Source organism: Oreochromis niloticus, linkage group LG2 (assembly GCF_001858045.2).
Source record: "Oreochromis niloticus isolate F11D_XX linkage group LG2, O_niloticus_UMD_NMBU, whole genome shotgun sequence".
NCBI lineage: Eukaryota > Metazoa > Chordata > Actinopteri > Cichliformes > Cichlidae > Oreochromis > Oreochromis niloticus.
The window spans coordinates 29,845,438-30,133,795 of NC_031966.2; the positions used below are offsets into that span (position 1 = coordinate 29,845,438).

Below are 288,358 nucleotides of genomic sequence, written 5' to 3' on the forward strand. Positions count from 1 at the left end.
GTTTGAAACTAAGCATGCTGAGGAACTCAGTTTTGATATTACTGTATTTAGGTAAGGGAAAATGCTGCTCTATTAATATATCAATACTGGCAGCAGTTAATTTTAAACACATGGATTTCACAGAAAAGTACTGCCCTTTAGAGAATCCCATGTAAAATTAAGAGCTGCCAGCTAGTTCAGTATAGAGCAGGTGCATGATGATTTAATCTGAAATTATGATTTTGTAATATAGTCATGGAGAAGGCAATTGATAGAAAGAAAGCAAGCAAACATGTCCTGGCAAGAAGCACATATAGGAAACCACAGGTGCCATAACTTGACTAAGAACAATTGTTTTAATGAAACTTCTGTTTTTTGTCCCAGAGCGAAGAGGAGTTTCTACCGAAAGCTACACTATCACCCAACTGTGTTAGGGAAAAGACACAGAAATTCTGCGCACCTGATGTCCATCTACATGTGTTGTTCAAACATTGTTCTCTGCAAAATGGGTCTTAATATTACACCACTGACCTTTCTGAAGGGTGATAGGAAAAACAGTGCTACAGTCATTTCTTGAATGACTTCTGTAGTGTCTCCTTATGTCTGAAGTCTGGGCGCTGTGTTAATTTGATTGGTAGCTTCTGTTTTCACTAATATTGTGCAACAGACAGGTGACAAAAAGGACAAAGCTGAGCTCACTTTATTTACTTTCACAATCAGACATTACAAAAAACAATTTTATTTTGTAAAAATAAATATATAAAGCACTGGGATTCTCCTCTTTTATACTCATTTGTTCTTGTGCTTGTTCCTCTTCTTCCTGTGGTTCCTCAGCCTGTAAACAGAATAGAAATAAAGGAATCATTTGGCACTCAGACTGAATTTTAAGGCTCAAAAAACACACCACAGCCATCAGTGAGTTGTGTAAGGAGTGGAAACAATAAGGCCATGAGACAACACACAGTCGGCACTCTGACATGTGATCAGAACCTATGGGGAAAAACGCGTGGCTTGCAAGATTCACAAAGGAAACCGATGCAGAGTGTCCCATGTTACACTACCGAGTGGCACCAACCTTTTATGGCTCCAATCGCTCCATTGTGAGAAAGAGAAGGCATCCTTTGCTCTGACGCACACAGCCTTAGCCCTGTGCTTCACTTTGAACTGAGTGTCTGTAGAGTGGACTGTCAAAGCCTGAAATTGTTAAAAAACAAAAACGCATTTATAAATGTACCCATCATCGTTTTTTTTGAAGTATGCACTGCATCATATCAATTAACACATATTCTGTATCATTATATTCATTTCTTCTTTCTGGAAATATTTACAGTCTGTAAATGCCACTTACTTCATAGTTGCTGCAAGGACTGTCACACCCCTCGCAACCATTCTTGAGCTGTGCAATCTGGAAGGTGAGAGGGAAGTAGGAGTAGGGGCTGCTCCAGGAGCTCGGGTAACTCCACTGTATCACTGTGGTGTTGACTTGAGCAATCTCCACCTTGTCAGGTTTCACTGTTTAAGACGGAAGCAAAACACCAGAGTGAGACCGAAACAATGGAAAGCCACAAAAGAGGAAGCTTCCTCCAAAGAATTCTCACCTATGTCTGACAAGTAAAAGCGCTTAAAATATTTCTCCAACAGAAAGTGCTGGCTCAACACGAACACAGTGACGCAGATCTGCTTGCTCTCCTCGGCGTAAGGGCAGTGCTGTTTGTCCAGGCAGGAGATCCTGTTGTCGTTCACGGTACAGCTGAAGTTGCCGTGACCTGAGGAGCACGTCCACTCGCCGCTGGTATCCACAGAGCACTTTGTGTTGAGGTCAGGAAGACTAGAAAAGTCAAAAACATGCATTTACAGTCAAGTGGTTGTACAAGATTCTCATGGACAAACATTTGCAGCTGTATCATTATCATCATTACTACTACTACATGGAATATGGTTCCCTGTACGTGACCTTTAAAATCAAAAACATGTTTCCTTTCATAACTGGGCATTTATGGATGTCACTCTGCAGTCTCAGCTCTGACAGGATGAGTGTCTTGTTGTTATTGGAGAGCAGAACCGAAAGCATTTCAGCAGTACAACGTGCGCTTACCGATGAGCGCTGACAAATGCTACTCTGCCACTGCGGCTGCTGTGCCAGGTCCAGGAGCAGTGGAACTCGCCGTTGTAATTTTGAGCCGTGCACTTGAGATAATCTAGCAAGAAGATTCAGAGAGCACAAGGCAAATACTTTAAAATGTATGCAGTTTTCTCAGCTGTATAATTTGTGTCAAATTCGCACATACCTTCGTCAGTTTTCACCAGTATCTTCCGCCTTTTGCTCTCATCTTCTTTGATGAGAACAATAGTATGATTGAGAAGAGATCCATCCTCGCTGTGGCAGGTGTAGTTGCCCCCTCCTAAGCTTTCCTCTAGCTGCACTCGATAAGAGTTTCCCCTCTGAGCTTGCTCTATTCCATTCTTCTTCCAAAAGATTTCTTGGCTCTGGTTGGCACTCACAATGAGCTCCTGTGGCGACTCCATACACAACAGGTTCTGCTCACCCAAAGTGCCATCCACCTCCAAAACCAGAACTATCGGGGGACAGATTCACATTCAAGGGATTGAAAAGAGGGCGAGAATCAATCATTTAAACTTAGGCTGACAGATTCTCCCAAATATCAAACTTACTGTTGGGCAGCAGAGTCCAGTGCTTCCTTGGATTCTGGTAGCTGATTTGGAGAACTGCACAGATGATGCTGAAAGCAAACCACTTCATCTGAGTGAAAAAAAAAAAAAAAAAAGACAGAGGTAATCATGAAAAATCAATAAAAATTGGAAGAACAGAGGGCAGAAAGGAAGTCAGTAAAAATGCAATAAAAGCAGTACAGGCTCTTGGATGCACATGCTTAAAGACATTACACCTGCATTTACAAATAGCAGTAAAGCTGCATTTGTAATAACCCAATGCAATAGTGGAAATGCACTGCCATCAACCCTGAACAGTGTCCAACTGCTTAAATAAATAAATAGTAAAATTTGATAAATAAAGTCATAACACTCTGTGGAAAGATAAGTTGATATCAACAGCAGCATTTGTGATGCCAAATGGAATCAGTCAACTCAAAGTGCTTAAATGTTAAACAAGCCACACCTACTTATAATACTTGTGAGTGATTTCTAACCACTCTTATTTTATATTATTACTCTTATTATTTAACATTAACCCTTTTTGTTTTTAAGTTATAAATTTTTTTCCCTCCTCTTTTGCAATTTCCCAGTTGGTTACAGTGCTCAACTTTACACGCTTTAGTATATGTAAACAGATTTGTAAAGAGCAACCTTACCTTGTCAGTACCTTCCACGCTTAACGAAGATTCTGTCATTCGGGCGCCTTTTATCGCTGATGGCCAAATTTCCCCGTGCTGCTGCTGGAGGGGAAAAAGTCCAGAGGAAATTCGCTTTCCCTACGTCCAGATAAACAAACATATACATATGAATCCATTCATTAATCACTCCCAGTCGTCTCTCATTGAACAAAGCAGTAACAGGTGCACTAAACACTAATCAGTGTGATTGTGTCGGTAGTTGCAGGCGTTTGTGACCTTTATTTATTATCATCTTGTCTTTGCTGGCACCATTAATCGCAGCTCCTGCTCGTTTGCTGCTTGCGAAAGATCACCTAGTTTCACTTTCAGTTTTGGCGCCTGCTCTGCGGCATTAAAACACTTCCCAGCACTCCCCCGCTTGACCTTTTTTTTTTTTTTTTAAAATAGAACCAAATTTGAACCTTAACTTTTTCACTTTTTTAAAAACCTCCTTAGTCACATACAAATACACAATTGTAATATTTTCCCTCAAAAAAAAGGAAGTTTTATTAGCAAATCTATGAATTAACGCAAGCAGAAGTACATAAGCTACATGATGACAAAATGTCATAGTCACAGGGAGCCTGCGATCTCCAATCATCCCGCAGTGCCTTTAATAACTGTTGTATATTTCACAGACTATTTTAAAATCCATGGAAAAAGTCGCATAATACTTTAAGAGTTGTGTCTACTTTGTTTCTCACCTCCCCTCCAGACTACACCTGACCTCCAGCACGCAAAAGCCATTTCTGGCCTCCTTTTATGGTAAAGTTCCTGGGGGGGAATGTGCCAAGTGTAGGATGAAGGAGGGGTGTGGTGGCATTTGGTGAGGTTAAAGAATCTGTTGGTTTTAAACATTTGCAGAATTGGGGCATTTTCTAAATATATTTTTGCTAATGTTCCAACTGTTAACTTATCATCATTATATTTGAATGACAGCTTGAGCGTTATTAATTTATTTAATAACGCTCAATCTTAATTGCTATTTCAACGGGTGGGAGGAGCCACTGGCTATTTAGTCAGGGGTTGCCACTCTCTTGGAGGGGCAGTATGGTAGGTCGTGATGTATCAGAGGCCCTTGTTAAAGGGGGTTTGCCCATGAAGTACAATGCTTTTTCAATTTTGTTAGGATTATCTTTAAATTGGAAATGTTATCTTTTTCCTTAAAATTTCTAATTTATTTTTCTTTAGTTGGCTGCACTGTATATATAACAATGTGAAAGAACTAATAAAAAGACCTGATTATCAACCTTCTGAACAACTTTTTTCTGCTTCCACCCTAACAGTGGTCTTATGTCATCTTGATGACAAATACAAAAGTTAGGTTTATAGGGGAAGTAAAAGCTGCTCTCATGTCTGACAAATGCTCAGCCTAAAGTGGGCTTGTAATTGTTGCAGGCTACTTCCTGTTTTATTTTAATCGTTGGTTTCATGTGTATTAGGTAGGTGAGGTTTTTATGATCTGTCCAAAGAATGAAAGGATGCTCAATGCCCCCCAACCTGCGTCTCCAGGGCCAGTTCAGTTTCATGGTAAAGAGCTGTTGGTCACAGACATCACAGTTATGTTCTGCTGGGGAGAAACAATGAGAAAAAAAACCACATGGGTATAGCTTGCCCTCCTTCTGTTGGAAGAGGGCAACACCCATCCAGGAATCTAAGGCATCCACCTCCACAATGAACTGTTGGGTGGTGTCTGGTTGGATGAGAACAGGAGCCAAAGTGAATATTCCTTGAGCTGAGTTAAAGCTGTTTGTGCTGATTCTGACCACTGAAAAAGAATTTTGGATGAAGTGAGACGAGTGTAAGGAAGGTGATAAAAGTTAGCAAAACTTAGTGGAGCTGTTTTTGGGTGGACGGATCGGGCCAATCGATCACTGCCTGCACCTTGGCCAGGTCAGCGTTGATTCAGTGATGTCAATGATGTAGCGTAGGAAAGAAACGGGATAGACATGAAATTCAAATTTCTTTCCCTTAATAAAGAACTTGTTCTGAAGGATTTTTGGAGGACCTAACAGAGATATTGTAAACAAAACAAGTTAGGTAGAATTGGAAGACTGTAAGTGTGTTATTAAGGCCAAATGGCATTACTGGAAACTTGAAAGGACCTAGGGTGAATGTCGAAAGCAGCCTTCCATTCATCTCTTTGATGAGGACAAGGTGATAGGTGTTGCACAGGTCAGGTTTTAGTGAACACAGTAGCAACAGTTCGAAAGGAAGGATAATATAGGGTGTGGGGGTTAGACGGGTTAGGCCAAGTTGCATGGGTTGGCCTCATTCATTGTCGTATTTGCAGCTTAGCATAGTTTGCTTCTCAGGGGAAAATCTGGGAACTCTCCAATCCAATGCTCCCTGAGAATTGTGGCCCATGGGCACCAATAATCCCATATGTGATCATCAATCCTAATACACATCGAAATAAGTTATTCCAACAAGGTAGAGAGATTTTCTGTAGCAAACTCAGTCCCCATATTGTCTCATAAACCATGCAAAAATCCAACCTGGAAGGATTTTCCTTACATCCTGCTTCCACTGCAAGAATCTAAAAATCAGTGGATCAATCTGCAACACTTCTCTTATCTTGGTGAAGTGAAAACAGTCTATGCCTTGTTGAAAAAACTTCTCAACTTGGAAAGAAAATCCACATATGACTGGTCAGGGTGAGAATTTAGGACCACCTGTGCACACTGCAGTGCGTGTTCTTGTAATAGTTCTACAGAAAATGCAAGCTTTGCACTGTCAGATGAATAGGCAGGGCTCTGCTACCGAAACACCAGGAAACACTGAATGAAGACACCACCACTTTTTCCAACTCACCAGAGAAAACTTCAGAGGTGTCGTAAGCTGAAGCGGAGGAACAGTAGCAACAGAGGAAGAACTTGTTGACTATTAATTGTAGTTGTATTTATGATGTATTTTGGTTTTATGAAAATGTATGTTTTATTGTAAAATGTATCTATTTTGATTGTAAGCCCAACAAGGGACAATTGTTGAAAATTAGCAATAGCTATAAATTTATGTGCTTTACATCAGTTTCATGTTTTGTACTTGGACTATGTTAAACTGCACTGTCCCTTTTAAATAAATAAATTCAAATTCAAACTGGGATTTGACTGGGGTGAAACTGGGTTAGACATTGGTGAACTCGGCCTTTGGAGCATGGCATCCCGTTATCCAGAGATGTGTTGCAGTATTTGTTCATGTCTTTCCAGTTGAGCTCCATGTTGAACAAAAGAACGTTGGACAGCTGAATCCATTTCTATGGCCTGATTGTTCTGTCAAGAGCATGTACTCTTAGAGAAAAGTTCTGTTTACTTACAAGCAGGAAATGTGCAACAATATCTGAGGCAAAAACCTGCGTTTAGTGCTGGCTTGGGTCCACAAAAAACAACAGTCATGCAAACAGGTCTTCCCTCTGTTTAAGTAGAGTCAGAGGAATCAGAAGCTGAAGTGTGTGCTCATTAACATCAGGTGCACCAGAAGGAAGAGTGGGAATTCTAAAAGGATCCTGCACCTGCAAACAGAGGTGTGGTTAAAACACATGTAAACAAATAGATGCAGAGACAGGAGAGAGAGAGAGGGAAGACCAGGAGGACTGGAGGCCCATGACAAGATCTCCCTTGGTGTTATAGGGTATGGAGTAACCCAAACTAATAAATAAGCAATTCAACCAGCATAACATGCAGCATGTAAAACTAATTAAGCACTTTATGACTAATTTATGAATTTTATGTAGAGCAGTGCGGGCAGATATAGTGTTTCTCTTGATCACATTGTAATGTCTTGAAGTGTTTTCATATTACAAAAAGACTAAGAGCTCAGTGACTAGTTATCTAGAATATAAGTGACTAGAACAGCCACCAGTGCCATTGGTTTAAATGATAGGTACCTGTTTTTTAAATTGAGCCTTTGAGAATTCCTCCTGGGAATGTTACCAAGTGTGGTTTCAATGTAAGTGAATAGGGCCAAAATCCAAAGCACTTTTTCTGTGCAATAAAGCATCAGAGTTTCCACAGTGGTCCCCTTACACTCATATACAGGACAGTAAGGAGCATTTTTATTAAGTTATCAAAGTCAGCCTATCCAGGCCTTTTACTAATATTAAGTGGAACATATCATTGCTCAGAACAGATTTCCTCTATCATCTAAGGTCACACTAGAAGCATATAAAGAAGGAACCTCTTTCTGTCATGTGAACTTATATTGGCCAATACTGGTTCTTTTTGGTTAACAAAATTCAAAACAGTACAAGAAGTGGACAATAAGGGAATCTGGTTACATTCTTCCTCTGCAAAACAATAGTAAACATATTTTGAATGGCTGTTGCTGCTGCCAGGCTAATTCCTGCAATTTATGTTTGGTAAATGGACTGATTCTTAAATAGCGCTTTTCTACTCTCCCCGAGTACTCAAAGCACTGTATACAACATGCCACATTCACCCAATCACACCCATTCTCATAAGCACTTTCCCTATACTTAGTGCTTTCTAACTACATTCACACTCCAAAGGATGCATCAGAGAGCAACTTGGGGTTAGTATCTTGCCCAAGGATACTTGCCATGCAGACCGGAGGAGCCAGGGATTGAACCACCAACCTTCCAATCAGCAGGTGACCTGCTCTACCTCCTGAGCTACAGCCACCCCTTTATAGCCTCATCATCAGTACTTCCAAATTCCCCTTCCTTTGGCCACACTATTTCCCCATACCAAATGAATTGAACTGCAACTTTGTATTCTCTGCTGTTAACGTATCTGTACACTCTTGTCTTTAAATTTGTCAGATAATTGTACTGTATTATTAATGTGCCTAAAAAGCTAAAACTTAATCTGCATTAAACCTAGCTGAAGTAAATGGCAAGAAAAATACAACCAGAAATTTTAAACCACTAAGCAAATAGTTTTTAAATAGCCTCTTCATATAGTAAACTGCACGCAAAAAATCAGATGCACTAATCCTTTTAAGCTTGTGTAACCTCAGACCAATTCAGCAAGCAATATTAGGGTTATTTATTAATTTATTTATTGCAGTAATCAAAGGTAAGTAACTTATTTTGGATTTGATTTCTATGGTCTGAAATACTTGTGCATGCTGAAGTTTTTCTGAAACCAGCAGCGCGCATGTTTTAGCACACTGAGACCAAGCTACTTCACAAAAATGATCTCCTTACCTGATGGTGTCATAGTTTTAGCACAGAATGGAGCACAGGTCATTATTTTGGAGGCCTAAGCAAACCATGACACACCTGGATCACAAAACTGATTTTCAAGGGTCCACAAGCCTTCTTACCCAAATCACTTTGATTTCTATTTCCTTGGACACAAGGAATAATTTGGATCCATTTCCCCCTTGAGATGTAATTTCTCAATGAGGATTTATATATGGATAGACGTTTGTGCTTCTCTGGACTTGTAGGCATCAGGGGAGGCATCTACTGTACTCAAATTTCTTTCCAAGGTCTCAGACAAAACGAGTTGTGCTTCATAGACAAGCACTGTGTTGCTGACATTCATATTATTAGACCCAGTCCTTGCACTTTCCCATGGAAGACCTGATTCGTCATTTGCTCTCAGCTGTAGTTGTTTTGGATCATACTTGTAGCTGGAATATTTTTCCATGACTTGCTAACCTGTTGGGCATGCCCAACCTGTTTTCCTAATAGGTTAGGCATCCCACTTCTATGCGAGGCTTATTTATGGCACAGAAAATTCTGTCAGACGTCACAGAGAGCAGTCAAGTAATGACATAACATCTACTGTAACAAAATCTTCAAATGAAAACTGAAACAAATCAAAAGACACTCCCTGGTTTCGGGGGGAAGCCAGGGAGTCAGAATGAAACAGGGTAGCTGGGGATTAAAAAAGAGGACAACAAAAAAATGAACAGCCTCCAACACACAAGCACAAACATGCACACACACGCACACTCACTCACAGACACATACACACACACAGTATTAGTTTTAAAACAACTACCTTCTTTCTTTAGCAATCGAGAAGTTGGGCTTGTCCAAATTGTGACTTACCCATCTCTTAGTGTTTGACCTGCGTAAATCAGGTTCTGAAGAATAACAGTTTTATTGTACCTGATGGGGTTTCGATAGCTCTCCCTGTACTTTCCTGTGGAGAATCTGTACATTCTACCTTTGTTTACATTCATCATAGCCGTCATGGTTCGTTTAGTCACCGGGAGGGACCCAGCCACTGACTGACTTGACAAAACAAAACCCCAATCAGAGAAAATAGGTAGCAACCTAATTCAAACATTCCTATGGAAACAAGTCTACAGTTTCAGTTGCTGTAACTGCAGACTTTGTTTGATGGCATTATTAAGATGTTCACGTAATGTATGGCTGTAAGACATGTTGGCTTAGTGAGAATTCAGTACAGCTAAATCAGGAAAAAAATGCCTGATCATGTTCTAATCTGGAACAATGGGAGCTTGACAGTTTTATGATGTTGTAAATGTTGCCTGAAGACAGCATTTACAACATCCTTACAACATTCACTTCTCTAACCCATTCATCTAACTCGTATACAGCCAACACAACTATCACAGCATGAATGTGATGACAAGGGTTAGTGACATATGTTGGGCAGGGAAGGCCTGCGTGACTGAAAATTCAATGGTCTCAATGGTTTGGCAGACAGAATAGCCCAGGTTGAACGGCCTCATCTTTGTGTAACCTACTGTTTAGTGTCAGGGAGTGGCAGAAACGTGCAGACAATAACACAACTGTTGGTGGTTGAATTTACTTTAAAAAGTTCTCTTTTGTGTGTGATATACAAAGAATTCTGAAATCAAACCGACAGGGGTAGAAAAAAATCATCTCGGTTAATGAAATGTTTGGTGTGTGTGTGTAGTTTAGTGAGAAAATCTGCCAGAGCATAATCTGAGATGGGTGCGATTCATAGAGAGAAACTGCATTAAACTCTTTTTTACTGTGGCTTCTATTCTTCTGTAAACATTTAAAGAGGAATCTGGTTATAAATTGACCATAAAAATAACCCTTTTTGTGTACTATTTATTTGCGACCACTAGATGTCCCCAGAGGGCCACAGGTGTTCAGCCTGCAAATTTAAACTTGTTTAAGAAGTTAAAGCAACCTAACATTCAGAAAGGCCACATATTAAATCTCTGCGGTTTGATCAGTTATGCTGTCAGCACAATGCAAGCGACATTAGTCCATCACTAATAGTGTGGCTCAACGTTTTTCCACCATGGTTTGGGATTTAATTGAGTAAGACTGGTGTTCTTGCTCAAATCTCATAACTCAGTGCGCTGCAGCTGTTAAGAATTACACAGCTGGGAGAGAGTCTCTGTATAAGCCTGTGATCTGTGGCTGTGTGCTGGAATGTGGCCCCAGCCCATAACAGCTGGAATGAACAGTGCAATGATCTCATTTGCGAGGGATGGAAAGTAGGAAAACAAAGGGGGAAAGGAGAAGACCGTGATGATGTAATCTGTGTGGTAGAGAAACGTGAGGAACAGAGTGGACAGGCGTATAGAGACGCCAGCTTATTTAAACTGCTTTCTCTTTGCCCAGAGTTCTTTGTATTTCTGAGTAGAAACTCTTGCCTAGGTGGCAATCAGTTCATTTAGGTAAGTTTTCTGGAAATGAAAGCAAATTTTCTATTTTTATATTGGTAGGAAGATGGATCCGTGCACACATTCACGGGGTCAAGGAGCTCGGTGACTGAAAATGTCAAGTTGCTCTTTAAAGCAGAAAAACACTCATTACCAAAATTGTAGCAGTTAGAAAAAGTCAAACTGTAAAGTGAAGACATTCCAACACGGAGATAGTATTAAAGTGACTAAGGACAGCAAGCTTACTTTAATCTCTCGAACTGTACCGTACTCGACTCTTTGAATCCTGTTCACGCCTACTGTTGTTTGATCCTGAGGATATACAAAAAGTCAAATTTGTTTAATGTGTCAAGTATTTACATTACCTTTAGTGGGCCATTACACTGTACCAGAGGTATGTCTTCATGTATTTGACTTGTCCATCATCTGCATGAACAGTGAGGCCAAAGAAAAATGGGAAGTGTGAATGGAGTATGTACTGATGTTTCTGACAAGGTATCCAGGCTACCTTGTACCAGTAGTAAATGGTATAACTGGGACTGATGGACTTTAAAAACTGTTCAAACACCCCTTTATTAAGATTTTTATAATTTCAATGACATTGTTTACAAAACAAAGCTTTCAAACCCCACTCTTTGTGACACTGTGATCCTCCTTCATATATCTTCTCAGATCTGTTATCATCCACTGCTTGTGATAAAAATCATTTTCGCTGGTGTTTTAATATCCGTGTTGACAAAGCTCCCCACTCATTTGCCACAGAGTTTCTAAACATATTTAATTAATCTGGTTTACAACACCACATGTTCTTCAGCCTACACTTAATCACAGGCATACTTTGGACCTAGCATTTACCAAGGGCATGTGTATTAGCCTCATAAATTTGGTTGACTTCTGCATATCTGATCACTGTTTTTATTTGATAGTAATTTCCAAAGGGTAAACAAGGGTTTCAAAATACACTTGTGCTTTTGAAAGCATGAAAGTGGGTTGAAATTTTAACCTAATTTTGGTGGCAACAGCGTACCAAGTTCTTTCAGCTTCGTTACTCTGGGCACTTTGGATAAATAATGACATTTGCACTCACAGAAAAAAATGAAGAGTGGAACTGAGGTGGAGGAAGATTAGGATTTAGACACATTATCAATGTCAAGTTTTTTTTTTTAATATACAAGTGGGTCGTTCCATTTCATTTTTTCCTGGACTGCCTCACCGATTTGCATCAAAGTGTTATGCATCAAAGGTGGAACACATATAATGAGTGCTGTGAAACTTTAGCTTCATACATCATAGTAGTTTTCAAGATATATAGTCTTTGAAAACTGATCTGTTCACCTAGTTTCAGGACTTTCCCCCCCTTTTTTGCTCATTGAAATCTGAGGCAATGTTTGATCATGAATATCTTAAAGATTTTTAAAGATAAAAGCCTGAAATCTTCACTGGTTTTTCTTATCACAAAAAAGTCCAGCAGTCATGCAAATGACCATATTTGAGCACACATTAATAAAAACACTGAACTGCAAAAAACAACTACAGATAATTTCTAAATGGTACAAAGTTGAGTTGTAACACTGTAAAATGAAGAATATGGAACACGTCTAGATGGTACTCTAATTATAACCTAGAAAATAATTTTGTTAAATTTGTGAATAATTTTCCTTTTCGAGACCTACGTAACTCCATCTAAAACAATTTGCATTTTTGATAACTTTTGATCTACCTGTTCCAAATTACAGAATCTGGTTCATTTTGATGATATAAACAAAAGACCAGTGAAATATTCAGGCTTTTATCTTTAACAGTCTGTGAGATACCCGTTCAATCTGCCAAACTATAGGCCTGAAAGTTCCATTGATGAACCAGTTTAAAAAAAATGTCTTTGTATTTGATAGATCCAGCTAAGACATCAAATATTCTAACATAAATTTTTTATGCAACTTAGAGATGGTCAAGCAGAAAGTTTGCTTGATTTGATTTGAGATGGAATGACCCAAGTGAGAAGTGCAAACTTCACTTATCTCTGTTTTAATGTATACTTATAAACACAGTTTAGCGCTCTTTTGTTTTTACACTAAAGTCTTTCAAATCTTTCATGTTTCAATCAGTGTAAGCTATCTGTTGAGAAATATTCAAAATATTTTTTAATATATTGAGTTTTAAAACAGTCTCCTTAAATTAGCCCAAACACCCCTCAAGCCATGTGGAGGCTTGCCATATTTCTGTGTGAAGTAATGGATAATTAACGGTTCTTTATCCTTTGGCTGTGTCCCAAGATTTTTCAAGACTGTGTAATCACTCATTCAAGAAACTGGCCTCGAGCCATCTGAAAGTAACAACTCATAGTTATAAAACTGCCATGTATTTTTAAAAGATTTTTTTTGTTTTTCAAACTTTAGTCATATTATAGACAGCACTGGTTTGTGGAGTTCCTCAGGGTTCGTGATAAGGACTCATTTTATTTTCACCATATATGTGACCATTTTAACATTACATTAAACAGACAGGCTATTTATATATTTTTCTTTTTTTACTGGTCCTGAATATGTTCCCTAGTATTTCTTTCACTGCCCCTTATTGTTTGATATTAAGGAACCAGGAACCTGGAGGATGTGTTTTATTTCATGACATGCAGTGCATGTCATAAAAAAAATAAAAAACATTAAGAAGATTGACGTGTCATGCTGGTACCATATCTCCAACCTCATATCCCAACTGTCACGAGCCTGGGTCATTTGACCCAACGTTTTGAGTTATAGTTTATTTTGATGTTTATGGTTTATGTTTAAGTCATTTAGGTTTTCAAAGTTCATTTCTACTATGACTAGGTTGCTGTTTTAGTTCATTGTTTTTAAGATTCCTCTTGTGTCTTCTACCCCTGTGTTTAAGTCTCCCTGGGCCTTCATGTGTTTCATGTCTGTGTGTCTTATGTTGTCAAGTTTGTGTTGTCAGGTCTGCATCTCATCATGTTTCCTGTTTTATTTTGAAAAGGTCTTGTGTTCCTATGTTCAATGTGTTTAGTTTTACTCTTCCCCTGTGATGTTGTTGGGCGTTTCTCAATATGCGTACTTGTGCGTACTTGCGTTCTCGTGTACTCGTGATACGTCATCAGTCGGAGACCAAGTACTGTTCCAATTCGAAGTACGCATCAAGCCGAGAACGCGAAAAAGTCCCGGATGTGTTCTCGCTCCGCCCGTTTTATCGAGCATGCATCGGTGTGGACTTGGTACAGCTAAATATCCCAGAATGCATTTCGTCCAAAACTCAACAGCGGACTCCCGGCACATCGTTTTCAACCCCCCACCCGCTCGCGGTCTTCTCACTACTCAGGTTAAAGAAACCCCAGCAGCTGTCTATAGTATTGAGTGTCCACTAAAATAGAAATAAAAGCGTTCTAACATCTCACCTGCTTGTTTTTATTAAGGTATGTACATGTATGTACATGTACACTATTTTTATTAATAGAGGTTTCACTACTGAGGTTAAAAATGATATATAAGTCACTTAGATCACTTCTAAATGTTAATGTTTGGTTTATTTCAGTGTTTTATTTGTTCCTGAGTAAACCGGTTTGGCTGTGATTAAAGTTAAGCTTCATAACATGTTACTCACAGTTAAATTAGGAGGGGATGGCAGTAAAAACTCCGGACCTGTGACATCATCACGTACGCAGGTGTTCCAATTGTACAAATCGCGAGTCCGTGCTCGCGTTCTCGGCGGGTACGTACTCCCGTGCGTTCTCGGCGAGTACGTACTCACCGAGAACGCGAGTACGTACTCGCGTACTTGAGAATTGAGAAACGGCCGTTATGTTCATTTGTGTCAGCTGTTTCCCCATGTGTTTCCACTTCCCCTGATCACCTCCTGTGTGTATTTATTCTGTGTGTTTTCATTCGTTCCTCGTCCAGTCGTCTGCTATGTTCATGTCATGTTTTCAGGTTTTTCCATGCCAGGTTTTCACATTCAAGGTTTTTTTCATGTTTGAATCTTAGTCCACCCAGTTTAGGTTATTGTTTAGATTAGTCTTTGCCTTTTGTTCTGTACTGTTTTGCCAGCCTTAATAAATGGTTAGTCTTTGTTTTGTCTCTTGGCGCGTCTGCTCTTGGGTCCATTTCCTCACTCCACACAATCAGCTTTGCAGCCAGACTGTGACACCAACAATGTGTTTTAGTGACACATTACTTTCATTCTTGTTTCTATTTCTTCATTGCTGGGCTATTATAATAGCTATTGCTTCATTTCTGTTTTTTTTTTTTAGAATCCCTATTGTACCAAAAACATTAACTAAGAAAAGCGAATATCAAACTTCAGTTTTTGCTAGAGCTTTTTTCCTGTTAATAGGGAGTTTTTTCTTCCCACTGTCACCAAGTGCTTGCTCATAGCTGGGTCATCTGATTGTCGAGGTTTTCTCTATATTATTGGGGTCTTTACCCTAATACTAGGGAAATAGGCCAGGGTCTTTACCTTACAATACAAAGTGCCTTGAGGCAACCGCTGTTGTGATTTGGCGCTATATAAATAAAACTGGACAGAATTTAATTTAATGGCCCTAGAGCTGCTCAAGATTCATTTGAGTCCTGATTTAAATATTAGAGTAAAACATTTAAAGCCCTAGAATCTTAAACACAAGTGCTGTTATTTTTCTATGAGTGCACAATCCGAGATCCTCAGTCAGGAATCTGTTGAAGGTCTTCAACTTAGACTAAAAGACTGCAAGAAGATGCACACCATGATTTCACAAATTGGTTCACTGAAAGAAACACTTTAAAAGAACATTCTCTGAATCCACAACGCAATCAGAAACTTTTGACTCAAGCCAGTTTTACTTATTTTAAAGGTGAATAAATGCCAACCCCTCTCCCTTTACCACAGTTAATAAAAGTTCAGAGAGTTCATCTTTTGCTACAGATGGAACGGTATTAATGAAACGAACGTTCCACGGTCGTACAATCTCTATAGTCCTCTCTCAGGAAAATGGGTTGTGCTGCACCGTTTATCACCTTCTCTCAGAAGAACACAGTCAGTGAGGGGTAGCCTGCTGGAGAGCAGGGGTAGGTGGGGGATTTTCTCGACATTATATCACCTTTTGCCAGACTGCATATAAACCTTCTCTTTAAACACAACAGTAAGTCACTTTATTAAAGTTTTGGATGGTTTTTTTTGACATAAAAAACTTGTTAGAGAATAAAATGTCTATCAAATAGCCCCATGGTTTGGCTTTACAAAGAGGCCTTTTGTGTGTTTTCTTTTCTTTTTTTCCTTTTTTAGTCCTAAGATTCAAGCAATGATTATCTCAACAGACAAGAGAAGAGGAAGGGGACAATCAATTTGAAGAATACAGTAATTCCACAAAATGTTTGGGACATTGATTTTCCCTATTGTGTATTTTTGAAGCAAGACATAATTATGGGGAACATCACATTGACATCTTTGTCATAAAGGCAGGAGGAAGAGGTGTTCATTATCCCAAGATTGATATCTTATAAAATACTTAATTGATATTTCTGAATTGCCACGAGGAACCGGCCAGGAAATGAAATGGCTCTTTCCTCCCGTTTCACACAATAGTGTTAATTAAAATTTGGAGGATTTTAATATTTCTAGAAAATCATATGTCGGGTTGAAACAATTAGAACTGGATTCTGAAATGGTGACACTTGGATTATTCCAATACTGCCAAGACTTTATAGGCAGTTTCTACAAAGACTCCCTATACTGGAACATACAAGATTAATTTCAGTGTATCATGCAAGGCTATTTAATTTCGACTCTAAATGTCTTTTATTCCCAGGGAGGATGGCTTTTCCTTTCTAAGAGCTCATGGTGTGTGGGACAGAGCTTTGGCCTTTTTTTGCCTGAATCTGTGGGTGGTACTGTAGGATTAAAAGGAGCTGCTGGCTCACGCACAAGATGTTGTTGTTTTTGTCAGACAACTTTATCAGGCTGTCTCATGAGGTCATTTACTGTCTGTGTTTGTGTGTTCGCATAAAGTGCGCACACTTAAAATTAGCTAGGATAAATAAGTTAAGTGTAATCGCTTCCCCTTTCAGTGTGTCTTCCAGTATCTGCCCGTATCAGAGACATCATCTGCACAAAAGGACTTGCCGAGTCTGCCCTGAGTGATTCAACCTTTGGCCCAGCAAGGAATGAATATCTCCTTTTCATTTTCTCCCCAATTCATATTTCTTGTAATTAATCTAATTCTTCCTATCTTGGCATCCTAATAGTGGCACAGGACAAACGTCTGAACTCTCCTTGGGGATCCTGGCATTCTGCCTGGGAGTGTTTCTAGTCAGAAGTAAAGCCAAAGAAATCTGAGACAAAAAGGGCTAAGTCGTCCGGCTGTGTGTACTGTAGAACCTCCCAACCATAGCAACGTCAAATGTTTTTTTGCCTGTCCGGTCATGATAATGAAAGGATGACAAAGAGACAAAGGGAGCTTGAATGACCTGTCATTTCTTTAGAGGCCCCAACACTTAAGAGATTTTCATTTGAAGCCTATGACAAGGCTGATGTTACTATAGAGATAACCTTTTCTGCAGCCTCACTTTTATTTGTTTACGAATGCATAAGCATTTATATAGACATGGGGAAAAATACATTTTCTTAAAATAATATTTTTAAACCCGCAATATACTAAATATGGGTATAATTACATGCCCAAACAAAGCTCTTCCTGTTACTGGCCACCACAGTGCATCATCCGTTTCCAGCTCTTCCTGTCCTCTGCATCTTCCTCTGCCACACCTACCATCTGCATGTGCTCTCTCACCACATCCATAAACCACCTCTTTGAGCTTCTTCCTAAGAGGGAACAAGGGAAGGCCATCTTCAACGACCTGCCTCTGTGCTCTTCTTCACTTCTCTTCCACATGCCCTGATGGCTTGGATAGTTGACCCTATCCGCCTTGGCCATTCTAACTATTCCACTGTCCTCCCTCTCATCCATGCTGAGATCACTGTGCCATTCGCAGACATCATAGTCCAAGGAGTTGTTCGCCTGATCTCATCTGCTGTCTGATCATCTAAGTAAGAATAATATACATAAATGGAAGCGTTTGGAAATGTTTTGAGAGAAAACATAGTGCATGTTGCATTCAGCTGCCATTTTTGGTTGAAGGAATACAGAAGGAAGACAGAAAACTGCTGACATATTGTTGGGCCTCTTTGAGCCTTATAAATTTAGCTTTGTATTTATTTTTGACAAAAAAAAGCTCTGGCTGAAGTATATTTGTGTCTATGATTGTAATTGGGTTTGAAAGAAGGTGTGTTAGTTAAACATCAACCTTCAGAAATATAAACAGGAATGACTCTTCCGTGAAATGTTGTATGTTATTCCTGTCATTCAGAGGTGTTGAGTGATACTGAGCAGCTTCCTTGTACAGGCAGTTGTGTATGACAGACAGAAAGTACTCTTACATTCTCTGGTCTGAGGCATTTGTTTGTCTGTACATTTGATTAAAGGTGGTACGTCATATCTCAGAAGCATTAAAGTGTAATTCTGGATCAAAGAGGGTGATTCACAATTAGTGGTAGTGCAGCTAACAGCGGTCCAATGTAATGGTCTATTTTGGTCTGGTTACACTGTATTATCTGGGCTGCACAAGCTGATATGTGGAGAAGTAGACCTGTGATGCTGTGCCAGTGGAATGCCAAATGTCCAACAAGGCAGCCTCTTCAAGCGCAGTCATGCCACAGCTTTGCTTTCTCTTTTGTCACTCAATGAACAGCTTGAGCAAGTGTGAGAAAGACTTTCAGGAAATGGAGAAGCTGGTGGATCACGTCCAACTGTCAAACTGCCTTCCAGGAACTGAAGAAAATCATAACATAGTTACTTCAGTGACTAACTGCACCTGACATGTTTACATGTATAGTTTACTCGTCTGATTTGCAATTTACTCTAGAAAAAATACCTAGATAAAGTACAGCTCAATAGTGGAGATAAAACTGCTAAAACTTGGTGCATGTTGTTTAAAAAAACTACAAACATCACGCAACAAGAGATCAGCTCAATAGTCAAGTAAGCATTTCTTATTTGTATATGCCTATATTCTCAAACCAAATATTACAGGCTGTAGTATCACATGTATTTCCACAATATGTACAAGAGAAAAACAAACAAAAAAGTTTGTGATTATCGAGGTTTTGTACTAACTTGAGGTCAAGACTTACTTGTCTGGTATTGTGGATCTGTGGCAATATAAAGGGTAGCACGTTGGCTCACAGCAGGAAGGTCCTAGGTTTAAACTCGCCATCTGTATGATGTCCTGTGTCTGTGTGGATTCTCACTGGTTCCTCATGCTTCCTCCCACTGTCCAGAGACATGCAATTAGTGGGGTTTGGTTAACTGGTGATTCAATATTCACCTTAGGTGTGAATGATAGTCTCTCTCAGTGACAGATTGTTGACCTGTCTAGGGTTCTCACTCTTCGGTAGCTGGATTAGGCTTCAGACCCTCACAACCCTGAATTGGATAGGTAGAAGAAAACAGGTGGATGAACAATGTAGGGTCAACTGAATAAGGCCCCAGTCACACACGCCTAGAAAGCATCCCACAACAATCATACCAGCAGTCCTAAGTGAATTATGTGTTTCCCCTGAACCATCAAAAACCGAATCCTTTGGTAGTTTGCCACCTCTTATGTCACCGCCATGCCAGTGGATACAGAGTTTTCTCATGTGACGTCATGCACATGTCCCTCAAGAGTTGTCCACCATATTGGATTTGATACAACCACAAGGAATGAAAAGTGGAAAATAAATGTTGAGTGTCACTAAGGGGTGCTGCACCATAAGCCACTGTAATAGCACTGGTCGCTAGCAGACTGCCACAGTCAACTGTAATTTGCATGGAATGCACCAACTTATCTGCAAACTCTCACCAACCACTCTCTAGGCATTAGTGAAACTGTGCCCCATAAACCGGAAACTGAGAACATTTGCCTTCAAAGTTAAAGTAAAGCTCAAAAGGCACAACTTTTACTTTGAAGACAAGATTTCTCAGTATCTGGTTTATGTGCCACATGTCTGCTATTGTGGATCTGTGGCAATAATAAGAAGCAACACATTGGCAGCACTTTTACTACCACCAGACAAATTGGTGTCTTACATGAAAACTACAGGTGACTGCTAGACACCAATGCAATCACAAACTGGTTTTTGGTGTAGCACCCCTTAGCAACAGCTAGCAATTTTTTCCCCTGCAACCGATGTTTGTATCACATCCAATATGGTGGATAACTCACAAGCAACGTGTGCACATGCGTGTACACATCTGTACCAATGGCATGGCACTCAGAGGAGCAGTAGAACTAAGTACACAGTGTTGGATGGAACTCAAGAACATAGCAGAACTTAGCATAATTATAAACGCAGAGGGAGAATGTCCATTTGATATACTGTGTGGCTGAATAAAATGAAAACATTAAAAAAAGGAGGAGGAAAAAAACTACATGTACAGTGTGTGTGTGTGTTTGTTTACTTGACCTGCTTATAGTTAGAAGAAAATTTGTCATAAATAAACATTAAGTTAATGACCTTTTAACTCAACTGGAATGCACTGATGTGGATAATCTAGTAGCCTTCATAATACAGCAACACTGTGGGATTAGATCAAGTACATTCTCTTTAAAACATGTGCGCGTACACACACGCACAAAACTCATCTGAATTTGGGAATAATATGGAGGGTGAAAAACTAAATATTTCATTGAAATGAGATGTTTTTCCCCGCAATTAGGACATTTAAGTCAAGTGAAAACAAAGAAAAAATGTTCCCATGGTCATAACTCATGCAAGTTCTGGTGAACTTATTTTCTTCCCTTACGTAACTCTGCTGTTTGCTGTTTCAGTCCATTTCCATGTCATTTCTTTCTTTCTTTTTTTTCTTACCGCTTCCCTGTCTTTTTAAAACCTTTTTTAAAAATTTACTACCCATTCATCGGTGCAAGTACCTTCACACAGAGCTAGAATATCTTGGGAAACTCGTAACACATACTCTGGTGACTGGTAGAATTCAACAGTGGGTTCTAATGATGTTTTGTCTCAACTCAATGCACTCATCGGCATTCCCTAGAGACAGAACAGCTGCACTTATACCCTTAAGTACACACATCCTACGAGTGTGTAGTGCTGGCTACAACGCAGCATAAGAGGTACAAATGCATCTCTGTGTGATTAATGCCAGATGAGCAATCATTTTTAAATGCATGTAAGACTAAACTGGTTTCTAGTGTTCTATAAGCTACACAGCCACATTGTCTTCGCAAACACATGACCTAGTTTTGTTTTTGGATCTGTTCCAAAACCTGTTTGGGAGCACAACTGGTCCGCAGGTGTTTACATCCAGGTTCTGGGGATTTAATGGACAGGGTGTGAGACAGTCTGGCTAATGAAATGCTTAAATATCAGCTCATGGTTCAGAAAGAATTACATACCAGAAAGCGAGTGGGTCTGGCAGAGTGCTTGCTGGTATGGTGTAGTGTTTTATGTCAAAGTCACAGTTTCTACACCTGCACAGTGGCAAGGGACTATGCTTAGATGTCGCCATCTGCGCTTGACGGCTAATGTCCTTGCAGACCAGCAGCCCATGATCTATAGCAGTGCTGACAGCACATATTTAATGGGTAATGAACTGTGGATTTATGTAATGTATTATGTAGCCTCGGCCCTATTCCTGTTGTGTAGTCCTACACGCTGTAGTTGTTGCTGTTTTACAGGTTAATGTTGTCAAGCTCAAACCAACCATCCAATCTTCTTGCCATTAAAAAGGTGTCATAGTGCTCTCTAGTGTGAGAGGTATGCTATAAAAGAAATTCAACACAACCAGGTTTCTTTGCATTTTTCTTGCTTTTTCTTTACAAAATCTAAAACTCCAGCCAGCGATAATGGGTATCATGACAGTTGTTATCAGCTTTCTATGTTAAACCAGTTTTCCTGCTTTGGGCTCTGTGCATGCTCACATAAAAAAAGGTGTCATGTGGCTCTTCTGACGTCCCTGCCAGTGATTATAAAATGGTAATAAAAAGTTATAAAGAAGAACATAAAAGCAGTTGAAATTCCAAGGAATGTAAAAGAATTGGCAGCCGCTTAGAATCAAGCATAAAAACATATTTTTATATTTTTGCCATCACCAACTGAACACATGCAAATTACAGCTGCAATGACACATACTGTTTGCACTCACGTGACTTCTTTGGGTGGTTTTGCTTAACAAATTGCATGAATAATATGTATTTGTGGAGCAGAATCTGTATCGCACTTAAAAACATGGTTTAAATGAAGGAACCAGAGAAAAATGCCACTTTCTTACTAAAACTCCTGGTTTTGATGAGCTGTGTGCTCAGCATAAGTAACCACTAAGCTTTTTTTTTTTTCCTGACACAACAAAAACTGACTTTAAGCTCGGCATGGCTCAGTAATCCGTTAATCTTGCGTTGTAGTCCCCCCCCGTGGTCTAGGGCCTTCACCCACCCATCTTTTAGTAGTTTTCATATGTGTTTTACTGGAACAGGGTTTCTTCAGTTCCCTCAGAGGTTCCCTTGCCACTGTTTTCATGTTAGTGAGAAGTCATTTCTCTTCTGTAGTCCAGTTTCTTTCATCTCCTGTATTCGTTTTACTTCCTGTCTGCTTTCCTTTGATTCCCTGACTCTTTTCACCTGTTGTTAATTACTTTCACCTGCGTCTCATCTCCGAGCCATTTGTCCTCCCCAGTCAGCACTTGGAGTGTTTGTAGCTTGTCTCTCCTCTCTTGCTTTGTCAAGATGTCTGTTCGTGTTCCCTGATGTGTAGCCCCGATTTCTCTTTGTGCCCTTGTTTTGCCTGGCTTCTCTTGTGGATTTCAGTTTTACTTTGCATTTTTGGACATATTTGTGGACTTTTTGTACCAGCCTAAATAAAGCTCTGTTTTTCCGTTTCATTCCATTATTTCTGTGTCTTGCAGTTGGGGCCTCAGCTCAGCGAAATCAAAATGCATCCTAAAGAAAAACCTATAACTCAAGCATCCTAAATCTATCAGTGCAGGATGTTATTATTATTATTATTTTTTTTTTGCAATGTTTCGAACACACTAAAAAGGCCTTTTATTACTTGTTCAAACCTAGCCTGAGTGCTTGGACATGGCATTTTTGATCATAATCATTCCATTTATCTTTTTTACCTTTAGTAGCAGTGGCAACCTGACCGATCTCATGGAAATAAAAATGTTTTATTTTGATTACCGAGAACAACATTGTATCATTTTGCATTTGATTTATGACCATTTACCTCTATGGAGACAAGTGGACCATTTCATAAAAAAGCCGTCCACAGCAAAACAGAGCAACCACTTGCAACCACTAGAGTTGTGCTTAAGGTTTTCTTTCAGTATGGTGCTAATCTGTATACGGCAAAAACCTAAAAAAAAAGTTAAAAAAAGTGAAAATTTAGATAATAAAATGATTGAAAATATATGTTTGTGTGGCGACCCATTAGAGGGCCCCACTCACACCCAAGCTTGGAGGAGAGGTTCTGTTGTGTTTGGGCGCGATATGCTCAGTTGATGTACGAAGGTGAATAAAGTTGGAGTGGAAAACTAGAGCTCCTGTGTTGTGTGTCCCATGCCTCCATATTGGTGACCCTACTTTGAACACGCGGTGAACCACGGAGATCGCCCTGATCACCCTCTGCCTCCTGCTGCGGCTACGTTTGCCGTGGCGCTCCAGTTGCCAGACTTCTGGCTCCACGACTCCTCGTCATGGTTCGTCCATGTGGAGGCATAGTTTGCTCTCCACTGCATCTCGGCTGACAACACGAAATTTCATCTTCTGTATACGGCAAAATCCTCACAAAGAAAAAATTTAGATAATAAAATGATTGAAAATATATGTTTGTTTTTTTTATTGGGACTCAGAATGAATACTTGTTGCTTGTTTTGATGTTTTTCCCGTTTTCATTTGCTTCCTATTACTGGAAGGATTATCGCTGTTGTGCTCCCTGACTATTGTCTGGCAAGAGGACACAAAACAGCCTTTTTTTCCCGACTAGGACTTAAAGTCCAGGTGAAAATAAGTTTTCATCATCCTTTTGTGTGCATGTCACATTTCCAAGATGACAAAACCACATCTTTTGATGTGAGAATTAACTGCGGTCTACAGAGGCTGTTCATTCATTATATTTTCTTCACCCAGCGCACAATCCAAAACAGCTTGAACAAGGGCCACAACATTAACGAGACCTTCACAGAACATCCACAAACGTTAAAACAGACTTCCAGTCATTGTTTGTAAATGATGGATGGAGATTAAACATCCATTCTTTCGACACTGATTTCACAAAGAAAGCAAATAGTATAGAAGTCTATCAGAAAATGATTCTACTCCAACCATGAATTATGACCTTGAATATTGGTTTAAATAAACTTCACGTCTTATTTAAGCCAGTGTGTTTGTTTTGTATATTATTGACATCATTAGTGTCCAAAAGGAGGATAAAGCAGGTTATGCTTTACGGTTAACCTGTCGTTCTGCAGTGTTTTCAGGCTAGGCCACAGTATCGGGATCCTTCTTGTGTTCCTCCAAATAGAGCAGGGTAATATGACCAAAAAATATTTATCACAATATACATTTGAAAATTTGCAATAACGATATAACTGACGATATAATTGACACTAGACAAAATACTTTACAACTCCACAACTTTATTAGTGCAAAAAAACCTCATCAATGTATTTTCACTTAAACAAGCAGCTGTTATTTATGTGCATTAACGTTATATAAAAATGTAACAGTGCAAATGCAAATTCCTTGCTGACAGTTTAACCAAAAGGCATTTCCAGCGGAAATTGGCCGACATATCCTCAGCATAACCATGTATAATATCCACAAAACTTAAAAAGAGGTTATACACACACAATACGTAATATTATGTTGAAGCACAGTACGTGTCACTCCGCGAGGGGCCCGCCTACGATAGCCGTAATGCTCCGACAATCCATCAAGCGGTGCGGGTTCGTAGCTTAGCAAAGTCGTACTGAAACATCTAACAGATTTTCAAGCGCCATGTACCACATAAAATCGTTTCGAGGTCAGTAAACAGAACCAGAATTCATACATAAGGCACACAGGATTATAAGCGGCACTGTCGATTTTCAGAAAAATCAAAGGATTGATTTTAAGTGTGCCGTATTTTCCAAACAACAAGGTAATAACGACGGCCCGCTAGCATGCTCTACCAAAAATAGTGCTTTGTTGTGTATCTGACGGACGAAAGCTAAACCAGTTCCACACCACTGAAGTTGCAGCATTTTTACAAACCAGTTCTGGTTCATCTGTTTCATTCAACGATCCACTTTCGCTCTTCTCATTCTGCGTCGCCGCCATGTGCGTATGTAAACATAGGCACTGCGCATGCGGGTTTTACCCATATTCTATCGTGATCAGTGTTGGGTAAGTTACTTTAAATTAGTAACTTAGTTACATTACTAGTTACTTCTCTAAAAAAGTAACTCAGTTACTTCAAGTTACTCGTTACTTTCAAAGTAACTAGTTACTAGGGAAAGTAACTTTGGTTTTACTCAGAATTCTCTTGTTAATGTGTTGCTTCCGTAACTGGATACCCAGCAAGATTGCCAGTCTTCTAGCTTGCTTACTTGCCACAAGTGCACTGTGCCACCTACCAACAGAGAGGAAAAAATAATGTGCACATTTCCACGAGAGAAATCCCACGCCTGGACCGTCGTTGACCGCCGCCATGATTCTAGCCTGCTTTTTACATCCAACACAAAAACTGCAGTCGTGGTGCTTTTGATTGTACTCAGAACTTGGAAATTCTGCCTTCTGAATAGGAAGATGTAGGTAACACCAGACTGCAGATGAGCTGCATCCAGGGCTGGACTGTGACAAAACAATCGTTCTGGGCATTTTGACTAGAGACCGGCCCACCATTATAGGAAAAATCATAAAGCCTTTGAATGAAAACAAACACTGTTGTGACAGTGATGTACACTGTTCTGATGGTATATATGTATCAATCTATCAATCGTTTGTTGTAAGACTCAAATAATTATTTTTTTTAAAAGCGAGACATTTTAAATGAGAATAATAAAGAAAAGTATTTCCTTGTGCCCCCCTTTCCCTGTTAATGCCCTACCTGGCCCCCTGGCAACACTTTGCTAGACCTGCCCCTGCACAGTTACCAGCTGTCAGCTACGTAGAAAAGGATCCTGGTGTTATTTGTCTCTCAGAAACAGTTCATAACTTCCCTTCAACTCATTCATGTCACCTAACAGGTAAACCTGTTTCTCCATCACCTGTTCAGCTCTGATGATTCAGTAAGGACATCTCCTGGTTTCATCTTCATGTTTCCCTCTCACCAGATAACCAAACCGATATCATGACCAGCCGCTTTACAGCTGTGGCTCCAGCAAACATCAGCTGATACTAGAAATTAATATTAAATAAATAAATTCTAACAACAGCTGATCAAGCTTAAACGTGCTGCTGTTGTTTAACGCGACATCCGCTGGTTTCCTCTTTCTGGCGCAAAGTGGGCGATAAATAAGCAAGAGAGAAAAGCCGATCAGCTGATCATTGATCAGTTTCGTGATTGAAGTAGAAACAGGAGAGGAGAGAATGAGAGAAGAAGAGGCAGCTGTGCAGCTTCAGCTTTGTGTCTTTTTCATTGTAGCTGAAGTCCGGGACAAACTGTTCCTTTTCACCTCAGTACGAAACGCGTAATATTTTCTCTGAATACCAGACGATTCTGTTTTTTAGGGGACGGTTGGCAACTCTAATAATTAACCTTATGAACAAAATAAAGTTCAACATCAGTAACATAGCACCCACACAGCTGTATAGAAACTCCGTCATGCTAGCTAGCACGCAGTACGAAAATGTCAGCATACCGAAAATAAACTCCACCTAAACTTGGTTTATATCTGACCCGGATAGACTGCAGGTCATAACTTCTTACCGGAAGTTCAGTTCAGCTGACACGCGGACCGGCGGCCGCTTCAGGTCTCTCCTCTTGCCTCCCTTTTCCTTCATCCACCTGCTGGCTTCCACCACTTGCTAATGTTACTGAATCTGTGGAAGCTCTGCCATATCCACCACACGCAGTAATGAGTAACGAGCCTATCTAAATCCCAGCAACGAGTAACGCGTTCCTGGTTTTGGCATAATAACTAGTTACCGTGCTCGTTACCACAATTACTGTAACGCGTTACTTAATAACGCGTTAGTCCCAACACTGATCGCGATATTTCATTTTTCTATCGTTGCCCAAAATTACACCGGTATTACCGTGAACGGTATGATATAGCCCAGCCCTACCTCCAAAGTACTTCTTGTCCTGCTCATGGGAGGGTGGTACAATACAATAACATCAGCACAAATGAAAACCATTGCAGTGCAGTGTTGCAGTGTTCTTCTGATTGTAAAATGTGTATAAGTTTTAATCACGCACCACATCTGTTGCAACTAGTATCACCAACAAGTCGAGTAAGAAAAGGGTCGGTTTTTAAGCATCTTTGATGTTACACAGTCTTCTTTCATTTCTGTTTAGTTTGTCTGGTTTTATAGGGTTTTTTGCAAGTTTTAGTTTTCTTATATACAAAATGTTCTCAGTGGGTACATCTGCAATCTTGCTGCTATAGCGACCGCTGTCAGGAAGAGGCCAACATCCTGTATAATCTGTGTTTAAAAAAAACACAATAAAACATCAGACAAACTCTGGAGTAATTTACCATAATATTTGCACCAGCCCCACCTCGCACACAGTTTCTTATCTCTGTGTGCTGTAAGTCACAAAGAATATTAGTAGCACAAGCACCACACAAAACCCGAAATACTGGACTTAACATTTGGCTTCTTCTTCTTTTAAAAAAAAAAAAAAAAAAGATTCAAAACCTGTTAAGAATGAACATCTTCCAGTTCATTGGTTATAATTAGATGGTTAGTGGGAATAAAAAAGATGAAGAGGAAAAGAAGAAAAAAGGGGGGCCTGGAACATCCTGCCTCTTTGTTCTTGTTCTCACTCACAGGTTCTTTGGGATTCAGTTCTGCTCTTGCTAAATATTCCCATTTATATGCAGGTGAGTGATCAGGTGCATGCCAGTCTATTATGCCTTTGATTCGTATTTCGTAAACAACACGTCAGAGATGATGGCGAAGATGGAGCGCAATCAGATTCTATAATTATATCCACTCTCCTCCGGAACACAACACTAATATAAGAGATTGTGCTAATGCATCTTTCAGTTAAATTCTGAATTAAAAAGCTGCATTATTCATCACTCCCAGTCTTGGAACAGAACCTGGGTAGAAAACCCGAAGCCTATCATGCATTGGTTAATAGGAGCCATTTGTCTGTGCTTCAGATAAACCGATAACTCAATGCCCCTGTTTTGTATGTATAACTGGAAAATTAAAAGGAAAAAAAAAACAGCAACAAAAAAAAAAAACAAAGCAAAAAATCATTTTGGAGACATATAAACCACGTCTCTGAAATGTTAGACGATAAATAGTGCGTCTTCAAAACAACTTTCCCAGTTTAAAACTAGCACTAAAGATAAGCAAGCACTCTTAAAAAATTTCCAGGCATAATCTTAGGAGCAACTATGTGTAAAACAACACAAGTAAAGTTATCTAAACTATACAGTGCAATCACTGATTTTAAAAAGTTGTGTGCAAGCTGAATAATAACACAAATGGCAAGTTAATTGCAGGGTTTAGAGTAAAGAGGGTAATTGTTATGAGCTAAGCTAACACAATGGGCACATGGAAGACATGTTTAGTTATTCTCTGCCTGCCCATTTAATCAGAGGTGATGTTTTAGTATAAACAGTGTACATGGGCAAGCTTAAAATATTTATATTTTAAAATATTTATTCCTTACTGCCTTAGTAAGGAAGCATTTAGCTCTCAACTGATGCAGTATAATAAATGTGTATTTGCATATGTTATAAATCCAAGATTTGTGTTTATTAACTGGCATCAAATATGAGAAAAGCCATTAGTGAACAGTGTAAGTGAACTTAGACTGGAAAAGTGAGGCTTCTCTCTGAAACCTTTTATCAAAACGAGTGTGGAATGTGGAAAAGTTTCTAATTTTGTTCAAGTCCCAGCAGAGCTTTGATATAAACTTTGATGGGGGTAACATCAAATAAACAGTTTATTTAGCCGTGTTAGTGTCTTGGCACAAGTAGAGCACTGCACTTTTGAGAGGTTTAAAATGTTTCCATCGGCACGCTGATACTTTCTCAACTCCAAACTAACACATATTTTCTCTATTATACTCTCTGCTTTACAACACAAAACACCTTGACGTGACCGGCTCCTGTCGCATTCTACTGTCTCACTCGTCCGCGTACGCTTATGTCTCGTAGAAGTACACTGTGGCCAGTCATGCTAATTTTACTATGTCATTGCTACAAAACAAGTTCAAGAGCAAAGCCAAATGATTTTATGGTTTAACAACTTTTGCCCTGATGATCCTTGACTCATAATCTGTTAATGAATAGGCTGGAATCTGCTGGTAAAATTAACACTGCATGTCCTGTCCTCAAGCAAGACCGGAAAGTTCATCAAAGTGATCCTCGTTTCGGTCCACTGTTATCACCGCTGGCTTTATTTATAATTACAGACAGGCACAAAGTGCATGTAAGGGCTTGGATTGCTATCTACTGTATTATATGTGGACAATAAGACTTCATAATTATTTCAGTACAATCGAGCAGTGTTTTTTCTGTAGGTGGTGCTGCTGTATGAAATGTTATTATTACTCCTACCTACCAGTACTTACAATTCATCAGATAGATAGGGGCATGGGTTGGGTGATAAGGTCCTATTTTTCATGCTTAGTCAGGGCTCTAATGACGTCTCTTCTGCAAACAAATGTGTGTTATGCAATTATTTTAAGTGGCACTACACTGCACAAAAAATGTATAAATCCAGACGTAAACCAGGCTTTTACAGAAAAATTAGTACGCCAGTGACTAAACACTTAACTTTCCAAAAGCTGCAAATCCTCTCAGCAACATTTCCTGTCTTCATTTTATCCATTTTCCTAGTGTGTGCTGTCTGACTTTGGTTTATATCACAAGAAATGTAAGTGTTTGGTTTATTATTATAGTTGCAGCAGTGTCTGTATCCTTATAAGACACTCTGGTTTTTCTGTTGGATTTTTTTTTCTGTATTACTTCTCAAATACGACGGGGCTCTAAAGGAGTGTGAATACTATTCCTCTAAAAGCTGTTGTTTAATTTGTTGTTTTGATTATGGTGTTAGAAAGAATTAGCTAGCACAGTGGTTCCCAAAGTGGGGGGCGCGCCCCAGAGCCATTGCACGATAGCAATGTTGAATATTATTACACAGCAAAAAGACAACCACAGTACACATAAAATAATTACACCATGACGCCTCTGCCTTTCTAAATGGAGAGACAGTAACTGCGTGTGTATATGTAAGCATGTAAAAACTGCAGATAGTATGTTTAACAGCAACAGTATTTTGTCTCTATCCGCCACTGTAGAAATTCATCTCATGTAAAAAATAACGTGGTGCACAGCGTGACATGAAAAAAGCCACACACCTTTGACGTTGTGTGACGAACTGCGTATTCCTCGTCCACAGGTAAACGCAAAAACTGAGTTTTCAAAAATCTCCACCCCGGCAGGAGTTTTTAAAATCTCCATTTTCGGTTATCCAAAACACCGTTTATTGTGGAAGAAGGGTCCAAATGCATAGAAAAAGCTGGGTTTTCAAAAATACCCGTGTACGTAAAAGAGTTAGTAGTTTATTTTGTTGCTACCTGTAACTTATTTGATAAGGATTCTGAAAGGGACTCAGGCGCAGGCCAGGGTTTTCCTTTAAGCGAAAGACAGTGCGTTTATTCACAGTGAACACAACACCAGGTGACTATGTACAATGTGCAGGGAAAAGGGGGTCCAGGTCGCCAGGGTCCGTGGGGGGACGGGGATCAGGGAAAAAATGCTCCACGCCCTCTGTCACTCCTCTCGTAGTCGGGTTCCAGAAATGATCTATACACAGAAAGGTCAGGTTAGCGGAATAATCACAAAACGGGTTACAGACTCAGGTTTGCAGATCTACTAGTTGACTGACGGTGATAGCTCAACGATCCAGGGAAGACTGGTGTATATCCACCATCTTAAGTAGTACTGCAATCAGCTGGAATCAGCGGCCGGTGCGGTGATGAGAGCAGGTGTGTGGGCCAGCGGCGGGAGCCTGCAATGAGCATCGCCACGGCGAAAGAGAGAGAGCGAGAGGGGGAGAGCAAAAAACCAAAACAAACATATTGCCTAATAGAGGGTCGCCAGCGAGGCACAGGGACCATGACATTATTGCAGTTTACTTTTATTTGTTCAATTATTTACTAAATGTTTGAGCTGTGAAATAAACTGCAATGGAGTTTGAAAACACAATATGGTGAAGATTTTCTTGGAAAACAAACAGGGGCCTAGGGAAAAAGTTTGGGAACCACTGAGCTAGCATGTCTAAAATATCATTTTAGACATACCAGGTTGAGATGTGTTGACTATGATGGCTATGGCATAGGATCCACATTGTTTTCATGCTCTAGCCATTCAATGTCCAATCATTGTAAGCGTAACAGAGAAGAGATAATGTCTGTGATGCTGTATAAACTAAAAACATCTGTCAGGAAATTATACACCAAGTCTAGTCAGTACATTTGTTCTTAGTGTTGTGGAAATACAAAAAAATAATACAGTGTTACAAAATGTCAGAGGTTGTGCTAACTTTGTTCTTTTGCCACTGACTGGGAATGCAACCTATTCAACTCAATAATTTGTTTTTTTCCCCTCCTCTCACTCCCAACTAGTCACGGCAGATCGCTGAGGCTGGTTCTTCTAGAGATTACTTCCTGTTAAAAGGGAGATTTTCCTTCCCACTGTTGCCAAGTGTTTGTCATTGTTGGGGATTTCTCTATTACTGTAGGTTCTGTACCTTAAGAAATGAATCAGGTTGAGGTGACTGCTTTTGTGATTTGGTATTATAGGAATAATTGTTGAATAGAATAAATGTTTAAAGATGTAGCCCAGATATTGTTTATTTTAATTAAAAAAATAAAACAACAACTTTGCTTTAGAAGAGGAACTTCCTAATTTAGAAAGATGTAATTCTGAATTATTCAGACACTGGTAATGCCTGCCATTTTGTGTTTCTTTATATAAATATATAAATAACATTTATTATGTGCTGCTACAAGATGCTATTTTGGATCTGCTACCTCTTTATAGTACATATAAAGAGAGCAATAATAAATAATAGCACAGCGTACATTATACTAACACAGTTACAGTAATTCACTGTGTATACTTACTTTCAGTTCACAGTCAAACACTGGAGGCTATCTGCTTTAATTCTCACATATTGTGGTTCAGATGTGGTGGCTATCAAGGCTATGACATATAATCCACATTGTTTTCATGCTCTAACCTTTCAGTGACCAATCAATGAAAGCGTAACAGAGAATAGAAAATGTGTGTGATACTTTATAAACTAAAAACACCTGTTTGGTAATTATACACCAAATCTAGGCAGTACATTTGTTCTTCGATTTTTGGAAATATGAAAAAAGTTTTTTTCCTGTTAAAAATGCTCATAGGGAGTCATCTGATTATAAAGTAAGGAACCTAAAAAATAGAAAGAAAACTCCAACAATATAACACAAGTTGAGGCGTACATAAAAGACATAACATAAACAGAACATAGTCTATTTGGTAACACCATTTGAGTACATCACCGGCTATACTTATGAAGTTATTTAGGTAAATGCCATTGTTAAAGGATTAGTACTTTAATAATATGATCATGCACTGAAAAACCCCCATTAACAAGTGGTTTATAATTGACTTTAAAAGGTTACACTGGGCTAATATACATGGTAATAAGCCCCTATTTAATGCTACATATATGCATTATAATATAAATTTCTTGTAAGAATGCAAAAGAAGAAGCCAGTGCTTTATCACAAAAAATAAATAAGTAAATAAAGAGAAAGCAAATTTACACTAAAAATATATCAGCATTGAAAGAAGAATGGGTAAAATAACCATTGTGCGATATTATTTTACTTTTGTGTGGAGTTCTTACTTTATTCTTTTATATAATTTTTGGAAATTTGAATTAAGTTATTCACATTCTTATTGTTTGCCATTTTGTATCTCTTTAAATCCCCATATAAATAACATTATTTGCTTAATAAGATTTTTCAAATGTGCTATCTCTTTGTAGCACATATAAACAGAAGCACACAATAAAATATATTGCATAATAGTCAGACAGTTCAAGTACATCACCTCCTATACTTACTATCAATGCACAGTCAGGCACAGGTTATTGAGGTAAAAGCTATAGTCAAAAGATTAGTACCATAACAATATGATGATGCAGAAAAAACATTAATAAGTGGTTTATAACAACCTTAAATGGGCCAAACGGTGCAATAAGGCACTAGTTAATGGTAAGTATCTGTGCTGTAATTCTAAGCATGTCAGTGATAAAGCCAGAGCTTTATCACAAACGATAGCTGCTATCTTTTTATGTATATGTTGTTTAAAAAAAAAGGCTGATGCTACTCTTCCCAGAATTTGTTTTATGGTGTTACTCTCTGTTTTAAAAACGAGTAGTACAATAAAAATAAATAATTTACTGTGAAAATATACAAATATTGAAAGAAGAACGTCTAAAATTAACACTAAAGACATATTTTCTAACTTCTGTGAAGAGTTCTTACTTCAGTTGGAGTCAGTTGTTATGTTGATTTTATGGTTTATGATTTTTACTTTAAGTTTTGTTTAAAGGGGGAAAAAAACTCACTGACTGATGATTTTAACCATTCATTTAAAAGCCCAGTAGGTGTTTCCGTCTTTGGGTCAAAAGGGATTATATTAAAGATTTTGTATCGAAAATAACAAAAAGCACGTTCCCAGTTGATATAATGTGTCAGTGTGAGCACTAAGTCTCAGGATCTGAGATCTCTGTCAGAAACATATTTTGGCAGCATATCAAAGCTGGGGAAAACTGCATGGCTTAAAGACAGAAAACAAGGTCTTTAACTATATCCTTACTTTAGGCCAATTATCCGAGCAGTTTCGGCGCCACTGCTAAACTGCCCCTCACAAGCAGCTCCCTCACACAAAGCCGGCTGCCACACGAAACCTCCAGACAGCAGCTCCTGTCTCACCAGGTTGCGGAAGCTCCATCAAACAGCCACAGCAGTTTGTGGCTGTTTGATTGTTGCTACAGTTTGATCTTGCTGTTTTTAGTATTGACAAACGGTTAATATGATTGAAGTTAGTTTTTTGCTTCCATCGACATACCTGCAGCATCAAACAACAAAACCCACCTATGGCTCTTTTAAAGGAAGGGTTGGATGAAATGTTATCGTACACCAACAATTAATAACTTCTAATAAATTATGTTCTACATTGAAAAATTACTGATTGGGATGTAAAAGCGAACGAACAGACAAGTGAGCTGTTCTACAGAGTCACAGTTCCTAAGATGCAGATTAAAAACTGACTGATCCACTGATTTAGTGTGTGGATACATTTCCATGGTGCAGTAAGCAGCTTCTATAAAAATCAAAATATAGCCCCAAATGAAAGCAACTCTAACCTCACGCATTAGATGTCAGTTGATGTAATGTCAAATCTTGAACACAGTACAAGGAATTCTGTTCCTAAGCTTGTTTCTTTGTAAAATGTCAAGGTTGGATACTGTAAGCCAACTACAATCCTTTACTTATTGCAGTGCCACTATCTGTTTGCCTTATATGATGACATTTAAAAAAATACAAAAATATAGTCTGCACTTATAACATCAAAACATGTTACTGTCATTATTTTAACCTGTGTATCTCAACTGACAGATGGAAGACTTCAGGGCAGAACGACCCAGTTAAAAGCCCTGACCAGAATGAGGCCAACAGAGGCCTGTACCAGAAAGCAAGTTCAGCATATCCTGGGTTTGAAGCTACTCTGTGGGAAATATATGAAAAGGTTAAACAGATAAAACAGACTGAAAGAGAGGTAAAGCACTGTAGAGTAATATAGCATGAAGTGTCAGCTTTAAGTGCTTTGGTCACTAAGACTGGAAAAGTGCTGCTACATTAATGAAGTTTAGCCGGTTGGAAGCCAGGAAAGAACGCTGGTGTTAGACCAAAAAGTGATCATCTGCCAAAAAGTGATTGCTGGTATTTAAATTGTTGTAAATGACTTGCTGACCTATAATCTACCAAACACATCTCTCATGCATGATATGAAGCCATTTGGAAACCAGAAAGAACATTTCCATCACAAGGTAGAATCTGCAATCAGCTTTTGGCAGAGGGATTTTTTTAGATCCTTGTAAAATGCCCAATTGAGATTAAAAATCTCCTTTTTAAGACAGACCAGGCCAAAAAAGGAGCAGAAATTGCACCAAACACAACATACCAGTTCTATAAATATATTTGAAGTGGCAAAAAAAGGACAAGATCGATAATAATGTAGAGTACAGAGTAGGCACAATAATGCAGTCATAAGGATAGCTGACAAAACAGATCATTTCTGCATTTTATGTATAAATCCTGCTGACTACAATGTATTTATGAAAACAGGGCTATAAGCATAAAGATCAGACATATGATCCAGTACTTTGATACTATATCTTCATGCAGCTATTTTTATAGTGTATATATTATTTATTATTGCTACTACTACTCTGACACAATGTCAGTGTTACTTTTACTGTTTTTTAACTTCATTTTTACTTTTCTTTGTTTATTAGTGTTGTATATATGTTTTTTTCTCTTTGATCTCATAGTACAAAGCCCTTACTAGGCATTGTGTTTTTGCTGTTTATTGTAGACTGTACTATTCTTTAAATTGATCATGTTTGTGGGACAACAAAGTATCGATCTCAGACACAGAAAATACATTCAGGAACATCAGGAATAACCTTTTGGCAGATGATCACTTATCAATTTTGAAACTGGAAAAGGAAAGAAAACATGAAGTCTCAAGGAAATCACTCAATGCAGGGCACATGAGGAGGAACACAAAGGCCTGATTAGCCAGCCTGAGACAGGTTGCACAGCCAAAAAAAATCAATGCAGGTGAAGACTTTTAGGGCGGAGCTGACAAGAATAAAGGTGGGGAAAACAGAAAGCAAAACCAAAGCAAGAAACAACAGAAAAATAACCTTCAAGTAACACAAACAAACACATAAAAATATAATAAACAAGACTCCAAAAATCAGAGATACAAAACCCTAGGACCATGGAGTATATGGGGTAGAAATCCTGAGTAGTATAATTACAAGGACTTATATTGTGGGGATACTTACACAGGCAGAAAAACTTTAAAACCTTGCGGTATTCCCAGTGCAAAGAAGCTGTTTGGTCTTCCATACAGCTTTAATACTTGCTTTAATTTAGCAGATTTGCGTTTGTTTGCAGGAGGAGGAAAATGGTTGATTTGTCTACAGCCTTAAAGTAATAAATATTTAGACACTTTACTTTTATTTTTACTGCACATAATGACAAGAGCATGACAGTAAAACGTAAACTCCATCCAGGACAGAAACAACCACATTATACTGCTGACACAACGTCAGCTCTTTGCAATCATGTGCACAGAAACCATGCTAACACAAAGCTAACCAAGAACCAGCAGTGATGATAAACCTATGTCAGCCCCAGCACAGCAGTCAGACCTGAACTTCATCATGTAACAAAGGCAGTGATGAGCAATCAGGCTTGCAGCCTCCATTTCTACCTGTTCACAGTTGCTTTGAAGTCTTTAGCCTGGTTTCATCATTGTGTTCTGCTGTTGGCTTAGTGGTTTGTCTTAGTGTGTGGAAATGTAGCCTCAGGTTGATATTGTTAACTGGTAAGCATGAGAAAATGTGATTCAGTTCATTTAATGGAGTAATGAGAAAGTAATGTAACAATTAGTGTATCACATTACTCTAATAATCAGGTAAAGTACTGTGTTACTTTTAAGGACATTAGCGAGTAATGGTTAATACTGAGTAATGACCCCAACACTGGTTAAAAGAAGAAACCTTTTATTCACATTTTAGCATAAAGAAAATCTCACTAAGAAAGAATAAAAAAGTAGACATGTTTGATCAGTAAACTGCCACAAGAGCCTGTGAGAGATAGCCAAAGATTAGCTTATAAATCTGACACAAACTGTAACCCAAAGGTTTTAAATGTGTTTAGCAGTGATGACACAGTGAGATACAAGATCAGTAGATTTTTATCTCCTCTAGTCGAGTGAGGTAGCAGTGTGTTTTGATGTGGAACTCTTTCAAGTCGCACCCCACACCAAGTTCTTGGCCTTAATCTCTGCATGGGTCTGATTGGCTTGAGTTAGAGGACCGAGGCTGCGTATGTACTCACAAGGTAGCCAATGTTCTGTGTCTGCTCCCAAAATAGGGCATCTGCTAATTGCCACTCTACTGGGATATGACTTGAAAATGAAAATCATTATTGCCTTTGATTACAGTTTGGGTAGAAAAAAAAAGTCCACTAACTGGTTGTGCAGCTTACAGAATGGTGTTTCAATAATAATAATAAACATCAAAACATTTCAGAAGCAGTTAGCAGCCAGGAAGATGAGATATATTGTGCTCCTAATGGCAACATTTAATAAAAAAAAATACTTTCCTAATTTTTAAGAAAGGCTATGTTCTTTTCAAGCCTTTCACTAAGTGCCTTCTCTGCCCGGGAAGCCTTTAATTGTGGCTCTTTTGTCGTTTCGCTTTTAGGTTTTCTACTAAGTAAAAGATGACAAGGCCAGATCTTGTCTTTTCCTAACCCTTTGCTCTCTGTGTGCATTTATGTGGGCATAGCAACCAGGCAGAACAGCAATAAAGGTGAGTGGAAAAAGAGCGGAGTGAGTCATCCTCATCCACAACTGAATTCACAAATCAATTGAAAGGGGAAAAAAAGGATGTAGGGGATGCTTTTTACTCCCAAATCAAGCTAGATCCCAAACCGGTCCAAACACACTCATTTAGGACACTTTCCATATGTAATGAGCTCATATAGTGCTTCTAATATGCACGTGAGAGAATGCAAAAGTACTGTAAACAAGCGCTGATATGATGTTTGCACTGTGGCAATAATGATGCCTTCAGGAAAAATAGAATTGCAAAAGGCTGGTTGCCATCATTAAAGATATGCTTGAGAGCACACAGTGGGATATCACAACACCCACATTAAAGTTAAGACTTTATGACTCATATCTGTACAAATGAACACATCTATTAGTGTAACTTTCTTGCTCTAAGTTTTAATGTCGATGCTGTTCTCATTTGGCGAACTCCTTGGCTCTGGTTGTTAGTGAAAGAGAAGTTGTATAATAGAAATGTGAGCAATTTAAGGCTGCCTTGACACCTGTGGGAAGAAAGATAGTATGTGGTAAAAGTGCATCTCGCTAACACAATTACCAGAGCACTCTCCAGTTAAAGAGCGTCGCTCAGGCACACGTTCACTTGGCTTCATTACATTCAGCTTTCCAGTGCAACCTTACCTTTAAATTCAGAGTTGTAAGTTAGAGCTCCAGCTGCCTCTTTCCCTTTTGAATGATTAAAGCAATTTAAATTTCCCTGGGTTTCATAAATGATATACATCGTGCATGCCAAGCCCCAACACATGGCCTACATACGGCTGCCACGTGCGCAGATAGTAGAATGTTTTGGAGGTGTCAGGTATGGAAATCTGTGTTGTACTACTTCACAGATTGGTTTCCGACTACAGGTGCCACTCAGCAGACCAGCCAGACCTGTTGACACCTTTCTATTGGTTCCTGTTGGCTCGTGCTAGGTCATAAATACTGGAAGAGGTGGCGACTGACAGATGTATTTTTGCCAGTTTAAACACTGATAAAACTGCTAAAGACAGGGTACTTTTGTTGTGGGAAAGCACATTAAAAAACTCCATATGCTTGAGAAAAATGAGTAAAATGGCACCTCGAAGAAAAATGAGCAGTAAAAATGTGATATTGACATGCTGAAGAAACAAATAAACTGTGACATTGCTTTGCCACACACTGCTAAACTTTGCTTTTCCTTTTTTCCCCTCCAGGACCTTTCGATTTTTTATTACATAGCTTTCCTTTTTTGCTTTTGTTGTCAGTTGATGAATAAGGCCCTTGAGTGAGTGAATAGCTTTTAGAAATCTCTGGCAAAGGTCTAGCTCTTATCTCCTTTTTTTCACCATTATTCTAAACCTGACGTGGTCAACCTAAAATGCACCAACACTAGCATATATATGTTAAATTTTACAAAAGCTTTTGCTTTTATTAATAGGAAAAATACAACATTAAACGTTTTTAATGCAAAGTATTATAAAACAAGATTTCCATAACCTGAGTACCATATGACCACACTTAAAACTAAGTGATTGTAATTTCTCAAGTTCTGCCATGTGATAAGAAATAGCTTATGGTATAAATAGTCTCCCTCTGTCCCAGAATAATTTTGGCCCCATGCTGTCCTGGCCTGAACTGCCAGCTATCAGGAACACTCAGGCGTACAAGGTTTCATTTGGTGGAAATGCATATGGTGTCTGCTTGTAACTAAGAGGTATCATGTGCCCCATGGAACAGGAAGATAAAGTGCCATATGCTGCAAAAATGCAGGCATAAGACACAGAGATGCCGACATCTGACCAGGACCCAAGTACACCTTCATGCGAACACCTGTATGTTGTGACCCCCCCCCAAAAACAAAACAACTGTGACACAGTTCAGTCTGCGCCTTAAATGCAGCACTTGCTTTTTGCCTTGCGTCGGATGTCAAATCCTCCCCTGTGCACCGCCATCTATCAGAAAAATATACACTTTTGTTTGATGCAGTTCTTGGAAGCATCCGCGATCGAGTCACGTGGCAACGGCGTGGATCATGGTTGCAAACAAGCTTCCACTGACTTTATACAGACAGAAAGCTAACCGAGACGTGAAGTGTTCCATCATATTTAACGTTTTATTTTTTTATTTATTTTTTTTTTGCCTGACCTTAATTCGCCTGTAAAATTTGCCAGTCCCGAAGCATCAGTCAACAGTTAGCGTTGAAACACCGCCTGTGCTGTATCTGGTCATTAACTGTTTTGCGTCAGTTGGCCTCGTACTAGGAAAGAATTGAGCTAAATCCACACAAACTCCTCCACACAAGGAATTCCCCTTCCTTTTTAAATAGTCAGTTGGACACATCACATCCACTCTGCTTATAGGGTATGAACAAACTGCATTTGCCCCCTGCATCTCTGTTCCTCGCTCATTCTTTCACTTAACAGTGTTTCTTTCTGTTCACAGCTTGAGAACTTTCTGAGACCAAAAGAGGTCCCTTCATTGCTCAGTCAGACTCACTATCCACAATTGAACAAAGCTTATTTAAAAGCCCTGGGACCAGAAGGAAGATTAAAACTTCCCATCCTTTTGACTGCGTCTTTTTAAATGCTTGTCATGCCTCACACTATCTGCTTGGCACATAGTTGTCATCAGTAGTTCACCCCCTGGTTAGGCTGCAGCAGCAGTGTAACTTTTTAGCTGTATTTAGACTTTTATGTCAGTCTCTCACTGTCTGCATTCAGCATAGAAACACCAGTGTGATTCTGTGCCACAGCAGTAAATCAGCATAACCAAACTGAACTAGGAGTTATTCAGTACTTTGATCAGGCTCTAATCAGTTGCAGACCTTGTACTTTTGGCATCATGTAGGCTGACAGATATGACCTCTGCTCACTTACTGTGCATTTATGACTGGGAGCCATATTTCTTTTCATTCCTGTTCAAGGTTTCTGTGTTCCTGTAATGATGAGCGACCACTGGAAACCAGCGTCACAGAGGGACCTGGCAAGGTATTGAGCGGCCAGTTGAACACTTCCACTAACAGCCAAGGCGGCTGTGATAATTATATCTCCTGCGGGGGCAATCTGGAAAGGTTATTTCCATCTGCTGAAAGGCTTGTGGGTGGGCTTCCTCTTGGCCCTTGTGGAAAAATGGTTTGGGGAGAGAGTGACAGACATTAAGGAAAGACTCTGATGTACATCTGATATTTCTACGCTGACTAATCAGCTATAGTGAGATTGGGGTATTTAAGGCATTTCAGGAGATCTGTTATTACATAATAGGCTTTTAAATTTATTCGGTTGACTTAAGGAACCTGTTAGACTCATTTTCATCTGGGACTACAATACTTTTACTTGAATCAAAGAACAACAGACAGTGAATGATTAACTTCATCCGTTATCTGAAACAAGCTGTTTCAGCTTCTGTCTATTTAGAGCTCCCTTGTTAAATGTTCACTTTCTTCTGATTGGTTAAACTTGGCTGATTGATTGTAAGGACCACCTCCTCTACCTCCTGCAACTGCAGGAGATCCAAACTAAAAGTACTAAAAATGAAAACTCTCTTGTTAAAAATTCTTCCTTTGATGCACACACATGTCATTCCTGTATCTGTCTAGCAATCCATCTGTTTACATATATTTATCCCACTGAATCGATTACATGTTACACAAGCTTACATGACCTCTTTAGCTTAATGCTACTGCTTGTTGTTTTTACCTATATAAAAACGGCTAAAAGCTGCAATTATATAGAACAAGCCACACACCTTTCAATGTGGTTACATATTGTGACCTTAGTTATTTGAAAATATTATCCTAATATGTTGTCATAAAAACAAACTGCAAAGTTAAGAGAAGAAGCAATTACTAACTGCTTGGTTGCATTTTGGTGCTATGTAATAAGAGCTGCTAAAATCAGGGAACTGAAAAACCTGTTTTTGTGTACATGTTTTAAATCTATACCCACATAATTACTGTTTCTAGTAATTTTCAGAGTATCACTTTAATAGTAGGACATATTTGGTGTCATGCTACAATAGATTGAGACTGAAACAGCTACTGTAAGGAAATGGGTCTTTGTCAAGGGTGAGTTGATAACACCCACAGCACACAGTGAATGCACTGTGTATGTAACCATGTAAGTGCAGTAGTAACACTGCACGCTTTTAATTGCAGCTTTGTCCTGTTATTCAAACTTCACTACCACTTTACTGATAATGAGGTTTAAATCACTATCATACTGATAATGATTTAAACAATAAACTTTATTTAATAATTAGTAGATATTAGAACGAATACGCCCAATAGGGTGAGTACGTTATGCAACACATCCTGTTTTGTCATGTCTAACAGGCCAAATATAAGAAAATGTCACCTGATGAATCTGTGAGAATCCGTTTCATAACAATTAAGAAATTTACCACGAAATAAGCCACACCTTGTTTAAACAGCTTAAAATGCTTTAACTTGATTTCTTTTGTGTTTGTTTTTTTTGTTTTAAACATAACATAATAATAATAGGTATATACTTCATAAATGCATATTTCCAACCCAATAATTGTTGGTGTCACTGCATACTTTTTACAACTTTTCTAAAGGCAATAATAAACCCTTATGTATGTTGAATGTCCTATGGAGGAAGGTTCAGGTGCTATTAATCTTCATGTGTATTGACCAAGCGTTTCCTGCATCATTGTGAATCTCTATGCTGTGGCATTTGGTGTTCAACTAGTGAAAAGGTTAACGATATATGAAACTAATTGTACTGTACTTGAGGAGGCTATGGCATTTGATCGGCTGTTTTTCTGATCCCCCAACACAATTAGTATTTTTGATTCATAAAGTTGAGTTGAAAATACCAAGAATGACTTATACGGGCAGATAATGAAATGTCAGGATATGCTGAAAATCCTTAAGCACCGCAGCCACACCTACATGACACCCTCTAACCTTAGATGTTCGACACAACACCTTACCATGTATTTCTCATTCACCCATTAACTCACACACCAATGGTAGCAGAGCTACCATGCAAGGTACTTGCTTAACATCAGGGGTAATAGCTCCTTGAGGCAACTCTTGTTGTGAATCGGTGCTATATATATATATAAAATTAAATTGGAATTGAATTAACTTGGGTATCAGTGTCTTGCTTGAGAACACGTAGACATGGGGAGGGGCTGGGCATCTTGACAACCAATGTGGGAATTAGTGCACAGCTTTGACTTCAGCCACAGCCAGCACAGGGAGATGCTCATTACATAAAAAATGTGTGTTGCCTGTTTTCCCGTTAAAAAAGAAAACTGATTATGTCCTCCACTTGAATTAATCATGTTTACTGGCAGTTTAATTTTCTTCCTCCAGTGTTGTCCTCTTACTTGCTTCCTCTCAAGTGTGACATTGTCTACACAATAGCTGCTCTTGTAATTAAATATATTCGACGCAATGCTACGCAGAGTGGATAATTGATTATAATCAGCTGTTTTAGGTTTCCAATTAACTAGGAAGAGCTCTGTTTGCCTCGGTACATCTTGTTTGTATATTTTGGACTTCTAATCATTCAGTCAGGGACTATAAAACCTGTAGGAACAACACAACTTCTTAAACTGAGGAAGCAAGATGACTCAACACTGTATGGTGAAAGTCCAAAAACAAGAGAAGCAGAAGTGACAAGGAGCTGACCCTTGCCCTCAAGGAAATAGGGTCATGAAAAAAATTATGAGAAAAAGGTGGCGCTAACAACAGGGTGAACGCATTTCAAGTTCACAATAGCACATTGTATTCTTGGGCTTTGAATGTCTGACCCTGGGATATTTAAACGTTATCACTAATACATGTTTACCCTTTGGCTGAAGCATCACATATGGGTTGAGTTTTTTGTCCTTCTGCACAAATAAATTACTTAACAAATGAAAAAAAAGAAAGAAAGAAAAAACAAAAACAAACAAAAGCTGAGATGCAAAAATGGGCAAATAAAAAATATATCACAAATAATAAGTCTATTGTTGGGTGCAGGCACATGCAGTCCACAAACAGTGAAATTGTCAGGAACAAACACCTGTTGTCACTTTGTAACACATGTTGGATACCACTTTTTCATAATCACTCCATGTTTATGAATTGCTTTAATTCATAAACATGGAAGTAGTGGTTCTATTGGTTGACTCCCACATTAGGAAGGTGTGGTTCGGGCCTTCTAGTCACCATTATGCTGACATCTGGAATATGGTTTATGTTATGACATCTGGCTGTTTTTCACATATTTTCATATGTTTTATGGATATGGTTACTGCTGACCATATAGTCATAAAACTCATTTAGTACTTTCACAAACACTGTCATTCAGTGGTGAAGCAGAGCATATCTCATATTTTACCTTCCTGCTAATATTGTATACAAATTGAGGTTACACTGAATGAACAAAATACACTGCATATTTTACAAATGATGTACATATTCATATTTATACAGCTTGATATCTCATGAGTTTGAGCTGGAGGGGAAAAGCTTGACCAGAAAGATAAAGCCTAACAGGATGAGAATCTTTCTGAAGTTTGGTCAGAAGAGCAGCAGTGATGGCAAATTCTTGAAAATTTGCCATCACCGCATGCTTTACATTGTAAGGTAGATCCTACAAGAATACATGCAGAGAAAAACCTAACAATCATGACTCGATATGAGCAAGCACTTTGGTGACAGTGGGAAGGAAAAACTCCCTTTTAGCAGGAAGAAACCTCCAGCAGAACCAGGCTCAAGGAGTGGCGGCCATCTGCTGCAACCGGTTGGGGTGAGGGGAGGAAGACAGTACAAAAACATGTTGTGGAAGAGAGCCAGAGAATAATAACAGGTAATCATTCATTGCAGAGAGGTTTATTAACACATAATGAGTGAGAAAGATGACTAATGAATAAATACTCACTGCAACATGGAAATCCCCCAGAAGCCTACGTCTATTGCAGTATAATCAGGAGAGGATTCAGGGTCACCTGGTCCAGCCCTAACTATATGCTTTAGCAAAAATGAAAATTTTAAGCCTAATCTTAAAAGTAGAGATAGTTAGTTATTACTTCCCCAAAAAAGTAATCCCGTTACTTTACTGATTACTTATTTTCAAAAGTAATTAACTACTTAGTTACTTAGTTAGTTACTTTTTAAAAACACAATTTACAACCTGAATAGGTGATAAAGCGATAGATCTTTCAGCCCAATTCTACTTTTTCTGCATAATCCATCATACAAAATGTAATCAAATGGAAAAGTCTCTTTTTAAAACTTGTTTTATTAGTTTTAATCTTTTAACTTTATGCATCAAGCAAAAATTAAATTATATGCAACATTCTCTGACTGGAAGAAATTTGTTTAACATTTAAACCTATTTTCTGCACATTCCAGCACATAAAATGTTTTTGTCACTTTTTATGGAATCAAACTCAAAATAAGGTCAGTACTTCCACGCTTTAAACGCTGCACGCTCATACTCTCTCCGCACTCGATATATTATCCATTGTTGATCTGCAGACAGCTGTTGTCACGAACGTTGCACTTGCTTACGTCACTATCATGAGACATTCTCACAAAAAACTCACGGTTTTAGTAACGCAGTAACGCAGCGTTCCTACGGGAAAGTAACAGTAATCTAATTACCGTTTTTGCAATGGTAATCCCTTACATTACTCGTTACTTGAAAAAAGTAATCGGATTACAGTAACGCGTTACAAGTAACGCTTTACTGCCCATCTCTGATAATGTAAATAGAATTGGTCCAAGTATTGAACCCTGTGGAACACCATAATTAACCTTAGTGTGTGAAGAAGACTCTCCATTTACCTGAACAAATTGGAGTCTATTACATGGATATGATTCAAACCAAACAAAATAAGACTGGTCTTTGAGTTTTCCAGCAAGGGTGGACAAGGCTAAGCATCAAGCTCTCAAATGAATTACAACTCTGTCTTGGTCTTTGGTTGATTAATTAGATACTGTGGAAGATTGCTGCTACACCGCCCCCTCTGCCTCTGCCTCAAGGATTCTGATAGTTAGTATGACTCAGGGGTGTTGATTCATTTAAACTAATATAATTATCCTGCTGTAACTAGGTTTCCATAAAGCAGAGTAAATCAATTTGATGATCAATTATTAATTCATGAACTAACAGAGACATGGAAGAGAGAGACCGCTTATTAATCCACATTTCACCATTTTACTCTTTTGTGCAGATGTGGATACTATATTGTTCTTTCTACGTGTTTTTTTTTTTTTTTTTTTTTTGCACAGAGGCATGTAAGAGTGCAACTCTACTTCCTGGTCCCAACTCTGTATAGTCACGTTTTGGGTGGGTTTAATAAATTTGGCCAGATTTCTAGAAATAAGAGCTGTTCCATCCAAAGTGGGATGGATGCCGTCTCTCCTAACAAGACCAGGTTTCCGCCATAAAGTTGACCAATTATCTATAAAGCCCACATTGTTTTTGGACACCACTCAGACAGCTAGCAATTTAAGGAGAACATGAGGCTTAACATGTCACTCCTGGTCCAATTTGGGAGGGGACCAGAGAAAACTTTCAGACAGACAAAAGACAGGGCAGAAAAAGGATGAGGGATGAATAGAAGGCAGAAAATCAAAGCAGCTGGACCCCAGCTGAATCAAGTGAGGAGCCATTAAACAACTCTGATATCTTGTCAACTTACTCAGGAAAAGGTGAACAGCCTATGTAAAGAGTCAGGAATATAGGCATATGGGTGCCATCAGTAGACACAGATTAAGTCGGCATTGTGTCTGTAAACTGAAACTAAAATACTGTAGACTCATTACAGTCTTACTGTTGGCCAATAGAGAAAGAAGGTTTGGCTTGCTGACCACCACAGATGCAGAGTGGTGTCAAAGTCCCAAGCTAATGTGGATACTGGAGCAGGATTGTGAGAGACAAGGGTGTCAATTTCCACCTCCCTTTGGCAAAGACATGCTGTCTAACTCCTCACAAAGGTGTTTTTACTGAAATCAAAGTCCCTGAAATAAAAAGGCAAATTGGCTAGGAAATGGCAACGGGGTTTATGCTGTACTGTTAGAAATTAGGGTAAAGTTTAAAAAAATTGACCCACATGCTGATACAAAAGAGACAATAGGGCTGGAAAAGTAACAGAACTGAGGACACAAGAAAATCCAAAAGAAATGATCCAACTAAGAGAATCCAAATATGTAAACATAATGAAGTCCAAAAAGGTAATGAACTAAAAAACATAACTCAGGGAAGACAGGCAGACTGTGAGACATGAGAAAGTCTCACAGTCTGCAAAGATAGAGAACAGGACATGGACGACTTGACAGACTGACAAAGGGATAAAACACACAAATTAAATACTCACATGGAAGAGTAGGGTAACAAGGAAGAAGTAAACACAATCAGGCCGGACCAGGCAATAACGAGGGCAGGAAAAGCAAAAACACACATGAAGTAAAAACACATGTCAAGCAAAGTAAATAACCTTCAGAGTACGAAAGGAAGCAAGTAAAAGACAGACATGGAACACACACATACACAGGAAGACGCACAAAAGGCATTGAGAAAAGGCAAAAAAAAAAGTCTTTCATTACTTTCCTTCCTTTTTCTCAAATTCTCATGTGTGAAGATAATTGTTTTAGCATTTACGGTAACTAACACAAACGCGTCTGACTGTTACTGTTCATAAATCTTAAAGAATACCTGCTTATTTGTAAAAACAGCTCTTGCAGTCGTTTAAAGTTTGATTAACGGCAGCGCTATAACCAATCAGCGAAAAGGCCCAACTGTCGCAGGCAGTTTCTGTAATGAGGAGAGATGAGTTTTGTAACAGAGGAAGGGAGGACAAAATGCCAAGCCATCAGATGAACAGATTTATATTAAGGCTGTGTCTCATAGAGTGGCATTGATCACGTCAACACGGTGTAACCATAAGGCATCTCTGTTCCTCACAAGACCGCGCTGAACTTTAGTCCTGATCTGTTCAAACCAAGGTCAGACAGATCAAACAACGTGTAAAACAAGTCAAAGCAGAGCAATGTGTAATTAGTTTCTCAGTTTGTTTGGCCTTGCCCATAGTAACTGCACATTTATCTTCATGCAAATTAGTTTCTCATTGTAATACCAAAATATAGAGGGCACACATGTCCCCTGGCAACAGTAGTGGTTACTTGAAGAGCCGGGATTTGAAGCCCAAGTAGAACACGTTGCCTTTAAATAAAAGTGCTGTAGCAATTGCATAACTCTTATAGTGCACAAACATTCCAGTACGTGTGGCTGAACAGCCTTTAAGCAATCTCATCTTACGCTTCTCCAACAGAACTGGTTTACCTTTTGTCCTTTATCTATCTGTCCCTTTATGAGTGGGTTTGCAACACTACAAATGCCTCAGAGAAGAAACTACATGAAAGTGCGCACCATTACCATCAAACTGCCTATCTCGTCCAGAAGAGCTGGCTTTTCAACTCAACTTTCAGTGCCTTGTAACACGCTCCAGGACAGTTATAAAACCATTTACCTTTCATCATCATTAGACACTATCATGTTTAGTCATTCTTTTGGGGACAAATAAACCTAAGCCACCTAAGGCCAAGTTGCATACACACATTACAGCTTGTGCCTGTCGCTCATTAGGCAGTACATTTGTTAGGTATTTTTCCACTGTCATCTCACACTATTGCAAATAATTGGGTGTTATTTAGGACAAGATTGGCTGTGACATGATGTAAAGGACTATTGATATTTTCATGTGATATATTTCTGGGAAATTAGCCTCATGCAAACAAACGCATGTATCAAAACTGAAATGGTTCAGGGTCTATAGCCAGTTTTGATGTAGACCTTTTACAAAAGAGAAGAAATTACCTTATTTTAAATCACCTCTCATACATCAACCTGTATGAGGTGCAGTAGTAGTAATTCAACTACTGTAGAAAATTATATCTGTGAGGCACACTGCATCTGGAATGAAGTGCATACCAGTTTTGCCTTCTTCTTTACTCATGAGCATGGCCAACAAGACCACAGCTCTTATTGCTTGCTATAGAGTCACGGAGACATTTTAAAACCTTGTCTAGGGTTCTTATTAATGCATTGCTGCAACACCATTCTCCTCACCAGAGCTAACATTAGTAGCTAACTGTGATCCTTGGGGAGGATTTACAACATTTGTCTTGGCAGATGCATGCCCATGTGTGAATATTTACAACTCCTAGACACGTGACTGTTGTGCATCACTTTCCAGCTAAATGAGGTTTCCAATTACCAAGGATATCGGCTACAGTTAGAGTTTGCCTCTGAGTGTACTCTGTCTCTCCCCAAACAAGGAAAATGCTGTGGTCATTGGGCAAGAAGATGAGATTCTATGACAGAGAAAAAAAATCTGAATAAAATACAATCAATAAAACAATTAAATAAGATCTGAAGTGGTACAACCGTTCTTTAACTCTTTCCCCCAAGAATAATGAACAAACATCGCTTTGTATACCTCTGTCTGCTGACACCTAACATGAGGCTTAAGTCTCTTCAATCATCTCTCCCCATCTGTCTCTGTATTTTTGACATGCACAAATGTAGCACCACCCCAGAGTCAAGAGTTTCCAAGATCTTCAGTTCTGTTTTCTAATGCCAGGGCACATCAGACTGACTAGTTTCCTGTTCAGAGAGTAAACAGTCAGGGAAAATTGTAAGGTTGGAGAGATAAATAACTGAGACTTATACAAAGGAATCGATGACACAGTTTGTCAATACTGAAGTGGCGATGTTCTCCCTTCAAAAGAAGTGATTGGGATGATAATAAAGCATGAACTTTCTATTGCATTCTTGTTTTTGAGGACTTGTTTCCTCCAACTTGTGGGAAAGCTATAAAGTTGTGCAAATTGTGTGATGTATGCTCAGACACATTTTTGTTTCGAATACAGAATCAGCCTTGTTAACGTGTGCTATTTACAAGGCCCTGTGTCCATTTAGTTTTACCAGATGTCCTTGTGTAACACTTTAAATCATCATCAGCCATGCAGACCCAGTTCTCTCTCTGACTTGGGTTGTGACAGTGAAAGTCACATAATCAGTATAATAATAAGCGTGACAAGTATAACAAGTGAGTGTTTTAAATGCTATATCAGTATGGTATTAAATATTGTTGACCTTGCTGCAATTTATTACACATTCAGTGAGCTCATTAATGACTTAAACACATTAATGAATTAAACATTCAGGCTCAGTTTAATAAATGCCTATCTGGATGATGTTTGGGGAATGCTCTTTATTCCCAATAAAAATCTCATCAAAAAACTCATACACACTGTGTTATTTATAACCTAACCAACTTTTGAATTTAGTTTCACAATGTTCAGCAAAACACGGCTGACTGACACCAGCTGAGATATAGCAGGAGGTCACTGGCCTCATTCGTTTGTCTTCATTGGTTACGCAACTTAAATTTGCTTCTTCCTCTGATAAGTGTTGAGTGCTGTGTTTTCTGGCAGCAGAAAAGAGGAACCAGAAGTGAAGGTAATGCAGAAAGGACACCTCCCTCTGGTATGGTTTACCAAGCTAAGATTAGCAGTCAATACTTCCTTTCTTACCCTTTAGAAAGAAGAAATGTTCAAGTACTGTTTTCTTTTTGAGAGAAGAAATCAATACTAGAGTCTGCTTTACCAGGCATGATAACAAAAAAGTGAAGATAGTGTCATTGGTAAGATCACACTGTACACTACACTGAACTTTAATATGAGGTGTTATGTATTTAGTAAAAGCAATATATTGTTTACTGGTACTACTTTCTGTTATAAAGTAGAGATGTGTGCATTGATATGCCTGTGCCCTTCCACAACATCTTTAATAAAGTAAGTTACTTTCCACAAAAAGGTATTGTTGCTTAAGTAGTTATAAGAGAGAACATAACATGAGGGTTAAAGGAAAAATTAAATCTAGGATTACAAATGATGACTAACAAACATAAAGGCTATAACGATCTATATGATTTTACCTTAGCAGCTCAACACGCCATGTTTTGGTATGAGTAGCAGCACTTACAAGCATGAACACTGTGTGTACTTGTCTGCTTAAAGAAGAAGCTCCCTTCTTTGCTAATTGCATTGCATTTGATTTAGTTTACATTTTCATGAACTGTAAGCCTGCATGGTGTGTCTGTGGCTGATGTTTGCACTATCTGTAATGTTTCAGTTATCTTATGAAATGCAAAGTGTTCTGTATCCACTGGGTTAAATTTTAAACGATTTTGGTTTATGATACCACCATGCCAGATACGAATGGTGTAACTGAAAAGATTAAGGACATCTCCACCATTCTCAGCTAATGATAATTATCTCATTTCTATCTGTACTAGCAGACACTCTGGCTACACTTCCGCTCATTATCACAAATGTCTTATCAGCCAATTATATGGAAGTAGCTCAGTGCATTTACACAGGCAGAAATGGTCAAAAGGACCTGCTGAAGTTCAAATCAAGGAACAGAATGGGGAAGAAAAGGGGATTTAAGTGACTTTAAATGTGACATGGTTGTTGGTGCCAGATGTGCTGGTCTGAGTATTAAAAAAAATACTGATCTACTGGGATTTTCCCACACACACAACCATCTCTAGATTTTACAGAGTGCGGTCTGAAAAAGAGAAAATATCCAGTGAGTGGCAGTTCTCTGGGCAAAAATGACTTTTTGATGTCAGAGGTCAGAGGAGAATCAGCCTGGTTCTAACTTATAGGAGGTCAACAGTAACTCAAGTAAAGAATGGTTACAAACAAGGTATACAGAAGACTATCTCTGAATACATAGCTTATCAACTCTTGAAGCAGCACGCCACATTAAATGCCACAGCCTACCTGAGTATTGTTGCTGACTACGGTCATCCCTTTTTGACCGAGTGTACCCGTCTTCTGATGGATGTCAGTGACACCTTGAAAAAAAACACCATCACTGGATCTCAAACCAACAGAGCACCTTTGGGATATGGTGGAGCTGATAAAAAATGCAGCAACTGAGTAATACTGTAATGTTAACATGGACCAGAATCTCTGAGCAAGGTTTCCAACATGTTGCTGAATCTGTGCCATGGAGAAATAAGAAAGTTCAGAAAGGAAAAACAGAGTCCAACGCAATACTATTCACGTGTACCAGAACTGGCCGGTGAGCGTATGTTTACACTGAGTGTGTCGGCATGGTAACATGAATGTTTACTGTAAATACTGGTTATCTGTTTGCAACACTTTATAACAATAATCATTAAAAACGTGATCGTTTATTAAACTTCAGGCAGTATTTTTGGACTTTTAACAAACAGTAAAATAATTAATAATGCAAAATAATTGGTTAATTAATTTTGAAAGTACTGCTTTCATCTTGTGAAATACACAAACTATTCACAGTTAGTTTTTTGCATTTTTTTATTTATGATATAGTAATAGTGTATCATTTTCAAAATGAGGTAACACAGAACCACTTTAAGTGCACAGACGTTTCCCTGCTTTCTACTATGCTTGTAAGATTTATCTTCTCCTTTTGTCTTTTTCATCATGAACTGGGTCACAGGTGATATACAACTTTTACTGTCCTTGCCTTTGTCTTGACATTTTTACAGAAGTATCACAATTTCATCAGTTTTGCCCTTAATGTTGGCTGAAACCTCAGTGACAAAATGGTCTGACTGAATATTTTGACAGTGGTGGCCATCAGCTTGTATGCCACTTATAAAGCATCACTTTTAAAAGTCCTGCATCTACCACTGTGGTCCAGACTGTCTTTTTTGGGTCAGGCGACTGAAAAAATAAACTCACCAACTTTCTTTTATCTAAATCTGTGTATGTGTTGGAATCCGTGTGTCTGTTATCTTATTTGCAGCAATCTGCCAGACATTAAATGATGGCACGTGAAGATACAGATGTCTTATTTAAGACAGACAAGTAAGCTGACAAGGAAATTAAAAAGCAATGTAACCGGTAGCATAAATTTATCAGCAGTGCAGCTGCACTTTAAGTTAAAAAATGCAATGGACGAACTCTCTCTCTACTTCAACCTGTGATTTTGTACAACTGCAGGCCTGGTTTTGTGCCATACAGTCATTACAGTGATAATAGCTCCAAATTAGCTTCATCCTGCAAGCTTGCCCCATCCGTCTTTGGCCTAGATAACAGAGGTTCATCTTTGGGAAGAGCAGATAAGTTACATTTATATCAATTATATTACCATGCCAGAATAGATGAAGTGAGACCAGATTTACTGGCTGCTCTACAGTATCCCATGGGGCAATCTTACGAGCACAGAAATTAAGCCATCTGGGAAAAGCCAAAAACTGCAGTTCTTCAAGTGGCCACTTGAGATTGGATAATTTGCATGTTTGGAGCCTGGTACACAAGCAGGTTTTTGTTCTTTCTAGCTAAATCCCCCCTCCCGGCCTTAACCTAACTACAGGATGAGATACATGGATTCCAGTACAGGCAGCTGTAGCCGGCAGCTGTCTGGAAAGCTTCACCTCTGCACATCTGAGTCACCGAACTGGACCTTTTGTGCCTTTTGGAAAGGTTAATTGATTGATGTGGTGAATTGCACTAACAACATGTCCAAGAAGCCGGTGTTTAGTGAGTGATGTTCTGTTCTGCAGTTTTGTTTGTATATTATATAGTACTATTTAGCAGGTATCTGTAACTGAGCAGTGCGCCTATACAGTCTGCGGAGCTAATAATATCGCACTCCATCATCACTTCCAAATTTGGTTACTTCTGGCTGCAATCCAAGATGGGGATGGCAAACAAGCTAAAATTCAGGTTTTAAAATAGGACTTCACAAACCCTCTTTTAACATCTTCTATATGCAGTCTGTACAACATCCTCAAAGGCTTTTGGCCTACAATGTGTGCATGCTCATGCATATCAGCTGCTCAGGAACGTCTGATTCTTTCTCCTGGCTACACTGAGCGAAGAAGTAGCCTGTTTACCTTTATCAGAGCATCGAACATCTAATTTGCCATCGTAAAGCACAGCTAGCTCTGCAAAAACAATACCAAGATGGCATTCTCACTCAAATTTGCTGAATAAACAATGTAAGATGTTCAAACAGCAAAAGCAGATGTGTTGTGACAACAGCACTTTTTTTTCTTGCATCACATTACTTGAATGCATACAGCCTTTACCCACATGGATTATTCTGACCACACACAGAAAACCGAGACTGAATATGACCGGTCATCACGCTGCGTGGTAATTGTGTAATACAAATTGCCAAGTGAGCAAATGCTTATTTTTTGTCAGTGTTAGCCCTTGTTTGACTTTTCACCTAGAAAAAAAAAAAAAACTTCCTGGTGTAGTGATTGTGTTCAATTGCTAGCTTTGAGTAAAATTATGTCTCTTCATGCAAAAAAAACCAATTTATTCCAGAGAATTTGGTTTTAAGAAGAATTTTTGTATTTGATTGCCATGTAATTTTATGTTCTCAGTCACTAGTCTGAGGCATTCACCTGTGCATTATTGACAAAGGACTGTTATGTAATTCAATATTTTGGTTAGGGCAGATAGTCAAAAAAAAGAAAGGTCACAGAACGTGTGCTTGTGTTTTTTAAGAAGCAGATTCCATAAATAACCTGTGATGGGTTTTTTTCCCTTTTTGTTTATGATGGCGTCAAAAACTTTTGCCGCTTTGTAGTGTAAAGTGTGCAGTGACAGCAAAGTACGGTATCGGCAGCATATTTAGTAATCAGGAAATCCCCTTAAAGATGGCAGGAAACATTAGGACTGACCTTAATCTGTACCAGTGGAGTGAGCTTTAAATCTTTGAATGAAGAAAAAAAACAAAAACAAATCTAGTCCTGTTTTTTTCATTAATTTTATTTAATTGCCAGACAGGAGTGCAAACAGTCCCGTATTGGCGAACCTTTCATTAGTGACAGCTGATCAATCAGACCCCCTCAGATGCCTTATAGTAATATTCTTCTTGCTGAAAATTAAGTTTTTCAATTAACATTACTGAAAATGTCTGCAATACCAACAAGGAAAGAAATGCACACACTGTAGTGTCTTTGTGCAGACCCTGTGGGTACATCTGTTTATCAGTTTGTGCATGTGTGTGTGTTTCACCTCTCAAGAGGAAGGTGTAGCTTTCCCATCAACAATGTAACATGTGTGCATGACATCTCTGTGTGTTTTCTATTATGTCTTCCTATGCAAAATATATTTTAACACTGTCACCATCCAACAGTAAATACAAGAAGGAAGTAAATACTTTCCCATCATCTGGCTAGCCTCTGTTACTAAAGTCAAGCTCTAAACAAATTTTAATGAATAATTTTCTGCCCATTTGGATTTGTGGAGACTAAACTAAGAGCACATATCATAAAACAGCATAAATCTAATAAAGAAAGCAAAGCAGCAGAGAAGAGACAATGCCGTTTAAAAGCCAAACTCATAACAAAATTGTTCTCCTTATTGGGAGTCATTGTTATTCGGACCCCCATAGTCATTTTTATTGACTGCTGTTGGCATGCTGTCTTTTGATATACATATTTTGGCTTTCGGAGGTTGGAATGTGAAGATTAAGTTATCTATGAACTGTTTTAGTGCAACATCTTAAATCTGATTAGCAAATCGAATTTAGATTTGATGGATGTTCTTAAAATGAGCAGTTTCAGTATACATAGCACTGTGGCTAGTCCACAACAGCTGTGTTTGCATGTCCAAATCTCCCACTACTGCACCTGGATTTATCTGTTAACACAAGAAGCCTTCAACCAGGGTGCTGGAAGAGTTTGTGTGGAGTCTGTACGGTATGTTCTCCAGTTTTTTCAAGGCACTGAGCATTCCTCCCAGTACTGAAAAAAACGCAGGTTTAGGGTTAATTGGTTTGACCATGTAGTGCTTGGAGGTGTGAATGTGAGTTTGAGTGGTTGTCTATCTCTGGGATGTGTTCCAGCACCTCATGGCCCGCAGAGATAAGAGGGTATGGATGGAATGATGTTGAACGGGTTAAACAGATGTTTGCTTTTTCCTTAACAGATGAGATTTTATTACACCTTAAATATCTTTTATGGGCAATCTTTTCTTATCCTTTTCAGTGATTTCATTATTAGTAATGACAGACACGTTACTCTAAAGATGTTTTAATGCTATTACAGAGTTTCCCGTTCTTTTAATGTCATGTTTGTTATGAATATCAGGCTTCTTTTGACACATTTCTCTTTGAATGAAATAAGTGAGTTGCCTGGAGTGTGTGGCTATTGTGCAAAGTTATATAGGATACCGCTGTCAAGGCTGGCTGTGTGGCTGGCAGAGTGGGATGCAATGCAGGACTTGGAAACAACAGGGGTAAACTAAAAAGCTGTTTTGTTAAACAAAACCTAATTAAAGAATAAAGCAGGCCAAAAAAAAGGAGAAACCAAATCTGCATATTAACACGGATACTATACTGCCAGGGAGGATTAACCAAGAGGGAGAATGCAATGAAAACCAGAGGGAAACTTAGGACTAAGAGAGAGAGGAAACAGCTGGGCAAAGCAAGACACAGGTGAACAGAATCAAACTAACAAGGCAAGGGGAGGGGAGGCAAAACTGAAGACAACACACCAGATGCTGGAATATCAAAATAAAACAGGAAGTTTTACCAGTACTAAGACATATGAACTTGACAGAATTAAAGAAGACAAGAGTTAATACTACAGGTGACACTGAGGACAAGACGCAGAGACAAAAATAGGACATGAAAGGCAAATAACATAATCAAACAAGAAACCACGAACTACTAATATAGATAAGAAAGCTCAGAGGGGTTAGAAAAGTAGAATCTAAACAGAAGTCTATGGAGCTCAAAAAAACACATCTCATCTTTAAACAGAATGAAACTCAAATTCTATATAACAAAGCAAATCATCCCAAAACTCAACACACTGTTTCAATGATCCAGGGGCCGCGTAAATCACTAGGGAAAAAAAGACTTCAAAGGTTCCTCAAAAATACATAATGATCTTTATTTATTTTTGTTAATTTATCATTAAGTCAGGTATAACCTTCAATAGATATTCAATGGATAAAACAATACAAAATGGAAATGCAAAACGGTACAGGTACATTGTATTCATTCTGAAAAAGAACAGATTCCTTTTTTCATTTATTGTTTTATTTGTTTCTTGTTTCCAGAAAACAATATAAAGCACCTTGAGGCGACTGTTGTTGTGATTTGGCACTATATAAATAAAATTGAATTGAATTGAACAGAAAAGTAGAACACTGGAATAACTTAGTGTACTGTGAATGCATTCAAACATAGTGGCAAAACAAAGCACCATGAACTAAATGTTCCTTTCACAACGGAGGCACGCAAGGCAGACTTCAGATAGGTTTTAGGTCAGTAGGTTTTAGTATCTTGGTGACATTGTCCCACATGCAGCTCCAAGATTAACTCTGCATGGCTGATTCTGATAGCGAGCCCTGGTGATACACAGGCCTCGGATTCAGTATATCTTGCTGACAAAGAAGCAGCCCCCATCATTGTGACAAAGAGCTAACTTGATGTGTATGAAAATGTTTCTGCAGATCTCCTCTAGGCTCACACAGATTTTCATATTACCAGCCAAAAGCACAAATGCAGTCTAATGTTTCCTACCGCATGACACAGAAAGACAGCCACACACACACACACACACACACACACACAGAAGTGGCATCAGAAGATGATGGCGGGTCATGTGCAAAGGTGTTATGAAATCGCTCGACTTCAATTTAAATGTGGCTTTCTCAGTTGTCACTTTGCCTGGCATTGTTGTGGCCTGCTGGCATCCAGTTTTAATAATCTAAGGCTGTAAACAGTAGAGTGTCAGGGGGAGGGGCTGCTTGATGGTGGTATCTTAACTCATACCATACCTCATACGCTACCAAAAATACCAATACAGGCCTTAGCATGTGTGTGTTTGTGCGTGTGTGCGCCAGAGTCGGACAGATGGGTGGTACATTCTAACAGAGTGATAAATGAGTGATACATTATTGAGTTTGTGTTATGTGATTCCATTCAACAGTTTGTCGTTTACAGACTGCAAAGGAATGGAAAGCCTTTATCTTTATTAGTTTTTTCCCCAGGATATAAAGATAATATCAGTGTTGGTATGCTTTGTCCCCATCTCCCTTAGTCTTTCTTAGTATACACATCTTGTCAATATTCTCATAAATCGTGGCATACCAGGCTACAGCTATTTATATAAGTGGGAGATCTGCCAGATTTACAGTGAGAAACAAAACCAGAGGTATTTCAGTAGCCCACATCTCTTTCACACTTGGTATGGAAAGAGTTAAAAGTTGAATGTTTTCTACAATTAATCACTGTGAGAGAAGTTTGAAGGTGGTACAGAAAAGTTGCTTCCTTAAGTGGCAAAGAGAAAGAAATCTGCCTCCAGCCTGTTTATTCACACATTAATCATTGTGGACATTGGAAGAACAAAAGGACTGTGATTCCACGGGTCAGCCCTATTCCCACTAGTCTCAGTTAGCAAATTTGTACACTGTTGGAAATATAAAAGTTCTTACATTAGTAAAGCAAATGAACACAAACTGTTCTGAAACATTCCAAGAGGACAAGAAATGATTAGTCCATTATTTCATACAACAATATATTAGAAGAGCAGAAACTCTGCAAAACAACACAAAACACAGCTGAAGTTTAATACGACACAATCAAAGTAGAAAAACAATCTCAGAAAACACAACAGAAGTGTTTCTGGGGACACAGTAACGTGATGGAAATGCTGCAGAAGTGACAGAAACCAAAACATGCAAAGGCCTGCACTGAGACATGCTTAAAATACAGATTTGTTGGTGTTTTGAGGCAGAAAAAGATGCAAGGTGATGTGTGTTCTAATCACATGATCCATACACCACTGTGGATACATGTCTGCTATCAGCCTTTTACTGTTAGCTTGTCACTTCCTCATCACGTTATGGTCTCCCAAACAACACTTGTGTTTTATTATTATTCTATTTTGTTTTTTATTTTCTTTAGATGTTCAACTTCCGTTGTGTTTTGTGTGCTTTGTTCTGTGAGATTTTTCTGTTTGCAGGTTTTTTTCTTAAAGTGGAGTGCATTTGACCTCTCTGGGCCACCATAATAATAATATTACTGGAAACCACATGATTGGACCTCAGATGCCTCTAATCCATATCTGTCAAAATAATTGGGAAAAAATGCCACTGTTCAATTATTTATCTTTCTATTAAGTTTCATGACTAAAATGGCACCATGATCTTAGAATATATATAAATATATATATATATCTATATATATTATTAAACTAGCTGAAAACTGATTATCTTTATGAATAAATAAATAAATATAGATTTTAAAAAAAATATGTATTCATATTACATATTTACTAGTTAAAGGTAGAATCACTCGTGCTTTCTAAGGAAAGTTGGATTAAAGTTCCCAATCCCATTCTTCCCAAAGTTTTAAGTAAAGGTAATAATTTGGCTTAACCTTAAATACCTAATTTATACTATTAATCCTGTTGTAAGTCTTGCTGCAGACTGCCTTTTTTCTAACAGCATGTTTCAGTAAACCGATAGGTCACTAGGTCATCACCAGTGTTGGGTAAGTTACTTTAAATTAGTAACTTAGTTACATTACTAGTTACTTCTCTAAAAAAGTAACTCAGTTACTTCAAGTTACTCGTTACTTTCAAAGTAACTAGTTACTAGGGAAAGTAACTTTGGTTTTACTCAGAATTCTCTTGTTAATGTGTTGCTTCCGTAACTGGATACCAGCAAGATTGCCAGTCTTCTAGCTTGCTTACTTGCCACAAGTGCACTGTGCCACCTACCAATAGAAAGGAAAAAATAATGTGCACATTTCCACGAGAGAAATTCCACGCCTGGACCGTCGTTGACCGCCGCCATGATTCTAGCCTGCTTTTTACATCCAACACAAAAACTGCAGTCGTGGTGCTTTTGATTGTACTCAGAACTTGGAAATTCTGCCTTCTGAATAGGAAGATGTAGGTAACACCAGACTGCAGATGAGCTGCATACAGAGCTGGACTGGGACAAAAAAATCATCCCGGGCATTTTGACTAGAGACCGGCCCACCATTATAGGAAAAATCATAAAGCCTTTGAATGAAAACAAACACTGTTGTGACAGTGATGTACACTGTTCTGATGGTATATATGTATCAATCTATCAATTGTTTGTTGTAAGACTCAGATAATTTTTTTTTTTTTTAAAGCAAGACATTTTAAATGAGAATAAGAAAGAAAAGTATTTCTTTGTGCCCCCCTTTCCCTGTTAATGCCCTACCTGGCCCCCTGGCAACACTTTGCTAGACCCGCCCCTGCACAGTTACCAGCTGTCAGCTACATAGAAAAGGATCCTGGTGTTATTTGTCTCTCAGAAACAGTTCATAACTTCCCTTCAACTCATTCATGTCACCTAAAAGGTAAACCTGTTTCTCCATCACCTGTTCAGCTCTGATGATTCAGTAAGGACATCTCCTGGTTTCATCTGCATGTTTCCCTCTCACCAGATAACCAAACCGATATCATGACCAGCAGCTTTACAGCTGTGGCTCCAGCAAACATCAGCTGATACTAGAAATTAATATTAAATACATTCTAACAACAGCTGATCAAGCTTAAACGTGATGCTGTTGTTTAACGCGACATCCGCTGGTTTCCTCTTTCTGGCACAAAGTGGGCGATAAACAAACAAGAGAGAAAAGCCGATCAGCTGATCATTGATCAGTTTCGTGATTGAAGTAGAAACAGGAGAGGAGAGAATGAGAGAAGAAGAGGCAGCTGTGCAGCTTCAGCTTTGTGTCTTTTTCATTGTAGCTGAAGTCCGGGACAAACTGTGTTCCTTTTCACCTCAGTACGAAACGCGTAATATTTTCTCTGAATACCAGACGATTCTGTTTTTTACGGGACGGTTGGCAACTCTAATAATTAACCATATGAACAAAATAAAGTTCAACATCAGTAACATAGCACCCACCCAGCTGTATAGAAACTCCGTCATGCTAGCTAGCACGCAGTACGAAAATGTCAGCATACCGAAAATAAACTCCACCTAAACTTGGTTTATATCTGACTCAGACAGACTGCAGGTCATAACTTCTTACCGGAAGTTCAGTTCACCTGACACGCGGACCGGCGGCCGCTTCGGGTCTCTCCTCTTGCCTCCCTTTTCCTTCATCCACCTGCTGGCTTCCACCACTTGCTAATGTTATTGAATCTGTGGAAGCTCCGCGATATCCACCACACGAAGTAACGAATAACGAGCCTATCTAAATCCCAGTAACGAGTAACGCGTTCCTGGTTTTGGCATAATAACTAGTTACCGTGCTCGTTACCACAATAATAACGTAGTTACTGTAACGCGTTACTTAATAACGCGTTAGTCCCAACACTGGTCATCACAGTATTTGGCCTTTAACCTCCTCAAACAAGAGTCTAATTCGCCCTTCTCTTTGTATGTTTGCAATCAATGAGGCAGAGAAAAAAGTGACTCCCGTGAGACTGGCAATTCCTCTGCCAGGTGAAGAAAGACTTCCCGTCTCTAGTTTACCTTACCCTTAGATATTAGCATTAGAATTCAAGTACAAAAATTCTGTACACACAGTAAAATGTGACACTGTAACAGGTGTTGGGAGGGGGGGGCTGAGTAATTTGTTGGGCCATCAGGTCAGCATCACAACTTCAATAAAGAGAAGTAGGAATTGTACAGGAGATGGTAAAGAGATAAGACACTTTTAATGTGACAGTGTTTGACTAAATAGAGCAGTGCACAACATCTAAGTGCAGACAGGACCCAAATGTGAACCGGTTCTGCCTGGGAGTGACAGGATACAGGAAAACAGATGTCACAGACTGAGGAAACCAGTTGTGATTAATCCAACACTGGAACAAGCTTTCCAAAACAGAACACAGAACAGAAATTTCATTTACAATTAGTGTAGGTTATTGTACTGCATATTTAAACTAAATCAATGTGAAGTTTAATATGTACTGTGTTTCACTTAGTTGTCCACATAGGCCTACAATTACAAACGAGCTCAAGGCCTAAATCCAGCATTCTCAGACAACGCTAAAGCTGATCATCCAATAAAAAGCTTTCTTGATATTATTTAAAAATCTTTTTTCTGCATTAAAAGCAAAACAGAAAAGCTCCTCAAAGTAATACATGAAGGAGAAAAAAGCATTTGATGCCTATGCTGTACATTATAACTTACAATCTAACTGTTGGAAGGTGCTGATAATATACTGACGTATCTTTAGAGGCTAAGCATGGTGGGTTTGTCATGCATGTTGTGCAAGAGATAAGACTATGGGGGTTACTAAAATCAAATGAGTAAAATGAGCTGGGGGTATTTCATGGCACTATTTTTACCTGCTGATCCAGTGGGAAAGCCCAAGGAGTGGACTTTTGATTTCAGAGCAATGCATGTTTACATTTTTCCTCTTTTTGGGGCGCATGTGGAAGTTTAATCCTCACAGTAGTAAAAGGAAATAGATTAAAAGGTCATTAAAACATCTAAATGAATTTTGGGAATATGACTACTGGTTTTCATGGAAATCTGCCAAGAGAAGTTGTCATATAAGCAACATATGTAACGAGACAAAAGGTCACCAAATCAATTTAAGTCTTCCTATGAATGCCTATGGAACATTTTCGAGTAATTCACCCAGTAGCTAGTTACTGACATTTTGCCTGGAACGTTTACTGTGAGCAACAAAGTTCAAATTAGTCAGAAGGCACCATGGTTACAAGCAGTATGCAGCATGTCTCTGACCCGTTTTTGTTTAAAAAGTGGGACATAGAAAATCATATTTGTATAAATAAGTACTGAGATGTCTGTGTAAATGCTGAAAATTGGATTTGCGCATATGGATTGAGTGGTTGGATTTGCTCTTGCGTCATCAGTCATATAGGCATTTGTCAAAGCTCCCTTGGAAGTGCACAGAGGAAGTACAGTGCCTTTGGCGTCTGCATTCTTTGAAGATCAGAGCTCTGGAAACTATCATCACTTCCCTTTGTAAGCTTAGCGTGGACCTGTACACACTTGAAAGCACCCACAGATAACTGAGACACACTTACCTCGACCTGGGATTTGAAATGTTGGACCAGTTGCTCAAAAATGACAAAAGCACAAGCTGTAGCTCATTTTCACTGCTGTGATGCTGATAATAGAGCAGCCTAATTTTCATCAAAATGTACAGTCATCTGAACCTGGTTAACAGTGTGTTCCACACATAACTCCATTCCACAGTACTGTCACTAAAATCACTTCACTCATCACTGATCTCCCGTTGGTTAGGCTTGAGAATGCCATTGGCAAAGCTCATATGTGATGTGGTATTTAAGCCGTTTTACCTTGTCTACCGTTACTACTTCCTCTCGGTCTCATGAGTACAAGCAGGCTGTCAGTTATCACACTTCATTTACTCTAATGCTTTCTGTGTCGATCACCATCATCAGGATTCGCAGCATCAGCAAGCTGAAGCAGAAGCAGCAGAAGCCATTTGGAAAGCACTCGGACTGGACGTTGCCAGTCTTGACCAAAATTCAGTCACTATCTAAAACATTAGTGCTATCACGTGCTATTGCAGTCTACACTCGAGTTTGCAATTTGTCACTATTGGTGAAAACTGATTCTACCGTTAAATCATCTTTAATAAATCTTTGTTAGCTATTTTACTTATCTGCCACAAAATGTAAACGAGAAGTCCACTGTTGAGCAGGGTCATGTCAGGGCACGTGTTTCTAAGCAGTTTTTGCAGTGTGGCGTGGCACGCTGTCAGGCTAGTGGTCACTGATTTTGACAAGTGGTATTGTAATGTAGTGGTAACCTTTGGTAGCACGCGTCAAATTAACATAAATGCCAGGCCCTAGCACAACATTGCATTTTAATGATCAGTGTCATTCACTTCGACTGTCAGGTGCTTCAGTGTGGAGACTAACCGGTGTAGGCTGAAGACACAATTCCATTCGTATGGCTCAACCACTTGAAAACTACCGCTTTGTTTGTTTGTACATCTGTTACACCTGCTAGCACACTTTTCAGAGTCTTCCTATGTTAGCTGAAACAAGCAAGTGAAGTCTGTGTTTACAGTGTAATCACTCTTATCGTGTTTGCTGCTTTTACTACTTTCCCTGCCTCAGGCTTTCCATGTATATACATGAAAGGGCAGGAGGTGTGTTTCCCTCTATGTTAGGCTTTTCAAGTATCCATGTAGAATGACGGGGACGTCCAACAAAACAACCAAATGCAAATTGTTGTAGATGAAAAACAGACTAACCTGTATTAGTATATTCGAGTGTCTTTTACATAGACACTACAATGTATAAGTATGAAGTTATTGTTAAGATGCCTAAACAATGAAAATGTTATTTATCTAGCTCTGAAGATTTCACTGTTTGCCTTTTAACTTGTGTAATATAATGTAAATGTACAAAAACATGGGAACAAATTGCATCTTGTGGCTGCTAATTAACTTAAACGTGGGATCAACTTGATCAGAACATTGGAATGTTTATTTAAATAAGAAATAAAGTTGCTGTTCATAAAAAACAAACACATAAACAAATATAAAATAATTTCCATGCTCAAAGATTTAAAAAAAAAAAGCTATACATACTGAAAGTAATTGTGGTAAAACATCCTACTTAGTTGTTGCACAACCAGGTCACAAACCCAAACAAACGTACTGTGGTTTAGGTGCTCTGTAGCTTTCTTATCAGCCACGGTTTGGCTGAAACACAGATAACAAAGTTCTCTGCATCAAAATTTAAATAGTATTTAAGATACATATATTAAAAAAAACAAAACAAACAAACATCCCAGTTTTTTTATGATTTGCACAGAGCTACTTTTAATATATAAATGCAAATTTGTCCTGAATCCTGAAAACATTTTTGTATCTTGATAAGGTATAGCGTGACAGCTTGTCCCTGTCAAACTGGCCACACTAGTGGTGCAGTCCTAGACTAAAATTATGAGGGACTCTTCCCTAGTTTGACTTTTAGACATCTGTACTTGTAGCATTATGTAAATCTAAGTGTTTTCATTCTGTGGTTACAAAAACTAAACGGGCTGTAATATACATTTAAGTATGCGGGCAGTATTTAAGTTCAACAAGTAAAATAGGTCAGAAAAAAATATACATAGTTTTAAAACATTACTTTGACATTAAAACATAAAAAGGTAAAGCAGAAAGCTGAGCCTGTTTTCAATATGAAATATGAGCAATGAGTAAGATCTGTAAAGCAGCTATTACACATTACCCCCCCCCCTCCAAGTAGTTTTGCAGTGCCTAACTTTAAGTAGAGTCTAATTTTAAGCACAGTGTAGACCTTCTAAAACTAATTTCACACTATAAAAAAAAAGATCAATCTAAGGAGTCCTTTACTTTGTTTGCAGTTTTTGTCTCATGCAGCCCTGCAAACACCACTGTAGGGACAGCGTGTTCAAACTCTTGAGAGCTCTCTGCACCCTCCGCAGGCTGGCTGTCTGATTGGCTCAGCACTGACCATGATGTCATCACTGCATGCTATAAGGGCTCTGACAAATAGCCTGGGAGACACATTAGAAGAAACACTGCTCAGCTGAGGGACTGAGTGAGTGAGACACGCGTAGATCAAGTAAAGCAGAAAGTAGCTGGGACATGTGATACTCACTGCTTTGTGGGAACTACCTAAACAGTGACATTTTACTTTGTATGGGAGCCAGGAAACACGACTGCTACCTGTGGAGGTTTGTACTTCTGCTTTTGTCTGGCTTGTTTAGCATGTTTTAAAGCTTGCTTGAAACTAACTGGATATACTGAGTTTATGTATGTGGGTTTTGTGCGGTAAGCTTTGGTCTCCTTTTTCTTTTTTGTTAGTGCTAGATTTAAGTGCATGCATTTTTTTTCATTTTCTTTTGTTGTAATTAGGCAGAATTAAAAAAAAAACGTAATTTGTAAAATTCACTCCTTTTGTTTGTGTGTGTGTGTGTGTGTGTGTGTGTGTGTGTGTGTGTTTTGTTCATATGTGTTCTCTTCAGATGGGAAGTACAACCAACTCAGAGTACACCAATATGACTGCAATGAACTCGTCATCGAATTCAACTGGGACTGATGAAGGTTTCAGTGCCCCTGTAATGATCCTGCTGGGCATGGTCATGTCCTTATTAGTTTTGACTATTGTCTTTGGCAACATCCTGGTCATAACGGCAATTGCCCGCTTTCAGCGTCTCCAGAATGTCACCAACTGTTTCATCACATCGCTTGCCTGTGCCGACCTGGTCATGGGTCTGATTGTGATTCCTTTCGGTGCCTGTAAAATTATCTCTAATAATACGTGGTACTTTGGTAATTTCTGGTGTGACTTCTGGACTGCCACTGATGTGCTCTGCGTGACTGCAAGCATTGAGACCCTCTGTGTCATCGCCATAGACCGTTATTTGGCCATTACTTCTCCCTTCCGCTACCAGTCAATGTTGACCAAGTGCAGAGCTCGCTTTGTGGTGGTGCTGGTCTGGGTGATTGCTGCACTGATATCTTACCTGCCCATCCACATGATGTGGTGGACTGCTGATAATAAGGAAGCTGAAAAGTGTATAAACCAAACTGATTGCTGCGAATTCCACACCAACCAGGCTTATGCCATCACTTCCTCTATCATCTCCTTCTACATCCCTTTGGTCATCATGATTTTTGTCTACAGTCGAGTTTTCCAGGAGGCGAGGCACCAACTAAAAAAGATTGACAAAAGCGTTGGACGTTTTCATAACAGCGACATCAGCAACACTAATTCTCTGGAGGCCAATAATGGGCGTGGCCTTAAAAAGGCGAAGTTTTGCCTTCGGGAACACAAAGCTCTGAAGACTCTGGGCATCATCATGGGGACCTTTACTCTGTGCTGGCTGCCCTTCTTCGTGCTAAACGTGGTGGAGGCTATATGGGCTGTGAACAGCCCGACCACCTTTATGGTACTTAACTGGATAGGTTACGCAAACTCTGCCTTCAACCCACTTATTTACTGTCGGAGCCCTGAATTCTGGTATGCATTCAAGGAAATCCTGTGCATGAAGAGGAACCGCCTCAGCAACCCTGGACCTGTGAATGGATACATCTATAGCAGGCACAGCTGGCAGAGTGAGCAGCAGGGGAGGAGTAAAGGTAACTCAGAAGAGAGTGACCCCACTGAAGGGTTTCTGGGGAAAGGAGCAGGGGTCTGCAGTGTTGTGGACAGAGCAGTGGACCCCAACGGGAATTGCAGCAAAGACATAATGACTGTAACGAGTATAACGACTGTCCTATAAACTTGAAGCACTGAGACTTCTGTCAACAAGGAAATCCAGATATGTTTACATTGCTATTGTAAACTTTTTTTTTAAATGGCTGATGAAGGTAAGGCCAGTCAAAAATGACTGACAGAGTCTCTGGAGACTTTAAAGAAACAATAACTCAGCTGTTCAGCTGAGTAAAGTGTCACTTTTCCTCTTCAAACACAGTGACACAAAACTGTAGGTCTCTCACATTTCCCTTTTGTGTGTGTTTCTTGCATTTTTTTTTTTTTTGAATTTTCACATCTACCTCATCATACCTTTTCAATATTTGCATCTTAGCTGACCATCTGTCACATTAAGTCACTCTCCGCAGGAGTTAAAGTAGGGCAGCATCTCAGCAGTTTATTTACTCTACTAAATGGCCTGTGGATTGTATGACTGCTAATTGTCTGGCTTCAACTGAATTTGTAGCCATGTTGTTTATCTTTGAGCTGGAGAAAGATCCCACAGTTTTTATTAGCATAAAATGTTTCAGAATTTCAAAGGAGAAGCGGTCGGAGGTTGTAAATTTCATCCGAACGTGCCAATTTGGCACAAAGAGCAAAGTAATCAGAGAACGATTGAAGGTGAAGGGTTAAACGTAATACCTCTTCGATGCTTTGCTTCAAGAAACACATTCCAAATTGACCGAGACTATAATCTGGCATCCTTTACTTTGCTCTTTTTTTCTTTAACGATTGTCCAAATCTGAAAAATGATCCAAAGCAGGTGTGGCAAAACCCGTCTCAGTCGCTCTGTTTCACTCCTCAGCAATGTTACGAGGCCCTGTTCCCTTCTATAGTGTATTACAGTCTCTTGCATTTGAGTTTCCATTGCGGGCGGATAGCACTAGAGATATGAAGCTTCACAGTAATCTATGAGTTACTGATGAAACCTAGGTCAAAGTGAGGGTGGTCAAAACTTGCAAGCATGTATATGCTGTCTAAGCCAGATTCCGCTGTCAGGTCAAAAGATATATGTAATCTTTCGGTGCAAAGTGGATGCCATTACAGATAATGCGGTTAATCCTGAGTGTTGACCTTTGAAGCTTGCAGCTGTTATTAACATAAATTCAAAAGTGCACATTTTAAAGTTTGCTATTGCACAGTCAGAACCCATCACTTCTTGCATTCTGTTAAGTGGCCGACTTATGTGCTACATGTGACTCAGTACATTATGGCCATTACGTAAGTGTAAGAAAAACTATTCATCTTTCCTTTTCCTTCTATGCAACAGTTACAGTAGCGCCCTTTGTTGCACAAGCCCTATTTATTTATTAAAATCTGTGGTTGCTCTGTTTCAGCATGTACACTGTTTACTGAAACCAGAGAAGCCATTTCCTTAGTCATGGCACAAGGGTACAAACCACACGTAATAATAAACAGTGTGTCAAAATAGCCAAGCGATAACAAAGTTCCACACCCAAGATGTGGCGGTGGTGAATATTCAGGGTAATAAAGATAGATGAGAGGAAGAAAAAGAAAACAGCCCTGAGTAGCGCACCACTGTCACGGCTCTCTCACAGGTGCCTCCGCCGTTGTAAAATCAGTTGCAAATCAGAAAACCTTTGGATAAGACACTCAGGAGTCCATAGAACAGTGCCTTAGCTGTTCCACTTTCTGACATTAATTCTCTAATAAACAATGCAGGTTAGAATAAAATCCGAAGGGGCAATTTAACATGAGATCAGATACTCATGGGAACAGAATTTTTTTTTTTGTGACTTACAGTAAACGGTGTGCAAGATCATTAGTCTTAAGAGAAGTAATGAAGGTGTGCCTACAGACAGAACCCCTTTCCCCAGTCAGTTTGGCAGTCTCTAGTATGTCTTGATCAGCATGCTAAATGTGGCAGAAGGGGGACCAGGGATTCTCTGCAAGTCTAAATCGGTGTTAGTGACCTGTGTTAAAGTGCATGTAGCATTGCCGGTGCAGGTCTGCTGATGCTGTAAAAACTGTGAACTTTGTTCTCTCAGAGGAATCTCCATGTACTGTATTGCTATGTCCGATCAGCGGTGCTGCTGCTGCAGACCTTAGGAATAGACGTAAATATGGTATCCTCATACGTCACTGTTTGCCATGTGAAAAAACAAGCTTTCCAGGATGTCGAGCTCATTATCTGTTTTTCTTTTTAACAGATTTACAGCAAAGTAAATGCAGGGGTTGGGTGTCATAAGACATGTTGGTCTGCATTTTCCCAACATTTTCACTGTACAGTCTACGCAAAGCACAAAACGGTCAAAGCCTCTAGACCATTTTCTATGTTGCTTTTATTAAGATGTAAATAGCTGAGTCTCTGCTGGTTTAAAAGGTCTGCAGCTTAAACACGTGTAATTTTAGGAGTAATGCACCAATGATCTCTTGCATGCCAGCTTCACATTTGTAGTGAGGTGTTTGTGGACTTCTGTGCCATTTCCTTTAAAATTGATCAGTTTGAGCCCAAGTGCTGTAGATTGTGAACTATATATCCACACTGCTCTCTCCTGGCAGTGGACTCTCCTTGCACCTCAGCTGTCTCAGAGTTACTCATGGTTACTGTTTCATCAATAAGGCTGTATAATAAGGGATGCAATGCATGGCTTCACCTCCCGTTGTTGCTGGAGGACACCACACTGTTATGTGCAATGAGTCCTGAATGAATAGCTGACAGTATAACATTCCAAGCAAAGCACAGCTGATGGTTTCTAACCACATACCTTGCCTACGGATGCTTGCAGTCCACATTTAGTTCTCCCACCAGTGTCTCGCAGCAGATAAGCGATTTTAGTGTGGGTACACACAGAAAGAAATATATTTTTAAAACAGATTCAGGGTTACAGAGAAGTCTTAGAGGTTATGTTACAAAGTGACATGCACATTTCACACATATATTTTTTTGTACGGCAATCAATATCTTGGAGTACCAGGTTAAATATGATACAAGTCTCGGTGGGGTAAAACCAGTGCTTTTCTAACAGAACCACAGTTGTTCAGATTGAATAAAAGTCAGTTTTGCCCATGAGAAGAACTTAGTCATGATTTTAATTAAACTATTCACCATCCTAAAAGCAGCACTGTATAGGACTTTCATTTACTTTCAGGAAGTATTTGTAGAGATTTCGAATAACCAAATAGACATTGGAGTTCATGAACTTTAAACAGTTTTGCCTTTTCAATTGTACCATAATATTTCCGTGGAAGTTCTTCTTCCTGTTTGCAGCTCAAAATAAAGACTGTAGCATCTCAGCACAGATGCTGTTCAGTGTGAAGCATTCAGAGAAATTGACATGTGTAAATGTGAATTTTTACAAATGTTAAATATTGCTTAAGCCGTCATATAAAAAAGTATGTGAAATACTTCTTTTTTTTTCCTCTCGTGGCCGGGGTGAATAAGCTGTCACTCAGCTTACTAAATGTTTACTAAATGTTTGCAAGCTAACTTCGCACAAGTTCTTGTCACTGTTTGTTAAGGTATCGGAGGCTGTTACAATATGTGGTGTCTTGTGATATTTATTACAAAAATATGTATATATGTGATGTAACATTTGTATGGAAATAAATTATTTACATGTTGCACACAATGTCCTCATGTGCGTTTCCTTTATACACATTAAAGTGCACACGTAAAGGATACGTCAGGCACGAAGGCTTAACTGCAGTTAAGTCTATTTTAGTATGGGAAAACTATCAAAATGTGATCTGGAATGATGGACAGGAAGGACATCGGGATACAATTAAAATCTTTCCATTTTCCTTTTTAAACAGCATGTCTGCCTAGTGCTCCAAGTAATCATACATTATACAGAGCACCTAATTCTATTCCAGAAATCCAAGGGAGGAGGATAGAAGAAATATATAGAGCCATAAAAATGTCTCAATATTTGGCACTAAGCTGGAGTGGAGAGCATTTTTCATGTTTCTTTCAAGAATAAAATATGTTCATTTGCAGAATGAAGATTAAAAACCTTAAGAGTAGTCATCATAGTTAGGAATGCAGTTTCATAGAAAAGGATTTTGCTCTGGAGATGTGATTGCGCCTTTCATGCTGAGTAGAGAACACTGGGCACTGGTTTACTATTTTAAATAAGATATGAACAGTTTTTTACATCATGCAAAACATTAAAATGAGCCACTTTCAGTAATATCACATACTGCAGTTTCTATAGGTATACTAAGAACGATGAAAAAATGGTGACTAGCTTTGAAGCTTGATAAAATTTCTGCACACTTTAAGGAATATTAATTTTCAGGGTTAGAGGTTAAACTCTCCACACAGACAGAACATCTACATGTGGCCTTTTCTGCTCTGTGGAGGGTCCTGGACGAATGCCATATCAGAATCCGGGCTAACCCAGCAGATGCTTCTTATTTCAGGGTTTTAGACGTCTACTGAAATTGAGTCACTAGGATGCACGCATACATGAGTCTGCAAGATTAATATTGTGCCAACTTATGTGCCAAGCCCCTCAAATAAGTCCTTCCATGGTAATAGCCGCAATCAAGCTTTACAGACTTTGATCCTTAAGAGCTAGATAAGAACGCCGTTTTCCCATAGAGACCCACCGTGTTGAGTCAGAGAAAAAAGAAAGTAGCATGGAGGGAAAACTCTGGAAAGAAGGAGTCTGTTTTGGGACAGGAAGAATATTTTCTCAGATATGTTAATCGTGTCAGGGATATACTGCATACAGGGTGTGACTATGTGAAAACATTGTCTTTGATAGATCGATATGTCCCCTGGCACCCTGGTGACTACAGTGACCGAGGCACCGCTATGTCTGCAGTTCCCTTTCTCCCAAGAGACCTGCTAGCGTGTGTGTCTGTGTGAGTGTGTTCGTCTGTGTGTATTTGAGAGTGCGTGGATGTTTGGGGACTCATAGGCACATCTCAAATTAAAGTTTGCCCCCCTCTGAAAAACTAGATCCACCTGACCTAAGGTTAAAAAAGCAAAAGTGACCTTGAAAGATGTGTTTCACTCTGTTTAAAGGCCAAAGTAAATATAATAAAACACATCTTTTCAAAAATATTTTATGTTTGGTAATTCTGTCATTACCAAAAATTATCTATGTTTATCCCATAAATGTTTTTCTTCATAACCATGTCAAATTAATTTTTTTGTTTTGATCTCCAGTGAGCAACAAAATGATCAGTGTATCATTTCTATATCGCTACATTACAAGATATAAAAACCTCTGTTCTTGCAGACTTAACATAGCACCAGCAATGGACATAGCATTTTTAGTAAGAGCTTGCGGCTGCGCTCATGAGTTCAGACCAATCACTGGACTAAACTACTGGACAATAAGGTCACAGCCGATTGCGTGCTTTAGGTGTGACAATTTAAAGAAGGAAAGAAGAGCAAGGCCAGTCCAAGAAAAAGTTGGCAGTCTATGAGAGCTCAGTGAAATGTTATCCCTGTGGATTTTTATCAGCGGGGTTGCTAACTCTCGACCTTCTGGTGTGTGACATGCACATTAACCTTCATTCTCACGTTCTCACTATGTCCAGAGAAATCTCACAACAAATAGAGAGAAGGATCACAAGCAGAAAAAAAAATATCAAAATCTGTTTTGTTTTCTCTTTTTTTGTTTGTTTTTTTAACATCGGGCCTTTTACCTCTTTCAGCACCAACACTTTTTCATAACCAGTGGAGAATGTAAAAAATACAGCTTATGGACTGATTTGTCAGATGGGCACAAATCTGTCTGTAAGAGGTTATTATGAGACTCACAAGTGTATATAACCTAACCCTAGTTTGACAGAATGTAAACAGGAGATCAAACTGTGTGAAACATAGAGTTTCACACATTTAAGCAGGCAGCACAGTAGCAGTGACATCACCAATTATTCACTTATTACTACTTATTATTTGTAACTATTAATATCACATCGTTGTTATAAGTCCAACGTGGTAAGTCTTGTGCTTTGAATAAAGTGAAATATGTTGGTGAAATGTGGTGTCTATTGCATTAAGGGTGTAACTGTGTTTATTTTAGACCTTATAGTTCAGCTCAATGTTTAAAAAAGAAATAAAATATGAAAAAAAAAACCACTCAAATGCAGTAATCATTGAATAGAACACTAACGTGCAATTGACTCAAACTTTTCAGAAGCAGGAGGAGTATTTTGTCACTTAAAGTTGGTACAGTTAAGACCACTATGGCCACAGAATCAATTAATTGACACACACATACATTTGTCCATCTTGGAAGCAAGATCCCAAACGCATCATTACATGCTGCCTGAAGCATTTTCATGTTTGTTTTACTGTAAGCACACTTGTGTTGTAGTGGAGTACCATAGGCTCTAAAAATGGTTATTTCAATATAATCTGCATGCAAACAGAATTTCCAGTCTAGCATGTTTACTTTACTGCACATCACGAACATCATTTCAGAGATCATTCCTGTTCATTTCACATTTGTATGCTGCAAATCACAGTCTGAGCAAACCAGAAGCAGCTGCTGCAAGTATAAGGAGAGGAAACGGCATCATCAGCATACATCCAGTATTCTGCTTCTAGTTTTCCACCTATCGTGAGATCCATCATTGATGGTATTTAAATTCATCTATCTTTATTGGCATACAATTTTAAATTAAAATAAAATGCCAGAAATTGTTCATACAAATGGAAGCTTTCCATATCAAGTATACACAATATTTGGAATATCTTGTATTTGTGTTTATTTAGTTACATACAAAAAGAATTTTCAGTGTTCAGAAATTAATAATTAAGCTAATGAAATTATGTTTTAAGCAACATAGAAAGCTAAATTTGGGCTAATACATAGTAATGAATTATTTAGAATATCATAGTGCTGATGGGACAAATTTTACTGTGAGTAATTTTTAAGATGTTATTAGGGCAGAGCTGATATTATTGATGCAAAGGTTAGTCTGATAACATTTATGGTAGTAGAAGTAGGTTGGGATAAACAATGCAAATTAATATGTGCTAATACACTCCTTTAGTCCATGCTATAAGCTTTCAGAGAGCTTGGTGCTCTTCTGTGAGTATCTCCAAAAGTTGAATCTGTTCATCTGGACGTAGCGTTTGGTGGGAGAAACGTTTCGTCACTCATCCAAGTGACTTCTTCAGTCTCAGCTGACTGCAGGTTTCCCCAAACCTTATAAACAGTACATTTGCATAATGACTGAAACCAGCCCACTGAAGGAACAATGGGCTGTGAGGTCAGTTCCTTAATCATAATTATGCAAATTCCCATGACCATTGATCAACAATCACTGACCAAAACCCACTGATCAAGGAACACTGATCAATGGTTCTAATATCTACTTCTGTGAGTAGATATTAAACAATCCCTCCTTCTGCCTCACTCCCCATCCTTTTTTTCCTACTTCACGTACCTTAAATGATCATTTAAGATTTTTCTTTGACTGTGGTCAATCAATAAGCAACCAATTTTTGTGCTGACTGCTTTATTTCAAATGTTTTCTTATTTACTTTTATTTCATGCAAACTGCAAATGACAATGAGTAGGCTCCCGATATCGTGCATCTTAGAGTCCAACAGAGGACTACATCTACACTGCCCTCGTGAATAATATGCATGAGCAGCTCCTTTGAACAGACTTGGCTACAAACTGCATACATCTGCTTGTGGTTTTCTTTGATGAAAAATACATTCTGTCTATGGTTTACAGAGGGTCAGGATTGTTTTTTTAACTGAGGGAATGGGTGGCCACATATAAAATATGTTAACTGCTTAAAGTAAGAAGGGAGTGTTGTGCTACTTAATTTCAAGTGTCAGGCTCTTGTTTAAAGCTTGATTAATGTTTTTCCTGTTGCTGATAGTAGCTGGCACATTAACACAGGCCAAAAGGGATGCGGTGAAAGATTCCCTTTTAAAATGTGCCTGACTTCCTGTCTTTTTCTTTCTCTGTTTCTTTCTTCCTTCCCTAATGGCTCAATTATCTGTTACTTGTTTCCAAGCAATCAATTTGACTGTGCTGTATTCTGTAAGCAACTGCCTCTTTGTTGCTAACTTTAAAGTGTCTCTTTTACTGGCTATGCTGCAGTTCTTAAGGTAAGTGGTAGAGTGGTTGTGGTGTACTCTGAACTGACAGTCACCAGTTACCATGCACCTCTCTGTGACTCCGTTGTGTGACTGGCAGGCTGAACAACCTGTTTGAAAGCACATGTCTGGAGAATTCACAGCTTTTAAACAGTACAAAAGAAACAAAAACAAAGACAGGAAAGCAAAAACCGTACTACGTAATGTTCTAAAGTGTAAAGTCACAGTCAGTCTTGCCAGGCTTCGTCACTACTAGACTGTGTGATTATCCCTCTGACACAACAGTATTCCCATAAGCATTCCCCAACTCGTGAGACAAAGATGCTTGTCAGTTTGAACCCTAATATGGTGCTGCAGCCATGGATATGGTGTGATGCTGGTGAGCAGCTCTGGCTAACAAATGTTTCTAATGTCTGTGTGTTTACGTGTTTGGCCCTATGGGCTCATGTTTAGTGTCCAGTGGTGAAGAGGTATGCAGTAGTACGCCATAACTGAGGGAGCACAGAATGTGAAATGGAAGCTATGAATTGTATTTAAAACACTTCTTGGGCCAGTAGTAAATAGTGCGACATAGGCAGTAAAATCCGTCAGGCGCGTGTCAGCAGCTGTTACTTTATCAAGTAAATGGACACACACCACGTTCTGTGCTGCGTACATTTCCCTGAAGTTCGTCACAGTGTAATGATATATCAGTCATGAAATAGTCTAAGAATGTTAAAAAGCCCTTTTTTCCCAGTGTTTTTTTAATCACAGCGAACACAAATTAAGATTGAATGTAGATAAAATGTAAAATTATTAAATTAACAATTATTACCATATTAATGTATTAGAGAAAGTGGACTAAAAATGGGTGGAAGAACTTCATTATATACGTACGTTATAAGACTTGATGTCAGAAGAAAATAATGTCCCACCAGTTCAAATGCAATGATCTTGAAGAACCTGCTTACCCAGGCATTTTCCACTTCATATCTGGATCGCGTCCAGTAAGAAGAGACAGTTCCTGTCAACATGAACCTCTCCTTATAAAAATCTGTAGGGCAGGGAGTGAAACCAGAGTAAATCCTGCCGGCCAAACTTTCATCACAAGCCTCTATAGTTATTCACCTCGACCTTATTGAGGGCACTGATAGCAGGGGAAATTCATTCTGCTCCAAGCTCGTCTAAGGATGAGCAGTCAACCTTAGACAGTAACTTTGCTTAATATTATAGAGAGCACACACTGTATATAATGGGACAAACTGAAAAATGATAGCATTGTGTGTGTGTGTGTGTGTGTGTGTGTGTGTGTGTGTGTGTGTGTATGACGTTAGAGGTGGGTGAAATAAACTCACTCATCTGTTACAACAGCGAAGGAGAAGGTAGCCAGACAAGAAGAGTTATCATCCTAAAGCAGAGGTGAGAGGTGGTACGGAGAATGACATGGCGTGGTAGAAAAGTTAGCAAGAGCGTGTGGATGTCCTAAACTGTACAGCAAAGTCACCTGCTTCAGATGTTACCCACTGTAATCATTTTTCTCTCTTCTCTTTCCTGTCACCACCCAGCTGCTGCAGTTGGGGGGGACAATCGCTGAGCCTGGATCTGTGGTCTTTTCCTGTTAAAGGGGAGTTTTCTTCCGCACGATCACCAAGTGATTACCTATACCGGTCCCATCCCACTAATACTGCAGGATTTTTACCTTAAAATGTCAAACATTATTGGATAATATTATCTGATAGTATTTGAAAGAAAATGATAATTTTCCATACTGGTCAGGCTGTAATGTAAAGTCCTTTCAGGCAGCTATTGTGAATTGGTGCTATTTAAAACCTAAATGAGATTACTAGTAGGTTCAGCAGGCAATTATCACCTGATTTAATGCTACTTGAATTCTTTATCACAAGATATATAACAAGAACAAAGTGAATCAAAGACATGGAAATGGTTAGAATTCTGCAATTGACTGCATGGGCAAGACCTTTAATAGTTTAAGAATAATGTTTCTCAAAGTAAAATGATAAGGAATTAAGATACTGTATCATCTAGTGTACACATTAAAGGGTTCAGAGAATCAGGAAACATATCTGTATGGAAAGCTTAAAATTAACATTTTCCTCCAGCAAGGAGGTCTTTGGTAGCGGTTGCGTGCACACGTGCGTGTCAACCTTCGATTGCTCAAAAGTTATTCATACAATGCATCTGACTTATTATCAGTGCTTTTTCAGAACCTAGCATCTGTGTTAATATGAGGGTGCACTGGGTTCACATGGCTTGGGTAAACAGACATCTGTCAACCTACAATCAATGATTAAAAAAATATGAGCAGGCTTTGGAGAAAACTAGACCGCTTATTTTTCAGGCAGACCCTCCCTTCTTTTCAGCAGGACAACAACAAACCACATTCTGTAAATGTTCCAACAGCATGTCTATGTAGTCAAAGAGTCTGGGTCCTAAACTGGCCTACTTTCAGTCCCCATCTGTCATTCACGTAAAATATTTGTGCATTATTCAAAATATAACAAATATATATAAAGCACGACATGGGAGAAATATTTTCTTTATTTGACATGTTGTCTTATCAGTTATGTGTGTTGCATATTTAATACAGCGTTTAAAATATTTGCAATTTTTTGCATGCTGTATTTATTTACAAAGCATCTCAGTGTTTTTGGGAACAGGTTATACTTCTTTATTATAAAAACTACTCGGATAAGTTTAGAGGGAAATAATGTGCTGCATCAAAGTTCTTACAGGACCTGAACAGGCCAATGAGACTATTACCTGTAGTGGGGCAGTCGGTATATTACAAGGCTACAACAACAGGTTCTCAGAACAGGTCTGTAAAATCAAATGGTAGCTTATTTGAATATGCTTTGAAGGTCATTTTCATTTTCAGGAAAAGGAGTTGTTGGGAGCCAAGATTGGTCAGTGGTCTAGGATGGTTGGGTGTGCGTGTGCGTGTGCGTGTGCGTGTGTGTGTGCGTGTGCGTGTGTGTGTGTGTGTGTGGTGTGTGTGTTCTTCCTGAGAAACCTCAGGGCGGTACAGTAAAACGCTTCATTTCTGTAGCGCGCTGTTGAGGTTGAGAAAATTGACGAGCATTCTCTTTGCTGTTGCTCCTCACCTTTAGCGCTGCCTCAGGGCTTGGAATGTGTTGAAAACTGGGGCTTTCAGAAAGCAGTCGAAAAGAAAAAAAGGAAAGAAAATAGCAGCTGTGTTGGAACCTGTCTGAATACTGTGAAAAATACCTAAACATGAGCTGGATAAATTCAAAACATAAGGTTTCTGATTTTTATAGACCTGTTCTCCAAGTGTTTTGATCACACCTCATTTGTGCTTTGCTAGATGAACAAAGAGAATGACGCTGGCTAACTTTTGTTTGTTAGTAGTTTATTGAACAAGAATCATGGCATCAAGCCATGTTCGTTAATTATATTTGTATTTATTATAGTATGTTTTGTATACAGGACTAGACACTGCTCATTTGTCTGCAGTTGGGATTTTAATGATATTACAATATATAAGAATAATGACAAAAATAATGGCTAAAACTAATTATACATACTTAAACGATTAGCACATGACAACGATCTTTATGGAGTGTGATGAGAGGACATATTGCAGGGCACACAACACACAAAGGGAACAAATAGTAGCCCTTTAATTTGGCAAAAACTTTAAAAAAGAACAGTACCAACTAACAGAAAGAGCTTGAGATTGATGTGTAGACACTAAGGACTATACACAGGGACTGATTGGGGATAGGAAGCAGGAGGGAAATGAGACACAAAGTAAAAACTGAAACAAGGCGAGAGAAAGGGGAACGACCAAAAGACAAATATTAACTCCAGTCTCATGACCACTAAAACTAACATGATGACAAAGACAGGAGAAAGCAAAAGAGCGAGATGATGTGAGTCTGACGGGAAGACTAGAATAACAATTAAGTCAATACATGAATCAGAAAGCAATACTATAAATAAAACTAAAACTCGGGGTTAGAAGAATATTAATAAAATGACTACCGAAAGCAAAACTCAATAATATTACAAAAAGTCAAACCAATAACTGGAATAACCATGAAGTCAAAACAGGATCCAGAACCTAATGAAATTCGACAAGCATTCAAAACACAAAACAATACAAAATCCTCAAACTGTCACAACTACAGGTAGGTTGAAAAGGCCATTAATGCCCATTCTCAGCATACAGTATATGAAGCTGTCTGTGTGGTGGTGTTGTCCATGACAGACAGAGGCAAAGGTCCCCCGTGTTTTTGGTCATCTCGAAAGCTTGTTTGGTTTCTTTCTCTCTAATTATAATAATGGAGATGATAACAATAAAACAAAAAAGATAAAACTATTCTTTGGTTAAATAAATAACTAAAACTATATTCTTGCATGAACAATATTTATCTCACAAACTAGCTTTTAGTCAGCTGGTTGAGCTTCTACAGTTGACAATTGTTTGCACAAATTAGACTCAAATGTGTAAAATAAAATGTGTCAAATGTGTAAAATAAAATGGTTACAGTGTTTTATTATATTGTATTGTTGCTATTGTTCTTGTGTTATTGTAAGGTCACCTTGAGGGTCTTAAAGGCGCCTTTAAATAAAATGTATTATTATTATTAGTATTGTATGCTTCAATAACTTGTGTGTGTGTGAGAGTCGTAGAGAGTTGTGTGTCACAGGTGAGCAACATAAATATGCTGCGTAGCTGAAATAACTGTTGATTTCCTTGTTTATGCTATTGTGAGCAGTTACAGGACACCGACAGGGGACAGCAACATGGATTTCAACGTTTTTATTTTAACTGTTATTTCTCAATCTGGGAATGTTATCTAGGGTCAGAAGGCTAGTGGGAATCACTTTAAGCAGGAAGCCGTAAGTAATTCATTAAATCTGATTTATGAAAGAGGCTATTCATGAAGTCACTTGTTATTATGAGCTGGTAAACATTAATTATCTGTTGCTAAAAGAAAATGCTTATAAGCCTTATATATATTGTTATATATAGAGATATTTTTTTGCATACTGCTTTTATTTACAAAGCATCTCAGCGTTTTTGGGAACATTGTTGTACTTCTTTATTATAAAAACTACTCGGTTAAGTTTAGAGGGAAATCATGTGCTGCATCAAAGTTCTTAGATAAAGCCTTTGTTTAAACAGGACAATGAGCCTATTACCTGTAGTGGGGCGGCGCGTATATTATGAGATGAGAACAAAGATTGTAAGAACAGGTGTGTAAAATCAAAAGACAGCTGATTTGAATATGCTTTGATGTTAATTTTCGGTTTCAGGAATTTTCAGCCAAATTTGGTCAGTGGTCTAGGTGGTTAGCAAAGACGTGTGTGTGTGTGTGTGTGTGTGTGTGTGTGCGTGTGCGTGTTCCTTTTGACCCTCTCTCCCTCTCTTTGCCAAAGTACGCAAAATGTACAATTTTGCATAACTTTTCACATGTTTATTGTTGGATTGTTTTGGGTCACATGAGATTGTTTGCCCTTGTGGTTTTCTTTTTTGATCCTAATGAGCTCTTATAATTTCACATGAGTATTAGGTGGAGCGTAGAGTGTAAACTTGTTAATTATAAGTCCCTAAAGATTGCTTGAATGTAACCCTGGGAATACTTAAAAAGGAAGAACAATTCAGTGCTTGTTTTGGCACAGCTGTTCTCGTTTTGAACTTGTGCTAAACTCATGCTTGCGGGGGGAAGGAAGCCTTGCAGTACTATTTACCATGCAGATCATGTATGCAAACATTTCTTCCTTTTCCTCGTTGTGCTGCAACAATCAAGTCGTTAGCCATTTCTTTGTTTGCCCTTGTTTGAACTCTCACTCTGATATTTTCCTATTTGCCAATGAAATTCAGGGTAATTAATATGTTAGTGATTTAATCAGAAAAATCCAGTGGAGCAAAACAGTCTCCACAAAAGTATGGCTACAGTCAAGCAGCACTATATGTACCTATAAAAAATCACCCATTATTATTGTCTGTGTTTTAAAGTAAATCTGTCAGGAAGTCTGTCTTAGTTCAAATCTTCCTACTCACTGTTCATTTCAAAGCTCTGGGACATAAAGGTCATTACAGGACATTATGTGAACTGAAGCCATAAATGTGACATAGAGGACACTTTACATTATGCTCCCCCTGGTTTGCTGTCATTACCAAGCAGATTGATGGAGATATTCTTCCTCCTCTTCTCTCCTATTCTACCTGTTGTAAGGCTGCTGATGAAAAAAAAAAAAAAAAAAACTATCATGAAGCTAAGCTTTGTCTTTCACTGCCCACCTCTGGCTAAAGACGGGAACACCGTGCTGACGGTTTTTACTGCACAGCCAAATACTAAATCAGTATGAGAGTGCCCTCTTGTGGAGCTGTTTAAGAAGTGCCAAATTTACAAAAACCCATCCTTAAAAAAAAAAAAAGAAAGAAAGAAAAAAAAGGAAAAGCTTTTATAGGTTATGGTGTATATTTAAAAAAGAACTTTTAAAAAGTTAACTTTCTTTCAGTGATTTGTACTTTTCTAAACAGAAATATCTGCTTGCTTAGACTCCTGCCTTACAGGAAGTTTACTATATGTACTATATGTAAAGAAGAATTCATTATTGGGAAAATATTTTTTTACAGTTCTCCAAATAATGTGTTTTAGCCCAGAGAGTACCGTGGTCAGTGGAGAGGAGGTCAACCATAGTCTGAAGTCTACCTGTTCCTCTAATAATACCGTATAATTCCAGCATTATTTTGTGCTTCCCTCTATTTGACCTTAAGGTACAACAGAACTCTATTACATAAAATCTTAGTGCTTAGTTTTTGCTCAGTACTCATTGTCATATGATAAATATATAGAGAGAGGAAAAAATGAGAGCAAAATCTGAAAATGATCAATCTGATTTGTCTTTGAAAATACGACCACGCTTTCTTTTCATTTTTTTCACATTTGGAATGAAAAGTTGTCTAATATTAAAAATAAATAAATAAAAAGTGGAAACACTTCTTCTCACATCTCATGGCTAATGTGATAACTCAGTAAAGTCTTAACAGTATTTTAGAACTCAAGTTGGCTAAAAGTTCAGGCTTGTGTGAAAGACCGGCAGTGAAAAGTTTAACAAATGAAGAATATTGTTCAAAACTGCAACGGATTTCTGGATTTCATCATCTCAGGAGCACAATGTGGTTAAAGGATTCGGAGAATATCAAAAAATCTTTGTATACTACCAGTAATCACAGCTAACCAATTGTGAATGGCTGAAATCTAGTGTCATAGATCTCTAGAGCTTGGAGGATGAAAACTCTTTTGATCTTATCAATGGATCACACTGTGGATCAGCACCATCCAGCCGGTCATCAGCTCATTTGAAGGAAGATTTGCTGAAATACAGATTTTGAGTAGTAAACTATCTGGTAAGTAGACTCCAGTGAAGCTCCATATCAGAGTGGAGTGAAACAATGTTAGGAAGTAAGAAGGTTCTCCTTGAGTCTAGATGCTGGTGGTGGTCAGGAGGAGATGGATTGGACAAATGAGAGTGTAACAGGCAGAATGACAGAAAAGCAGTGAGATTTAAAGGATGTGCAACAGAGGTGGGCAAGAAAATGAAAATGATAACAACCGAACTGAGTTTTGCAGTAGTAGCTCAAACACAGATGGCAGATGAATGAACACAACTCGTCCTTATTGATCTTAGGCATGAGTTTCACGAGTGGAAGTGTGTTCGTGCTCATAGCATGGATAACTTGCACATCTCTCAAAGCCTTTATATTGCTGAAGGACATATTCAGGTTTCTGAACAACATAGCATGCTGCCATTGATGGCCTCTTTTTAAGAGCACGCTTTCCTTATATCAGAAAGTCAATGCCAAACCACAAAAACAGCAGATGTACTAAAGTGGCCTGTCATCCTCTAAAAAGAAAATTGTATCAAAGACAAAATGGAAAACACTTGGTTTTCAAAACTGAACAAGTGGTGATGCAACAGAGTGGGAAACATGCCTCTGCCTCTGTTTTGCTGCCGTCAAATTAAGAATAAGCATATTAAAAATAATCAAATGAAATAAGATAAAATGTTCTCAGTTTTGACATTTAGTGATAAATGCAGTATTTAGAAATGCACATGGTTTGAATTGACTTAATATGACAGATTTACGGTAATGACATCAGGGTTGCACAATAAGCGCCATGTGCTCCTAACATTACAGTCAATTTGCTTGCAAAGACACACGTGGGAAAATGAAAGAAATATGAGTGGCGCTAAGAGACTGTGTGTAGTGTGCATGTTCACTCTGTGTGGCACCAACATTGTTCACTTAGATCTTCATCACTGTTTATATTAAGACACTCTGGGAAGTACCAAACTACTTGAAATGAAGTCTCTTTTGTGGGTGTATTTTAGACTTCTGTTTCCTGTGATGTCCCTTGTGAAACATTTATTTGACTAGGCTTGATGTAATTAGTAAATATAGTATTTTCCAAGCAGTGGATTCCAATAAGCTTGTAAAAGGACTGAAAAGACACTTTTCATTATGCTCAGCCTGGATTTGTGGTTTCCAGGCATTTGGTGGAAGGTTTATTTCTATCTCGCTCTCTTTTCTACCTTCACTGTAAGTCAGATAGCTCATAGGATTGATGTAAAGACAACTTTATTAGTGACTTTTAATATTAACTTTGAATTTGTTTTTTTAAATTTATACTTCACCAAATGGAAACTTGTGCATTATATAAATAAATACTTGATTTTGATCAGGTGCTTTATTTTTTAATTTGCTGACTAAAGTTTCAGCTAATTAATACAAAACATATGTTTATATCATTTATATTATAACAAATATATGGACCTTTGCAATTTAATGAACTCTGTTCTGATCTTACCGACCAGTCAGAGCACTTTGATTACAAATCACATTTAAGGGAAATTGTACTGTACACTTCACGGCCTTCATTCAGATCACATTAATGCTAATTCAGAATCAGAATCACCGGTTAGCCTAACATCCATGTCTCTGGACTAAGAATGTCAGTGAAATATGGATGGGTTTTATGCATCCATTCCTTTTATCCATCCAGAAAGACACACAGGCACAGGGAGAACATACAAACTCCATGCAGAAAGGTGAAATAGGAGCCTTCTTGTTGTGAGACGACAAGGCACTGTTGACCAGTATCAATGGCTTTTGCACAGCTGAACTCTCAAATGTGCATTCATCTTTGTTATGATGGTTTTAAGCAGTGCAACCTGACTACAGTATCCATTTGCCTCTTCTGCTTATGGATGTTCTTGCTTACAGTCTGATTCCATTCTTTGCCTTTTTAGTCACCCGAGGAAGATTTTCTCTTTTTTGTTGCATTAATGCGATATACAGTTCGTGCCTCCGGCTCAGGAGGCAGAGCAGCTCACCCGCTAATTGGAAGGTTGGTGGTTCGATCCCTGGCTGCTCCAGTCTACATGCCAAAGTGTCCTTGGGCAAGATACTGAACCTCAAGTTGCTCTAGATGCATTCATAGGAATGTCATTGTTAGATAGACATGTTGCATAAAGTGCTTTGAGTGCTCCAACAGAAAAACGCTATATTAGAACCAGTCCTTTAACCATCTACTACTCCTACAGGTTTAAATTAAAACATTTTTTAAGATCACAGTTTTCAAAGACACACTACTCTGTCGAAAAGCATTTGTGGCCAAGATCCCTCCTGAAACACTGAGGTCACTTGGATCTATTCCTCCTGCCATCATTGCTAAATCTGAATCAAACTGGCCTGCTCAAGACTTTTAACTGCTCAAGTGAGCTGCTGTGAACATGCTCGTTGCCATCTAAGAGCACTTCATGGTTGTCAAAAATGGAAACTTACTGACTTACATAAACCCAATGAAGACAACATTATGGTAAACAAATGCGCCATTTTCTCTTTCATTCCTTCTTTTGCATTTCCATTATAACAATAAACACAACAGGAATAAGGTCAATTTCAACACAGGGAGCATCAGAACCTTCATATTTTCACAATTTCCTTCATATTTTTGTGCACCAAATTGTGCCTAATCTGCATCAGTTTATGGTGGTCTTTCTATCAACCAAAACACAAATAAGAAACAAAGCCAGAGGGACAAAACATACTGGAACACACTGCAGGGAAGCTGTAGAGCATTCTGGATCACTTTCAAGTACATCTTCTCACACCATTTACTTCTCTGTCCTCTTTTTGCCTGGTTTCAGGCATGAAATCACCTGGAACATTGTGATTTCTTTCTGACATCAGGTTGGTTTTGTGCCTTCCATTAAGGAAAGTAAGCTGCTGAATAACGCACGTGTCACCTGTATGCAAATGAATTTATCTAACCTTGTATTCAAATAGCTCAGACATACTTCTGCTTATTTTTAAAACTTCCTCTACATTTACAGCATATCACACTTATCTTTGTTTTGGAATGGTTTCTAGGAAACCTAAATATATATGTATGTATATACTGGAATGGGTGGCACTGCCCATGAAATGCTACCACAAAGAATCATTAATACTACCAACCATTATAGCAGTAACAGCTGGCGGTATAAATGAGCAGTGATTATTATAAAGACATAAAATAGACTGTTTTCGTGTTTTATATCTGTTCTTCCTTATCGAACCGCGCACATACTCTGCATATTCCTCCCTTATTTGATTGGGCGACCACTTAAAAATCAACACTCAGGAAAGAAAATAACACTTTTTTTATGTTTGTGTCATATCTTCCAGAGATACAAAAATGTACAAAACATATATTACAAGCACAGTGTCCTGTAATTGCATAAGACAGAATGCACATGCTCTAAATCAGCGAATTGTCTCATAGATTTACAGTATTGGGTTTGTGCCCTGTGGCTTTTTCCCTGCCAAGACACATGTGACCTGATGAAGCAAAAGCCGGCAGGATCCGTAAAGGGAGAAAGACTATGTGCCTCCGTCAGCGTGTTCGCTGTGTGCGTCACCTGTCTCACAACCATTTCCCTCTTTGTCCTCTCTTAGAGCTTCATCATTGTTTATAACAACAATCTCTTTCTGGTCAGTACCAGGCTCTGTTTGAGCTGGAGTCTCATTTGTGAGGGTGTTTTTGTCATCCTGAGTATCAGAATCAGCGTCTTTGGTCTGTGCGTGTCCTGTGATGTCACTTGTGCAATTAACAGGTTTTTGAGTGGGAATGTTATGTTCAGGTGGCTTTAGTTGAGTTTGTAGAGTGTCAGTTGAGCTGCTGGAGTCTGACATGTCCTCCTTGGCTGTATCGAAGGACTCTGTCAAAATGCTCTCACTGTACGACTGACTGGCGATGGTATCTGTCTCAGAGCCAGACACATCTACTGAGTCAGGAAGATAGTTATGGTGGGTTTTCCCATTAGCAGCTAATCTACGATTAGCGTCCGTGCATCTGTCGTCTGATTTCACGTGCATCCTACGAGTTCTTGGAGCCAAGTCATCTTCATTCGTGGCACCTTCAGGTATAGAATAAAAAGAGGAGCTTGACTTAACCAAATTTTCTGTATATCCCACGTCAGCATCCAAGTTCCTTTCCATATTTTGGACAGCCTCACTATCTGCATCATCTTTGTTTTCCTGTCCAACAGCAGCGCCTTCCAATCCAGCCAAAACTCTCTTCAGACTCTGGGCTCTGTCTCTGTAAACTTGGCACAGCTGAGCATCGGGCATGTGGTTGCCATGGATCTCGGCCAGCTTCATGTACACCACATACAGAGCCTCAGGGTTAGCTTGGTCCTCAAGTGCTGCTGCCAGAGCCAGCTGGAAGTAGCCCACTGCATCAAAAGCATCCTGTAGAGAGAGCGCGCAGAACAGAGGTCAGAACTGGTCTCGTCAAAATCAAACACATAATTTCCACATTTGAAGGGTAGATCGCCACGAGATGAACCTGAAAGCGATTTAACTGTTCCTCAGCCAATGATTAAAACATGAGCAGGTCATTTTGACACATAGAAGGATGAAGCTTACATTTGCCATCAGCTTTTGACAGTGAAATCGATCATCGCCAACAGAAGAAGTAAATATATATCAGTGCAATTTCTCTAAAGTTATTTTTAATACAGAAAGGAAGAAGATTTTTAATACTGCCACTAAATTATTGGTTAAAGTGTAAAACAAATGACAGTGTGAGCATGTGTGTTTCTCTTAACAGAGTAATATTAAATATGCCTGAGTCAGAACGCACTCTTATTATTTTTTTCTTTCTGGGGGCATTTTTCCATTTCTTTCTGAGAACGCTGACTTCAGCGAGATGAAAAATAAGAGAAAATAAGGGGCGGTGCAGTCGCTTCCCCACATAGGATCATTTTAGGAATGTGCTCTCTCTATCTTTCCCAATGCAACACTGTAACTGTGTCCCTTGTACCTTCAGTTTGTGTAGAGTGAAGTTTCCCAGCCTGCAGTAGACCTTGGTGTAGTAGCGAGCCTCCTTGGGTTGCTGTAGGACAGGCGGACTCAGTGACAGCGACTTCAGGTAGTAGTTTTCTGCCATCTCATACTGCTCCAGACTGTAGTAAATTGTAGCTAGCCGATGGTAAGCGCTCCTCTCATTCACACTCACTCCTAAAGCAAAAAAAAGTCAATGTTTTTTTTTTTTTAAAGTATCTTGCCAAGTACAAATACCACACTGTACCTGGATTGAGAGGAATATTACAGACATGAGGCTCAGGCACTGCTCAACTTTGTACCTGTTTTGCTGGCGATCTGGACAGCCAGTGTTGCGTACTGCAGAGCCTCCTGGTGCTCCTTTTCATTCATCAGCAGGTCTGTGAGTTTACTTAACAATCGAAACTCTGACTGGATGTCATCGATGCTCCTCGCAAACGGCAGACTCCCATCCTGAAAGCAAATATAAATAATTTTACTGAGAATCCAAACTTTCTACAGTTTGTTATTGAACAAAAAAACCAGTACGCTAGAAGTATCAGTACATCCTTTTACCCTGTAGAAAGGCAGTGAAGCCATCCGGTTCCTGTGACCTTTAAAGTAAACATCTCCTGCCTCCTCATAGATGCTCATGGCAAAGTGAGGGTCATTCATCCTTAAGGCTGTCTTTACTGCTGCCTGAAAAACACCAAAAAAAAAAATAAGAAAAGACACAATCAAATTTTATCATTTGATCTTATTTTATACTTCATAAGTAAAAAAAATTAACTGTTTAGTAAGGGAACTGTTTGCTGCTTAGGAATGTGGAATATCGACATTCCAGGAATACCTGAAACAACAAAAGGCACTGAATGGAAAAAGTTCCCTCTACCCACCACTGTACACACACCAACACTCCTCACCTGTAAATACATGTCAGCCAATTCATCCTCATGAACGAGATAATAAATGCGTCCGACCTGTAGCCAGGTCTCAGACTCTTCCTCTTTCTTTCCCAGATCGATAGAAATTCTCAAGCTCTGCTTGGTGTAGTCGAGAGATTTACGAGATGACCTGCACAGAATGCACGATTAGAAAAAACATAAAATCTAAGACACAGGTGTTAGGTTACAGATAGAGACAGAATCATAGAAATGAGATGCAAATCTTCACCTCTCATCGTTGAGTGTGAGGTAGAGGCTACTGAGCTTTTCCAGATACTCCCCCTCCAGTCTCTTATCCTTCAGTTCTCTGGATACTGACACACAGTGCTCATAGTAGACAATGCTCTGACCATAAAGCAGCATGTCAGCATACAGTCGACTCAGCACCTTGGCCACCACCATCTGACCTGTGAAAAATTCAGATCAACATAATCAGCTGATCATACTGGTCATATTTTGATTCCTTTTCTATATTCTATTTATAGTTACGTAATACATGTAGGTTTAAAGGACAGACTACCTGCGTTAATTTTAATACAAAGTCCACTATTTACATGCAGTAGTTAGTGTGCACAAATACATGAACCTAAATGCATGCTTGAAGGTGATGCCTCACTAGCCATTTTCAGTGGAGCTACATTACATCAAGTTTCATGGATGAACTTGTACTTACTGTGCAAGTTTTTGGCATGTAGTGCAATTAGTAACCCAATTTCATAGCATGCCCTGATGTCCTGACTCCGCCCCCTGTCTTTGTAGCTACGCCCCAGCCACAGGTAGGTTTGAACATGCTCCTCATCTGTCGGGCTTTCCCAGAGATCCCAAAAAAGGCACAGGGATCTAAAATAAAGAGAAAATAAGATTATATCAAAAATAAATAATCCTATAGACGCTAGATTTGTTTGATCTGTCAAAACTTATCTGTGGCAGATTTTTCAAAAAATGTCAAAGATCTGACCTGACCAGGAAGCGTTCTGCAATCAAAGAGGCCCCCGCATCCAGTGCCAGACACCCCAGGTTGGCCAGTGCCAGGGCCTGATTCCTTTGGTTTCCATTTTCTCTGGAGATTACCAAGGCAGAGTGGAGGTGCCAGCCTGCCTCTGGGATGCGACCCTGACGCCTCAGACATAAAGCCAGCAGGTTATGGATCACACCTCGCTGAGTGGGACTGTCTGTTCCCTGCAGAAAGATGCGAAGGCACGTATTACCCATGACATTCATGTTTTTTTAGATGTTATTCACTGCGTGTGCGTCATTCTTCACCAGTTCATCACTGGTCGCTGTACCTGTAGTGATGTGAGCAGTGGTTGTAGAACACTCTGGGCCTTCTCAGCCTGGCCTGTCAACACCAGCAACCAGCCAAGCAACACAGACGCCTCAAATCCCTCCTCCTCATTGATGTGGCCTCCTTTCTCCACGGCTCGTTGAGCACAGTGCAGTGCTTTATCAAGAGCGCCGTACTGCTGGTAAACTGAGGCCAAGCCCAAACACAGGTCCCTTTGGATCTTCATGTCATCCCCGCGCTCGGCTATTGCCAGAGTCTGCTGCAGGTAAACTACGATCTGAGCAGGGAGCAGTGAGGTTCCTTCCTTCCAGCAGGGGTTCAAACGAACAGAGTTCCTGATAAATAACTCAATCCTCTGAAAGACATTGTGAAGACAGTGGTCCTGTCTCGAATCCAGGCTCAGCGAGGCCAGTGCTAAGTAAGGCATGTATTTGCAGTGATAGAGCCAGCTGAGGAGCCAGTTGAGATCCAAAGGAGCTATCGGTTGCCCGTCGGCGGCAGACAGAGTCAGCGAAAGAAACTGGAGCCGCTCGACAAAAGGAAGAGCATCATCGCTCTTCTTGAGTAGCAGGAAGAGGGTGGACATGAGGTAGCAGATACGAGCCTCCAGGTGCTTGTCCACCATCACCACCGATCTCCTCAGGAGCACCTTGAGCAGTTCGACTTCATCGGTCGATGTGAAGGAATGACAGGGGAGGCAGAGGAGCAGGGCGCTGGCCTTCTCCAGAGTCTGGGGCAGCTTGTCAGTCATGCGTTGCTTCAGGTAAATAGCAGTGAGGTTTGTGAAGAGAGCAACGAGGAGCGGAACGTCAGAGAAGCTGTCGACGCTGACGCTCAGAGCTTCCTCGTAGTATACGCGTGCCTGAGGAAAGAGTGTAGACTGATGTAGATCACCAAATAAAACTGCAGCAAAATTCTGTGTTTCAAACCTATTTTCATTTAAAAGGTACGGCAAATAATTTGTGCACTTGACTTTATCTCTCTCTCCACACTGCAAAAAGCATCATTTCTAAAATTATTATTACAATATTATGTAAATGATAATGTGCTGTATAGTGTGGTGTTTTGTTACAGGCTAACTTGCCTTGAAATCTCTGTTTAGAAAACACTACGTATGTAATCATACAGCCTACAAAACACACTTATGGTAAATACAAATAAAAGAAAAAAAAAACATGCCTGTGAGAACTTTAGCTTCCTGGCACATAGTCTCCCCAGGAGAAAGCATGCCCGCCGATGCGCCCAGTGCATTCCCATTCTCTTGGCACACTCTCTGACACTCTCAAGGTGACCTGACAGCTCGTCCTCAGTCTTGCCGCTGAAGGTCACCCACAGGAAGGAATACTGCAGGTCATACAGGGGCAAGAAAGCATCCTGGGGGTAAAAAACAACAAACAAAGGATTTTAGAGTTTTTTAGGCATTAACCGAGTTAACAGGAGGGCAAATGTCCTAATGAAAGTCAGACACAGGAAGCTCAACATGGACAAGAAAGAAAGACTTGGGTAATGTAATAAATGAATGAATAAAAACAGACTCTGCTGACCTGGAAGTGTTCCTGGTTGAGTAGAGTCAGTGTAGGGTCACTGCTCTCTGACTCCTCCCCATCCCAGCTGTTCTCTTCCAAGAAGAGAGGAGGATCTTCCTGGAACTCGTCCAGTTCTCTGAATGTGTCATCCAGGGTGAAGGATAGGCGCTCTCCCTCTCGTGGCAGAGGATTGAGAGAGTGACAGAGGGACAGATGAGGAGAGGAGCGAGAGAGCGATTGGCGAGGGGACGACTGGTGGGTGGATGTGACCCCACTTCTCTCAGACATGATGCTTTGACGAGCGCTTGTAAGGCCTTTAAGATCTGTAAAGATGACAGGTATCATCATAAACCCTTTCTCAAGCTGCTCAAAGGCATCAGCATCGTAAATGTCTGGTTTCTTCTTAAAAAGTCATTACCATGTTTTGGCCGACTCCTAATGTACATGAAGTCGGTTTCATCCAGCCTATCTGGAAACACACAAGGTAAATCAATTCAGCATTGATTTTCCAGCTGGAAGCGCAGATGGAAACTATCTTTCCCAGAATAAATTACAAATACCGCCGCTATTTAGGAAACAAACATGACTTGTATTTCAGTTATGCCTCCTAGACATGATCCCTCCCTTTTCCCCTAGCTAATTAAAAGTGCAACATTTCTCAGCGAGCCCAGTCATTCCTTTACCTAGCCTGTAAACAGAGCTGATGTCAGTCGAGAAAAGCCTTTCCAGCAGGCCGCTGTCGCTCAGCTCAGAACTGCAAGGGTTAACCTGAGCCAGGCTGGCTTTCTCCTCCTCAGTCAGAAAGACCAATTGTCCATCTCTGTGTAACGGAAACAAAGGCAGCATTATGATTATCCAGGCCTCATCACCTGATCCGCCCTGTCCAGACTGCGGATCCTCGAAATAGGATTTCATAAAAGATTAGCAGAAGACTGTAAACAAGACATAAGGAATGTAGATGGCATCGCGATAAAGTGATTTTAAGGTGGAACGTCACATGTTACAATGAGACCAGCTAGTTTAAGCCACTGCCTGGATTTAAAAAAACAAAAACAAAATACAACTTTCTTACAAGGGTGTGGTATTGAGAGGCTTGACGTGAGCTATTTGAACAAATCCGCTGCGTCCAGTTGAAGTGTGTCGTCCTATGAAAACACCCAGGCTTCGGAGCAGCAGACCCTGGATCTCCACAACGTCACCTTGGCTGAGCGGGAGCTCATCTGGTCCCACTGGGCTGTAGTCAGCTACTGCCGCACAGGAGCCAGTCACTGAGGCATTTAATGAGGTGAAGGGCAAAAGAAACAACAGTTTTAAGCACACTGATTAGGAATTTGAGGGTATATCAGTTAGTTATGCAGTTACGTTTCAACAGGCACTGTGGTTACAGTATGCTGTATGTGATAGCGAAGCTTTACCGATAGGATGCTCAAATGGTTCCCTTTCTGTTTGTGAGCATCCAGCATAGACTGGGTACTTCTTCAGGAACCACCTGACCAAACAGGAAGTATAATTTAACAAATATTGTACTCCACATAGGTGAAGTGGTCAATTTGAGGAACAGATAGCAACTTACTGATAGAACGGGTAGGGCAGGGGCTGCATGGCGGTGACTGGCACCATGCCGTGGTTTCCTGTGGTGAGCAAGGTGCCCTCCCACATGTCGTCCTGCCCCGTGTCCCTCACCACCAAGAGGTCATTCTTTTGGAATGACAGCTTCTCCTCATCCTCGTCAATGTCGGCTCTGGCGAACAGCGCCTTAGCAAAACAGGATCCTGGAAGGAGAGTGATCTTTAGTAGAGAGAATCAGCTTCTCTATCCCCCCGCCCCAAACACAAAGAAACACAAAACCTGTCCTTAGTCATTGCTTATGATGCTGGTAAAAGTTACTGCACTTAAATTCAAAATCAGCAAAATTGCCAGAGTCGCCGCGCCCTCATTCAGTCACTGGGAAATGATGGATGTTCTATAACCTGGCCCATTAAGTTAATGTAGTTTTCACCACTATTTGCCAGCACTGCAGTCCTATTATACATTCCCATGATGCTTTTTGCCTGAAGGATATGTTCAAGAGAAAGAAGGGATGTCTGCTGCCCCGGCAGGAGGGAATCGATACACATTCATGGAGGAGAGCAGCGCAATAAGTTGTACTTCAGGTCTAATGCATTCAAAGAGCAGATCAAATTTGGGATTTTGGTTTAACAGTAACTCTATAAAAGTGCGATTATAATGTTGACTTGATTAAAAGTGTATCATAGTTTCTAAATTAGTTTCCGCACAGCACAAAAGTGCTTCCACTACATATGAGGTGGGTCTGTTCTACAATTTTACTTAAGTCATGTGAGGCAATCTGTTCATTAAGTCTTAATTGGGGTCACAAAGAAATGGATTAAAAATAATGGGATCAAATCACAGTGAACTCAGTTAACATACTATAATTAACTACTTAAGTTCAAGATTCCTCTGACAATGACTCATTAAAATATCTTTAAGGTCTTTCTTTTTTATTTTTTAAATCTCATTATAAATCAATAGATTAACATTTTGAAATAGAGGCAGAAGCTTTAGAGTCTAAAGTAGAGACTTTGGATCACTGATTTACTGACAGGATCTCATTTCTATTTACAAATGCTTAACCTTTTCCCTCCCCCTGTTATCCTTTTGCAATGCCAGGACAGATAAAACAAACCCTTACATTTCAGTGTCATGAATCATTGCGCTTACGACACTACTGACCTTCCTGGAGTAAAAGTCCGAGGTACAGTGTGGCCAGATGTTCCTCATCCACCGTCACACTGATCTGCAAGTCACTGAGCAGCTCTGGGTCCAGCCAGAATGACGGATCGCAGAGGAAGTTTTCCAAGCAACGAGCCACATAGCCTGGGCAAGAGCACATGCGGCACCACATGAAATACTACTGCTTATACTCATGCCAACCAGTATTATTACTGTGATGACGGCACAACAAAGGCAAAAAAGAGAGAATACAGACACTGAAATGTCATCCAGAAGGTTGCTTATTAGTCCTACCTAGTGCAAGGTATGTTGAAAACTTCCAGATTTCCTCTACAGTTTTGAATGTGAGTACAAAGCTATCCTTCTCAGCGTGGACAGAGACCAGACGTGCAGACAAGTCCTGCAGAAACAAAGTCTCACGTTACAGTAAAAAATCATTAAGCCATCTCTATAAAGTGCACATTACATGTACAGTATATAATACCACATAATATGAACTCATTATATGGTAAAAACATACTACTTTTTCATTTTTATATCAGAAAGTTTAGAAGTGTAGGAAAGCTTATGTGTTGTCTTCATCATCGGGACTCACTTTGAAGAGCTGTATGACGTCCTGGCTGTTGCTCTCCACCACTCGGAGTCGTGTGCGTAGCGCCTCCTGGAGGGTCCGGTCAGAATCTGCACTGGAACGCCGTCGTCCGGTGAACAAAAGCACGATTTCTAGCAAGAGGACAAAATGCGCGCTGGGGTTATCAACACTGAGTTTAAATTTGTTATCGCAGTGAAATAATGAGGAATATAAAGAATTAGCCTTTTCTATTCCACTTAAATTGTACTCAAAGCGCTTTATATAACATGTTTCCTTCACCGATTCACGCACATTCACATTCTGATGAATGCACTGGAACACTTAAGGTTCAGTATCTTGCCCCAAAATACTTTACAGCACAGATTGGAGCAGCCAGGAATCAAACTACCAACCTTCCAGTTAGTACATCACCCACTCTACCTGAGCTACAGCTAACCAGGAATAAATATGGAGGGTATTTTAAATCCTTTTGTTCCACTATTCAGAGTATCTCCAAAAAAGTAAAACATAAAACCGAAACCAGAATAAAAACACATCATTTTCATCAAGAAAAAAAAGCAAGATTTTGTAAAATATTTTCTCTGAGAGCTTATATTTCAGGAAGATGCTTTGTGAGCACAATGTGATTCCTTAGAGGAATAACAAAGCTATTAGGCCTTTTACTGGACACTCAGTGTGGCCATTTAAATCCATTTGAGAGGAAGAACCTGAGGGAAAATGATGGATGAAGTTAAAATGCTGAGTGAGTAAAACATTAGCAGACGGGGAATGTTGTTCATCAGTATGCATAAATATAATGTGCATGGGAAACAGTCCTGTGTATGAAATTAGTTTAGCAAAGCTTATACGAAAGCAGGTTTTCCAGTAATGGCAACACAATACAGGCAAATAATTCCAGTAAAAGCACCACAAAGTGTACCTGAAGAGAATTTGTCTCCCAGTGACACGGTACTTCCTCTAAGGAAGGCCTCCTTCCTCTTCTTCCAGTAACTGTCAGGCTCCACCGTACCTTCACCTGATTCTACTATTGCAACATCCTCTTCTTCACCCGCACCTGAAAGAGGAAACAAAGTCATGAAACAGTTCCTGAATCTAGTTTAGATCTTAAATTTTAAACAAGGAGAAAATGAGGAGAGGAAACTCAGCGTACTTTTGGTTAAGCCAGTGTTTTCTAAACAGCATTTCACATTTGAGGTGTAATCGAGACATGGATGTTGTATGTGGAAACTATTTTATCAAAACAGACAACACAAGGGCTTTAAGAGTAGATTGCTACTGTAATGCATGTTCCAGACTGGCATGGAGATTAAACTGGGAATGTTACCAGATGACACAAGATAGCTATCGCTCTTTGCTATTTACAAAAACAACACGCTGCAGTCTGTATTTGAACAGGCTGAACTCATGAATTTAAAAGTAGTTTCTAGACTTTCTTCCTGATACATCCACAGTAGTCCATGAACTAACACCACACATCCTATCTTCCAAAACTGGATGCTGTAAGAAGTCAAGTTTTTCATTTTATGCTCAGTTTAAACTCATTTGCTACATACTTTAGTAGATTACAGCTTTAGACATATCACCAATTACTCTAGCACTTTTTCTGTGCCAGCCATTTAAGTAAACAGGATCTTAATCATTTTTAAACCTGCAGAAAGCTGAATGCACACACTTTTTTTTTCTCAGGAAAGTTGATACGGGCTGTCCCTGGTTTGTTCCATTGTGCAGGGAGGATATCCCAAACACTTCCTCTGCTTGAACACGGCGCAAGCAGCACCGCTCTTTATCACATGAACCCTAATGACTTATTTGTACTCTAAACTAATCGGGCACTTAATAATATTATGATTTCAAACTGATCCCAAACATTCGGCTGTTTGGTGCAACATAGCTAACACACCTTGAGTCATGATGTCATTTCCTGGGAAGTGTTCATTAGCTCCACCGAGAGTATATGGCGGTTCCCTCCATAGAGCATCCAGTTCGGCAGGAGAGATGTCTGAAAAAAGAAAAGCAATGACAATACGGAAAATGGAAAAAAAAATTAAATTTTGTCTATGATCCTAAGCAATAGAGTGTTAAATATCACACCAGTAATAGTCTAAAATTTGGGGATACATGCATAATGTACTTTCTTTGATCCAGCACTCCTGCATCCACTGGTTAATACAAAGCTACAGCCAGCAGCCACTTAGCAAATAGCTAACCTATCTTTAAAAAAAATAAATAAATAAAACAAATGTTGCTTATCAGTACCCCAAATCTCATTACGGTCCTCATTTATCACCTTTTTGAATACTTAGCTTATAAGGTAGACCATTTCCTGGCAGGAAGTGTTAAAAAGTAACCAGCAAAGAATCCAGGAAGTTATTTCATTCATATCAAGGTTCATAAAGGAGGGTTTGCAAACTCAACAAAACAAAAAGATATGAGTTGAGTTTAATATTTGCTTTTAGTCCTTTAATATATTTCTAGTCTTTAAGTCAAGATCCTCCTGGGTGTAGCTTTACCTTACAGATGCTAGAGAAGGATCTTCTGGTTTTTTAAACAAATATGTTTCTGGGTGGGGAGAGTGCTGACATCACTTAGGGAGACGGAGGCATACTTGAGCTTTTTCGTTAGTTTGAGGAGTTGTTAAGGGTATACACGGACGTTAAACACACACAGGCTGAGCATGGACACACAACTGTGCTGACATCATGAAGACCTCCAGGCTTACTCATACACACACACACACTCAGCTGCTCTGCCCCTGACTCCTCAGAGCACACATTTATGTCACTGTGGTCACAACATCAGACGTAATTTAAATTTAAAAAAGGGAAAAAAACTGTAATAATTCGGATTAGAATTCCACTTTTTACATGCGTTGTCAGTGCCGAACCACAACAGAACATCATTATCTTGATGCAAAGCATTCACAAAACAATGGGAGCACACAATTTAGTAACACAGGCTGCAACATGACATTATGCCTAAGAGGACAAAAGCCTATTCTTTCCATTCTACAACACGGAGGACAGTTAGCACCACTGGGACTGCTTGAGTCAACACAAGCAAAGTCATGCAGTCACAGTGCAGAAACACACCATGCCTCCCCCCTTTTATTTGTATTTTTTTTTACCTTCTTGGCTAAGTGTATTACCCATGTTGTATACTGATTATTGCTCCTGCCTATATGAATGTAGCAGTTGCTCATGGCAGCAGAGCACAGAGAACGGAGTGGGACCGACCTGTGAATGAGGAGAGGCATAGTTTGATGAGCGGTCCGCAACAGGAGGAGCTGAGGAGAGGTCTGCAGCAACAAGACGCCATCTGGCCCAGGAGTCGGCAGCTCCCAGAGATCAATGCCATCCCATCAGTTTCCCTCAGCCTCTTTAACAACAACAACTCCCTCTCTTCCTCTCTACTGGACAATTCCCGGCTCCCTTCCTATTTCTGTACTCTCCTTCCTGCCCTGCTCACTCTGTCTTCCCACCAGTTAGGATCTGTCTCTAATGCCCCCCCCCCCCCAGTCTTAACTTCTTCTTCTTCCCTATCTGTCTGCTTCTCTTTCTAATATTTCTGTGTCTTGCTGTCTCCATCTTCCCCCTCCCACCAGTCTTACTCTCTCTCTCTCTTCAGTAGCTGCCCAGCCAGTCAGTGAATGCACAAAGCACTCTCTGCGATTGGTATGAGTGTGTAGGGGGGTGGGAGGCCAGGCCTCAGTGGTAGCATTCTTATGTGTTGTGTGTGTCAGTGAAAATATGCACAGAATGTGTGTCACATAGACAGTGTGTGTGTGTGTGCGTTTGTTGCTGGGATAACGTATTGCTGATACACAGTAAGGCGATTCCATAGAGGGACAGGCTGCAAAGTCAGCGCTAAGTGGGGGTAGGAGTTTCCTGGTGGCACAGGTTGAGGATCAGTTCGTCTCGTCGTCGAGTTTAACCCAACTCAGCTTTCCACCATCAGATAGCAAACTGATATGACAAGAGCACCGCAGAAAAGCCTCTTTCTACAGTGTGAGGTCACTGAGAAAAAAAAAGGACTGATGCTGAAAATAGAGATGGCGTGGTGAGAAGATCGTGATAGATGCCATTGTTCTCACTTATGAGACACCCTGTTAATTAAGCGCATCAAAGGGAGGGGAAAATTAGAATCATTGACCTTAGGTGACCCATTAGCATCAGAGAGGGACGCGGTAAATAATACAGCAATGGCTCCATTGAGAGTGTGAAATTCTCTCCATTCTTTAAACATATAAAAAAAACAATTATCCATATTATGATTTTCTCTTCAACATACAGAGTATAGACAGAAGTAGTTATAATTGACAGTGTTTATGTCAATTATAACTGCTAAACATAAAAGCTAAATGGTAACTAATCATTTTCCTATATTTAATCTCTCTCTCATCCATTTTCTTAACCACTTATCCAATTCAGGGTCACAGGGGCACACACAGCTGGGGCCTATGTTGGCAGCCCATCACAGGGCTAATACAAAGGAACAGACAACTATTGACAGTCCCATTCACAACCAATTTAGAATCACCAGTTCACCTAAATATGCATGTCTCTAGACTGTGATAGGAGGCCGGTGTGCTCAGAGTCGAGCCCGACTGATATAACATATTTAAGATCGATAATGATAAAATCGAATCCTGATATATCAGTTTTGGGGTTTTTTGTTTTTTTGCTCTTTCAGACACTGAAGCATACATTTCCCTAGCATTTGTTACCTGTAGTTACTCATTTACGTTCTGCATGACTCTACTCAGATCAGCTGTTACTGGTTTTTTGTGGTGTTCCAAATGTGTGTTCCCAAAAGGAAACTTGCAGAGTGCCTCCTGGTGGAAAAACTATGCAATGTGAACGATCTTAAAATTGTTGATTATTATAAAATATTATTTATAAGCTGTTACAAATGCTGGTATTGTTAGATAGCCAATACCAGCTGATAATATTTGCCCGCCAATAAATCGGTCAGGCTCTACCAGAGTGAATCACACAGGGACATGGAGAAGATGCAGACTCCACACAGAAAACTCACACACAGCTGACCAGTCAATCTGGTCAGCTGTGGTTGATCACTGTGTATTATCAGACAGGAGGTAGAGAAGTCTTGAAAGTGACTTTACATTAATTTAAAAATTACTGAAACTAGAATACCAAAGTGGGTTTTATAGCAAAGCGCGTTTCCCACAAAATGTATGTGCACATATCTATACTTATCTGTTCTAATACTGTAAATGAAAAGTGGATAAAACTACCAAAAAGTATCAAATTGATGGCATAAACCTCACATGCTGTAAAAATAAGCTTATATAGAGAGTAAACCTGAGTAGATTACAAGTGTACATCCATTAAAAACTCACTGTTATTAAAACTGTTAAAACTATAACAATCCATGGCTTTGATAGTCAGATTTATGGCTGCTGGTACGAGACAAGGTCGATTTACCGCTGCCAAAATATTAAGCATCTTTCAGAATTTTCTACCTTTCAAATGTCAAATGCCAGCTTTCCATCACTTTGTCAATAATGTCTAACATCCCCATATTTAAGTGAATGATGCATTTTGTTTTTGTACCCGAACAGTATCCAAGTTCAACTTTGAAAACGTATCTGATGACTGCCGGCTGGTGTGCAGACACAGCAAATTGCAGATTACGCTGTTAACCATGATGGAGAAGCCAATTGATGTAATGAGGTGATAGAAACAGCTGATGCCTTACACGCCTCGTGTCAGCTGCCATCAGATGCAATCACTGATGTTGGAAAACAATTGCTTCCGCAAAATTAGGCGATGCAGAGGCCTGATATTCTTGTCTGTAACCGGTCTCCTCTTCTTCATGACTGAATCTGTGCATGTGTGCCTGGTGAGGCAGAAAGCTGTAAACACGCCAGAGCCATGTCAGGAAATATCCTGACGCTCTCTGTACAGCCCTGCTTGTTTGCCATTGTTCAACAAATGTCCAATCTAATAAACGCAGACTGGTCTCCAAGCTCATATGCGCAGTCACATGCACAGGGCTTTGTTAGCATCAAAACCTAACAGCAGCTGTCTCCATAACACCCATAGATACTATCATTAAAACAAGGCAATTTGATTATACAAGTCACATATATCCTCTTTACCAAACACCTTTAGATAAAAATATTGTTTCCTCTCAGCTTCAGTGTTCAAAACCCTTTCTCTTCTGAGTGAGGCTGTCACACCACTTCACTAAAGTCTCTTATAAACAATGCACGATTGCTGACTTGTTAAGCCTCAGACACATCATGCATTGCTTGTAATGACAGGAGTTGTTGTAACTAATGACCACATACCTAAAACAACCTCCCAGTCTCCACACAGTCTGAAGCCACAGCCAAAGCCTGGTACACTACTGTGACACTCTGTGGGCCATGACAATAACATCTAGCATAATGAGAGACATATGGTGTGATCAGCTGTGTGGTGGCTGTGTCCAACTGCATGACTAGGCAGGAGTTGTTTGAGGTGAGGTGTCTCTGGGTGTACAGTGTAGGCTTGTAGACGGCAAACATGTGGGAGAGGAGTTAGCAGAGAGAAATGTGAGACAGGGGTTATGAGCTCTAAGTTTAGACTATAACCCCCTGTTAACTCACTCACATGCCTGTGTGTCTGGGATGGAGAGAGCTCCCTGCAGGGAGATTCCCACAGTTACACAGAGACATTTGGATCCCTTAAACATACACTTTGGAGAATCACTGCAAAATGTATCAACATGCTGGTGGATAATGTCTGCTGATTCTAAGAAGCCTTTGGATTGCCGCTTACTTGACTTTTCTGACCTTTTGGGAGAATCTGTAACTATTTACTGTCAAACGATTAGTGAAACCGAGGAACTGAAATCACTTCTTGGCAGTCACTTCTCATTCAAACGTTCAGAAAACTGTTTACCGTTTTCACTAGAGACTGACAACAGCCTCATGGTCCAAAGTACAGCAGCGACTGCCCAACGGAATAAAGTTTATGACAACACGAAACTTAAAGATCAGCTAAAAGCACATTCTTACCTCTCTGTTGGTGCCAGCTCTGTCTTTTCAGTTCATTCCTGGTGTGCGTGGCAGAACGTATCTAATGAATGTACCGTGAGCGGTAACCGGTGAGCTGCGTGTCATGACAGCGGCTCAGTGTGCTGTCAATCTCCGCGGGTGAAAGCAAAGGAAACAGCGAAAAAGTGTGGAAGTGAGTGAGAATGTGGGTGTATGCGTGGGTTTGTGTGCGTGCCTGTCGCTTCAAAGGCTATCCAACAGCGTGCCACTGACCGAGGAAGTTTTTTTTTTCCCTGTAACTCCTCCTACATTTACTTTGGGGCAGTCGTAGGGCCTCCTTTTCTCTCTCTCTCTCTCCCTCTTTCTTCCCCTCACTCACCCTCATACATAAAAAACTTCCTCTTTCTGTCAGAATCTGGAAACAGGATCCCACAGAGGACTAAACCGAAAAGAGGTCAGGTTATAAATATATCCTCAATCTATCGTCTCAAAACTATTCAAACCTGTTGCACGATTACATTCTTCGTATTTAGAGTACCAGATGCACAATAATAAATACTTTCTCTCTTCCCATTCTACAACACCAGTCTCACCAGCTTGTCTTGATGCACCACTAATGATGTCAGACGTTTAGATGACTGAGTAATCACCTGTTTTGTTTTGTTTTGTTTCCTCTCTTTGCATTGTTCAGCACATACCTGACAAATCACTCATCTTCATTCCAAAGCTCCTGTTTTTTCACAGGCCTGCTCAACAAGTCCACTGAATGTGCGAAATGTCCAGAGTGATGCCTGGAAGTGTGACATATTTACCCTGGCGTGCTGCATGACACTACAAAAATAAAACAAAACAAAAAGGCACAGCAGTGACCTCTTGTCATTCACTTTCTGGGTTATGTATCTGTGTTATGCATATCTGTGTGTGCAGTGATAATAAACCCCGAGCCGGCAGTGCTTTGGTCTACCATGTTTTTTTTTCTGTTTCTTTTGCGTGCTTAGTTAAATATAAACTCTGGAACTGATTGTGTCGCCCCAAGTACACCACCACTAAGTCACCCTGAACACACAACATCGTCCCTGTGGTGCTCATGTGATCGTGCAACTGGCTATGCAAGGCTGGAGGACACAGACCATTTATTTTGCTCTGCTTCCAATAGTCTGAGAGTGTTGGAGAGGAGGGGGGGTGAAAGCATTAAATATCAGCAAATTACAAATAGCCAGGAATGAGTAGAAACAAGCAAGCACAGCGTTGCAGGATGAATGGTATAACACGGAGTGGGTATGTGCACTTTCCCCTTGCCATGTGAGTGGACAAAGGCCAAGGATTGTGAGATTTAGTGAAGAATGCAGCACACTGCTGATCAGTGCTACTGATAGCGGACACATGGCCACGGTGCGAATGACAAACAAAAGACACATTACCTCCAACTGATAAACAAATGAACGATATGGCCAAAAACAACACAACCACACACACACACACACACAAACAGTTTAGCAACACATTAGTAGTGCAACTAAATGACGTGTCTGTCATGTGTTATTTGTGCTGACTGTGGTTGTTTTCCACTGCTTGGCATACTTAAAGAAACAGTTTCCATTCGAAAGACCAGAGTGATGTCACCAGTGGATGTTTGGCCTTACTGTCAGTTATGGAGGGCACTGGCGCCTTTACATATACCGACAGGACTGTGTTGACCCAGCAGCCTCCTGCCCCGCTGCCTTCAGTGCACAGGAAAGTCAGTTTCCTGTTTTTCTGCCCCATCAGTTTGGAGAACAAAAGTACAATACTGGATTGACACAGGAGCATGATCAGCAGCCGGCACAAGTCTGTCCTACACACCATCCAGTTTGTCACATTTACACAGACATGAAGATAAGGATGCTTCACGTCAGTACATCCTATTAACAGACGTCACAGTCAGTACTAACCCAAGTTAGTCCAGCACAGATAGCTGTAAACGTGCTGTGTGATACTATTAATAAGCTTCATTTGACTTACCATAAGCAAAACTTAAGACAGGTAGAATGAGGTAATGGTTTGAACTGAATGGACAGTGAAATGGTTTCCAAATAAATATGTCAGTGAGATTCATGCTAGGTTTTTACAAAGCTCCCAGATGAAACTAAGAACCAAAGTGTGCGAGGCAAAAATAAGATTAAAGGTGCAAAGAAAGAACATCTTGTAAAATCGCTGAGCTCCAGAACCAGAAGAGGTGAGACTGTGCAGCACAGAGAGAGCGAGAAAGCCGGGCGCCTTTTACATCCCGCCATTGTCCAGCTTCCTAAAGGCTCCAGAACCAGGGCTTCCTCAGGACACAGGGACAAGGTTAATAAAAACAGCACACTCACACACACACTCAGCTTCATTTTACTGCACATAAGCTGACAGAGCAATGAGTTCACCACCTTACAATCTGCACCAAACACTTAAATTATTAGGAGTTCATCAAGATTAAATGCACTGTGAATAATCAGTTGCAGTTTAACTTTGCAAATGTTTTAAATTAGGGAGGTAAAACTCATTTTACATCCTGGGCCACCTACATGTACAGCCAGACCAGTGAAAGTGCCCTTTCTGTCATTGAAAAGAAATAAAATATTGAATCCCTGAGATGTTTCAATATAAGAAAAAAGACTTTCAACAGTATTTATCCACTTTTTCTACACGATAATGAAACGCTGTTGTAGTAAATGAAAGAAATGTATCCGCATGACTCTGTGGGCTATAAGTAATAACAGAAAAAGTTCTGGTAGCTCCATTGCCCAGACTGTGATGTAGGGTAGACCTGGGATTGATTGTCACGTTGGTTGTTGCTGTCACATTAGAGGGCACTGTGGAATTCTGTTGATGTCACACGTGTGACCTGACAATCTGTCCAATATGGAGTGTTCAGTTTGTGGAAAACACACAAAACTTTAAGGAGTAAGTAATTTTTCCTGTTGTTTTTGAAAGCTCACATAAACAGACACTTAATAAAAAGCTGAAGGGAATATCTTTGATTTGAATCAGTTTTCCAGTAGCAAGAGGTCAGCTGGTTGTCTCACTTGTCCTGGGCTTGGTTTTCACACATGTGACAACCAAGCCTCAGATGAGAAATGTTTTTGCAGCTAAGCATGTAAAGGTTTTTGTTTTGTTTTGTTCTGTTTTTTGTTTCCTTGTTGGTAGAATGGTTTGCGTTGAGCCATACCTCAACAACCAGCCCAAGGAATAAGACTTCAGTGTGTTGTCTTCCGAAACTGGTCTTGAAAAGATTGTACTGCTGGACGTCCAAGGGTATAAAGAGTCATGACACAGAGACACAGGTTTGCTAGATGAAGCCTAGCCAAATGGAGATCCCAGAAAATGTCCACTTTTATTTTTTTTGAAAACAAAGTTTTTAAGGTATAAGTTATCGTGATAACTATAGGGACTAACAACCCTACACCATGTGACAACTTATCCCACTATCGGGATGGTTGTCACAAAGTGTCAGAGTGTCGTTAAAGTTTATTTCGTTTTTGTTAAAATTAATTGCAAAATGGAAAACTGTAAAAACAAAATGAACACACACACACAAAATAAATTTCTATAACTCACAGAGAAAAAAATGAACTGTTTTTTTATTATTTCATTGTTTATCTGTCTGGTGTAGTATGATTGACTATGGGGGATTTCTTTATCTGCAGGAAAAGCTGTAAAACTTATTAAAATAGGCCTACATTTAAAAGCTCAAAATTTATGCTCTCCTCCCCTGTTTTTGAAGATGTCCATTGGGCAGGATTGAGTCTGTGCAAGGCCGATTCTTGCTCCCAGGCCTTATGTTTAACATCCCATTCTAAAGGAACATATTTAGAAATCTGACAGCAGAAATTTTCTCCTGTCTCTGTACCAGAAATAAATATAAAGTTTTCTTTATCACAGCGTTACCTGCTTTTTATCTTCAAGTTTAATAAGCCACTTGTTATTTATGTAATAGTTAATCCCTTAAATTGGCCAGGCGTTAACCTTTTGGCGAACTTCAATTGTTTCCTTATGGCTACTGGCTCATACCACGGGAAACAGCGGATGGGTGTTTCACGCAAGCTCTAAGATTGAAATCTTTCAACGTTGATGCCATTGGACCTGGTGAAGAAATATCACTGAGCCATAAAGGCAGGGCAGCTTTTAATCTCGTGTCAGAACTAGCTCATGCCTTTTAAGGTAATTGCTGTGATTCCGCAGTTGAAAACCGTGGAAACAAATCCGTCCACAGTTTCTAAATTAACATGGCCTCAGCAGCGGCTTCATCATAAATAATCCAATTAACTTATTTGCTTACGTCGATTTTCCAGAAGAGGGCGGTGTCATAACAGTTTTAGCAACAAGCCCAGCCCAGCACTGCAAAAACAAAGTGGTTTTATGAACGCTCTCGACCTTCTCTAAATAATTTTGTTTTAAATATTACATGCATCTCTTGAAAAGTGACAAATGTGTTCCGGCCCAGTTTCAATTCAAGATGGCTTTGCAAATTGCAAATGAATCTAACATTCTTCAAACACTAAGCATCTTTCTGTCAGTCTTCCTTTGCTTTGGAAATCGACTTAAAAGGAAGGACTCGTGAACACGTATCACTTATTGCAGAGTGATGTAGGGTATAGTATCCCCAAAGCGCTCACAGCAGCCCAGAGTGACGTCGTTAACCCAGGATAGAAAAAAGAGCGCAGTCAATTTGGACTCAGAAACCCGGAGCAGTACCGGAAATGAGTTTACTCTACTTTCATTAAAAAATCAGTTTTGAATATTTATATATTTTACAGAATGTAGTAATGATATACAGCCTAAAGCCTAATATTATTTGTTACATTAAAAGTACCAAAGTATGACTTCTTTTTTATGTGGGGCTTAACATTTTAGTTCAAATCACATACTTAATACCTTAACAACACTGTAATAAGATACAGTTGGGAATTGGAATGTCTCGTACCCAGGTTGTGCATGTCTTAACTGTTGCTTGCAGTTTTGCTTTAATAGTGCATTGAATAAGCTACCACTAAATTAGATAATTCAAATCAAAATCTAAATTAACTAATAATTTAGTCTTAGCTTATTATAAAAATATAAAGGATCAAAGACGATTAGAGCTGAAACCTCGATTTAGGTCTAAGTTGTCAGCGTTTATAAATGATATTCGAGGTGTATGCATGTCTATTGTAGGCTAATATTTTAATTTCAGATACACCAGAATTATTGTTTTTCCTTTTCTTTTCACGCAACGTTCACATGCTAACACGCAAAAGTGTTTGCTTTATTTTGAAAACCTCAAACGGAAAAACATATAGGGAGGCTGTGTTTACAGCGCGTGAAAGGCGCACGATGACACGCCAGGGGAGCGCGGAGGAGCTGGGATCAGCCGGGAGCGAAAATGTGAAGGTGGAATCCGTGTGAGCAGCATTGTGTGTTGTCACTGGCGTCTCTAGGAAAAAAAAAAGGGAGAAAAAAGAAGAAAGAAAATAATAATAATAAAAAAGACTGCCGACGTTCACACAGCAAGAGCGGGAGTTTTATTTGGATGTTGTAGCTGAGTACGGGTATTATCCTGCCTTCTATTTCTTTTTTCTTATATTTTTGTACCCCTCTATGCCCACCTTCTTCTTCTGAGAAATTGACTGGAAGCAGTGCTGCTGGGAGTGAGAAGCATCATTTGCGTTTAGTGGATTTTCATCATTATTATTATTATTATTATTATTATTGTTATCAATAATATTATTGCAAAATTGCGAAGGAGTAAAACTGCCGAAACTGAGGAATTCCTCGTGCTTTATGGGATTATTTTCTGACGAAGCCGCTTTGTTTTGGATAACAACCGATTGGGCATCATGAGTTCCAGTGGTAAGTGAATGTGCGCTCCACCTCTCCACTTGAAGCGCAGGAACGATTTATGTAGGTGAGAGCAGAGAGAAGTGCCATAGAACAATAGTAGTCTAGACTATGTCACGTTTGCGCTATTATTTATTATAAATAATAAACATTTTAAAAATAAGGATGACTTGCAATTTAATGTAATAAAAATAGGAAATTAGCATTTTTGCATTAAGGAAAAACAAAACAAAACACAAAAACATACAAACACACACACAACAGTGTGACTGTGGGTGCCAAGTCCTTATAATAGACTTGGAGCAGGTTTAGAGATTAGAGCTAAGTATATCTCGAGGTCAGAGTGGCATTTGCCCTGAGTTCATCCAACGAGGAGCATTTTTGAAATTCTTCATCCACATAACAGTTGTTTTCTGGGGCCTTCACCCACTTCTTTCACTTCCTCTCTTTCATCTTCTTCTCTCCCTCCTCATCCTCCTTCCCATCACTCTTGAGGGAACACCCAAGCCTCCAGCTGTTGCTTCTTCTTCTTCTCTTTTAAAATCCACCTGCTCCTTACTGACACACTCCTCACAGGATCAGTAAGACCTTTGGTTGAAAGTTCCTAAGCTGAGCGTTTGGGACTTTAGTTGTGTGTCTGTCAGCCTCGGGGGCTCCCGTCATACTTACCTCAGAATGGCTCTGGGACAGCCATGATGCTAAGCTGACCTTGTATCACCTGACTCTGACCCTGATCCTCTGTCAGCTGAATCAGGGCTTTCCCCGTAGGGCTTGTAGGGTAATGCGTATTTGTTTTGTTTACAAGTCAGACCGCGTGTGGATCTCAAGGTTAACTTTAAAAGAAAATTCCACCACCACCCCACCCCACCCCACCCCCGCCCCTTAGCTGTCAGTAAGGCCTCTTGAAGTTGATGTGCACCAGGTGCTCCGTGAACTGATGGTGTCAGGCGCTTCCTGTCCACCCTCTGGTATTACTGCATCATTCATAATCGAGCCTGTCATTGTGTGGCACTACATTATTCATCCAGTGCTCTTAACTCTGTGGCACAGAGTCTTGCCTGACAGCCCAGTGCCATTGCCGTCCGTGCCAGGAGTGGTGTGGCAGCTTCTTGTGGTCTGAGTAAATGACTATAATTCCTTTGTTAAGCTTCAGAATGCTTTTCTCAGCTGACACAGAGGGAGGGGGAGGAGCACACGCGGCCAACATGTGAAGAGCTGTCCAAAAGCTCCTGTGAGTTAATAGCGTGAGCTCCTACAGGTTTGCACACAAACACGCGCAGAAACAACATGCCAACATGTGGTGTTTGATGTGTCAGAATTTAAAAGTGTTTGTTTGTGTGTGTGTTTGTGTGTGTTAGCGATGACACAGCAGGCAGATGGTGGTGTGACATGTGTCTCTACTCTGGCTTTAGGCATCGAAACAAAGCAAACATGAACATGTCCTCTTCTCTCCTCTCCTTCAGTCAGTCAAATATGTGTTTCCTTCTGCTTTCAACACTTTTAAGGTTTAGACATGAACGGGCCTGTTAGGCTGTGCTGTGTGCAGTTGTTCCGCTGCACTGGGTGTTATTGCCCAGCAGCTATCGACGCACATAGAGTAATTACACACAGCTCTGATAGTCTGTCTTCATCTTCTGGTCCTTCTGTCTGTCATGGTCACCAGTTTTTTGTACGTGCGCGAGTGTGTCTCGTCTCGTCTGGTCTTGTTTTCCATGTGGCTGACAGACGGTGCAGTACCCTGGGCACGGGAGGTACATTTCTTGCAGAAGGAGCCTTGTTTTTCAATAATTAGATATACAGAAAGTATGTGGGTAGCCATGATGACAGATTTTGAGTTGCTTCTGCAGAATGGGCTCCAGACATTTAGTGTGTTTCAGGGGAGTGATAAAACACATGTTGATCAATATACTGATCATTGAGCTCAAGGACCTGAGGGGATCTGCAGAGCCATACATCACAGGCAGCTCTGACATGTCTCCTCCTTGCTCTCTGTCTTTATGTAGAGAAAAAATCTAAGGCTATCCAACAAAGTGCATTTAGTAGACCATAGCTGCATAGTGCAGCAAATTGGGACTGTAAAGATATTTTCCTCTTTTGCTGTCTTAATTTAAAAAAAAGTTGTATTGTGTCTCATGAAAAATAACACATATGGTTTAAATGTTACAGCAGCACTTTCCAATATGTTGACCATTTGGATTTATTGTTTAGTCTTGTGCAAATGCTTTGAAAATACAGCAAAGTCACAAACAACAACCAAAGAGACTTGTTGGAATGAAACCTGAATCTCTCCAAACTGCTGAAACATTATTGCTAGCTTTCCTCCTACCATCATGTACTGGTTTGCCAGTGCAGTGCTGCCGAAGGATATAGGTAACTCAGAATAACAAAGAATGGAAATGAATGCAAAAGCCAGCCCATACTTACAGATGCTAGTGTCAGGCCAGTCTCTGATAATGATGTTGCTGCTCTTCTAGCCACATGGAAATGAAATTTGATGCAAATATTCATGTTCCCATACGTTATATTCTAATGACTAACTTATGCCACCATGAGGTCAAAGGTGGCCCAGTAGTGCTAAAACACCAAATACCTGCCTAATGAGCATCAGCTGTACTGTCTAACAAATGCTTATTGGAAAATGGTAGCATAATAAACTAAGAGGAGAGTGATATAAATGCTGTCTGCTGGAATTTCATGTTTCAGGGATTTGCTTCAGATGTGCATCCTAAAGTGCAGAATCAAGCAAACAGATCTGATTGGATCAAGAAAATCGGAGAAAGAAAATCGCTCTGCTTTAAACACAATTTGATTTGCTTTAGCTTTAGCCAAATTTTAAGTTTAGTTAAGTTGCTTATTTATAGCTTCAATATGAAATAAAATAGAATACGACACAGACAATCAGTGAAAGATGACTTTACAGATGAGCAGCTCATTTGACACTTGAGGGTCATCCATAAACGACCTGCTGCCAGATGCTGTCCTTATTGGGCCCAGGAACACTAAGGTAATTAATAATTATGTTAATTAGGATAATTAAATGATTTATAACTACATTAATTAACATTTTTTGTTTATTTTGCTGTTTTATTTACTGTTCATTGTTTTCCTGGTTTTATGGGTAGCATCTACTGGAGCAGGGCTAGTGAAGGAGGAGAAGATCCGTGTCATGTGGTGAACAGTCCAAACCAGAGCCAAATGCTATTTTCCCTCTCGATGCAAAATGCCTTATTATAATAACACAGAGAACAAAGATGCACAGATGCAAACACAGATGCTGGTATAGACTGATGAATATTCATATGCAGTAACCACATACAACTGGTGTGTTTTTCTTACAGGCCGACATTAAAATGGAGCACATGTTTTTTGTTGTTAATTGCAGCCGAGGCCATTGTTGCTGCTTTTAGGTGAGGTTTTTTTTCTTTTTCTTTTTTTTTTTAACAGCAGTAAAAGCCACTGTCAAATCATAATAATAACATTTAGCATTTGTTTTATCTTAAACTGTAAGTGCTCTTATCATTTCATTGCACAGTTTAATCAGTAGACTCTTTCGAGCCAGAGCACTGTTCTGTCCTCAAGGATGCCGTCTCCACGACCTTGGCTTCTGGTAGGATTGAGTGATTATTCAGACTGTCAGTAGCGACCTGACCCTTCTTGCTCTCTGTGGAGCGACAGGATGTTTGTGATACAATTGGACACTACCATTGCTCTGATAAATGCTCCTACCCAAAGGGGATATAAAGACAGGGGATGGGGGAAGGCATGGAGAAACCTGACCGCTGGCTTCTTTAGATCACAGAAACGGAAGATATGATGTTGCTTTGTTGTGAAAATATATATCAGAATTACAACACCATTGCTTATGATTTCTGTGGTGTTGCACTCACAAGTTGATTAACTGTTAAGATTATTATCAGATAACAAACTGTTTTGATCATCTGACAGATGTTTTACTGTGTAATCTCTGAACATTAGAGAAACCAAGGCATTCTTCAAATGTTTGTTTATGGGCCTTCAATGAGTGAAACGCATGCACAATTGGGTTAAGATCAGGTGGCTGACTTGGCAACTCAAGAATATTCCACTTCTTTGCTTTAATAAACAGCTTTGGCTCTATGTTTGGATCATTGTCCATCTCTATCATGAAACATCTCCCAATCAATTTGACTGTATTTAGCTGGATTTGAAAAGACACTATGTCTCTCATTACCTCAGAATTCATTCGACTGTTTCTGACCTGTGTGACATCATCAATGAACGCATCAATAAATCCCCCAATGCCACTGGCAGCCATGTACACCCAAGCCATCGCACTGCCGTCGCCATGTTTTAGAGATAATGTGATATGCTTTGGATCATGAGCTGTTCCACGTCCTCTCCATACTTTTTTCTTGTCATCATTCTGGTAGAGGTTGGTCTTGGTCTGGTCCAAGGAATGTTTTTCTATTATTGTACTGGCTTTTTTAGATGCTTTTTAGCAACGTCCATCTAGCTTTTCTATTCTTGAGGCTTATGAGTGGCTTGCATCTTGCAGTGAACCTTCTGTATTTACTTTCATGCAGTCTTGAATTTACTGCAGACTTGGATATCGATACACCTACCTCCTGGAACTAGGTGCAGCAATTTCTCATATAGGTTTTTTCTGTTTTCGCAGCTTAAGGACGGCTTGTTTCACTTGCATGACCACATGTTGTCTGTTTACAGCAAAATCTTCCAAATGCAAGCACTGCACCTTAAGCCAACTCCAGGCCTTTTATCTGCCTAATTGATAATAACATAATGAAAGAATTGCCCGAACCTGGCCATGAAATAGCCTTTGAGTTTTTTTGTCCAATTACCTTTGGTCCCTTTAAATAAACGGCAGTTGTTAAAGAGCTGAAACTTGTAAACTCTTCATCCAATTTAAATGTGAATACACTCAAATGAAAGCTGAGAGTCTACACATTATGTCCATGTCGATTATATAACTATAACTGGAAAATGTTTCAGTAAAAAGGTTAAAAAAAAACCCTTCAGTACATCAGTGTCCAAATATTTATGGACCTAACTACATCAGTTCTGGGATCTTTTTTTCAGATTGTTTCGCATTGCAAAGGAATAACATGGAGCTCACGGCAGTCAAATGAGTCACCTACAGTCCTTATTTGTACTTTATTTTACACTGTTTTCATACTTGGACAATGAAAACCTCTGTAGGCCTACTGTTTTCCTGCTTGTCTCGTTAAGGGAATCGATAAAGAATGAGACCCATGAGCAGAACTGATAATAGCACTGGTATCAATAACATTTTTTCAATATCTGTGCTTGTGGTTTTACTCTCCAGCCTGTATAGACAGTAACAATAGCTGGACCTAAGCTGAGTATTTTGTTCTTGATCAAATAATGCTTTTTAAAATTTGTCACCAAGACACACATGTGACTTCAGGCTTGTAGAAAACAAAAGCTAATATATTTCATAGAGAAGTTGGGGTTTTTCCCAGTCATTTCAACAAAGCGAGTCTTTTAGGGCCAGCATCTAGCTGCCGTACTTCTCGAGTGGCTTCAACTTTTGGCATTGCTGGTTGCCGCTTGGATTTCATGGCACTTTAGAGTTTTATAAGAGGATTTAGTGTCTGGATCAGAAAATGGCAAAAAGCAGAATTTCAAAAATTCATCAGCAGCTTTCTCTAAAGGGTTTGAGTTGTCGCCCAGATACATGAGCGACATTAGGCATTGATGTTTTGCTACCAGCTGTCTAATTGTCCAGGAAGATGCCTTGCTGAAAAATTATGGATGAGATTCTCACAGCTTGTGATAGATTATCTGCTACCTTACCGGATACCACAGCTCTGTTGCTAAACTACAAGTTGATGTTTTTGCATCAAAATGACTGTCAGTCAAGTCTTTTTGCAAACTTCTCAAACTGCAGTTACTATGCTATGGATTTTCAACAATAAAAGTTAAAATTTTAAGATGACTACCAAATAAGTTGCTCTCTGTAATGAATTAACCTTGATTTAAGTCTTGTGCCTGTGGTCTTTGTTCAGTAGAGATCAATTAAAATTGTTAGATATCAACAAAAAAATTTAAGTTTTTGAAAACCAAAGAAAAAGCTTTGGAAAGTAGTCACAGATTGCAAAGCAGTTCTTTTCCTTTTAATAATTCATCTTAATTCCTCAAGGTCTTTGTATCGGCTCGCTTAGAATGTCCTATTCTTTTTCTCATTGCTACCCTGCATCCCTCATGACTGAGCCCACAGCATGTCTTTCCCTGGGGCTGTCAGGTCAGGGGTAGAAATAGCAGCAACCTCTCAGTCCCTGGGGATGTTGTCTGCCTCTCTGACCAAAGCCCTGTTGTTATCACCTGTTACCAAAGGCTGTATTCTTCCAGGCTACTCTCAAATGATTTGGAGTCAGTGGATTAAACTGGTAGTCTGGTGGCCATAATTTAGAAGAATGACTCAACACCTCACTAGGGCAGAGGAAGGAGGATTGTTAGAGAGGTACCTATAAGGGGCTTGGACTTGGAGAGCTTTGCTGCAGTTAATGAGAGTGAGTGTGCTGACACAATTAGATAGAGTTACATAATGCTTCGGCTCCTGAGCTGTTTTGGACCTGTCTTTCTGTCACAGACATTCAAGAGGTTAAACAAGCACCTAGATCATTAAAACAGACTTGTTGAGTGTTTGAAAAAAAATCTTGCCATTTACCTCACCCCTGCCTATAATTTAAGTATCTGTTGGTAACTGCCATTCCTTACCACGGTCAGATTTGAGCTACATTGTTAATTTTTGTATAATGTTACCTACCTGTGTTGTGTGCCAGAGGTTTGTTCTGGCCAAGATTAAGAAGGTCAGACCTGTAAATAAATACTCTGTGTCTTTTACAGGTGCTGGCACGGCTTACATGTTCTGCCGTTAGTTCCCATCATCTCTCATGTCCACCTGTTGGGAACAGCGTTAATGATTAGGTTTTTTTTACATTAATAAAAAAACTAAAAAGACAAAAAAGAGATAGTTTTACAGAAGTGCTATTGTTTGAACCATCGCCTTTGCACTTATCAGTCAGGTTAGTGCTGCCAGCATTGTGAGGAAAGTTATGGACTTACAGAGGCTCCAGTGTGGGAGGTGAGGAGTGGGAAAAATATGCTTGCATATTTCCAGTGCCCACAACCCTGTCCAGAGTGAGAAAATACACAGCTACAGTTATACATACAGGCACGTCCTCGTGTTCACGTGCACAGTGAATATCCTGTTGTCAACTTTGAGGCACGCGAGGAGCGCTCAGACTCTGAGATGTGCAAGGCCCTTAGACTGTTTAAGTGATGCCAGCCCTTTGGGATTCACTCGGTGAAATGGAATCGGTAGCACTGTCACGGCAGCCCATATGCTGCTGCTGCTTTGACTGAAGCGGCGCAATCCTTCACTTAGCTATTCAGGTAGTCAAGGCCAGCTGGTTACCCAGCCATTATACCCCTTCCACGGAGAGTATGACCTCTCATACACCTTTGAAAGATAGAGATAAATAAGTGATAAATCCCAGCTCTTTTGCCATAATATATATATCTCAATATTGAATGACTGGTTGCCCATTATCCATTTCTTTGCCTGTGGATTCAAGTGTGTTTACAACCCAGAGGAGAAGATGGACCTTTAAAGAGCCCTTAATAGCCTAAGAGATTTAGATTCAGTTAATAGAATATTTCGACCTTTTTCCCTTGTGTTCGCATTTATTCCGATACTCTTAAGGCTTTCTGTGTGAACGTGGTTTCCTGACTGTGTGAAATAGCTATTGGGCTTGCAGGAGTCTGACATGTAAGGTATAATGAGGTAAGGGGATCCTCGCTTTCTCTACTCACACAGCAGTGTATCTGTGTGTGTGCTTGTCTATATGTGTGTGTGTGTATATGTTTGTGTGTGTCATCCTGTATAACTGTGTGAAAAATAGAGACAGTGAGAGAGAAAGCCTGGAGCTTACCAAGCTTACATAGGTGTCAGACCTCACAGCTTCAGAGCAAGTGTTGACAGAGCTACACACTGATCTTATTGTTTGAACTGCACACAGTGGAGTCTGTAATGTAGTCTCCTGGTGCACTCAGATAACATTTGAAAATGAAAAGCCGCGTTATGTCTTTCACCCATTAACAGAAGTATTATTATGCTGATTAAAGAAGATGCTGTGGATACTGTATAGTTTCTCTGAATCACATTTGTGTGACTGGCAACGGCAATATCAAACTGCATTAGTATGTAATTTTGAGAAAAGATCATCTGCTGCGATTGCAGCTGAGCTTGATTCCCTGGCCTGCTTGAACTCATACCAGGCTCCGTTTATACTGCATATTAGAATCAGAATACTTTATTAATCCCAGGGGGAAGTTGATTAAATTTAGTTTAAGAGGGCAAGAATTTAAAAAATCAAGAAATAGTATTAAAAAATGGCAGGAACGACGGCAACATGTCCATGCAGGTTAATATATAGTTATATCTAGTATATAGTATACTTGTATAGTTATATATACAAATAACTATAACTTAAAGTGTCTTTAAAAGCTAGCATCAGTTACATATAACAGGCCTGTGAAGCTTAGGACTTTGTCAGAGGTTGAGAACTGCAAATGTGCTTTGAGAGAGAGGAAAACTAAACCTTAAGTAAACTGGGAATGGGAGCAGTCAACACAACTTTTAAAATTGTGTTTTAATGTGTGTGTTAGTGGACCATAGCTGAGTTAAGTAAATGTTCTTTTTATGCCTTCATCAGCTTATCGCCAAGACTCAACAGGCGGTCAGCGGAGCTCTGGACCAATCCGGTGCCAGCGATGTCGGGAAGTTTGCAAAGGCGAAGTTGTACGAGTACAAGAGACCCACTTTCATGTCAAGTGTTTCACCTGCACCGGTAAGAAATGAATCAGTTAAATAAACTCACAAAAACTGGAGCTGCCTTGCACAGTTCCTAAGCCTGGGTGGTCATGGTTAGAAAGAACTGGGAATTCCAGTGGTAGGCCAGAAACAAGACATCTATCTTGGTCACGTCTTCGTCTGCTGAGCACACACCCACATGCACGCTTGCAGATACCGCCTATGCGTTTTTTCATCCGTCTTCTAGCGTACATGCTGAGTGCTACTATAAGTAAACGGTGGGGATTGGAATGGATCAGAGGTGCCTTGCAGGGGACTCAGGCTCCTGCTAAGGTAGCTTGTTAATTTGCTGGCAACTTAAAAGAGATTGTATGCTGTGGATTAATGAGACTGACTTAGCTTTGCAGTGGAAAAGCACCGGTGACCTCCAATAGAAACAATGGTGACATACTCACACACCCTCTTAGTGTAGGAGTTGTGTGGAATGCCTTTCACTTTTGTAATTTGTGTTTGTGTATTGTGTAAAGCACATTTACATGGCAGCGTGCTCTATGACATGTTTTACTGCAGGGTTAATTGGCATTTTGAGAACTACACACCCAGGTAAAATGTACACTGGTTATGCTCTAGACTTTGGAGGCAAAATGTATTCACACTGTGACCAACTGACATTCAAATTGAGGGAAATTTAGGAGGTTGACAGTCTGATGAATGGGATTTATATTTTTATTTAGCTCAGCAAAAATCAGACTGACTCATAGTTCATTTCAAATGCAAAACTGACATGTACAATTGGCAACATTTGCAGAGTGAAGGGCAAGTCTGAAAGGGGCTCGTGATAAGCAAGTGTCTGTGCATGTGTAACATGAAAACTGGAAATGAAAGAAGCGAGGAATGCTGTTTGTCACGCTGCTGTACAGCCTTGAGCAAGCGTTCTCAGAATTATGTTAATAGTTCCACACTAAAACAAAGACAGTCAGTAAGTTGTGGGTTACTTATCAGTTCTTTGTGACATTTGAGACCAAAACTGCTACAGGACAAATGAAAAAGGAATCGCCTTGCTACATCTTTTCTGTAATATGTTTGCATTGGTTGCACAAGTTGCGTAGAGGAATGGTTTATTATCGTTTAATGCTCTACAAGGGATTTGGAGCAAACGTTTTGTACATGCGCATGCAATTATATACACCCAAATCAATCGACAGTGTGCTAAAAGAGTCTTGAGCCACGCCTCATTTCTTTATATTTTCCTTCCAAGCAGACAAGCTTTCTTGTAAATGTTTAAAGTGGTCTTAATTAATAGTTTGTAAAGGTCTTTAAAAAATTTTCTGTGGACATTGGCTACTTTTTCAATCATTCTCAGTTCAGTTATTGTACCTGACCATTTTTAAAGGAATAATTTTTTATAAAGCCCTTTAATACTGACGTACAAAGTATTCAAGCTCAAAAATGGCGAGGGATGAACCAGTGTTGCATTACTCATAACAGCTTAGTAAAGAAGCATTTTTTGTATCTTTAGGCACTTTGCTAGCATCAGTCTGTTGCAAAAACACATCATTTTTCCCATTTCTTTATATGAATATTTGAAAAGTGCCAAAAATAAAGCAGTTTGACAAGCCTAAAACTTTATGTTTGCACCAACAAAACAAGAACAAAAAGAGCTATTAGCTGAAAGCTTAGCAAATCTCAGCATCCTGTGCAGCATGTCCTTAAAAAAAATTGAAGAAACTAAACAATTGAAGGACAAAAAAAAAGAAGTGATGGAGCTTGAAAAAATCAAATGAACTGTTTCTGAAAGTCATGTCCTTAAGAAACAGGAAACAAATGAGCTGATAGATGCATCTATCAGATGCATCGATGCAGATTTTCATCCACCAAGCAATAACATCGTGATAGTGTACGACTGTTAAAGCGTAATTTAGGGTCCTGTAAATGTGGGGGTTTTTTACCCCGCAGACCTGCTCCTTTGTAGTCCTCCAAAATCCTAACTGCATCCAGTCACTGCATCCAGTGACGTGAAGTTAGCCAAATGCTGATTGGTTGACATGTATGCTGGAGGAGCTCACCAGGAACGGGAGGACTGCAGAAAAAACTTCAAAGATCAAAAAATACTGCATGAAAAGCACAGACAGCAGTGGACACCTTTTATTGTTTTTAACACTGGTTTCCCATCAGCTCTTTGAATGTTATAGCTTCGCTCTTCTCCACGGCTGGCTGACGCACCAACAATAGCACAAGTAAGAGTGGTCCACAGACTGGTTGTACCACATACTTTGTACACTGCTTACATCTGATAACAGAGCTCTCTGCAGGTGCACGGGTTATCCCGGGACTACCAATGGACTATGAATACACTACCCCTGCTGAACCATAAATTCGCCTTCATGCCTTCATTTTTCAGCCTGACAATGATCCCAAACTCAATGCCAATGCAGTAAAAGCATACCTGGATAGAAAAACCACACAATGGAGTACTGTGAGTCAGTGATTGGCTGCCCCAGAGCTCAGACCCCAACATTTTTGAAGCAGTGTGGGATAATTTTGACAGAGAATGGAACTAAAGGCAGCCGACATCCAAAAAAGAGCTTTGGAATGTCCTTCAAGAAGCCTGGAGAACTATTCCTGTAGACTACTTAAGCAAATGACAAGAAAGCTTTGCTCAGAGAGTTCAGGGTGTGCCAAAGAATAAATGCTGTCGTACCAAAATCTGAGTTTCAAGCTCATTAGAATTGTGCAAACTCTGCCACTGTGAACATTATTCAGTGCAAATGAATTTTAAAAAAATGAAAGAAAAAAAAAACCCCAGAAAAAATATTATTTCTTTTTTTTTTTTCATTTCCTGTTTTTTTGTGAGACAGGACAACTGTCTTTTTCTTTTTTTAACACCCTGATAACCTTTTTACATAATTAAATGTCCTGAGTAGTCTTTAGATAATCATGAAGCAATGCTGGGTAAGTTGGGTTTATTTATTCTCCGCACTACAGTGCTGTGCAGCTCCCAGACGTTCTACAGTTGATAAACTCTTATTCATCTGAGGATTGTTGTTACATCTAGCTGTCACACATGTAAAAAAAAAAAAAAGAAAAAAAGAAAAAAGCTTATTGTGCACACATGCAGTCGTGTTTATAAGCGCGCACGTCTACTGTATACATGTGTGCACGCTCACCGTGGTTGTGTGGGGTTGCTGTGGTAACGATGTGAAGGGGCACCCGGCCCTGGTTGGTGGATATTCTCAGCATCTCTATGGTCCTATTAACCAATCGAAAGGCTCTGTTCTGTGCCCCAGAGAAAAAGGGGGGCAGAGCACCGAAACCGAGCAGAAAAGAGAAAAAGAGGGGGGATGGGGGTGTCGTTTGTGTCGCCTAAACATTACATCATCACTTGAGTATAATGCCAGTCTGATTCTCACTTTCTTTTCTTCCTCTTCCTCGCACTCGTAGCAGCGCGACGCTAATGGAAAGCTGTCACTGATCGCATCATCTTAGCCTACACCTATCTGACAAATCTCTCCCCTCGTGTTCCAGACAGTTCTCCTGTTCCCATGAGGCAATGGGGGACTATTGTGTGGCCAGGCTCTGACACAAACCTGCCCATAATATGCTCTCCTGTATGGACTTCTGCACACCCAGCAGTTTTCTAAAGCTTTTATTGTTCAGTGTGTAAATCCCCCTCACACACAAACATGTTCCATGTTCTGTTGAACTTTGCAAACTCCATCTTTCCCCCTTTGTCTGCGTTGCCAGTCGCTGCTTTTAGTTTGTTCTCTGTCCTGAATGCATTGGTAAGATTTTTCACGTCTGTCCATCTCTGTCATTTTTTTTTATTCTTCTTCTGTCTCTCTCTTTTGCTTTCTCCATCTTTTTCTTTTTCCTCATGACAGTCACCCAAGCATGAAATCAATTTCTCATCTCAGGGCAGGATGACATTGGCAAGCGGTGTGTGCAATTTGGAGGCTAATGGCTAAACTGTATTATGCCAACACACCGTAGTGAAAATTCACTGCCCTGCAGCCAATATCTTTATCTATCACTCCTGGTTATGAACTTTGAGACCGGGGTGTGTTTCATCATTTGATTTTGCTCTTTCCGGGCCTTTTTTTTCTTTTTAAAAATCAGAATGAGTGCGCAGGTTATTGACCTTGACCATTTCCTTCATCTCCACTGTGAAACTATGACATAAAATCTCCCTCCTGTTTTTCCTACTTCTCCTTTTCTGTCTGTATTCCATCCAGCCTCTTTTTCTCCTCAAAAGGGCTGACTATGCCTCACTGAATAGCTCCTGATCATTCAGTCTTAAACAGTCTGACACTCTCAGTTACTGTCACCCACATTCTCTTAGCATGTAAAAACACATATAAACATATAGCCACATCATTGATCATTTCATCCTCCCTCTATCTTTGCCCACTCTTATGAACCTTCTGCATGCTACATTACCATAATTTATCTCTCATGCATTAGTTAGAGGAGGAACAGATCACTAATCATCTCATTTGAACCCATTATACCACAGCTGATTACGGCATGAAAAAGCAGCCACGCAATCAGCTGGAAAATATCGAGAAAAAAAAGAAGAAGAAGTCTGGAAAACGCTGAAGACAGAAGCCAGCTCGCAGAATGATTAAACAGCTCCTGAATACATGCATCCTGTAGCACTTGTCAGCAGCTGGCTATAGTGTGTGACGATGGAGTGTTCTATTACTGCTGTATGGGCTGACTAGTGCATACTGGTTCAGTGACATAGTGACCACATTTACCCAAAGCATAATTGGCACTCTTAGATTCCAGCAAAAACAGAGGGAGCCTGTCAGTGTCACAAGCATAAGGCTAACTCAAACATAAATCAAGGTGCTTGCTGCCTATGCAGCCAGCTCACAGACTAACAAAGAACACAGACACAGAGAAGCAAATATCCAAACAGAGCAGGAGACAGATGCAAACACAGACACGTTTGCACATAAACTGCAAACCTGCTCCCGGTAGTTATTTATTTTCTGAGACAAAGCAGATTTCTCTCATAAAACAGCGCTGAGGGGAATAGAAGATTTATTCAGACAGGTCAGATAAATACTTGACTGCTCTGCTAATGCACCCTTTCTGGCTGATATTCTCATCGGGGCTTTTATAAAGCAGCAGCATCTTTGGCTCTTTCTCTGCAGATCTGTCTCAGTCAATCCAGCCTCCCTTTGGATGCCATCAGCCCCCATCATAATAACATCAGCCTACTGTACTGTACTGCCACTGCTCTCTGAAGGCAAGGGGAGAGACTGTAATGGAGAGAAGTACAGTGGGGAGTAGAATAAAAAAAGAAAACAAAGAGAGAAATAAAGAGAAAAACAAAGACAGCAAGGTTATGAGGAGAAACAGAGAGACAGACACAGAAAAAGCAAAAAAAAAAAAAAACGTGGGGGTTACAGGAAAGGGGAGCTTCCTGTAGCTATAGCAACCGCTGGTACGCCGGTCCAATCACCACGCCAATGCATGGTTGCTAGGGAGAGATTCCGGCGGAGGGAGAAGGGAGTGTGGCAGGAAGTAGCGCTTTTCCCTGACGACTCTGGATTTGGTTCAGATGGCAGGGATTATACCTCTGTTCGTTTCTCCCAAAGTGTTTTGGTCCTGAGGGCTTTCACATACTGGGACGCTTTCTGTTTCCTCTAGGTGTGTCTGTGTGTGTTTGCTTGGCACAGTGAGGTGCAGCTTCCTAGGTGTGCAAGTGTCTTCTTCAGAGAAGGAGTCTTTTCTTGATTGTAAAGAAGAAGCCGTGTTAGACGAGCGCATTCGGACATACCGACAACTGGAGCATGTTTAGGGCTTATTTCAAAGCGTCATCTGTAGCCGTCTGGCTGTCTCTGTGTGTCTGTGATCTCGTTCATGTCTTGTTTTCCCTTCCCCTCAGAATCTCTCATCAGCTCTCTTAGGGTTAAAAGCTGAAGGCCTCAGCAGCAGGGCTGGTCTGCTGGTATGAAGAGACTCCGCTGGGCAACCATCTGTCTCCATCAACTACAGCAGCCAAATATGAGGGAAGCCCTGCCACTCATGCATGCTTTCTCTCTGCTTTAGCCTTTAGCTGCCCACCCGCCTCCTCCTTCTCTTGCCCTTTCCTATAAAAACATCTCCGTCTGTCTTCTATTGCCGTTTTCCTTTAGACGTGCTCGAAGCAGAGCTCTAGGGATGGCAGCACTGGCCAGTCGATCCAGACAAAAATATCCCAAAAACTACTGGATGGGTGAACCTTATTAAATCTCTTGATGTGGATCAGAAGTTTAGTTATTTACTGAATTCCCCTGATTAATTGTCACAAATTTGGCATGGATCTATAAATTCTTCATAGACAATGAATTCATGCTATCATCAGTTCACGTTTGGTTTGCCCCAATAATTTTCATCAAGAACTTGTATGCATATTGCTAAGTAGCGAGCTTTAGCATCTAGCTATACTGCATGCACTGTAAAAATATGTGCAAAAGCTCAACCTGCATTACCTGCATATCAACTGTACGTCTGTTAAGAGTATTGAGATTGAAGCGCAGTGCCTCACAGAGCTGCTAGTGTGCCTTTTGTCTGTCTCCTCTTCCTGTTTGTCTGACCCCTTCTTCCACCGCCCCACGATTTGGCACAACTTGAGAAAACACATTATTTACTCTTGAAGTGTTCCCTCCTGTCAGAGAGCCTCAGATCCGGGGGGACAGGGAGAGGGCAGCGAAGGCCCCATGTTGGTACCACAGATGTGCGTCTGAAGTTCTTTCTCTAATGAAACTTGTCACTGCCCCACTACTAAATGTCCCTTTGCTAAACTATCTGTCACTGCCTGTATTATCCTGCAAAAGGCTGGGAAATTAGCACAATGCTGACAGCAATTAAAATGTGCCGCGAGGCTACTTTTCGGTACTGCATAAGCAAGTCAATTCACTTAATAGCGTATTATGAAAACCTAAGTGTGGCGTAATAAGCAGTGGGAAAAAGTCACAGTGACAGACAGAGCAAGGGAAGGAACACTTTAAAAAAAAGGCGAGGTTGCGTCGAGGTACAGCTCTGTAGTGGTGAGAAGAGAGGGTGCAAATTGAGATAAAGCGGAGACCTTGTGCTCAGAGCCACAAAAATTTGGAAGCAGTCTTGAAACGGAAAGGCACAGAAAGAGAAGGGGAGAAATGGGGGTGGGGGTGGGGGTTGTCGGGACTATTTTGGAGTTCCGGCCTGGGCTGACTTTCAGAAGGGAATTTTAATTGCGTCTGTTGGCTGGAGATAAATACCCAATCAGGCAGACCCCCCGTGGATGCCTAATCAGTGCTGTTATAATGACCACAGCTGCAGACACCAGCCTACATGTTAACCTCTAATAAGGAGACTTATGATCTCTAGATGCTTCCTGCACAGCCCCAGAATGAAATACATCAAGAAGAGGAGCGTCATCTTTTGGTTTCCCTCATTAGCATGTCATTCAGGGAGGGAGCATAAAACAAGCAAATAGATGAAATTAAGGGTTTGATCTAATTTGGTTCTGCAAAGCTGGTCTTTATTTAGGCATTTAAGTGACAATAAATCTAGCAACGTCTCCACGGGATAATGCACATTTCTTACACAAACAAACAAAAAGTCTTTTTATTGACTTTTGAGTTTTGCACATCGATGTGGGATGTGTGCAGTAAAAATCCCCACGGTCTATTCAGAGGATATTAAAACAGACCAGAAAAGTTTTCAGTCGGTTGTGCTGGGCTCTTGTTTTTATGAGTGTGTGCCCGCACCCATGTGGTGCTGGTTGTGTGGCTCTTACCAAAATCTTTCTTCTTAGAGCCAAGCTGGGCCACAACTGTGTAGCAGCAGCAGAGACACCGGATTCAGTCCCAACTCCACCCACTGTGCTGGCACCTAAAATTCTGAGGGATGAGCTTAGAAAATATGCCTGATGGTCACGGTTGAATAAGGAGCACTTGGAAAGTAGAAGGACTCCTTCTGAGTAGGCTTGTAAAAGTGGAAAGCTTTTTAGGAAAGTGTTATGAATGGCACTTTTTTTCAAATATCTAAAAAGTGTAATTTTCTTTTGGTTACTCACTCAGGTGCACATTACAAAGTGATTACCCTGTTCAAGCAAACAAGCAATACTCGTAGTTTGATCTGATGTAATGATTGATTCGTAGTAATAGGCATGGTTGTAGTTACAGAAATATCGTGGAAAGTCTTTAAATCCAATAAAAAAAGAGTTGCTACAGGTTAATAAGCTACAAAAATTCTCATTTCATCATTAATGTCTGCTAAATGTTGTTTGTTCAGGTTAGAACTATATAAATCAGACCATGGTATAATCCTTTATGTCACAATTACAGTAACAGAGAATCTGGCTGCAGATCATCAGATTATAAAAGACGAGGTTTGGTATTTACAGCTCCCCGTTCAACTCCGAATGAGCTACCACCAGTACCACCACCACCTCATCACTCAAACTGGGACCTAGCTGTCTCTAGGGCAACCGTGGAAGGTTTATGTCCTCCTGGCAACTGGGTAAGGGGGGGACGTCCTTTGCAATGCAACCGGCTTATCGTCTGAAGAAAACAGCGCGATAAGCCAACAGGTGAACCACGCATCTCTCCCGTCCAATCCAGGCTGAGCTGATCAATTCAGCCAGCTGTGATTTGATCCAGCATCCGTATGCTAATGCATACAGTGCATTAGGCTAATTGAGCAGATTTCACTTATTTAGAAATCAATCTGGGCCGAGACTAAAAAGCAAATCATTTTGAGAACGAGGGTGGAGAGGCTGAGCGAAAGGAAAAGAGAGAGGCAAGCGAGAACCAGACGAAATTAAACCAGTCAATGACTTCAATTTAGTTTGAGAAGATGAAAACATTGTTTTTATTAAGTGAATGGCATTTCAAGACACAATGATTTTTATTTTTTTTTTTCCATGGTAAAAACATTAATAGATGTGGAAATATTTACCCTCTCATTCCCTTTTTTCCGTAAAGGAACTGGATAGCCTGTGATTTGGGTTTCTGGTAAGAGCCTTAGTAAGTCTGGCTCAAAATGCAGTCGAGGCACTTTTTGAAGCTATGTGCCATTGTTCAGTGGTTCTGGAAATGTGGTTGGTGCAGGCACACACACACTTATATAAACAAGCTATTTTATATCTGAGAGCTGTGGATCTCCTTATGGATCTTCTCCTCTACTGCAAATCTGCACCCACTTTTCCTCAATGCCAATGACCTGTCAAAATGATAAAGATCTGCTGTGATCGCGTCTCAGTGTGCACGCTGTCCAGTTCTGTCATGCTATCTCTGCATACGCAGTGTGCCACCTCATCGGGGATGGATTTATGTGTTTCCATCCTCCTGAGGGAGATTGTTTTGTTTTTAAGTGAGGGCCCATTGATCTTTTATTACACCATTAAGTCAATGTGCTCCACTCATAAACAGCTTGAGATTAAATGAGCCCCTTTGAAGGGTTTATGTGTATGTCTGCGTGTCTGTGAACTCTCAGCCTGCCAACAAAAATTGAAAACTGGGCGGCTATAGGGAGCCAAGTACTGCCTAGAGCAGCAGCTCAGTCTCTGTAGTATGTGGCCAGTATAAATCCATTTATTATCAGTAAGTTATTGGTATTGAAGGTGATTCATTCCACCGTAAGAAGAGTGATGCCTTGGTAAATTAAGATATTTATTTACTGTGGCAGTCATTTAGCAGCAGTTAACCTGATACTGTTAACCTCCTGATTTTCCATAAAGCTAATATTTCCTTTACATGTGATGATGATAGTCAGTGGTTTGGCTTCAGTGTAGAAACACAGGAGAATTTCTCATGCGTCAAGAGTTTCACAAAATAACATCATGGCATTCATATATCAATGCATTATTTTCTTTTACTGTTATTGAGGTCAGGGTCGTGGTGGGAGGCTTATTCCAGCTATCATAGGACAAAGGGTACATCTTGTTTAGGCCGCCGCTCCATCATCAGTTAATTAAAACATCTGAATGAAAATTAAACACACACAGAAACATACACTGGAGTTCAAATTTAGAAACATGGGAGGCAAATGCTGGATGTATTTCTAACTCACTGACCATTGCTTGCAAGACCTCCTGCTTCACCAGGGACATGTGATGTATTTCTGCACAGAATCTGCTCTGGTCCAACAACACCAGAAGTTCACCTGTGTTTTTGAGATCATTTGTGCAAGAGTCTCTGTGTTCGGCAGGTGATGTTTCCACATAGAACAAGCACAATAAAACTATCATGTCAAAAAGAGTTCATAAATACTTACCAGCTCAGACCTACTGCTTATGGTGTTGATATAGTTTTTAATACATAATTTCCTGACATCATAAACACAGAATATTCTGTCTAGGTGTAGTGATAGTTTAACAGTCACTTATCGTCCTGTAGGATGGGTTTTATTTATTTTCTGTCTAACTGCTGCCATATGTTGTTAGTTACTTTCACAGGACTCTATGCACTCCTGTGAAAATTAACTACACTTCATGATTTAGTATCTTGTAGAACCACCTTTAGCACTTGGAATAATTGTTGTTTTGGAGGAATTTTGTCCCCCTCTTCTTCACAACAATGCTTCAGTTCATTGCGGTTTGCAGTTGTTTGTTAATGCACTTTTAAAGTCCCACCACAGCAATGAGGTCTGGACTTTGCCTCTACAACACCTTGCTTCTTTTCATTTTCAGGTGTTCTGTTGTAGATTTTCTGCTGTGCTTGGGAATCACTGTCCTGTTGCATGATCCAGTTTTAGCAAAGCTTCAGCTATAGGACAGATGGCCTCACATTTGAGTCTAGAATACTTTGGCATAAAGAGGAGTTCATGGTCAACTCAATAACTGCTCTGTGCCCAGGTCCTGTGGCTAATTGTACTGTCATGAACCTTAAGATCTAAAATGCTAACTGAGGTCTGTAAAGTCTGAGATGATTGTTTTTTGCAGTTCCACTGAGCATTGCAAAATCTAACCTCTCGGTGAATTTTCTAGGGATGTTTGTTTTTAATAATCTTCCTGGGAAGATTTAGGGATTGTGTTAAGACACATCTGAAACACTCCTAAACAGCAAACTGTCACAACTTCCGGTTTCATAGAGGTGGTCACACTTGATGATGATCACCTCTATTCAAGTGCATCTGGTGATACTTAACCTCTTGATGCCTGTAGAAGCAGTAATGGTGTACTTAGTTTTTCCTTTATGCACAGAACTGCATAAAGTCCTCTTCCACTTGCTTTTTCACATGACTGTAAAGGTCTGAGATATAGAAAAGCACAGATTGTACGCCGAGTCTCTGAGTCAGATATAATCAATTGTTATGAATAATGAATTAAGTTACCACTCCTTTGCCATGTACATATAAGCACACAACTCACCTGCTTTGGGGATACACATATGGATTCTGTAAGGGAGTCTATAAAGCAGCAAGGAAAGACTTCTACAAAACAGCCTGAAGCAAGAAATTCAGCTTGTTGTCAAACTACACAGCAAAAACTCCAGTGTTAAATTAACACTGGAGAGTGTTTATATGTGTCCACACCTCTGAGTGTTAAATATAACACTGTTGAGTGTTAAATGAACACTTTTGGCAGTGTTATATTTTTTAAAGTAACCAAGTCAGTTTTGAAGATCTACAACGACTGACACAGAGCAGTGCTGATTTTCTAACACTGGAATATTTCTAACATTTTGAGTTATTTTCCAGTGTTAGAAAATCAGCACTGCTCTGTGTCAGTCGTTGTAAATCTTCAAAACTGACTTGGTTACTTTAAAAAATATAACACTGCCAAAAGTGTTCATTTAACACTCAACAGTGTTATATTTAACACTCAGAGGTGTGGACACATATAAACACTCTCCAGTGTTAATTTAACACTGGAGTTTTTGCTGTGTAGAATTAAATTATGGTTTGTGACATTACCAACCTTAAACATGCAAACTGACGTTTTGAGTTCAGTCTGATGTGTATGGACATGTGTTCACACTGAAATGTGGGAAAAAAACCATCAGATTTCGATTCAGATTTTGTTTTGCATGTAGAAAAAAGACCCCTATTTGATATTAGACCAATATGTTTAGTGAGAAGATAAGTATGATGGTTGGCTCCATCTGAAGCTTTGCCATCTGGACTGTTACAGTGGTTGCTGCTATGTTACATGATAATTGTATACTATACAGAAGTCTAATTACAGTGCCCGTGTCAGCAAATGAGTAATTACTGGGTCAAAGCTATAATGCCGAAAGCGAGGGTGAAATTCAGCATTGGCAAAGGTTTAAATACTCTTTATGTTGGTTTCAAGAATTTCTCATTTGGCTAAAACAATAAAAAAAACTAAATGTTTATACAAGTACCTCTCTAATGACCTTCATTAGTGCAATATATGTCAGGTAATAATAGTTTTTTCAGTCAGAGGTTCCAGTAATTGTCAGCTTTTCCTGTTGGTTAACCGCATAGGAAGAAACTAGAGACCACGCCGGCCGCTGATCTGTGAAAACGCCTCTTGGCTATATTGTTACACCCACTAGAATTCCCTCTCAGTTACACAGCAAAGGGCTGTAGCACGTACTGTCTGCTCAGGATCCACAATATATAGAAACACATACACAAACTGAGCACTTACCTTGTGCATACACAGCAAGAAATGTTGATGTCTTCTCCAGTGAAATGTAATGAGACCGTAGTGGATGTCCTGATGATGCTGGGAGCTTGTGGTTTGTTGTTTTGTCTCCTTCTTCACATTGTTTAGCACAAAATGACTTTTCCACTGATTATATAATTATATTCCCATCACTGCAAATTGGCTCACCACTGTCTGGAACTGAATAACTTCCCTAGCAGCCATGTGTGAAGACAAACAGACACACACAGCACAACCAAGCACACGTATACACACACAAACAGGTAAAAAAGGAGGGCGCTCAGACTGAATGAAAAAAGTGCTGACTGAAAAAAACATGTTTAGGTAGTGGAACAAAACAGAGAAAAAGAGCAGATGACAGATAAAGAAAAATGTGTTCTCTTAAAGCGGAAAACCAAAAATAGAATTAAAAACAGACATATAGAATTCTGTTTTGTATGCCTTACTGTTTCCAATGTCCCACTTTTCCTGTCTCTCACCATTCTGTCCACAGTGTGTAACTGTGATTTAGCACAATCTGGCTTCTTCCAGAAGAAGGGCGAATACATCTGTACGGCAGACTATCAGCGTTTGTACGGTACACGCTGTGACCGCTGTGACGCCTTCATCACGGGAGAAGTGGTCTCTGCTCTGGGACGCACGTACCACCCCAAGTGCTTTGTCTGCAGTGTTTGCAGGTATGTATGTTCCTTCTAAAAACACACACATAATACTATATTTGAGTGTCTTGTTTGGGAAGCACTGATATATATTCTCTGATGTATTCTGATGATGTTTATGTGCACCCGAAAGAGTGAAGAAGAGCACAAGAACTTTATTCTGAAATATGAATTTTAGCTCAAGCGATCGATGACTTCCAGTCTGTCCGTCCATCTGTCCACAGTTCACAACAAGTCATAACAATTGCTAGTCATCCTACAGTACTGGTCAGAATTTAATCTGACCTTTAAGGGGCCTTCACCCACAGTTTGCCCAAGGTCAAGGTCACATTTGTTATTTTCACAGGATTTGTCACTCCTCCTAGAGTATTAGTCTGTTTTTGGCAAAACATGCACACAACATGCACACAACCTAGAGCACCCAAATTGTGCTCTAGGTTGCGCTGTAGTTATCTTGGCAAATGTATATTATATTATATTATATTATATTATATTATATTATATTATATTATATTATATTATATTATATTAAATTTGGCCATGTTGGAAGATTTAAAGATGATACAGAGTCTCTTTTTCCTCTGCTTTGGTTTCCACCGATTCAGAATGACACAACAATGTCTGGCTCATCTGCTAGTCAATGTTAACCAGTTATTGCAAAGCAGAAAATGTATTATCACTTATGTGGATATTTTGCATCCACTTTATTGCGTAACATTTTATTTGATTGTATTTGATGGCTTGGGCCCCAGGAAGACTAGCAACCACTGTTGTGGAAGCTAATGGGGTTCCTTATAAATAAACAAACATATAAACAAACTTCATGTGAATAAAAGTTGCCTATGCAACAGTTATCTTAGTTATTTTTGATTAGCTTGGAATTGGATATGTAGAATTATAATAAATAAACAGTATAATATTGTTATTGGTAGCTCTGCCGATTGACTTCTGTAGAGTATCTGTGCTTTTCTCAGTCTATTCTGTGAGACTTCATTAGTAATTTGTTAGAGAACAGCATGATAGAGGCGACGGGAAATAGCAAACAGATTGTGGAGGCACTGAATAAGAAACGCATGACTGTTTTTTACTTTTCGGCTATGAGTCACTATTTTCAGCCTCAAGACATGAAGTGACGCAGCAAAAGTTGCATCTTTAAAAACAAGAATTGGCTAATTGACTGACTTTTTTCATGGAGGATTTAATAATTAACTTATGAGTCATCTTCTGAATGTCAGCAAACACGTGATTGGAAAGCTCAAGTGTAGGAAAGATAGGAAGCTGACCTGCTGTATCGCGCTTTTAGGTTTAGTAAAAGTAGGTCATCTCTCCTATGAACTCCATCAGTGTTCATGTTAAGCTCCTTCAGAATGAAATCTCAGCATCAATGTTGGCTCCTTTCTTTATTTTATTTAACCGTGTCACTCGCTTTCGCTTCAGAGCATGCTGTATATATGGGATAACCTGTCTCTCATTTGCACCCCCTCACTTGCTGACTGGTTTTTAATGTGTTGTTTACATTATAAGGATCTTTACTAACAGTATCCAGAGTAAGTCATATTGTAGTGGTTTACACATTCACCTAACAAGCGAAAGATCCCTGCTTTGATCCTGGGAGAAGACACAAATCTCTTGCGGGGTTCCGTCCGGAAGGGCATCAGGGCGTAAAAAATCTGACAAATCAAACATGCAGAGGTACCTGCTGTGGCGCCTCCTTGTGAATAAGCGAGCAGCCTTTTAGCTTACTTATAGTATCGTCTTCCAGTAGAGTAGAGATTGTTGTTGGGTATCTGCTTGACATTGCCTGATAAACACACATTCAGATCCAGCAGCTGTGGGCAAAAAACAAAAAACAAACCCCCCCCCCAAAAACTGAAATGATACCAGCAGGACAGAGACAGGCAGTGGAGCAGCGCTGGCAGTGACAGGGATGTGTGTGTATGTGTTGTCAGTGTATGTGGAGTAAACTAGAAGAGACAGCAAGAAGCCAAAGGGTGAATCTCTTCCTTCGTGCTCCGTCTGCCCCCTGTCACATTGCTGACTGTTCCATCTTGTACGTCCTTTCTTCCCCTCATCTTTCACTCCTGTCTTCCTTCTGGACGCACCTCCTTTGCTCTTTCTTCTTCTTCATCATTCGCATTATTCACAAATGATAATCTTAGCGCTCTTTAATCATCAACCACATCGCCTTCTCTTCTTTTGTGTCCTCATCATTATTCCACTTTGACTTCTTTGTCATAACTGCTTCAGCTTTAATGGAGTCCGAATGCAAGTTTCACTTTTCCACGTGAAAGTTTTTTTAACGCGGTGGTGATCAAAGCAAGAGGACATACCCCTAAAGCCAGAAATAGCTTTACTTTTTTGGCCAGTTAAGAAAAAGAAAGCATTAAATATGTAAACAGAGTAAATTTTTAAAGCGCTGCAAAAGGCTGACAAGGCAAGAGTGTCTTGAGGGAGTGAGAGCAACACACAGGTAAAGACAAGGTCAGAAATGCACGAACATGCTTTTCTGCACCATCACAGCATTTCTGGTGCTTCGTTTTGCTGAACTATACAGTGTGAATGCTATGTTCAGACATGTAGAAGAGATTTAGTTTGTCGTGTTTGGTGCTGGACACAAATATTCGCATGGACACATGTCTGAGTGTTAAAATGTGCGGTTAACCTCTGGACCAGCCGAAGAGTGACATTCAAAATAAAGCCTTAGTGAAATCACTTTTCAGCAGCTTGTGTTTACCAGAGCTTTTGTTGCACAATTTGTGTATCTGCAGCTCAGCTCTCATGTTTGGATGGTTCCCTTTTGTGAATAAAATAAATGCACAGAGGAGCAAGTCTCGAATACATTGTTAGCAAAGACACACAGAGAGAGAAGACTTTATACATGCTCTGAGCACCTTTAAGTGACTACATGGATGTGCTGCACTCATGTGTGCTGACTGGGGGCTCTACTGGAGACTCAAGCCTCCCTCTGGGTCTTGGCTCCGGCTCCAGGGCTCGGTGGGGGAGTAAAAGGATTACTGCCATCTATGTCTTTTACACAGCCTTCTCTAAGCCTTTTAGCTCCCCATTCATTCTCGTATCGTCCCTGGTCATAAGGAAATCAATCTGTCTCCTTGGAAAGGAGAGGAAAGCGAGTCAAAACAGTGCATCGTGATGTGGCAAATTTGATTTCATTGGTGTTGCCTGGTTGTCATATTCTCCGCCTGTCAGCAGGCGCATGTTTTTGCTCTTCTTTATTTCTTCTTTCTTTCTTTGAAGCCTTGAAAACGGTGACCTGGTGGCGTCAGCTGTGTAGGGAGGGCAAGCTGGATGGCTAGACTGAGAGAGCAATAGGCAATTAAAATTAGTATGCGCTCCACGAAGTCTGCCTAATAAGTTTTTATTCTCACTGAGAGAGCCAGTTTTCCTTTCAGAAGCCTGTCGCATTATCGCCTCTTTAATCACAGAGCAGCCAGGTGCTCCTGTAACAATCAGCATCCTATTAACCCGTCATCACAACAGTTTGCAAATGTATTTTCAGTTTCATAGAGGATGTCGGACCGCATTCAGCTTGTGTCAGCAGGATTATGGCCTGTCTGTCACCGAATCATGTCCCTGCCAGCACCCATTTGTTATTTCAATGAATACAGTAGACTTGGATGTAAACACAGAATTACTGCAGGCGTTTTAACGCCCATTGTGCTCCGCTTTCTAATTCTCTTGTCTGTCTTTTTTTTTTTGCCTCCTCAGTAAACCCTTTCCAATCGGAGACAGGGTGACGTTCAGTGGAAAGGACTGCGTGTGCCAGCAGTGCTCCCACACACTTGTCAAGTCAAATGAACCGATCAAGATCCACGGGCCCAGCCGTAAGTCCAGCGCCCACCTCGCTCTGTCCGTTCTGTTTAGGGCCACCAGGCGCTACGGTGCGCTAAAGCTAATGCGACGTGTCCATGAAGCCTACTTTGCTCATTTAGCTAATCATGTGTCTGTCAAATCAGCGGAGTGACCTGTCGCGTTGATCTGCCAGCTGAGAATTATGCAACACAAACAGACACATACTCCACTTCTGCCAATTTCAAACATACAGGGTTTAGCGGTTTTGTTCACTGCATGCTCGCATTTATATCATATAGTTGTTTATTAACATAAATCATTAGCCTGCTACCATGTGTGTTACTACATCTTTGACTGCATATAAAAACTGAATCTAGCCATAGTGATGTTGGGTTTGTGACTGTTTTAAAGACTCATTAAGTCAATGTCAAAGTGCTTTAATCTCACATTCTATCTGAAGGGCACCAGATGGCGATAGCTATACAAAAAGACTTCCAGTTCTACTGAAGTGTGTCTTGACCTTTGTAAACAAGCTCTTGCTGAGTCAGTCACTCATTTCGAGTCAGATTGAATAAAAAATGTGGTCTGTTTTGTAAATCTCAGTCATACTGTGTTTTAAAATTTAGGATTATCTGTGGTAGGAAATCACTAATGGCTAATGGTTTGTCAATCATAAATCATTGGTCACTGAGCAAGCAGTTTAGACCAAGATGGCAGTGGTGTTAACACTCATCTAGATGCTTCATAACAGAACTTTAGAAACCAACAGGTGATGTCACCTGCATCCATCTTATTTTACAGTCTATGATAAAACCTGAGGATGAATGACAGGAAGTAGAGACTAAAATTTTTTAAGATGGTTGGTTTATTCCTGGTACCAGAGCTGGATGATCTACATGCAGTAGCAAAGAGGAGGCGGTGTTTAAGCTCTGTCTTGGAAGTCTCCCACAGTCTGCACAGTCATCCTGCTGGCAAGAGTAGCCCACACAGAAAAAGTCCTAATAATGACAGAATACTTCAGCGAAGGTCACAGAGAGCTCTTCCTTCCTCAGTTCATTCAGATATGCGTAATTCCTCCTTCTGCAAATCTTCCGCAACTGTTATGCAGGAATTTCCCAGAGGGATTATTAGTAAAGTTATTTTTCTCCTCCTCGTTATTTAAAATGACAAATCACTATCATACAGCAGCAGGATAGTGACTGATAGTGAATCATTTGTTAAGCGTAGCATACAGACAGCAGTCTGCTGCTCGGTGGCTGTGCAATAACAACAGATGGCGTATAGGCAGTGAACAACAGTCCTCCCCAGATTGCTCCATTCAGGAGAATAAAATTCAAACAGCTCCCCAGGTACATGTTCATCACTCTGTCTTATGAGGATGCAGTGTGTGTGGATGGAACAGGGCACACACACTAATGCACTGCCTCATTTTGCATAACGATCGGGATATTTAAGAAGGTAAATAAACGCTTAGTGTGCAGAATTCTTAGGGAAAAAAAAGAAAAAACCCCAGAGCTGAGTAATTATTAAAGTTTTCTCATGCATACACCAGTGGAAGCAAAATATAAAGAAATGAGGGGCGACTTAAGATTCTTTACACAGTGCTGTAATTTCATGTGCTGAGCCTTCTTAAGGATTCGAATTCAGTTCATTCAAGATTAGAACGTGATATATTACAGTGGGGTAAGAGCTTAGTGTGCCCAGTTTTGTTGGGCACCTTTGTTGCGGATCAGCCCCCTCACCTACTGCTTTCATTTTCTCTTCACCCTACCCACACAATAACAGACACACCACCTCACATGATTGATGAGGCTATATGTTTTGGGTCATAAGCAGTTACTTTTTTAAAAGGTTTTTTTTGTGGCAATTTCTGCACTTTGAGAACTGTGTATTCACACATGTTCCAAAAACCAAATTATATTTATAAAAAAAAAAATCAAACTGAATGTATTTTAAGGTCTGAGCTCAGAGAATAGGCATGCATGGCTAAATAAGGTGAGTTGTGTGAAGAAGAACCATACCATTTACCATTAGATTAAAAAAACTGCTTTGACATCACAGACAAAGGCATGGTGAGCAGCAACATTCCTGTATTATTTATTGTACATTTTTGTGCGTCCATAGCCGGCTGCTCTTTATCACAAACATTGTTACGTAATTTTAGATGATCTAATACCTATTTCTTCGAGTGGCTAAAATTAGAAGTGCATAATGACTCAGTAGAAGAACGGTCTGGGACTAAAATCCCAGCCCTTTTACACTCAGCACAATCGCCACTAAATCACTATTGAAGATTGATTTGGAGACCCAGCCTGCACTGTACACTGCAGTTTTTCACTACAAAACACAGTTTGTCTTGGCTGACGAAGCAGACTGGAGTGGTCCCTAGAGTGACTTACTCTCATGTGCAACAGAGCGGGTCAAAAAGGTTAAGCTAAAGCCAAGCGTCCATCTAGTACAAACAAATAGAGGGCTGACCCTTTTTTAAGCCTCCCGACACTCCTTTTGGTCAGTAACATCTGCTGAAGCATCTTTCTGAGGGGAAAAACGATGTATGTGCTCTATGCTTGTATAATCAGCAATTAAGCTAATGTACTTCAGGCCAGAGAAAGGTGAACTTTGGTGCCAGAGAGCCTTGCTGGTTGTGAAGCTAGTGAGCTGTGTGTGGTGGTCTGTGGAGACGAGTGTGTGCTTCGCTGACTTACCCTTTTTTGATTTACTTTTCAGTTTAGTGATGAACTCCTGCTTTTTGTTGTTTTCCTTACTTAAAAAGTGACAGCGGCTTGCCCGTCTCTCTCAGTGTAACTAGTGATAGAAATTTTAATTAAAACTTTTAATGTAACAATTTTGCCTCCCTGTCTCCTCTTTTTTAACCCGGACACTTTTTGTTACTTTCCCACATCCCCTGGACCTCTTAGGGCAGCGTAAAAAGCACACTAGGTTTTATTTAAGGTGGTGGCAGTGATGAAAACTGCACTTAGTAGCTCAGAAAGTGCTTAAAGATGTACACTTAGTCCTTGGGCTCATTTTGCCTTCCTCTGTCTCTTACAAGTTCCACCGCTCCACAACATTTTAACATCTTATCTCTCTGTGTCCCTCTTTTCTTTCCCTCCCTTTGCCTGTTCTTTGTTTCTCCAGACTGCGCTGGATGTGGAGCCGAGATCAAGCAGGGTCAGTCTCTCCTGGCGCTGGACAAACAGTGGCACGTCAGCTGCTTCAGATGTCGGACTTGCAATATGGTCCTCACTGGAGAGTACATCAGCAAGTGAGTGTCTAAAGGGAAGAAAGACAGAGAGAAACAAAATGCCCTACAACTGCTCTGTCCTTCTTTATCTGCGGTTTCCCCAAGACAAGGCAAATTGTGTCTTTGACACTGCTAGCAGTTTCTTTTATATGTTCTATGTTGCAGGGATGGAGTGCCATACTGTGAGGCAGATTACCACGCCCAGTATGGGGTGAAATGTGAGACCTGCAGCAGATACATCAGTGGAAGGGTTTTGGAGGTGAGAACAGAACCAGATGTCAACATTAGATGATCCCACCGCAGCAGCAGCACAGAAATCCAAATTGGAGTGAACCGCGGAGCGTAATCAGTGTTATCGTAATTGAACGGCTGCGTCGCGCGCCCTCTGCGGAGTTTAAGCCCTGCTGCGCTTCAGGGAGTGACCGACTTAAGATTGAGGGGGTGATAAAACATTTTGTGAAGCTTTACTAAACTGAAACCAATTGAGCTGCACCACGTTGAACGCGCCCGACAGAACATCCGAGCAGATCGACTGTTTCTACTTGAGGTCGAAGAAAACGCAAACCACCCTCCACTCCGAGGAGGTAAAAAAAAAAACTAGACTGAGGCTCAACTTTGTGAAAGGAACGGAGACAAAAAGGGAGTTTAAAAAAAAAAAGATCAGAGGCTAAAAAGTGAAGGGTGATGTCAGAGGGAGACACAGAAAGCGGGATTAAAAATGCACAGAGTGAAGCAGTTTTTTAAGAGATTGCTGAAGGAGTGAGCAGCAAAGGATCTACAGCAAAGTGTTAGGGGTTGGGCTTAAGAAAGAAGTGAAGGGAGAGTAATGAGGAGAGCAGGGCTGGAAATAATGAAAGTGATAAAGTGCAGATGCTAATTAAATGTTTTGGAAGAGTCTCTGGTGGGCGTCTTGTGTCTGAGGGGACTTGAGGAAAGGGAGCAGATGTAGTAAAACTTTGTCAGACGCACACACACAAACACACACATGCACATACAGGGTCTTGTTGTCCCTCTGCTCCTTCGCCTGTCAGAATAGCTGGTGTAAAGTGCTTTGTTCCTGACTGTCAGCCTCTCTAGGCTATTTATAGACATGGGGACATGTCAGCCTTCATGCTGCAAGTCTCTCTCTCACTTTCTTTTCCCACTGCATCTGTGTCGTTTGTTCTCTGAACATGTGTATCTGCAACTCGCTTGCATTCAGTCTTCTGTCAGTATTTGATCACATAATGATGCACTTCTTTAGGATGCAGCGTGCATCTAGACTGACTCAGGGGAAGTCTCATGCAGAGGTTTGTAGCCCTACACTTGCAAAATGCAGTTCATTAAGCATAAAAACTTAGGAGCTGATTATTGGCACATTGACAGATACCAGTAAGTCACACAGACGTCTGTTTAAAAGTGTTGTTTTCATTTATGCTGTCCGACGTCAAACACTCGGATTAATCTCTCTGCGTCTGTGTTGATAATTAGGCTTTTTTTTTCCCACGGCGCAGCGCTTCCGTTTAACTTAACACAGCCAAAGGTTGTTAGTTTAATGAGTAGTTATAGAGAAGATGGAGGAGGGGAGACATAAAGGGGGAAAGTGGAGGGTGGAGGATCATAAAACCGTCTTTCTTATGTTTCACTTAATGTCTCAGTTTGGCAATAAATTTAGCAGCCTGTTAATGCCACCAGAGAGGTTCCTCATTTGAGACGGTAACAGCATTTGTTTAACTGATACTGTTTGGCCACCGATAGTAAACGCTCCACTGCTTGGAAAACAGACAGAAGTGCTGCATCCTCCCCCTTTCGTAGTAACCTGAGCAGATAGGGAGTGCGGTTAAGATGCGTCTCGGAAACAGCTGAGCGTCTTGCTGCACAGTGGCAGTTCTTGGAGGGAGCTCGCTCATCAGGTGCGACCGATTTCCTGGAAATCCAGTAAAAATGTGCGATTTATGAACACCAGGAAGATTCATTGCAGCTTGAAATGATATAAAGTACCTCACTGCGCACACAAACACACCCACTTAAACTTGCATGCCGGGGGTGTTCAGCTGACACAGTTCAGGTCTCCTCGTCTGCAGTGCCTCTATAAATAGAAATTCTCGAATGGTGCGTTTAGGGAAGGCAGAGGTGATGGGATGGGGCCACGCCTCGGCCATCAGCCCCGCAGGGTTGCATGTGAGAAACATCAGGAGCGTGATCACTTTTCTGTGTCCATTTCAGCTGCACCGTGTGCTTGGATTTATCCCCTCGAGCCACCCTGCATGTTCAAGGGCATATTTCACACTCACATGTCCTTCACTTACATGATTCTGTATTGTACACACACATGCATACACACACTTCCTCATGTGACTGACCTACAGGGATCTTTGCTCTAATTATGGCATAGGGAGAGAATGGGTGGTTTCTAGCATGCTAATGAAACAGCTTCAGGCAATCCACTGGTGTCCTAATACTTTCTGAGGCTACTGGTGGCCAAATAAAGCACATAAAAAACATATGGAAGCAGTGACCTGCTCTGCTAGGCAGGGTGCGATTTTTAGATTAGCCCTCAATCTGTGAAAATCCTTGTGGTCATGATTTACGTTCAGCCACGTCCTCTCCTCATCACACAGGCAGGAGGGAAACACTACCATCCAACCTGCGCTCGGTGCGCCCGCTGCAACATGATGTTCAAAGAGGGCGAGGAAATGTACCTGACAGGTCGAGTATCCACACATATGCATGTTTTAGATTGTGCTCACCACTTTTAGAAAATGCATGGCATGCGGGAACACCCAGCAACTGTGTGACTGCCCTCTTTCTCTTGCTCCTCAGGATGCGAGGTGTGGCACCCGTTATGCAAGCAAGCGGCGAGAGCAGAGAGGAGACTCAGGGTGAGCTGGAGTTTCAGTTCAGTCTTTGTGTGTTTATGGAGCGCTAGTTTAAAACAGTCCTAAGAGCATTTGACAGTGGTGTAGAGAGAAGCCCACAGATACAGAGCGAAACTTCCTCACTATGTGAATTAACTCCTTCTTTGTCTGATTCTAACCCACAGCACAGACGCCTGTCCGAGGCCTCCATCTCTCCCCCGGGCTCCTCAATAGGCTCTCCCAGTAGAGTTATATGTGTAAGTAACCTGTGACTCTGCAGCTTTTAGTATCTTTTGGCTGCCACACTGCCACCGAGCCTACCCTTGAAGCACCTTTGCTACACTAGAATCACGAGCACTATGCTTAGGCTTGAACGGTCAAGCACAAAATAAGAGAGGCTGCTCGCTCCCTTGGCCTGTTCACTTTGTCTGTGTCCTTAACCTCTGTTGTCACTGCTGATGTGCCAGACATCCCATTAGATTTGAAATAAAACAACTGTGATGCGTTTGAACTCCAAAAGCTTATTGTTTAGTCTCAAGGGGTTGAACTGCATTGCTGCTTCATTTATTGTTATACACATTTCCATGCTTTCAGGGGGCAGTTCACAAGTTCAAATTCACATAAACATTTTATAAACTGATTATTTTAATGCTTTAATGACAAAAACTGTTTTGGCTGCAAGGACCGCCTGAAGTCTGGAACTTAAGAACTGCCAAAACAATGGGTTTGCTCCTTTTGCAAAGCTTTGTCAGTCCTTTACTGAATCTCTGTCTTCAGTTTTATTTCAAATCAAATGGCAAAATTGTGGATACAATGTGTCACTGTCTTCAACCTGACTGGATATTTCATGCTCATTTTCAATATTCAATGACCAAAAAGCACTCTACTCATAATACACTAAGTAAAAAAATTAAAGGAACACTTGTTAATCGGAGTATAGCATCAAGTCAGTTAAACTTCTGTGATATTGATCTGCTCAGTTAAATATCAGAGGGGGTTGGTAATGAGTTTTAGCTGCTTTAGTGTTAATGAAATTAATAACAGGTGGACTAGAGTGGCAACCCTCAAAACAGGAATGGTTTTACAGCTGGAGGACACTGAAATTTTTTTCTGTCATCCGCTTTCTCACTGTTTTGCATTTGGTTAGCGTCAGTGCCACTAGTGGTAGCATGAGGCGATTCCTGGACCCTACAGAGGTTGCACAGGTAGTCCAGGTATATCAATATGTGCCATTACCAGAAAGTTTGCTGTCTCCCAGTACAGTCTCAAGAGCATGGAGGAGATTCCAGGACACCGGCAGTTACTGTAGGAAAGCTGGACATGGCCACAGAAGGTCCTTAACCCATCAGGAGGGCCGATATCTGTTGGTTTGTGCAAGGAGGAACAGGATGTCTGATCTAAACAATCAGAAATAGACTTAATAAGGGTGGCCTGAGGAACCAACATCCTCTAGTGGGTTCTGTACTCAGTGGCTAGAACTATGGAGCCTGACTGGCATTTCCCATAGACTACCAGAATTGGCAGGTTCATCATTGGTGCCCTGTGCTTTTTTGCAGATGAGAGCAGGTTCACTCTGAGGACATGTGACAGACATGAAAGTGTCTGGGGAAGTTGTGGAGAACATTATGTTAATCCTAAATCTGGACCAGGGCATCACTGAGCTCCTGGACAGTCTGAAGTGCAGCCTAGTGGCGCCCTGGTCCAGATCTGCGAGGAGATACTCCAGGCACCATCTGTCATCTTATTACCAGCATGCCGCAACATACAAACCACTGAGTACCCTTCTGACTCACTGGAATAAAATTTAATCAAAATGGACTAGCCTGTTGCATCATTTTTTAACTTTGACTGTCAAGGTGTCTTTGAATTCAGCCCTCCCTAGGCTGATAATTTTCATTAACATCAAACAATGTGGCATCCTTTCATTTCTAACACATTACAGAGTCCATATTGGTTTAGATATCCAGCATTATCTCTCCCCCCCAATCTGATGTGTTGTCAAAGTGTTCCTTTAAGTTTTTTGAGCAGTGTTTATGCTGAAAACCACATCAGAGTGTCAGCCAGGCCTCGTTTTTTGTTTAGTGCTTAGCAGTTGCACTTGTAAGTCCTGCCTTTTTGGCTGTCTAAATTGTTGCTGTGTATCACTGCAGCATTAGCATGTCAGGGGTTATCTGCATGCAAGCAGGAGTCACTGCTCAGCCCTGCCCTGCTCAGCTCTCTTCTCATAATCAATGACCTTTCTGTTTAAGGTGATGGATGAGGGAGAAATGCAGTGTAAGCACGCTTGTCGTCCATACTGTCTCCATGCTTCCTCCCTCTCTTTCGCTCTCCTGCTGTCTGTGCTTCCTCTTCTTTCTTTCTGACATATGCTGATATCCGGAAGGTCAACAGCTTACAGTGCTGTCAGCTCCTGCAGCGTGTTCGTTTGTACCTGTGTGTTCCTCATCAAGCTTTCGCTGCCCCCCCTCTACGGCTCTCACTGCTTCACGATCTCCTTGCTATCACTGGTGAAGTTCTCATTCATTGTCCATGTGGTTGATGTTGGGTCTTGTTGCTGTAGCGCTGTCTTTTGGTGGGTGTATGTGTGTCCTCTCTCCAGGCCAGAGTGGAGAATGAGATCCTAGATTATAAGGACCTAGCTGCCCTGCCAAAGGTCAAAGCCATATATGAGGTCCAACAGCCAGACCTCATATCCTCCTCATACCAGCCGTACCACAGATACATCTCTGATGACAGGCTAGACACTTACAGCTATGGGGAGGTACTGCAGCCACACACTCCAGGTCAAACACAGCATTGCTCTCGTCACTAGTGTCTTTTCAGGAAGATCAAAAGTGGGTGTCATGCAGTTTGATTGGGCATATTTTGTTACTTTTCTATTTGTTTTTTCTGTTTTTGAATGATAATCCCAGAAATTATTGATATTTCTTTGGATGATTTTGATTAGGTATTGATTGATGACTGATTGATGTGATGTTTGCAGAAGTACTTTTAAAGGTGAAAAACTATCAAACTGTCTTTTGTGGATAGCAGCCAGTTATTTGTAGTGCAAATGTGCAATTAAATGTAAACATACTTACAGGAAATTATGTTTTCATGATTAAAATTTTGATTATATTTCATGCCACTCTCACATCTGTCTTCTCAAGAAGAAAGAGCTTGCAGGTGATCGGTTTGGGTTTTAAACAACGAACCTTGCAAGCTTCAACCAAGAAATAATGCATGCTAACCTTCATTTGGATTTTGCAGTCTAAAAACGAAGATAAATTGCCACTTTCCCAGACAATGAATTAAACCTGGTCTTTAAAAAAACAGAAAAGAAAAATTAAACTGAAAGTAGACTAGACTCCGTGTCTGGGAAACTGAGCAATAAAGTTTTAATCAGTCAGCTTTTGAAATCTATGAAAGAGGTATGGAAGAGGATTACAGCCACAGATTCAGTTCAGCATCCTGAGAAAAACATCACAATTTACACTTTTTTTCCATCCTGAGATTTTTCTCAGAATTATTACTTTAGTCTTACAATCTCATTTTCTTTTCCACATTTTCATTTCTTTTACATTTGTATTCTGAAAACAAAGTCATGAAGCCCTATTTTCTTTTTTTTCTTACTTTCTTTTCTTCAGCCCCTCTTCTACACAGTGGTTATCTAAGAAACTGAATGAGTTGATTTCATAAAAATTTTAAACTTTAATTGTCTTTTCCTGTCTCCGCTGCAGTCACTTGGGACTCTCTCTCCCTATTCTCAGGTAAGCACTTTGAACGTAGCAGTGAACATAGTGCAAGTTCACCCAAGTGAGCTGTTGTCATTCAGTGAGCTATTTGTCTGTTTGCTCGTCTTTCACCTGACTTGCTTTGTTTGTCCTTTTTAGGACTATGACAGCCTAGATATAAAGCAGAGGCGGTGCTCCAGTCCCGGCTACATCGACTCACCAACATATAGCCGGCAAGGCATGTCACCCATCATTCCTCGCTCTCCACAGCACTATGGCTACCCTGGTAAGATATCTGTTTTAGAAAGTTTAGGAAGCAGTCTCGAGCAGTATATCTATATAAATACAAAATATGCAATCAACTTGTTAGCCAGCTGCTGGAAACTTCAGTAAGTCACATAACAACCAAGTAAAAATCTTTTAATTAGAAGCTCCTGTAGAAGTTGTAGCCACATAATTAGCATATTTAGCATAAAGACAATGAATGAAGTCAACTGTGTCGTCCAACTAGTTGCACAAAATGCAAAATGTCAAACTATTCCTTTTACTAGAGATCAAAGTGTTCAAAGTCATTTCCATCTTTCATTACCAGTTAAGACAAATAGCCCCTAATATATTTGTACTGGTGACAAATATCTGCCACGGTAGCTGTTTGACTGTCACCTTTGCTGCATTTGCTCCTTGGCTATCATTTCATTTAACTCTTACACGTTTGCGTTGATGCTGTAATTACTAATTACAATTCTAAACAGCCCTCTATGCTGCTGATAAGTCAATAACCTTTGTCGTTACACAAGTGGAAAGGTTACTGAGTGTCACCTTGTAATTTTAAACACACTTTTGAGCTGTTTGGCTTTCATCTGCATGTGCTGATGCCTTCCTTCATGCTCGTGTTTCCTTCGCTGTGATTGGCTCGTGGCTGGCTGCAGGCTCTGAGAGTGGCAGGAGTTCACCTTACTATAGCCAAGACGGGCGACCAAGCACACCCACCACAAACCAGCCCCCTAAACATTTTCATGTACCAGGTAGGACTCCTCATCTCCTCACATTCACACTACTCTCAGATTTATTTATTTCTTTTTTCACTTCACAGAGAAGATTTCATCAGCCATTATTCACTGAAGGAAGTCCTTAACAAAAGGTCATATTAAGTTCCTCAGGAGTGAGCGTGTGTGAAAATGTGAATACAACACGCAATCGATCTGGCATATTCTTCCCCTCATACTGCATATTTACTTTTCTTTACAATCATCCCTCCTACCTCGCCTGCCAGTAGTTCACATCCTCTCATCCTTTACTCCTCCATGTTTCACGTCTTCATCTCCTCTTTCTCTCCTCAGCCACAGGGGATCCCAACATCTACAGGAAGCCTCCCATCTATAAGAGAACGGGTACAGTGCAGTTAGTCCTGCCTTAGCCTGCCTGTCCTTCTGTCAGTTTTAGTCATGCTTTGTTTAACCCGATGTAGATGTGTTTACCGGCCTCTCGCCATTCAGCTTCGAGTAGTGTCGATGTTCCAGCTGTTCAGTGAAACCGAAGCCTGCACAAACAAAAACAGCAACGATTAGAAGTGCTAGAAAAAGCACAAAGGGAATAGAGTTTTGACTTGCGCGGCTCGTTCCAAAGTTGAGGAAGGGGATCAGTCAGACTTCTCGCATTAGTGGCACTGACTGAATATAAAAGAGCAATGTTTTAGTGTGCATGCCACAAGCATATGAATATGCCTGCTACTGCGCGCAGTTCCCGACAGGTTCTTGTTGGCAAATAATGCTGGAACAGGCCATGAATGAAGTGAAGGTTGCTCAGGCGTGAGAAGCGTTGAGTACAGAGGGCTCTGAGGACAACACAGTTCACCAGAATAGAACAGAACAATGGAACAAAGCGCACTGGAAAAAACTGTTTTGTAACAGAATTTTAGATTTGCTGTGGAGTCTTCTTTTATTTGTCGGCCTTGCCTTTTCTTTTTTTTCTTTTTAATGTGGGCTTAAACCGTTTGTTACAAGTGTTCCAGCTCTAGAAAACAAATAGACTTGTTGTTTAAAGTCTTTATTACGTTCAAATAGCATGGTGGTGTGGTTAACACGAGATGCTGGGGACTTTTTTTCACGAGGCCCAGCAATTAAATGCGCTTGAACTTTCTGGGTAGTGTGCTCGAGTATAAACATGCATCAGTAACAGAGTCTCTTTCATTAAACTGCATTTTAAAGGCCTTTTCAGCTGAGAGTCATAAGATCTCTTGACTGCGGACAGTTTTATCTCTGTTGTTGTCCTGCATGCTTTTCCGTGCTGTGCGTGTGTGTGTGTGTGTGTGGGTTAGTTAGTGAGCAGCGTGTCGACTCCCGTCACCCGTCAGTGTCTCTGTTCTAAAAATTAGTACATCACTGGTCACGACGCTGCCTCGCGCAGACAAAGTCCTTTACACACGATTAAGAAAGTAGCATGTACTGTAATTGGCAGCCTTTGTTAGCTCGCCTTGTTTGAATAATGACATTTAACTCATACATCAGTGATATTGATCCCTGTACTTCATGTCTTCCTGAATAGCCATTGATTAACACGTTCTCTTGTGTCAGCGCCAAACACACCCCATGTAAACCCAAGGCCACAGCACGTGCTTTCCATTTGCTTTGTTCGCCAAATGCCAGTTATGTACTAATCAGTTAGCACCCGGTCAGCTACATGTATGCCTTCCGTGTGGGTAGCAAAGCACTCACATTGGATGCTCCAATAATGTTGCCCTTTATCTTTGCACCTCTTTTTTTCTTTTATTGCATCCAATCACTTTTACTCACTTCCCTCCACCTTCTGCTCCACTTTACCCGGTGACCTTGCCTCTGTAAGTATCTCCCTCCTTTCACTGTTTCAGTTACCGTCAGTGAATAGATACAGAATTTCATTTGTCTTCATGCGTGTGTGTCACTGTATTTCGCATTCAGTGTTGTGCAGCCATACTTCCTCTGACAGAAGTATCAAGAGCGTTCAATATTGCTCTGAATGTGTGTTGGTGTCGTGCATCGTGTACATGGGAATTCAATGGGCCATGGATTGGATCTGGCATGGCTAATGGCTAACCGAGTGAAGAGCGATCTATGCGACATTACACCGCATGTCACTCCCATTGACTTCCGTTGACCGTGCTTTAGTGCAGAGTGGCATCAATATCGCCGCCCCGCGCCATTCGTGAAATGAATGCGAGCCTCAGGCTGAGCCGTAACAGAACTCCCTTTTTAATGCCGGCTATTTTCCCGCCGTCGGCCGGAATATTGATCTCCTCTGACAAGAGCGTTGGATATTATAACTGTGAAGCTGTGGAGTGAATGTGCTTCATCGCTATACGTCTTTGTGACGCTCATTAAGATGTTTTTGTTAGTGCGCTGCTGGTGCGTGCCGTCTTAAAGCAATAGTTTGACATGTTGGGAAATTTCCTTTCACAATGAGAGCAAGATGAGAAGATCAATACCAATCTTGTTAAGTATCTGTCTGTTCAATATGAAGCCAGGAGACATCTTCGCTTAGCTTGACAGAAAGAGTAGACGCAGGGTGAAGCAGCTAGCCTGGGTCTGTAAAACGCGAGGCCCTAAAGCTCATTAACAATCTAGTTTGGGTAATTCGTTCAGAAACCAAGCACCATATCTTTCCTGTAGTCTACAGACACCAGGAGTAAGCTGCTGCAAGCCAAGAAATAATCCACATTTATTTTAATTTCTCCACTCTGGTGTTGCAAGATCCTGTTTATATCTGGCTTCTACTAAAACCAGAGGATTGTCATCATAGTGAAGTTTTCAGCCTTTGTGCTAAGCTGTGATGACCCTCTAATAACATAGGTGGGCAATTAATTTTCCCAAGGGGCCACATTAGAAACCGGGACTGTTTTTGGAGGGCCACACCAATAAGCTGAACTCAGTTCTCCTCATTATTAATTTTCTCTTTATAAGCATGTTGATGTATTTCTTCACAGCATTTCTCATGTGGCCCTTTGGGAAAATTAATTTCCCACCCAAGCGCTAGTGACTCCCGAAACATATTGAACTAACAGATATAAGAATGGTTTCTAATTTCCCATCTAGCTCCCGTCCATAAACTGAACAGGCAAATTATTCCTCTAACAGGCCAGTTCTTTTGGTTCTGCCTCTTTCTCTCTTAATTCAAACAGACAATCACGTGGATGCAGCCACCAAAAGCAGGACCAGTGAGGACATCCTCAGATCCTCCAGACTGTCTACCTACTCTCCAGAGCCATACAGCCAGTCAGAGTCTGACTACTACCCCTACACAAGCTCCCCCAGGGGTACGAAACACTGCCGTTTCACTTATTCAGAGTGTACCGATGACACACATGGGAGAGCGGTTCATTTTGTAGCCATATTGTCATGTTTATCCATTTACTCGCGCTGTTGCTGTGCTCCACGCGAAAGTGCAAAATTCATAAAGGGAATCTCTTTCATCTCTTTTCCTCTCCCAGCCTATCGGGCGCCGAGAAGACGCTTCTCGACGGGAGGAGATGAAGAGACTTGGAGTCACGGTCTTCAAAGAGTAAGAGCTTCATCATTTTCTCTCTTTTCTTCAACATCACATTGAAGTAAGTCCCCACCTCAAAAAAAAAAAAAAATAGAAAGAAAATCACCCATAAATAAATAAATGCACTATTTTAAATCGCGCGACGCCTCTGCCGTCCTCCTTATTTGCTTCGATTGCTCTCTTTCTCTCTCTTTCGTTTAATTCAACAACGCATCCTTCATTGTTTCCTCTCCACCTTCTGCTTCTCTCCTCGCCCTCTTTCCTCGCAGATTGGGAGTGGCATCGGGAGGATGATTCTAAAGGAGGAGATGAAAGCCAGATCTGGTTCCTATGACAACGACCCCTGGGGCAGCGCGAGGAATTCTCGTAGCGGGAGCAAGGAAACACTGAACACAACAAGCTATGGCACCACGGCGTACAACAACACCATTAACGGCTGTAAGGATCCACCTATCCCACCCACCCCCGCAACCCCAGTACATCCACCTCTTTTGTCTGCTGGTTTCTTCTGTTTCAGCAAGTTTATGACTGTATTTCTGTACAGCCCTATATGTTGCCACAAGGGTTTTTTTTATGAGCCTCAGTATGTCGCCGGCGTTGTGAGGGCGAGGGCGATGAGGTTTGCGGATGCAGGTCACAGAGGGTCACGGCCGCTGCTGGAGGCTGGGTGGTGTATTGAGATGGAACGATGATGAGTGTGCTTAACAGCTGTGGTAGGCCAGCGGCAGGGGGAGATGTGGCCTGTCAGTGTTGCAGAGATATCTGATCACACTGATTTAGAACATTTCAAGTTAACTGAAACAGAGTGCTCAACCAGGTGTGCTGAAATTCCAGATATGACGAAGTCACATGCCGACTTGTTTCTCTTTGTAATAGCCGCACTTCGCTGCTCATACAGTGTATAAGCGACTGGTTATTTTATCCTCTGACATTCAGCCTCACCTCATCTCTATCAGACAGGTTTTTTCCCCGCTCCCTTTGCTTTCTCTCTCCGAAATTGTTCCATATGGGTGGATCTACCCTCCCATCTTCCCCTGTATCTATGTGATTCTCTCACTCTCACAGCTGGTGTCCCATATCCTGTTTTATTTATGAGCGGTAAGATCTCTCATTAAAGCCGCTTCTCAAATGGGAGTGAGCGGGGCTGAATGGGACTTGGCTCGCTGGTGGTGTTTGAAAGGCAACAAAGGATTGTAACTGTGCAAGCTTGGGTGTTGTGCAGTTAGATGTTGAAGCATGTAGTGTATTTTTTGCGCACTTGTGCATCTTATTTTTCTCGTTTTTTAAAAGATGCTTGCATGTTCCCTGGCCTTATTGCCCCTTTGATGTTTTGTGTTCCTCGCATGGCTTGATGAATGTGGAACTTGCCCCCTTTTTTCTTTAATTCCTCTTTTTGTCAAGCCTATAAAAGACAGATTGATGTCAAATCTCTACACTTATTTTCCCTGATGAGGTTTTTCATGAATTTAGATTAGGCTCATGTGCTGCAGCATTTATTGTTTTATTATTGTTGTTGTTTTTGTGACAGGTAATCGTATCATCTGTTTGTTTACAGCTCCTCGGTCACAGTACAGCACCGATAGCGGTAAGTTCATCTGCGATTTTTATATATTTAAAAATATTTAGGTTGGGTGGAGTGTTTCAATATGTGGCTCTGGTTTATTTAAATACCTGTTTTTTTTAAGGCATCAGTTTATTATTGATCTTTTCCTGCTGGCTTTAATACTGCTGGATTCTTTGACCAGCATGATGTGCACACATCTGGAGCTCTAGGGATATTTTTTGTTTTAGGTTAGGCATGAGCGCCATCTTATGGTGCCAGATTGCATGAAAACAACTGAACATTTAAGCAGCTGTTGGCCACACTGATACAATGCTGATGTATTTTCTTTTTTCTGCTTCAGATTTTGTTTGTAAGTCAGCTTCACTACCGGGATATGGTCGCAACGGCATCCAGCGGGTGAGATCACACTGAACCTGGCACAACATGAATAGCTGTGACATATTCCATCATACATATTATTTGGCTTAATTCAAATATCTCTTTTGGCCCCTTTCACTTTTCATTTTTACCTTAGGCCAGCTTTCAAGCTGTTTTATTAGTTAATTCCCCAAAGCTCGCTGCTCTTGTTAATCTCGCTGTCCTACTCTGCTCCCGCAGCCTCAGAGTGCAGATTGCTACCAGTACCAATATGACAGTGGCAGCGAGGTCAACTGGGGAAGCAGAGGTAATTTAATATGAATTAAAAACACCTTATTAGAGCCAAGCAATTAATCTAATATGCTTTTTTTCAATTGCACTGACTTCATTCTCTCTCTCTCTTTTCTCCCAGCAGAACATAAAGTAAGGCTTTTTTTTTTTTAAATAATGAAATTCCACTCCTTTTGTACCCGAGTGTCTGAAATATGTATGTGTGTGTCCTTTCCCTTATCCTGCAGATTTACCCCTATGAGTCGCTCATCGTCACCACCAGAGGGCGCAACAGGCTGCCCAAAGATGTAGACAGAGCCAGACTGGAAGTAAGTTGATGGAATGGGACGTTGACGGCCAAAGAAACCCCAAAACCTTGACTAGAATTTGAGACTTAATTTCTGCTATGATGTGTTTTTCCAGCGCCACCTGTCCCCAGAGGAGTTTGTCCAAGTGTTCAGTATGACCGTGGAAGAGTTTGACCGGCTGGCTCTGTGGAAGAGAAATGAACTGAAAAAACAGGCGCGACTGTTTTAATAACATACAGACGTGTGTTGAATACTGCCATAGAGCTGGAGACGGACTAACTGTAGGAGGGGACGGATAGAAATGAAGACTCCTACCCAGTTACACTGCCATGCCCGAGAAACCTGTTCTACATCCCCTCACATGATAAACCAAATTCTGGTCCCACCAGATGGACTCCTGGGATACTGAGAGACATTATGCACAGCTGGACTGATAAACTTGTGTGCAACTAGTGTGGGGTGCAAGCAATAGAGACTGTCATACAGTAGTGTTTTGCTTTTGTTAAGCCTAAAGGATGAAGGATGGCGTGACCGTTAGTGACCAGAACTGCAGTAGTAAAACATAATGAGGAGAATTTTGGCTTTGCCTTATTTGTTACGCTCTCTTAGGTATGACTGTGCAGCACCAGCAATCTGAATGAGTAGAATGTAGGTATAGCATATCATTTATGACACTTTATCAGTGAGAATGACTAGATGAAAAAGAGTGTGAGCCTGCGAGCATCACTTTGCTTTTTTTTTTCTCTTTTTTTTTTTGCTTAGGGATGCATTTTGTTTACCTGTGCCCCTGTTTTCTTGCTCTCTCACAGAAACTAAGAGACCTCTAGTTTACAACAATTGAGTTAGAAATGAAAACCAAACTGAGAACGCAAATGTACAATTTATCAGATCACTCTGGTTAAACTTGTCAAAGGTCACCAATAGATTCATCTCACTGTGCAGCTGTGCGATAACCTAAAAGAATGTGCAATCACGGCGGTCCTGTCCTGCTTTTCTACCTGTTGCAATAGAACAATGACTAAATGTTTTAGGATGAGAGTTGTAGTCATCCATTTACATTTGCTTTTTATTTATATACTTTTAGAATGGTAATCTAATAATTTTGTAGCTCCAGAGATTATATCACTCACAGATAAAACACTCTGCAAAGGATTTAACGTGCTGACAAAGATCCAGGGTTGTTGAAGACTTTACTTCCTTTGAATACTGTTATTTTTGATTTTTGTCACTAAAATTAAACTTCAAATCAAAAGCAGCCTCCTCTTTTTTAATTCATTTACTGGCTACACTTTTAATAGACTGTGGAATATTTGTTTTAGGCAACTGCCCTTATTTGCTTTCCAGGTGCTTGTGCAAGTATGAAGACTGATACCACCAGAGCCTGTTCACTTCCTGTTAATGCCAGCTGGGGTGCTCAGTAGTCCTCACTGCATAGAGTACTGTGCAACAGTGTCGAGTCATCCCTCATTTCTTCATGTTTTATTTCAAAAGACTCAGACTTTCTGGTAATTTGGTCTTGAGCAATAGTTATCCAGCCCTTTGAAGGGTGTTTTAACTGGGTTTTTTTTAAACATTTCCTTTTTTTCCCACTCATTTTCAGTCATGTCACAACAGCAGTCACCTCAAGACGCTTTACATTGTAAGGTAAAGACACCAGAATAATACAGCGTCTACAGCTGTCTATATAATACGGTAGAGGCTCTGTCATGGGGATTTTGTTAAAACTGATTGAATCATGAAAGCAAAAAAAAAAAAAGTACTGTCAGATTTTTATTCTTCAGCATGAAGATCCGAAACACTGCCAAAGCAGTAAACGCACATCTTTAAAGAAAAACACACAATGGAACACTATGAGTCATGGTTTGGCCTCCCCAGAGCCCAGACCTCAACATTATTGAAGCAGTGTGGGATCATCTTGACAGAGAACAAAACAAAAGGCAACCAACATCCAAAGAAGAGCTTCGAAAGTCCTTCAAGGAGCCTGGAGAACAGTTCCTGAAGACTACCTAAAGAAATCACAAGAAAGCTTGGCTAAGGCTGTGTTGAAGAATCAAGGTGGTCATACCAAATATTGACTTTCAAGCTTGCTGGAATTACACAAACTCTGCTTTGGCCTTATATACTGTATTTCTACATATGCTTGCATGTTTTAATAAATAACTGCACCTCTTTCCTAACAATCCTAACGGATCAAGATTGCACAGTATTGTAGGACCAAATGAAGCTAAATGGTTTATGTATTAGTTTCACAAATCTAGTACTGATCATGTGTCTGAAATGATTTTTTTTTTTCTCATAGCAAATCCTAGCATTCTGCTAATGCATGCTGATTGGTCAGCTATGGATTTAGGAGATTAAATGTATTCCTTAATGGCACATTTTTTCCAAAAAGATCAATACAACAGATGTCACTGCCATAGTGTGTTGAGAAAAAAAAATAAAATGAAAAATAAAACCGTTTTCTAGAGGTTAGGATCAGTGGTCCTGTGAGACTGCTATCTGGTGGCCTGTGTTAGAAATTGTCTGCTCTTTGCTTATCTGAATTGTGAAATCATGGCAACGTCATAGAGTGACTCATGGTATGCCTACCTGTGTGATTGTGCCTTACACTCGCAGTTGTCTGTTTTGTCAAAACCCTTTATGAAAAACTCTACCTTTATTTTATCAATTTCCTGTTGACTCCTGGGGGAGCATATTTTACTGCTATTTTATTTGCTAACTATCAGGCAAGTCCCCTCTATGAAACAAGATACTTGGAGTTAGACTTCTCTCCTATTTAAAAGGGTTTTTATTCCCATTATATAGCTGGCTGGAAGCCCCATGGAAATCATTGTACCTATCTTGGCTGTTCTTTCTTAAAAAGAAAAAAAATCTACTGCTTTTGACAGTAAAACCTCTACTTGCGCAAGGAGAATAGCCAGCGGAAGCTCTGCTCCCAGGCAAGTACAGACAGGGTCACATCATCATCTTTGCAACAGGTTCTTGTCTAAGATAAGCAAATAAGTCATAATACGCGCTTCAAGGGAGCTGCTAGGTGGGCTTGGCTTTCGGGCCAGGCGAGTTCCTTCTCCTTGTTTGGCAGACTGCAGACGAAGAAGTGCTAACTTTACCCTTCAAACACACTTGTAACCTTGTCAAACACGAGTTATTTGTGGCTCCGAGCTGTCCTGCTGCGACGGGAGATTGCTGGCTTTAGGACCCAGCAGATCAGCGGCTTGTCTGCTTCTGCTCTGTGTTGTATCCACTGTGGATCTATCAGCGGCGGCAGCAAGCAGCTCTCCACACGTCCTCACACGCTCACTCACTCATGGACCAGCAGTAGACTTCAGCAACTCTCACAGGGACAGCATCACAGCGCAATGGACACAAGCGGCCCCAAGTGTAAGTGTAAGCTGCTTTCTAATTCTAAGCTAATTAAGACAAGCATGTGTTTGTTTATGGGAACTAATCATTTCTGGGAGACTGTCAAAGAGTGACACACGCACACACACACACACCCTTCCTCTCACACTTTTATCTGCGGAAATTCTTGTTAGTTTTTGCACTTCACTGAACCCAAATGCTTACTGGCTCATTTACCTTCAACAAACACTCACAAACATGTCATTTTAGACAGAGTAAATGTAAATGAAGCAAATTTAGTGAATGTGAACTCATGTGGAGCATCTACAAAGATACAATTGTAGTCCACTTAAAAGGAAAAGAAAAGAAATAAAGCTGCTTTGGTCTCCCCCCAGCTGCTTGGACAACCAGGAAACCAAGTGCAGACCCAAGACCCACAGTTTGATTGTTGTTCTAGAAAGTGAATCTCACTCATCCTGAGTCAAGTCAAATATCTGGATGTGGAGATGAGATCTTTACAGATTGGGTGATCCTGCTAGTAATTGTCTGGTATTGGACGCCAACGGCACAGAATTCTTTTGCACAGATCTCCAGGGATATGCAGTGTTTTTGTGTGTGCATTGAATAGCCAGGAATACAAAATGTGTTTCCATGCCATGTGTTTTCTCTGGGCGGGGTGCAGTCGCACCCCCTGCACAGCAACATGTTTTCCCACTGTAACAAAAAGCATATACACTTGCCTCCGTCTGGGCTTTAGCTAAACATCAGAAGTGATGGCATTAATCAGGAAAGGTTTGACCCAGTGTAGCATTTCAACTAAGAACATATGGTCAAACCTGTAGTGATTTAAGCTGGTGTTGCTGTTTGCTTTTAGAGCTGTGAACTCTCAAATGGTTTTCATCGACTTGTTGCCCGCAGCCAGGCAGGTAAACATGTGATAGTGATTAAAACGTTCAGCTTAATGGACGTTTTTACTCAGCTGACTGGAAATGAAAGAAAAGGGGACAAACTTGCATGCCTACAAGAAAAACAACCCTTTTTTTGGTCACTCCTGCCCTCCCATCCTCAGTTTACCTCCTTTTCCATTCTCTGTGACTCTGTCAGCGTATGAGGATTATGTTGATGTTAGCAGTGTTTTTGGTGTGGAGGCAAAGCATCTTAGGAAGGAAGTTTTTAGGTCTTGTCCAGATTTGCAGATGAGCAGAAAATCTCATCTGTCATTCCTATCTTTCTCAATAGAGAAACTCGTACAAACACACAAGAATGCATCTTGACAGACTGGGCTTTTTGTTTGTGTAAACACCACCAGAATAAACACTCCCCTGTCCCCCGCTTGCCTGCAGCTATTTATTTGATCTGTCTGATATGTTATAATGATCTAATGAGCATTTGTAAAGTTTGTAGCATGTCATAAAAGATAAAGATATAAGTAAAGAACTCCACTTCAAAACATCCTGCAAAGTGATGAACACTCTCCAGGAGGCTGACATTGATAATATACAGGACTTCACAAGAGCTGAATCTTTTGTATTTGTGAGGAGCAAACTAGAAGTCAGCTTCAAGAACAGAAAAGTCAAATTAGCTCTGGGACTGCAATCTTTGGACAGACGACACTAAGATCCAAATTATAGAGAAAGGTTCAGGACCTGAGGTATATCTTTCAAAGCCCAGTAAATGCAGTGATGCATGGGTGTGTGCCTTCCAGTGGCATTGGATCACTAATGTTTACAGATGACGTGATAGGAGATAGAAGCAGCCAGATAAATTCTAATGCTTATAAAGATTTATACACATCTTCTGCTTAGATTAAGACAAATGCTACAGAGTTGATGTGAAAGAGCTTCATGGGACACTCGGGGAATGAGGAAGAAGGCAGCAAAAATGTGCGGAACTGCTTTTGCAGTTAGAATTCATATGTTCAGATATCAAGCTTGTAAAAGTTGACAAGTGGCAGGTAGGAACTTGAATGGTGTGAGCCAGCGACTGTGTGAGCCAGCTGCAGCAGCAGTGTAACAAAGGTTTTGTTTCCACAGTCGACCTCAGTGAACAGTGTGAGAAGCAGAGCATTCAGGTGGGTGTGAGAAGGGTGAGGTCGTCCCTGCAGAGATGCATCACAGCAACGGGGTTTGCCTGTGATTTAGCCCATCAGTTATGATGAATTGAGGCTATTGTCAGAGCATGTGGAAGAACTTGTGGAAAAAAACAATAGACTATGGAGTCGAAAATGATGCAGAGAGAAATGCACAAGTTCACCGCATGCAAATCCCTACTCCATATATGCATTTCTGCTAATGTGACAATTAGTGCACTCCACATTCCACTGAATACTATATGAAAAAGACAGCCAGTGTGTTGCAGGGCATCCATGCGCCCATGCTTGTGTGGCTGTTGGAATGTCATTCCAACCCCCACCAACCTCTTAATATATTATTCACATAGGAAACGGCTCAGAGTAAGAAATATGTTTTTCTTTTCATAGAACTGAGTTCTGAGCACTGTTGGGAGACAACAGAGGTTTTAATTGGTAGCGGTTGTATTAAATCACAGCTTCAGTGGTTTTAGGTTAGCAGTGCAAAAGAGCACAATTAAAATGCTACCCGCTTTCGTCATCTATGCAGTGGTCAGGGGACTTCACTGTGTGCACATTTATGCAACACTTCCTGATTTAAAAATGGTTGATCTGCATTTTTACGTAACAAACAAGGAGTCCTTATTCATTTGGCTTTTCTCCAGTATTTTGCAACTTGGCTTTTTACCATTAGTTTTAGCAGCCAAAATGAGCAAAATCTTCCTTCCTATGATGTCGTGCTCCTTGCTCAGCTTTCCAGTTGAGTTCGATGAGGTCAAGGAGGATTAACAACAATAAAACCATTCTGTGGTTCAGTTTAATGTTGTTCGTTTAGTCTGTTTCGCATCCTGTTGTAAATGAAATAGCCAGACGTAACAAAGGACAGTTTTAATGAATTCTACAGGCCATAAAATAACATTCACCTTCATTTACAGTTCAAAAAACTCAGAAAGCTGCCTGTTCTCTGGTGCAAAGCTGTTTCCAGTAGAACTCTAGATCTTTTCTATGATGTGATGTATACAGTATAGTGTTATTGTAACTAACTTGAACCACATGAACATCAATGAGACCCAGAACATATAGAAAAGGGAATCTCCCTTCCATATAACCTTTGTTCAAAAGATTCTTTGTTTTGTTTCCCTTTTGAGACTTTAGTAGGAGTTTTTAATTATGAAGAAGCTTTGCAGACATCAGCCGATCACACATGTAGCATATATTAAGGCATTTAGTATGATATACGTGTATGTATGATATATGTGCTTCATCATTCATGAGCTTTAAATTATGGATGATTGTAGACCAGCACTATAAGAAGTGGAATTCCCCCTCTTTAACCCTATGAGAACAGGAGATCACTATGATTCATATGGCTGTATATGTGTGCGGGTTATGTGAGTGTATGCACACATGTGGGCGTGCACATGTAGCCAGTGGTCATTCTCCACACAGCTGTTTATATAGGGTTTCCATGGAGACGTGCATCACACCACTGTAGCAGGGGACTATAGAGTGTACGTGACACTGAGGAAAAAAAGGTGTTTTCTTATGCTGCTGACAGTGAAAAGGGACTCTGCCTGAGGTGTGCTGGCACACAGGCACAAGCAGTACTTACAAAAGATTACAATTTATTGGGAAAACTTGGCAAAATAGGACTTGTCTAACCTGTTATCAGTTAGGACGTCTATATTTGACTTTTGAACAGATGTGAATTAGGGTGATTTATGAAACAGGTACAGAAATGTATTTTTTTCATTTTGCTTTAGGGGGTAAAGAGACATGTTACCGACAACATGTGGTGTGGAATTCACAAGAGTTTTGGTTTATGATGTGTGATGATGTATACCACAAAACATTGTAACAGCAATATAATGTTTGATATTATCTTTTAAAAAAAGTAGATTACATGCTTGGCTCTTTTGAAGAAGTGTGAACTGTAAAAGGATATTGTTAAAGTCTTTATGTCAGTTTATTGTGGTTTTTTGCTCCAATCACTGTCAGTGAAGCTCACACAGGCCTGAGTGTAGGTCCCACTGATGTTCATGGAACGATGTAGTCGTAAAATTGTTACAGGGGAGCACAGCTTCCTAATGCATGGACAGAGGAGGAGGGCTATAGATCATTAAACGGTAGGATAACTTGCTCAACATGGGTTGAAAACATTAACATTAACTGTAATAGAGTTAAAATGTAGCCACTTTGCCTTTGTTAACCTTTAGGTATTTAGGCATGTGATGATGCCCCGCCCCTCTTCGCTGGCAGTGAAGTCACAGGGATCAAAGAGCTTGCACGCTAATGACATGTTAGCATGTAGCTGCAAACATGATTGTTTGCCTGCATCTCGGTGTAGGTAAGTGTTGTGTTGTGGATGCATGAAATGGACCGGCTCGTAATCAAACATACCTGAGGCTCATTGGCCAGTTCTCTAAAAAGAAGGAATTATTGTTATTGTGTATAAAAGCAAAAATGACTGTAAAAGTAAAATATTGAAATACTGCAAAACAACTTCTGAGCTGTAGGTCTTGATGCATTCTCAATCATCCAGGAAAGTAAATCTCCAAAAGTTGAATCTGTTCATCTGGACGTAGCGTTTTGTGGGAGAAACGTTTCGTCACTCATCCAGGTGACTTCTTCAGTCTCAGCTGACTGCAGTTTTCCCCAATCTTATAAACAGTACATTTGCATAATGACTGAAACCAGCCCACTGAAGGAACAATGGGCTGTGAGGTCAGTTCCTTAATCATAATTATGCAAATTCCCATGACCATTGATCAACAATCACTGACTAACATCCTGGACAGGGAAGAACGCTGGTTTGAGCGCGGAGTCAAGGAGGCCATTTATGTGAAAAGGGAAAGACCATCTCTGAATCGAGGAGGGGGCCTAAGGGTACATCTTTCGCCATCTTACAATGCTGTGATTGCAGCCATTCCCCAAATCTCTGTGAATGGTACTCATGGCCATTGATCAGTGTTCTTTGATCAGTGGGTTTTGGTCAGTGATTGTTGATCAATGGTCATGGGAATTTGCATAATTATGATTAAGGAACTGACCTCACAGCCCATTGTTCCTTCAGTGGGCTGGTTTCAGTCATTATGCAAATGTACTGTTTATAAGATTGGGGAAAACTGCAGTCAGCTGAGACTGAAGAAGTCACCTGGATGAGTGACGAAACGTTTCTCCCACAAAACGCTACGTCCAGATGAACAGATTCAACTTTTGGAGAGTTCTGAGCTGTAGGTTTTTCCCTGTTGCTGTGCTTTGGCATTCCTTTCAGTGAACCATGAAAAAAGCAGGACAAATTCTGGTATTTCATATAAGAATGTCTTAGTGGCTGGAGCCGATCCCAGGTCACACTAGGTGAGTCACAAGCAACCCTCCCACCTATGGTCAGTATAGAACAGCCATTTAACTATGAGCGTCTTTGGAATGTGGGAAGAATCTAAAACAAAATCCAAGCAGATAGACTGTGAAAAAAGACTCCAGCCAGCCAATAGCTTATTATATTGTAATGATATTTAATACTTTGCAGACTTTCCACCTTCTTTGTTTTCTGCCTCTGTAGTTTCATGCTTCTTTGAAGACTGAACACATATTGCACTTAGTGAAAAAAGAACAAAAAAGAAGTGAAACTACATGAGGCACAACGTGCTAATCCATTACCTAAAACACTGCATGGAAGTGTGTTGAAAGGTAAGTTAGTAATGATTTAGTAAATGTTATTTTAACTGTTTAGACATAACTGTTGTTTATAATCAAGACTCATTTTATTGCTTACACTGCAAAATCCATGCCCAAAGTCATCCTCATTATGCATTTAAATGCGCTTAAACTATACAATACAAAGGCAGTTATCAAGGCCTTCTTATGGCTAACATGATAGATTCAGACAACAGAAATCTCAGCTTTCTGGTGATAAACTGAATACAGTGTTTTAGTTCAAATCTTATTAACACAGAAAATCCCAAGTGGAGACAAAGCAGGCTCTCTCCTCCTTCTGTGCATGTGTGACTGGGATTCTGAGTGTGTGCGTGCACACACGCGCACTTAAATGGTGTGTGTGAGTGTCTGCCGGCGTCTGTTCTGTGTATATTACCCTTGTCTGTGCAACATCAGTGCTTCCACTTGCAAAATAGCATCTTTCTCAGTGTGTGAATACTTTTCTGTGAGGGAGACATAGCATTGTGGTGATCTCATAGGACTGAGGGCAGATACGGGATCTGAATAATACTGAGTGCACTGTAGGGGCTTTGTCTAGCAGCAGGCTGAGTCAAGCCCTCTGTGCCATCCTGGACCTGAATAAATCAGAGCAAAAAATGAAAAATGAGAGTAAGGGGAAGGAGGTTTAGCAGGCAGACATCCCTTTGACCTTTGACCTTAGTCCATATTGAGAAATACCCAGATGCATATGTTTACACCTGGTAAGTATTACTGTTGATCAGACTCTTTCTACCCATCTTTCCATTTTTGTCTCCTCCCTTTTTTTATTGCATTTTATTTTTCAGGGTCACTGGGAAGATCAGCCCTGCCTCACAATGCACTGATAGGGAGGCAGGGAAATCCCCTGGGCACTTTGCCATTCTGTTACTGTGGTAATGCATAAACAGGCATCATCAGCTGTTGAGATGTTTCTTCATCACACACAAGAGATTTGCCACAGTAGGCTGGGGGTAAAGGATTGTGGGAGTCAAAAGTGGAACCCTGCTACACCAGAAGAAATCTTATTTCAGGGCTTCAGTAGTACAATTTCAGTGTTGCCTCTTTCAACAGTGTAATTATTTCAGTAACATAAGCCTTTCTCCCATACCTGTCAAATACAGTTATTCTTGGGGCCTGATAGCATGAGATTCTTGCTACAGAGATGCAAAAGCTGCTGAACAAACATCACCAATGTCAGGCAGGAAGAAAGAGCAGAGTTGCTTTACTAACCTGACCTCTAACTGAGAACCTTGACCGTCTCTTTGAGATAGCAGCTCTAGCTATCACTGTCTGAACATCAAAAGCTTCTGTGCTTAATGGCTGGCCTTCAAAAAGCCAGTTAATGCTTAAGCAGGTGAGCGGGAGTGCACAAGCCCATACTTCTCCCACACTCTGACCAGAAGTGCCCCGGCCACCATACATACCTAATGAGTTAGAGTATTTTCTCTGTCTGGGATGAGCTCGTTAGAGTGGCGTAATTAGTAGGAGCGAGGATGCAGGATGGAGCCAGAAATCTGTTAGAGACAGACTGCACGACGCAAACAAACCAAATGTAAGTGATGTGTACAAATATTTGATTTGATTCAGGGAGAGGCTCAGGGAGATTTAAACAAAGATGTTAGATTGGAAAGTAATTGTGCCGTGAAACGCATGCTTCGAATACTGAAGCCTCTGCTGAATGCAACGCTGTTTATTGCTCTGTCAGTTTGCAGGTCAGTGTGCCGGCCAGTTATTGCGAGTAAAAGTAAACATCTCAGATAGAATAATACTCTACTCACGTAGAAACTCAGCATATCTATGTCCTTAGAGAGTCCCCATCACTGTTATATTTATTGTCTTTGCTCATACACTTGTATCATGGAGTGTGGGATCGTTGCTGTATTTTATAATAACCTGAAGCAGCTTCCCGAGTCCAGTAAAAACAGTGGGGGGAGCATGTTTTTTTCTCTCTCCTTAGCCATATACCTTTGCAGTTCCTCCAAAACAAATAAGCTTTTCCACATGTTCTTCTCACCTGCTGCTCAGCTCCAGTTTTGTAGTCTACATTTAGTATATATGTTGATTATCACTGCTGTGTCTGACATTACTACCTACACAATGAATGCATTAAAAAAAAAGGCCATGAGAAAATAATTATCACTGTCAGCCTGTAGCTGCTAAATGAGGTTTTGCAGTAATCGCGTATTCAAGAGCTCTGTTTTATTGTTTCTTTGAAATGCAGCTGCAGATGCATTCTCTATTCTATCTGGCGAATGATCTAGATAGTGAAATGAGAATGGGGTCACCAGAGACGCTGCAGTCAAAGTGGGAATGGGTCAGCTGACAGGAAGAGGAAACAGAAGGCTGGAGGTGATAGGTGATGTCATCGGCAGAGAGAGGAAGTCCATCTCTATTGGGGGCCATATGAGAGAACCCCATAGAGATGCTCAGCCCATTATACTAATGATGGAGAGGAAAAATGCTTTGTTTTGCTATTTTTTTTAAATCTGCCTTTCAGGGTCTTCAGTAGGTAGTTTAGAAGTGCTGGCATAACCTTTAAATACCCACACTTTCTACTCTATATGACAGACATGATTCCAATGAATGGACTTTTGTTTCTTAAGCCCTCAAAAACACAACCCTCTATCGTAATGACATCTCTGTTTTCAGGCCCAGCAATATTAACCAATAATAAGATTTACTTAAACATTCATTAATTTTAAACTAATATATTTCACTGGAGTGTATGTTGATAAAAACTATAAACACAGCAATATAAAATATTGTCATTTTTTGTGTTTAAATGTTAAGTAAATATATCCAGCAAATCATTAGTATTCAGTTGATGTAGTGTCTGAAAGTCCAGTATTTATTTTCCCTGTGGCTCTTTGCCATCCATCCACTCCTCCAGCCTTGAAGTTTAAATGCTAACCAAAAAATAACCAGGGGACCGAGGGAAAGCATAAGATAAGAGAGGAGCTGTGGTGCTGTATGAGAAAATCAGGTGGGGCAGAGAAGTATGTGAGGCTGGTGTAGGACATGAATGAGGACAGCGAGACAGTGGTGAGGTGTGCAGTCGGAGTCACAGATGGGTTCAAGGAGGAGGTGGGATTGCCTCAGGAGTTCCTTCTTGTTTGTAGAGGTGATGGACAGATTGAGAGATGAGGTTAGACAGGAGTCTCCACACACTATGATGTTTGCAGATGACACTGTGACTGTGTAGAAGATAGCTGGGAGAGGTGGAAGCATGCTTTGGAGAGAAGAGGAATAAAAGTCAGCAGAAGCAAGACAGAATACATGTTTGTCAATGAGAGCAAAACAGGTGTAGCAGTGAAGGAGCACGGAGCAGAGTTACTGAAGGTGGAGGAGTTTAAATATCTGGGATCAACCATCCAAAGAAATGGACAGTGCACAAGCGAGGTGAAGAAGAGTGGAGATAAGTGTCAGGAGTGATGTGAAGGATTGCAGCGAGAGTGAAATGGACAGTTTACAAGATGGAAGTGAGACCAGATATAATGTATGGTTTGGAAATGCTGGCACTGACAAAATGACAATAGGTGGAGCTGGAGGTGGTGATTTTACTGGGAGTCACCAGGATGGGACAGGATTAGAAGTTACGTGGCTCAGGGGGTTGGGAAGGGCACCTGTAACCGGAAGGTCGCCGGTTCGATCCCTGGCCTCTCTGTCCTGGTCGTTGTGTCCTTGGGCAAGACACTTTACCCTACCGCCTACTGGTGTTGGCCAGAGGGGCCGATGGCGCGATATGGCAGCCTCGCTTCTGTCAGTCTGCCCCAGGGCAGCTGTGGCTACAACCGTAGCTTGCCTCCACCAGGGTGTGAATGTGAGCGTGAATGAATAATGTCATTGTAAAGCGCTTTGGGTGCCTTGAAAAGCGCTATATAAATCCAATGCATTATTATTATTATTATTATTATTAATACACAAGTGGAACAGCTCAGGTTGAGCAGTTTGGAGACAAGGTTAGAGCAGCAAGGCTGAGAAGGTTTGAACATGTGCAGAAGAGGGATAGTGGATATATTGGACAAAGGATGCTGAAGAAGGAGCTGCCCAGGCAAGATGAAAAGTGTAATTCAATTCAATTCAATTCAATTTTATTTATATAGCGCCAAATCACAACAAAAGTCGCCTCAAGGCGCTTTATATTGTACAGTAGATAGCACAATAATAAATACAGAGAAAAACCCAACAATCATATGACCCCCTATGAGCAAGCACTTTGGTGACAGTGGGAAGGAAAAACTCCCTTTTAACAGGAAGAAACCTCCGGCAGAACCAGGCTCAGGGAGGGGCGGGGCCATCTGCTGCGACCGGTTGGGGTGAAAGAAGGAAAACAGGATGGAAGACATGCTGTGGAAGAGAGACAGAGATTAATAACAGATATGATTCGATGCAGAGAGGTCTATTAGCACATAGTGAGTGAGAAAGGTGACTGGAAGGGAAAAACTCAATGCATCATGGGAATCCCCGGCAGCCTACGTCTATTGCAGCATAACTAAGGGAGGATTCAGGGTCACCTGGTCCAGCCCTAACTATATGCTTTAGCAAAAAGGAAAGTTTTAAGCCTAATCTTGAAAGTAGAGATAGTGTCTGTCTCCCGAATCCAAACTGGAAGTTGGTTCCACAGAAGAGGGGCCTGAAAACTGAAGGCTCTGCCTCCCATTCTACTTTTAAATACTCTAGGAACAACAAGTAAGCCTGCAGTGTGAGAGCGAAGTGCTCTAATAGGGTGATATGGTACTACAAGGTCATTAAGATAAGATGGGGCCTGATTATTTAAGACCTTGTATGTGAGGAGCAGGATTTTGAATTCAATTCTGGATTTAACAGGAAGCCAATGAAGGGAAGCCAAAACAGGAGAAATATGCTCTCTCTTTCTAGTCCCTGTCAGTACTCTTGCTGCAGCATTTTGGATTAACTGAAGGCTTTTCAGCGAGTTTTTAGGACATCCTGATAATAGTGAATTACAGTAGTCCAGCCTGGAAGTAATAAATGCATGAACTAGTTTTTCAGCATCACTCTGAGACAGGATATTTCTAATTTTAGAGATGTTGCGCAAATGGAAGAAAGCAGTCTTACATATTTGTTTAATATGTGCGTTGAAGGACATGTCCTGGTCAAAAATGACTCCAAGGTTCCTCACAGCATTACTGGAGACCAAGGTAATGCCATCCAGAGTAAGAATCTGGTTAGAAGAAGAAGGAAGACAAGAGAAAACGCTCATGGAAGTAATCAAGGGGGACATTCAGAGGCTTGGTGTGAGAGAAGCGGATGCCAAGGATAGGGTTAGATGGAAACCGATGATCTGCTATAGCAGTCTTATAGGAAGAAGCCAAAAGAAGAACTAAAGCTCCCCCAATGATATGCAGTTTGTTTGCTAATTCAAAACCAACACAACAGACTAAATCATGCTAAAATGCTCCACAAAACTTAAGGACACTGCACAGTTGGATGACTACTATGTTCTCCCATGATATAACATTGAATGTTGTTTGTGCAAGAGGCCCCAAGAAGATGTGTGAAAAAGTGCTTGTAAACTGTGCACAGGTGCGCCTGTGTGGTAAACCACACTAAATCATTTTGTTGCCTAAACTTAGCCAACCAGAGTGAGAAAATAAAAGTAACACTGTTGTAGCTCCTAGCAGCTACTGCTAAAGAGCATGAATGGGGCACCCTGATTGGGGACAGGCGCTTCACTGAGTTTCACCGAGTTTCATGTCTCCATCTCGTGCACTATAGCACCATCACTCAGTTGAAGCTAGAGTAACCTTTATACCACCACCTAATGAGGTACTGTTATATTCCCTGTAGCAAGTTAACTTCAAAGCTCATGATATAGGTCAGATATGGGTCACGTTCAGTCTGGAAATAGCATACAACATTATGGCATGTTTAGCAACTGGCCTAAAGCTATGCTCTCTCTTGTTTGATGGTGATGTCTGTTTCACAATCAGCAGTGATACTAACATGAACCCTATTGTATTAAAACTGTACCGTAGATAGAACACCTGGAAATGCACCAGCTTTTCCAATCAAACATAAATAAATAAATACATTTCCATATCTGAATAAAGCCTTGGTGTATGAACTTTGTACTTCTTCTTGAGGTTGTCAAGTTCCATAATGTTCCCACTCAGGGCATTAAGCAACAACTCATTTTTCCTGCCAGTGCTTTTAACATGGTCAGCTCAAGTTGCCATGGTGACTGTGCCAGCTATATTGCTTGGCCCCCTCATTGCTGCCTGCAGCTATATTTCTATTTGTGACTGCAAGCAAGCCATTTTATACACAGTATTTCTGTGAGATGTCAAATATAGCAACTTTATGTACTGTGAAAGTTAAATGAACGTTAAATAAAACAGCATTTCTTGTATATCTCTTCCTCCATCACAAATGACGCAGTAAAAAGTAGCAGAAAGATTGGTACCAGCCATCAAGATGATTTGCGCCATGAACCGGATCTGTCCCTGTGTACCTGTGTGTTCTCCAGAGATATCACTTTGCGAATGCCCAGACACGTTTCTACTGGCAAGAGGAGAGAGGAGCTGTCACTCTTGGGAAATGCCAGGAATTCGAAGGGTAGGGTGGGAGGGAATTTCATCATGATAGGGCACAGCCTGGTGAGAGAAGGCATTGTTGGCACACCTCCTAATGCAATTAAAAACTGGGAGAACATCTGGCTGTCTGGTTTACCTCTTCCTTTGTTACACGGATCTATACAGCACTATACAGTGGTGTGATAAATCCTGTGGTGAACAGTGAGATAAAAGTATCTCCTTTCTGATCTGTGCTTCTTAACATTATGAATCAGCTCTTTTTTTTCAAACATGCCTGCCTCAGCTTTGATGACTGAGTTGGATGGAGGTGTTTAGGTAACACTCACACGGCATGATGATAACACTCAAACACCACTGTCTCTGTACTGAAAACCCTATCATTTGACTCACTTAACATGAGATAAGATTATGCTTTTGCTCACAAAAAATGTGCTTTTCGTCTCCCTCCAAAACTTGCTGGGTTGTATTGTTCAGCCGAGGAAGAAAGACACCTACACAGTGAACCTGCAGTGTGCTTTCATGTCAGATCGGGTGGAGAAATGGTTGTGTATCCAACATCTCCAAAGACAATAAGGAAAGGGGCTCTTCCAAGAATAATCCATCAGTTTTCAGTACATACGGATCTTTTGTGGAGTCACAGAGTCACTTTTTTTTTTCTCAAACTGCTTTGTCTGGCATGACTTACATCTTTATGGTTCTCCTTTGTTTTGCACTGCGGACTTGACCGGTAGTTTTCATTGTAATAAACACTAGGTTTTGTTTATCAATTACTGTGACTATTTCTGCCCCGAAGGCTTTAGCTTTTCAAAAACCTGAGATCCATCGCACCCAGCTGTAAAGTCGTGTGAATTTTACAACTCGGTGTGCTTTCACATCCCTCCTCTAACATCCACAGTTCTGTATGGGGTCAGATATTTACTGTTGAGGTCAAAGTTCAGATTTAGTCACCATCAGAACTCGTTTTCTTTTAGGCCATATCAGGCTTAACAGGATGAGTATGTGAGACTATTTTGGGAAAAGCTGGGAAGCACCATTTACGAGTGAGGAAGGGTCTGGCTTTTTTATCAATAGATTTTAGAAGGAGCTCATTAGTGCGGTGCTTTTCTTCACAAATACAATCCTGTGCAAAAGTCTAATCATTTCTTTATATTTAACTTACAAGAAATCCAGTCCTTTTACCGGACCATTTTTAGAGGAGTAGTTTTTGTTTGAAACACCACTTAACACTGACCTATGACTCATTTAAGCATAAAAAGACACCTAACTCAAGTGATGAACCATTGTTGTCTTTACTTAAAACAAGCAAATAAGCACTTTGTTACTAGCAGCTAATTGCAAACAGATGTAATTTGTTCCAATTCCTTTGGTTCAGTCTATGAAAATGCCAAAGATGTACAGTTTAATATGCAAAAGAAATCCCAATGAACTATCAGCTGAAAACCTGTTGTATGTCAGCATGGTGTGCAGTCTGTACTTAAAAAATCTGAGGAAACTGCACAGGTGGAGGACAAAAAAGAAATGACAGGCCTCAAAACTATCTGCGACAGAGTAACAGTATCTGATTAGCATTTCTGAGACATGCATCTGGCCCTTCAGTTGATCCATCTACTGTTTGCTTGAGCCTCAGCAGAAAAGTCTCAGAATGGTGGCTGTCATAAAATCATTCTTAAGGAAGGAAAACTTGGAGAAAAGCCTGAGGTATGCTAAATTATACAAGAACTGCACTGAAAATCAGAGGCAGCAGGTCTAATGGAGTCCATTCTTCCATTTTCTATCTGCTTATCCAATTCAGCTTATCCTGTTGCGGCTGAGCCTATCCCAGCTGTGCTAGGGTGAGAGGCAGGCTACACCCGGGACAGACACCAGTTTATCACAGGGCTAACACAAAGAGACAGACAAACATTCACACTCACATTCACGCTATGCCCTGTGGTACCTGTGTTTTTGATAAATGGCAGCACCTACATCAAATTATCCTAGCAAATATAACCAAATGAGGGTTATCTCAATACTTTTGCACAGTACTGTATATTTTTATTTAGCTACCAAAAGACAAAAAAACACACATTTTTGTATGAGTTAAATAACTAGTTAACTAGTCTCGATTAGCACAGATGGATCTTAAAACCATTCTCATCTAAGTCTGAACAAAAAAGTGAATGAGCTCCCCAAACAGAATCACAAAGGGGTGATGAGGGGTCACACTAGGATTCCAAACAACAGGTGATCTTATTTCTTGCACGCTTATGCTGTAACCCCAGTCTTCTGACATCATAGTGATACTTGTCCAGTCTTGTGCAAGAGGCTTCTTATAGTAAAAGCCTACACTTAGAAAAGCTAGTGTGTCATATTGTGGTTGTGGTTGTGTATTGAACTGCGTATGCTTCGGGGCTGTTTGTGCCACGTTACTGCCGCTGTGATTGAAGGCAGCATGTTGCATCGTGTTTGGCTGCCTGATTCTGCCTCAAGGCAGCAAATCCTCCACGTGTGACACTGAAAAGGTCTCAACTTGCCCTAATGACTACTCCACAGAATATCCTAAATCCTGCAACTTTTACTTGACATGTTAAAATGCCCCTATAACGTGGGGATTTCCACAGGCAGCTAAACTGGAACCTGTTTAGTGTGTAGCCACTAGTTAAAAGTTAATAATATAAAGAGAGAGGGAAAGAATGCAAAAGAATAAAGAATGAAAAGAAGAAGAGTTAGCTATTAGTGTGTGTGTTTACACAGCAAGCCTTTCCCAGGTGCTATACGATCCCTAGGATTACAGTGGAAGAAGGGGGATCAAACACATGCGCACACACGCAGAGCACCACCCTATACCCTGCCCCCCACTCACACAAAAAAAAAAGAAGCGAGAGGAGGGTAGACGGAGAGGGAGGTGCAGGGAGATAACAGATCCGATGGAGGAGGGGAGAGGTAAAGGGAGTGCGAATTCAGCAGATGGTAGCTCACCTCCACTACAGACTTCAGAGGACAGAGCACAAAGGGTGGCTTTGACTCTGGAGTATCTCCTGCAGTATCTCTTTTGTGTATGAATGAGCCAATTAGAGAATGGTGGGACTGTCATCCACTGCCCGTGAAGGTAAGTGTTTTGAAAAGAAAACAACATGTTGGTATATTAAAGCATCTGATGCTACAGGATTTGGGCATGCTGAGGGAAAGAGAGGTGTGTAAGCTGCGGGGATGTAAAGGTGCTAAAGGCATCGTGCCCTCAATCCGAACACTGTAGGAATCAGGTGATGTTTACTTCATGCCTTGAGGGCCATGCCAGCTCACTGAAATACAGAGAAAGGCAGAAATGTTGAATTGTTGAGAAAGCTGTGTTTGCTAGAGTCGTTAGTGAAACATTGTAATTTCTGAAGCCTCTGAAGACTCTTTGTGGGCTGCAAATTCTTGTTGGATAAGTTGGAATGTCTGCTTACAGTGATGTTGTGAAACAAAGCTGCCGCTGACTGTCTGAATCCTGTCACTTTCGACATACTGTTATATTAAGTTTGTTTACGTGTGTGTGTGTGTGTGTGTGTGCGTGCGTGTGTGTGTGTGTGTGGGGGGGGGGGGGTTGCATGGCAAGAAAAGAAGTCAGTTCAGCATGAGGGAAGTCTTTGGTACTTGGAGGGAGCGGGAGCTGAGAAAAATGGTGCAATCGAATGAGGTCAGATTATTCTTTAATTCCGACGTTGTTGGGCATGTTAGCACAGGTGCTAGACTCACTGAAATTATTCACCCATCATTCAACCTTACAGAGTTGGCACAGAAAGTCTACAAATGTAAGCTCCTTTTAAAGGCTGGAGTCTGCAGTGTTAAACAAATTACCCTCTCCACTTAACAAAGGTCTGCACACACACACACACACACACACACACACACACTGCAGAGTCTTGCACTATGAACAAGGCGAGGAATGTGTCCAGTGTTTAACAGCAATTGTTAAGCAAGTGTGAGGAAACCAAGTGTGTTCTAAGCTTTGACTGACTTTGCAGACCTGCACAATCTTTTTTCTCTGGTGTTTTAAGTCTTCTACTTTATGATTTTTTTTTTAAAGCTGAAAGTACACAAAGCTGAGAATAAAGTTATCCTTTGACCTTCTATGGAGACACATACATTGCTTTAACTATACTGAACCACATTCTCATCTATCACTGTAACATTACGGGAGCTTTTGCGTAATAAGTTAGAAGACATCGGTTACGCATCGCACTCAAACACACGCACGAGCAGTTGCAGCATAAATGCAAAAGATGACTCGCCGCTTTAGACGTGTGACGACACTCGTGCATGGTGTGTTGTTAATTATAAAGGAACAATGGGCGACTTAAGGGTGGTCTCACGAGCCGCAAGTGCCAAAAATGAGGAAGTAATTCCTTCTTGCTCGCCCTTGCACTGTAAACGTGAAATTGGGTAATCGGATTTTTAAGGAGTAAAATTGTGAAACCGTTTTAAGGAGTGAGGCGACCTACTTCACGCTAAATCCTTTGAAAGCATCGCCTCAATTTCTCTGTTGTATTATATGTAATATACTTGATTTAGTGCTGACTGGTGTAAATTTCAACTTCTCTCTGCAGAGAATGAGTCATGCTGTGGATACGGTTTTGTCTTACACTTAGGTTAGGGGAAGCCCAGTGCTACGCTAGAGCCAGAATCTAAACAGCTGGAACCTCTGGCAGAGTGACAGCGTTCACCAGGCCCACACATCCCACTCTCATGAGTTTCCTGTCCTTCCACTTCCTCATTTCTCTGCATGAATCAGATGTTAATGAGGACGCATTCCAGCTCACAGCATGAGTTAAATCCTCATGCCCGTTCCTCCGAGTGGGAGCGGGTGATTGTTACAATGGAAGGAAACCAGGCTGGTGCAGGAGACAAAGTGGTTAAACAGACACAGGCAAAAATACACCTACTGTAGCTGTTGTTGCTTTTGACCATAGCCTTGGCTGGGCATTGTTAAAACCCATAGGAAGACCCACCTAAGAAAAGTATGTCTGTCTTTAAGGAGTGGGAGCACCCTGAAATGTAGGACATACATCACTGACAAACAATAGATATTTTCTCCAGCTTATTTATTTTCTGCTTGTCAGAGGTGATTACATGCAAGTTCGCTGTGTTGGGGTCATACATTGAGACAGCCAACATTCTGCCTCAACTTATTAATGTGCTTTTTAGGCCTGCACACGATGGTGGTTCGAGTGCATTTTCTAGATAAGCAGACAAAAGTTAAGAGTTGACACACCTCGCTAAATGCACAACACATGAGCCTGCCTGTGCGTTTCGGGCTTGTGTGCACGTGTGTATGTGTCTGCCTCTGCCTGTGTTTGTGTGTGTGCTTAGCGCAACAGGTCTTGCTGCCATATGAGCGCACTCTGTACAAAGAGTTTTCTGGCTCAGCGGCTGTCCCGCGGCTGACCCTAGTAAGACGCACGGTTCACTAGGTCCAAGGGGACTGGACTGTGAAAATTGGCTAGGAGGGAGGGGAGAGAGTAAGAGATGGAGGGGAATGGGAAGTAGGGGGAGGCAGACAAGAATGCCAACAGTGACTCAGCCATTTGTTAGGTTTTGTTTTGTTTTGGGGTTTTTTACTGTGGATTTTAGGATTACAGAGGTAATAAACTGGGTGCTAGAATACAGTCAGTGGTTACAAACGAGCTAATGGAAACACCTCGGGTAGCTGAAACAAAAAGCATTGCTTGGTGGCACTGGCTTGCAGCAGGTTGCAAATCTTTTCTCAGGCTTGCAGCAGCTGGGGGGAGTGAGCTAGTTTATTTGAGTTTTGTTCTGAAAAACAGGGAGTGGACCTGTCTTACCTCTCAGATCAACTTATGATGTATGCGATATATCTGTTCCTACAATCTCGAGTCCAGAGGACCCAGAGAGCCCTGTGAAAGCCTGTTTAAGGCAGCTTGTGTTTTTCTAAGTCCGGCATTTCAGTTTCGCAACTGCTGGATAAAGATCGGGTCCTTGTGAATGAAGTTCTAGCTTCCTCATTTGGCTTGTTCTGAGCTCTCTAAAGTGCTCCTTAAGTTATTCCTGTTAGAGTCCGATGCTCCATATTGAACCATTGCCTGTATCTGTTTGTCCTTTTAGAGGGCCATGGGGACAAAAATCTCACTTTTCTGTCACTTAAATGTTGATTCAAATTTGAATTTGTGAATCCGCAGAACTTTAGAGCTTTGTTCAGGAAGTTTTGTTCATTTGCTTTTATCTTTGGTCGTCGCTCCAAATTCACATATTTACAGGGTTAATCAGCAATTAGCAGACGTGTTTCCTGTGACTGAAGCCTCTTGGCATTGTTTAGTCTGGATAGACAGAGGGAGATAGGAAGGAGACTCAGTGATGAGATGGTTGATGGATATTGACAAACTGTGAAGCAGAGTGACACAAATTGAAAGAAGGACGAGGGGAAAGCAAAGCAGAAAGAGCATGTTGGACATACACCTGGGATTTGTTTAGACTTGCTAGTCTGACCTTTGCCCTCTCTAATTATACACAAACGCTCGAACACACACCCACACACCCCTTTGACCATTTGCCCTCCTCTCTGTACAGCAATGGAGGTGTTGGTGAATGAGCTGGGCGTGCTGCTGAAGATGCTGGACCAGGAGAACCTCAGCTCCACCACCCAGGAGAAGAAGACCTCAGTGCGGAACCTCCTGCAGCAGATAGAGCCATCAGGTAACAGAGAGGAAGAAAATTCATTTTTACACTAAGTTCTGAATGATTTCACGTTAACTTACTGCTGCCTGTGTTTTCTTCTTCCTCCCCCCTAGTGTCAGGAACAGACTACATCTACATGAACTCATCAGTGTACAGAAATGGCACGAGCTTTGTAGAGTCTCTCTTTGAGACATTTGGTGAGCTCCACCATAGTGAGATCCACTTCTGCGATGCAAATTCTCTGCCCTTAACATAACGAGAATAAATGAATGTCTCTTTCTTTTTTTAAGATTGTGAGCTCGGAGACCTAAAGGATGTTTCTGATGATGTGAAAGAAAACAAGAATGCACAAACTGAAACTTCGAAAAAGGCGAGTGAAAAATATGAGAATTTTGGAAATTAACTAAATATTGGCTTAAAGTCCTGAAGGTGAAAGGATTCCGTGTGTGGGCTGTAAGCTTTTTTAATATCAGTCTTTTCAGCACTCGCTGCCCCAGTTGTACTTTGCAAATTGCAAATCCAAAAGAGGCGATGAAAACCAGAGAGTGTGTTGCATATTGTGGGGTTTTCCCTTTGCTCGACATGCTCATTGCTCTGTAAACTGCTGGATGAGTGAAGACTTGGGGATCCGCCCAGAGCCCGTGCGTCTAATTTATGGAATTTATTCAGAGGGTTATTCTGTGCGTCTCTGATTATCTAGCTCTTTTGGCTATAGAGGAAATTTAAGAGCTTTGTTTATATTTATGTGTCTCCCTTAGCAGAGCTGTGCAGCCCCACACTCAGCTGACTCGCCACCCCCGCTGCCCACAACCCCTCCTCCGGAGGAATACTACGAAGAGGCAGTGCCCCTGAGCCCTGGCAAGATGCCTGAGTATATAATAACAAGAGGTCAGCATGTTCCCACCTCAGTTGAACTCAGTGACCTTAGTGTTCTAGAATTTTCCACGCACAGGATATAATTGATATGAACACAATCATATAGCAGGATGTACCACAGATAATTAGCACAACAAAAGGTAAAATGCATTTTTTCCTTCCCTTTCCAGTAAGGTCCAGCCCTCCTAACTCTATAGAAGATGGCTATGAAGATACAGAAAACCAATACCCCACTACCTGCTCAAACTTACGTCGCAAAAACTCCTGTGAGAACACCCACATGTTTCCAGGATCACCGGATAAATACCGCATTTTTCCAACAAATAAAGCTTACATTTTCCCTCTCTGTCTCTCTCGTTGCTCCAACAGACAATGATTCCGATGCTCTGAGCAGTTCTTACGAGTCCTACGAGGAAGACGAGGAAGAGAGGAGCCCGGGCGTCCGGCTTACTCATCAGTGGCCCTCTGATGAGAGCTCCATGCCTCCTGCCAGGGACTGTCGCATTTGTGCCTTCCTGCTGCGTAAAAAACGCTTTGGGCAGTGGGCCAAGCAGCTCACTGTCATACGGGACAACAGGCTACAAGTGAGATGCTGCACTTTCTCATCTTCCTTAAAGAATGTTCTTTACTTAAGTATTTTTCTTCTTTTTTTGTTTTACCTCACACGTACCACATGTTGTTCTTTGTGCAGTGTTATAAGAGTTCCAAGGACATCTCCCCCTACGTGGACCTGCTGCTGCCCCAATGCACTGTAGTCTATGTCCCCAAAGACAGCAAGAGGAAGCATCACGAGCTTCGCTTCACCTTGCCCAATGGAGATGCGCTGGTGCTGGCAGTACAGAGCAAAGAGCAGGCCCACACGTGGCTTACGGTAATTTTAGCAGGCTGCAATTTTATGCAGGAGTCGTGTATTTTCCTCTGGTACAGCTGCCAATCATCACTGGTTCGTCAGCGGGGGGGGGGGGGGGACACGGACGGTTTAGCATCCAGTCCAGAGTGATAAGTCCAAACTCTCCCGCAGGTTGTCAGAGAGGTGAGCGGTCAGAGCGCAGCGCCCGAGGAATCGGCATCTCCTGTCATTCTCAGAAAATGTGAACTTGATAAGGTAAGTGTGAGAGAGAGGATGTTTATGTGAGTGTATCCTTGTGGTTGTTTTTTTTGGTTACATCCCCGAACTCCGTAATTCTTCCTTACAGCTGAGGCGAGGAAAGCTCGGCAGCAAGCGGCAATTGTGCTGTCACCATCAATTTTCCTAAACAATTGTTTGGCTCGACACAGATACCTGTGTTTGGCTCGCAAAACAAAGAGGAGATAAGCAGGGTAATTAGGTGTTAAGACTACGTTGACGGAGGTGGTAGTGAGCCAGTGTCGGAAGAGGCACATCCTCTTTAGGAGTCTATTAGATCACAATCTGCAACAGGCTCACATACAAAAACAAATACTAAAACGAGGGGAGCCCATATAGAGCTGGAAGAAGACGATTTGTTTAATTATGCCATGTGTTTGTAGTTAGGAAACAGCATGAGGGAAAGACGTCCAAGAAGGTGGATATGTATGAGAAGAAATGCCTTTAAAGTATAGTTATTTAGCTCTTTATTAGTCAAAGGCAAGTGTAGACCAGCTTGGCTTAGAATGAAACCTTGGGCTCTCATGAAATCTAAACTTGTGTTTGCGTGTTTGCTTCTGCAGAGGTTGTCTGCGGAGAGGAACACATCGGATTCAGACAGTGTGGGCGTGTCCGCTGGAGAGAACTGCAGAGAGAATGGTAAGGCAGAGATGCACGCAGTCTTAAAGCATTGCAGCTGTTCCAATTAGAGCTTGCTGGGATGTAATTTGTGTGACTCTTCCATATTGCTGCATTTATACCATATGAGATGGGAAGGATTCTGTTGAAACATGTGTGATAAAATAAAACAGATTGGGAATACAGTTCCCCAACGACACAGATACATCCAAACGAAAGCATCTGATTTTAACACTTTTTTTATTTAGGTAAGGGGAAACGGGGTCCTTTTGCTGCGGGGCGTAAGATCACACGCATCATCAGCTTCTCAAAGAAGAAGTCCACTCGGACAAGTGACCCACGGACATACAGCGATCCTCGGCAAGGTCAGAGCCCACTTTCATGTCGTGCTTCAGGAGTCCAGGTTTGCGGAATGCGTAACTTTTCCTTTTCTCCTCACGATGCAGGCCATTTGTCAGTGCTGGTGAACCAGGTGTGGCGGGAGCAGTGGTGCTGCGTGTGCAGAGGTGCCCTGCACTTCTACCATGACAAAGGAGATCCTCGGATGTCTCTCCCTTCCCTTCCTCTGCACGGCTGCGAGGTGGTTCCGGGACTCGGACCCAAGCACCCCTTTGCCTTCCGTGTCTTACGGGACAGCACAGAAGTGGCTGCCCTGGAGGTGTGCTTCTTGTTTGCGTATTTATTTTATTGCACGATATTACCAGAATGGTCGAATCTGTGAGAATTGAAAAGAGTCATCTTTCATAAGAACATAAGCAGGGAGATATATCAACCAGCTCAACAGTCTCCATCTGCCCAACAGAGGTGGTAGGCTTATTGTTGGGTTAATGTTTTGATTCAATCTCATCACTCTCATCAGCTACATTCGGTCAGCACCGGGCAGCTGTTTCAGTAAAAAGAGCTCAGATAAACAGACTGTGAAGCAATTATGAGCTAATGAGCCAGATGTTTCTCCCATCCACTCTAATACCTGCAAACCAAAAACAATAACGATCTGTACAAACGCTTCAGAAACAATCTGAATCCATACTAACGTGCATATCACACGACCATTCACGTACGCCTGGCATGCCTGCTCATGAAGGCAGCAGACTGTCTAACAAGACTGATGTCTGTTTTCTTCCTTTGAGGTCAGGTAACAGGGGCATAACGAATCTGGCAGACATGTAGTAATAGATAAGATCCAGTCTGGAAAGCTAGTGTCTGCGTCGTCATTTCCAAAATTCTCAGTTGTTTTTTTTTTAACTTTCCATTTTTGGGGAACTTAAAGGTTAACAGTAAACACAGCAACAATTCTGCCTTTTCTATGAAAAATATATTACGCACAGTATGGTCTCATCAAGAGTCGGTGTACAACACCACAGTCTTTAAGTAGACGGAATATTAAACTTGATTATTTATTTATTTATCCAATGCCTTTCTTTTGAATTGTCAGGCAAGCAGCTCAGAGGAGCTTGGACGGTGGCTCGGTCTCCTCCTGGCAGAAATGGGCTCTGCGACAGACCCAGAATCGCTGCATTACGACTACGTTGACGTGGAAACCATTGCTAACATCCGTGATGCTGCGCGGCATTCCTTCCTGTGAGTGAGATGAAGCGGAAGGGGGTCAGGATCCATGGACAAGTTCAAAGCCAGACCATCAACCAAAGCAGCGATGTTTTTGCTTCCATCATTTTTATGTAAACTTACTTTGTCTGTTGTCTCTCAAACTAGGTGGGCTACCTCCTCCAGCAGCACCTCCACAGATTCTAGAACATACGACGAGGTACCTAACGAGGATCTGCAGGTAAGCAGGACACTCATGCTCAGAAATCACACGTTAAACTTTACTTTGATGTGACCAGATCAGAAGATGTATGGGCATGCAGCTGTTTGGGTTTTCACTGTCTGACATCCTATCAGTCACCCAAATAAATAGACAGTGCTCTGCTGCGTGCCTATCAATGATGCCATTTTTTTTTACCAGAGAAAGATCAGGGTGGCCGCATTAGGAAAAAAAAAGATAAAGTGCTCTGACTGGTGACAGGAAGGCAAGAGGTCATAGCAGTTTCACAGCCTGTAAAACTCCTTTCTTAACCCCATTAACATGCACTTTAAACACATGCCTCTCACCACCTACAACTAAAAACACACACACTACACCACAGCAGTCTCCAATCAGTAAATCCCGAGACACGTTCACTGCATAGCCTGATAAACAAATTTCACTTTTCTTGATCTGCCCTCACTCTTCCCACATCTGTCACTCCCCCCACCCTCTCTCTGCTCCACCCAGTCAGGAGAGAACCGCAGGCAGCAGTCTGGGAATACAGGGAAACACCGCTCAAGTTTCTCAAGCAGCGACTCTGACAGAACCAAGCCATTAGCCTCCCTGAAGCGGATAGGCTCACGTAAGTGTGCTCAGTTTTTTTTACAGTGTGACTTGCAGTTCATGGAGTGGTGCTAAGTCTATCCTTGTGAAATAAATTCTAGAACTTTCTGAAAAGAAACAAAAAATCCTCCATTTTACATACATACTTAGCTTTTAATTCAATGCTTCCTAAATAAAAAAGAAGACATCTTTAAACGCCCCTGTTCAGAGTGTGACTAAACTGTCTCCTGACTTGTTAAATGTGTGGTAAACCAATTGTTTTAAACCATTTTAAAGGCAATTCTGTTTTTTATTGTTCTGTCAGTATGAAATATTGCTTACTTTCCAATTTACAACTTTGAAACATTGCCATTTATTGTTTAATGTGCAGCCTTATGAGCAGTGCTGGTGTCTTTTTTCAACTACTTTGAAAGGAGCTGACTCCACATTTATTAATTTACAGGCTGAGTTTATTAATATACTTTTGTTTTTATATTAAATATTTTTTCTATTTTATACTCATCCTTGATTTACATCTGTGTGATTAAAGAAAACATAAAAACAGCTCAAAATACTGTGGGGGGAAAAAAGAAATAATTCTTCTTAATACATCAATATTTCACTAAGTCATAGATTCCAGTGCTCTTGAGCTCATATAGCTTACACACTCCTTCCAGTTGTGGGCTTGAGCACTGGCAGTCATAAAATTTGAGCTGTCATCTGGCTCAGTATTTCTTCTTTTCTTCTCTTCACTCAATCATCTTCTCACTTTCCGCCCGTATTCCATTCCCTCCGCTCTGGCCTCTCCCATTTGCTGCCTTTTGTCATTCGCTCTCTGCTGCACAAGTGAAGGAGATGAGCGTCTGAGTTACAGAAAAGTGATATCAGTGTGGATTTCTAGCGAGGGTTCCTCTTCTTGCCGCGTCTCCACTGTGGTCTTCGCTGTCACCTTCTGGCACATCAAAGAAGCCGCGCTTTCCAAGGCCTGAGAGCTGCAGGATGTAACCTGAGATTTATTGGACACTCGCATTAGATCTGCTGCCTCACCCTCTGACCTCTTACCCTGCAGGAGTGTGTGTGTTTATCTTTAATTCCTGCAACCATATCACCGGGTTTCCTTGAATTTACAACGCTGTATTATGGCCATTATAGGTTAGGGTTTGCTTTGGGGTAAGTGGAGCATAGTAATATAGTAAGATTAATGCTTAAAGAAAGGAAAAAAAAATCAAACATCCTCTGAAACATAAATAGTACATGAACACAAAAACATTATGAGACAATAAAACTTAATGTTCTCTCATATTAAAGCCACACAATTTCTAAAAAAATGAACACTGTCTCTCTCTGGCCCTGTTGTAAAAAACGACCATGCTCTACGTCTGTGTGACACTTACAGGCAGCTTCATACTGCTCCCACGGAGAGCGTAGCATTAATTATGCAGACTGGCTGCCGTGAGAGGGTTTTGTCTTATTCCCATAACCCCTGTACGTCTGACCTTTAACCTTTGCTCCCATACAGATACCAACCAGTACGGTAGGTATGGGAAAACGCGAGCAGAAGAAGATGCCAAACGCTACCTCAGAGAAAAAGAGGAGCTGGAGAAAGAGCGAGATGGCATACGTAATGCACTAGTGACCCTCCGACAGCAGAAGAGAGAGCTGAAAGAAGAGCTGAAGACAGCTGCTGGTAAGAAAATATAAAGCCAGACAGAAAGCAGATCCCGCATGAGTGGTTGCTCTTTATTGTTACACGTCACATAAACCAGGACACTTGAAGTAGTCCCAAAATGAAAAACACAACTAAAACATGCATGTACCCTCTCGATGATTAACTAAAGTATGAAGACACAGTTTGGGCACAAGGTCTTCCTTGAAAAAGAAAAACATGGGAGGATTTTAGTCTTATTTTTGCAGGATTCATTGGTGTGTTTGTGCAAATTTGCCATCATAATGTATCCCGGCTCTTTATATGACCCCGCATTGTGACCTCCTTTATTATAGGGCCATGAAAGAGCAGAAGTTTCCCATACAGCATTGGTATTAAAATTATTACATGAAACAACATGCTTATGAAAAAAATGTCTGCTATGTGTAATTACCTAATTTCCTCTAGTACTGTGTGGCGTGCTTCCAGCAGAAGCAGAGGAAACAATCATGACTGTGCCACAGAAACACAACTGTATGAAGCTTATTACATTTTAGATTTAAAATACTCTTAAAAAAGTCATCAACAAATTTTAATGAAGCAAAACATTTTCTTTAAAAACATCTAAGTAGTATTTTAATTTTTTTTAAAGTTTCATAATTACATTCTATTTTTTATACAGTGCTTAACAAATTTATAACAGCATCCTTGCATTGTGAGGTTTATGCTGCAGTTGCTGAAATATTCTTTTAATGTTAAATAACATGTTTCAGGCTAGTTGACCTGTTGACCAGTATGTGCAAATCCTTTACTCGAAATTGTACTTTTAATGCTAAAATATAATTATTGTTGTTATCCAGGAATATTCAAACATACTGTTTTACAAAATAAAGTAAAAACAAAAAGTGATAGCACATTATTATCAAAAATATGTTTATACTAAAAGTGTGTTTTAGTAGTTGAATGTTATACTTGGTTAATTTCCAAATACAGAAGTCCAGTGGCTATAAAAATGTGAATTCAGTTTGCTATTTACCTCTTTAATAAATAATGATACAATTTTTTCTCCCTTTTTTTAGTCTTAAACAAGTTTTGGACAAATTTCTAGAATATTTTTGTTTTCTTGCTTTTTATAACAGGTAGTCTAATAAATTTCAGCGCTAAATAAATTTTAAACCCAATTTTTTTTTCTCTTGAGATTGATCTGATAATTGTAAAAACAATAAATATAGAACTTGAGTAAGTGCTTTATTTTGAAAACCTGAATTTTAAGACTTTTTTTTACCATGCAAAGGAGGATATGAACGTATAAATGCGTATCTTATTGTGTTGATCTCTTTCTGTGAATCTGTGTAGCAGATAAGAGGAAGTCTTTCCTGAACAAGCGTGTGGCTCAGTTGGAGGAGGCCTGTCGAGCTAAAGAGGCAGAGAGGGTGGACCTGGAACTTCGACTGACTCAGGTCAAAGAAAACCTAAATAAGAGCCTGGCAGGAGGAACCCTGGGGGCATCAGCAGAGGCTAAACCTCCTGTTCAGGTACCGCTTATGCTTAATGTAGAAAGATAGGCCCTCTGCATACAAAGATTTGTATATACTTCTATACTTTTTCTATATTGTCCAGGCTTCCAGCAAGAAGATCCAGAATATCTACAGTGATTCTTTACCAGTGAATTGTGCCGCAGAGCTGCGTAGGAGGCCACCGTCTGTTTACGCTTCTTGTACTGGAACTGTCATGCAGAAAGCAAAGGTAATAGTGATGAAATTCATCCTTTCTGCTGCACGCAGTTCAGCTGTGCAGCTTGTCGTGTATTGTCATGTTTTTTCAGTCTCCTCAGGGAGTTAATAGAGTCACCGCGGCATGTACCATCATCTAATGGGTTTTCACAGTTCACACATAAATAGATAGTCATCATACAATAGTGCACTCAATTTAGATATTAGTGGCTCTATATGTTAATGAAATGTGAGGCAGTCTTGATGTTTACAAGGAAGCAGCAATAAAAAAAAATGTGTATTGCAAAATGTAAGCATTACAAATACACCATATTGTTCCATTGACTTTCATGGCCACAGGTGTATTAAATCAAGCACCTGTTTATGCTTCTACAAACATTTGTGAAAGAATGGGTCGCTCTCAGGAGCTCAGAGAATGCCACCTATGCAGAAAGTCCAGTCGTGACATTTCCTCACTACTTAATATTCCACAGTCAGCTATTAGTGGTATTATAACAAAGTGGAAGTGATTAGAAACAACAGCAACTCAGCCATGAAATGGTAGGCCACGTAAGATCACAGAGTGGAGTCACAGGCGTGTAGCCACAGAGGTTGTCAGCTTCCTGCTACAGACCTCCAAATGTCATGTGGCCTTCAGATTAGCTCAAAAATAGTCCATCCAAGCCTTACATCACCAAGCTCGATACAAAGTGTCAGGCGCAGTGTGAAGCATTCTGCCACTGGACTGTAGACTGCTTCCTGTTCCAACATGACTGTGCACCAGTGCACAAAGTAAGGAGCATAAAGACAGAGTCCTGACCTCAACCCAACACAACACCTTTGGGATGAATTGGGCGGAGACTCAGAGGACTTCTCGTCCAACATCAGTGTCTGCCTTTGAAAGAATGGGCAAAAATTCCCATAAACACATTTCTAAACCTTTTGTAAAGTCTTCCTAGAAAAGTTGAAGTTGTTATAGCATCAGTGGGTGGGCCAATGTCACATTAATGGTTTCAGAATGAGAAGTCACTCAAGTTTGGAAAATTTAGTGCACCTTATTTTTATTTAATTTTTTTCCCAAAAAGCCTTAGGTTTTCATTCTGTTAGATTAATGTGAACTACTGTTTAATGATATAAGTACGCTTTTGTTTTTCCTGTGAAATTAATTGAAATCCATTTTCACATCATTATAAAACTAATCTGATATTCTTTCTCTAGGAATGGGAGTCAAAGAAAGGAACCTAGAAGGACGAGGGAAATAATGCATATCTGGAAGGGACTTTGGACACTTTGCCTAAAATCTGCCATTTATAAATGAAAGTCAAGACTTGTTTCATTTTGGATTGCTGAGAAACTGCATAAACAGTAATGAAAGAAATCAGCCACTAGGTGGTGGTACAGCTTACTGAATATTTCCAGACTGCTCAAAGTCTGTAGCCAAGTATTTTCACTTTCTGGAAAGGTGCAGTTTAAAATTTTGGAAAAGGAAAAACAAATCAAGAAGGGTAAGTTCACCAAAGAAAGACACAGTAAAAGAATGGAAAGCACTACAAATGTATAAAATGTAGTGTGAAAAAGAGCCAGAAATGTTTAAATGGTGTGGTGAGGGGGAAAAAGAAGACCAAAGCAATGTGACGTATCGGAAACTTTGAGAATGAAAGATAGTTTAAGCCATGATGTGCCTTTTAGGTGACATAATCTTTTTGTTCTGCCTGTACATAATGAGCGCCGACTACTGTTCTATATGTGTTTGTACTTAAAATACTGTACAGCGCTTCATTTCTCATCATAAGTGTGCAAAAGTTTTCGGCACAGTTTTCCAAGGTAATTGGCAGGTATGTTCCTCTGGGGTTTCAGGCTGTCTGAGTTGCTTCAAGTAATCCCAGAGTAAATCCGTAATCTTCAGATGATACCATCTGTCGCAGCAGTCTCTCTATTCCTTGATGTTTTTCTAATGACTCCGCATCGGCTGATATCCCTAATGTTGCTACTCTTTTTAAGTGCCTAAAACTTTTTGTGCATTTTTCTACCTGAAGTCAGTATTCGGGTACGTGCCATAGAGGATTCTGGGTAAAAAACAAAGTAAATCCATGCTTTGTCCTGATCGCCCTCTTTGGCACACATTTAAATACAGCTGAATACTTACATTACAGATCATTGAGTTACTAACACAGTGGTGCTATCAGTGATAGAAATCTATCTTTTCCTTTTAATGAAATCCTCAAATGTCATTTTAACATGTTCCTTACCGAACCTGTGGTCGCCTGTTGCACTTTACTGTTCTCGTGCCTGGATGAGGGAATAATAAATGTGTGTCTTATTTTCCCAAACCATTCCTGTTTAATTAACTTGTTACCAAGCACAGACTGAATTTCCTTCTCATAAAATGCACCGACACATTCCAGTCACTGATGTAGTCTTTTAATTTCACATTGTACGGCGAAACATAATCATACAGTAAATGGTCTCATGCGAACAATGCATAGCAACCAACTGTGTGGTGCTGTTCAGCATCCTATTCATTCTAAACTCTTCCTCATTTGATCTATGGATTGGTCAGTAGACAATACAGGCTTTGCATTACCGCTCTTACATGCTGATGTGCTGGGAGCCAACTCTTTGCACACAATTAATAACGGCCTTCGTTGCAGAGCATAGTCCTGACCATTGATTTTTTGCTATTCAATAAATAAGCTGTGTCAGGTCAGTTCGTATTCAGACCATGGCGACTGGTGTTGGATCTTAAATGAGGAGGTAGAGCAGCTTCAAGTTGGTGAAATTAAGCTTTCCACGGCTTGGAATGAGCACTTACAGAAAGAGATAATAAAGCCAGTACAGGACATTGACAAAGAGGAATGCTGTGGGGAAAACTGTGCGGGCATAGCGATCAATGTTGTGCGGATTTTCCACGATGAAGACAGATGCCGCCTTACGTGATGCATCTCTCACTGATGACAAGCCGCAGCCCTGATTTGGCGCCTTCTCTTTTGTTCCCACGTGGTTCTTGGTGTTGCTGTTTGCTGACTGCTCCGTGGAGTCCTCTGCGGTGGAGCCGATCTCCACGGACTGATTTGGTTGGCTGGAGCTGACGATGGGGATTGAGCCATTTCCATTAGACTCACTGAGCTCCCTCAGAAGGTCCTGTTACATGGGCAGATAAGCAGATGGATTGATGTTTACAGTAACAGAGAATCTTTCCATTTTTGCCATCTGTATCATGGTTATGTGCCAAGATGTTGCTCACCCGGTATAAATCCTCGATGGTCTGGTGCTGCATGGTGTAAAAATGAGCGCAGGCATACTCCAACAGCGCGCCAAAAATGAAGGTGAAACAGATGCCCAAATAAACATCTATGGCCTTTATAAAACAGTTGGCATTGGGCAGGGAAGTGCGGGCACCCATCATCAGAGTTGTCATCGTCAGCACTGTTGTCACTCCTGCAGACAGATCAGAGTGTTGGGATTTTTTTCTTTATTTCCAGCATGACCCAGCAATTAAATCAAGCAAACAAATATTTAGTTTGTCCATCCTAAACTACTCATGCTCTCCTTTCAGGAGCTTTTTTTGGTTTATGCATTCTCTCAGTTTATTTTTTTTTCTTCAAGCAAACAACATCACTGCTGCAGTAGATGTAAGACTAAAGGATCCAGATCTTAGAAAATACTCAGTGTATGGGGATTTGTATTGAAAACAAACAACAGAAATCTTAGTGAGCATGTAGATTAATATGGAAACAGAAAACTTGATGGTTTTTTCAGTGGAATTTTAGGGTTAAACGAATGATTAATTAGTGATGTATTTCTGTATCTACCATCACCAAGGAGGTCATGTTTTTGGGTGTGCGTGTGATTTTTTTTTCTGTCTGTAAACACATTTGCTTGAGTGGGGTTATGTTAACAAGCAATTAAATATTTGTCTCAAAGTTTCCAAGGTCAACACAGTGATTTATTGGTCAAAAATGGACAAAAAGCCTTGCGACTATGAATCTTACAAGTGTGGTGTGTATTGTTAACATATCAGTGTAATGCTAAATAGAGTTATTTAAAACCATCTTTCTTATTTCTTGTATTGACAACATACAGGGAATCACATATGGAGATTTTAAATATGACCTTACTTTGGCCCTCTGACTTCTTCAAGGTCAAATTAGGTCAAGCTTTCATAAAATGCCTTTTATCTTCAAAAGTGATGCTTAAAATTCTACTGCCGTTGTTTGTATTGGCTACATTAAGAAAGTGATACTGTTAATGAGGATTCTAAATATCACATTATAGTTTGCATCAAAATATCATGTCGCAGTTGACCTCTGACCTCACATTACATTTCATGTCTGCCTTTCTTTCAAGTTGATCCCAATAAGAGTTACATCTTTAAAGTATTGTCAAGAGTTAGAATGAGCTGCCTAGTTAGTTAGAAATATACTGTAGTATATTATTATATAACAAGCTCAAGTTAGTCATGTCCAGTTATTTACATGTGAAGGCCCATCATCCATTAGCTACTCCTACAAAACATTAGTGTAATCAAAGTAAATGTCATGCTACCCTTATCTTATTCATGTATTTGTGCACTTTTACTATAACTGATGACTTCAGCTACTAATCATTTGGTGAGTTATTTAGTGACTAAGGTCAAAGTTATCCTTTTTATTCATAGGTCAGAGCCAGAAAACCTCAGACATTAGACATCATAGTTGTAATATCGAGAACAATTATTTAATAATATAAGTATTATTATTATAATTATGCTACAAGTAGGTGGGATGCTAAAACTCATCCCTACTTCATATGACCAAAGAAAAGCCAACACATGAAATCCTGCATCGTGTAATATGGAAATGGTCACTCTATGGACAGTTACCAGAATCATGGACTAAAAGAGTGAGATCTGTCACTGACCAATGCAGGTCCTAGCTGGTACAGAGGACTGGCTGATCCAGAAAGAGACCCAGGACAGAACCACCAACAGAATGGAGGGAACATATGTCTCCAAGATGAAGAAGAGCACGTTTCTGCGCAGTGCAAAATGCAGCACCAGCTTGGGGTAATTTCCTGCAAAAGACGCAAAGAGACATAAAAAGAAAGAGGGAAAAATACAGATTTAAACAATCCTGTGGTGCATTTGTGCTCCACTAGCAGCTGTCATTGGACGAATCCTCACATGCAAAGGAAATCCAGAGAGCTCAAATATGTTACCTGTTTCGTACACAGCCTCTGACACTGATGTGTAGTAGCTCTCCACACTGTACTGAGCCAGCCGCAGTGTGTCCAAACCCTTCACTGAATCATTTCCTCTAGTCCAGTAGAAGACCACATCCTGTAGGTTATACCCCCCTGACAAGACAAAGAGTAGTTAAGCTTTGGCTAGTCTGAAGTGCTCGGTGCAAAGCTGGTTTTCAATGTCATACTCACTATACAGAGGCTGATGAAAATGGTAGTAGTGATGATGATGATGATGATTTATGTCCAGCTACACACATGACGGATACTTAATGGAGCTCACAGTGAAATACTCACAGCTCTCCAGCTGCAGGGTGCACACCTGTCTGTCCATGGGGTACTTAGTCAGATCCATGTTGCAGGCGATCGTAGCTGTGATGCTGTTGGGCATTCAAAGCAGGCATTCATTACCAAGCTTCAAAAACCCAACTGAAATAACTGCAGCTCTGCTGATTTATAACAGGGGCTGTTAATTATTAGTGAACATAAAGAATTCTTCTCCCCTGATGAACATCCAAAAGATCAAAGACTTATATCTGGAGTATCATCATTGTGTCTCACATATGAATTATGTGCACAGTGTTGTCGGATTGCAAAAATGAGGCCAGGTTGCTCGAATTCTACAGCATTCAATCACCTCCACACAATCAGATGATGGCTCCGGCTATCAATCAGTTTCGGTACTCAAGAAGAAGGAAGATGATTCTAAACATACTGTACACAGCTGACCTTTCTTTCATCTGTCAAACTGTCTAGTCAAAATAAAGTTATGTGGCAGTGTGAGCTGACAGATTAGCCTGGCCTGATTTTTAATACTCAAATCTTCACTGCCAAAGGCTTAAGTGTTTGAAGGGCAGAACATACAGGAATGCAGTGCCATACCCCTAAGATGAATGAATGAGGGATGACATTTGCTTTTTAGTCATACCCCTAGTTATTTTTTTCCTTTCTTTTTATATAGAACGTGAGAGCAGCTTGGGGTTGACTGGATTTGTTTTCTTCTTGTCTGTGACCAGCAGCGTGAAATGTCAGCTGTCAGCGAGCGTCAAAAGCTTCTGCAAAGAAATGTACCGAAGAGCATAGAGAACAGTTCCGTTGCTGAAGATGCGTATGAGGCGGTTTTCCACGGTGACATCGTGCAGGAAGGAGCGCTTGGAGTCTGGGATGAAAGTGTCGGGGATCCAGAGCAGTGACACCAGGCGACCGTCCACGCTCACGCTCTCATTACCGGGGAACATCAGTCTGGAATCACGCCAGCGCTGACGGAGGAAGATTGTCGCTGTGTAGTCCTGAAAAGATATAAAACACATAAAGACCCCTGCTCCCTCGTTTGATCACGCAGATGGCAAAAATAGAAGGAAGAGTGGTGTACCATATTGATTTCAGAGATGGCATCAATGCTGGCGATATCAAGGCTCATTCCAATTTCCACTGGGCCCTCTGTTCAGGAGACACACATGGGAAACATTGCAACTGATCCACTCTTAAGTGAGAGTCACAGAAGCATCGATGACTTTTAGAAATGTAAAAAAGCTAAAAAAAATAAATGTCTCAAGCAACTTCATACCATTGAAATTAGGTCTGAGGTAGCGGTTATAGCCTTTCATGAGCTTTTGTATTGTTGGCAGAAGCTGGGAGTCGTTCCATTCACCCCAGTGGTTGCTATGGAATGCACAGCTCCTGATAAAAGCAGGGAAAAATGAAAAAGGAAATGAGAGAAACAATGAGACAAACAAGTGTGCTTGCTTTTTTGACCTCACAGTCACTCACCCCTGCGTAAAGGTCAGGAGGACGATGAGTAACAGGTTGGCAGACATCCTGGATCAGCTGGCAGAGGTGAGAGAGATGTGACGAGGACTAAAACACAAACACATGAGCCATTTTCATTTAATTGGGATGACACAGTTTGACCATAAGGTGGCAGCAACTAACTAAATGTGACTACAAAGCTCCGGGGAAGTCTGCAACGCAGCAGTCGTTCTCACTCGTTTCTTGTTAGATAACACAACAGCACGTTCACCCTGACATGATAGTTTTAAAATGTTTTGGAATCTTGATCCTCATCTCTACTTATTAGTAGCTTTTCCAATGCCTTCACACACTCGTGCTGACACACACGCAAACACACACACACATAGACAAACAATATTTTGTTTATATAGGCATATATGTAAGTCTATCCTTTATTTTATTTATTATTTATTAATTATTGCAGTTACTCATCCATCTGCTGATATATGTGGCCTCGATCACATTTTTTGTTTTTCAGAAATCTTCAACTAACCCTCTCATCTAGAAAGAAATCCTCACAGGAAACCCTTCCCCGCCTTCTCCTTTCCCTGATTGATTTCACTGTCAGTAACAGACTTCTGTCCTTTCACTTTATACTTTCATCCAAACCGTGCAAATCTGTCCTGCATGTTATTGTGCTTCAGTTATCATCAAAGCAATCTGCAGCTAATATATCACCATATTGCCAGCAGTCTAGAAAAGCTGCATTTAATTTTCAATGCATTATTTACACTGAAGTGCCATTCTAAATGACTGTGCGAATGAACACTATTGATTCCCCTTCTCCAGGGGCCAAAATGGCACATAATGTTATCAGGTTGTAGTTGTTTCTTAGTGCATGTCAGGTGACCATATTCTCCTGTTTGGATGCATTTTTTCGCCTGCTGTGTTAATTTTGCGTTACATCATGCATGTTTCCCTTTGTCCTCACATCTCTCTTCCGGTCTATCCTCTTTTCCCGTGTATTGAACTGCACAACAGCATATTGTCAGATACTACCTTGCCTGTATGCGCATCTACATTCAAATAAACATTTCTGTTTACTTTTTTTCTTTTACACTGCTTACATACAAATTTCTAACTCTTACCTGCCTCAGCTGTGCCACTCTTTTCTCCTGCTTTTTATTTCCACTTGGTCACTCTTCTGCTCTCTCTCAGCTATGTCCTTTGTTTCTTCCTCTGCTCTTCTGCCTTCCTGTATCCCAAGTGTTGCCAGTGGCTGAGATTGGTCCACTTTCTTGTTTACTTCTGATTATATATCCCTGTGTGTCTTCCAGCTACCGATAAAGCATCTAATATTTGGTCCTTTGTGTCCTACTGCTGGTTGTTCCACTGTCTATGCAACTCCCTCTGTCTCTCTGCACAGCTGTGTTGATCTCCCCGCAGAGCCTCTGTGCAGCCCCCCTCCCTCTCTCTTCGTACTACTCATTTGCGCTGCACTTTTTTTCTCTGCCCCCCCTTCACATACACACAGAATAGCATCTAGTTTGAGCCCTCACATCACTCCCCTTTTCTCATTCTTCCTATTCTTTTTGGCCCCTTACTCTCTATCTACCTCCTCCCCCTCAATTTACACTGACACTGTACCTCCTTCTGGGCTTCAAAGCTCGACTGTGTCTCATCCCCTCATGCCCTCTCCATCTTCACCTCCAACTACTTCGTTCCTTTGCATCAGTGTCATCATCCGAATTAGTTTCCTCTCAGCTCTTTCTGCAACTTAACTTCAATGAAATACCCATGCTGCTCATACAAAAGTAACAATTTTGACTACTTTTACCTTCATAAAGTTTGCCCTTTGTCACTGTTTTAGGAAGTGCACATGTAGTCCTGATGGTGAAGAAGCTGCTTGATGCTGCCAGTAATAAGGAGCAGATCCTGGTGATGATTTGTCAACATACAGAGATGTAAACTGCAGCCCAAATACCAATACTGCTTGTGTGCTGTCTGGTCAGTCATTCATCTCCAGCGCTGCTGACTATATGTGATTCATCTTTATGAGACCATCTCTCTCCACTGGCTCTGGAGCCAAGCCCCAACTCTAATTATATAGCCTGACCTCTGAGAACCCACGACCAGATCTCCAGCATATGTTCAAGAACCTTTGGGTTATACTTGTTTACAACACTTTATGAGATTTCAGAGATGCTTGTACCTCTGCAGCCAATTACTCTGCTAGTCTGTGTTCCCCAGCACTGACTAATGATTGTAAATGGTCACTAACAAGCTGCTGCAGTATTTTTTACCCGGTTATTTAGTGCATCAGTAACACACTGTGGGAGTAAAGCTCCCTTTTTCTTAATTTCATGCTCCAATGGCTGCATGTCTGAAATAAACAATCTGTTTATTAAACAGTGATGGTGAATGGGAGCTGTGGAATGAACATAAGAAAATCGTGTAGAATTTGCGTCCATGTGGAGAATCGTGTGAAACGCAGTGCGCACATTCCTTGACAGTGAAAGAGACAAATGGAGACGTTTGTGAAGCACCTGAAGGGGGAGGATGTAAATGTTTTATCTGTGTGCTAGAGGGCTAATGAATAATTATAGCCAGAGCAGTGATGTCACAGTGAGAGACAGCTTTGTGTTAGTCAGCATCCAGCTGACATTCTTGTCCTACCTGTGCACATGTTCATTTATACCTGTGATTGAGTACATGCTCCTTTTATTTCACCTACCACTTATACACATGCAAAATCATTGTTCCCCCTGCCTGTTTATGACCTGATTACCTCTGATCACTTACTTCTGGCTTCATGTCAGGCTAACAGAAGTGCTAATGAGAGCCAGTGGTAACCAGTGGATGCCAAAGGCCAGATGAATAACCTTCTGGACCTCAAATACATTTAAATCATTGCACATCTGAAGTGGGTGATGAACACAAAACTAAATTCATACACATTACTGTTAGTAATTTATTCATAACAAATAAGGGGGGAAAAGCATACCAATATGTTGGAAGTGTACCACAGAGTGAAGAGTACAGGAGTGTGTTCCTCTTTAGTTTAATGGTGCAGCATGATTGAATAAACTGCTAGTCTGCAAATATCAGGTAGGAACTAATAATCCTGGGGGGATGAGGGAGGGGCTTTAAACATTAAAATGTATTGCTTTATTAATAACTGTCACAACCCAGGACCAGTTATTGAAATGCCCATATGTCTCGCATGCCAGTTTATGTGTCTGTATATTTAGTGCTTCTGTCAGGGAAGAGTCTTCCACGTTAGATCCACGTATCGGTGATTGGAGACCCTTTCGGCCACCCCTTCAGTTCATTTTTCATTTTAAATGCAGTAACCTAACTGACAGCTCCCTGCTGCCACAGCAGCCTTCTGCAATTCATGTGTCACTCACTTCTTTTATCTCTTCTTGCTCTGCTTATGTTTATTTAAGTTAACCTTTTACAACCTTGAGCTTCTTTTTCTTCTTCTTTCTATCTGTCTGCACGCTGTTCCCTATCATCTCCTATCATCCTTCCAACCAAAACACTTGATTCTGCACTTTGGTTTCGTTCCCACCCCAGTTGCGTAACCTACATCTTTTTTTCTTTCTTCTAAATCTCTTTGCCTCGCTGTCTTTACTCATGCTGTCTCTCTATTTTTCACTGCCTATCAGAACGGATAAGCATTTTGACACCATGTTTCAGGTAGTGTTCAGCTTCTCAGAATCTGCACTGAGGCACCAGAAAATGGAAACGTCACTGCCGCCACATTTGCCCAGTGATTTGCTGTCATGCGACAAATGGAAATGTCACAGGACTGCCCATGAGAGGGACACAGATAAATCTCTCCTAAATGACTGTGACGGCTGCCATGTCCAGGAGGAACACATATGAATTAATGTGGCGTAGACGCCGCTGCTCTGAGTATGCTGTCATGTCTCCCTGTGACTGCGTATCTGCTTGAGAGGTGGATAAAGTGCTTTCTGTTGTTTCTCTCTTCAGATATGAACATTAAATTGTCATTCAACTTTTTGTTTTTGCTCTTTTAGGGCTACTTGCCAAGGCGCTTGACTTGTTCCCTGGGTTTCACCTGAGGCATAGTTTATTGACGTTCTTTTGTGACAATTTTTAAAAATTTTTCTCTTTACATCGTCCTTCTGTCATCGCACTTGTTGATCTCCAGGTTTCTCCTGGCTCAAGTCCTGTCTCCAATCTTTGTCAGTGCATTAGCTTTTATTCACTCCTGTCAAACTCATATACGTATACACAGACTGTCAGATTCAGTATTCATCTTCACTCCTTCCCACATCTTCCTGCCTTTCATGTCTTTGTTGTTAAAGTTAGGAGGAAATCTTTTCATCCCTTTTTTGCAAGCTATCACTTTTGTGATGTAAACTGCCTGGTCTCTGAAGAGCAGAATATTCACAAAAGTATAATTAAAATGCTCTTAAAACAATGCTCACAGAGCATGGCACACCCTTCTGTTTGGGACTGGGAAAGCAGCACAAAGCAACCTTAAGGACTGCTAACCACAAATGGATTTGATCATCAGTAAAGAATGATTAAGAATTTGACTCTCTGAGGATTAGAAGCATCCTGAAAAAAATAATGGCTCGATGGGAAACTCTCACACTGCTTAGACAGCCCAAGAGAACCACACTCTATACTCACAGTTTTGAATAAGAACTGACAATAACATTGAATCAGTATCATACCAAAACAAGCTGTGTGGTTTTCTGGTCTTTTAAAGCCTTTACACAGATTTTCATGATTAATTTATTAAATATAAGAATCACTACTGAGATCTTTTATTTATTTATACATGTTATTTTGCCAACGATAAGCAAAATGTGCAAGCCAACCAGAAGTCATCTAAAATTCAGTCTGGGCTCTATGCCCAAAGCTCAGATGACCCACAATAGTTTATGTTTTGGTGTTCTGAACACAAAAGTCTTGTTTTTGCTTTAAAAAGATTCAAAATTGAAAAGATGAAAAATTAATGTATGAAAATTCACCTACATCAAAGAGGAAGTACACCCTGTTTTCTGCGCTCCTAATTTCATCATTTTTGAAAAGATGCCCAATACCAAACCACAGGCAGTATTTTACACTGTTCCTCTCTCCTGACATCCTCAATAGATACTGAGGAACACTGGATCCAAAATTTCAAATTTGGGTTCATCACTCACCTGTTTCCACTGAATTTACGTGCAGTTCTTGTGTAATTTGGCATACATCAGCCTTGTAAGAATGGCTTCTTGACCGTCACCCTTCCACTGAGACCATTTTAGCCCTGCCACTTCCTCTTTTGTTCCTCCTCTTGTCCAGTTTCCTCAAATGTTTGAAGGACACACTGCACACCACAGTGAGATCTGCGTGTTTTCAATCATCAGTTTGCCAAAAAGTGCTATTTTTTGCCTGTCAAACTATGTTCTCTCTGGCATTTTTATAGACATTTTCTTTTAGTGATACGAAATCAAAATTTGTTCTTTGCTAGTTTGTCTGCTATGACTGTGGTGTTTCTTTTATGTGATACAGTGATATGTACGGCAGTGTTTTAAAACACCATCAAAAAGCCTGAAGAATATTCACGACATCTTTAAAAGAGTCTCTTCTCTCAAAAACAAGCCAACAGATAACCAACATGGCAGCATGCCTAGATTTGCAAACACAAACACACAATACTTCTAGGAAAATGTCCTTAAGCAGATGAGACCTATGTAGCTATGTTTGACTGTAATTCACAACACCAAGTTTAGTGAAAACCAAACACAACATACCAGCACAAACACCAACTGTCAGCACAGTGAAGGGGTGATGATGTGGTTGTTTTGCTGCCCCAGGATGTGGACACCTTGCAGTAATTGAGTTGACCATGCACTCCTCTGTATACCAAAGTATTCCAAAGTAAAATGTGAGACCATCTGTCTGACAGCAAAATCTTGGATGAATCTGGGTCATGCTACAGAACAAGCACAGCAGAAAATTTACAACAGAATGGATGGAAAGGAAAACAAGTAAGGTATTTCAAAAAATCATCAATACATAATTTTTTCTGGCGTCCTAATATGTAAAACCTTAGCTCTGAAAGACACAGTACTTTTGGTTTTACTGTGAATGCATATTTTTCTATTTATATCTTGAACCACATTGTCTGTACTGTACAGTTGCAATGAGAGCTGCACTTCATACATAGTGGATCTATTAGGAGAGCAGTTGTGTCGCTGCTTTCCTTGGGATTTGGAATTCAGCCCAGAAGGAGGGGTAAAAAAGAATAATCCAGTGTGAAATAAGCTGCTTACTCCCTCGATGTTAACATCTTATTTTCTGTCTTTAGCTGACTTCCACTTGAAATGGCTGCAGGGAGTTTTTTAAGCATCTGTATTGGAAGGCATCTGGACTGTGCACAACAACCCCAAATCGTGTTTTGTTTTTCATTATTCCAGCCAATAGTGTGAAATAATTAGCTTTAGGAAAAGACAAATTGCAGCTTGGTATAACATCAGACATCCACCTGAAATATATATATATATTTAAATATTATGTCATAGTAACTGGGGCACAGAAGATTTGGAACATTTTATTCTCATGATTTAAAATATATATATACCTATCTGCCCCCAACCATATCCTTATCAAACTAGCATTGATATTTTCTGTGATACAATAATAATATTATAGCATCATCGTTTATTACACTGTAATGGATTTATTGTAACCAGGAGCCACACTCTCGTGCCAGAGCTCCAGCTTGCTCTACTCCATGGGTGAGCTGGGATTCTTATTAAAGATTTAAAAGTTTTAAAAACAGAAAAAAAGAAACATTATCTCTACATTAATGGGAACAACCAAAAAGTGTTCCCTTTCTACCAGAACTTCAATTTTATACTTCAATAGTTCCCTAAGTCATCACACTAACCAACTGTTTGGAAATGTGAAACACTCAAAATCTGAGTTTGCAAGCTTTCACTGACTCAGTCATTTAGTCCCTTCTGTCCTCAATGTTAAACTTCAATCATATGTAGGAATCAGATGGATAATTGTGGAAAAATGTAGAAACTAAAATATTGCTAGGATGAACTCCAGGACGTGCCAAGGTAGGAGAGATTCTTAAATGGAGAATTTAGCTCCAGGCAAAACTATGCACACACGTTTTAGCCATGTTATTATAAGGGCTGGGGGAGTACCTTTTATTTTTTCTTCCGTTTTCTTTAAAAAAAAAAAAATTGAAACGAACTTGGCTTTTGTGCTTGCTGGGTAAGAATCTGTTGTTGCTGCACACTGGTTTTTGAAACAAAGTATGATATATGAGAAATTCTGTGGTTTGCTTTTTTAAAAAAATCTCTGAACATGGCCAGGCTTGCTGTTAACCCATATCGACCTGCTCTACCGTCTGTTAACGGTAGCTTCATATGAACCATACAGGAATTTTCATACCTTATCAGCAATTAAACAAACAAACTAAATTCCAGCTGCTCTTCAGCTCTGTTCTTGATCCAAACCACATTTTAACCTTCCTTTATGTTGGCACACGAAGCTTCACTTTTGTGTTTATTAACCCCAACAAAAAGTCGGCCAAAGAGGAAACGTGTCCATGTTTACGTTAAGACAGAACATTGCAACATCCAGTTTTTTACAAATCTCCAGAGACCCCCCAGGTACAGTAATGCTTATGTGTTGAGACGGTAAACTGCGCTCCAACCATCTGCACTTTCTAACTCAATCGCTTTCTGTGTCTTTTACCTCCTCTTGGATGGTAAATGGCCTGTAAATGGCCTGTATTTATATAGCGCTTTCTAGTCCCTAAGGACCCCAAAGCGCTTTACATATCCAGTCATTCACCCATTCACACACACATTCACACACTGGGATGTCAGGCATTATTTGGCCAATCGAGTTAAATGTTTTGTGTCCCGTTATTCTGCTCAAAGTGCTCAAAAAGTGAATCATGCGTGATGTGTGAATCCATTAACCATTCTGGCAGATCTCATAGGATTTAATGCTGATTCGTGTCATCTCTCAGCTGGGTCAAAGGACCGTGTTCGATACTTCAAACTGCTGAAAATGGTGGTTATGTCAGCTTATTGTAGCAGGTGGTTGTCTCTCTTACCTTAGACACAGCATGCCAGTTCATTGCTGGCTTTAATATTGATCTGTTTAAACCACTCTGATGTATTTTTTCTCTCGCCACTTACCTTTATAAAATCACCGTACTGACAGTGATAGTGTCTTCTTCCAGGAACACCCCTTCTCCCCGGAGCATGCCCTGTCCCTTTTGCCTTTCTGCTTGAAATTCAGATGAGTCGAGGTGTCAGCAGTGGTTATCGTCTGGACTTGGGTGACATCTCATTCGGTTCTGCAGGGGGGAGATGAGGGTGGACAGGGAATTCATCTGCGCTGATATAAAAAGAAAGAATGAAGGTGTCAATATACTTTTCTTGTGTTCTGTGGTGTGTCTAAAATAATTTCATTGTTATTGTTGTTGTTGTGTCTTAAATTAAATAAATAACTGCCCCCTACTTCTCTGTGAGTCACCCATTCCTCTTCAATAATAGATTTAATGTCATCAAAAAGGCTCATTCTGTGACAACGTATTTTGAGGTCCCATAGTGACCCATGCAACACAGCTTTACCTGTCTCGAGAAGCATTTGATCAAGGACTAAAAACAAGAGCGCAAACACCAACATAGATTTAACAATTGGACTCCTGTAAACAGCGGCCAGTGAACGTAGCAGAAAACGACTTTCACAACATCTGTCGTATTTGCTCCGAGCACAATATAAGCGATAAAAGCGAGTTGGAGGGAACTCAAAATTGCTTATTGACAAATGTTGGCAAACACAAAAGCATTCACAATGCTGGTGAAAGACGAACTGCAAAATTATTCCCCTTTTGTCCTTCCCACTGATACTGTAGTGCCAAAATGTAAATTTCCATTGACTTCTGATTCAGCCCAGAAATCCCTCTGCACGCTGCAACTTTCAAAAATACAGTTAAACAGACAAAAAAACCAGGCAAAGCATCTATACCACGTTTGGACAATTTGTTAAAATTAAATAGAGGTTTATACTGTTTGATTAAACATCTTAGGTGAGTAGCAGGCTCTCACGGAAATCAGTTTAGTGTAAGCTGCTGAAGAATGTGGTGTCCACCTTATTATTAGTAAGGTAGCCACCTTGTTTGTTGGAGTGGCTGGTGTCTAAAAAGATCAAAGCTGGCTGCACTGATGTGTAAGGAAGGATTTCCTGCAGCTGTAGGATCAGACTCATCTGCATGGTGTGGTAGACTCATCCACCCACACACACATATATTCACTCATGGATGCACACACACACACGCGGGCGCACGCGCACGCACATACTGTTCCTCCTTTTGCCACGGGGATAAGGGCACACCAATTAGTATGCACCAGCTTATTTACCAGAAAAAAACAAGCCCAATGGGAACACAAAGGTTCAGAAGGCTATGACCGTGCATCCAGCCTGGACAAACATGAAAGTTTTACTGCAGCGAGAATAATTACGCAAGCATGAGTTTCTCAGATGTGTAGAAACTGTCATTTCCTTGGTAATGGACATTATAAAAACACAAAGACGCTGACATGGCGTTCTTTCTATGAAGAGTGAAGGTTAAAAAATACAAGTAAATTCTTCTTCGCTGGTCCTGCCACGTCATATGAGTGATGCATCACTCTAACTGAAATATAAGATTTCCAGGAATCTGGAAAAGTGGAAAGCCTTGTTGTCTCATTGGCTGCATGTTATGCACCTGGTTTTCTTGGAATTCAAGAATGAAACTCTTTCTGCATTTAGATAAGAGCCATAAAGTAGTTTAGTCTTAATGATTTGATAAGGTTAATCAGACTGTGTTGGTACAAATTTGAGAGAAAATGCTTCAAGACACCTAAAATATTAATATTTTTTTGTTTGTTTTGTCAAATTTTTTTGTGAACTTCCACACCAGTGTGATAGAAGATGTATGCATCATATGCATCATATGCACCATATACGTGGACGGACATGGGTTTGTGTTGTGTGTTTATGCTTGCTGATTACTTTTTTGGATGTCAGTGTACTTGTTGTTTAAACAAGGCACTGGCTAACAGTACTGTGCTCTGGAGTCCTTGGTGGAATAGACTGGAAAATATATTCTGTTTTAACAACTGTTGTGCAGATATGAAATGTATTTGTTCCAGCTCTGGGAGCTACTTCTGCTCCCCGGTGTTTACAGGTGTGGTCACACTTCAGTGGTGTTTGTCTATATATTATTATATATAATTTCTATCCTTTTTTGCTTTTCAGCTGTCTTACCACTTTCCTCTTTCCCAGTGGCACCTTATCAGACACATCCTCTACCCACGTTTGTTAATCCTCCAGGCTCTCTGCTCTCTCTCATTCTCTTACCTAATTTTTTTTTATCTTTAACCTCAAAACCACTAGAGCCCAGAACAGCCCACCAATTGTCTACTGTTATTTTAATGTTCTAGTGTTACTTATTACTGTGGAAATTCATCATTAAGAAGCTTATGTTTATGTTTTACTGATGTGCAAATCATAAAAGTTTTTGTGATCCTTATTGAGAATAGCCATCCAGCCACAGGCTACTGCTACATCAGACAGTCAAAGTCAAATTCTACATCTGTCAGTTTGAAATACAAGCACAAACATAATCAATAACACAATAAAAATGGGATATGGGTGACTCTTCTTCACATATACTAAATTATAGCTATACAATACTGAGCTAAGTCTTGAGTCACCCTTCACTTCTTTATATCTTATTAGGAAAACGAGATAGGTGCAGGGATTTATTGAAAGGAGTAAAAAACAGTTCTCCAGACTTCTTGAATGACATTCAAAGGTCTTGTTTGGATGTCGGCTGCTTTTTGTTCTGTTCTCTGTAAAGTTTACCTTTGAGCTCTGGGGAGGCCAATCTATGACTGATAGCGTTCCATTGTTTGTTTTTCTATCTCTTCTTACTGAATTTGAAGTGTTTGGGATCATTTTCATGCTAAAGAATGAAACTGTAGCCAATCACATTCCTTCATCGACCTCCACAAAATGTACCAAGTACCAAAAAAGCAGAGTTGCTGTGAAAAAAAGTGGCTTCTCTATCTTTGCTGCAGATAACACAGTATTAAAATGTGGCAGCTCTACATTAAGAAATAAATATTAAAGAAAACAAAACAAGTTCATCACAGCACATGGAAACACACACTGAATAGTAAGCTTCAAAAGTTCCTACAATGACCACTAGATGGTCTCTTGGTATTTAGGTAACTCTTTCTACACCTGGCCAGGTTGCTACACAGTCCTTAAAACTCACCTATAACTACGATATGAAGCAACGGTACATAATTAAACATGCATACATACCTGAGTGAAAGTGGACCACAGATAGTTTGTAACAGTGAATGTCCACAGGCTTTGTCGTAAAAGAGTTTTAAAAAAACTGACATTCATTTTTGATTCATAATTAATAGTGATTAATTTAAATATCTAACCAAAGGGGTGCGGTGAAGATCCTTGTTCTTGTCACTGAGGCGGCCACACTCTTATTTTGGTATTCGGTAATTGAAAAAATGTCATACTTAGCATGCTTAAAACTCATCACCATGATTTTAAAGCTTGCTGTAACGTAAAGGAAGTTTACTCCTTGTTAGCTAAAACACCGATAATATATGGAACAGTAGTGAAGTGACACATCTTGAGAACCTAACAGTTTCACTTCAAGAGGGATGAAAAATATCACCCTGTTAGATCTCAAATGAGCTTATAACAAACTGTCAGCCTGCAGGTACAGTCAGTTAATGATTAAAAAAAAGCTTTTGTTTTGACAACTTGGGAAAACTGGGGCCAGAGGGGTTTTTTTTTTTTTTTTAAAAAAGAGAAACTTGATCTTTGTTTCTGACATAAACCTCAAACTCAAGATTTTGACTTGTTGCTTAGTTTTAAAATGTGAAAAATATTTGCTTGGACTTAAATAATATCAGGAAAACCCCTATTTAACCAGATTGGCGTGGTGAAGAACCTTGTTTTTGTCACTGAATTCAGAGGAGTGTGTCATAACACACGGGCAATGAGGGATGCACCAGTCAGATGTTACTAGGCATGCAACGCCAACAGAACATTTCCTGTTATGCAAACAGTAGAACTGATATGTAATCCGCTATAGGTAACCTTCAGCTGCTGTTAGTAACAGGGTTGCTTCATGCTGAAGGGTTTAAGATTAGAACTGATGCTCTTTACAGTAGAACCACAGAAAAATAAGTGACATTATGTGACCTTATAAAGTTAGATGGGAGTATATCAGAAGGAAAGCTCAGGTGAAACTGTTATACCTGTCTCTCTCTCATTCACACACCTGTTTCTCCTGACTTTCATTCCTCTTTTCTCATGTGCAAACCGAAACCTCTCCAGGGTCTCTTCCACCTGCTCCCTAATTTCACTACAGATCACAATATTGTCTGCAGACATCACAGTTCAGTGTCTTGTCCACAAACTCTTCAGCTCACCTTCATCTCTCTTCTGATGTGATATTAAAGGATCCACACTGATATACCAATAATAATACAAGAAATAGAATCCATTGTTGTCATTACAATGTTGACTCCCTGGTCACTTTATTATGTACATAATATCAGTTATTAAATTAGTTGATACTAGACGTTTGAGGAGAATCATTAAACTTCTATGAGTTGATAGGAAGGTAGCAGTAACTAAAAAAAAGAGTGATTACAAAGAAAATATGCAGAAGACCATCTCTGAAGACCGTACCAGAGGCCAATCCTGTCAGCTAACAGCAGGAAACTGAGACTACAGTTCACACAGGACCATCATAATTGGCCAACAGACGACTGGAAAAATGTTGTCTGGTCTTATGACTCCTGATTTTTGCTGAGATATTTGAGTAGCAGATTCAAAATTTGGCATAAAAATGAAAGCATTGATTCATCCTGCGTTGCATTAATGGTGGTGGTCTAAAGGTGTGTGTATTTTTTTGGCATGCTTTGGGCCCCTTAGTACTAATTGAGGACTGTTTAAACACTACAGCTTAGCTGAGTATTACTGCCACCACGTCTATCCTTTTATGACCACGGTGTAACTGTCGTCAGGGGGCTGCTTCCAGCAGGATGATGCACCATGTCACAAACCTCATATTATCTCATTTCATCAATGAGCTCAAAGGTCTCAACAGTCAGATTTTAATCTCGCAGAGCACTTTTGTGGTAGAATGGATGTTAAGCTGACAAATCTGCAGAAACTATGTGATGCTACCATGTAAATATGACCATAATATGTGAGGAATGATTTCAGCACCTTGTTAAATCTATGTCACAAAGAATTAAAGTAGGCAAAAAGAGGTCTAATCCCGTACTAGCATGATGCAAATAATTAACAGTTTGGTGAGTATACAGAACATACTGAGTATCTGCTAAAACCTTTACAGCAATCCAGCTTATAATTGTCAAAAAACAATAACAATGAAAGTCGATAGATCCTGTTCTCAGGAAACATGGATTCAAAATGATTGATAATGCTTCCAATACACTAGTTCTGATATTTAATTTTTGATTAAAAGGGTTAGACTTACTGACCAAAATACTAATACTGCCATCGCTTAACAAGACACCAGTGTGGATTTTACTTTTAGATACTTGTTAATTTTATATCTACCATTAACTAGTCCCATCAGATCAACAGTAAAATGCTCACAAATACTATTGGTCAAAAAAATGGGAATACGGGAAAAAAGGTTACACAAGTTACATAAGATACTGTTCCAATTTCTTAGATTACTTATTCAGCTTAGCTGATTTGAGATGTATGTATACACTTTATCCCACTCGTCTTTCTTCATCTCCCTCCTTCTCAGCAAAGCCCTGTTCATATCGCCATGTTTACTGCATGTTGACATGGAAAATATTTTAGGGGGAAATAGGAATGATTCATATATACACACCGTCTCACTCCTTTCTGTGTTTGTCTTCAAACTTCACTTTTCCCCAAATCGTGTATATAAACCATGTTTAACAAGTGCAGATCACTCCCTGCTTTATTCTCTGGACTCTGGGACACAGGGATGCAGTACAGGGAAGGAGCTGCCGAAGATTTACACTTTTCTTAGGGACAACTGAAGGAATTTTCCTATGGACTATGGCTCTTGGACCAACCTGCTGAGACTATTTAGACACCTTAAAGTCTTCTGTTCTTTGTGTCATGAGGATCAGTGGCATTTCATTTGTCAACGGTTAATTTAAAAATGTGAAGAATTTTAAATATAAGAGTACTTCATGGACTTGGATCCTGGGATGTAAGACCTCGTACAAAGCTAGCTTTTTGCACTGACCTTTGAAAAGCATTGAAAACTAAAAGAGTGCTGAGTGACTTTCAAAACTTGCGTAAACCGATTTCCCTCCTTTCATCACCTGTGGCGTGTGTGGAGGTGTTTACACATAACAGCAAGCTGGTAATACAGTGCTGTGGCCATGGGTATGATGACATTTCTCCAGGCTTGATGTTCTACCGTTTACTAAACAGCTTTGACAGGACATGACTGTTTTAGTAAATACAGAAGGCGCGTGTGGCGTGTCCTTGTGTGTGTTTTGGGTTGCTTTGGTACCACAGCAGTTAGCTTTCTGTTCAGGTAGCAGTTATTCAAGGTGAAGTGGTGCATCTGCTCACTTTGGAGGAATAAACATGAACTCATTCCTGCCAGACCTTATTCTCTATACAGTGAGGTGTGATTTTTTTTTCCCACCCCTCACACATTTATAATCAGGAGAGTTCAGACAGGAAAGATCTCTCATGCACATCAGCTCTGGTATAATCGTTCTCTGTCTCAGTTTATAATATAAACACTACACACGGGCCATGCGTTCCGTTAGTTTGACAGGTGTGTGGAAGACAGCCACGAGCCAGGCGGCAGGTGGAGATGAGGATTTATAGATTTTAATCGGATCACTCTATTGAGCAATATTTCCACTGCCTAAGGCAAAGAAGGTTCACAGCTCTGTATGATTGATGGACGCTCTACTGGGTATCCCTGAGACACAGAAAAGCTACTGTGCCTCACAATAGATGCAGATTAGTTGTCAATACAAGTGCTTATTGGCTTAATTTTTCACTTTCACAATCATTTTTATAAGGTAAAAACAGAGATTCAAGCACCTCTTAAAAGTTTTTATTTTGGTAGATGTGCAGTTTTGGACTCAGCAACAGATAAAGACAGGTGAGAAGAAATGCCAGGAGGGAAATAAAGAATAATTGGATGTTATATCACGTAAGATGAGTGCGTGATCTGTCCACATAAAGACAATGTTCAGTCTAAATCAATAAACAGACTAAGAGGATGGGGAAGTTCCAAGATACTGAAACATATTGTGTCAATAAAAGAAAATTGACTTTGGTTTCAGAGAAGTCTGTAAGTGAAATCCCTCAGGTTTTACCGTTTATTATCTGAAAGGCTCCACCTGGAATTCCAGATTACATGATTTCCAGCCTTGATGTGATAAACAGTTAAGAATTTGCATCGATTTTGAACTGTCTGCCTAAAATGACAGTCTCCTTTGGAGTCTCCGAGACAAAAGTCCTATAATGTTTCTGTTGGCAAAAGTACTCAGGCTTAATCGACTAGGCAAAAAGGACATTTACCTGCCAGTACAAAGTCTGAACACGATATGGAGCAGGGGGGAAAAAATAAACTAATTGGCTGCATGAACCTTTCAATGTGCCAAAGGATTTAGAGATAGAAGTGCGACATGTTGGAACGCATATGCAGCAATACTGACTATACATTTCTCCTCTTACCTTTATCTCTGACTTCCGTCTCTTTGTCTTTTTCTGAATCTTCATATACTTGGAAATCATATTGTCTCCGAGAAGACTAATTCCCTGAATGAGTGGAAGAGTTGAGGTTTGGCATAAGGGTGGCTATTTTTCACACAGTTAAATCAGATATCCTAGCAAGTCTGACACAAGTAATAAAACAAGACTTTATGGCCCATGTGAATGCAACCTCTTTAAAATCAGTTATGCAAATTTTGACAGGTTGACCTCGTACACTTTGTCATTTGTGCCAAGATGTTAAGTTCCACCTGATCTGTTTCTGAAAGTGTGTCTTTTCCATCTTCTTTTTCCCCCCTTCTTGTTCTTCTTGTTTTTGTGTTTAGTGTAAATGAGTGTCATGCTGCCTTTATTTCAGGGTAAATAAAGGCCCGAGGGTGACAATGATCAAAGAGTTTAGATCTTTTTAAATACCAAAAATCAACAAAAGAACAAATGAAAACAACCAAGACAATAGGCATCGCTTTTAATGTTTTTTTAATTATCATTGGTAGATGGATTTTTAAAATTTTCACGAATCTATTATACATGTATACTTTAATAAATTCCAAGTGCTTAAATACAAAATGTAAGTTATCTTGTTATATGGCTGTGCTGGTAAGAACTACTTTGTCAAGATATATAAATCCAATTTCTTGGATAGATCTGACTTTACAAAGTTACATTAAAGTTGCACATTCAGTTTACAAAAGTTTTGTAATAAGTATTATTTCTTTATTAGATGTTATATTTTTTCTCCAAAATGTATACAACACTTAAATATTTACATGTTTTTGTTTTATTTATTGATGTACAAATAAAAAGCTTATTCTTGGCACTTTGATTTAATTAGTTCTCGTTTATTGTTAGGACTGTTCTCATTTGGTATACAGTTTTGACAGTATTAAAATTCATCGGGTAATAACAAATGAACATGATGTAAACTGGATTGAGCCGCTGTGTTTCATTTAGTTGGTAATTCATGCATCAGCATCTTTACTGCTGTTTTACAGTTGATCCCCTTTCCCCTAATGAAGCTGCTTGCATCCAGTCAGCAGTATGTGTGCACAGATGGTGTGATAGAGAATGATTTTAGTGTTTAGAGTAGGGAAGAGGGACAGCATGGGAATGTGGATTTTCACCGTTTAGGAGAATCAGTTAACTATCCATCACACAAAGATCAGGTTACACCGACATGCAGGTTCCACAGTACTGGTCATCGCTTTTCAGACAGGACTATTTTTTTTTTTGTCACGAAGTGCTTATCATTTTATTTTTCTGTCTTTTTTTTGGTCAGTGTTTGTGATTGCCTATGGGTAGTTTAGTGACTGGGAAAGTGTAATTTATTTATCTCAAAATAAATAAATAAATAAATAAATGAATAATAAGGAAAATGCAGCTGTAACTCAAACCTTTTATTCATATCAAAATGCAACAAATATAGTACACACCATACATTGCAAATCCATTTTACACAATAAAAGTTGTACTGACAAACCAACAGCTCACATGTATAAAATTACACAACACATAAACATATTTACAAACTGCAATTACTGTTAAGACTGTAGGTCAATGAGATGCTTTTGTTTTAGCACTATAAAAAAAAAAACATGGCATACATTCTCATTTTTACTTGTTTTTTACTTTACAGCAATAACTACACATGCTTTGTAGACAACAGAATAATTTACCTACTCTAAATATGCTGAGCATTGTAATGGTGATACCATCGGAGAATCATAGATAGCAGTGGAATAGCCTGATGTCAGCACGTCAGATCTAGGAGCGGTTTCAGGGAGTGACAACTGTAGTCCGCTGCAGCTGACTAAGCTGTTCCTGTGGGAATTAAAGACTTTTTACGAAGCTTTCGCACGCTTTGGTGATCTCAACTGTCTCAGTCAGCGCAAACACACTTTGTGTTTGTGTATTTTCTACAACGGACCCTCTCTTAGAAAAAAATAACCAGACGGATTTCCCATCAAGAGTCTCTTCAAACACCTTCTCCCCCATCAATGTCTTACTAAACCTCTGTGCCCTCACGATGATAGATGACACCTGTAGAACTCAGTGTAGGATAAAAATGACTGTTGGAGCCATTGTACTGATTGAGAATGGGGCTAGTGTAACCTAGCGAGGAGTGGCTGGGTGAAGAGGAGAGTGCAGGTGGAGCTGGAACTTGTGGTACCCACTCTGAACCACTGGAGTTGGCCGAGTAGGTACTAAAGCTTCCTGGCTGCGTGGGTCTATGTGGCCCATCTATAGGAACGTTCATCTGCAGCGGCCTGCTCAACCCACTACCTCCCACCTCATTTGTTCCCCCAGTGGAGACTCCAGACATTTCAGATAAGAAGCTGCTCAGGCACGGCCCGGGACCTGACAGTGAAGGTGAGGGAATCCTGTCCGCTGCGGGCGACATGTTTAGGCCGGGGTTGCTGGAGTGTTTAGGGCTGGCCCTCTCGCTGTCACCTGATTCTGGAGGCCCTGAACTGCCATCTCCACTGGACAGAGAATCAGACTTTCTCTTTCTTTTGCGACGGAAGTTTCCATTGTCGAACATCTTTTCACAGTTTGGGTCAAGTGTCCAGTAGTTGCCCTTACCTAAATTATCAGGGAGGAAAATAAGACTTTTAGAATGGAAGAGACGTAAATAGATTCCATTAAAGTAATTCAAAACACAACCATAACCATGCAAAATGCAAAAATTACATACCTGGGTCATCCTCATCTCTTGGCACTTTTTTGAAGCAGTCATTAAGGGACAGGTTGTGTCTGATAGAGTTCTGCCAGCCCGCTTTGCTCTTGTTGTAGAAAGGGAAATTATCAGCGACGTACTGATAAATTTGACTCAGCGTCAGTCTCTTGTCTGGTGCTCCATGGATAGCCATGGCGATGAGAGCAGAGTAGGAGTAAGGGGGGCGAACCAGCTTCATCAAGTCTTCTTGTGAAGGGAGGGAGAACCAGCTCAGTTCCCCTCCTGGACCGCCAGCACCAGGTGGACCCAGGTAAGGCCTCTGCATGCCATAGTGCTGAGGAACAAACGGAGGGCCGGGATTACCTGGCGGGCCGGTGGTAGCCAGGTACGGCGATGTGTTGATCCCAGAGCTGTTAAACCATAGGTAAGGGTTTGAAGAGGAGCTGGTGTAGTCACTTATCTCATAGGTGGTAGGAGTAGTGCGCTGAGGACTTGGCAGTGAAGGAGGAGGATAGTAACAGTCGCCGTACATGCTGAGTTCAGGGGGCTCCTGGCCGAGGCTCGGAAACTGTGGGCCACATCGAGGAGGAGACTGACTCTGGGCCTCAAATGAAGACATCGTCAAGTTTCTTCTCACTTCTCTGTCTCTTCTTAATTCTTTGCCTTTGATGTGTTTTCTTCTCAAGACTTCTCAGACTCTTTCTCTCCACTCCAAAAGTCCTGCTCTGCACTCTTGTCTTTGTCCTTGCTTGTATGTCAAGATGTCACCTGGCACACCTTTATCTTTTCCTCTGGAAACGCCCCCTCTATTTTGATTGGCTGTTTCTTCAGGTGAGCTCATTTTTTTTCCTGTTGTCAGCTAGTTAACTACTTGAGTGGAAAAATAATTTTCCACTCAGGGTGTTTGTCCACCATTTGTCATGTTTTTTGGATATTACAAGGATACTATTAAGTTTAACCTATGACAGACAATTTTGTTAACACCCTGGTTTATGATTTCTTTATAATCTTTACAAACAATTCATGTTAAACACATAAAAGTAGACTACTTGATTAACCGATCTCATTCAAAAATCCTTAAGAAGTAGCCTTAAGGAAACAGTATATTGTTCATGAACAAAACAATATATTACATCAATACATACTGTTAGATAACAAACAGGAAAAGTACTCACTTAATACTTCCCTTCAGCAGTAATGAGGAAAATGGGCTGTAAGCAGATTCAGTTTATATAACTCTAAGGGGACTATATTACCTCCTTGAAATATTATTGGATTCAGCAATGGAAGCCTGTATTACTGTTTCCTTAAGGCTAATACAGTCACCTACACTCTATTCGCATGATAGCAGGTTTTGTTACAATAGGTTTATTCAATTCATGTGTTAAAATAGTGCATTACTGTGTAGGATATTAAAACCTCATCACGGTTCAAAGTGAGCGTTTGTGACGTGACAATGCGCATGTTTATTTTTGCTTTCTTACATTAGCGCGAGACCCTTATTTTCCAAAGCAGCCGACAAACTTTCTAAAGGTAAGTTTATAAGTTTTGAACATTACCTTCAGACTCCGGCGAGTAAACTCAAGTTTACTAGCCTGCCTCGACAAACGTTACAACATCTTAGTTTTATAAGTCTACTTTGCTAACTTTTTTTCTACCCTAACATCACCTTGCTAACAGTAACAGGCTCGTTCCTAGCGTTAGCTAACGTTAGCTATTTTCATGAGGAGTTTGAAAAGGGGCATGTGATTAAAAAATAAAATAAAAAAAAATACGTGTGCAATCAGGATGGCCGATTCGTCCGCTCGCTCCGAGCTTCCACGCATCAGCGACGACGACAAGTTGGAGATGAACAAGGAATTGGAGAGGATGATTGAAGACGTTGAGAGTATGTCAGGTATGAGACGTTAACTGTATTGTGGCATATTTACCTCTCTGTCACAGAGAGCTCAGATAGCTTGGGCGTGAAGCTGACGTAACTAAATTAAATGTCTGAAACATGCAATGTCACTCTCTTCTTATCTGTCTGCCCGCAGCGCACCTGACCTGGATGGCCTATGATATGGTGGCACTGCGGACTAGTCCGGAGCTGGGAGCCTCTATGCAAAAGCTGAAGGAAGCTTATCTCAAATGTAGAGCTGCTGTCTGCGGAGACCCTGACCAGGAGTCACAGATTGACAAATATGCTGAGACTGCTGTCACAACACTTTCTCAGATGTGATGCTTCTTATAAGAGTTTTGAGTTCACAAGTACCCACTAGAATTAACCTGTTTTAACTTTTAAATGTTAACATTGAAATTCCAGCAGATCTGTTTGTTTTTAGTAGCTGGAGGTGGGCATTCATGCCTTGTTTAGTCCTGACTACTTGCACTAAAACTGTATTTTGATGGTTAATTATTCATTTGAATGGACTGTAATATTTGTTTTTTGACGATTAAACTGTCCTGGTCTGTGTAATTTTTTTTACAAAGATTTTAAATTAATTAAAAAAATTTAATGAAAATTGAAATAAGAATGTGTTCTGTCATTTTTTTCTTTGTTTTTTGGAGCCCTATCCTAAATGTAAACAGTAAAATATGTGTTTTAATTGTACTGTTATGGATGACTTTTAGCTGAAATACAAGATTGCCATTCATGATTGTCTGTCACATTTAATTTACCTTGTTTATGCTGATAGGTGACTAATTGTTTTTTGTGTGTATGAACCTCATTTTCAGATGGAGAACACAAAGAAGGTTGGAGAAGAAGCTACCTCTAACACCTGCATTGACCTGGTAAACATAATGAGAGAGCTAGATTCCCTTTCAAGGGCCTTGGATCGTCTGGCACGTATGTTTGACTCCCTTACTTAGTACTTCAAAAATGTCAGAAAGCATCCATTTTTGCCACTGACGTGGAGTTGCTGATCAATTTGCAAATATGCAAAGCAGATGATGAAACTCCTCTCCCAGATGTGAAATGTGATAACTACAAGGGCATTATGGGCTGGCCCAGCCTTGCTTGCCGGTGTCAGTGGTGCAGATCTGCGTGATACTACATGATGTCTGTCAAACTGTGATCTGCTGATTGGTAGATAGGAGTAACTGAAGGGTTTTACACATGGTTGTCCATCAGGGTCTTTGATGTGAGGCATGTAGCTACCTTTTTTTTTTGCCATGGGGGACAGCTTTGTGCAACTGTCAGATCAGTGTGACTTTCTTATCTGCTCACTTAAATATCTAAAAGCCTGGACCCGAATATGTATATATATATATATATATCTATGATCTAAAATTATGTCTTGATATAGTACATTTTTGCAATGAATTAAGTTATCCCCAACAACAAATCATACAAGGTGTACTCAACTTAATGTAAAAGTGTTTTAGGTATAATATTTTTGGACGCTTAAGTGGAAAATATTGTTTCACTTCTAAATAAATGCAAAGCCTCGATTAATGTTCATTATGTATTTCTTTAATTGTAAAATAGTCACACCAATAGTTGTTATCTTTTCACCAAGCTTATTGCTGATGGTCTTGTAGCCCATTCCAGCCTTGTGCAAATCTCCAGTATTGTCCCTGATGTCCTCTGATAGTTCTTTGGCCTCGCCCATTTTGGTGGAAGAAATTAATTCTGTAGACAGGTGTGCTTCATATACATAATGAGTTGAGATCAGGAGTATCTATAATTGTTTGACTGATTAAGTGTCACATGGGGACAACCTGAGTTCTGGCTGGATTGTATGCAGGGGTAATTTTACATATACATATCTCACTCAGTTTTTGGTCTAAATCTTTTGACTTACTTGAGCTACCTTGCTAAGTCCTGATGTACTAAATAAAGGAAAAATGTTTCCATCAGCACACCTCTCAAATTCAACTAATTTGGCTTGCATTACATTGCTTTGTAAATGTGGGACACATAAACGTATGTTGCTGTCAGTCACACTGAAAGAGTAGTGCTGTTTGAAATAGCAAGACAAACGAGAAAGCAAGCTAATATGTCAGTGCATCTTTTGTATTTTGTTTTTAAATTCAGACTGTGTGTTTTTAAAGTGTAATAATATTTGAGAGAACTGACACAGCTGTGAAACAAGATATTTGCTTTCTGCTGGCAGTGCGAACCCATCAGAGACAATGTGATCTGATTGTTTGTGTTGGCCACCCTGACAAGTTGGCGTCTCTAAAAATCCAAGAGGCAGTGAAGCAGCAGTCCTCAGAGGTGTGAATAAAGGAGGTAATGCTGTGCTCATTTGTGTACAAACTGTGACCCATGTTAAAAAAAAAAACCTCTGTGTTTACTAAAAATACAAGTGAGAGCAGCACAAAGATGAATTACATAACAATGACCTTTGAGAGTGAAAATTGTGACATTTGCTTTACATGTTCTTAAAAAGATTTTGAATAGGCCACGCATGCATGCATGCACACAGATTAGCATATATGAGCACAGAGAAAGGTGCGAACACGCACATTAAGCTTGTCGTCAGTGCTGGTCAATGTCCCGTAGGGTGCAGCAGACAACTCTGGGGATGCTCTTCATGACTCTGGTCTGTGGCATCAATGAGCTGCAGTGGGGTGTGTGTGTGATGGGTAATCAGCTCCTTCACCCCAGGGAAACTCTGAAGCACAAACAGCACACACAAAAAATGACAGGGACCTAATGACGCAGTGCAGCACAACTTAGCATCACACATTCCCCGAGGCGTGCCGCAAGATGTGAACTTATCAGTTTACTTTAAGCGAGCATGTTGATTTTTTTTTTTTGTAACATTACGCTGTCATTGCTTCCAGTTTACCTTGGTGTTTTTGAGGCCACTGCCGAGAGTGTAGCCGTTGCCTTGGTGACGGATCTTAATGTTGTAAACCTTGTCTTGATACAGCAGCATCAGGGTGAAGGGGTGCTCGACTGAGGCTTTAGAGCTGTCCCTCACCACAAAGGCACCATCCTTAAAGATACATATATGTAAATACACAAACCCATACATTCACATTATGCATCCAGTAACATTTCAGATGTGTGTGTGTGTGTTTATCTGTCTGCTTTAGAACAAGAAGGTGCAACATCTAACCTTGTTGACCTCCCGAAGAGCAGCTTCAGCTTGGTGTCTTGTCAACTTTCCTCCATACCAGCTGGAATCCAAGCCCTGAGCGCACCATGATAGAACAGTCAGTGTAAGTGTGGCGCTATCAAAGACAGTTTCAGTTAGTCAGGCTAGTTAATAAAAGGCAGTTTCTTGAGCTCTCATAGCAGATATAAGGATCTCTGTTGTTCTTTCTCTTTGTACAGCATTGTGATCTGCTGTTTCCTTTCAGAAAGTGCTCATGATCTATAATAAAACCTTAATTGGACCATTGGGTTTTCTCACATTTATATACATAACTTTACACACTTTAAAATTTATTTATTTTTTAACCTTTTTTAGTCTTGGTGTCGAATTGTATTCTTCAGTAGATTGTGTCACTATTGAAGGTTCTGGAATTAATTTACTTGGCCTGAAAGAGGAGAGATTCAACAAACACAATTATTAAATAGTTACACTGAATTAAAGTGAAGGGCTTTTATGCTCATAAATTGTTCAGGCTGTTCTACCTATTGGACACATCAGTAGGCACAGGCACCTTTGGATGATGAAATTTGCTGATAGTATCCTTTACAGCACTGCCCTCTTGTGGACATTGTTGATGGTGTGAAATAGAAAGGGTAAACATTGAGACAACAGCGTAACACTTTTGCAGGACACCTGCTATAACTATTCCAGCATGTTGTAGGCTGCATACTTATTTTTGGAATGTCTTTCTGGGATGATCCAGGCTTCTTGCTCCGGTCTATGTGCACACTGGCAGGCACTTGTAAATTAAAAAAAAAAAGGAAATCTTTCAATGAAGTTGGCGTACAACACTCATAACTGGTAAATTCAGCTTGTTGATTCAACACATTTTTGTTACCTGCTGGTTTTAACGGTCTTTGGAGGATGTGATCCCCCCTTGGGGTTGATGGCAGTGGAGGTTTGGAGGTTCTTTGAGAGAGTGCTGGATCAGGAAGAGGCTCTGTGCACATGTTATCATACATGCAGGACACATTAATGCCAGTTCTGGTTTCAAAGCATACTAGGTAAAGGAGGAGCAGGAGAATTAGCTACTTCCAAAAAATATAATAAATAAATCAAATAGTCAGACCTCAGAAGAAATTGAAAAGTGTAGGTAGGCATAAAATGCTGCATAAAATTCTCATCACAGAAACCTGTCGCAGAGCTACATTTTCAGTGCTACAGCCTCAAAAAAAAGCTGCATAATAATGTTAGCAAACCACAAATTTGAAGCCATTCCTCTTCTTACCGGTGAGTCACACTAGTCAAAGCAAATGTCACTGATTGGCGCCACAGTCTTGAGTCAGCCTGGGGGTAAAGTGTCTATTTTGTTTGGCTTGAAATTAGTCTTTGTTTTTGTCAGTCTTGTCTCAGATTAATCTCTGAGCAAAAATAAGGCTGCTCTACCCATACAGACAAGTCTAATATAGTCTAGTATCTCTGTGAAAGTGTCCCCAATTCATATAGGCACTGAGATGCTTTCATATATAACTGCATTTCTTTATACAGTATTATTCTGAATTGCTGTCCTTTACCTCTTTGACAGTCTGGAGGTTTTGGCCCTCGGGGGGGTCTTGGAGGCTTCGCTGGGTCTCCAGCGGCAGGCTGCTTGTACTTTGCTTCACTTGTCTTGTCCTGTCCTGGTTGTTGCTCAACTACACTGCAGTTGTAATTCTCTGCTTCATGTTCTGGACCCTCATAGATTGGATCATCGCTCTCATTGTCCTTACCGCAGCCCGGACATGTGATGCAAGCAGAGCGCATGAGTGCAACTCATGACAAAAGCAACTTTTTAAAAGTTTTCACATGACGTATTAGGTGGGTAATTAAGCTGATACAATCAACACTCAATAGCCACTTTGTTAGGTACATATGTACAACTGCTTGTTAAAACTCAGGTAATCACGTTACAGCAATGCATTTAGGCATGCAGACATTTTGAAGGCCACCTGCTGAATGTGGCATGATTGTTCGCGACTTGTCTGAGTAGTTCAGAAACTGATGAACCTTTGGGATTTTCCCTCACAACCGTGTAAAGGATTTACAGAAAATGGTCAGGAAAAGAGAAAATATGCAGTAAGTGGAATGTCAGAGTTCAGAGGAGGGTGCCTTTTCTGTTTAGAGCTGATAGAATGGTAACTGTAACTCAGCAGTAATTCGATACAACCAAGTTATGCAGAAGAGCATCCCTGAACACACAGCACATTGAAGCGGTGGGCTGCAGGAGAAGAAGACGACTCCTGTCAACTAAGAACAGGAAACTGAGGCAACAGTTCAGACAGGGTCATCAAAGTCGGGCAGTAGAAGATTGGAAAAACATCTCGTCGAGTTTGGCTGCTGCACCACGTCACAACGCTCAGATCCTCTCAAACTCAACCGTTAGAATCAGAACCAACAACTGCAAAATGCCATCATGGACTAAAATCTGAGGAATTTTTCCAGCACTTTGATAAATCTATGCCACAAATATTAAAGTGATTCTGAAAGCAAAAGGGGGTCCAACGAGCAAGCAAGGTGTGCCTAATGAAGTGGCTAGTATATTTACTTACAAACTCATCAGATTCCCAAACGTCTTCTTCTTGTACAAATACTGTAGTGAAATAAATTGTAAAAAGAGGACTGTCAAGCCTTACAAAAGATGGTAGCACAATGTTACAGACACAGTTGAACTGACCTTTATCTTGTTTCGGATACTTCAGTGGTTTTGATCTGGACCAAAAAAAACAGACAGGTTTAGCTTTGATGTTCGGTGAGCAACTGTTTTAGAGTCAGCTGAAGATATAAATAGTGTATGTAGTTTACACTCTTACTTGTGACTAGAAGCCTTCTTGTGCTCTTCTTTGTTGATTTCAGTTTTTATCTTAGTAATTATTCTATAAAGGTGCAGCATAGAGACATCAGTATCACTATATTATTTATTGATTTAGGGTCCAAAATACTCAATACAAAAAAAAAAAAAACATACAACCAAACAATATGATGAACCTTTTAATGTCTTCAGAGATATTAACTGATGGGTAATTTGTCAGTATAAGAAATACACTTTCAGTCAGACTTACGGGACAAAGAGGCAGGGGAACATTTGCAGGTCACACTCTGTCATATTCTACATGACATGGAAAGTTAGAAAGCCAGATTTATTGTGATTTCAGAATAATAAAAAATGAAAGGAGTTACACACACACACACACATACTTACCATAAACTGTGCTCCATCTATGCTGCTCTTTGTCACTACTCTGTCACAGCCTGACAGTTTAAGCTGAGAAGAGAGTGAGCACTTTTAAACCATGCAAGTTTTCTTGTATGTTTGGTGTTTTCCTTAAATTAGCGTGAAGCACTACTTTTTAGATAAGGTGTTACTAACTAAAACAAGGCGTGAATGAAAAAGCAGGAAATATATATTTTTCTTGGATAAAATCTGAGCTTTTGTTTTTGCTAATTATGCAGTCCTGCTCATCAGATGTTCTTAAATAATGTTAATCAAGAGACTACAGTAACTGGAAGGTATAAACATCTCTACTTTCACCTTCAAACCACAGTTTTAATACTCACCTTCCGCATGTAGTCCGCTAGAGTTTGGGGATTCCATCCCATCACCTCTGCTTTAGAGGGGATGTTAGAAAAATTCATTCTTGTCTGTCGTGAATGATAACTTGCACTTGAAAACACAATGACTTTACTTGCCAGCCATCATCTTACTCGTCACTGTGAAATGATCAGTCTAAAATTACCCCTGCTTAAGCACACTTTAAGCATGCATGTGTTTTTTTTTACCCTCTCACCTATTGTGTAAGAGAATAAAAGGCTTCTGTGGTCAGAAAGCTATGAATAGAGCATGCATGCACTGCAAATGGTCGATCTCTAAACACAGAGGCTGTTGATTTCATGTCTAACACATGGTTAAGTCTGCTCAAACTCAAACTATATATATGTATATGTACATACACATATATATATGTATATGTATGTATGTGTATATATATATATGTATATGTATGTATGTATATATATATATGTATTTGTAAGCTTTTATTACCATTTGTGTTCGGTCTTTTTTTCCCACCTGCAGTTTGTGTGAGACCTCTTGGTATCTCACACCCTGGTGATAGAGGAGGGCAGCAGTGAGAAGGGGTGATCAATCACGCTCAGACCCCCCTGAGCCACTCTGGGACAATACACGAGTTCCCCTGGGGGGTCCTTGTGGCAGAACCCCCTACCTGTGTTTTCTTCTTTTGTCCTGAATTGGAAACATACCCTTGTGACATGTAACTGCCACCAAATGTGGTATAAATAATAAAAAGAAAGTGATGAACCACTTTTGTCTAAGTGATAGATCAATGTAAGTTCTTCCTTAAAAAAAGATTCCTTTACTGAGTCTAAAATGTTTGAAATGCTAAAATCAAAAAACTGCTGCAAGATAAATAAATGCAACTGAGTGGGTAAAAAAAAAAAAAAAGTCAAATGCAGCGTCTGCTCAGGGGCATCTCACTTGTAGAGTGGATCCAAGCACAGCTGAGCATCATATGGGAACAATATGGCACCAGTAATGTATTCACTAGAGAGCAGAGATAAAGCATGAGGGCCTCCAGTGGGGCAAAACCTTCATTAATGCACAGCAGGACAGCATGGGAAATACGGGACATCCCTAGAGGGGAAACAGACAAATGGGAAGTGTGGGAGGGAGCGTTTCGGGTCGGTGAGAGTGTTACTTGTTTGCTTCTGCAGCCAGGGATTTAACTTGATGTTATGCTTCTCTGACCCTTGGTTGTGTTAGAACCCAATGTTGTCCCAAAACAGTACATCAGCTAACAGTAGTCTGTTTATTTGTAGAGTTGTGTAACTGTTTGCCACAGTGTTCGTGTTTAGATTTAATATGACATGCCTAATTTCACATTGCAAACATGGGTTAAAACTGAATACGGTAAGTGGAATGCATTTGCTATTTTGCCCCAGGTCTCGGGGGCTTTACGATGTAGAGACACCAGATAGTCTGATAATTCATGCCAGAATTTCTCACTTATCTCTGTGTTTTTATTGGTGCAACAGTAACTGGTCTGTAAAGATAGTGAAACAGACCTGTCACCAGACCCATAACTGTTAACATTCCCTCCCCCTCTGCCTTCCCCTCCAGCCATGGACCCCCTGAAGAAGGTAATATCCATGCCATCACTCATTTAGTGGAATCAGTGGCAGATTTATGACACATCCAGCTGAGAGGCAAGGTTTTGGAGATATAGGGGGTACAGGAGAGAAGGAAGTAAATGAATGGCTCCTTTAAACACTGACAAGCCAGTGTGGAGAGATAGATCTAATACTAATACCTAATTACTTGAAAATGATAAGATTAGAAATCATCTTGCTTTTCAGGAAAAAAGTGAGTCATGCTTTTATATAAGTGTCTGATTGCATATACAAGATCCATGTAACAGCGAATAAACACCAGGCTTTAGCTTTAATGTGTTGAGATACATTTGCATTCCATTTGGAATGTGACAAAGACTAGCGTGGGCATTGATGTCGCCGATTACCAAACCAAACACCCTGTAACTTGAATGGTGGAAGCGCTTCCCTAATTTGTCTTTCAAAGGCTCTTTGCTCTCTGAATAAAAATCAATCCACATTGACATCAAAGTGGTGGTGGATAAACGCTGGATCGACACCTCGGTGTGGTGTAAGCTGCACGATGTTATCCCTGGAATCCCCCTTTTAAAATGTATGCAGTTGATTCTTATTATGCGCGTGCGCGGTGTCAGAAACTCTGGTGGCCCTCTTCTAGAGCAAAACTGAAATTGTAGATAAAAATGTTTAGAAGTTCTTTTTTTAAATTTTTATTTTAATTACAGAATTCTTAATAAATAGACAGTGGGATATTATACACGAAAATGGGGAAAGTGCAAACAGACAAATCCATAAACAAATCCAGTCGTTTTCATTTGGGTCCACGATCTCTTCGTCTTCCATCCCCACCGTCCTTCCTGGCGCACACGTGTTTGACTGTAACGTGGGCGCAGTCCTCGCAGTGCACCTTACAGCACCAGTGGAATTTGCAGTTACAGCTACTCATCACCTCCGTGCGCTTTTCTTCCACTCTCAGGCCGCATTCGTGACACAGCCTGCGGCAGCTCCTTCTTTCCCCTTGCGTCAAGCCCTGTCCGTGCAGCAGACACTCCCTGCCCTCCGTGCCGTGCGCCCCCAAGCTGGCGTTCTTTCTGCAGTAGTCTGGAGAGTCTTGTAGGTAGATGAGCTCTGACTGAGCGATGCTGCCGAGCGCGTCCGTGATGGCACCTTGGATGTCCGCGCTGTTACCGGTATTCATGCGCTTTTGGTCGATGTCCAGTTTTTCAGCGTGACTGTACTTGATCCTCAAGTAATTGCCCACGGCTCTGAAATCGGACAGCTGTGTCCAGCAGGTTTTGACACTGCAGCTCTCAGACATTCCGTGGCATCTGCAGATACGCGTCATTGTGTCTTTTACGGCCTGTTGGAAACAAGGTTCTGTTAACGGCTGCTGATGCCTTAGAGCTGAGTGATGAAGGATTAGTATAGAGCTGCGTGTCGTTTGAGAAGAACTCACCAGTCGGCCAGCCGCGTTGTTGTGGAGGTTGACAGCAGCCCTAGAGTCCTGACCCGTCTCTTCCGCATCCACGTACTCTTTGGAAATCCTCTCTCCAAACTCCACGTTAGCACTGCAGCCGCCCCACAACCATCCGCGACCGCCTGCACGACACAGATTTGAATATTTAAAGATTATTAATTAAGAACTGGGATTTTGACAAATGGCGCGGTAACTCGTACGATTACTCACCAAGCTTTCCGTTCTTTGGACCATCGCAGCCACAGTTTTCGAGTTCACCAAGACTGCAGTTCCTGGTCAGAGTGTACATGACCCCTGCTGAACTGATAGCATGAACGAAAGCCGTTTCTCTGGTGGCTGAATGAGAGGAAACATACAAGGTCTACTGCCACAGCCTCTTATAGGAAAATACATAACCAGCATTCATTAATAACGTACGTGTTGGATTGTTTTTATTATAATTCCGTGATATTTAGGGCCATACTGCAAAGGTACAAAGAAAAATAAAGTGGTATAAAGGTCAACATGTCCAAAGGTCATCAACTAAATCAGCATCAAAAACATGAAAAATAGATACAGATCCACATCCAGGGGTGTGCATGTGCATATTCAAGCACGGGTAAAAGAGTATTTTAAAGACAGATCTGGCCAGGGGGGTAGCAGAGATTGCAACAAGTGTAACAATAGTTCTATAAAGATATTTTAATTGATTTAATTAAAACATAAAAAAACATATAGAAATACTGGAAATTACTTTTTGCCAGAAAAATCTGGCAAAAACCAATCATTTGTTTGGAAATGCCGAATAAAACTTGAGGCCAGAAAAACAATAACTACCTCGTTTCAGTCCTTTAAGCTGGGTTGCGCTGTCGGGGCAGTTCCATCGATCCCAGGCAAACTGGCGTTTGCACTCCTCGACTCCAATCTGTGTGCCCACCTGCACGCTCTTTGCGTAGGTGAGATAGTCCTGCAGAAGAGGCAGTGGCAGTGACAGTCTCTCCTTTATTTTGTTTTTATTACATTTGAAATATGAAACATTTGAAAAATGTTGCCACAATAAAAGCAATCAAATAGAGGTAGATATATATACCTTTGACCCCGTCATCAGAAAATTGCTTGCGACCCTGAGAACAACAATAATAATAATGATAATAATAAAAGTCATATAATTCTGTCTTGAGTTCACTTATTTTAAAGTATGCATGCAACTAGTGTATACATGTCTTACCAAGCGTATCCAGGATTGATTCTACACGAAACAAACAGCAGCCAAAAAATTGATTGCGCCATCTTCATCTGTCCCGTTATCGTTATCCCGCTTATAGAGATGTAAGTATTTTGACCCCGTGTGCTGCAGCTTTGTCCTTTACTTGATTGAGGACCAAATAAGTCTTGTTCTTTGTCTTGGAGACCCGAGAAAGCTGATTGGGTGACTGGTTCAGGAGACGCCTATTCGCACTTCAAAGGTTGGCATTAGGAAGTAATTTATTTACTTCCCAAAGACTGTATGACACCAAGGCATCCGCATATAAGAGTGAAAGACTCAGAATTTTACCACCGACAAACTAGGAGGCAGTGACGTGTATTGTATAAAAATATTTATTATTTTAAATAATTATTAGGTAGACTTTTAAATATTAAACCAATTTCAGTAGTCACACTTTATAAACAGCGAACAAACATCCTCGGAACTCCCAACACTGGGACTGTTGCTCCAATGCTTGGAGATTTTGGTCCACAAGACGACATTTGACCTATACACAATCCATTCAAGACTAAAGGGGGGAAAGGTGCTTTAAATGACTTCAGCTAAAATTTTAAATAACATTCTCATGATGCAGAATAAATTCTGATGTAGCTCGTAAATATAAAACTGATTAATATGATGAAAATCATATTTATCGAATAATGTGAAGAGCTCAATTTTTGCAAGAGATCCCCGTCACTGTTGATGCGCACTGTTCCTGCCTTTTTTGTTCTTTTTCTTCCCACTTTTGTGCGCACAAAAATATTTTGCTACAACTCGCTTGCATTTTTCACACTTGACTGTGCAACACCAGTGAAATTTGCAGTTGCAGCTGGTGAAAACCTCTGTGCGCTTCTTCACCACTTTCAGGCCGCATTCATTGCACAATCTGCGGCAGCTATTTTTCTCCCACTGGGACATGTTCTTGTCCTCCTTAAAGCACTCCCGTCCCTCTGTACCGTGGAGTCCGAGGGTCTGGTTCTTGACGCAGTAATTTGGAGAACTCTCCAGGTAAATGAGTTCCGTTGTAGCGACGCTCAAAAAAGTGTGCGTGACTGCGTCTCGGTTGTCAGCGCTGTTCCCTGCTCTCGCCGCTTTCTTGTCCATTTCCAGTTCCTTTGCATGTTTGTACTTCATCTTCAAGTAGTTACCCACTTCTCTGAAATCGGCCATCTGCATCCAACAGGTTTGGATGGTGCAGCTTCCAGATACTCCGTGACATTTGCAGGCTTTCCTCATGGTTGCTTTGATTGCCTGCGAGAGAAGAAAAGTTTTACCAAAAAATAAACACAAAGCCAAACAAAAACAACGATCTCGTTTTTCATTTACTAAGCTGTGTCAGAACACTAGTGACATAAAACAAACGTCAATAATAGTAAGATCAAATCTTACCAGTCTGCCTGCCTCGTTGTTATGCAAGTTGACCGCTGCGCGCGAGTCATGCCCATCTTCCAGCGCATCCACAAACTGTTTTGAGATCTTCTCCCCAAAAGCCACATTGTCACTGCATCCTCCCCAAATCCACCCTGCACCGCCTGAGACAAAATAGCACATGACGTTATTTCGCTGCAGGAATACAAGCCAATTTCAGATCGCTTCCTGTAACCGTGGATAGAATGCTATGGAATACATGTTTACCTGGCTGTCCAATTTTGGAGTCATCGCAGCCGCAGTTGTCAAAGTCCCCAGCTGTACAGTTCTTAGTGAGCGTGTACATCACTCCGGCAGCGCTGATGGCATGGACGAAAGAAGTTTCCCTTGTGGCTAAAATAAATAACAAAGAAAGAAATCCGGGTTGTTTTACTTGGATATCCAGTTTGGCACGATTAATGCGTAACTGATGAGTTCTAGTGCTGTGCGTGAAAGGCACTTTACGCACAGGCGCATCAAGATTGCTGTCAAGAACGACCACACGGCCACACTAATTTTGGTTGCCATAGATATGATCCAAAAAGAGTTCTTACCACTCCGCAGGCCGTTATGTGGGGACAAGGAACGCGTGTTCTCTGGACAGTTCCACTTCTCCAAAGCGAATTGGCGTTTACACTCTCGTATCCCACTCTGTGCGCCCACTTGCACACTGCTGGCATAGGTCAGATAGGCCTTGAATGAGAAGGAAAGGAAGTTATGAATATTAATGTCAGTGCTAAATACATAGAATTTGGCTGGAAGGAACAGCTTTTACGCAGCACTCATTCTTAAAATCTTAAAATCATTTACCTTAGGTCCAGTCATCAAGAAATTATTCATGGTCCTGTAGAGGGGAAAAAAAAGATAGTCATGTTAAACCTGTAAGTTATTGTGCCAATTGCAAACCCATAGAAACTATAACATTTAAAACTTTCTTCCCGAGAGAAAAAAAAGCATACCAAGCAGACGACAGCTGAAAAACACAGCACAGGAACAGAACCAAGACTGTAGAGAAATTCATTGGTTGCATAGCGTGTGTATTCCAAGCAGAGGCCAGTGTGACGTATTCCAGATGTGAGCGCCAAGAAAAGAAGGAGGCGACTGAAGTTTGTTGCCCTACTCGGCGCTCATGATATTTATATGGTCGTGCCCCCTTTGACAGACAGATTTGTCCAGCAAGTAACATTTTACTGTGAAATGCGTCAACGACATTGGCTGGGGCTTCCCATGGACAAATAGGAACTGTCGGTGCATAAGTGCACTTCAAAGAAGCAACGCAGACGAATTCACCTGTTGTTCCCAGGCTCTGATGGTAATTATTAATACAAAGTATATGCATGGATTTAAAGTATATGTATATGTGTCAGTATATGTTAGTCCATATGAGCACTACGTATAGAGTAATTAAAACCGTCTTCTAATAATTCCCCGGACTTGGAGATATTTGAGAATAAAAGTATTATTTTAGACTAATAGAAGATCATAATTCACACAAAAGTAATCTCTGTATGGGTTCATTGTGATGATTATTGTTGATGTCCACAAATGTGCACACAAATAGAAGATAGCTTAGCTAAAAGATAATATAAATAAAATCACTGGAACTCTGTTCTGAATGCTGAATCGCGAGGCTTGTTGTGTAGCTGAAACATTTGGGAGATGGCACCAGTATCCCACGGGGACTCAGAGTACTACAAAGCCTTACAGCTTTTCAGGAGTGACAGTATATAGTCATGTAAATACCGCCTCACACATCGGCGAAATTGGCACCGTTGTGATAATAGGATAATAGATGTTTCCCTGGGAAACAACTTGGTGCGAAAACAGTCTGGAATTTACACGAGTAAAGACACATAAGACACGTAAGGGCTGTGACAATTAAAATGTAGCATTGCAAGGTCATTTTATTACATAATATGTTTAGTTTGACTTTTGACCAAATATTTTTTTAAAAAACTGTAAGTTGTATGTAGGCTTAAGTATTGGATGATCCTTTCAGGCTGATCACGTTTAATCCCGTTGATTCGCTTTCTCGCTTTAGCCCACATAATCATGTCCCTCATCAAGGGATCATCACCACCAGTTTCTGTCTTTTCATACTTTTACTTGCGACTTGGTCAGCGGACTTGTCAGATCCCCTTTAAGCCACTCAAAATCCCTTAAAACAACAATTCACTCAGCCTGCACAAAAAGCGGAGAGGTGTAGGTGTCGATAATCCCCACTAATTAGATATCAGCTAAGGTCGTGACTGAAACCTACAGCTCCCCTCCCCACCCCCGGTCTGACTTACTCTCAAAAAGTTGAGAATAGTAGAGAACAATTAAAGGCAATAGGGACCCTTTAACGTATTAATGGGTTTACTGATAGAAACAATCAATCTGGGCGTGTCTACATGACGACTTAAGTATCGAAACTGTCAGGACTACAGATCAGGACAAAACACCTGGCTTACCGGGTGACATTTTAAAGGAATATTGCAGAGGGCACATAGGAGATAGTTTTTTACCCCCCACCTTCCACACACACACACACACACACACGCACACACACGCACACACACGCACACACACACACACACACACACACACACACACGTACCTTTTTAAATAATTGGCTGTGGTGAAGTGAATAGTGAAGTGAATATGCATTAGTAAAACTGAGCTAACATAAATTTCGGACACACGAGACCAGTGAGCGTTGGTGAATGGTTTGCAGTGTGAAGTACGAGAAATGGGTCTATCAAAGCTCGGGAGGTGACAGGTTTGACAGGCGGAGGCAGGGTGGCAGGAGCAACACCCGCAGGCGGAGATTTGGGGTTATAAATCACTGATATTGAGTTTAGGGTGAGTTTAGAGTGGTCATTCTTGCTGTCACCGTAATGTTTACTAAATAATTCTGAACATCAATCTAGAAGTCAAAACATAGCTGTAACCAGTGCCTTTACAAGAATATTGGGAATATTTGGAATGAAATTATTTTTCACAGCATACTCAGTTTTATGGTTTTTTTTCGTCCGATGCAGGTGATGCAATCAAATCTAACAATTTGCATAATTATGATTAAGGAACTGACCTCACAGCCCATTGTTCCTTCAGTGGGCTGGTTTCAGTCATTATGCAAATGTACTGTTTATAAGGTTTGGGGAAACCTGCAGTCAGCTGAGACTGAAGAAGTCACTTGGATAAGTGACGAAACGTTTCTCCCACAAAACGCTACGTCCAGATGAACAGATTCAACTTTTGGAGAAATCTAACAATACAAATCATTACGTGCTATTGTAAAGGTCAACATCCCCCCCCCCCCCCCCCCCCCCCATTTCCATTTAGCGCTATTTCTGTGAGCTGCTCCATTTAACTTTAATATTTAAAATGAAACAATCATTGCAACAGGACAAAAAGCTGTCAGTTAAAACAATACATACATATACTACGACTGTGGATGCATTGACAAAACTGTCAGCTTTGTTGACTGACTTTTTCTGCAATTTTAGTTGATTCACCGAGCTCAGCAGCAGACGTCAGGCGTTTAAGAGTCTATAAATATGTGAAAATGCTGATGTCTTTTATAGAATCATGGTTTGGAAGTCCTAACTTGTGGGTGATGGTCAGAATAGGGATGATCTTTGCATACAGGAGTATGGCTGTTTCGCTGTATCAATGCGTCACACTCCTGTGTGCATCATCAAGTGGCAACAAACCTTCATAGCAGGGTTTTCTAACTGAGGCATGTCCCAAACAGCAGTCCCAGAGCATAACTGCAATTCAATAAAGTTGAAATGAAGCTGCAGATCTCATTATTGCAGGGAATTCTGACGTTGATGATCAGACCTGTGTTTAACATTGCTAAGAAATGTTTGTAGGGGTTGTCTTCTGTCTCCTGTAAAAATCTTACACTCGTAATTCACTTCATTTTGAAGTTATTTAGTTTGTGGTCGTTTTCACACTGAAACCGCAGTGCTTGATTAGATCATCCCTCTGTACACTGTTACAAGTGGAAGCTGAGAGTGAACATCAGCTTTCTGATATTTTTTGACCATGTGGAGACACATTTTTATCTCCACATGGTCAAAAAAATATTTTTTAATTTATTAGTGACTATTTCTTCAAATGTAGTCTACAGTTTGTATTTTTTTTATTTTATATTTTTGTTACTTCTCACTTAATTTCCCAAATCCTTCAAATGGAGTCAGTAAGCGCTTTCAGGAAAACTAGTTTCTTTTAGCCACTGGTACTAACATTCACTTAAATCTGGCGCTTATCTTTTAAAGTAACAATTAATTATATTCTATTCTAGAGCCAAGATTGACAGATTTGTATTGGTTTAGTCCGACTAACACCATAAAACCTAAAGCTGTTCTATTTAATACATGAGGCTGAACCCCTGAATAGTTAGCACCCGTTTTCTTTAAAAAAGGCTAAATGGATTATTGTTATGATTATTATAATTGTTTGTTATTGAAGACAAATTATTTTGTGTATCAGTCACGTAATAGCAAATAAGACAGGGTAGCCTGAAATGTTAGCCATTGTGATAAACAAATAGGAATAATTTCTAATTCAGAATTATTCTGAATAGTTTCTCAATTACTATATTTCTATTTTCAATATTGTTTTGTGTGTGTGATTAATTTATTATTTAATTTATTAGTTCATGTTTAACATTTCAAGAGTCAGCATAAGGGCATAAACAGGCTTGAGGCCTCCACACCACCAGGGGAGTCTCACGCTCATTAAATGTCACACAAAACATTTCATCCGTGGAATATCAATTTTGATCATATAAAACAAAAACAAAAATGAGCCTTTAAGTAAGTTGAGCTTGGTTTATATTGTATGTAAACCAAAGGCATTATGGTTAGCAGCCTACCTTTAGCTTACTAGTCAGTTATAACAGCCCAGAGAACATGTGTGGTCTTTGTGTTTGGATTATGTTCCTAAATAACGATGATCATTTTAAAAAGTATGTCCTTAATATTTGACTACCATTGTCCCATTATGAAAGAGGCCTTTTGTTCTATAGACCAGCCTTATTTTGGAGTATTTGCTGTTACATTCCAGCATTGTTACACCTCAGTTAGCTTGACGTTTTAATTTTTTAAACCTGCTTTTACTGCTTGATTAAGATATTTCCTCAGAAGCTCTGCTGAAATATTTCGGAACATAAAAAATAACATCTGCCTATGGTGCTTTCCAGCGCACTATAAGCCACGATAATGGTTTTGTTAGACGTTCAAAGCACCAAAAATCAAGCATGGACCATATATTGTTAACGCTGGCGCTTCTGTGGGGGATGGCTTCGAAATCAAATTGTGCTTAAGGCCCCATGAAAGCTTGGGCTGAATAGCCCTGATTAGCCACTAGAGCTATGTCTTGTGATCCCAAACCTTATGCTGGTTTATTGTAATCACATTAACATTAGCACTCTAATATTCATTAGTAGGTAAAATGTACACCAGTACTATATTACAATTTTTTTTTGTATATTTTAATGTGTGAGTCATTTGTTTTATTTCTTTGCCTCATAAATACAGTGTGTGTCCGTGTTTGTGATTGTCTTCATTTGCACAAATGTAAAAACGAGACATCAAGATGCACAGGACTGACTGGTTCCATGTCTTCATTTTTATTTCATAAATAAAAGTAAAAAGTTGATTAAGAAAACATCCCACATGATTTAACTTCAATTACTCCCATGTCCATAACCAACTCCCCACCAGCCCTATAGCCTGGATGCCTGCCTGTCTCTCTGTGCTACATCACTACACCACTTCCCAGTTTGGCAACATTGGAGACATGTTAGCTATACGCCAACAGCACAAGACAGGCACCCAGGCTGGAGTTTTCATATTGGTTACAGAGGCCCCCTTGTGAGGATGCCATATACCCTTACAGCACCCTAGGGAGCTTAAGAGCACCCATTTCTGAAGACAATGAAAGAGATTCAAATACTGTGATAATCAAAAGAAAGTGCTTTTTGTTGCCGCATCTCAGCTTCTTTTCTTCGTGTGCTTGAATCAAGGTGTGGCATCGCCTTTCCTCTCTTGCTCAATGGCTAGAAAAGAAGAGAGAGAAACACAACCGTTGGTAGGCTCTTGTTCAGTAAACGTGTGAGAGGATGCTGCTTTTTGATTTTGCTGTGTATAAACTGTGTGATGACATTGCAGCTGTTTGCTTCAGTGCTCCCGCTGGCTGACAATGCGGTCTCTCGATAGCACAGGAAGTGATGATGAGGAGCTACTGACAGTAACAAATGATTGCAGACGACGAAGCCTTTGCGGCTTCAACAGTGATCAGAAACACACGGTTCACAACGAGCACTCACTCTCTTTGGTGGGCAGAGGGTTTTTCTCTTTTGTCTCCGTCTTCTTCAGCTTCGTCTTGTCGAAACGAGCGATCTCGGTCATGTCAGGCTTGTCAGACATTTTGGCTGGCAAAGGTGAGAAAGATACCTGAGCACACACATTTGACCTTTCCTGTCAAGCCTTAAATTGATAATGCAGCATAATGTGATCAAAATCATTGTAGCAATCTGAAAGTTCATCATAGGAGCCATTAAATCTGTAAAAGCTTTGTCTAGCCTTTAGCATAAGCTTTGCAATCGACTGTACATAAAGGGAGTGGCTACTACATGTGCTGCTCAGACTACATCCACATGGATGAACATGGGTGGTGGCTGCCTCCCACACAGCTTCACATTGGCTTCTCAAAAATGTAGATGTAGTCAGCATGTGCTTGCTTTCACCCAGCTGTATTTTCTTTCCTTTGTCCCTGATTTTACCTCTCTAAGGCTAAAGTCTTTGTTCTCTCCCTCTGCATCATCTCTCTCTCTTTCTCTCTCTCTCACCCTACTGCATCCACCCCTGCAGCCTTGTGGATATAGGCAATGCTCCACAGGCTCCACTGCAGTCTTATTCCTATGCTAGCCTCAGGTCTGACTAATCTGCCTTTCACAGTCTAGCCCAGTCATGCCTGTCTGAACTGCTGCTCTGTCAGAGTCTTCTGTGGAGATATGACAAGCCCACAAGCCTGCAGCAAGTCATTTGCAAACCAAGCAACAGCAAAATTCTCCTCACTAGTGTGAATTTGAATGGGGCCTAGGAAAATCACTTTGACAAAGGAATAGATATGCTTGGCACACATCCAGAATTTTTAAGGCGCACTGAGTCATTTCTTTATCGCGACATGTATATACACTAAGCTTAGCATTAATATTAATTGCAGCAGTGATATTCTCACCATTTCCGATTCATTGTTAAATCAAATAACCCAAATAATTTGCAATATTGTATCTTTATCACTATGACCATCAGTGTCCTCAACATCCCTTTTTCTACATCATTTTCTCTGCTGCCATTGCCCATCCAGCCACACCCCAATCCTTTGTCTGAGTCCTGGTAAAAAATGAGAACCAAAGAGAAACACAGAAATGAAGAGCATACCAAGAGATGAATCTTTCTTACCGACGTTCCACGAAGCAGTGGGCTAAAATCCACCGGCGGAGAGAGTAGGGAGGGACAGCGATAGAGAGATGGAGAGAGGAGAGCGGCAAGGAAGCTGAGTGAATCTGCCGGTGTGTGCACGCCTGCCTGCATCCAGGGTGTGGGTATAAGAGAGAGGGAGGGGAAGAGAGAGAGGTGGTGGTGGTGGTGAGAGAATGACTGAGAGCTTGGTCAGCCTCCCTTCATGTCATCAATATTAATGTTCTCAAGGGGAAAAGAGTAAAAGGAAAGCAAACACTAACATGAAACAGCTGTTTTGTGTAGATCATCTAAAATTAAAATGATTAATTATTCATCTAATACAATGTGTGTGTTATAGATTGCCTTAAACCCTGTTTTGCTGAGTAAGCCGGAGACACAGTGCACGAGATGCTAAAAAGGGGAGTCGAGCTGCTTCTATTGCTAAACACGACGGCATTTAATGAATGTGTATAGTGTATTTCACTGAAAAATGATATATGTTATCACTGTACTTATTTGTTTTTTTCATTTGTCACTATAGTAAATAATAAGTATATCATTATATCAAAGTTCACTAAGTAATAGCAGTTTATTTTTACTGAGACATGCCATGGACTAATGCCACATTCCACAAAGTATCACAGGGTGTCTTTGCTGTACATGGTCTAAGCATCTGCAGTGGTGAATAAATAAACTGTTACACAACCTGTGCATGTTCTCTCAGTGCCGGTGTAATAGTGTGAGGAAAGTACATGTTACCATTAGCAGTCACATCTAACTTTGATATACTTCTCCCCATAACCCACTAAAACCACCAAAACAGGAAGTAACAGGAAAGAGATCACATACAGTTATTAAAACACCCAGTACTTATAACAGTAACACCTAGTATTTCCTGTTTTAGAAAGATGTGAAACCGTACCATGGAACTGTATACACTAATGTACAATGTACTAATGTAATGTACACTAATGTAACTTATACTGACAGTATATCAGCAGCACTTAAAGAATTAAAAACAAACAAACAAAACAAAACAATGGAAATTTGCATTTGTCAAAATAAAAGTCGCTACTCTTCTGGACAGACAATAGCCTGTTTATATCATAGCACAAAAAAATTCTATATTTATTCTCTCTATATATTCAAATATTTAATGGGGGGGGGTTATGTTCTTTAATTAAAAAAGTTTTTGCACTTAAAAAAATACTTGAGTTTGGGGTTTAGTGGGTTTAGATTTTCTTCTTTGGTGTTTAGTTTATTAACAAACTAGACTGTGCTGCATCATTTTTGTGGTTTATGATTGTGTTTTGTTTAGTTACCCCTGTTGTGTCATAGTTGTCTGATCAGCTATTATATATGTCCCTGTATCTCATTTCCTTTGGTTTGTTGAGTTCGGAGTTCTCTGGGTTTAGTTTTGTTTCTTTTACGTCTTTTATTCGCTCAACATTTATTACTTTTTAAAATATATATTTTTGGGGGGTTTAATTAATTAAAAACCAATTTTTCTAATAATTCCCGTGATTCCTGCTGTTTCAGCTTGGTCCATCACAAACAACAGCAACAACAACAACATTAATAATAGATATTTTATTTCTTAAAGCATTATTACTTATGTAATTAATATTAATAGTTTAGTTAATTTTGATATTTAATCAAATGTACTGTATGCTTTTCTTTAATACAATTTACAACTTCAAAGTTTATATATCATCATGTGACTCTGGTGTCACAGAAATTTCAAGTAAAGATTTTATGTGTTGTACTTCTATAATTAACCCGAACTCCATCATTTTGACCCCAATATGAAATAACTGAAATAAACACACAGCTGGCCAGCCAGGAGATCTAATCTCTCTGGAATGCCTTGGGTCTACCCTGGGGCCTCCTTATCTCCTCCTTCTAAGGCATACCAAAAACACTTCATCTACAAGATGCCCAGGAGCCATTCTGATGCCTGAACCACCTCCAACTGGCTACTTTGGATGTGGACACATAGTGGCTCTACTCTGTGTCCCTCCCAAATCAACAAGCTTCTTATCTTATCTACAACAGACAACCCAGACATGCTTCAGAGGAAGCTTGTTTCTGTTTGTATCCATAATCTCATTCTTTCAACTATCCAGAGCTTGTGATCACAGTTGAGCGTCAGAACATAGATCAAACTGTAAATCAAGCTTCATATCCACATTACTGAAGATGCCACACCAATCCATCTGTCAAACCTCCCCTCAAACATACATAACATCCTGAAATACTGAAACTCGTCGTGGACACTCCACCTTTTTCCACATGAGAACCATGCAATCAGACTTGGAGGTGCTAATTCTCATCCCATCTGCTTCACACTCAAATGGAAAGTGTTCCAATGCAAGCTGGAGGCCGATGAAGTCAACAGAACCACATCATCTGTAAAAAAGCAGCAATGACACCACTGAGCCTTCCATCCCCCCTCATCTTGGCTGGGCCTAGAAATTTTGCCCCAAAATATAATGACAACAATCAAAGGGAGCCCTTTCTTCCCAATCTGACTTATTGCAGAAACAATTACAAGCATCTAAAACTAATCAAACTCAACAGGCAGTTATGGCACATAGTTTTCCCCATACTATGCTCAGGGTGTGCTGACATGTTACAGGAGGAGCAAACAGTTGATGCCTCCCTTTCTGTGATTTGGGAGCAAAGTTAAACACCATCGTTGAGTAGATTTTCCAGCTGAGCTGAGTTGAATGGTCAACAGGTGGAGTTTTCCCTCACTCCCGAGAAGGTCATCGCTGCTTTGATTGGGGCTTTTAGGCTACGTCCACACTAGCCCGGATAGATTTGAAAACGGTGTTTTCGTCTTCGTTTTCACAGAGTTGTGTGTCCGCATTGAGACGGCTGAAAACGCTTATGTTCTAGTACTGTGCATACGTGAAACGCAAGAACATTCGACCTGCCTCATTTCTGTCTGCCGTTTATTTACTTTCTGGCTCTTTGAAACGTTGCAGCAGAATGTTGAGGAAAAGCACTGAGTTGTTAAATGGACTAACAATAAGGCGGAGTTGTTGTTGCGAGTAACACAAAAGTACAAAATTGGTCATATGACTAACATGTGTCATCGTTTTAGAAAGTCTGCATTTTTGCTGTCCACACTGCGATGTGACAGCACCGTTTCCAAATGTATGCGTTTTCGAGAGCGTTTTCAAATCGCTGCGTTTTCAAATCGCTGCGTTTTCCATCAGCGAAAACGCCGTCTCAGTGTGGACGGCAGGCCAAAACGGAGAGAAAACGTGTGGATGTAGTCTTAATGTAGCACTATCAACTCTCCTTTTCATGTGTGGCAGACCAGGTTATGGCCCAACTCTCGGGTACAGTAGATCCAGCAACTTCTCCACCATAATGATAACTTCCCGTATGTGAAGTTCCCCATCCAGAAGATGAAGTCATGGTTGGCACAGTTGAAGTATTTGTTCCTTAAAATGACTGACAGAGTTTCCCTACCCCCTGGATGCTGTGCATTACTCCAATTTAGAACCCATGGCAAATATATTAACTAAATATTAACTAAATACTGTAAGTAGTTCCATCTATTAAAATTGCAAAGATGGAATTAAGTGCTTTTGACCAAGGTACCCTGGAGCACCAAGTTGTTAGTTACACACCGGAAAAACAAACAGAAAGCAGACACAGAAAAAAAAGTCCATCATTAGGAACAATGTGGCCAACTAAGTTATAAAAATTTGGATTGATAGGATGCAAAAAATAAAATAAAAACACCTATGATGAAAAAATATACATCTGTATTCTGCATGCATGTATTAATGTCAATAAACTGGTTCTTCTTGAATTTTTGTAGTGCTAGGCTGAAAACAATATTCCACTATCCTTTAAACTAAGAGGATTAATGGGGCAATCATTAGTCATTTCTTATTCATTAGCAGCTGTATGTGGGTGGCTTTATTTGCCACCTAACCCACTTTGTGCTCAAACAGCTCTTGATTACATCATACACTAATAAAGTTGTGATGTGAGGAGCTCATGGTCCTTTCCTGACATCATGAAGCCCACTGCTCATTCCAGAGGTACGGTTACAGTCTGCTGATGGCAGCTGCTGAGGAAACCCATCTCAAAAAAGAACAGCTCATCTCCGATCAGCACGGATGATGAGTCAACATGACCTGGAATGGAATCAAGTGACTGGATGTAAAATGACATCATTCATAAATTTTTATTCTTTTATCCCCAATAAATACTATCTACAATTTCTTTTTCTTTTTTTTGCACATCTCTCCCTCTTTCTTGCTGTATATTTTATGACACTTATAATTTTTTGGCATATATGTCTTTCCTTAATCTATGGTGCTGTACCAATGTCTTGAGCCACCTTTCAATCTATTTTGCTAGGAAAATGAAAATAGATTTTTTGTACAATTCTAACAAGGTTGAAGTCAGTATTTGGTATTACCACCTTTAGTCTTTAATAAAGCCTGAACTCTCTCAGGCAAACTCAGCTGCCTGTAGTAGTCAGTGGTATTGGAGGCCAGTCCATGAGTGATAGTGTTCAATGGTTTGTTTTTCAATCCAGATATATTTTTACTGCAGTGGTAATTTTTTTTTTTTTTTGCATCATTAACATGCTACAAAAATAATTTCACATTTCGCATTTCACACTTTCAAGATGGTACTGCATGGTGGATCAAAATCTGACAGTGTTTTTCTGCATCATAATTCCATAAATTTTGACAAGATCCCAAACATCACTGGCTGAATCGCAGCCCCAAGCCATGACAGAGCCTCCACTGTGTTTTATAGGTGGCTGTGTACATCTCTCCTGACCTCCTCTGCACATAATGATGATTATTTAAAAAACTTTTACCTTTGTATTCCTCACTTCATAACATCTGTTGCCACAGATTTTTTGTCTTTGGGAATCTCCTTGTTAGTGCAAAATTCTATTTTTATAAAGTAAGATGGCTCAAAACTTTTGCACAGTATGGTATGAGTGGTATTTCTGATTCTTCAGTTACTGATAACATGTTGCTAATCATATTTACTTTTGCTACATTGTGCTATGAATTCCCTGCACCAACATATAGTATGATACATAAACACATCAGCTCTTTCAGTCTGAGCCCAACCCTTGAAATGATGCAGTGATTTAAGCAAAATGATGCTTACCTCTAGTAATCACTGTGTTAATGTGTGACATCACATTACTGGATGACTTTGGGCTTTATTGGATTACATCAACGTTATATTAAGATCACTGTCTCTAAAGTGCTCTCTGAGGAAACTACAGCACCACCTACTGGCTGAAGTCTTGAGGTTCTTCATTTAGCCAGGTCCATTGTGCATACAGAATTGAAAAAAAATTACAACAAAAGTAATCATATCTTGCACCCTGGTTATGGTTAGACTCTACTTAAACCTTGCTGAAATCTACATACAGTCCCTAAATAATCAACACTATCCTACGTGAATGCCTTCTGGAGCTCATTATATTTCAATGCTCTTCAAGTCACACACTGATTCAGCCTTTCAAGCACATCTTTCTAATAGGCTGTTTGTTTCCTTGTAATATTGTGAAGTGGGAAGAAGATTTCTGACCTTCTCTAATTTGTCCAGGCCCTCAAAATTAACCTTTTTGCTTGAAATGTTATATCTGAGGGTGGGAGATGAGACACGCTCTGACAAAGGTCAGCCTTAGAAGCCAACTGACTTGTCAGAGAAATCTGACATCCTACTTCCCGTTGATGGGTGGTAATAGACCAGTACACCTTTTGTGGGTTCAAGTCTGTGTTTGTGCTAGAGTGTTTAAATCAATGATACCAGTAGAGAAGAGCACATACTGAGATCCCATAGGAAAAAATGGCAGCACCATACATTTCTATTCTATAGATGAATAGATAAATGATAGGTAAGAACTTCTTTTTTCTTTTCTCTCTCTCTCTCTTTTTTTTTTTTACATCCAGAAAGGCGTGTTCTGACACATTAAAACAATTATTTTCTTTGCACTAAACACAGGATGGCAGCACAGGACTATTTAAAATTTGTAGGCTTAAAATTAAAGTGAAGTTAACAGCCTATGAGGGACCACCAGGGTGCAGTCATCCCTCAGCACTAACCAACAGCTGGTAACAACTTAAATTGTACTGTCACTGACTATGTACATATATATGTATATGTATATATATATATATTCCCTCTCCCACTTACTCCATACTTGTTTCTTAAAAGCAAGAGTTTGAAGCCAGTTAGCTCAATGGTTTCAGTATGACACTATAAGATGACAGGAAATTAGTAAAAAACTGAGCCTCTAGTAATTATTGTCAATTCTGCAGAGAAGCTTCAAGTACAGCAACATTTACAGTAGTGGCAAATAACCATGCTGCCTGTGGTATGAAGGGGTTCTGTGACTAAATTGCTGTCAGGCTGTTCGTTTACAGCGGCTTCTTAAATTCCTGTTGAAGGTTAATCACTGTCAGCCAGTTAATATGAGAATACTAATTAAATAAGGTTAACAGGTTGGGAATTGGTAAAATCTAGTAGCCTATTAATTGGTTGGGGAGGGCAGAGGTGGGTAATTAAGTTTACACTACATTTTATTCCACGTGTATATACTATGCATTCATTATAATTTGCTGTACAGAGTCAGTTTGGAGGCATGTTTTGTCATTTTGGTCATAGTTTGTGAATATTTGAGTATGCTCATCTGTCTTTGCTTGTGGGTAGAAGAGAAAGTAAAGGTAAATATGAAGCTGTGGCTAATGGATACAAAGGATAGGTGGCATTTAATAATTTGTGCTGTCAACTTTTGTCTTCATAACTTTAGCCTTGATGAATTTAATGTTTGAGCACTGTACTTTGCATAAAAGAACATCGTCCAACCCTTCTCATTATTTAGTTGCTTTCAGATGACTAAATGTAACGCAGCAGTTGTTGGAAGAGGACAAAGGAGACCCATAGTATAATTAGAACCTTAGCATTAGCATAATCAGTATTTGAACATTTTTCAATAGCATCCGCTATTTAATTGTACAAACCTTTTTCCTCACCTGTTAGCTTAGTACAGAGAGAGAACAGCACACACAAAAGCATATATAACATGTTGAGGTTGTGTCAAAAAATTAGCTTTAGCACTGGTGGTAGGATGACTTTGTTAGCTTTTGTCAGTCTCTGTCAGCCGCTAAGTTAAGCGAGTTGGGTTTATATTTAGCCAAGCATTAAAACATGGTGGTTGCATCAGTCTGAACCACAGACAATATAAATGACAGATATAACTTCAGGCTTCTGGAAAGTGAAGCCAAATTGCAAACGTGCATTGTTTTTAAAGAGGAGGGTAATGAATGTGGCTAAAAAAAGACTTTCAGACTGGGAGAGAACTGCTAACCATGTGACATTAACTGGACTGCCACTTTAGACATAAAAATGTGTATTCCCCAAGTGACTGGCAAAAATATTCATGTAATAGCTTTTTCAGTGTTCTTTCCCACTTCCCTTTTCTGGGAGGCAGTGGGGAGGTAAAGTGTACAGCCCGATCCGGCGGGGAGGTGCGGGAAGCCAGATCGGGCGCCCCCCTTCCGGCTCTCCTCTCTGCTCTCTCCTATCTTGTCCGTTTTGTCTTACTTCTCTATATCACCTTTTCTATCCCTATGAAGAAGTTAGGCTCCATAAATGCTAAAGAGGTAAGTATTATTTCTCAGTTGCAGTGAATAGATAGGAGAAAATAAACTGTAGGAAACTAAACAGAAGAAAGAAGAACTGAAATAACAATTTAACGCAAACCAGTGACACACTCCAGGGCCTGATCAATCCTGGCAGGGCCTCCTTGGATGAGGGTGTCTAGTGATAATGGCCGAAACGCCCGATGAATCCAAGGTCCACTGCTGACGATGTGTCCCAAATCTTAATATGATAATCTAGATCAGATCTCTTATCCCCCCCAAAAAATGGCAGATTAGCTTGGGTAAAAGACCGAAATTTGAGACACACAACAATGTGTGCTGCTGGTAAAGTTTCTGCGCTGCCTTTTCTCATAACAGCCACCCCTCAATATTCTATCCATATAAAGCAATGCAATATTAGGGACTGTAACATCTAGTCCTCTTACTGAATTTGATTACTAGCAGATTGCTAAATTTTCCTGTAGTTCATAAAAGACACACTGACATATCTGCAAACAGTTGCCAATACTCTTCAAGCAGTGGCGAAACTGTGAAAAGTGTAACACAAACTGGAAATGGAGTAAATGTTAAGCCTTTTAAAACATGTTCACTGCAGTACTGAGGCACAACTACTGCTTTGCAAGCAAAGTTTTCTGTTTTGCCCCTTTTCAGATTTTACTACCATTCTGCTTGTAGTTAGTGAGTGCTTGCAGTCAAGTTGGCACAATGACTGCAGTCTGTTGACAGCATCAGTCATAAAGAAGATTCTGGTACAGCACCGGATTTGCAGTTTCAGCTAGTGACAGCTAGCAATGTCCAAAAACCACTCGCCAACCAGTTGAGCTACACATATCTCAACAATACATCAACAGGGTTTTGAACTGTCTGTGTACTGTGGTATGAATGTGAATTTGTGTCACGCTATTCCACTCTTGCTCTCTCACACACTCGTTTCCCTTGCTATTTTTCTCTCCTTGCAGTCTGGTGGACAGAGAAATGCCTCTGAACACACATTAAACGTTACAGGCATCGACACAGACATTTGTATGCACACATATCGACACTTGCACACAGCTTAAGTTATTTTTCATCATCTGGCCTGATGGAAGATGATTTTAAGTGCTGGAAATAGATTGGGCAATTTATTTAGCTCCCCCCTGAACAAAAGCGAGGCGACATTGTTATTCAACAAGAAGAACTCTGGCTGAAGTGTAATTACTAACCACATTCAAACAAATTAAATCCTGCCCAGAGCTTTTTATCAGCCTTAAACCAACAGAATGAAGGGACTCTAATGCAAATATGCAAAGGCCTCTCAAAATAATCTTTTTACTTTGTCAGCCATTGTGAGAGCACTGATTTGTCTGTCAAACAAGTCTGATTACTCCGTATTCAAAGAGGAATTAGGTGTTAAACAAAATGGAGCTGGTAAGCAGACAAACTGAAACTCTGCGTGCTTTTTTTCCCAAAGACTTGTTGGATTTGTGGGATGGGTTAGGACAGAGCAGGATCAGTAAGACCCGATAAGCGCTCTGGCTCAGCTCATGATCTACACGACTAATGATGCAGCGTTTGATTGGTGCCCTGTGTTCCATTGCCGGGCCAATGAGCTGAGAGTATCTCGGTGTGGAGGAGTTATCTCACCTAGCCAGCTGGAGGACAGTGACAGAGATGAAAAGAGAGGGAAAAAACAGCAGAGATAGAGCGAGAGATGAAGGATGAAGGAGAGAGAGAGTGGGGGAAAGAGATAGATGGAAGATTCGAGCACTGTTCTAAAAAAACATGTTTGCAATGCACCTTATCAGGTAACACTAAGGAATGACTATCTGAATTTGTTGCCTGTAATAGTGTCTCTGTATGTTCGTGTGTTCATAGTTTTGTTAGTGTTGTTGGGGTTTATGCGCATCCACTACATCACTCGTCCTGAAATATCTTCTTTTAGGGTGAGCTAAGGCTTTGTTTGCAAGCACATCAAAGTAAATATCCTCTATGCATCTTCTCTCTTTCAACATCTCTCCCCCTCATCTCCTCCTCAACTTTCTCCCAGGGATAAATGCGATGCGTTAAGCATTCACACAACTGAAGGGCTTGAATAGATTAAGCAAATGATCAATCCTTTCAATCCACCCGCCTGTAAATTAAATGACTGGCACAACCAACAAATTTGCCCATTTGTGAGAACTAAACGTGAGAAGGGTATTGAATGCAATCCCTGGCCCTGCAGGAAAACAAAACTGAGCGTGTCGCAGCGTTGTTCATCTCTGACAATTAAAATAACAATTAGCTGCTAAATGATGGTGCAGTGGTGCTCTTTTTAAATCCCCGTATCGGAGTGTTTTTAGTTTTCGGTTATATCAGCAAAGCACAAAAGGTTTGAAAATGACTGTAAGCGTCTGCAGCATGTACCTGAACTCGGGGTGCACATTCACTGATCTCTTGAAAGGTTGTGCTATCGTCCATGGTGACACTGTGTCCCGGACACCTCGCTCTCTAAATGCTTAAAATTCAGGTGTGGAAAGTGTAAAGAGGTAATATTTAATGCATCACTGAATAAATTTTTCCTTGTAAGAAAAAACCCACAAAAAACAAAGAAAAGATGATAACAGTGCGGAGCTGGAGCCTGTCCCAGCTGTCTTAGGGCGAGAGGTAGGGTACACCCTGGACAGGTCACCAGTCTTTCACAGGGTGAACACATAGACAACAAATTTCACTCACCACAATTTAGTGTTTCCAATTAACCTATCCCCACCAACTGCACGTCTGTGGGAGGAAGAACCCACGCGAACACAGGGAAGTCATGCAAACGCCACACAGAAAGACCCCGGCCTGATGGTGGAATTGAACTCAGGACCTTTTTGCTCTGAGGCAACCGTGCCACTGTGCTGCCTTAATCATTTCAAATCTGTAATTTTTTACATGGCATTTGACACTTTTTAGGTCTGCAGTCTGTCGTGTTATACAGTCTCTACTTCCTGTTATCGGTCAACCAATGTCAGTAAATGACCAAAGAGTGGCTGCTTGGTGTGCTTGTGAGAGATCTGTCTCTGCTTTTGATCTCCTACAGTGAACAAGATTTTCTGCCAGTTTGTGTTCACACTTCCCGGCCATAACGTTTTATTTTTGTGACTGCACGATCGTGCTTCCAATCCATCTTTGATTTGTTCCATTTTCCAGATAAGCACATAGTTGAATAATTTTCTATGACTCTTCTTCTAAAGGAGCTTGAAAATCTGCATTGCGTTAAAGAGGTCTCGGATGGGTTTTTTTTTAATATATATTTTTTTTTATGATATATAGTTAAACTTATTTTTCATTGCTGCAATCATTTGCTTACAAATGCCCTTAGATAGATATAGGCCTCTATGGGATGCTTGTCTCATGCAGCAGTCACATAGATGTAGATATTGCATATCCAAAATCCCGTTAACAAATGCATAATAGAGGGCATGCATATGAACAGAAGGGGAGATGAAAATACAGTACAAATTCAACAATACTGAGAACACTATAACTTAATAAATGTGGCAAATGATAAAAGCAAAACACATAAAAACAGTATATCAAACAGGACCATGTCAGTCACCATGGAGAAGTGATAAACTGTCACTGATAAAAGGATGAAGCAGCCTAACATTCAATATAAGGTTAAAATAGTGTGTAGGATGAGGGCAGGCATGTTTATTTATTTATTTGTTTATTTTCCTTGTCTGAGAATATGACAAATCTCCACAGAAGCAGTCTTATCCACTTTCCTAAACCCTCTTAAAGTACTAATTTGCCCTCATATTGTATCTCTTTTGGTGAGATTAGAGGCAAATGGTGTGGAATAATATATCTATACCATTTGAGTTCACTATAAGGATTGTAGTGTATGTGTGTATCTGCTCCCTTATTCCTTGTAGACATGTTAAACAATCTTGTAGAAATATAAACTGCCTAAGGTGCCAGCATTATCAACATCTATATAGATTTTGGGAATTATTTTTGTAACACTTTAATCCTTAGAAATAATAAACACGATAAACCAAAAGTTAGGTATTAATGTGTTTGATTAGTTATTTCTTTGTTGTAGCAACAATTCCTGGAAATTAATCTCATACCATTGGAAAGCCTGTTTGTTTCCCCTTAAATGGTGCAATATTTATAAGGAAAATACATTTGTGTATTGAGCAGCAAAGTTGAGTATGTGGGCCATATGACAATGATCACCCCAACTAAGTGGGGTTTATTAGGGACTACCTCCAGAATTTGAGAGTGGGGAGGACTCAGTAGCCTCCCTGCAATCCTGACCTCAACACTACTGCACACTTGTAGGATCAACACAAATGCTGGTTGAAGAACTGGATGCCATCACACAGCATTATGTGACCAAGCTGGTGACCAGCATGAGAAGGAAGTGCCAGGTTGTATTGGTTGTGTAGAGTTCTTCCACATGCTATTGAGGCACCAGTTTTTTAGCAGAATAAGCTGTTTGACATTGGCAGGGAAGACCTGGCAAGTTTTTCATGGGAACAACCCACATACACAACTGCTAAACCCACAAATGCATTTTCCTTACAAATGTGGCACCATTTAAAGAAAACAAACAGGCTTTCCAACATATATAAGTCAGGGGTGGTTGTGACTAAGGAGGTAGAGCAGGTCATCTACTAACCGGAAAGTTGGTGGTCTGCATGCCAAATATTCTTCGGCCCACGTTGCTCTCCGATGCATCGATCAGAGTACAAATGTGTGTGAATGTTAGAAAGAAAGCATTGCTGCACAGAAATAGTGCTTGTATGAATGTGAATGGGTAAATGATACATGTTGTATAAGTTAGTCTAAGAATCAGTCCATTTACCATAAGATTTATTACCAAGGAGCAAGAAAGGGCAGGTTTATGCTACTTTATAAAAGATATACAGTTTCTGCTTTATTATTATCATTTGGGACGTGTTGTTAAACAAAGTAACAATAATAAAAATGTATAAACCCAAAGTAATAATAATAACAATTTATAAACTTTACAACCATGCAAAATATTAAAGCCATTTTTATATCATTTTAAACTTGATGTTCTCTTTGAAACCAGGACTTTTAATTTTTTTTCCCCAAGCTTGGCTGAATTCAGACTGAGAAATTTAAAAATGTACCTAAATGCTTTTGTGAGGAAAAAATAAATAAACAATGGAACAATTTTGCTTGTGTGAAAAAAGAATTCACACAAACTGGCTGTTAGAGAGGATGTAAGTGGACTTTCACTCATACCGAATTATTCTTTGAAGTATATCTGTGAGAATTTTTGTGACATTTAAAAATGCTAAAGTAGAAATGATACTTTAGGATTTCTTTGGGATAGAACTTGAGAGGAACTCTCAAATGGTCCCTTTGCGAGTTTCTGAAGTTCAACAGTTAGGATAAAATGACACATTATAGACGAAATGTTTCTGTTTGGTGTGTAATCGAGGTACATTTCAGAATATCTTTACTCTCTTTTTAAGCAAGCTCCTTCTCTGACAGCACTCAGAGCATTTTGATTTTGGTTTCTCTAAAATCAAACAGAAGATGTATTTTGGGTTCCTTTGCTAAATCATTGTACCTTCCTCTGTCAATAGCTAATGATGATGCTGTCTTTTGTGATCTTATGCAGTAAGAGGGCTTTTAGTGGCTTACCGTAATTTTCAAATAAACGCTATGTGGGCTGGCTGAGTCACTATGGCTTTTCAAAGGGAGGATTATTTATTAACGGAGCATCTAGCTATTTATAACATGTTGCACGCAAATCTTCTGGTGACCAAGAAACCACGACATTAGTTGATCTCACTTATGGCGGCTCTTTTGGAGCCACAAAAAAGGAGGAGTAACTGAAGACCCAACATTAGCATCCAAACCAGAGCAAATGTTCCTTTTTATCTATACCTTTATGCATAGACTGCAGTGTCACACTCATAAACAAATAATATTAGGAACAAAAAGCTTAGAAAAGAATGCACAAGTGCCCTAAAACTGTCCCATGTGGGCAGGAATCTGTTTGACTTAGCTGTGATGAATTGTAATGGCTCTGTCATCACCATCAGCCTCTGAGACGAGAGATCAATATCGAGGTTGGGTTGCCGCCGGATGTGAAGTGGCAAGGTCTGCATGCAGACATAGCATTGGTAAAGACAAGTAAGAGATTGTCAGAAGAGAAAAAAACTCCCTCATCTTTTGTTATTTAGGATGAAAAAATGGAACAGTTTAGCAACAAGTCATGGGGACAAACACAGAGACACACACACATTCACAGATATGCTGTTTTTGTGGTAAAAAGACATACACACACGTATCCTCTCTTCTTCTCTTTTGTCCTTGTTTACAGTTCACGATGAGGGGTACTGTAGATCACTGAGGTGACAGTCGAGTCTTGTTACCTTGACAATCAGGAGCTGAATAAACGATTTGTGTGTGCCTGTGTGTGTCTGTGAGCATGTGTGTGCTTCAGAAATCCAGAAAACCTTACTAACCACTTCTCCTAAATAGAGGAGAGGTGATTTTTTTAAAAAGAAAGAAAAAAGCATCCATCTTTCAGTAAAATCTGAATAACTCGTGTGATTTTAATAGGTGAAAGTGAGCCGTGAAAATAAACTGGAGGTATTTCTTTGAGAATACAGGAAGTAGGGTATGAAAAAACAGAAGAGATGCTGCCTTTTTATTTTGCACTTTTCTGCAGCAAAGGCAACAAAACAAAGCTGGTTTTGTTTTGTGATTGCAGCTCCATGTTGGGTGGATACGAGGTGACATCTGTTCAGGAATCCCTGCTCACGCACCTGAAAGGCTTTTGCGCACTTCTTCTGAAATAGAGAGATTAATAAATGTCCCGGTGACTGCTTAAAAAAAAAAGAGCACGCACACACACGTGCACACATCCGGTGCTGTGAATGTGTGTGTGCATGCGCGCGTGTGGAGGAGCATCATCGTCTGCACAATATGCTGTATGTTATCTTCACACTGCCACCTGTTTATAAGAAGGGAGTCAACAAACATCATCTGAATTCCAATAAGGCTCAACCTCAGAGTGCACACACTTCATCATCATGAAGCTAGCACTGTTCACTGTAATCTAAATCCCTTATTTGAAAGCTGTGCGCGTGTGAGACGGGAGGGTGGTGGCAGGGAGGGAGATTAAAAGTGACAGCTTTCAGTGGTCTTAGGGCCCCGTGAGAAGAGTGGGGTTAAGATAGTGGGTCTATGGTACCAGCAAGAGATTGATCACAGGGTTAATTAGCAAGAAGCACACTCACCGTGAAACTGTCAGGTAAACCAGAGGTTTGAAGGCGCATCTTAAAAACACAGTGTGTAGGATTTTCTCATCAGTGCTCCACTTGTGGTCAGACTTTGTCTGCAGTTTAAAAAAAAAAAGGGGGGGGGGGGAAGAATCCTAATTTCTCATGACATGACAACAAAGTGTGTTATTCTGGCTCAGTGCCCAAGTTTAAACAAGCTCTTACTTAAGAACAAAAAAAATAGGAGGAAACTCTTGTGCAGCACTTGAAGAAGTCGAGCATTCTCATCACGTGCTGCTCCCATTTTCAGCAAGGAAATAAGACTTTTTAAACTGGAAACGTGTCGAGAATTAAAGCTGCTAATCCCGAGGATTAATACAATTGAGTTTGCCGGATTGTGGTAATGCCCTGTTTCCTAAGCCTTGCCCATTAGGCACCTGCAGCTGTCACACTCGGATGGCTTCACAGGAAATTGCCTGGTTTTAGGATGGTGAAAGTATGCCAGGGCATTTGAACTGAAACACAGAAAACCGCTCGCACACACGCGCACCGCACAAAGGCAGGAAGGGAGATTTTGTCTGTCTTGTCCTTTGGCTTTGTGCGCCCAATTACCGAGCTTCAGCATGTGTTTGTCCATGTGTGTGAATGCGTCAGTGCGTGTCTGCAGGCAGGTGCGTCAGCAGACCCTGACAGTCAGATTTCATGCACTGCAGGCTTTGCCGCAAACAGACATACTCTGTCTCGGAGTAGAAGAGATGATTGGGCTCACGGCTTCTCCGGGAAGCTTTCTAAAACATGATAATCTCGAGGAGCCAATTGTGAACGAGCCACCGTACCTCCTCACCTCGCCTCCTTAAAGCAGCTTGAAACAAAGTTGCACAAATTGAACCGCTTGTCAGTTAATGAGGTGAGAGGGAAACATACTGGAAACATATAACAGGTGGATGCTCAGAAGACCCCGGAAACAACATTTCTTGATGAAATCATGCATTTCCCTGTTTCCGTGAATGAGAATTGGCTGTTAGTTCAACTCCAAGTTTTTATAAAACCCTATTTATTATCTGCGTTCTAGAATTGAAATTTGTGACCCGAGATGAGGGATTATTTCAGATGTTTTTGTGATAATGTTACTGCAAGATTTTATTATATTCTATCCAGATTTTTTTCCTGCTATGACATCAAATTCAAAATAACAGCAATCGAAGCTGCAGGCATAATGTATAGTTTTGAAAAGGACATGAATGATAATTTGTGTCTCGCAGCTACAAACTATATTCACAGGATCCTACAAGGGTAGAATAAAACATGAAAAATCTCAGTCACACACGGGGAAAAAAATTCATACTCTAAGTGAATTTAAAGGGAGCTCTCCAGGCTTTGATTTATAGTTCAGCAGAGGATTTTTTCCACGTCTGTACTGCACCAGGAGAAACAGTGGCTGAATGTTTCCCATTCTTTCATTCAGTCTGTGATAGGTGCAGTGGAAAGGCCTTCACTGTTTCAGTGCGTCTCTTTTGTGAAGTAGCTTGTGGATGTTGCTTCTAACAGAGATATGTGATCTATGTTTGCAGTGAAAAAAAATGCAGTGCTATATGCATCTTTTTTATTTTCAGTTTGCTTCATATTGTACTCACTATATTGGATTGATTCTCTACTATCATTTAAAGCATAGAAGAAGACAAGACCACTCAGAGAGCGCAATTGCACTCGAAGGGCAAGCCTATAATGAAACTTGCTAATGACATTAGCCTGTTGTGGCGTCATTGTCACATTGATGGGTATTGTATTGCAAAAACTGAAAGTGTTTTGTGCAGCTCTCTCTATGCCCTTAACTTGATATATTAATCAATATGGTTTCTTTACATTTTTTTTCTAGGTCAAATTTGACCTTTGCCACAAGCAATGAAGGTCAAGTTCAAATGCTTAGTCAGCCTAGGTACTCATGTTCTCTAAGGTTGTGAAATTTTAGGATGATGCATAAAAACTTGTGCATAATATAAAGTTTTTACTGATTTTCAAATTTTGTGTAACCTTGACCTTAACCCAATTTACATTAAAATGAAATCAGCTCTACCTATTATTACTATCTACCATCAAACAAAATTTGAAAATGATACCTTAAAAACTGTGAATGGATTACATGCTCCCCCCCTTTGAGGAAAGAAAAACACAAGGAACTTCTGTGGTCACCATTTAGTATTTGGTTGGTGATTACAACAAATCATACAGTTAAATTTATCAGGAGGCATGCCTAGCCTACAACCTATTAGTGCACAGATATCATTATTACTTTGCTGTTTGTAAGTCCTGTGATTTAGTCATCGTCAGCCAGTTTTACTGCATACATTCTTTAAAGTGGCGCTAACGTTGTCAGGCAGGCAATTAGCAAATTAGGAATGTTAGCTAGCCTGTAACCAGCTGTTGTCATTGTCAGCTGTCCGCAGACAGGGAAGGGCTGCACGTTTCATCGCTGACAACAACTAACTAACACAATATTACAAATGAAAACGCACGTTTATGCAGATTTTATCGTGTTACAGCCCTGAGTTCAGTTGGGGAGATGAGGTGCCACATGAGGAAAAGAAGATGATGAGGGAGAGGGAAGTAGAGGAAGGAGATGAAGAAGAGGAGGAGAAAGAGATGATGGAAATGAGATTTTGAGAGCATAAATGTGCAAACCTTAAATGGTCATAGATAGTTTGGAAGAGCTATTTGTGAGCTTCGATATTTCAGATTACTTTATTTGTGCCCGTAGGTAGATTTGGTCTGCAGTAGTAAGTGAGTCACCCACCTTCACATGCACATGTTCAGTACAAACACACCACACAGACCATAGATAAGCACAAAAACATGATACAAAATATCAATTTTGAGATGTTAAAACTAACTTATATTTAGAATTGTTAATAGTTATTTTGCTAAATTCATGTTTTTAAAGTCTTCCTCAGATTTCCACTTTCTTTTGCAATTCTCAGGAATCTGGAACATTTAAAGGGAAGATTGAGATGCTTCAGATCTGCAGGATGTAGTGGCTAGCAGAGGGAGACTCTTCTCTGGTTGAACAAGTAGTCTGACTGCATAGAAGCCTCTGGTATTCCCTCATTCACTACTTTGATCTAATAATGAATACAACATCATGTTCATTAAGTAGACTTAAAAAGGGCATTAAAGCAGGTTTTTCTTTAGTTTAAGTTTTGCTAGCTTCCAACTGGCAAGCTGCTGCTGTGTGAGACTGTAGTTGGTTTATCAGTCAAATGCAGAATGTGGGGTCTAAAGTCCTTACTTATATTGGACCACATTGGGCTCAGGAGTGACATCACTCCTAGGTCTGACATTTGACTTTACCTGAGCTAATAGGAACCAGGCATATGTCCACCTTTTTTATACAGTCTATAGCTGTGACTCCTGGAAAACTGGTCTGTTAGTGAATGAACAGCTCCCCCTTGTGGAACTTTTGTAATATGTACTGTATAGCAGTTGCATCCCAGTTCCTCTTGGTGTGAAGTAGAGGTGTTATGTTTTACAGCAAGCCAGCCTAATATCAGCGTGCTTTAAAAATTCACCCCTCCCTCCATCCATTCTCTTCCGCTTCTCCTTATCCGGGCTGTTGGGGGGGGGGTGGAGCCTTTCCCACCTACCAAGGCGAAAGGCGATGTACACCCTTGACAAATCGCCAGTGTGTCTGCTTTTAAAAATGCCTAAATAAAGAACAGATATAACTGAACTTGCAAAAATCTTTATACTTTTCCTGCTATGAGGCATAAATCAAATCTTTGAGTGTTGGGCAATGCTGTCTACACATCCAATACCAGCGGTAGATGATTATAAAGCTGGAAACTAGAGTCATTCATGACACAATATAATCAAGATGCATTTACCACAATATCAGTGCTATCACAAAAAAAGCCAATTCTTTGATACTCAGTGTGCTGCAAAATGATTATACACAATATATCATAAATTCTATGTAACTGGAGAAAGATGATTTTTCTACAGTTATATTTATTTACTGGATTCCAATAATATGTTTATTCAAAGAATTAGCTCTTTGATTTATTTTCCCCCCTGTAGGTTTCTTTATTCCTACTCAGTTGTATATAGTATTTGTATTTCCATTTTATTCTATTGTATATGGTATTTTATTTTATTTTATTTTATTGCTTTCCAGTGTTTCTAATTTCTGCTACATAACTTTGCACTTTGCTGTAACAAAACAAATTTCTCACCTGTGGGACTAATAAAGGTCATAAAGATCCCACCATGTTCGAGACCTTATGTTTACTTCATGAGTCAGTATTTGAGTCAATATTGTGTTGATATACAATGTTAGTACTAGATCAGCACGTCTCTATTATTCACCCATCTTGTCTTCATCTATCAGTAAGTCGTACATCGGGTTATATTAGGCACCAGCAAGGGCAGAGCGTCACCTACCCACATATACAAATGTATCAGTGCCGCGGCAAGGGTGATAAAAAACCCACCAAATTAAATACTCCATGCCTACTTAAAGCAAACAAGTAGCAGAGGAGGAGAGCATCATCCTGGAACACTGAATTATCTCTTCTTTCTGCATCAGTCAGATACAGGATGCCATGCACTTATGTGCTTTCACACATGCACTTTGCTCACTCCTTCACATTTTAACCCAAAGACTGCATAAATAATCCAGCACATGACGTTATCTTCTTTTGTGTTTCCTCCATGATTTCCTTCTGCGCTATGCTTCTCTGCCATGACAAATAACCACTCACTTCATTATATCTACAGTTATGCCTCTACTGACCCCATTCTCATTTGTCCAGCACTTCCTCTTCCCACACAGCCAATGCCACATACATGTTCAGGGCCCTCAGGAAACAAAAGTAGTAATTAGTATGCTGATACATGAACCAGTGGTGTCGCCGTAACTATTTCAACAGCTATTTCTACCTCTCACTCTGTGGTGAAGCACTGAAGAAGCCTCAGATGTGTGTGTGTGTGTGTGGGTGTATAAGCGTGTATGTGTGTGTGTACTGGAGTGTGTCTTATAATGAGGCTGAAGTAACACAGCGGTACATACTGTTCTTGTCACAGTGTAAGGTATACCGTTGATGACAGAAGCTCTCACTATGTGGTCTAGCGCTGACTCACCCCCCCCCCCATCGGTCTGTCTTTCTGTCTGTCTCTTTATACGTGTGCGGGGTTGTGCAGTTACATAAGAATTCACACAGATTCCTGGGATATGTTCGTTTGTGCAAAGGAGCGAGGGAGTGTTACCATGACGATGGCATTAGAAACCAACCTTACATCAAACAGTGTGTGTATATTTGTATCTTCCTGTTGTGTTTTTTTTTTTCCAGAGTTGTGTGTGTGTGTCAGTGTGCTCCTGCATTTGCTTCTATTAGAGCTGAACTGAAAAAATAAGGGCCTCTTGGTGCACAGAAAGTGAAGAAGATGATGACGGTAACGGCATAGATGGAAAGGACAGGAGGGAGAGCAAAAATGAGGATGCAGGGGAAGCTAATTAGAAGGAGGGGGATACAGATTGTGGACCCAGATGTTGCCAAATGATCCTTTGATAACCCCCCCCCCCCCCCCCCCCCCCCCCCACTCCACAATGCCACCCCCCTCAACTCTTCCTCTCTCTTTCACGCCTTTGAATATGTCATTTTGCAAATCCTGCGATCAGCCTCTGCACCTCTGCCAAATCTATGCGTAAGCTGTGTGGGCTTGTGCATGTGCATGCATGTGACTATTAGAGTGTGTTTGTCTGAGAATGTGCCTGAGTGTGTGCGCATATATTTGTCCCGACCTTCTCGGGTCAGATAAGTGCTGTTTTCTCTGTAGCGGTGCTATGGAGTGCAAATCCATGCTTGACCCACAGCAAGGGTCGCCACACCTTTCCCTCAGGTCACCCATATTGCCTTTTTTTCTCTCAGATCTCAGAATAATGATAGGATGGGATATTACATTTTCAGTTTTCTTTCTTTTTGCAGCACTTCAGCATTGATATTAAAATCATACTAGCCTGCAGTCTTTCAATATCTGAGCAAGCTGTGAATGGATATGCATTTGTACTTTGATGTTTTTTAACAAAGTGGACATGCTTTATTTTTTATTACTTTCCTAAGTCTTTCTAGAACCATGCTACAACATAGTGCTTATTCACTGTTAATAGAATTATCAAGAGCTCTGTTAGAGAGCAGGACGGTCCTGCAAAAACATTTCACATGGCTTTTGCCCTAGTGCAATTATCACTTTTAGCAACCCACAGCAAAGGTCAGTTGAATTCATGAAAGCATATATTTGTGGTTGCTAACATTAGCAGAAATACACAGTCGACCTCCATATTACCTCATCATTTTCAAAGATAATATATAGAGATTTTTATCTCTGTTGTTGTCTACCTCATTAACTATAACAAGACAAATCCTCCTTAAATGCAGTCACTTTGTCAAGTGTTATTGTAGGCTGTAATGTTATCTTGCTAAACAAATATATTGTATTAAAAAAACTTGATACTCAAAAACTTAGACTAGTCAATGCCTGAAAATACACTGCTCAGTCAAAGGAGTTTTCTTTGCAAACTCCTTTGACTGCTCAGAAAAATTAAAGAGCATTTTAAAAGCACATCAGATCTCACAGGAAAAAAAAACCATGCTGGATTTCTATACTGATAAGGGCTCAGAAATGTGTTATGAAAGGATACCATACTCTTTGATAAAAATGAAAATGACCAACTTAGAGGGCTGAATTCAAAGACAGCCTGAAAATCAAAGTGAAAAAAATTATACAGCAGGCTAGATTTTTTGGCCATCACAGCAACTAAAAATTTGTACTCAGTAATTTGTATGGCCTCCATGTGAGCAGAGGATTGTAATGTTGGGGGATGCTCTTAATGACAGGATGAATGGTGTCCTGAGGGATCTCCTCCAAGATCTGGACCAGGGCATCACTGAGCTCCTGGACAGTCTGAAGTGTAGCCTGGATGAACTGAAACAAAATGTCCCAGAGATGTTCTATTGGAGTAAGGTCAGGTGAGTGTGGGAGCCAGTGAATGGTCCACCTGTAAAACCATTCCTGTTTTAGAGCGTTGTCTCATTGTTGCCCCTCTAGTCCACCTGTTGTTAATTTTATGAACATCAAAGCAGCTTAAACTGATTAACAACCCCTCTGCTACATTAAAAAGTATTCTTTTCATTTTTTTGAGCAGTGTATCTTTCTTGAAACACATCTTGTATCTTATGTTTTTCAGGTAGACCTTCAGTATTATGCATCTTACAGTTTAGAGATTGCACGGTGATAAAAAGAATATACTGAATGTCCCAAAAAGCCTATTACAAAACTTGGCAAAGGGGTTCATCATAGGTCACTCAGTTCACACTAGCGAACTGACACTGATGTCACACAACTGATATCACACAATAATCATATTTGTTCTGTTTGGGGTTCAGTTTGTCCTGACCTGTACCTGATGCTACAAGTGGACAAGTGAGGGTTTTCCCCGTTCATTTGCTTTTTCCCAAAGTATAATTTTATACATCATATAGAAAAATGTTATAAAAAGTTGCAGATAAATAATGAAACGCTTATGTTTACATTTTGAAGGTTGGTCTCTAATCAAGTCTCTTAATCTATATACATGCATTTTTAGGTGCATGAGGAAAAAGAGAGTAAAGGCAATCCGAATTTTCTCTTTTTTGTAATTGTAATGGTCTTAATGTTTATATGTGCACCAAACACGTGGAAAACTCAAGATAGGGAGAGGGGCAGGGTGGCAATCTACCTTTTTACTATATAAATACTTGCTTTCTTGCCATTTTTAACTACGCTTGCAATTATTTAATCCTGGCACTGGGCCTAATTACCACACAGGAGTCGTAGAGCCCACATTCACACAAATGGAGTTGCACATTTTTGCAAAATCTCACTGTGGCAGGGAAGTCAGAGGAGCATTGTTCTCTTGTCCAGCTGTTATAATAATGTTCATTTGAGTTATGCCATGTTACACTCATTTATATGTCTACTTAATTAGAGCAGAAGTTGCTGTAATTATGATCTGTGCACACCGAGTGCAGTGAGCGCCGAGTAGCTTTGTCATATTCCTGTAACATAAGAGCTCTTGTTTGGAGTTTTGCTCGACTCCTGCCGGGCTCCGTCCTGATCTCATCAACCAACTGCTGTTTGCCTGAGTTTCATAAATCTGAGAGCCGAATGTTTATTTTCTATTTCGGCCTAAATTGGTGTTACAACAAACATTTCCCACTGGAGTGAAACGCGGGTATCATTGACCAAAATGTAGCCTTGTTATTCTGTCACTATACCCTCCGACACATCTTATTCACATCTCCACCACCACCACCAGACTGGATCTATCAATGATAAAGCAAAAATCGAGCCTAATCACCTGTGCTTTTATCCTGAAAATGACAGAAAAACATCAAAATGGCTTAATATGTGAAAGGAAAATTCACAACTGGAAAACATTATTAGAACACATGCACAGTGGGGATCATTTGAAATAAACAACAGGGATACAGATACACAAGTCGAAGCTTACAGCCCAGATCAAACAATGTTTACCTTTTTTTTATAGCCCACCCAAGTAAACAGGATAGTTACGATCAATGCTATCACTGCACTACACACAGCTGCATGTTTTTGAATTCATCCTGAAGCTCAAATCCTTTTAACCAAATTTAAAGTCTTCCCTGATAAGACATACAAGACCGGGCTATCTCTGTGGTATTACTCAGCTATCTCTCACTGTAGTCTATCAACTGTGAGTTTTCTCAGTTCAGGGAACTTCTTCCTCCTATTTCACTTTCTTTGCCAACAGAGAGAGCGAGGGAGAATCTTGCATCTTTATTGCAGTGCAAAAGAGCTTTGAGAAACTTCTAATGCTTTTATTAGTATTCATGTTTTCCTGTTGTTTTGGATAATCAAAAAGAAAATTGCACATGTAGGACAAAATATCAACTGTGAGTTATGAATATGATAAGAAAAAAAACAAACAAACCCTACCCCCCAATTTGAGAGAATATCACATGTGCTTACGCCGTGTTTCATAAAAAATAATCACAAGCGACTAAGCAGAGGCCAGAGTAAGAGAAGAGCGTCGCAATAGATGAAAAATGAGAGAGTGATAAAAATAAAACCCGCCAAAAAAAGAAGAAGAAGAAGAGTGAGAAAGGGAGTGTGTGTGGTCTCAAAGTGCTCAACCTGTCATTCAAGCTTTAGGGGTTTATCTTTGGGAGCAAGGGCACCTGGCTTAGCTGGCTTTGCTGTGGGGACGGCAGATATCGGCATGCACACTCGCTGAAGATGTGACAGCAGGTATCCACTGGGGGGAGAGATATGACACCGTGTCATTATGTGCGATGCATAAAACATTTGCAGCAATAAGCTCCTCTTTTTCACGTTCTCCCCTCTTTTGTTCTCTTCCAACATGCCAACAGACGCGCACACATAAATGGAAGCAGTGGGCTGTGAGGCGAGATAGAATAGAACAGGAACGTATGTACGCCTCGACCGGTTATCTACTCTCAGTCAATGCACCACACGATGACTCCCCCGGGGGCTTGAAATTACAATCATGCTCAAGGGAAGGGAGACTATTTTGGATGAGTGGCACCACCGACTCCAACCTCTTCTGCACCGACATACACTTCTGTACAAGTACACAACATGGACAGAGAGAACATGGGAAAAAATAAATGACTCACAGAGATGTACAGGCGCCCTTATGTTTTCAGCTATCTGGATAAAACAGAGCATCAATAAGAGAAGATCCCACAGCAACAGTTCTCACAAGGGTTCAGAGTATGATGTGGCAACAATATATAACAGTAGCAGAGCCTATAGAAAACACAAAAGACAACCTGTCACAAATCTGCAGCACTTAAAGCACAATGATGTAAAGCACATCAGCACATTAGTGAAGACCCTACTTGAGTCATACACTCTGAATAACTGCTATTAGTCCTGCATTAAAAAGGGATGATAATTAATACTTGGAATTAATATGTTGACATTCCAAGAGAATCGACACTCTGGCTCTGCTTAGCACAGCAGTCTTTTGTTCTGCCTGCCCTGTACTGATCTGCAGCATGCGATAAAGGTTATTAAAAATGTGCTTAAAACTTCTCTGTCACCTTTTTTGCTGAACCCGCTCTTACTCCTCCACACGCCTCCTCCAAACCCCTTCAACCGACTGACGTCACGTAGCCTAGAGTATTAAAACAACTCTGCCAGTGTGTCACTCTGGAATTCATCAGTATAACCATTAAAGTAATTAGAGACCACGCAGGTAATATATATTATAACAAATTTACGCTGTGGTGTTGATGCTGATTGAGTTTGTTTGAGTTAAAGGAGTGGAATTAGCTCATGTCCTCAGATGTCTCAAAATTGGTTTTGGTTACAGAAATCCAACTTTGAAATCTTTCACAACGGAGATAATGGCACTTTTTTTATCATCCTAATCCTGAACATAACCCGCAAGCATTACAGGGAAGAAATGCGGTGATAAGGCTGTCTCATCTCTTCCTGAGCTGAACTCAGCTGAGGCCAACGGCTGGCCAGACGATGTTTCGCCAGAAGACATTTCCTATTTTCCAAATGTAATTTTCCTTTTGATGCCAGAACAGTGGTCATAGTTGAGCATGAGCGAGGACAAAGAGCAGTATATTACAAAATGCAGTGTGCGTGCCGTTTCATATTCTGGCCTTATTTTACCTCTATTTTACCATGCCAGCCTACGCACAAATTAGTGTAAACTGATGTCCTGTCTTAACGCAGGGACAGGGGTATTATTTTAGACAAACCAAGAAAATAACAAGTACCATGCTACTGAAATGTTATTGGTCTGCATCCCACAATTAGTAAACTATGTCACAAACGGTAGCCGTCAAGCACGCTGGCAAGAGCAGGAGAGGTTCCAGAGGAGGTTGCTCTGCTCTCTGGAACAGCAAGGTGCTGACCTTCTCTCAGCAGGGTGACAACAAACAACGTCCTGACAACATGTGTACTCTGACAAGGTGACTGCATGGAAACCATCTGGAACTCGATGGGAACTGGTTCTGTCTAAAGTGACCACTCACCTTAAGAAGATTTGTGTAACTGTCTGACGAGTGACGTTTCCTAATTCTATTGATATCCGGCAAAAACCAAGCAGCGACACTGACATCATTGAAACCTGAGCTAACAGACCATTACTGGTTTTACTTGGATGAATAATCAGTACTCATTTTCTTTTTTTTAGCCTATTATGACCTGACAAAGTGGGAAAAAAATGGGTCTCCTGTTCAACCCAGTGATCCATACTAGCACCTCCACTTCTCATTTTCAGTTTTGGAAGGCATAAACAAAAAACGCGTACTATCTCAGAGCCATAGAACTGTTGGAAGGATATTTCTTACTCTGGACAAAGCTCAAGTCTCAACTTCAGCTCCATGGTTAGGGTACAGACATAAAAGAGGAACCAATATTCAGGATCTATCCGGTCTTTAAGTCTGATGTCATTAGCCGTGTCTGGGCCCAAACTACGCTGCAGGTCCCAAACACCGTGGGATCGCTGAGAGCTGAAAAACTGTCTAAATTCTTTCATAAAATAATCAGTGTGGATGCTCTACCAGGTGTAACAATTAAGTTTAAAATCCAGGAATCCATGAAAACAGAATTTATTAAATTTAACGGAGTTAGAAGTTAGCAGGAAGTGAGCTTGCTAGTTTCCATCTAAATATAATATACAATGTTCTGACTGAGAGATTTCTGAAACAAATTAAAAGGTACAGCTCTGCTATCACTTCCGACATAAATGAAGACAGGAAAGTAAACAGCAGTGATGTTTGTGGGGTTACTGAAGTTGGACTAGCTGGTATATAATGATGTGCTACGTGATCGCTAGTGACACAGCTATGTTAGCATAACATTAACACAGTGAAGCTGGAGGAAGAATGCTAACTTTTTTCCACTCAATAAAAAACTTAAGTCAGGAGAAAAACTGAGATAATCCATCCACAATATGAGGTTAGTCATTAATATACTGTATATAATATAATCTTAAAGTTTTAAAAACTGAGCTTTAAAATGATAAAAATGAATAGCAGTAGAGGCCAACAGTGATCACTGACTGCTTTTTGGGACTTGTTGAGATTAAATAGAACAAGACACAAAGCATTAAAACATGTTAAAAACACAACAGCCTTATTAAACGCAGAGTAGTTTGGGCTCGGAAGCAGGATTCATCACGTCATCGCTTAAAGACTGGATTGTTTGTTTGGGACCCAAAGCAAGTTCTAGCACTAAATACACAGTAGCTCTATCAGCAAGGTTTATCCCTTTTAAAGAGTTTCATACTTTCATGTTTAACAGCATAAGCAGTGCATATTACATTTTTCATACATTTGGCCAAAGGCACCTTTTCTTTTTTTTTCCCTGCCTTGTTAGTCATACTGTTAGGCGTGCTGCTCACGACGAAGCTGAATTTATGTTTTCCACAACAGCAAGCAGGAAGAAGATGCTGAAGAACAAATTGTTTACAAGAACCCAAGCAAGTGTTGTGGCTGAAACGAGCAGTATAGCCACTTTGATTTTTCTTTCTCGACAAAGCCTTACAGGTAAAATGTCTTCACACATACACACACAAACACACACACACACACAAACAAGCTACTTTATATTAACATCATTCACTTCTCCCATCTGCCCCCGTATCTTTTTTCCCCTTTTACTTCCCGGACCTCTTCAGCCAAGCTCCTTTCCTCTTGGCTCATTACATTTCATCATCTCCACTATCCCTTCTGTCATAAGTGGCCATCGGCTTTTAACAAGACGCGGGAGGCCAGTGAAGCAAGGATGGTTAAACGCTCTCTGCCCCACCATTTCCCTCACTTGAACGCAGTGGTGATGGAGTCTCATGTCTGGAAGCTTTATTTCCCCTGTGGGCACTCTAGCATATTGTGGGTCATTTGTAGTGCTTAGATGACTGAGCTAGTGAACAGATCTCAGCCTAAGCCTGCCGCAGAGGGCCTCTGTCTCTGCCTCAGAGTGTAAGCCTACAGCCAACCAAAAGAGAGGCATTGCAATGGATGACTGACTTTCTGTCACAGTGACAAAGTATTATGGCAGCGTCATTAATTATTCTGTGTGGCATGTGAACTATATATATTTGCTTCATTATGAACAGAACTAATTGACTACTTGACCCCACCACGACCACCATCAAGCTTTCAACCCTTCATCCACAAACCTTGCATAATTTAACACTCAAATATGTTTTTTTATGCTGCCCTTGTTGGACAGTGCACAGAGGTCGCAGGATCTCCCTAGCAGAGGTGAGAATCAGACATAACCAGCAACTTCAAACCCAGTCAAAAGGTGAGTCTATGACAGCAACCACCAACATCCCACCAGGGAATAAGGTGACTTTTGATGGCCTCCTCATTTTGCAGAGTTCACCATTTGGCGCCATCGCAGGAACCACTTCAATTAAGGGTGGCTACTACCTGTGAAGTAAACCCTACCTTCATATAAAGTTGCTTCATTAAAGACACCCATAGTGTTAGAATGCCCATAAAAACTTGAGAAAAAAGCGTCATACCATATTTTGAACTGCTTTCCATAATGCTGAGCGGGTATGCTTTCCTCCCACAGAAGTGCAATAACTTGAACAAGTCAGCAGCTCGCAAAGTTGCACCTGCCGAACTGGTGGCAGAATGCTTTCTCCACAACTGACAACAAAGCCCGGTTGCATAATGTGCTGGATCACTACCTGCATATGTATCCAGCTTCATGGTCTCATAATATTCAGAATTGTCTTCCTCTAAAAGTGACCTGAATGGTTTAGGCCCCATGCTCATATGAGATTCACATATTTCTTAAGCACTGTTCAGTGCCTGAGGCTTTTTCACACAGAGCCTCTTGATGTGCAATGCAGTGGAGAGCAGTCAGTTCTCCTTCTGTGCGCCCCCATTTTCTCCTGCACACTAGAAACTGGTCCACGTCTTTACCCAAATAGCAGTCACGCCTTTGCTTGTTAGCCACATGCCTTACTATGGAGAACTGTTCATGACCTAAGGTTGTTTGGCTCATTAATTTTAAGTCCAAGAAGTCCAATAACAGAAGACTGAACATCAACTTGACAGACGAATATAACCATCTGAACTTTGTCTTTTATCTAAACCCTTGTGACAAACTGCCTATCTTTGAGAAGTCACTAGAAATCAGGACCTAGTTCATCTACTGGACTGGATATTTGAGCAGGAATGACATGTGTAACTCCTCGTTTGTTGGGGAATGCAATATCAGAAAGTTGGAGCATATAGGCTTCAGTTTTTTCTGAAAATCCCCCACTGTGACTTTTGTCTCTGACTTGGTTAATTACTCTGCTTCTCTATAAAAATCGTTCCTTTACAGCACCATCATTTTGACATTTGCCTTGAAGTCATATATTCTGTTTTAGTTGAACATCCCATTTCAGTTCAGTGACTTCCTGAAGCCTGTTATCCCCTTCGTGTCTCCACATATTTGCTTGTGTGTGTGTGTGTGTGTGTGTGTGTGTAGATATAGCAAAACTATACCTATAATTGAAAATAGGTTATTTGAATTTTTCTTGATACTCTTCTTTTGGATAAGTCTGCCTTCACCATCAGCTTTCTTGTCAGCTAGGTAGCTAGCTTGCAGGTGAGAACCCTGTTTTCTCAGCTACAACTAGAATGCCCAAAATATATTTATAACCAAAACAGGTCAGAGATATAGCAAACATGTTGGAATTTTGCATGTGTGGTAAGGTGCACAAATTAAATGCAGTGTTATAGCTAGAACCATGATTAGTAAAAGGGTTAGCCTAACATGCTAATGTTTGCAACAAACACACTTTGTATCCTATTACTTTTTAAAAATTGTTTTCAACAGATAAATTACCCACCAAACACTATACTATATAGTTTTACAGCTCATGTGAAAATATCCTCAAGACTTAAAAAATCCCAAACTTGACTCAGCTATCATTTTTATGGCTCCTAGATATCGTCTGGGTAATTGCAGTTTGGGAACAGTCCCAATGTTCTGCATTCAGTAATGTCTACAGTTCAAACACTGTAACTGCTTTGTTCTGTCCCAGTAAACAACCTCTGTACAAACTGTTTCTGCATGTGCTTCCAAATGGCTGTTCAAACAGATATGGGAGATTTGACACCAATTATGAACAAAACAAGAGATTAATCCACAGCATGAAAACAATTTTCTGATAACATTTAAAAATCTGAGAAGGTTAATGGAGCTAAATCTCCAGTGTCGAAGGTGTGATAATGTGTGATAGATCTCTTAGCTGGTTTTATTCTCCCAAAATGCCTATTTGGAGCCAAGAGCCAAAAGCCCATCTGTTTGTAGTTGCAGAGAGATATAAAGAACCTGAGAGATGGGGAGAAAACTGCTTTTACATTATTTTCAAAGTGGCACACAGAAATAAAGTAGAGACACAAAGGAGGCATCAATATAAGCTAATTGGCATAGATGCACAGGATACCCATGAAAAACTCTTAATGCAACCTGTGCCAATGCAGCAGAAAGACAGAGCAAGTAACGGATATCAAGAGGGATAAAATGGTGTTCTTCTTGTAGTAGAGACGGCTTTGTGATGAGTTTATCATATGACACAAGTGTTTAGTAGGGATAAGGAACATATCTGCGGTGCCAGTGTTTTTCTGGAAGAAAAAAAAGAAGCGCAAGAAGACTTTTCTCACAGAGTATGTCAGGTCATATCAGCTTCAATATAACACTGAGCCTGGCACTGTTCAGGACTGTCAGATGGAATATCTTTTCTTTCTTAAATGAAAACATCGATACGTGTGCAGACCTGGTATATTTTTTGTCCGACTTTGCAGAATTGTGCGTAAGTGGTCACAGATACATGCACGTCTGTTTAGTACAATGGTGCAGTCCTGGCAAAGAGTGGCAGAATAGTGTGGTTTGTGTTCAAGCAGCACCTGCTCTGTGAGGCTGCGATTTCAGCCATACTCATTATACGGCCCAGAGCTGCCTCCACACTGATACAGCCATAAACCCTAATGGAGGATAATGAGCCACAGTTTCCCCGGTGCCTATCAGACATCGAGCAGGGTCTGGGTAACCACGGAGTCACAGTGCTGCAATCTCTGACAATCCACTGATACGGTAGAAAAAGAAAACAAGAAGAGAGTGGTGGCTGATATGAATTGTGTTTCATCATTACTAAATTGCTTACCCGATATCAAACAGAACTGTCAACTCATTAGAGTCCAGCAGTGCCTCCACTCTAACCCATTTGTGTGGGGGAGGAGATTCAATTTTTCCCTGCAAACACTAGTGACCAGTATATATGAACCACAGCTCTACAACAGGGTTAGTCCCACCCGTGGTATTGAATGGTGGGTACGCTAAACTGATTTCTCCACTGAGAAAACACTCTTTTGTGTCGCCGTTCCACATGAATCAGTAAAATTGGATAGATTCAGAAACTGAGACCAACATCTAAACTAAAAGAATTAAATTTCTAAACTATTGCTGCTTTTTGGACTTTTTGACCATCAGGTTAGATTTGGACAAAATGTTTCGCTTTTGTTAACTATAATAACCTTGAAGTGGACCAAGGCATCTGATCTGGAAGGCTGAATTTGCCTTCAGATTAATGGGAAAACAGGCATAATGTAGAATACAGATAGTTTGAAGTGTGAATGAGAGTTTTGTAGAGGTTAAGTTGAGTGCAGATGGATGTGACTACAGAGGGAGAAGGACAGAAAATGAGTGCGGAACAAGAAAATGTGTTAAAGAAATTCCAGGAGTATTTGCATTAACTCCACAGCTGATGTGAAGAGTCTGCTTCAAGTACGTAATTCACAGGCTCTATGGTCCCTGTCACTAATGGAAATTAGAATATCATTCAAGGTGCCCCTGAATGGCCACCTAAAAACACAGAACAGATAGTCAAATTTTGAAAAATAAACCCAAGCACATTTCTTTTCTCTTTTAACTTAATACAGTCCAAAATGAATATAGCTGTATATTCCTGCATTCTAGTTTTTACTACCTGCTTTTAGTTTGGCGGCAACACATTTTGAGTTCATGTTCTGCACCACAAAGCAGGAAGTCATCCCTGCTATCAGTCAAGTCATTCTCTATGTGTCGTGTCAGTTTGGAGCAAAAAGGAGATAATTAGAAGCTGCATCCTTTTATGCTGGGAATCGTAGAGACCCAACAAGCAGCAGTGCACTCAAACAGATCAGCCTTACTCACTTTACTTACGACTGCCATAGGCTGAGTCAGTATGGTTTGTGTGTATGTGAGTGTTGTGCTGTGAAGAGGTTATTTGTGGCAGACTACTGTGGCGCCTTTGTTTCCCTTGTCTCTTTGCTTCTGACAGAGGGAGGAAAGAAGTCTCGCGCACTGTGCTTTGATCACACACTGGAACAGCTTCATACAGATAGAGGGATGGGAAGTGGGGAGTGAGATGGAGGGATGGAAATATGAAAAAGCTAGAGAGTAGAGTTTTGGGTTTGGTGGCGGAGCTCAAGAAGCGATTGACAAAAAAAAAAGTGCCAGCGTGAGATTCTCTGGATAATAGAAGCTCAGGGTTTTATGGATCTCAAATCAATGAATGGGGAATATTAAGTAGCGGGGGTAAATGACTGAATAGTTAGGAAACTGAAACAGGTGCGTTTTCAAGAGCGCCACATGTGACTTGCACAATACGAGTAAAATTTGCCATATGTGATGACACTCTTCACTAAAAAAATACTTAAGTGTTCATATGTGTTGCATGGTTCCTGTGTCTCTCTGTTTTTATATGTACACTACTAACCTATACTTGGAGAAGGCATGTCACCTTCTCCTTTTGGGGCTCCCATGGGGGTGCTTCAGAAGTATGATGTATCTGGCTCATTGTTTTTTGGTCCCTTTACAACTGTAGCGAGAGCTTGTTTTGCATTGCCGGCAGTAAATCAGACCCATTCTTGGAGTAGGTTGGACTCCCACAGGATGCTCTGATCCACTACTTCTCCAAATCGAAATCAACCCGTTAAGGGGGTTCAGCAATCTGCCTAAAACTAGTACTAGAAAGATGCCCATAGCAGATCTAGGACATGCTGGAGAAATTACATTTCTCGGCTGCTTGGTGTTCCCTCCAGAAGAGCTGGAGGAGGTGGTCTGAACTGAACTCTCTTAGATCTGTTTTCTTGTAATTATTTATGTAGTCTTCAAGAATAGTTCTCCAGGCTTCTTGAAGGACATTTCAAAGCTCTTCTTTGGATGTTGGCTGCCTTTTATTCAATGGTCTAGCAATTTGATCCCACACTGCTGCAATATTGTTGAGATCCAGGCTTCTTAGAGGCAAATCCATGACCTCTAGTGTTTTATTTTACTGTACTGGCAGTGAGTAATTCCCATCAGATGCTTTCCAGATGGTATTGAATGGTAGGAGAAAATCTGTATTCATCTTAATCCAACACTGACAACAGCTTTAACCGTATAGGCTGAACTGTAGCCACAAGCATGACAGAGCCTCCACCATGTTTTACAAATGGCTGCAGTGCAGTTTTTGTGCAATTTGGCATACTTCAGCATTTTACCCTTCCTTTATAAGTGCTTCATAGCAGCCACCCTTCCACTGAGAGGAAAGTAGTCAGTGCAGAAATATTTGAGAGGCTCAGACGGGTCTCTCATGTCCTGTGTCAGGTCTTTGCTGGACCTGACTGAGATACAGTTTATCTGCTGTAGATGAATTTGTTTGTTTTGGTTTGTTTTGTTTTGGGGCTTGTCACTTTTTTTTCCTCCTCAGTTTGTCCAGTTATTCAAATGTCCAGACGCCAATGTCCAAAGTAAATCTTTCAGACACCTTCAGAAGGACTGGAGAAATACTTTTTTTAAGACCAATTTTCCAAAAAATCATTAGAAAGTCTTGGTCCTCAAAAATAAAACATAAAGCAATGATGAGAGGCTCAAGAATTTGCACAGTACTGTATATTTAAACACGGGCTTTTCACAGCCTTGATTGTCATTTTGTGAGTCACAGAGCAGCTGTGTCTCTGCATCCTTTACACTACAGTAATGCCGACACAGGACCATACTTGTTACTTTAGAGTTTTATCTAAGTTAGACTTTATTTTGTGGTGAACTGATCTAGAATTTAGCCACAGACGGCTACAAATACCCTCTCTCTGACACAGAAAATTGTATTTTCCAAATTCGCTGAATGACACCAAAGTAGTCATTGCAGAAGCGTCTGAAATTAAATTCTACACATTTTATTACATCGTATTCTTCCTGTCAAGTTTGTCCATTCCTTATCGACCTACTTGAAACAGTTCAAAACCTTTAGTGCCTAAAGCGTTGGCTTCAAAAAATGGAGACATTACAATCCCAAAATGACAGCTCACTTTCTTGTTTCGCTTGTGACTCACACAACCTCACATCTAGCAAAAAGAAGCCAGAAAAAAGATTTGCTGCTTGGCATATTTGCTTCACAAACAGCCTGCAAGTCTTACTTACAACCCCTTTAATAACACCCTTCTTGTAGACAGCGAATATTTTTATAAAGATCTTGAGTCTTTCAATCCTAATGTGTCCAGTTATACTGTAACTACCTGGTGTGGTGGAGTTTTTCAGAACTTTGCTTTTGGCAAATTGCTTCAGTTATCAGTTACTTCTAGCAATCAAATTTAAAGGGTGCCATTCCCATTTCTTCCTCACTTTATCAGAGTATTTTTCCATTAGTTTTAGCACCTCCCTGAGGACAGTTATGGTTTGATTAGAAATTGTTGCCTTACAACAATAAAAACATCCGCTCTCCTTTTGTTCATTCACTGCTATCAGATTTCTTTGACATGCTCCAGGCAAAATACATTTTTTTCATGTATGTGTCTGTTTAATTATTTAATGGCAACAAATAGCCTAAGAACAAATAAAAAGCACGCATTTTCATTCGTGCTGCGGTCTTTATCATAAAACTAAAGTGAACAAAGAACCCTTGGAACTTTTTTCCAATTAAGCAACAAACAAATGGAGCCAAAGAGCATTTTAACTGTTATGCAGACAGAAATCCAAAGAAGTCCAGCCTCCTTCTTTTTTTTTTTTTAGCAATGAAAGCTGTATTGTTTGATTTAATTGACCCATGGGCTTCAAAGAAAGATGATTTGTTCACATACTCATTTTTTTTGCCACTGAGAATAGTCTGAGAAAAAATGATAGGAGAGGGAGGATACAATATATATTAATGAATTATGTCTGCTCTGTCAGCAACATCCTGAAATCTATTTTTTCTTCCTTCACTCTCGGCCATCTGTGCAAGTTTGTTTTCACTGCTGAGTCCTCTGCTTGCATTTAGCTCCGGGGTTATTGAAAGACACCCGGCTACAAATGAAATATGGTGATAGGTGTCACAGCTTTTGCTACAGACACCTCTGCATGGTTCTTGCATTCAGCAAAGACAACACCTGGTGTCAGCACATCCACCGAAAGAGAGTACACCCAGGAATAAAATGGGTTTTGTTTTTGCTCAGTCATAGCACTTTCCTTTAGTTTTCAATGCATTTACATTCTTTGTGCACAGTCCACTTGTTTGTAGAGGGTTGTTTGATGTGAGATAGATTTGCATTTAAAAGCAAAGACAAAGTCATAGCCAGTAAATTTGAAGTGATATATATGTGTTCCTGCACAAATGTCTGTCCCCTTCTTTGTACAGCAGTTATCTCCAATGAAAATGTAAATTTAATTGACAGGCGGCCAAAACTAAAAACAGTGTCCCTGGAAATTTCCTTAAGGAAAATGTATGTGGTTTGGAAGAAATACAGATGAAAAAGAATATATAAAAAATCTAAAATACAGAAAATATAATACAAAAAAAGTATGGGTTACATCAGACAAGATATGTTTTCATCCTATTGCATGTTAACATAGTCAACTGAGCTTTTTTTCATATACACTCATCTTTACAGAGTCAAATATAATATTTATCCATCTACACATACAGGTGTGAAAAACGACATGTTCACAGGAGTCTATGCAGTCGTGTGAAAAACTAAGTACACCCCATGCTTCAGTAGATTATGGAAACACCTTTAGCAGCAGTAACATGAAATAGAAATCTTCACTATTTATCAGTCTCTCACATCATTGTGGAGGAAATTGGCCCACTTTTCTTTACAGTGTTGCCTTCGTTCGCTGACATTTGCAGGGGCATTTATGCGCTGCTCGATTAAAGTCCTACCACAGCATTTTAATTAGGTGAGATCTGGACTTTGACTGGGACATTGCAACACCTTCTTTCTTTGTCAGCAATTCTGTTCTAGATTTGCTGCTATGCTTGGGGTCATTGTCCTGTTACATGACTTAGTGACTGCAAAGTATTTTAGAGTCAAATGTGAGGCTATCTGTCTGACTGCTAAAGCTTAGATGAAACTAAGTTGAACATGAATTCCTTTGTATACCAAAGTGCCCAGGTTCTGTTGATTTGCATGAGCCCAAATCATCACCTCTTCACCACCATGCTAACAGCTTGTATTATGTGTTTGTGGTTTTCACCACATTTGGCCCTGTGCATTATGGTCAAACATCTCCACTTGGGTCTCTCCCAGGGTCTTGTGATTTGTTCAGACTTTCCAAATCCTAGATCAATTAATCTAGTGCATTTGATTGATTAGCACCAGGCTGCTACTTACCCTTTTAATTTCTATGGAAGAAAGACATACTAAATTTTATAGGTCTGCCTAGAATCTTGTGAAAACTTGCTTTTTACATGACTCTATGCCTTACTTGGTAAAGCTCATTTAGCAGTGATAGCACATCTGAAGTACCATGGGCATGCTAGGTCTTTTCATCAGTGCAGTGTAGATAGTTGGGAACCTATCAGGTTATTATATCACTTTATTTCCAACAGCCACACAGAAAGCTGACCAGCTGGGGTTTAGTGTTCAAAAATGAATCTGTGCATCTGCTAGTTGTGCTTTCCAGCTTGTACTTTTGAGTGGAATTTAACGTGAATGAAGGGTCATTTCAACTGATGATTATCCTAACACGTCTTTTATTAATATCTGTAATCCTGTGATCCAGTCTAGCTCACTGCTTTCTTTTAGAAACATGCCACAATTGTGTATGCATTATGTACTCTGTCTTCACCCAGTAAACTGGGTTTAATCTTAACCAACCTCTTGTATATTAAAAATGAAAGCTTAGAAGAATGGCTCTCAATTTCTCCAGTTGTCTCGAAATCTTGCATCACTGTATATATCAGTTATAGGTTTGGTTTAAGGCCACAGATGCAACTGAGTTTGTTGTTCATATCTTTGTGACACTGTGTAAGATAAACAGTTGTTGTAATCCGTTGATTCTTGGTTGTGTGTCACCTGTTTCTTGCCGACGCTGTCAGAAATAGGTATAACGTGTCTTTACTGGGATTGCCTTAGCTGCCAGATCCACAAGAAAGCCAGGACTTTTTGTTACGTAAGGGACACAGAAGGGAGATAGTCACATGTGCAGTTGTCAGTCAGGGTACAAAATATAGGTATGACTGTCTTTTGAGTGCAGTGTTATTTTCTTTTCAGCTTAGATTCAAGCTAATTGTCGTTCAGAAACCACAAATGTCATGCAGTGAGAAACAGCAAGAGATTCTAAATGTTTACCATAGGTAACACCCCAGAGGGCATTTCTCTTTATAGTAACAGCACTCTACTCAAACTACCCTTAAAACAGCAGAAGAAAACAAGGTTAGCATGACAAGTAAAAGGAACAGGCAGGGAACAGGTTCTTCCTTAATGCCAGTGAATTCCTGCAGCATCTTAAAAGCCAAAAAGCAAACAATCAGTGTTGAGATGTTTAGAATCAAATTGGCAATTGGTTCGCAATCAGTGCAGGAGATAAGAAAGAGACTTGAAAATTTCTCTCTGATCTGTGGCATTTAGTGAAAGATGGAAACCAGCCTACGCCAGATCAGACAATGCTCAACTCAGATCACTCCCACTGTAGCTTCAGCTATGACAGGAAGCGCAGATTAATGACAACTGCTTTTAAATATAACAGGCTTTTGTCCTATTTAGGATAAGATGAAAGCACGCAGGAGTGTAAACTGGGCACAAGTCATTAGGAAGCATACAGCTGCTTTGATGGAAAGCAAAGCGGATTATTACCTCAGTATATCAGTATATCTCTGTATGTAAGCCTGGAAATGGTTAAGTGTTGCTGCGTTTGTCTAACCTTGTTATTGCTCAGAAGCCCATAGCCACAGCATGACAAGGATTTATCTTACTAATACTGATAAAACTAATTACACATTGCTGATTATGTGCTATAAACAGTGAATGGTAATGCATCTTTTTTACTGAGATCAATAGAATTGAAATTGTGTTCAATAAAACACATCTGAATCCGAGATGAATCTGAAATGAATAATCAAATTACAGGTCATGGAAATTATACACAAAGATTTGCCACTAATTCCCAAAACAAAACAGCTTTCTCATATTCTTTATGTAATCATCAGTACAATAATGCAAAAATAGGACTGATTGCCACTATCTACACTATCTACTTAACTTCTACTTAATTTTTAAATGCCCATCTTACAATAAAGATCAATGTCTAAACTTATCCGTGGTAATGTTTCCCCAGATTCTCACTAAGGAAATATCATAGAGGTACTCATCTGGAAAATCTACAAGGTTTCGAATCAAAATATTTTAACGGCCAAAGGACTACCGATAAAGAATGTGAATGACTACAACTGCATCGCTGTCATGGACATTACTGTCTGCTACGTCCGTGATTTCACTGACAAAATAACACTTAAAGGATAGAGTCTAGACCTGGGATCAATACGTTGGAGAGGTGATTTGCAGCTGCTTATGTTAAGCTGATTCATGTCCATGCAATGAAGTGAGCTGAAAGAAGGTCAGGTTGTACGCTTAATGGCCTCAAGACACAGACTGAGCTTGACAGGATACCCTTTAAAAGAGGCCATGGTATGCTTTTTTGGTGTGTTATATAGGATTTTTTGTACATGTATGGTCATAAAGCCATTCTATATATGCCACGTCAAAGACACCCACTCTATCCCACAGAAATCCACCCTGCAACATTTGAGTGGGATATAAATCTGGGATTTGACAAGATCGTTCCAGTTTTTTAACCCATTCTTTGGTGAATGAGCTGGAGTGCTTAATAAGATCTGCATTTTAGGAACTTATTGTGGTTACAGAGACAATGCTTTATGGGTATTTCAAATGTTGTCTGCTTTTTTATAGTACAGATGGAGATTAACAATGCAGATGTGGGTGATGTCTGCAGAGAGGGAATGCAGTTTGTGTGTGTAAAGGTGTTTGTGTGTGTAAAGGTGATAGAGAGCACGATGAAGGTGAGTTGTGGAAATAATAACAGCCATTTCAGTTAAAGTACCCGTTGTTCAACATTTTTGTAGCTCAACATGATCTGCTCAGCTTAGTTATATTGTGAAACACTGATATATATTCTAGTGCATCTCAAAAGAATTAGAACAACATGGTTTAACTCAAAAGTTGCGATTGTTTCCATTTAATGCACAGTACAAAGCACAATAGTTACACCGTTTTGCACATCCTCTACAGTAAAAATAACAAATAAAGTTTTGCAGTCTGCAGTTTAGACTAAAATGTCAATCATATATATTTAATCTTTGTAATATTTATAACTGAGCTACTTATAGATATTAGAGCTATTTCTTATATTTTTTATAACTTTGTAATATATTGTATTATTTCATTTAGTTAGTTTGTTACTGTTCTTATTGCCTTGGAGCAACTGTAACCACATTATTTCCTTAGGCACTAATAAAGTATTCAGATAAATGCTGACAGTGATGTCTTGACTTGTGGAAGGGTTCGTCTTAAGCATTGAGAAAAGTCTGTGATCACCAACTTTAGTTGTCTTTCGTGGTCTTTCAGGCTTTTTGGTGTTGCTTAGCTGTCCATCTTTTTAAGAATGTACCATATATTTAATTTGGTCACTCCTGACTTTTTTGCAATCTGATAGATTTTTTTCCAGCCTTATGATGGCCTCCTTAACTCCTTAACTGATGGCTCCCGCAGAAATACTGACCAGTGGCATGCACATTTTTTGTGTTGCTTCTGAAAAGCCTGCCGTTTAAACTGTTAAACTTCTTGACTGTGGCCTGCAGGCAATTTCATCAGGGACACTTAGAATGAATTATGGGGGAACAGGCCTCACCTGGCTATGAAGCTGCTAGTCAGTCATTCAATTATCCAATTACTTTTGAGCCTCTGAAAATGGAGGACTGTGTGTAAAAGCAATGGCTGTATTACTTTAAGTTAATGCAATACTTTTATTTAATAACTAGGATCAAAACTGGAACACTCTCTCACAGTCTGTCCTCTAAAACCTAAAAGAGAATTATGGATTTGATCAACTGGTCCCTGAATGCAATTGACACCCCTTTCTCAATGAGAAGTTTGGGCTTGGGTGAGCCTGAGTGCTGAAGATATCTACCTATTCAGAACCATGATAACAGGGTTCTTGCTGATCGGAGCTGGCTTGGCCCTGGCTTATCGAAGAATTAAGGAAGCAGAACCGGCTGTTCAAACCCCCACAAGGCTGCCCGCTGGGATTGAAACGATGGGATGAGGCGTGAGTTTCTCAAAATGGGCTCATTGAGTGCAGCACGGATAAGATCTTGGAAAAGTTTACAGCTGTCGTGAATACTCAGAATAAGACCTCTGAGTGCAAACTGGATTACATCTTCGAGGGGCTCGCTCGGAATAACACCTCTGAGCGCAAATTGGATCACATCTTGGAGAAGCGCACTGTGGTCGTGAGTTCTCAGAATCGGCTCTCTGAGCACAAGAATGACAACATCACGGAGTGCAAGTTTGATAACATCATGGAGCAACAATGGAGAAGCTCACGGCTCTCCAACGGGAGATTGAGAGACCAGTGTTGGACTGTTACAACAGCTTTGAAATTCATATGAGTTGTTTGCACTAAAGTAAAAACCACCATCACTTCATGCCGATACCCCTTTGGCGCCAGCTGCATCTCAAGGCTGGAGCTGAACAACAACACCCTGATAATGGACTGTGTTTAGACTGTTCTTCCCATTCTATGCAAGGCCACCTGGGTTGGCTGGAAGACTGTTTACTTAGCCTGGCAGGGCGAAGGACACTGTCTCAGCTGAACTCTGGACACATACACACACACGCACACAGACATATATATACACATGCATACACTCATCCCCCCTCCCTCCTCCAAACACCTTCGACACTTATTCCCTTCCGATGCTGACGGTGGATCAAGGAGACCAGCGCATAAGCTGCAGGCCCAGATGTACTGTCTACATCGGCTGTCTCTCACCCTTTACCCACCCTTGTTGCTTGTCATGTGTTTCTTTGGTGTATTAAGAGTTTTTTTCATGTGCTATGTGCAGAGGTGTTTTTTTTTTTCTGTTCTCAAACTGATCTCCCTATTGGAGCTCAGTCTGTGGGGAGTTATTTTTTTCTCTTTATCTTTCCTCATGTGGTGCATTTTCCATTGTTATACCTCTCTGACCTGTCTTCCCCATGTGATGTTTTTGTGTAATGTATGTATGGTCGGAGGGTAAGATGGCGCCGCCATTGCGTGCAATAGGTCGGCAGCCTTAACATGAAATTTCCCCTTGTGGGACTAATAAAGGTATATCAAATCAACTGAAAGTCTGAGCTTCAATCACAAGTGCTGTGGTTAAAAACGTAATGCAATACACTTTATTTATTACTTTTCTTAGTCATTTGTAATTTGTTACACTATTCATTACGTGACTTTCTCATTATTCCATATAATGACATTGAATGCACTGTCTCGTAACTACCAATTAACAGTATTAACCTTACAATTCCACACATGAACACAAATCCCTATCCTAATGAGGACACACATATATTCATTCTTTTAGTACTTACATATAAACACAAACTAAAGATAAGAACCAGCATACAGACATTTCAAAGTGACCCAATGATTCTACTTTAGAAACACATACCTGTTAAAGTTCGGCTCTGGTTGCTGAGCTGGGATAAACTTTAGCTTTATGTTAGCAAGCTAGGCGGGTGCATAAAGGTGCTGAAGTTTTGTTAGCAATATAATGCAGCCGATTTGGCCCTGGATGTAGTTTGCGTCAATGCGTTCTTGTCCTTCTTGTGCAACAAAAATAAAAGTAATGTCCATAGCTTCACTGTAGTTTGCTCCACCATCTTCCTCCTTCCAAACATGAGCTAAAATCAGCTGATTGTTGCATAAGTGTGCAGAAAGAAAAAAAGCAATTTGTTTTTTAGTTTTTTCTTTTCTTTCTCTCCACCCAGTGCACAGATAACTGAAGAACATTTGTAACACAAGCAAGAATATAATTATAACTGTAAAGTACTTACTTAATTTAGTACTGTAACGCTTTACACTACTGCTGAAAAATGTGATGTGATTTCAGCTGCAACCAACACTTATTTGATTTAAAATCCTTTCGTGATGGTGTACAGAGTTATTTTGTGTAGCTCAGTTTCTAACATAAAAGTCTGGCATAACTGGAATGGGTCAGAAATAGGTAACATATTGATGGTGACATAAAACAAAAGTGGGTATGATTTCAGAGCTACATAGTCATGCAATCATAAAGTGCACAAACAACACTGGCTCTGTTTTAATAAAATGGAACATCTTATAATTTTATGATCATTAATTTGACTGAGAGTGATAGGTATTAATTGGGCAGTTTTTTTTAAATTGTGAACAGAACTTTAAAATAATGTTAAATATGATTGTTTTACTGGCAGGTATAGAAAAATGAATCAGAGCCAACAGGTTCACCCAGCTGTGCATCTCCAACTGGTGAAAAACTATGGAGTCGTTATTTATCCCTTTCAAATAAATAGCATTATTTGGGAGACTGAAAACTTGTTTATTCACTCTTTGCATGATATTCATATTTGCATGAAATTTGAATAATCTCCAAAATTATTAATACAGTGTAGAACTTCACATCATTAATTTACATTGTCTTCCTAAAACCAGAAGAATGAAGGATGAATCAAAATTGAATTTCCAGCCACCTGTTTTTATATTCAGAATTTTTATATTCACATAAACCTTCTCTTGCTTGTCTGATGTGAAAAGGTTCAAGTATAGAATGTAGTGGTGGTAGGCCTGTCAAATACATCGTGATGTACATGAATCACGGCACTTTTAAAAACTCCACTGAAAAGAGATGAAAAACGGCACTAGTTGAAAACACAAATCTGTGTGGGGGAAATGTTTATCGAGAGCTCTTGTAATTATGTAATTTTGTCTCGTCTTATCTTCTACAAAGGTTTGGTGGCACCTAACTGGAGAATTAGTACCTTGGGCTGTTTGTATGAATTAGCTCCTAACATTTGAAAAACTGGTGAAAGAAAACACGGGACTGCATTAGTAGTTCTGGAAATTCTGTTAAAATTTGCATTACGTGTGGATGGAAACTTGTTTGATGTGACTCTTCTGCTAGCCTAATGCGTTTTGCTGGGATGTACTGATAGCAGCATACCCAGTGCACCTATTAGAATATCGAGCCAGTGGCTAAATGTCTGTTTGTTGAATGTTGCAATGTGTTTATATTTATATTATCTTCTTTTTTCTTTTTTTTTTTTGCCCACAGCTGTTGACTGTACTAGCGGTTGTCACAGAATGTGCCAAATTACATGCTTTTGATATCATATAAAAACAGTAGCATGTATATGATTGCTTTTTTCCATCACCTAGTAATTCTTTTGACATGCCACATTTTGAACACCTGTAATTAGCAAATTATTACCCTGTGCAGTAGCGCTACTGATTCAAGGAGAAAAAAAAAAAAGGTACTAACCGTGTTTAAGACATTTCGATAAATGTCATACACAGACTGCCACACAACACCTTGGAGATGCAATTGCCTTAACTGAGGAGTATTATCATAAAGATCTGCAATAGAAGAAAAATCTAGGTCCCAAAATTTAAAATAGCGTGTTGGGGCATGGTTTTTCCAAATTCATAATCAGGTTTTTGCATTATCAAAAAGGCAGGGGTAAGAAATGCCTACCACAAAAGGATTATATGAAGGAGATTGGCCAATTACTTGGAGGGTGTGAGGACTAGAGATGGGAAAAGTAGGGTGAAGAAAGAGAAATATAGAGGGAAAGAACAAAAGATTGAGTGCGAGAACGAAATGCTGATAAAATGAGACAAAAGCGCTGCTAGTAGACTGGAGGGTAGATTAAGCAGGAGGTAGACTGTTTCATTGCCACCAACAGCAACAAATCCCCCAATAATAACTGCACCCAATTTCATCAGAGTGTTGCAAAATAAAGAAATAAAGGAATGCAGCTTTATGCATCAAAGCGTGAAAAATCCCTCTGTGGCTGAGAGCTGGATGCCAGTGGTCTCCTTCCTGGTATTATGGCAGATCTTATCAATGACGGGGGGCATTTTGTTGGCAGGATTACCCGGGCTTGTGAAAGGGGATATTCATTAACTCCTGTTGACATCTCACAAAGCGATCATAATCCTGCAGAGGAGAAGAGGACGGAGCATGTGAACTGGAACGGAAGCTTTGTGCCGCTCAGTGGCACCGAGATGTAGCCACCCTTTTTTTCTGCAAAGAAATGCCAAAGGTTCCCTTACGGAAGAGTGCCTTGCCCAGCAATACAGAGGGCACTTAAGCGGTAAATAAAATCATACTGTGACCACAAACCAGAGAGTATGGAAAAAACCTGCGAGTAGCATCAAACACCACCCTGGAGGTTTTCTGCAGGGAGTTTCGGAGCTTGCATTTGTGTTTAACACTCAATGCCATCGGTCACTATCTGAGATCACTCAGGCCGAGCTACAGTCAGACAAGCAAGTAACAGCCTGAGTGTGACTAGCTGTCAAGCAAGCATGCCCCTAGGGAGTGAAGTATGCTTACACAAAGCTCTGGGAGGACTTCCAACATCTGAAACTTTTTCGATGCATTAAAGGTGGGGCTTTCAAAAGACAATTCCCTAAGCTTATCCACTTTATTCAATTTGCTCAATGCATCAAGGTAAGAAAATAAAGAGGGCTTGAGTGACAAGTTAAAATAACAGAAAACTCATGGTCTGTAGTATTAAGATTCTTTGATTCTGAGCAGAGACAGGCAAGTGAAGAGAGCTATGCTATAGCAACGCGAGACACAGCGAGAGTCTTGGCACTACTGAACATGGACCGCAAAGGAGACCTGGACAGTTTGCTACAGTATATTGATGAGTGATTTGAGCACGTTGTTATGGCAAAACAAAGGCAACAAGGTGCCAAGTCCCTCCAGCAGTATAAGGATGTTGTACTCAAAACTAAGCCGCTCTGAAGGCTCGCTGGAGCCAGCTTCTCCTCAAACAGCAACATGGTGGACATTTTCATGTCGTAGTTAAAAAAACACCACCCTCAAAGAGTCGGTAAAATCCCTCACTCAGGAAATGACCCGACTCTTGGAAGAAAATAAAAATATCTAAGAAACTGTCATTGAGCTCTGGGTCCGCATAATGAGGTACAACTTGGTGTTTTCAGGAATACCAGACAAGGTAGAAGACGATCTGGAAACAACAGTGAGAGAATTTATCCAAACCTACCATTAATTCCCGGAGGACGTAGTTAAAGCCATATCTTTTCATCGTATTCACCGTCTGGAAGGTCAAACGTCCAGATGCACGCAGACTCAGATAGGGATGGGTATCGAAAACCGGTTCTTGTTGAGAACCGGTTCCCACTGTTTCAATTCCTTGGAATCGTTTGCCATTTTTGCAAACGATTCCCTTATCGATTCCAGTCGCCCCGAATGACGTCACCACGTTGCGGAGTGTCGGAGGGTACCTGGCAGGAAACATGGCGCCTAAGCGACTCAAACGCTTAAAAGTTTGTTTATACTTTACGAGAACGAATGACAACAGGGCAACTTGCAATACTTGCAAAGTAGATATTTCATTAAGGGAGGAAACACTACGAATATGCAAAAGCATTTGCTCACAAAACCGCTCCGGACTCGTGAATCTCAACCCAGCAGCAGCAGCGGTAACGTTTGCACGTCATCTCCCGTTAATGCGGCAGGTAAATAATCAACTAACAGTGCATATTATGTTAGCGCGATCTGCCTTATTACAAAACCTGCCATTACTGTGCATTTAGGTGACCATGATGAGACAGACAGACAGAGTCTGGCTGGCGCTCGCTGGCAGTTGTCGCTGCAGTCTACCGGTAGCGTCTCTTTTCAGGCCCGAATGTCACCGAGCAGTGACTAGTTTGTGGTCAAAACCTTGCAGCCATTTGCCACAGCAGATGGTAAGTGAATGTGTTTAATTGTAGGCAGGGACATTACTGGATATTCTTGTGTAATTGCTACAGAATAATTTATGTTATACTATATATTGCTACAGAAGAATGTTTATTTTATTATTTTACGTTTATAATTTTCCCCGGGGACCCTGTGACACCCCATTGAAGAGCCGTAGGCTGTGGATCTCTTAAGATCTCACTGTTGGGTTTGTAAGGCCATGTTACTCCTAAATTTCTATCTTGTTGAAAGAGAAGATATAAAACAGTTCTAAGCTAATCGACCTTAGTGTTCTCCTTTTAAAAACAAGAATCGATAAGAGAATCGATAAGAGAATCGATAAAGAATCGAATCGTTAAACAGAATCGAAAATGGAATCGAAATCGTTAAAATCTTATCAATACCCATCCCTAGACTCAGACTGATATTTGCCAAATTCTAACACTTCAAACAAAAACAGCTGGTGAAGAAATGCACCCAGGAGCTTAGACGAATGGACTTAAGCGCGAATGACCATTTTCCCAAGGAGATCCTGGAGCAACACAAGATCCTGTTCCCGATTTGAAAAAAGTTCATTCCAGGAAGCTCCCGAACTGTCATTGTGGTCGATAAGGTGTACATTAAAAGGCAGCTTTATCGTGACCAAAACATTGCGCCATGGCTGTACTGAGTCAGGTGATTGACACAAAAGTCTTTTTCTGATTATTTTTTTCAGTGTTCTTTCCCACTAACAGAGACGTCTACTGTAGAAGAATTAATGCTGCTCTAATCAGCATAGCCTGTTTCCTTTCCTTTCTTTTCTTTTCTTTTCCTTTTCTTGTTATTTTTAGGTGACTCTGGAATGATTATTTGTTGACTGCACTGTTTTATTTATCTTGTTACTTTTCACATCTTTTCTCTTCTCTTTCTGTACTCATTATGTCTGCTTTGCCTTATTAACAACATAGCCTAAGCATACAGCACACACATATACGCATAAACATACCACACACACAAACACACACACATTCACTCAGACACACCAACATACAACACCGAAGCATACACAGCCACACTACACACCTTTAGTGAGCATTCAACACACCACCAGTTTAATCATGACCACACAGATATGTGTGGTTCCAGGGAAAAGAAGCTTAAAATTACTAACTGGTTAAACAACTTGAAGGCAGACATCGTCTTTCTACAGGAGACTCATATCTCCAAAACATCTGCACACACACTCACATCTCCACAGTTCCCTCACATGTACTAAACCCGTTACAACTCAAAACAAAGAGGCATAGCCATATTAATTAATAGAAGAATGAACTTCACTCTTACCAGCTGTGTAATAGATCCAGAAAGAATATTTATAATAATTAATTTATGTATTCAAAATATGGATCTGTGTATTGCTACTACATATTGACCAAATGTTGATGACCCCTCCTGTTTTTATACATTCTGGTGTCCATTAAATCGCAGTGATAGCAGTGAGTCAAAGGAACTGGCATTAAACAATACATGAGTGATTTTGGTCTTTGCAATGCTTTGAGTTCACATCACCCCAATCACAGGGATTACACATTTTCACCAGTACACCACTCACATTCTCGCTTGGACTACCTTAATTAGCAGCTCCATTATGAGGGATATTACAGACACTCAGATTCATCCTATCACTATTAGCGATCATGCACCGGTGTCTATCTCTCTGAGAGAGAAGAGAATCACACCACCAATTAGGAGCTAGAGATTTAATACATCATTAGCTAAAGAACCGGATTTCATTAATTACTTCAAAAAGGAGTAAAGAACGAATTTAGAAAACAATGACCTGCCAGGAATATCTCCATGTGTTCTTTGGGAAGTTGGACAGGCAGTAATGTGGGGCAAAATATACTGCTCCCATAATAAAAATAAAGGAAAAACACTTATACACTTATAGCACTTAACTGGGACCATTAATCATGATCCACAACAAATAAATAAATATTGTGAATTCTTTTATGAAACCTAATACTGATTACACATTAATCCACCTGATGCGGACAATATCCGACTTTCACAAAGAATTTTGGCATAAACTAGCATCCACTTTTTTCAGACTGGTAACTCAAGTTCAGAATGATCACACATCTCCAAACATGAACTCTGCTATCATTAACTTACTTTTTAAACCAGACCTTAAAATACTCTGCAAAGCCCTCACCAAAAGATGAGAGAAAATCACTTCATTTGTCAAAGTATTTGACTGAGGAAATGGAAATTTTTATTAGCAGCTCTACACAAATTTGGATTTGGTTCATTCTTCATAAATTGGTCAAAAAACTACACTGCTCTCCAAATGCTGTGTAAAGATTGAATCTTTGGAAAGTAATATGTAAATATTAAAGGAATTAAAACTGAAAATACAGACGATAAAATAAGCCTATATACTGACGATGTATTACTTTTCCTTGGGAACACACAAACTTCTGTTCTTAAGACAATCACACTCATAAGTTCTCATTCATATTAGGCTATTCCGTTAACTGGAGTAAATCATCAGCTTTGCCCCTGAATTGTACATTTTAGAACATGTTGACCACTCCACTGCAGTTGGGTAACATTAGATATTTAGGTATAAATTTTTCTACCAAGTTCTCAGACTTGGTACGATTGAACCATATTCCTCTACTAAAAATGGTATGAGTGTCATAATTCGGCTATGTGCAGGCAGGAAAGGACCCAAACGCAGACTTCACGGAGGTGAAAGTAAACTCAAAAACACAGCTTTATTTGCTGAATGGCAAAATAGTACAAAACCATACTGGGAATAAATAAGAAAACAAAACACACAGGGAGGCACACAGAGAAACACACACAACCAAGAGGGAGATCACAATGCTGGACAGAAGAAAACAAAGGGCTTAAATATACAGGGATGACAAAGGGACAGGAAACACATGTACAGCACAGCTGGGGCAAATTACACAGAACGAGACAGAGGACGCAAAGCTAAACATAACACATGAGACGAGATACCTTCAAAGTAAGAGAAGCAAAGCAAAACATGGCACACACAGACAGGAGACTACCAAAGTAAAACAGGAAGTAACGGGAACACACACACAGAGGTGCAGACAAACACAGATCATGACTGACTGAGGAAACATGGATAAACATGGCAGGCAGGGGAAAACAGAATGAAACATGAGGATGAAACAAGACCCGAGAACTCACACAACTTATATAAACACAGACACAAGGAGAAAATACTAATCAATCAAGGCACCAAACAGGGAATATAAGAAACTCAAAATAGAGTAACTAAAGACTACTGATGAACCAGAACATAACCTAAAATACAAAATACCACAAGAATACAAGAAAACACAAAATGCTAGGACCCAAAAGGACCCAGAACCATGACAGTAAGATGATCTCACACATCAGAATACTTTATTTATCACTCATGGGAAGAGTCAGCATGGTTAAAATGATGGTTCTGTCTAAAATAAACTACTTGTTTTCACTGGTCCCTAATAAACCCTCTAATTCATCTAGTTTAAGTCACTAATGGAAAAAACAAACCACACAAATACATCTGAAAACTCTACAAAGGCCAAAACACAATGGTGGTCTAGAAGCACCAAATTTTGATTACTATTTCTTATCCAATAGATTGCTATATGTTTCAAAATGGACCAAACCAAGCTCGCCAGACAGCCCATGGCTGGACCTAGAACAAGCATTCTGTGATAAACTAAATCTCTAATTTGCCTTTCATAAGCTTCAGCATTAATTATCATAACTGCTTTAAAAGCCTTAACATAAACACCTCAGGAATTTTAAAAAATAACTAAATCTACACTTGTTCCATGTAAACTAACACCCATTCAGAACAATCCAGATACCTGCTAGAAGAAAAAAAAAAAGCAAAATTTTCCATCATGGCACGAAAAGTGAATAAAACCGGTAATGTGCAAACGACCTGATTCTGGGTCAGAGTCTTGTGTGCAGGAAACTAAAGAGCCAAATTAAAACTGCACTTATTTTTTTAGTGCTATAAGTTATGGACAAACTTCAACCACTTCACTCCAAACTTCACTCCCCTCCCCTGGTGACTCTATAACTGCTATATAGTGCTGTGTTAGGTTTACAGCATTTACAACCAGTCACCCTACCAGCATGTGGCGAATTTTTATGGCAGTTTCTTTAATATAAACACTCCATCCACAATGAATACATTCTGGAAGCGAGACTAAAGCAAACTAGTATTTTTAAAGCAGGACAGGTTGTAGGATTAAAGCACAAACCTGAGACCACAGTAATATCCAGCTCTCTTCCATCCACTTTTTCACCAAGCTTCCTGCAGTGTCCACAATACCTTGATGAAATATGCATCAGCTGTCTCCGCTGCCCCTGTTTCTCTGTCCTCCGCCTTCCACTCATGGTCAAGCAGAAAACTCGACCAAAGTCGGGCAGGTGAAGTTGTCAGTCTAGACAGACAGGTGTGAACCAGGATGACTGTCCTCACAGAAGTGTGCCTGTGCACAGTAATTACTCATGCAAGTGAGAGGTACATTTTGAGATGCAAGCAGAGGAGGATAAATATACAAATCATCTGTGACCTGTATAAAACTGACAGGGTTTGACTGAAGCTTGTTATTTCAGCACTAGCTTTAATGTGATATACAGTAACCTTTTATTGTCTAATCGTCTTCATTTTCTGCTTATTTTGCTTGAAGGACATATTAAAGATTATGGATTATAAAACCATCTATACAAATATAAATCTGTTATTAATGTGACTGTGTAATATGTGTAAGATCTGGAGTTGATTCTTGTTTTTAAACTTGCATATATTAGCTGTTTACTGGAACTCTCAGTATGAGGAGCAGAGATATTGATAGAGGTAATCATCAGGCTGAAAAATCAAAAGGAACCTATCAGACATGCAGGGGTGAAATCAACAATGTGGTACATTCTTAAAAGAAGGGATGCACTGGCCAGCTCAGCAACACAAAGCAACAAAAGGTGTCAAGGTTACCCTGGAGGACAAAAATGCAGGACAAAGTTAAAAAGTTTAAGAGTTTTAATGACAGGGTTTCCAGGAGCAACAATAACAATGGATGCCACAGGTCAGTATTTCTGCAGGAGCCTAGGAAGAGTTTTCAGGTAAGTATCTTAGCTGGATTAAAAAACTGGAACAGCATTCAGGTAAGTCTATTTTTTAGATATGTTTCCAAACAGGGAAGAGAGCGTCTTTTCTTCAGAGCTGTGCAGGCTGAGGCTCTCCTGGGTGAGTGTCTTTGGGCAGGAACGCTTCTTTCGTCTTCAAAGCTGAGTTCCAGTTCTCAACTCTCTGGGCAAGTAAGTAATGTTAACAGGTAGGGAGAGAGTGTATCTTGTAAGTAGCTGGTTGAATAATTCACAGGATTCCCTCTATGATTGAGGATAAGGCAGTACAGAGCTGGCAGAAACACAGAGGTAAGTAAAGCAGAGTTATTAGTGATCCTAGATAAACTACCACATGTGTAGGACAACAATCTGGCATTCTGAGTTCACGTACTGCACTGATTGAAGGTGGCAAACAGGTTTTCCAGCTGGAACCTACTGAGACTACCACTGCAAGAGATTGGTCAATGCCACCTTCACCAACATAGACACAGACAGAAGAGAGAGCGACAGGAGCAAGAGGGAGAGAACGAGAGAGAGAGCAGGAGTTCCAGGAGGACAAGAGGAACCATGAGAAGGCATGGAAAACAACTAAAGTGGATGACTGCAAACCCCTTCACAGTATCTAGCCATAACAAAAATACTCTTACTCTACAATCAAGAGATGCCTTCATGTATAGAAATACAGAGGGTTTACAATAAGATGCAAACCACTGGTTAAACCCAAAAACAGGAAGACCAAATATCCTGCCCAGAACCTACCCAGTAGATAAAGGTGAAATGGCTTGGACATGAATTGAGCTGCGGTTTGCGGAAGGCCTCTAAAGGGACTGGCGTCAGCTCTGGGGCCTGGCAGATCCCCATGTACTAAATAAAGGTGAAGAAGTTACAGAATTTGAAAGGGCAGGGAGAGTGGGGCATGTAAACACGAATGAACAGCTTGTAGAACTGGGGCAACATGTATAGATAAGAACCAGAAGGACCGTGTTTGGAGGCGTGGTCCCGCTCCTGAAATTCTGATACTTTATCTCCAATTCAGGCAATGTTATGGCATGGGCATGGATGGGTGCCACTGGAATCAGGTCAATAGTATTAATTGATGATGTGCTGCTGTTGTTAGAAGTAGCAGGATGAATTGGGGCTATACTTTCTGCTCATATTCAGCCAAATGCTTCAAAACTGACAGCTGGACAGCTCTTCCCACTGCAAATGGATAATGACCCAAAGCATACAGCAAAAGCAACCCAAGAGTTTCTCAAGGCAAAGAAATGGGATATTCTTCAGTGGCCAAGTTTGTCATCCAGTCTCAACCCAGCAGATCATACTTTACAGTTACTGAAGATAAAACTGAACATAGAAAGACTCACAAATGAGAGAGCGGCTGCAGTAAGGGCCTGGCAGAGCATCTAAAGGGAGCAAAAACAGCATTTGATGATGTCCATGGGTTCAAAGCAGAACTTTAAGTATTGAAAAAGTGGCAATATACCATTAAATTTTATGTTTGGATTGACAAATCTTGATTTGAAAACTTGGAACATAAACAGTATTGTTATGTTAACTATTTCCATAATATGGATTTTGATTAGCTGTTTGAGACACCTTCACAATAAACAAAAGTCTGTCAGTCATCTTTTAAATGTCTCCACATATGAAAAGTGAAGTCACATCAGTGTCTCTTCTTACACAAATCTGTTTAATTGATTCACTATTCATCTCCCGCCTCAGTGATTAGGCCTATTAAAGCTCTTTTAATGGGACAATCTCATTCTAGTGATTGATATTTGGGGAGAGGAAAGTACAGCTCCTTAGGGGCTGGACTGCTAGAGTTTGCAAAAAGCTTGCAATTAAAAATTGTCTCAGCTAGATTTGGACAGAGCAGACAGGGTTCAAGGGAGGCCATTACTTTACCCATTTATGAATTAGATTATACTTTGGAAAGTATTTAGAACATTTCTTAAAGTAATGACTTTTTTTGCTAGATTTCTATGTACGAAAAAAGGTCTGTGAGTCTTTTGGGATTACAAGGATTTCTGCATTTGTTCATCACAAAATGTGTCCATCTGTGACTGTAACAATCAGATTAAAAAACAAAACAAAAACAAAAGCCTATTTGGTGGCTGAAGAGTAGAAAAGGTCATCTACTAATTGCAAGGTTGGTGGTTTGATCCCTGGCTGCTCCAGTCTGCATGCCATCCTTGGACAGGGTATTGAACCCTGAACTGCTCTGGATGAGTTCATTAAAGTGCGAATGTTAGATGGAAGTCACTTAGATGTTTACAAAAGTGCAAGTCTGAAGTTTGCAAAAGACCGCCTGGGTGTTCTGCAACAGATCCACATTTGGCAAAAATGCACACCGCTATATTTCAAGGAAAAAAAAGATACAGCACACCAAAACCTTATCGCAACTGAGATACATTATGCTTTGGGACTGCTCCTCTATACCAGAGGCTTGGAAGCCTGTACTGTAATAAATGGGACAATGAATTCAGATTTGGATAAAGGATTTTTTTTGCAGGATTATATCAGTGCAGCTGTCTATCACCTAAAACTTAGAAGAGGTTAACTGATGCATCAAGAAAGGGAGTCAAAGCACAGAAGTACACAAAGAGCTGGAATGGCCAAGTGAGAATTCTGACCTCGTCGCTATTGAGGTGTTGTGGCATGACGAGGCCTGCTGAATCAAAACCTGACAGAAATATTGATGAAGCAAAACTGGGGGGTTTTTTGTAGGGAGGAAAACTTGAAAACTTCTACATTGCTGTGCATGCCTTAAAAGCAACATTTTTGTTTGTTTAGTGGTAAAAATTGAATTCTCCCCAGTGTGTATTGGCTTGGGAAGTGCAAGCAGCATCAGTATGATCAGTACATTGAAATGCGGAAAATTGCCCCAGGCTATAAATTCAGTGAGACGTATTCTACCTCTTTTGCCTGTAGGTAAGGCCTCTGGCATCCTCAGTGGAACTATGTTCAAAGGTACAGTGTGTGTGTGCAGATGTGTTCACATGTTTGTGTTTATGCAGCCTCATGTTCGCCAAAGCCTTCGCTCGTTCGCTGGGCATACGCACATGGCACGACAATCTGCAACTTTTCTTTTTTGGGTAAAAATGCTACGCCTTCATCATGTATCGCTAATGATGTCTGCTAGAGCACAAACATTTCGAATGTCATGGGCTGAAAGTCAAATCAAAGAGCATATATTTTTAACTGTGGGGTTTAGAAATACCTGTAGTAGGAATACCAAAAATAGGGGAAATGACTGATTTATATTTAACTGTTAGCAGTAAAGGGGTTTTTCTTCAAGTACAGGAAATTCATTTTTTACAAAGCTACTGAATATTTATAGGTTTTGGGATCACCTCAAGTTATTGCAGTTCATGCTGAAGGAACCATTTCATGGCAGTCCATCCAGCACTTAAATATAGTTGTATTTCAGCCTGTGAAGCACTGACCGACCGTGACTAAAATGTGTCCCCACTGTGTCGTATCTATTTCACCAGCAACATGGTAATATGACTCCTTGAACTCTTAGCACCTGAAGGGATGAAATGCACTTCAATTTAGTGAGTGTTTGAAGTGTTAACACAGAAAAGCACATAAGGGATAAGGTGTCACACTGCATTACAAAATCCGTCCATGCTGCCTTGTTAAAAGGTGGGGCTGAAGGAATTGAGTGTGATGCCAGATGGTGATATCGATGCAGCATTTTGTTATTTGCCAACTGCAATTCATATTAATAAAGGGAATGAGATGGTATTTAATCATCTTTCTGTTCGGCGTGAAAAGCTACTGTGACGAGGAAGCATTGAACATGCAAGCATTGTTTGTTTTTTAAGATCTATCACCTTTAAGGAGAACACAGCCTTAGCTGTGAGAGAGAGAGAGAGATGGTTGAGGAGGGGTGAGAGTGTCATGTCCTACTTGAGAAGGTGGATTAAGGAAGAGAATAAAGAGATCTCCCGATGGATCCTCATGTTTATTTCACAACATGATGTGCCAATAAAAAACCCTCTCCTTGAGTATTTACCCCAACGCTGTCCGCATAGTTTTGTGTTTCTGCTCTAAACATTTCATAATATTTTACCCTGACCTCTTAAGCTAGGCTAAAAGCTCTCCAAAGGATTAGATATCAATCACTCCGCTGCTTGGTTTTACTTCTGTACATTTCCAATATCTGTCTTCGTTTCTCTTCTCCTACTTAGATTTCTTCCTATTGATTTTCTTTTCTTCCACCAGCCATCTCACTTTTGTGCCTCATCTCTCTGTAGCTCATTGAGCCTCCCCACGTCTTGCCCTCGGTTTGTTATGTAAGTGCCACTCTCCTCCTTTTATCTTCCTTGCCGCTCATTGTTTTCTATTGCCATGGCAATCTGCTTAAGCCATCATGGTGATGAGTTTCACATCTCCTAACAATATGATTAATCTCTGGGATTGATTCACTGCTCGCAAATGATGCAATTATACACGGATTGCTGACATATCATAGGATATTTTATCTCCATTGCTGTATTATCCATGTTCTGGACCGCTCCGTGCTCTCTGCATAATTTTTAAATTTCATATTGCCACAAGCTCTGAGTTTAAGAGGATGCACTTACACAAGAGCTTTGATGTCAACTATTTGGCTGGATCTTTGCCTAAAAAACTTTGTTTATCCCTGCTGCTCTTACTTTCCACTTCATCCAACATCAATACCCGTCATAGAGCTGCGTCTAGTGTGAGGTTTAGGGTTTTGCTCTGAGCTAATCTCTCGTGGTGTTCAAAAGCTGAAGGCCCACTGACTCCAGCCTGCTGACTCTCCCTCCACTGTCTCCCAGCAGCTTGTTTCCATGGTTACCTCAGCTCAGTGGCAGGCCGATGCAGCAGCAGTCTAATGTATGATACAACCTCCTTCACTAAACACTGGTGCTTTTGTGTCGCTGTCATAAGCCGCCACCCTGACGCCTTCTGCTCGCCCCCTCTATAACTGTCACCAGTCTTTGTGGAACTGCCTCGGTAATCCAGGCCCTTTCAGGTGGACAGCAGGGCAAAAATGACTCACGTTATGTTCACTTCAAACTCTGCGAAAGAGGCTCACAGGTTACAGGTTACGGGGGGGATGGCCATCGACACATGACTTAATCGAACACATGCCCTTGGCCAGATGCGAGTGCCTTTGAGTGTTTATGTTTGGGAGCAGTCTGTATAGATATGCCCCAAATTTACGCCAGCAGGATGAAGATAATGACCTGGTGTCCTTGGAGGGATGAATTGAAAATCCGAGGGGAAAATGAGGGAAGTAGCGGAGAAGGGGGGAGATTATGCAGGAGATAGAGCGGCGAGGAGAGTGAGGGGTGGTTAAAAAGTAAAAACTGCTGAATGTCGGACACAAGAGGACGCAGAGTGTAGAGGATATCTAACACTTGCAGATACTTGTTTATGCAACAGAAGGGTAGAATAGGGTTGAAGACTGTGTAAGACTGAGGAAATGAATTTATCATAAGTAGGTCATCAGACACAGCACTGTACATTTTGTAGAGCAACTTGTTGAATGATGTTTACAGAAGTATACTGTACGGTCTAATCTATATAAACAGTATCTGAAATTTATTCAGCAAAATCAGATTAATTGTATGCTACTTTGTGCTTTCTAATTTGGATAATGAGGCCACGAGTTATTTAAAGTCACTGGCAAGGATTGAGGGGGGGCAAAAAAGGGAATCTTGCAGAGGAAAAAAAAAATCTCTGTCTCCCTCTTGCCTCAGGCTCATTGTCATCCCTAACAGTTTCATGTAATATTAACATGTTAGAGCAGAGCAGCAGAGCCTATCATGACTGTAAAAATCACCGGCGGTTAGGACTACTTCCTAACATGGATAGGATGAGGGCACTCTGAGAATATCCATCTTTCTCACGCAGTAGCCTACATGTACAACCAGGTGGACCTCAGGCTTCCCAATTCTTCCCCCAGAGACACGTCTGATTAGGCCAGTGCTACAACTCTAACAACTACAATATTTCTGATTTGCTCGAGGCTCCACTGTGCGATATCATTTGGTAATATAATAAGAACTAGCTCTTCCCGAATCTGATTTTTTTTCCAGTTAAATCAGATTTGTCTGCTTACTGTAAAGATTCAGATATAGTTTGTTTTTTCTTTGGGGGTCGTTGTCTGATTTATGAGGGGGTTTATGATATGAAAAATTACGATAAAGATATGGATATATCTGAATAGCTAACTAGGCACTTCACACATAATTCTGTTCACACAAAGCTCTTTCTAGGCTTTTTTCTTGATTTCGTGTCAGCTTGAATGAATATTGAAATAAATGTCACTATGGATCTTACTCTTTTTTGCTCACAGAGTTTTGCATTCAAGTTTTCAAGGTTCTTCGAGAGCTTAGAATGGTGCTGTGTTTGTACTTTAGTCTGGCTCATTATGTTCAGACCAACTCTGGGGTGATGAGGGGGAGTTAGAGAGAACTATTGTAAAGCCTATATTCTCTAGCCTACACTACACAAAAAAGGCAAGGGTTAGCTTGAACATTGAAACAATTAACTTTATATACAGGTATCAAGGGAATTATCAAAGAACTGTACCCACAGATACACTTCACACATTTCTTCTGTCGGGCCTTTTCACCTTAACTTTTTTGCTCCCTCTCCTCATCCCCAACCTGTCGCGGCAGATGGCCGCCCCTCCCCGAGCTTTGTTCTTCCTGTTAAAAGGGAGTTTTCCCTTCACTGTGGCTAAGTGCTTGCTCATTGGGAGTCTTCTGATTGTTTGGGTTTTCCCTGTATTATTGTCTTTGGGTCTTTGCCTTACAATAAAAAGTGCCTTGAGGTGAAAATTGAATTGGATTGAATTAACTTGTATAAATGTTATCTGCAACAAAATGGGTAGATATTGCATACCATGCCAGCTGGCATCTGTATGTGCACACCTATTCACATTTTTGGCTGAATGCTACAAGGAAATGTCCCAGTGCTTCCAGTGGGCAATCTGCCACTGCCTGGGACTAAGTGCTGATGACACAGTTTCAGTGAATGCTTAAGTCGAAGAACCCATGTTGAATCCAAGATCTTTCACTGATGTGTCGAAACATCAACTTCCAGGAGGCAACCAAAATAAAAACACCTAATGAGTCACAGAAAGACTTCCACCATAAACATGTTATCTGAGCTTATAACACAGCAAATAGACACTGTTTTTCCTTGGGGTCGTGGAAAAACAAGCTGTCCAGTGATATTTCCACATAATGTTGTGTTTCTTATAGGTTCATCATTTGACTCGGTGCTTTGTTAGTAAGTAGGAGAATTATGTCGTATACATCAGCGGTCCCCAACCCCCAGGCCACGAACCGGTACCGGTCCGTGAGCTGTTTGGTACTGGGCCGCGAGAGTTGAGGCTTGGGTGTGAAATTTATGTTTTTTATCCTTTTTATCTTTTTTTATCATTATTTTTAATCTTTTTAATCATTAACTTGGTTTCCCTGGGTCTTTTGTGTGTTATGAATAAATCTTTTTTTGGTACCGGTACTGGTTTTATTTTGTTGTATTTATCCTCGACACCTTAAAGGTGTCAATAAACCGGTCCGTGGTGCCAAAAGGGTTGGGGATCGCTGGTATACATCCTTTATCTATAACAATGTAACAACACACCTTTGTTCCTTTCCTTGCCTAGTTACCTTACAAAGTCACCTCCGATGTGATTTTATAAGAATTTGTCCATCCAGTAAACGAGGATCTCTCTATTCTGGTAAAGGAAAGAAAACATGAAATGGAATGAGTTAGAAAGAGCACATGTTCAAGGAAGTCCATAATAGGCGGAGGAAAAGGGAAACCTCTCAGCTGCGATTCAAATAAACCATTGTCTACTGAATGAACGCTAGTTTGAAAAAAACTGACACGTCACAGATAAACTACAGGGAAATTATCTTGTCTCTGGGAATCCAGAAGTGGCTGGCTGGACCAAACCCAGAACATTTGCCTCCTTTCAGTGTTCAAGCAAAATCACATCAGCGGGACACTGAATAGATCAAAGCTAAAACAATTCCATCATTATCTCAGCTATTCAGCTCTACCAGGTGTGAACTGACCTCTAGGAAATTTCCTACTTAATTACACTGCATGCCGCCATTTATGGAGCATAATGACTTTATCTCCATTGGCTCGGTGCTGTTGAGAGATGAAGGCAAGCTCATATTGATCAAATAAGAGTGTTATACCATTCAGCGGTGTGGCGATTAAAGACGTTACTAGTATTAGATTTTCTGAACCGTTTAAAATGCAGCTGACAAATAACTCATTGCCCAGGTTTTGAAATGTCAAAGAACATCAAAATTAAATTGAAAACACTTCAATTTCACCCTGCTCAGTCAAGTAAGACTTTCCATTTGCTTCCAGACCTTTTTCATGATTAAAGGTTTGTATTATTTACTCCATTAAACAATAATTACAGCAAAACCTCCGTACAGGTATTAGAGTAGAGAAGCAGTATCAATATATTGAGTAAACTAGTTCTGGGGTATGGAATAATATCACTCTCATGGTTGCTTGCTGTATAGAGAGGCTAAGTTGAGCTAACCCTAACTTCTGGTTAAGTTCAAGAGGTAAGAAAACACTATAACGATATGTGTACAGCCCTAAAACATAACCTTACATGAAAATGCATTTTATATCTAGATTATAACGGCAAAATAAATAGCACACATAATCTTCTATCAATGCAAAGTTCTGCTGGAACACTTTGGACCCTGGCACGGCATTCTTCTGAAAGTCGCTACTAACCATGGCTTTGTCATGACAATAGCTGTACACATCAACACTAGGACGATAATGCTACTACGCCACAAAACTACCCCGAAAATGACTGAGGAAAACAACAAAGAGTCCAAGATGTTGACCCAAATCTTATCAAGAATCTGAGTGTTTTTTGGATTGAACTGATCCATGAAAGCCCCATCATGTCACTGGGGACTAAAGTCCAAATCCAGAGCCAATGCCAAACGAAATAGGACACCCTTAGAAATCCAGTTTTAGTTAGACAATATTAGGCAAGGGGTTTTAATGATCTGAGAACCATTTTTGGATTCTTATCTAA

At 40.2% G+C, this 288,358-nt stretch overlaps 12 protein-coding genes and 3 long non-coding RNA genes across 36 annotated transcripts; 5 read left to right on the forward strand and 10 right to left on the reverse strand.

Moving 5' to 3' along the window:
- Positions 1 to 661: 661 nt before the first annotated feature.
- il12ba (interleukin 12Ba) lies at positions 662 to 4,110 on the reverse strand. 2 transcript variants are annotated; one of them, XM_003445920.2, is made up of 9 exons: positions 4,034 to 4,110; positions 3,309 to 3,428; positions 2,653 to 2,740; positions 2,268 to 2,555; positions 2,075 to 2,177; positions 1,578 to 1,807; positions 1,328 to 1,491; positions 1,055 to 1,173; positions 662 to 814 (listed from the first exon to the last, which is right to left on the reverse strand). In XM_003445920.2, exons 2-9 carry the CDS (start codon positions 3,345 to 3,347, stop codon positions 769 to 771), a joined length of 1,077 nt encoding a protein of 358 aa, XP_003445968.1. In that variant the 5' UTR covers positions 3,348 to 3,428; positions 4,034 to 4,110; the 3' UTR covers positions 662 to 768. The 2 variants fall into 2 exon arrangements, with proteins under 2 accessions (XP_003445968.1, XP_013127200.1); XM_013271746.3 differs by lacking the exon at positions 4,034 to 4,110 and adding an exon at positions 3,567 to 3,713.
- A 12,671-nt stretch (positions 4,111 to 16,781) lies between these two features.
- On the reverse strand, positions 16,782 to 19,620 carry LOC102081441 (uncharacterized). Of its 2 annotated transcripts, XR_002063134.2 has the most exons (4): positions 19,320 to 19,620; positions 19,083 to 19,221; positions 18,539 to 18,720; positions 16,782 to 17,935 (listed from the first exon to the last, which is right to left on the reverse strand). It is a non-coding gene; the product is annotated as an uncharacterized LOC102081441 (long non-coding RNA). The 2 variants fall into 2 exon arrangements; XR_269053.4 differs by having other exon boundaries at positions 19,083 to 19,620.
- Positions 19,621 to 30,727: 11,107 nt separating this feature from the next.
- On the reverse strand, positions 30,728 to 51,911 carry LOC112842474 (uncharacterized). Its single transcript, XR_003214247.1, has 3 exons — positions 51,608 to 51,911; positions 31,007 to 31,129; positions 30,728 to 30,924 (listed from the first exon to the last, which is right to left on the reverse strand). It is a non-coding gene; the product is annotated as an uncharacterized LOC112842474 (long non-coding RNA).
- Positions 51,912 to 65,317: 13,406 nt separating this feature from the next.
- On the forward strand, positions 65,318 to 70,609 carry adrb2a (adrenoceptor beta 2, surface a). The gene is made up of 2 exons (XM_005467988.4): positions 65,318 to 65,498; positions 65,790 to 70,609. The coding sequence occupies exon 2, from the start codon at positions 65,790 to 65,792 to the stop codon at positions 67,047 to 67,049; it is 1,260 nt and encodes a 419-aa protein (XP_005468045.1). The 5' UTR covers positions 65,318 to 65,498; the 3' UTR covers positions 67,050 to 70,609.
- A 13,425-nt stretch (positions 70,610 to 84,034) lies between these two features.
- Positions 84,035 to 101,780, reverse strand: sh3tc2 (SH3 domain and tetratricopeptide repeats 2). 2 transcript variants are annotated; one of them, XM_005467991.4, is made up of 22 exons: positions 101,513 to 101,780; positions 96,389 to 96,487; positions 95,408 to 95,542; positions 94,492 to 94,619; positions 94,191 to 94,296; positions 93,897 to 94,040; positions 92,737 to 92,935; positions 92,579 to 92,652; positions 92,236 to 92,431; positions 91,847 to 91,983; positions 91,582 to 91,632; positions 91,182 to 91,486; positions 90,817 to 91,011; positions 89,639 to 90,499; positions 89,311 to 89,531; positions 89,026 to 89,192; positions 88,582 to 88,759; positions 88,332 to 88,482; positions 87,985 to 88,107; positions 87,732 to 87,882; positions 87,410 to 87,606; positions 84,035 to 86,835 (listed from the first exon to the last, which is right to left on the reverse strand). In XM_005467991.4, the coding sequence occupies exons 2-22, from the start codon at positions 96,396 to 96,398 to the stop codon at positions 85,966 to 85,968; spliced, it is 4,599 nt and encodes a 1,532-aa protein (XP_005468048.1). In that variant the 5' UTR covers positions 96,399 to 96,487; positions 101,513 to 101,780; the 3' UTR covers positions 84,035 to 85,965. The 2 variants fall into 2 exon arrangements, with proteins under 2 accessions (XP_005468048.1, XP_005468046.1); XM_005467989.4 differs by lacking the exon at positions 101,513 to 101,780 and adding an exon at positions 97,722 to 98,837.
- A 5,036-nt stretch (positions 101,781 to 106,816) lies between these two features.
- Positions 106,817 to 151,311, forward strand: ablim3 (actin binding LIM protein family, member 3). 9 transcript variants are annotated; one of them, XM_005467992.3, is made up of 23 exons: positions 106,817 to 107,341; positions 116,068 to 116,202; positions 129,269 to 129,452; positions 133,161 to 133,276; positions 136,383 to 136,509; positions 136,654 to 136,747; positions 139,089 to 139,176; positions 139,291 to 139,349; positions 139,511 to 139,582; positions 141,925 to 142,086; positions 143,045 to 143,074; positions 143,198 to 143,324; positions 143,968 to 144,063; positions 144,379 to 144,429; positions 147,192 to 147,326; positions 147,501 to 147,571; positions 147,826 to 147,994; positions 149,112 to 149,141; positions 149,461 to 149,516; positions 149,718 to 149,784; positions 149,890 to 149,900; positions 149,996 to 150,076; positions 150,171 to 151,311. In XM_005467992.3, the coding sequence occupies exons 1-23, from the start codon at positions 107,329 to 107,331 to the stop codon at positions 150,282 to 150,284; spliced, it is 2,088 nt and encodes a 695-aa protein (XP_005468049.1). In that variant the 5' UTR covers positions 106,817 to 107,328; the 3' UTR covers positions 150,285 to 151,311. The 9 variants fall into 9 exon arrangements, with proteins under 9 accessions (XP_005468049.1, XP_019201054.1, XP_005468051.1 ...); XM_019345509.2 differs by having other exon boundaries at positions 149,893 to 149,900; XM_005467994.3 differs by having other exon boundaries at positions 147,210 to 147,326.
- Positions 151,312 to 153,020: 1,709 nt separating this feature from the next.
- afap1l1a (actin filament associated protein 1-like 1a) lies at positions 153,021 to 183,029 on the forward strand. 6 transcript variants are annotated; one of them, XM_005468002.4, is made up of 19 exons: positions 153,021 to 153,442; positions 172,262 to 172,387; positions 172,483 to 172,566; positions 172,660 to 172,739; positions 173,128 to 173,257; positions 173,416 to 173,511; positions 173,615 to 173,829; positions 173,937 to 174,116; positions 174,267 to 174,350; positions 174,935 to 175,010; positions 175,238 to 175,354; positions 175,436 to 175,647; positions 176,425 to 176,570; positions 176,703 to 176,775; positions 177,265 to 177,379; positions 178,859 to 179,026; positions 180,341 to 180,519; positions 180,605 to 180,730; positions 181,915 to 183,029. In XM_005468002.4, exons 1-19 carry the CDS (start codon positions 153,415 to 153,417, stop codon positions 181,939 to 181,941), a joined length of 2,262 nt encoding a protein of 753 aa, XP_005468059.1. In that variant the 5' UTR covers positions 153,021 to 153,414; the 3' UTR covers positions 181,942 to 183,029. The 6 variants fall into 6 exon arrangements, with proteins under 6 accessions (XP_005468059.1, XP_005468061.1, XP_025753589.1 ...); XM_005468004.4 differs by having other exon boundaries at positions 153,023 to 153,436; XM_025897804.1 differs by lacking the exon at positions 153,021 to 153,442 and adding an exon at positions 160,594 to 160,713.
- Positions 182,733 to 189,312, reverse strand: gabrp (gamma-aminobutyric acid type A receptor subunit pi). Of its 3 annotated transcripts, none has more exons than XM_025897810.1 (10): positions 188,800 to 189,304; positions 187,687 to 187,773; positions 187,484 to 187,596; positions 187,289 to 187,356; positions 186,988 to 187,205; positions 186,214 to 186,296; positions 185,893 to 186,030; positions 185,596 to 185,748; positions 183,941 to 184,134; positions 182,733 to 183,837 (listed from the first exon to the last, which is right to left on the reverse strand). In XM_025897810.1, exons 2-10 carry the CDS (start codon positions 187,731 to 187,733, stop codon positions 183,505 to 183,507), a joined length of 1,347 nt encoding a protein of 448 aa, XP_025753595.1. In that variant the 5' UTR covers positions 187,734 to 187,773; positions 188,800 to 189,304; the 3' UTR covers positions 182,733 to 183,504. The 3 variants fall into 3 exon arrangements, with proteins under 3 accessions (XP_025753595.1, XP_005468056.1, XP_019201113.1); XM_005467999.4 differs by having other exon boundaries at positions 188,796 to 189,303; XM_019345568.2 differs by having other exon boundaries at positions 183,669 to 184,134; positions 188,796 to 189,312.
- A 15,557-nt stretch (positions 189,313 to 204,869) lies between these two features.
- On the reverse strand, positions 204,870 to 206,928 carry foxi3b (forkhead box I3b). Its single transcript, XM_003445833.5, has 2 exons — positions 206,183 to 206,928; positions 204,870 to 206,070 (listed from the first exon to the last, which is right to left on the reverse strand). Exons 1-2 carry the CDS (start codon positions 206,781 to 206,783, stop codon positions 205,493 to 205,495), a joined length of 1,179 nt encoding a protein of 392 aa, XP_003445881.1. The 5' UTR covers positions 206,784 to 206,928; the 3' UTR covers positions 204,870 to 205,492.
- On the forward strand, positions 206,900 to 215,548 carry LOC106098276 (uncharacterized). The gene is made up of 5 exons (XR_003213650.1): positions 206,900 to 206,995; positions 208,883 to 208,994; positions 210,265 to 210,383; positions 211,196 to 211,321; positions 215,309 to 215,548. It is a non-coding gene; the product is annotated as an uncharacterized LOC106098276 (long non-coding RNA).
- syce3 (synaptonemal complex central element protein 3) lies at positions 207,451 to 208,431 on the forward strand. Its single transcript, XM_003445834.5, has 3 exons — positions 207,451 to 207,697; positions 207,952 to 208,061; positions 208,201 to 208,431. Exons 2-3 carry the CDS (start codon positions 207,953 to 207,955, stop codon positions 208,383 to 208,385), a joined length of 294 nt encoding a protein of 97 aa, XP_003445882.1. The 5' UTR covers positions 207,451 to 207,697; position 207,952; the 3' UTR covers positions 208,386 to 208,431.
- On the reverse strand, positions 210,392 to 214,977 carry lcp2b (lymphocyte cytosolic protein 2b). Its single transcript, XM_005468005.4, has 14 exons — positions 214,792 to 214,977; positions 214,436 to 214,498; positions 214,296 to 214,342; positions 214,047 to 214,109; positions 213,911 to 213,945; positions 213,786 to 213,826; positions 212,772 to 212,961; positions 212,096 to 212,197; positions 211,928 to 211,996; positions 211,740 to 211,815; positions 211,564 to 211,642; positions 211,219 to 211,293; positions 210,946 to 211,095; positions 210,392 to 210,768 (listed from the first exon to the last, which is right to left on the reverse strand). Exons 1-14 carry the CDS (start codon positions 214,867 to 214,869, stop codon positions 210,643 to 210,645), a joined length of 1,194 nt encoding a protein of 397 aa, XP_005468062.1. The 5' UTR covers positions 214,870 to 214,977; the 3' UTR covers positions 210,392 to 210,642.
- Positions 215,549 to 217,102: 1,554 nt separating the features above from the next.
- Positions 217,103 to 219,247, reverse strand: LOC100705148 (protein Wnt-8). The gene is made up of 6 exons (XM_005468007.3): positions 219,042 to 219,247; positions 218,904 to 218,937; positions 218,651 to 218,780; positions 218,045 to 218,170; positions 217,814 to 217,956; positions 217,103 to 217,717 (listed from the first exon to the last, which is right to left on the reverse strand). Exons 1-6 carry the CDS (start codon positions 219,107 to 219,109, stop codon positions 217,169 to 217,171), a joined length of 1,050 nt encoding a protein of 349 aa, XP_005468064.3. The 5' UTR covers positions 219,110 to 219,247; the 3' UTR covers positions 217,103 to 217,168.
- A 185-nt stretch (positions 219,248 to 219,432) lies between these two features.
- Positions 219,433 to 223,767, reverse strand: LOC100704879 (protein Wnt-8a). Of its 2 annotated transcripts, XM_005468006.4 has the most exons (6): positions 221,429 to 223,767; positions 221,280 to 221,313; positions 221,024 to 221,162; positions 220,698 to 220,823; positions 220,452 to 220,594; positions 219,433 to 220,313 (listed from the first exon to the last, which is right to left on the reverse strand). In XM_005468006.4, exons 1-6 carry the CDS (start codon positions 221,806 to 221,808, stop codon positions 219,756 to 219,758), a joined length of 1,380 nt encoding a protein of 459 aa, XP_005468063.2. In that variant the 5' UTR covers positions 221,809 to 223,767; the 3' UTR covers positions 219,433 to 219,755. The 2 variants fall into 2 exon arrangements, with proteins under 2 accessions (XP_005468063.2, XP_025753605.1); XM_025897820.1 differs by having other exon boundaries at positions 219,438 to 220,313; positions 221,280 to 223,767.
- Positions 223,768 to 226,069: 2,302 nt separating this feature from the next.
- tmsb2 (thymosin beta 2) lies at positions 226,070 to 228,084 on the reverse strand. 3 transcript variants are annotated; one of them, XM_013271774.2, is made up of 3 exons: positions 227,930 to 228,084; positions 226,792 to 226,918; positions 226,070 to 226,521 (listed from the first exon to the last, which is right to left on the reverse strand). In XM_013271774.2, exons 1-3 carry the CDS (start codon positions 228,059 to 228,061, stop codon positions 226,484 to 226,486), a joined length of 297 nt encoding a protein of 98 aa, XP_013127228.1. In that variant the 5' UTR covers positions 228,062 to 228,084; the 3' UTR covers positions 226,070 to 226,483. The 3 variants fall into 3 exon arrangements, with proteins under 3 accessions (XP_013127228.1, XP_003445879.1, XP_003445880.1); XM_003445831.5 differs by having other exon boundaries at positions 226,792 to 226,896; positions 227,930 to 228,067; XM_003445832.5 differs by having other exon boundaries at positions 226,792 to 226,896; positions 227,909 to 228,046.
- Positions 228,085 to 288,358: the final 60,274 nt, after the last annotated feature.

What these genes read in the sequence shown, in the direction of transcription:
- il12ba (XM_003445920.2), bottom strand. Translation starts at nt 3,347, where the DNA reads ATGACAGAATCTTCGTTAAGCGTGGAAGGTACTGACAAG. An exon ending in CTGGACTCTGCTGCCCAACA is followed by an intron (nt 2,556 to 2,652) that starts GTAAGTTTGATA and finishes GTCCCCCGATAG; the next exon opens with TTCTGGTTTTGGAGGTGGAT. An exon ending in GTCCTTGCAGCAACTATGAA is followed by an intron (nt 1,174 to 1,327) that starts GTAAGTGGCATT and finishes TAACAATTTCAG; the next exon opens with GCTTTGACAGTCCACTCTAC.
- adrb2a (XM_005467988.4), top strand. Translation starts at nt 65,790, where the DNA reads ATGGGAAGTACAACCAACTCAGAGTACACCAATATGACTGCAATGAAC.
- sh3tc2 (XM_005467989.4), bottom strand. Translation starts at nt 97,842, where the DNA reads ATGGCATTGATCTCTGGGAGCTGCCGACTCCTGGGCCAGATGGCGTCT. An exon ending in CGGACTTTTACTCCAGGAAG is followed by an intron (nt 92,936 to 93,896) that starts GTCAGTAGTGTC and finishes CTCTCCTTCCAG; the next exon opens with GATCCTGTTTTGCTAAGGCG. An exon ending in GGAAGCTAAAGTTCTCACAG is followed by an intron (nt 90,500 to 90,816) that starts GCATGTTTTTTT and finishes CTCTTTCCTCAG; the next exon opens with GCACGCGTATACTACGAGGA.
- ablim3 (XM_005467992.3), top strand. An exon ending in ACACTTACAGCTATGGGGAG is followed by an intron (nt 142,087 to 143,044) that starts GTACTGCAGCCA and finishes TCTCCGCTGCAG; the next exon opens with TCACTTGGGACTCTCTCTCC. An exon ending in TCCCATCTATAAGAGAACGG is followed by an intron (nt 144,430 to 147,191) that starts GTACAGTGCAGT and finishes TAATTCAAACAG; the next exon opens with ACAATCACGTGGATGCAGCC.
- afap1l1a (XM_005468000.4), top strand. Translation starts at nt 168,773, where the DNA reads ATGGTGGGACTGTCATCCACTGCCCGTGAAG. An exon ending in GCAGCAGATAGAGCCATCAG is followed by an intron (nt 172,388 to 172,482) that starts GTAACAGAGAGG and finishes CCTCCCCCCTAG; the next exon opens with TGTCAGGAACAGACTACATC. An exon ending in ATACAGCGATCCTCGGCAAG is followed by an intron (nt 175,355 to 175,435) that starts GTCAGAGCCCAC and finishes CTCACGATGCAG; the next exon opens with GCCATTTGTCAGTGCTGGTG.
- gabrp (XM_025897810.1), bottom strand. Translation starts at nt 187,733, where the DNA reads ATGTCTGCCAACCTGTTACTCATCGTCCTCCTGACCTTTACGCAGGG. An exon ending in AGAGGCTGTGTACGAAACAG is followed by an intron (nt 185,749 to 185,892) that starts GTAACATATTTG and finishes CGTCTTTTGCAG; the next exon opens with GAAATTACCCCAAGCTGGTG. An exon ending in CCATCGAGGATTTATACCGG is followed by an intron (nt 183,838 to 183,940) that starts GTGAGCAACATC and finishes CCCATGTAACAG; the next exon opens with GACCTTCTGAGGGAGCTCAG.
- foxi3b (XM_003445833.5), bottom strand. Translation starts at nt 206,783, where the DNA reads ATGTCTTCATTTGAGGCCCAGAGTCAGTCTCCTCCTCGATGTGGCCCA. An exon ending in AAGAGATGAGGATGACCCAG is followed by an intron (nt 206,071 to 206,182) that starts GTATGTAATTTT and finishes CTGATAATTTAG; the next exon opens with GTAAGGGCAACTACTGGACA.
- syce3 (XM_003445834.5), top strand. Translation starts at nt 207,953, where the DNA reads ATGGCCGATTCGTCCGCTCGCTCCGAGCTTCCACGCATCAGCGACGAC. An exon ending in AGACGTTGAGAGTATGTCAG is followed by an intron (nt 208,062 to 208,200) that starts GTATGAGACGTT and finishes GTCTGCCCGCAG; the next exon opens with CGCACCTGACCTGGATGGCC.
- lcp2b (XM_005468005.4), bottom strand. Translation starts at nt 214,869, where the DNA reads ATGAATTTTTCTAACATCCCCTCTAAAGCAGAGGTGATGGGATGGAAT. An exon ending in TTTGGGAATCTGATGAGTTT is followed by an intron (nt 212,962 to 213,785) that starts GTAAGTAAATAT and finishes GGCTGCGGTAAG; the next exon opens with GACAATGAGAGCGATGATCC. An exon ending in ACCTCCAGACTGTCAAAGAG is followed by an intron (nt 212,198 to 212,771) that starts GTAAAGGACAGC and finishes ACATGTGCACAG; the next exon opens with AGCCTCTTCCTGATCCAGCA.
- LOC100705148 (XM_005468007.3), bottom strand. Translation starts at nt 219,109, where the DNA reads ATGAAGATGGCGCAATCAATTTTTTGGCTGCTGTTTGTTTCGTGTAGA. An exon ending in TTCTGATGACGGGGTCAAAG is followed by an intron (nt 218,781 to 218,903) that starts GTATATATATCT and finishes CCTCTTCTGCAG; the next exon opens with GACTATCTCACCTACGCAAA. An exon ending in TCCAAAGAACGGAAAGCTTG is followed by an intron (nt 217,957 to 218,044) that starts GTGAGTAATCGT and finishes TGTGTCGTGCAG; the next exon opens with GCGGTCGCGGATGGTTGTGG.
- LOC100704879 (XM_005468006.4), bottom strand. Translation starts at nt 221,808, where the DNA reads ATGCATATACTTTGTATTAATAATTACCATCAGAGCCTGGGAACAACA. An exon ending in ACATAACGGCCTGCGGAGTG is followed by an intron (nt 220,824 to 221,023) that starts GTAAGAACTCTT and finishes TATTTATTTTAG; the next exon opens with CCACAAGGGAAACTTCTTTC. An exon ending in CTCCAAAATTGGACAGCCAG is followed by an intron (nt 220,595 to 220,697) that starts GTAAACATGTAT and finishes ATTTTGTCTCAG; the next exon opens with GCGGTGCAGGGTGGATTTGG.
- tmsb2 (XM_013271774.2), bottom strand. Translation starts at nt 228,061, where the DNA reads ATGCAGGCAGGCGTGCACACACCGGCAGATTCACTCAGCTTCCTTGCC. An exon ending in CACTGCTTCGTGGAACGTCG is followed by an intron (nt 226,919 to 227,929) that starts GTAAGAAAGATT and finishes GTGTGTGCTCAG; the next exon opens with GTATCTTTCTCACCTTTGCC. An exon ending in CCCTCTGCCCACCAAAGAGA is followed by an intron (nt 226,522 to 226,791) that starts GTGAGTGCTCGT and finishes CTTCTTTTCTAG; the next exon opens with CCATTGAGCAAGAGAGGAAA.